Source organism: Ciconia boyciana, chromosome 9 (assembly GCF_034638445.1).
Source record: "Ciconia boyciana chromosome 9, ASM3463844v1, whole genome shotgun sequence".
Classification (NCBI taxonomy): Eukaryota; Metazoa; Chordata; class Aves; order Ciconiiformes; family Ciconiidae; genus Ciconia; species Ciconia boyciana.
In genome coordinates, this window is record NC_132942.1 from 34,040,133 (window position 1) to 34,291,263 (window position 251,131).

The window sequence follows — 251,131 nt, forward strand, 5'->3', positions numbered from 1 at the left end:
TCCATGTGTTACATCCCAACTGGAACTATGTAGCTCCTCACAAACAAGGCCATGCCTAGCCCCTGCTAAAAGCCTGTCAGGCTGTAATAATAGAATTATTTTACCACTTTACCACTCACTTAGGCACCACCCTCCTTCATGTCAGAACTGATTTTTATATACATGACTGATCCAATACATCTCAAGAGTATGATCCATTTGGCCTTCTAAAGATCAGGCTACTCTAAAGAACAAAGGATTTGAGAGGTAGCATTTTCCTAACTAGTCTGTCATTTTTCCATGTGCTTCATGTTTCCCCATCACTACCTTACCAGATGAACAAGGCTACAGAACCATCAAAAGAAAATTTACTTTCAAAAGACATGGAACCAGATTCAGAACAAGTTACTGAATATTTGTCCTCATTTACAGATACTCAGATCCCGGCTTTCAATTAAATTGTTAAAAACCTATGAGACACGTACAAAAATGTCCATCTTTGTTCGCAATTCAATCCCATACACTTCATCCCAAAATTTCAGGAGATAAACCATCTAGAACATGTATTTAGCCCATCTTAATTTTCAGTACCATGAGATTTCCATGTGACAAACACTGCCAAAGCAAGTAACCCTAGTCATTTGAGTAAATTTCTGAACTCTGTATTTAGTTCAAATGAAGCAAGGTAATCACATCTTGGTGCCACCCATCATTATCTAGGACACTAAATACAATATTTGCAGGTGAAAATTTAAAAATTTGTTTTTATAACTTTTTTGGAGTGATTATGCATATTTAAATGCATACCTTGTCTGGCAGTCATCTTCAGGCTAGAGAGGTTTGGTGAATTTACTCTCAATGCAATCCAAATTGTGTCTCTCATCTTTGATACTGTTTTTGTTTGTGGTACTTCTAATATGTTGATCTCCTGCACTCATGCAATTTCTTACCCTCTGCTCGCCTTAGACACATAAGAGCAAAAACTCTCCTCTATGTCAGAGGCTCCTGAAGCTGCTGCTTTTTCCCTGGGGCTCAGCACTACAATGTTTCCCATTTACTTGTGGTGCTCAGCTGCGACCCTTACAGACTATAGCTATGGAGATGAAGTGAAAGTAAGCAAGGCAGCTGACATAACAAAAGCCATAAATTTGTCAGCATTGGGGTGCTCCTACACCAGAACCTGGCATTCTGGCAATGTCTGCCAAAGCCCTGGTAATGCAATTTCTTTTTTTTCTGTTAATTGTATGCTTATTTTGGTATCATTCACATTCTGACACATCAACTGACACAGTGTGACCCCTTGTAGTCTTCAAGTAACAAGCAGCAAAGGAAATTTGACTGCTGTAACACTGCAAGTAGATAAACCAGTCATCTAAAGCTTGTGTCATACAATGCTCCTTTAATGCAGTCAAGCCCAATTCAAGTGACTTCACATCCCTAAAACCCTCTAGAGGCTGATGACACCCCTCAGTAAGAACTCCTGGCTGACAACAGCAAAGCCAAACTCTACACTTACCTCTGTCAGATGTACACAGCATATATTTGCTTCTGCGGTCACTGAAGCTTTTCACTGTAACTCTGACAAACACAAAACAAAAGCTATTATCTGAAAAACATTACTGCTACTCTCATGTATTAAAAGCAGTGCTTAAGTATTATTTTTGATCCAAAGTATAAAGCACCAATGCAAGTATCTTGGGATACTACCATGCCATACTTCCTTTTAACAAAATTATTGCATTGCATTCATTTGGGGTTTTTAAGTTTAATTTATTATTTTTTTTTAGCATCATGTCAGTTAAAAATATCAGTGATATTTTTGTCAGAATAGTAGTAACTACAAGCTTTTAATAAAAAATGATGCAATTTTAAAAGTAAAATTTAACACTGTCATGCATAGTATAGTAATTTTATAGAACTAGCTTACTCAATTTCAATACTGTTTCAATAGACTATTCAGCTACAAAACAATCATTTGAATCTTCTGATGTGAATCTAAGAAGATGTTATCTTCAGACAGATATCTTTTTGCATATCTGCATATGCTTGGCCAAAGTTAGAATTAGACCTTAAAATTCCTTCTCATTACACAGCCTAACGGTTTTTGTGTTTTGAGATCTACAGCCAGCAAAAACAGACCTGCGGAAACAGGCATACCCACTTAAAGTTTTGTCAGTTTGACACTCTCAAACTAAACAGAATATCCTAAAGGACAGTGTTTGGTCTACATGTGGTCTCCTCTGTAAGAGGATAAAGCCCATCTTGTCATCCTGTAAAGTTTTGTGAGATATAACTGTGTTTTGTTGTCCTTGACAGATGTTGTGAACAAGGTGGGGGGGGAAAAGGGGGGAGCGGGGGGATGATAATCAAACACCCTAGCTTTTAATTCACTTATATGCTGAAATAGAAAGTAGAGGGGAAAGATGGAAAAAGTTGTAGGTGGGGAGATAGAGGGATGACATATTACCTAAAATACAGAGAACTAGCTCTAGAGAAATTTCAGATTAGATCATGGTCAGGTACACCCTAGGGAACATAGCCCAAACTGTGTAAGAAGTTACTATCCAGAACAATGAAGTTAGACTACATGTATACTTTTTATCTACTTAAGCCTTGCTATGCTGTCAGACTGTTCATTTCTAAGCAAAGATTAATCATAGCTTAGAGGTACTTGGTTCCACTGAGGCGGTACAGCTCTATACTCAGAACTGTATTTAAAGCACTAATACTAATGATATTAAAAAGTAAGTTTTGTCTTTAATCATAATTAGCAGAGGTTGTACCCTATGTCACTAGGTACTTCAAATCAGCTGCACAGCCAGGGAAAGAAACAAAAGTCCTGACTTGGAAAAGCCACTGAACAGTGTTCCCAAACAGAGTTTACAGGACAGCTCAGACTACAGTGAATATATGCTTTTGGACATCAGAAAATTAAATCTATATGCAAACATTGTGAAATGCATCACTAGAACAATTTCCGTCCATGCCTGTAAAAGCAGGCCACATGTTCCTCTTCCTTTCAAAGTTAGAAGAGTGTTGATTATTTTTCTCCAATATATTCATGTGAACAAGATATTTCATCTCACAGATTTTACCCCAGTTCAGTCTACGCACATTTTAAATAAATTAAGATGAAATAAATCCATTTTATTGTATTACTTTGTGCCACCTCTATGAAATAACGCTCATCTTTGTGTTTTGTAAGGGATGTTGACATGCCTGAAAATGGTGCATGAAGTATAATCTTTGAGGATTGCACTGCTAGAAAAATAAATCTAAGCCTATGTTTCAAGCTCAGAATGGCACCACTTTTGATTGAAATGCCTCTGAAACATCCATTCCAACACAGCTATGCTGTAAAATTCATACAATTGATCACTAGTGCAGCTGTAACAAAACTAGTGACTAGTAGCTTTGTTTTCTAAACATCTGTTCATCCCTTGCAAGCATAAAACATTCCTATGAAATAAATTACATACAATCCTTCAGTTTCAGAAAGGAGAACTGCAAACTCACAGTAGGAAAAATCAGGTTACAAAGAAGGGCTGGTCACACAGATCATGAACAAAACCAAAATTAAGTTTAATGTTTATTAATAGCAAAAAACTCTTCTTGTGGAGGAATTTTATTCATCACAGGTCTTACCCAAGTAAGTTTGAGGTATGGCATCCCTAATAAAATAGTGGTATTTCTTCTCTTGTTTCTTGCCTGCATTCCTAGATCCAGGCAAACTCCCAAGCTGGAGTCCTAACAAGACAATGAAAAAAGAGTGAGGCATCCTAAAACAATAAAACTGCTTCTTGTGATATCAAAACCAAATGTTTAATAAAAAAAAAAAAATGATCAGTTGAGAAAGAAAAGTCAACTTCAAAGTCTCATTATCTAAAACCGGTTAACCGATATCCTCTTTATTTATCTTTTTATGATCACAGCAACAGAGCTTTGCACAAATCCTCAAAATTTGTGGCAGAACAAGTAAGAAATATCTGTTCTGATGAAGAAATTAATTCATATTTTGGAATATGGATTTATAAGAGTTCTCAGCTTCAACCTTAGTGCCACACTGGTAACTCCAGAAATCATCAGAGCAAAGAGAGGTAATAATAACACTTAGTGAGAGGGACACGAGTATCTTTAACTGTCAACTTCCCAATAGCTGAACACGGAAACTCCCTTTGCATTTTCTGGCACTAGTTCCATTTCCACTTTGAGTTATTCTTATCTCTAACATGAAGAAATATAGCTTTATGAATCAAGAATCAGCAAGCTTTCCCTAAAGACAGCATTCTACAACTGCCATTCAGAAAGACATCAGGAGGAGCCATTTTTTCAGCTATGAGCAATGCCTTTTGTATTTTCTTTTATAATGAAAGTGCATACGTTCAAGTAGGGGGGTAAGTGGGCATGACCATCATATTAATCAAATACCAGCTACAGAAGAGTTATCTGCTACATCCACTTGATGAGCAGGCATATAGAAAACCTTGTACTAAAAGGGAAAAGTTACATTTAACACAACATCTGCTTCTAGTATGTCACTAGAACAAAACAGGAACGTGATTAGAGCACCCAAATCAAACTCTTTGTCATAATTTACAAGCTTAAAATAGGACAGTAAGAACTACAAGTTTCATAGAGTGTTCTCATTGAAGATGGATATATCAAAATTCTAACGAGAGCAGCAAGCAACAGGCCATTAAAAACCTACTTCATCTTTCTTTCCAGCAACACAACTTACTCATATGAGTTACAGTTTATAAAGCTGAATTTCCTATAGTATTTTCATTTTTAATTCACTTTTTATGTTAGAAATATAGTTAAGCTTGGTTTCTGATCAGTTCTGCATGAGGTCACACAACGTGGGTAGTTTTTAGAATGAAAAAACTTGTAAAAAATGCTCACAAAATACAAGGTTTGGGTGTGGGTGGTTTTTTTAATTCATTCAACTACTCAACAGCAAGGATTCTGATGAATGCATTAAAAATGCAAGAAAAATATTGCTGTCTGGCTAACAACATCGGTAAAATCAGTTATCCAAATCTCCCATCCCACTTCACTCCGGATCTACCATATTTTGGACTTTAGGAAGAAAGTGACTTTTTTTTGTACCAAATCTTATTAACTATTTGTGCAGAATGAGGGTATACCAGATCACAAGGGAAATGGCAGTCATCAAGAGCACGTTACTCTCAGTTACAGAGACTCTACCACTTCAAATGCAGTGGTCAATAGCATTTTTCTCTGCTTAATATACATAAAGCTCATTCAGGTATATTTAGCCAATGCTTCTACAGTTTTCAAGAAAGGACATGTGGTTGATTAAGTGAGAGGTACAGGCCATCAACGCCCGTATTACTCAGTGAACCCCACAGGCCATCTCACCCTTAAATGTCTAGGTTCTTTGTCAAGAACTTGTGTTTACTTAGCAGCTCGATGATTCTAAAGGATTCTGATGTTTTTACTAGACGATAATTCATGAAAAAGGTGGACACCTTCACCTCATCACAGAACAGCTCTCCTCTGTTTTTAGTGAATATGGTCCAAAATTTGATGAAACAGTATCCTTTGCCTAGGAGCATTTCCATGGAGTGAGTCCAAGAATTACATCCAGACAGAAAGAGAGATTTAGTTAAAAATAAAAGTCCACTTCTGTGTCTTTCATCTGCACATCCAGGTCTATAGAAATAGAACTGGCATGTAATACAACTAAACCATCTCTAGAATTCAATTAAGTGCCAGGACACTCAGTGCCATACAGAAAAAAGCTACTTTATGAATATGAAAATAGGAAAAAAAAAAAGATAAGAAATTATACATATGCAAACTGGTATCTCCAAAGTTACCACAATCAAAGTGCTTAAAGCTGTTTTTCCTCTAATAATTCCCCTCAAGCTAACACTCAACAGCTGGCAGTATTTTGAATCCTAAAGCCTCTCTTTCTCTTAAGGATACTGTACTTATCATGTACTTCCCTAAAGTTAGGAAAGATAACTGCCTATATGCCCTACACATTTTCAGTGACATACAAGATCAGGGACTGTAAGACATTCCAAGCATTGACTTCCACTCATTTCCTTACTGTAGTCACTGTGGCCAATGCCTGACAACATACATCTTCTAGTTTGGGGGTTGTTTTCTTTTTAAACTACATTTATTTATTGATTTTGACACCAACTATTCCAATTTACAGTTCAAGTTGGCATTACACTACATCCTGATCCAAGCCAGGAAAACATCAGAGTTTTACCATTAACTTCAACAGGGGCATAATTTCAACCTTTTGTCCTCTGGATTAACCATACAGAGAACTATCAGATACCTACAATAAGGAAGGAGGATTTTTTTCAGTAGCACCTGGCTAAGAATTTTGATAGTTACATATTGGTAATCAATGGCATGTAAACTTATAAGAGTCTAAACTTAAGTCTCATTGTGTGTCTCAAGGTAACAGTTTAAAAAGCCAGTAAAACTTCATAAGCCAGTTGGACACTTTTCAAAATTTTCACCGTGAACACTTTGCTTATTGTATATAATGTGTACTGGGAACAAAATGTATCATCTGCAGTGATTTTATTTACTTTGCATTTATATAGCAAATTTGAACTCTTTTATTACATTGCAACCTTGCAAAGTATATGATCATATTTCATTATCTAGCACATAGGCAAATGTGTCTTATGAACAATGCTCTATTATTATAATGAATTCTGAATATCTAGTATAAAATTGTCAACATTATAAAATAATGTAAAAGTAACTGCACAGTCAAATGTCTACTACAAAGGAATGGAGTTTAACACTCACATTTTCATTCTAAAGTTTGTCAATGAGAGCTTAATATGTTTCTATGAAAAAGTGTACTTCCATTATCTCATCAGACTTTATTACCCAGATAGTCAAAAAAAATGGAGGAGTAGCAATCCACTGATGTAGATATGTTCCAGTGAACTTTTATATTTGAACAATGGATCCCAATACTTATGATTTTGAAAGCTATGGAATGACTATGTTTTAGATATTTTACTTCTCAGAAGTAAACATTAAATATTTGTTTTCAGGTTTTTTTCAGATTTTAAAAGTTACACACAAAAGAACAGCAAAAATGTTATAGTTATATTGACCTAGCATTAAATGCCTGGAGTTTTGCAATGCATTTTTAAAACTTTGGTTGCAAGGCAGAAATGCAGATTATCTCAATCTGCTATTATAAAAATTACTCAAAAGTTTATGGAATACAGACATAAAAATAAAAAGTTACTGATGAAAAAGACTTTCCTACACAGGATTAAAAGGTAAGGTTGCAATTTAGTTTAGAGAAGGTTACTATCCCCTCCTTTGGAAGATCAAATCAAGCTCTTCAGACCTGACTTTCACAAAACTCTTAAACTTCCTAATCTAATTAGTCATGACTGTTGACTCTCCTCAATATTTCTTGTCATTTACTTCAGCAGGAACCAGACTAGATCTTTTCATTTTGTTTCCTCCCACCACCCAGAGTCATCACCATTTACAACACTAACAGCATTTTTCATAAACTTTCTGTTGATAGTATTCAAAGGCAGTAATCAATTATCATGGTCCTCATATTTATTTGTAGAAAATAAATAAATGAAGAAATAAATATGTGGAAAACAGATTGATATTACGTACTCCTAAAATCAAGAGTGCTCAGCCCCTATTAGTCTGAGTAACATTCCGTATGTAGGCCACAGTTTCACAGTTGAGAGTCATGTACAAAATAAGAAAAGGATAAGTATGATGTGAACAGAACTAATGGGAGAAAGATACAATTATTTAAGTGAGATGGAGAAAAATATTCACGAGAAATATCTGTACTGAATGAATTGTGAAATAATATTTCAAATCTACATTTTATCAAAAAAATTAAAGTATTTATTCTGGGATAATGAATTTCTTGAGAGAGACTATTTTATTAATAATGGATGTTCAGATGGAATCAGAAACAGTAGGTGGAAATAACACAGAATCATGTCTTGTCAAATGTGTGATTAATTTTGCACTACTAGTATTGATTTGACAGAACACCTTTTTTTTACCTGTTCATAGCCATTTAAGCGTAATGGACTTCTTTATTATCCAAATGTTATTCCTTTGTTTAAGATTTTCATTTGAAAGCACTTTGATGCATTTATAACTAGTTACCATTTCTCTGGATCTTTATATGTGCATTATGTTCTAAGTTTACTCCTCCTCTTTTCAAGTCTATTAGCGTCAATTAGGCTTGCAAAGACGTGCAAGTCTGACAGGCAAACTTTGATAAAATGCTTGAGCTGATCAACCAAACAAAGACAATGCTACAGCATTTGTTTCCATTAAATGATTGCATTTAATAAACATTTCCTTGAATTTTACTTTTTTTTTTTACCATTCTAGTGGATATAATTACTTTTATTAATATCATAAAACTACTATCCATTGTGATGTACACATCACTTAAGTATCATTAACAGTTTGCATACACTAGTGAGTTAAAGAAAAGGTTGGACTTAGGGATAAACTGTACCTTTTAGACCACAGATAATTAAGCAACATTTCAATACACAGCAGAATAGCATAAAGTTGTTACCGCATAAACACCCATATTAGGCAGTAGAAAATGGTTTGGTAGTATTTTGTGCTCAGACTATGCCCTTCAGTCATTTAAAAGAAATAGAATTTTCGCCTCTCAGCTCCCACTGTTCTTCCCAAATTAAAAGTAAAAAATTCTAAGACAGTTTCTCCTATTTTTACTAGGGCTACATAGCATCTTACTTCACAAATAAACCCATTAACTTCTTCAGTAAGAGCATGATGGACCATATCTGTTATTTAATTTGGTTCTACCTACTCACAGTTATCATCTCTCAGATGAACAATTTCCTTCCACCTTTCAGAAAAAAACAATCATAAAGTGAAGAACAAGTATTTGTAAAAGTGTCAGAATCTGATCCTGAATTTATGAAGCACTATGGGTAATTGGTAACTAGGTAAGTAGTAACTAGTAACTGCAGCTGCTATGCATGTGAAAATACAGCAAAGTAGATGGGAATTCCAGCTGTAAAATATTGCCTTTGAAAGATACACACACACACACTCCAAAATAACATTTATTTCTGAATAGGAAATCAAATAATCCTTTATGTGAAAATTGGTAAAATTATTTGTTTTGAGACAACAAAAGAAGTAACCAGCTTTAAAAACTTTGCAGGCTATTTTAAAATACCTCTTTTTTACAATTCACCCTTTTTCCTTCCACCTCTATAATGATGCAAAAAAGAAGCAAAATTCAGATGCACCTCTCTAAGCATCTGGCATTCCTATACCTCCAAATTGAAAACACCGAAACAGCATTACTTATAGCAACTTGTTTGCCTTGGTATACTCACTGGTCTTAAAAAAATAATATTTTGTATTGCAGTGTCATTTCCTGATATAACTGAACAAAACCACCCCCTTGTACGACTGCAATTATTTGAAGTAAGAGATAAGAAGTTTCAAATATTCAGTAAGCGGGTTTTAGCAGTGTGCCAATCACAGGGTGGCATTTCTTTGCAAATAAATGTATTTTACAGCATTTTAATTTTCTAAGCTGGAATATATCTTCTGGTCAATTGCCCATAAATAAAATTGAGAGGTATAAGCAGAAGGAAGAAGATAAGTGGCAAGTCTTAAATATCAAATGCAACAACAAAGCATGTTTCCAGTTCCACGAGGAAGATATTTTTGGCACCAATCAGGTCAGTGGACACACTGCAGTAAATTGTAGTTTTAGGTGCATAAGGTTACAGGATTATAAATGCCATATATAGCACATTCAGCTATTCTTTGTTGATATTAACAAAGAAGGATTCCTAAGACTTGTTTCAGGTGACAAACAATTGACCAAATTAGATTTGATCCCTACCACAACTTAGACTATAGGTATTCCTTTCAATTTCTCATTCAAATATTAGTCTCATTTAAGCTTTAAACAAAAATGTTAGTAGCAGCATGTTTACATTAATAGGCTACCATATTATTTTTCAATAACTGAAATTTGTCCTGAAATTCTAGAATTAAATGTAAAACAGTTAAATATAGAGTGAGATACACAGAGCAGAGTTTACCACTTTATTAAAATTGTGATTGTTCACATAAAGACTCAACCAGGTCACATATTAATAATTATCACTGACAATCTTTAACATCAGACTAAACCCACAAGTGAAGCAATATTACATCTCTCTCTCTCATTTATCTTTACTGCTTATGGCCCCTCTGTGGTCAGCATGCTGTGAGCTTCGTGGACATTTAATTATGAACACATCATAAATGTGGCTGACAAGGCAGAAGCTGGGTTCAGATGCTCCTGGGATGAAGGAAACATCGTTGAAACCACTTAGACTTGCAGTACTTTCATTCTGTTACAATAAACAGTGTTCTGAGTAACCATATACACACTGAATATAAAGCTCCCTCCCTTTCTCATTACAGATTTTTATTTCATCAAATGTTACAGTATGTCTTGGTGAAAATATGAGAATGCATTGTTCATGACCCTCTAAAAATAAATGAATTACTGTTTGCTAGTCAAATTATAACGGTATAATATCAGTGCAATAAGGGCCAAATGCTGAATTTTTCTACCAGTGTCATACAGATTCCTGGGAAAAGGAATAGAAATGCAACACCTGGATAATAACACTATGAAGCATTTTGGCTGTGCCAGGTAACAGGACAGATGTCTCAGAGAGCTCAGGCAAAAAAAAGGAAGCACCTAAAAGCACATATAATTTTTGCTATGAGTACCAATATATATTACTCCTCTCTATGAATTCTTGGGTGTCAGTAAGATAGAGACTAGTCTGGCCTAATGTTTTTTACAGCAAAGGCCACAATTGTGATACATTATCATAGATCTTAGTCAAAAACCAAAGACAAAACCACAAACCACACACACCCAGGAAGTTGCCAAGACCAGCAGCTCCCAGATACTATACATTTGAAATAAAATTCTGGCATCAGAATCATATGAATATTTTGTCTTAAAAACGCACATAGTAAGCAAGACCAAGGCATGCAGATTTGGTATAAACTAAACAGAGAGAAAATTCTGGATAAATCAGTTAAAAGTACTGTACTGCCACACTGGCTTAAAACAAGTTCAAGATCAGAATCAGAACAATGGTCTTTCAGAAAGTAAGTTAGTCACAATATGTTCTGACTCAAATTAGTTTCACATCCTCACAGAAGCTGTGTTCTACCACCCTCTTCACTCCAGCTTTGGTTTTGGATTTTGTCTTTCACAGCAATGAAAATCCCTGTAGCAAATAATAGAGAGGATCTCAATTGTACTGAGATTCTTGAAACATCATTGTTATAAAATGCTCTGAATCCTTATCATTTATAAGCTTTACTAACAAGAAAGCTATTTTAATAAAGCAGCCTATATTGTCCACAAAGCTGTCAAAAATGGCACAAAGATGTTACCTCTAAGGTGATTTTTTTTTTGTGGAATAATATTCATAATGCTAAGAATTAACATTTGAACAAAGAGTAAATCTTGCAAGCTACCCTGATGCTTAAACACCTAGGTAAGAATAAATGTGCATGCAAAGAACTAACCAGTGTCATGTTTCAAAGCAACTGTCCTCTGTAGTGCTGAGGTACATATTTCTATACCTCCCCAACAGACTAGAAATAGAAAAGACAAAGCATATAATAAAGCCAAGCACAATGAAAGAGCTCTGAAGAGAGAGCTGAAAAGTAGCTATCATGTTGGCAGATAAATTCTACACACAATTATTCATTCCTAGCCTCTTGACATGTAGATTAATGAGTTTGATAACCCAGGCTTCTAAGAAGTAGATTCAACTCTGTTTCACTAGCTTTCTTCTTCTCTTCTAACTACAAACAACACTTTGGTCTATTGAGGAAAAAAAACAAATCGATACATTTGCACTGGTCATCAACATTTTTGCAATTGAAGTCCTATGTCAAAAATATGATATCTGCTGTGGGACATGGCTCTTTACTGGCCCTGTCAAGAATTCACAGGGGCTCATGTGATCACTGGAGGGAGGAGTTTCTGCTTCAGCAGGCTGTGCTTCCATGCCAAGTTCAAAGTCATATAAGTCATATAGTAGCCAAGGGGAGAGGAAAAAAAAAACAAAAAAAAACACCACACAAACAAACAAAAAACCCACCATGCCACCACAACAGCTATTCTCATAGTTATAATGACCCTGTACTCACTGCAATGTGTTCTGTACATAAAATTTTCTATTTCTTCCCTGAGGCCAAATGACCTTTTGTCGACACTTTGGTTAATGTTCACTGATCAAAGTGGATTTTAAAGCAAGTGCTGTATCAGATTCCAGCCATGACAACTTTACAAGGGGTTGTGTCTGTCTTAAACCAGCACACATAGTGATGCACACTCGGGGGGGTGGGGGGGGAAGAGGGGAGGAGGGAAAAATATGGTTAATGATTCACAGATTTATTCTTTGTTGAGGCGAGTCTTACACAGTGGAAATGTTTTATTCTTGATTGGTGAGCAGCTTTGAGTCCTTTTTTTTCATCTCAAATGTTATGAGTTTGAATTCTCTCGAGTAATAACAGTCATATGCAGCTGCTTAGAATTTATCAGGAGGTTTAAGGGATAGGGACTGGGCGGGGGGGGGGGGGGTGCATTTGCTTGAGGTTACCCCCTTTTCCTGTTTAACCACAAGGTGAAAAGTAGTCTTTGGCTCTTAAGAAAAGAAAAAACAGAGAAATCCTGTGTTGCAAAATTACTAAGATATTACTTAGATAATCACAATTTCAGAACCCTGTCTAGTGTAATTATAACATTTTTCTTGTTATCTGCAACTGGAAAAGAAATCAAGATTACAGCGGGCACTCAATGCATGCTAACGGGCTCATCTTGAGGGAAGGAGAAAGTTACAACAATCCCAAAACTAGAGACAGGCTATACCAGACTAGTGACACCAAAATAGCAACGACATTCCATAGCACTCAAGTGTAGTTTACTCATTTGGGCAAGGAGTAATATCTTTCACAGCCTGCAACAGATTTTTCTACTGCAACCACCATAACAGTTACTAATTTATTTATTTTTTTCTATTTGCATGGCTCTCTAATGATCTGAGCAAGCAATCAATGCATTTGAGTAATTTTGTGCCCATTGCCATGCAACATTTTTTTACCTACACCTTAAAGTAGGTTGGATTATTGGATTTTATTTGTTATTATCTCTACCTTATTTTTTTTATTCAGGAAGAATTAAGTTGCAGTTGCAAAATTTTGGTTTAAGCAGAACTTTCTATTTTTTTTAATACTGTTTAAACCTGATTGCTTAAATTTAAATGTATTTGCCCTTGATTTTTTGTTTGGTTGGTTTGGTTGTGATTTTGGTGTGGGTTTTTAGGGGTTTTTGTGTTGTGGGGTTTTGTTTGGTTGTTTTTTTTTTAAATAAGTGCCTTACTGTAGGATGAGATACCTAGCACTCACAGAGGTGAAAGACATGCTCCAGTAATATCTTGCATTTTGTCTACAAGCTTTATGATCCTGTAGCATGAGGCACACCCCCTCACACATCCCAACTGTAAATCTACTGCATGAGAGGTTATTTAGAGATACAAATTACTGTTATGCACAATCCCCTTTGTAATCAAATATATCTTCAGTTTAGTGTTCACTTTAGAGAGGTCTCATTCCTTTGATGCTCCTAAAGCCAACCTACTGAAACAAGTTCTGGAAATAAAGTGTTATTCTTCAAAGTAAATCATAAGGAGAGAAGTTTTTTCTGAAAGATCTTAGAAATAGCTCATGCTGCTGCTTCCAAATATTAATTCTCAGAAATATTCACACTAAGTGAACCCTATACGTATCTAATATATGGAGCAATTGTCATGCAGACCTATCCTTCTCACTACAACTAAGGATCTGCATGCATCCAGAGTATCTAATCTCCAAGCATCTAATCTTCAAGGACAGATATTTCTGTAGATTGAGGGGAGGGGAACCAAAAGGACAAAATATGAGGCTATTTATTAAGCCTATTAAGCGATTGTTCACAGAAATCAGTTTTTTCTGGACCTCCCCAAAACCTGAATCTAAGTATTTTAGATTTAGCCCAATAATTTAAGTTCTGAATTTCGGAGGAGGACAGGGGTTTTACACAGAAGTTAGGTTTCATAAAGATCTGCCCGGTTCCCTTCATTTGCCACTCATATCAAACTATACATCTCTTTCGAGTCACATGATACATATTATTAATTCATATTCCACCATCATGTTGGCACCTTCTCCTCAGACGCTCCAAAGTACCTCCAGCAGACTGCTACCAATGTTGATATACAGCACACAGAGGTATAGCCACCAATCTATAAACCAGTTATTCAACAGCATAAGTATCTCAAACTACTACAGCTATAGGTATTCCAGACAAAGGCAGATATGCAAAACAGCAACTTTAGTATTACTAGAATGTCAACAGCACTGAAATTCCCAAAACCAACACAAACAGCCTGTGCAAAACGGTGACTCACACCCTGTTTATATCTATAGTCTTCAGACAGAACATCAACAAGTATACACAGTCTACAAGATAAATCTTGCTTTAGTAATCTGGAAGTCATTAGAAATCATTAAGTATTTCAGTGGAGATGACACAGAGAACAAGGGCATTAGTGAAGATATACACAAGATTGTTAACTGGGAATTAAATTGTATTGTGGAACAGCTTCATGGTTTTGTTGGGTCTAACAGCAACCAAGAGTGATTTCTGCTCAAATATGTCAGGCATCTTTTTTCCTGATGTTGTGAAAATAAGTGGAAGTGCTCAGTGCCAGTGAAAGGTACACAGAGAATTTTCATTTTATCAGAATGGTGTTGGGCATGACTGGTCCCATATTGATGGACATAAAAGATGCTCAATGGCTGCAGAAGCAAAGGAATCTTCTAAATTATCCAGACCTAAATGCAAGCTAGCTCAAGAATCACTAGTAATTTGTAAATCAGCGGTCAGTTTATTATATGCATATCTTTTAATCCAGTCAAAGAAAAGAGAGTATATTAGTCTCAATTTAAGAGCTTAGCTCTTTGTGAATAGAGACTTGTGCTTTTATTTCAGCAACATCGGGGACTCAAGACCTGGTAAATCCTCTTTGTGTAGTAGCTGTTACATTGATAGGCACTGGGAACTGAACAACAGACACTATTTTTGCAGCCAAATTGATATGCAGGTGCACATCTGAGCACATTTATCTCTAATTATCTGTTCTCGGGCACAAAACAAGTAGTTAGAGCAGAAAATATGCAGGTATTTATTTTATTTTATTCTTGCTCTGAAATTTGTTTAATGTGTGCAAAAATTAAGATCAAGTTGTCAGAGAAAGAACTGAGTCTAAAGCCCACTCAAGCCACCAGTGACTTTGCCCATGTGAATTTTAAAACTTACATTTTAGGAAAGACAGGAAAGGACCAAAAGTGCCTGCTTACAGGACTACCAGAAGCACTGAGATTGGCTGCCAAAGAGCATCAGCATAACTTCAAACTACTTCACCAGAGCTACTCAACTTTTTTGGCAGACATGCACATTTTCTACACCCCTTCTGGGGATAAAATGCAGTATCCTGGATATGCTCATGGGGTAACAGATGGTATATGCCAATTGTTTTAGTGGCAAATATTGCATAAACTTTGAGATACCTCAGTATTCTGAAGCTATAAGTTAGAACTCCTGGACAGAGAAATTTATATAATCAAGCCTTTGAGGGACGTAATGTAAGCTGTATGCAGTTTAGGATGTGCATCTCAGATGAGATAATTCTGCATTGTTATTACAGAGGATTTTTTTTCTAAGAAAGATTTGTTCTACAGCTTTCACTAAAAATTTCACCTTTTGTCACCTTACAGTACGCTGAGTACCAAGGACTGCCAGTATAAGGATCTTTCCACTATATTAATTTCAATGGTGTGCATGTTACGTCTAAATTACTTATTGCCATACAGCAGAGATCCTCGAGCTAGCTTTAACAAAGGGCACAGAGTATATTAGCTCCTGCAGAGCTCTGTGGTATCTCAGCTAGATTTCTTTTGGAATCTGAAAAGAAATCTCTATATTGCTCTGCCAAATGCAGTGTAGACACATACCAGTATAGCAGGTCAGTAGCAGAAGCAAAATCCTTATTCCATAACATATTCATACTCATCACTGTAACATACTACCTCTTATGAAGTCCTTTGGATGAAAGATATTATAGATGTATAAAACTTTTGCTTTCTTTCCTTATTTAAAAATAATAAATCTTACAAAGACACAAATAAGTGCTGCTTCTTACAGCAGCCTTATACAAAGCAAACAAGGCTCTTTGCAAGAGAACCCAACTACTGAGCAACAGATTGAATGCCTGAATACTTTTAGAACAAGACAGATTCATGCAATGCGTTTAGGTACAGCAACAGAGATCCGAGGAATCTGCTCATTTAACAAGCCACACAACAGACAAGGTTATTGTAAGGTAATGCAAAAGTGTAACAAATTCTAAATGAAAGATACGTCCAAACTTGAATGACCAGCCTTTACTACTGGAGTCTACCCAGTTTCAATGAAATGTTATAAGTACAGGTTTGAAAAACTGTATCAATAGAGAAGAAATAACATATTTTACTTAAAGTACCAAGCCTGATGATTCAGGAGTGCATGCTACCTCTCTCCCCCTTCCCAGCCCTCCACTCACACACACACCAGATTCACAGGATTAATATGAGACTGGCTTGAGGGTTTTAGCAGTAACTGCTGCAAAACAAGTTCTGATTGGTTGATTCAGAAATTGGGATTCTGGGCAGTGTTTTATAAAAGGATAATGTATCTTTAAGCCTAGGTGCCCTTCAGGGAAATGTATTGGATAAATGTCTTCTGAAAAGCCTGTAAATATTCCATCGCCTCACTGTCATTACTACCATGAAATGATAATGAAGCATGAAAGAAATATAATTCCATATTCAGATGACAGCATTAGCCTTCATAAGCAAACTGAAATATTTATTAGTAAAATGTTCGGTATCTACGTCTGTAATCTAAAAAAAGGACAAAAATGTTTTATAATAAAAAAGAGATTGAATGCGGAGGTAAAATCTGGTTGGCTGATTTTATTGCTTATTATTAAATCCAAGCAAAACAATTATTTTTTTCTTTTCATTAGTAAGGCACCCAAATTAAAACTATGCCCTCAGGCTGTGAGGTTTACAGTAGTGATTAAAAACAAGAAATTGTGATGCATGGGGTTTTTGACAATGGCATAATCAAATTCATTCATATTGTTCAATCTTTCACTGACAAATATTTTTACAGTGAAATATACCAAACAAAGAAGCACATACAAGTACTATCAATACAGAGAAATTAGGAAGACTTGTTATTATTGCAGTAGGGAACAGATACAATGTTTCTATAATCTTGAATACAAACATTATAGTGTAGTTAATTAGGGTAATTATTGCCTAAATTGTGCTTAATTGTTTTATACTGAAAAGGATTTCTGAAAGAAGCCTTTTGGATTTCTACAAGGCACAGAAGTGAAGACTGTGCAGCCTAAGTATTTAGATGTAATTTCATAAGTTTGATTGTATTTCCTATAAGTCAGAAAATACATCCTGAAGCAGGCTGGGACAGAGATAAACACAAGCCACATGCCTTGACCTCTGTTTCACCTTATTGAAAAAGAGGCGTAAAATAGTCATTTAGTACACTAGCATCAGAGAGCATTCACACACTCTAAGCACATTCTTTTAAAAAAAGGTCTTTGAAGTGAATGAAAAATTAGAAATTCAAGTGACCACGATCAATTCTGAAACACTGAACAAAATTAATTACAGTTTTGCATCAGAAGCAAGAATGTAGATTTCAGACAGTCTGTGTCATTTATCTCACGCTGTACAATATACAAGGCGATTAAAAAGCCAAATCTGTTCCCACCCCCCAAGTCTAAGGCCTATCAGAGGCTGTGAAGTACAAATGATTAACTCCAAATTATTCAAGGGATTGTACAGACGCTTCAACTTGAATGAAATTTGCGGCAAGTCACAGGAGCTACGGAGGGACAGATTTGCTGCTCTTTATCAAAATCTAGTCTGACTATCACTGACAGAATCCAGATAAATTGCATAGTAATCTGGCAGTGGCTGTGGAAAGCTTGCTCTGCAAAATCCAAATCTCTAATTTCTATCTGTTTTTAATTGCTTGACTTAAATTTGCATTTTTATACAATTGGCTTAAAGGATTTATTCAGTTCTTTAGGCTACTCTAATAAAATTGGGTCCCATTTTGCATGGTATCTCAGAAACCTACTTACATTAAATAAGCATGCTGTATTACAAAAATATTTACTGTAGCAGAAAAAGATTCCTTTTTATGTCATGTTCAGAATTAGCTAAAGAATACATGTGTCAGGAAGCTCATTTTAAACTCCCCTATGAAAACATACCTCAGAACAAACAGGATGGCATAACAAAGAAAAGTGGGGAAAAAAGCATTCATTCGACACAGGATAAGCTGGTTAAAAAGAAAAAAAAGTATGTGGACAAAGAGTAGGTACACATTTAAATACAATTAGAAGCCACCAATAATACAATGTGCTGTTAACCAAGCATCTTGAAAACAGCCATCCATGCAGCTCTCCAGAACCTGAAAGCTGGGCATTAAAGCAAGCACTTCCGTTCTAGTAATTATCATGCTCCCACACCATTAATGGAGGTGCTGGCATCAACTGACTATTATCCTTATTAACAAGTTAATGTCACCCTCCTAGATTATAGTTTACCTTACCCCAAGCATAAATATTACAGAATACCAACATCTGAGCAGCACTTAGCTGGCTAATATCCCTCAGCCACTGTTCAACTGAGTATCAGAAACCAAGTTCAAGTGTGATGTTTGTCTGAAAACTGGCATTCCAGCAGGATAACCAAGGCAGAACTACTAAGTTCTCTAAAATATTCACTCCTAATCACTTCTTCATCTGCATTTATCCATTCTGGAACTGACTAATGCAATAGATGAGGAGACCTATTTCAAACTCACATTTCACTTTCTACTCAAGCTTTGCCAAAACAGGTGCTTTATTCAAAAAGATATGGCCACCAAATGCTATACAAAGGCTATGAGCACGTTTGACTTAATTTGAATATCCATAATAAAAAAAATATACAAACTTCAGTGTAGTTTAACATAACTCAATAGAAACAAGACCTTACATTCTTACAGATTAAGTTCAAATAGCATGCAAAAAAAAATTTTAAAAAAATCAAACAACCTATTTTTACCTACCAGTTCCAACAAGGATGTACAGATTCCCTTTCTTTCCAAGTCAGTGTGAACAAAAGAGCACCAAACAGCTCCTGTACCACAACAATATACATGATCTGACCCCAACCATAAACAGGATTTGACCCTACATGCTATTCACATTGCTTAATATGAACATCAGCACTGCTGGAACTTACTTATGTTCCAGCCTGGAGGGTAGCTGCTCCATTACTTTTCCGGTGGACAACATGTCCAGTATCCATACTTACAAAGAAAATCCATGAAAGAAATCAAGTCAGTGAACTGCGAAGAAAAGTCAGCTATTAGAGAACACGTGCTCATATTAAATTCCTGAGGTAACTAGCTATCAAACATGTGGCAATTCTAACTCTGGCTATTGTGTAGATAAATCTATAAAGATATACGAGGAGAGACAGTTATCCAAACAGTACTCTTCCCCTTTTAAAATCAGTGATGTTCCTCTGGGATGTATAGGCAAAAGAAGGAGCTCCAGCAGCAATAAACCAAATCCCCTCCACCGAAGAACCATTCTGCATAGCTCACCGGAAATAGGGACAGAAAGCGGGAATGATGTCACTTCCAAGACTCAATGTTCGCAGCAGACCCCAAGTGAGAAATCAATCAGAGAAACCCATCTGTAATTGTTTTAATGAAATGCTCACAAGCAATATAAGGACAACCAATAGTTCTACTGCAAGATCCAGAGGAACTTTATTTTGTTGCTCTTGCTAATGTCCTCTGCAGAACTACATAGGGAGAGCAATGTAGTTTCTTCCTAGAAAACCAAACAAAATGCTGGAAGCCGCTGCTTAAATGGCAAATTTAGGAGGGGATGGCAAAACTCTGTGTCAAACTGACATGGAATCAAAAGTCAGTGTAACACAGAACATACAATCATTTCTTGTAGCTAGCAGAATAGAAAATAACTGTCCATAACATGTTCTAATCCAACTATGTCACACCTTTGTTTTATCAGAAACCTTCACACTCACTCTCATGAATTATTGTTACTAAGCTAACCTTTCCTGAATATATGAGATATTCTGTATGTGAGATATAAGAACAAATACATCTTAACATGTTATCGGAGAAAAACAAAGGTTGACAGACTTTCTGTAACTCCAAACTGCTTAAACTATATGTTTGCATCGAATACTCAAGGAGGAATTAATCCACTGGTCTGTATTTCCTCTAGCATCAGAAATTACACAATACATACAGCCATGCATGTTTGAATTTTTTAAAACACGTGTACAGTAATCAAAAATCAGAATGCAACTTACATACCGTTCAAGCTATCTCGTGCCTTCCAACAATTCTGCTATTACTTTTTTGGTACTTTTTCCCTCTATTACCATGTTTTTATAAGGTAATTTATATAAATCTTCTGTAAGATTACAGATAAAAATTCCATTTAACTGTTGAGTGCATCTTATACGAGTTCCACAATGATACATAATTTTCTAGCAACAAATTTCATATTCACCTTTGGATGTTAGTATGAAGGAAGACCTCCAAGGTTTTAGCAAAAGTCTTCATAAAAAATACATTTGTATTTTTCCTCCTTTCAGAGGTTTTGAATTTTATCTTTCTCTAAGAATTAATATCTGATTTCATTTCCAGATGAAGGTAGTTATTCTAAAGTATCCCTCCCTTTTCATATTTCTCATCTTTGATTCCTTTGAATGGCTATACTGTCAAATATTAGAAGTAAAGAGATCTGTTTGGTGAAGCAGAATTCCCTAAAGCTGATTCCTGCCAACGTGAGTCAGTGTCCACTGTACTCCATACATTTTTGTCAGCTAAACAATGCTGCTATAATCTGTGTCAGTTTTATAGGATTTAATTCAACTGAATGTCAAACTAGCATTCATATCTCACAGTGGGTTCATTTTAAAATAAACAAATAAATACTTCCCTTCAGTCATTATTTGGCTGCTTCTCTCCACTGAATACATTCCACAAATGGTGTGTAACAACAGTCTTCCAAGCAGAATGCTCTAAAGAATCGACTGATGTTGCATTACATCTTTATGTTCAGCAAAAATTGGTCTAGCAAGTATTATGCCACTGTAGGCCCAAACTTGCAAAAATACATGCCTTCAGCCCAGAGGGCTCCATCTCTACATCAGTTCCATGCTTTGCCCCCTCCTGACACATTAAAGCATGCAAAGCTACAAAGCAGGAAACAGGTATAAGCAGCTTATATTTGGATCACCTCTCACAGTAGCCCCACTGATTTCATTGGCATTATTCATATGGAAAATAAATCACTTGCATAATTAAAAAATATATACATTTTTTATTTGAAAAATTGGAATTATTTCGATGTACTAATTAGAAAACATTCATTAAAAGTCTGTAAGACCTTACATATTTTAAAAGTAAAGTAATTGTCTACTTACAGCTGTATAAATTTATTCACTGAACAAATATATTATAGCAAAATTAAAGTTTGATTGAGGCAGAACCTTCCAGTATTAGAAAATATAAACATTCTAGGGTGCTGATATGAAAACTTATTTTATGGCAAAAACCAGAAATGTATCAACATTTCTGTAGAGAGGGCTCACAAAGAGCTTTAGACAACACATAATCAAAAATATTTAAGCTTGTCTGCACTAACGCCTTCTATCATTGCAACGACTGTTAATCCAGTAGTAATTCAAGCAAAGGCAAAGTCATAAGGTTAACTGCAGCCTTTAATTCGCTCCTTTCAGGAACTTTTTCTGGTACGTTTTTGTTACTGCTGAAAACTAAGTGTCTAATCATAAAGCGTTCGGTGCTTTTACCAGCATTTTTCAGAAACTTTGTCCCAGATATGCCAAACCAGATATTCCAAATTTCTAACATAAGTTGACAGATAGTCAATTTGACCAAATTTGTTTGTTGCACTCAACAGCTTATTCAAATTCATCAGTACAGTAATACTTAGGAGTGTGAGCTACTTCAGACTGCAAAAAACCCCTCAGATATACCCATATTTAGGTTTCCACAAGTGTATCAAGAACAATATCTACAGCTACTGCTATAAAAATTGAACTATTACCATAATAAACCCCAAAAGACTAAATGCCACAAGTAATATCCACTAAAGGAATAGGAAGAGTAGAACAAGAGTCTGACAAAAACGGTGACGTCTTCAAGGCCTGAGATGACATGTGTGTACTTAACTCAGCAATCACGCTATCCCGAGGAATAAATGCTTTGTGTAACCCAATATTGCGTGGCAGTCCCTGAATACAGAGAGTATATATTTCTTCTCTAAATGTGATTTTTTTTTTCTCCGAGTGATTAGCTAAAGTTCAGGCAGGCTTGTTTCTCTTAGAAGCACAGTCTGATGACAGAGTTACTCTGCTGCAGTTATGTTTATTTACAAGAAACACAGAAGTCTTTATTCTTGATTCCAAGCTCCTTTCTAATTGCTGCACAGCTCAGAAATGCTTTTTAAGCATCTCTCAGAGTCAAAATCTATCCCATCCTTTGGCTTTTTTGTCCCTATAGTTCTATTGTTTCCTTGGATGTCAGCCACTCTCCCATAATCCTCCACACTTCACAAAGCAACAGTGACAGCATTACACCCAGAGTGTCCCTCTCAAATCCCTGAGTCCTCAGTGGAGGCATGTCCATCTGTTTGGGATGAAGGTTGCTGTTATTTCCGTTACATGGTTTAGAAAGAAATGTGCTGTTTCTTACAATATATTAAAGCATCTGCCTAGCACTGACCCCCAATAACATATTCTACAAATCAAGCAAACTATAAAACATGGCACCTTTAACATTCTTTCTATGCTAAACTTCTAGGGAAGTAACAGAAATCTGTCTGAAACCTTCAACAATACCTTCAGGGGTCCCAAAAACTTCACATAAACCTTAACCAGTATGCAGGGGTATACATAACACTGGAAGTTAAAGAAAGAGTCCAGAGCTGCTCCAATTACAAGAAACTGATCTTGTAATGTACTGTAATTAAATGTTTGAAGTAAGCAGGTTTTTTTAAAAGTGGTAGAGACAATAAAAAGAAAGTGCATCAAATACATGTCATGGTAAAGAATAGACAGCATCATTTAATATTTTAGCACCCTTTCTCATGAAACTACTATTTTATTATTTATAACTATAACATAGATGTTTTTTCAAGACACATGTTTCGTAACCCTGTACTTTGAGTTCTACTTTATAATAATCCAACCTGTAAATCACCAGTTTAATCCCAAGAAACTACGTATATACTTTGGAATAGGAAAACCCACATGGATATGATGCTGAGGTTACCTGAACAAATTTATCCTTGAGAATATACCAGACACAGTAGAGAAACACTACATAAATATATAAATGTAAACAAGTAAATAAAAGAAAAATAAACAAAAGGAAAAAAAAAGAATGAAGAGCAGAGTTTGTGGGAGGAAAGGCAGAGCATTAAAAAAACCATAATCCTGAAAATAGATAGTACAGAATTTGCCTCACAAAACGAATTCTTGCTTAGATTTCTTTTGAGTTTGATTTAGCAACTGGTTTTCCTCAGATAAAACATTTCAGGAAGAATTTTTAGACAAATTTTTTTCCTGGACATCCTCTCTGAATGCAGTCCATCTAAGCTCGTTTCTATGACTGAGATTTGAGAGTAGGTCACTGTTTAGCACAAAAGGTTCAATTAAGCTGCACCAAATAGACAGTGATTTAAAAGCACATCTTGGTCCTAAACATATAAGCAGTAGTAAGGGAGGAAAAGGGGTGGTGCCTTCCCATAGGATAAGAAGCCAGAGGTGCTGCAGCCTCATATAAGATGTCTCAATTGTATTATAAATTATTCTGGGCATGTTTCTCATTTGAAAATGATCCCTTCCCTGTCCCCAGATATACAAATCAAGAGACTGCTCTTTAGCCAATACATACTCTACAATACGTAAGGACCAAGCCATAACATAAAGGATAAATCAAACCCATTTTTTTCTTAACTATGTGAACTACTGTACTTATTGTGTACTACTGGCTTAGCCACCCACATAAGATATTCTGTATTCTGAACTGCCTTTCCAGTGACCTCCAAGAGGGGAGATTTCACAGCAGCAATCCAATTCAAAAGTGATGAAAGCCTGAATAAGCTAGTGAAGGCAACAAGCAGAAGTTATAGCTCTATCTCTGAGAAGACAAACACTGCTTGTCAATGCCATCTAAGTACTCAATATCACACATGGAACCCACAGAAGCCCTGGCTTGCAAACTGATTTGTGTCACTAAGTGCATGTCTACACAGCACAGTGCAGCTAGGAAGAGCTACAAAGCCAGAAGACCTTATATGGGTACAGAAATATCGTAGATGTCGTAGTATAAAACTCCACCTATACCAGTTAGACCAACTGAGATGTAAAATAAACCTCAGGAACACGGTTGGTGATGAACCTAACATTGCTTCTGATACGCAGGGTGTCTTATTCAATGGTAGCATGGGTATCTCTGTAGGGCACTGCACTGTGCTGTATCGATATAAAATAACAACCAGTTAATAAAGAAAGATAGAACCTTTGCCACAGTTTCTACTTACTTCAATTTTAGGTAGGCTAAGTTTCAGCTAACTGCTAACTTTATGCCTTCTCCTGCTCGTTTTTGTCCAAGTCATCTTAATATGACAATGCATTACAAAAAAGTTCCAAAGGAGATTTTAATTAATTTAAAAAGCAAATAACTCCTGCCCTTTCCTCCTCTCTTGCCCTTCCATCTCTTCCTCCACCTCCTTTCTCCCTCTTCCTCACTTTGCTTTACAGAAAAAGCTTTTCATCAACTTATAATGAGAAATGTGAAAATATACTAAGAGGTCTTGGGATTGTTCATATGAAACAACCTTTTTTAGATTGTAATGGGCTATTTAGAAGTGTTATGCTTTACTGATGCAAAAGTTATCACACAGTAAGTTTTAGTTGTTTATTATATCCTGTTGAAAAATAACGGCTCACTGAGCTGCTTAGCAATCAAATTTAGAGCCTGGCCTACCAGGTTCGGGTTTTTTGTTTGTTTGTTTTAGAAGAAACTAACCAAAAGTTCCAGGGAATCTGTCCTCATTGCACTAACTTAAAAAAGAATTTGAAACCCTTTATTCTATAACTGGAAACTTCCTATAAGTTAAAGATATATTATTTTAGAGCATATGAGGCAAAAAGAACATAAACCACAAATGTTGTCCTAATTGGCAAGAAGGACAAATCTTCCTAGGAATTTGAGATTAAAAGCATATGTCGTACAGAGTACCTGACACTTTCAGAAATTACTTATGCAGTGCACACCTCTGCGTTCCATTTTTGTGTATCTCTGTGGTATAATACCGAGTATAGGGAAATGCTTTATAAAAATGAAAATGCAATTGTCTGACCAATAAAAGGTATTCCTGTATGTAATCCCAGTAATAGATTTTTAAACCCTTACCACTGCTGCAACATTATGTATTCATAGTTATTATCTTGTCCACTTCCAAATCCTGAAAGGTTAGATTGTTTAAAGATTTGTTAGCTGTGAAATACTTAAAAAAGCAAAGTATTAAACTCAGAGCTAATTGAAAAATAGCATTTTATCAGATTCTCCTTTGATATTATCTTGTAATGATTGTACTTAAGGTACTCACAATACTTCAATAAATAGTGAAATTAAAAATATAACATCTTTAGGGCTTTTCAGAGAATGTGGCTGTTAACAATTCATACTGCTTTTTTTTTAACCATTATTTTCTTATATTTCCCACAATGCTTCACATCAGAAGCAAACAGAAACTGAATGATTACCCCAAAGTGTGCTAGATGAACTGGAAAAAGTCTATTCAAACAAAGCTCATTAGTTTTGATACCTCTAGGGCTATGACAAATTAAGCGGCTGGTGAATATGCTTGCAGACAAAAGGATGATGCAAAATCTAGGGCTTGTGCTAGGCATTGTGTCAATAAATTCTACTGAAAAAGGTAAAAATTACAATTGAAGCTAAAATGGAATCCCTTTAAGGAACATGTAGAAAATAGATCATCCCTTTTCTTAAATACATTTATGAACAATTGCGCTATAAATAATAAAGGGATTGCTTATTGGCTACTTTGAATGTACATTCTGATGGGTCAGTCCTGGCCTCTGAAAAATTTTACTCCAGAGCTAGTAAAAAGCATACAGAGAATTTAGGGAGACTCTCTGAATTGCTTTGCCATATTGAAAATTTAACTATACCACAACCACCATAAGTTTGTACCATTTATTACAACACCCACTCCTGAACTGAAAGCAGCCGTCATCAGGCTTATGATTGTACCTTTGGAACTCAGCAGCGAAAATGCACAAGTAACTATGAAGTTAATTGGTGGATTTGGCCCTGCTCCTACTGAACAGGTGTCTAAACCACATACACCGTTACAACCAGAAGCTCAGTTGATCAGCTCAGAAAAGACAGAAAGAACAAATTCATTCCTCGAACAAATCCATAAGGTGACCCTACTGTGTCTTCACTGAGCCATTCTAGTGATCTGACATTTGTCTGCTCTTTGTGGTGCTTATGCTGTACATGTTCTGAGGCGAAGTGAAGAATTTGAATGACAGCACTAAAACTAAGATCCTTCAAAGGCACTACGAGCTTAATCTTGCTGCCTGTCAGCTTCCATTGGTTTTAATGAGAATACAACTGGAACTTTTCTAAATTATAATTAATTCCTAGTATTTGCTCTTTAATCACCAAAACGCTTTCTGATGCAAACCTTGTTCTTCTCATGTACTTGTTTGTTACTTACAGTCATGATTACTGAGCTATTATATGGGTGGTGTGCCATGAAATTGTGCAACCACTTAAATACTTGATTTTGCTGATCGCATGACATACCTGGTCTTTTACAGCTGTACAGTATTTGACCTAGATATCAGTTTCACATGTTTAACATAGTCAGGCTCTGAACTATGATACAAGCCATATTTCTACGTGTTGCAGCCAGTGAGTCATTTCCTCAGAACAGTCTGTACCTTAAAATTGCTACAGAATAAGAGCTGGAAGCTGGATTCACCTCCTTTTATGCCACCAGGAATTCAAAGTCGGTTCACAGCCTAAATAATCCAGGTTGCCACTGAAAGCAGAATATTGCTTTTGAAATTCACCTTCCCTCCTGACAAAGCCTAATTTTGCAAGCTTTCAGAGAATATTACAGAACCCTCTTTCATATCTGATGGATAATCAAGAAGTATATTTGACCAAACAGGCCAATTTTCCTCTCCACAAACACAATGAGACCTGTTACCACTAGGGAAAGGAAATAATCCTTGTATACTTCTGTTGTGTATTTTACATACACCACAAATTTTGAAAATGTCTTTGAAATTTCTTTTAAAAATGCATTATCAAATTTTTTTAAATAAAAATTGACTGCAAATATTACTGATCAAAATTCTAACCAGAAATATTTCTTACGATATAGCAAAATATACAACTGTATTTTCTCTGAGCTCTTAGTTCTTGCAAGAATGTATCTGTATTTCCACATTTAAGGTCAATTTTGTTACTTAAAGTCAGTTTAAAAAGATGGGATATTTCCCTAGATAACATAGTTTCCAAAGGAAAGAATAAATCAGTTAACAAATATTATACACAATTTGTTCTGCCAGAAACTAAACAGGAACTTATAGTTGTAGCTCTTTGCAGGTATGAACAAATTTCAAGTACCAAGACAAACTATTATCTGGAGATGTAAATTGCAGGGAGGCGGGGGGGATCCGTGTCAGTTTCTCAATAAATGAGGAGCTGGCTCTGTATATCTTAATTATTGGTTTCAAAATTATACTTAAAAAAAAAGAGTTTTCTAGCTGGTACTACTGGCAATAGGAGAGGAGGAAATGACACGCAGGGGAGCCTGTTGATTTTGTGGCTTTCAGTAAAGAAGATACACATCACTTTAAATAACAAAGCCATATAGAAATGTGCTCTAACAGGATCAGGCTGGTAGGCAAGACAATGCTGGCCTTTGAGACAAAAGCTGGATGCAAGAGAATTGCCAACATATCTATAACTGACTCAGAAAGTCTTGGGAAGAAACAGGTGGTGTCATGATAAATTCATCAGCAGCCTCCAGAACCCAGACTTTTCATTCCTGCTTACAATTTGCTAAGAGGAACACCTTATGACCAGGATTCCATTTGCAAATAAACTCATGTTATTCTTTTCCAAGTGTCACTCTCATTTCCCTTATTTGTGTGCAAGGTAATGAAGTACCCGTCTTCTGGAGTCAGCAGAAGTCATTCATTTTATGGGCAACAAAAGGAATACTTGTTAGTAAAATACCAGGTTAAAGGAAACACAAAGCTCTCAATCACGGAACAAGCAGGTGCTCCTTGCCCAATTGTTCTTGATTTGCGCGGCTTTAGCTGGGATTACAACACATGACTGGCAACAGGATTTTAATCTAAATCCCTGATTTGGGGAAGAATCAAGCAAGGAGCGATTGCTGGGGCCAGCATTATACTGAAACAGTACTGTATTTTCCAGCTGTGCACCAGCCCAGAGTTCTCTCACAACACTACTATGCTGTAGCAAGTTGTCACCTTCTTTTGCTTGTACCACTGAGAGCTTTCCCTTGCAAGTTATGGAATACCTGTCTGTAGGTCTTTGCAAAATAGAGGTTTTTAATAGGCAGCTCACTGGATAAAAAGATCGACCACTCAATGTAACATATGAAGCAACGTAAGTTACTGGGGAAGAAAAAAACAAAGTATTCCACAATTCCTTTAGTCAGAATTATTTGTTAATTAACTATATCAGGAGCAAAATAATATATACATGTACCTATGGAGGGGGAGGAGGGGAAGAGAAACCATGCCTTTACCTTGATTTTTAGTTCTACCTTAGAATCAGAAACCAAGAACCTTGGATACAAAAATCAAATGGCTAAATACAAGCTGCTTGATTTTCATATATGCCAAACACAACTTAGGTTCCTCTTGAATTCTAAGCCAGAATTAAAGCCTCTGAAGAGTATTAAACTGAACAAAATCCTTATACTTGAAGCAAAAATAACTAAATTCTAGTCCCATAATGCTCAAAGCACACAAACCAGCATAACACGGGGGGGGGGGGGGGTGTGGAAGATATAAAAATTGCTGCTATTCTCTGAAAACCTATAATGTAAAAAACAACCTACAGAGGTCTGGTTTTATGATTTCCTGTTCTATAACACATACTCTCAGCATGAATACAAAAGAACATGTTTTGTTCCCTACTCATATTGCAAAGAATCTGGAATCTGAAAGTCAGGCTGGGTTCTTTTTCCTGTGCTTGTTGTCACCAATATTAGAGGTTTTCCAGTCCAACTTCAGTCTCCACCTTACCTATACAATGTCAAGATCTTCAAAATATGCCCTGACACGTCCACAATCTTAGAACTGTCAATGAATTTGCACAATCCTAATTCATTGGAACTGCTATCATCATCCTATATACATCGCTTGCCTGTGGTTTGGGGTTTTTTTGCAGGACAACTAAGTGGAGCAAAAGGAACCAATTTTTTTTAGTTTGAAACATATACCACTATCTTGAATAGAGGAAAAATTCTTCATTCACTCTTAAAAGTAAAAATATGGTTTACCATTTTCTCTACCCACATTTTTAGTTTGTATGCATTCAAGAAATAACTTTGATGGTTCTAGCACATACTTACGATGTCAAGAGCTGGCCTATTCAAATATCTGTTCAGTTAAGTATATTAAAGCAATTCTCACAGTCCAAAAAAACCACAACCAACCTTGAGATGCATTTGTTGCACACCTTGTCTTAGCTGAGTCCTAGACCCAGCAGATAAATTACACTTCCTCCTCCATAAACAATGTAAACAAACTCAGTTGTTAACCTTGACAACTTCCAGATCACAGAAGTCAGGAAGTTCAATGATTGTAGCTCTTAATTCTGCAGTGCATTACCCAGGAAAGTGCATTGCAATAGTTTCTCTCTATTCTTAAAGGATAAAAAGAGCTGACCTACCAAGATTTAAACCTGTAGTTTTGCTTTTAGTTCAAATATATGGAACAGAGCTCTGTCACAGAACTATTAAGAAAGATATCTCAGGACTTTGGAATTCTGAGAAATCATCTGTCTCTCTAAATTATTCTTTTGGTTATCCACATACTACTGAGTTGAGCTACCATTTTTGTATCTACTGTACAATTCCTTGCTTATCGTTTTTCATTCTTCCAAACTCAACTATCAGCCACTTCATTATCTTCATTATAATCACTGTCAAGAGTGGAAAGCATGAAAGGCTTCAACTAACATCTTCCTAAACAAAAACCTTTTGTGTTTTATAAGTCACTAGTGATCTCACATACCATATCTAGGCTCAAGCAGTGAAATATCAAGAGCATAATTCTTGCAAATTTTTGAGTATCATAAAGTCTTACTGTGCATATCATCCAGACTGTTATGATGTTACTTCTGTCTTTTGATATGGCAATCAACAAACATTTATATCCACATGTATAAAAGACATGAATAAAAGATGAAAGACAAATACAACTACACAGATATAAAAGAAGATCTGATACATATAAGCATTTAGGCTATAAAGTGTATTTTTTTCTATATCACTCTGCCTAGTTCATCCAATCAAAGACAAAATCCAGTTGAAGGAGTGACTTCATCAATTTTCCCAAGACATATTTATCATCAGAACTAAATTAAAGTAGGTCTCTTTTTTAATCTCAAGGTGATTTATGGCAATTATTTCATGTTCCTAATCAAAAAGCACTTGCAAACTTTTGGGGAGACAAGACCTTTTCACTGGAAAGGTAACAATGCTGTCACAAGCAAAGTTACACAAGGACATTAGAATCAGAACAAGGTTCTCCTGCGCCTGCAGCCCCACCCTTCCCTTTCAGTTCATCTTTGTAAAGTACTAACCTATGAATCAACAAAGATGCAGAGCAAGACATCCATGCATGCAGACATAGCTATGCAAACCTTCACAAAATTAAGGATGAAGAGAAGAATGGGTGTTGGAGAGCGAGAGACTACAATGGAACAAGAACTCTTTCAGGAAGTACATAAATTGACTTCATAGAATGCCAAGCTGACTTTCTAGCAGCATTATGTACCCCTTCATTTCCAATCTGTCCTGTTGACATTTAACTAGGAGTTGCTCAATAGTCCATGTTATTCACTTTAAAAATGTACACTGAAAGTAACAGACCACAGCCAGCTGTAAAGGCATCTCAGTGTTTCCTGAAGTAGGAAAAGAAGCTAACAGGACCACATAATCCAAACATTCTTACCAAAGGAAGTTAAATATATAAATTAAGTACATTTTTTAAGCTATTCACGTAACTGTGAAATAAAGACCACTCTTTGCAGGAGGATGTTGTATGTAAAAACTCCGCAAAATGTATTTTAAGGGATGTTATTTTTAATGAAGAATAAATTTTACATGCCACATCCTAACAGCAGTTAGTTCCCCTGGTGGGTAGACCTAGAATGTCATGGGGCCAAATGCAAAAAATACCACTTTGTGATTTAGAAAAATCACACAGGTGAGGTTTATTCCTACAGCTACCAAGGCTCTTCCTGAATAAACCAGTAAAATTTATGAAACTCAGCGTGGGGGGGAAATCACATTTCAGTACAGAAGAAAGCCACGCTGGTTGGAAAAAATACCCAACCAAACAAGAAATAGAACTATGACATATCCATTTGTTACACTCTCATGCCAGACAAATCTGTCTTGAGACAGTTCTTGCACAATCGAAGTTGCTGAAGAAAGATAAAATGGCATGAAAACTCCTCCTACAGGCATCGCAACTGAAGTTCACCTTCACATTGATGACATTTTTTGTTTTCTTTTTTCAAAACCATATAAAGATAATGTCATCTATTCTGATACTGCCAGTTCAAAACAGGACTTGCTTGAGAATTGCAGAGTAGAGACCTGCCAGATAACACTGATACTGTGAGATTTTCTCACAGAAATTCTTCGCATGAATAAAGATTATTTTTTTTAAATGGAGACTCGGTATAAATACCAGAAGCGTTCCAAGAGGAAAAGAAGACAGAATAAACTCTTATATTTCTTTCATAAAAGGAACTATTTTGTCAAGACCTTCATTTTCACTCTTTGCCTATCATGAAAAATGAGCAGAAACCATTAAAAGTCCAGCAGATGTTGGCCTCCGATAGCCATAAAGGTTAGGTGAAAGCTGTGACTCCCAGCTTGAAATAATATTTAAAATTACTCTATTTTTGACTATTCACATTCAAAATGTTGATCCTAATTGAACAGTAATATTTGCTAGGTATATACTTTTAGACACTGTGTGTCACATTATTGAAATGTAAAATTAATACCTCCAAAAATTCTATGATATCCTCCATTTCCCTCTTCTCCTCCCCCCGCTGCCCCCAGCACCTTGTTCTGGTTAGCCATGATTCACACATCTTTAGGAAGCCTAGAGGAAGCCACGTATTGGCAGCTTTAGGCAGCCACATATTGGTGGGGAGGGAAGGAACACAGTTCAGAGAAGCTTCTGGCCATCTCACGTGCCCTTCAGAAGTAACGAAGCAAAGAAGACCAAAAGACTGAAAATAAAATAGCAGGTATAATAAAAAGAAGAGAAAGAGATACCCGAGTCCAAATATAGTTGGTCAGACCTTTCCAGTCTGACAATTAGAATAATAAAATAAAAGGATTTTTTTCCAGCTCCTTAAGCAAGGATGTTTTTGTATGTTGATATCTGCCTAATACAATGGGATCCTGGTCTACAAGCAGAGTCCTCAGGCAGTGGTATAGTAAAAATAATTATGTGAACAGGCCCTTAAATACCACAGATGATAGAAATATACAATATACTTTGGCATTATTGGGAAAAAACTGACATTATAGCCAACAGCTTTTAAACACAATTGGTATTCCCAAAATCAACAAGTCAGTGACATTTATCATCGCATGTTTCATTCAGTGACTCAGGCATTTTTTCACTGGAAATAGGATAGGAATTAGGATAATTGATGTTACTATTTCCAGTCCTTTGTACTACAGTTTCATTAAAGAAATCTGGTTTTCAGCAACTTTTTCAAACTTTCTCTATCACTACAATGATTATGACCATTGATAATCCACTGAGGCAACAAGTTGGAAGAAATTCTAAAACTTCGTCTTGGTTCCTAAGAGGCCTTTGTCCACCCCAAAGCCATCTTATAATTTGCAATATGTGTCTTTTTTGCTTCAGCTGACTGCTTATACTTGTAACTACATAAAACTCTACCTCTGTTTAGTATTACACTGCTATGGTAACCTTAAGAAAGGACATTACAAAAGAGTATGACATCTGTAGTAACAAAATCTTACTCCTCATGTTTATGGCATGTCTACATGTAAAGATTTCTTTAAGACCCTTTCCAAAAGGAAAAAAGGGAAACTGATGTAACCATATGATTACATTATTAACTGCTATTGAAGCCTTCTGTATGGTACATCCCAAAGATGTTAATCTATTAAAAAAATTTAAAGATTGACAAATTCCTATTTTAAGTCCAACTGTTGATGCATGCGTAAGTGATTTCTGTTCTGCCTTTTTACTTACATTTGCCTGTTGGTCTACACTGTAATCATTACTACTATGCAGCTTCTGGCCCAAATCATATATATTTGACTAGAATAGCACAAAGTTTATATCACTGGTACATTTGGAAGCATACCTTAATAAAAATATTAAATGCATACATTTAAAAAAAATAGGTTGAGTGGAATTACTGCCACAAAACTTGGATTTTATCAAATTAATAGCATGATCTTCAAAGCAGGGAATAAATGGACAACAGGTTTTATGTGAATGTGATTTCCAAGGATAGGACTCCTAACATTACAAATTCTAGTCTAAAGGGGAAATAAGGAAAATTCATGTGCCATTATAGAAATCTAAAGCTCTTTTCTAACCTCATTCATACTCTACGTAACTCACAATTTAAATTACACATGCACACAGTGTCAAAATCCATCTTTCATTTAAATTGTCCATACCTGAAGTTTCTGTCTTCTGGAATATAAGGCCTCTCAGTAATTCCATTGGGTATTATCAAGGTTTTGACAGTTGCAGAGACCAACATGGGAACATTAGTTCAAGTTTTGTTTGGTTAGGGTTTTTTTAATATCTATGCTGCCAGGAATTACAGCCAGAAAAGATACATCAGGCCATCTTGTTCCCATTCTGTTAATATTGTTCCCATTGTGTTAATATAAAATTATTCTTAACAAATTTTTTCCTTCCATTGAGTCCAAGCTACATTTAAATGCTTCATGATGGAACTTCTGCCACAAGTTACACAAGTTGAACATTTTTCTCTCTGAGCTCTTTCTTAACATCTCGGCAGTGCTATGTACACTAGTTAGCAGCCTCAAGCAGCTTTAAGCTGAGAAACAAAACCTAGGCAGCAAATTGTGTCAGAGTCAGTGACAATGACAGTACAACAAGGTTTTTCTGCATCATATATCATGCACAAAGAGTTTTCAACATCTGTCTACTACTGCTACAAGTTCACCTCCTTTTTCCTCAGGAATACAGTTGGAAATGCTGCATTTGAAACTAGAGAAGCCTTTACTCTATTAAAAAAATCCAGAAGTATTAACATGGCATATTGTGCACTGTTTGCACATTCAGAATACAAGGGAGGAGTCCTTGCCTTGCTGCTGTACTTGAAATCTCTTGGTATGCCCAGGACCCAACTGTGTTGATCCTGTTTGCTTTTGGAAAGAGAGAGAGAGAGAGAGAGAAAGAAGAAGAAGAAGAATAGTAGCAGTAATAACAATAAAGATTCAAACAATCAAATGAGGGATGCTACATTTAATGAAATTTCACTTCATCTAAATTAAAATAAAGCTCCTGGATTAACTCATTCCACAAAAGAAGTTATCTATTTCAGGTCAGCATACACTTATTTACACAATCTATTAATGTATACTTTTAAACCTGAAACCATTTTGGGTGCAAATATTATAGAAAATACAATTCTTCGGTTCAATGATTTTGATGTTTATTTTCTTGCTTAAATAACCATGACTCACATTCCACTCAATTTTTTTCTTCCTATATATATATATTGTACATACAGAAGAATAAATGTGGTACAGTAATCCAAAATTGTACCTAATGGTAAATGTAGCAAAGTTTAGGTATGTTTGGTTTAGTTCTCCCAGAATTCCCACAAAAAATAGTTCAGAAATATATGTTCCAAGATCGATGCAAAATAATTTAATCAAATTTATATTCATGAGTTATAAAATTTATTAAATGAAATATTTTTATTTATTTATGCAGAAAGATAAAAAATTGTCTGGTTGTTTGGGTTTTGGTTTGTTGGGTTTTTTTTAATCTTTTTGTGTTATCCCCTTACCAACCAACAGCTAGGTACTGGAACAGTTTACTGGTGTAAAAGGAGTCTTTACTAGTATAAGTGATTTCTCTTTGGCAACTAGAAGTTATATTAGAAGAAGGTATACTTGTATACTTCTGTATAGGTATCCACTCTAGAAAACTTACTCTCTCTTTGACTATTTAAGCTATGCTTTCTAATATAGACTGCCGATATTCACTCAGACTACTTACATGGGTGCAAAATAGAAAAGTATACTTTTTGACCCAAAAGCATCAGAAAATTCAAACTTTACCAACAAAGTTTTGCCTATAAGTCTCTAGCACCTAACTATAATCTTTTAACAGACATATAATACAGATGTATTACTTCCACAATAATTCAAATTACTTCTAATAATTTATTATTTTCAACTAGATAAAGGTTGTAATATATTTTAAATATACGGTAGATTTTCCTCTCTGATATTTCCATTCATTTTTTTTCCAACAGTTCTAGTTCTTCTAAATTTTGTAACACTGTAATCTGTGCCAAATAAGAATGAACTGATCCTGATCTCTGATCTAAATCAGTATATGCCATTGTCTGTTAATAACAAAATTCAGTTCTTACATGTAAAATGCATAAAAGGAGCTCTATTCAGCATCAGCTGCAGTCATTTTAGCTGCAAGATTCATAACTACTTCATAAGTGTCACCGTAAGAAAAAGAATGTAAAAATTTAAGAGCTAGAGCTCTGGTTCAAAGTGTTCAAGCAGATGATTAAGTACACAAATAATCCCACACTATTCATTAACTTTAAGTATGCAAGTTTTCCCAAAAGTATATTTAAGTAGTTTACTGAATCATGGCCTATAAGTTTATTTGCAAGAGGTAGTTCAAGAAAGTTTGGGAAATTTTACTAGAATTACTACAGCATGCATTTTTAGATCCACATGCCTAAAATTAGTCTCTAAATCCATAATTAGGCATCAAAATAGAGCTGTAAAATCTTCAACTATTTAGGATATGTTCAGACTGTACATGACAACCTCAGAGGAACTTAAGCTTTAGTTAAGCTTGCATTTAAATTACTGAAGTGTCAAGTTGGGGCCCTTGCTGTCTGCCCTCCACGTTTTTAAACCCATTATGCCAAGAAAGCTCAAGACAGCACACCATAGCAATTCAGTATGAATGGGCTAGTGTAAGGTTACATGATCTCACAGTGCACTCCATTCGTAGGTTACCAGCTTCTGAATTTCATGTTACCACACTGTTGCCACATGCATTTGTGCCTGGACAGCATAATTTTTTTCTAACCTCACCAATACTCATCTCTTCACAAGCTGTCAACTGAAAAAAGCACAAAGCACTCAAGCAATAAAAAACCCCACAAATTCTCTGAAGAGCTTAATATTAACTGTTAACAGCAGCTAAAATTTAGCAGTAATGCAACTACCTATGGCTACTCAAAAGACAGAAAGAATTTAAACTTCACTGATTGCAGTGACAGGTTGGTAGTAGCAAAAAGGGAGTTTTCAGTAATCATTAAAAAGACATGTAATGTAATGCTAAAATTCCCCTCCCTCCTTTAGCAAATGCAATGAAATCTGCTCCCTCCTCCCCCACTACTGGCCATGTAAATATCACCCTTTTGAATTCAGTCAGTACTCCATTAACAGAGCAATTAGTTGAAGCTGCCAGAGCAGCAGGTGTGGCGAACAACCAGGTACTTTGTAATCCTATACGGATGGCATTAATCATTAGCAGTAACCACAGTGGTTTGCCATATAGCTCTGACTTCCTCTGATCTAGAGACTAGACCTAGTAATAATAATTCACATATGAAGGACAGAATTCATCTAATTTAAATTTTAGTTATTGTAGCATGAGATATCCAAGTCTCAGTTAATCAGACCTGCAGACTAGTTAATGGAGAACAATGGGTGCCAGGGAAAGAATCACCTGTTTAGACATCTGCTTTACGCGTTCCTAGGGCATGCCTCCTATCTTCTTATTTCTTCTGTAACTGTCACCTGTAGGTAAAGACCCAGTGCAAAAGGCAATAATCAAAGCATCTATATTCTACTTGGGTTTTGAGTTATAAACCAAGTTACATTTTAATGTTAAAATATTAGACTTTAATTTATACTATTTTATTAATGCTCATCCAAATAGGTTCTGAACTCAACTCCAGCATGATAAATTCTCATTACTCCATGTTTACACCATTATCTGGCCCACTATGCCTACAGAATGGGGTAGATCATAGCCATTCCAGATAGCACTCAGGTGTTAATTACCTTATTTTTATATAGTTCAGGTGGAATATCTGCTTAGTTTGCATTATATGCTGTGTATTTTACCCAAAGACATATTGTATACAGTCATTAAGTGAAATGCCACAAATGCTAATATCTAGACTACAATATATATGGAGAAGAAAACATGCTAAACTAAAGGAAAAAATATTCCAGGCTGTGAAGTGTAACAAAAAAGGCCCATGATGACAGTTTCATCTGAAAATAGCAGACTGAGACATATTAAAATTGGTTTATTGTCTCCCTAATGAGGCAATGTATGTAAAGCCCAAAATACTCTATAATCAAAGTTACCAGGTAGTGTAAGCTTTGAAAAATGAGAAGCAAATCTATAGCTGATAATTAACAACTTCCTTCATTGTTGACTACACAGGAAAGAGAAGGGTGTTTTTACTACTGTTCTACTCCGCTTTATTGTACAATGCTACCACTATCAAGCAGTCTGAGCCCAATCTCAGAACACAATAACTGCTTTATTTTTTCCCAAAAACTCTTGTGAGTTGCAGTCAGGAAGGACTACTTTTTGTATACTAAAATGCTAATGTAATTTATTTAGTTAGATAGAATTAGAATAATCTGTATAATTATAACAAATCATAAGTTTTCAAAGCTTAGCCGTAGTGTCACAAGACATGAAGGTTTTTTCCTATCCAAGTCTGTTTTCCCAGGCTAAGTATAACTCATCCCTGGGCAAACACAAACCCTTAAATACCGCTTATCACACTTTAAATAGCAAAAAAACCAAGTATTTGTAACCTACCAAAATAACCTATTCAATAACGAGAGAGTAAATGTAAGGTAAACATGTTAACTACCTTATTCTAATCCTCCCAAATTCCAAGCAGAGGTTGATAGCTATCTTTTTCTGACCACATAAGAAAGCAACACAGGAAAAAGAGAGTAAAGATGGCTTGTTCAATAAAGTCTACTGCCTGTAGAAGCTACAATAATCAGGAAGCAGCATTATTAATAAGATTACCTAGTTGACAAAAACAATTTGCAGGGATACTTTATCTGAAACCCTCTGCTTCCCACTGAATGACAATACAACACAACCACTCAGACTCATCTTCTACCAGAATGCTATGTCCAAAGCATCCTGCCATTCAGGTCAACTACACAGGTCTGATTTTTTTCAATGTTCTCTTTGAATGTTTTCACAGCCTCAAAATAATACATGAACCCACAAATTGAACCAAAACATGAGGAACAGGATATGAGCCTCTGATTAAATTAACTATGGGGAAATTTTTTTCACCTAAAATCCAAATATTTTTTTCATAAATCCAGAACTATTTCTTGCTGTATATTCCTAACTGGATGTGTTCCATGCTGTGAGGGTTTCTACACTTTGCCTTAAAATGCCTCACATTTAAACTAGGTTTTCAAAAGTGGCTACGTGCAAATCAAAATACTACTTACTCATTTGCCCTGGGCAAATGAGTATTTTTAATAAATTTGTCAAATATCCTTTGTTTCTTAATCAATCTTCAGGGCATGTGGCAGACAAGCAGGTTTTGCGACTCCTGAAAGTAAAATTTCAGGACAATTTTGCAAGGTTGATATTAAAGAATGTGCATGATCATGTGCACTGAGTATTTCAAGGCTCCAATGAAAACTGTAAAACACTAATAGATAATACAGAAAACTTATATCTAAATCCACCAAATCCAAATTTGAAAATCATTGGGCATTGAATGATATCTACAGATGATATCCCATCTATCATTGATGAGAAATAATAAACTGAATTCCAATACAAAAGCATATCCCTGAGCCCTAGCTGTGTTCAATGAAGAAATAATGGCATACCTATGCTTCTGGCACTGAAACCTATACAGTTTTGAGCTTAGGAAAGCACAAATTATAAAAAGAAATGAGCCACACATTCAAAAAGAACCTACATGTGGCTCACAGTTAAAAAAAAAAAAAATATATATATATATATATTTGGTGCACTCATATGGGACCTTTTGATAAGATTTAACTGGAATCACAAGGTACACATTGCTTAAGAGACAAAAAAACTGGTTTGGATCTGGCCGTCATCTAATATTCAAACAAATATTGCCTCTCATACTGTAAAACTGCGTAAGAACAGTGGCTATTAATGCAGTGTTATGACCAAATGATGCCACATTTGAAAACTGTCATCATGGATTCTTAGATATTTTCATATCTTGGACCCCATCTAAATGGAAATATTACCTTGTGGATCACATCCCTTCTCATCTGCACTTTCATAAACCAAGCTCTGTCATATTCATAATCCTGACTCATATCCATCACCATTTAGGAGCAAGTGTGTATCTTTCCAGGGCTTCATAATTCCATCTGTCCTGCCTGAGATTTCCTGAAGTACAGATAAATTCCACTGAATAACACTTTTCCTCAGAAAAAAAAAAAAAAAGTCCCTGGATGCAATACGTGGAATGTATACATTTAGAGCAGCATACAGAAAAGCAATATTAAAAAGTACATCTTGTGTACCAAAAATATGCATGTAATTTAGAAACAAAAAAAAAAAAAACAAGGAGGAGGAAAACCACCGTTAGACTACAAACTGTCTGCAGACAATCAAAAATCCATGGTGAAAGTTTAGGATTCAGATACAGACTCAGTTGAGTAGAATATTGTGCATCAACTTATTCCTCCAAGGGCTACATCCAAAGTACAAGGGGCCATCTGTACAAGAAAACATGTATGGGATACATTAAAAAAAAAACCCCACACCCCCTACACCCCCCTCCAGTTGGTCACTACCTTTCTTTTCCACACAATGTAGAAAGTACTGGGTAGTAACACAGTGTCCCTAGCCTGACACACAGGCAGCTGACACACAAAGAACTCAGCAGGATGAGCAGAACCTTTTCTTTACTGTTTACCATGCACTCCTACTGCCTGCACTACAAGTAAATCTAGCGTTTAATTCTTGGTGTGGACAAATAGTTTTACAGCACAGTCCATTACTGGTTATTCTGTGATGTTTGCAGAGCTACTCTTATGACCTTCAGTTCAAATCATCCTTAGTTAATTTTTGTCCTCTGTAAATGAACTTAGCTTTGCACTCCCATCCTATTTGACAGAAGAAGATAAATACATCTGTTACATTGTTCAGGGTTTTTTTAAGTCTTTTCTAAAATTTTTTTCCATCAACATACAATTTTCCAGTTACCACATGAACAATGCATCTGATTGATTGTACAGTTTGTGGAAATACTGAAGAGGGCTCTTTCCCAAACAGTTTTAAATAAAGTACGAGGTTTTTTGGGTTTTTTTAAATCCATTTCTGATTTTAAAAACCAAACACTTCTCAGTCATGTTTTTTGCCTGGATTTTCTAAACAGTACAATGAGAAAGCCTGATCGAGAAACATTCTCTGATGAGGACTTATAAAAGTTTTTCCAAATTCATACCCTGTTGTCACGGACTCACATCTCTCAAAGTACATAGTACTTCATAGGCAGTAGGGAAAAGAAACGCTGAGAAATAATGAAGTATAAAACAAAAACAAAACCCAACCCCCCATTTTTATATTAGAAATCAATCTTAGGGACTATTGCAAAAAACTTTAAATATCTGAAATACAGTAACACCAGCTCCCAGGTAAATGCCCTAATTCAATTTTGCCTACTCTGTTTTGATGTCACAAAAAATTCAAACTTCATATAAACTGCATGTGTCATTTATTCAGCTTTGTAATATTTTTAAATAGCCAATTTCTTTCTGCTGTTGTGTTTTTTGTGGTAATCCAGTCCAAGTTAACATTCCAGGTAGCACTGTCTCCAAAGCTATATAAACCTTTACTAGCACAAAGAAATTGCAAAGCAGGAAAAAGTTTAAATTATTGCAGAAATGAACCTAGAATATAAATGGTGCTATAAAACCCTACTTGTTTCAGCACTTTTTTTTTTTTTTTCAATGCACTGTCACTATCATGTGGCAATCACAAGAAATCTATTCTTCAAAAACGAGCTCTTAGCCACTGTTCAAGAACCAAAAATGCTTTTTTTCCAGATGGCCTAATGATAACGGCTTTTCACAGATCAGCTGCAGAAGTTGGTTGTTTTGTTCTCACTTCAGTGGAGTAAAATTCCAGACACGCCACAGTCAAGTTAATCTCAAAGAAAACAGATATAATGAATACAGAATCAGGGGACTTGTCTAAACTGTGACTTTTGTAAAAAATACTATATTCAGTTCTGCAACTACTAAACCTCATCCTGTGAGGTGTTATATAGCTACAACTTCCACCCAAGTCAGGACCTCTTAAGACTAGGGCCAAGTCTAGACACACACACACACACAAAATCATTGATGGAAGCATCCTTTTTGTTAACTGATTATAAGGTCAGTGTCTTTCCCCAAGTCTGAGTGCTGCCCTGTGAAGGTGGACACTAGGAGGAGGAGCATCATGGGCCTAATTATAGCTCAGTAACTCTGATACCAGTCCCTGACAGTCCCAGCTTGAGCTTGAGCTGTGAGGGTATTTGCCTACAAAACACCAGTCACAGACAGTAGCTATGGGAGTTTACGCCAACGTAGGACTGTGCTCTTAAGCCATTTTGCCCTACCTTGGCAGAGATTCTGAATGCCTACATTTTTAAACCCGAGTGCATTCTGGTAACCATTTCTCAGGAAAGGATAGTAGAACCAAAAAGGGCACTGGAGACAAGAAACAAGGATAATCAGAAGTATAAGTCATATACTTATATACTTATGATGTATACATATACATCAAAAGTATAGGTCATAAATTGCCAGCTTCCAGAAACAGGGAGCGCAAATTTGGGAAAATATAACCCTACTTTTGCTCTGCTACTTCCACTCTTTCCCTCTAAATCCTTCATTGGCAATGTCACAAAAAGGACAGTGCTCTAGAAGGCTTTTGGTCTGCTGCGGAATAGTTGTTCTTATGATTGTAAATTTGAAGACAGGAGGGAGCACTAGAGTACCGATTCCCACTTCAGGAAATTTTAGCTAGCCACACACATCCCAAATCAGATCATTTAAATTCCCTGAGCAGTGAAATCACATTAGAGAATTTAGATCAAATATTTCTAGATTTCCGTAGATGTACAGATAATATAATATACAGGATCTTTACTACTTCGAAATTAGCAAACTAAGGTCAGTGTTTTAGAACTGAAGCATCATACTAAGAACGTAAGCCTTTACAATAACCTCAGAGTATGTTACATATTTTGATAGGCATTTTTAGACTCACATCTGTGTCTACAACAAATGAGGAATTAAAAAAAAACTCAGAGAGCCTTTTGACTTCAAAATCAGTTCATCATATTAGCACTTTGATGAAAAATCTCATTGAATGACTGTATAATAATAAATTACATCTAGAGAAAAACTGATTCAGTTTTTTAAACAGGAGTAACACCTACAGCAATAAGGAGAACTCCTCACTACATCAGTGTTTTAATGCATTTAAATCACAAAACTAAAAATCCATTTTGTAAGCAAAAAGTAAAAGACATTTTTCTCATGTTTCAGAAAACTTAACAAAAAAACCCCACCTCATTTTCAGTTCAAAGTTTTCACTGCTTTTAACAAAATAATATTTTTACTTGATTCCATTCCATTGAATCACTATAGTTATCATAAAGAAACTTAACTATATTTTTACCCAACTTAAAATACACTTGTAGCTCAGTATTTCAAATCTGACATAGTAAAGTTATTTAAACCCAGTACAGAATGCTTAAAAGTAATAATAGTGAGAATAATTGCTTAGAATACCTAAAAAAAAAAAATAAATTAAAAATACACAGGTTGCCATTCTTATTAATTACTTGTCTTCATACTGTGATACTTTTTGAACGGTCTTTAAAAAAAAAAAATCTATTAGAACTACCCAATTAGTGAAATAAAAATTTCATTTAATCTTTTTAGAAATACTGCCTGTACAGTGTTTAATGAGAATCAATCCCATTCACACAAAATTAAAACCAAACAAACAAACAACAACAAAACTTGTAATGTGGGTTTTTTTCCCTATCCAACCTTCTTATGTACATGGTTGTTTGCTTAAGTATGAAATCCCGATGAAATTGCATCACTTGTTTCTTATAATTACATCATTAAGTACACTCTAAATGCCTGGTACTAAGCATGGTCACATAGGAAGAAGCAGAAGGAGAAATACATTTCAGCTGAAAGATTCTTTCCCCCAAAACCAGTTTCTTTACAAAAAATCCAGTATATCAATAGGTTCTAAATGTACTTGTAATACATCAATATTTTCTAAAACAGAATGCTAAGACAACATATTATACCAGAGCCTAATCACTGGCAGATTGAAGCAGTAAAAATTTCCTAGCAAAATGAAGAAAGCATAAAAGATGCTGAAAAATATCATACTTCTGCAAAAGCAAAAATCAGTGTAGAAGTACTTTGACCAAAGAAGTCTCTCCAGAATAAGAGAGTGTTGAAACATCTTCTCAGTCAACCTGTGCAATCTACGTGATTGCTGCAGTAGCTCTTTTCCAAAGACAAAGCAGAAGCCTCATTTTTAAATTCAGTTTCTTCCTTGCAGTGCATTACAAGTTGTCTGGTTTTGCTCTCTCTCTCCCCTCAGAGATGTTATTTTAACTTCTCATCATAAAAAGATAGGATTCCAATGTTTATACTATGAGCTACATTTATCTTTAAGAGCAAGATGTTGAGTTTCGTTCTAATGATGAAAAAAGCCTTTAAAAAGGAAAACTCATCACAACTCATTAGGTACTATAAAGGCCACAATTTAAGGATTCTGTAATTCCAGTGATGATCATTTTAAAGCAGATTTATAGCAGAAAATAGTTAGATCCTTTGACTTCAGTTATAATTTTCCATTTTGTAATTTAACACTCCTTTAGTTTATATTTGCACATTAAAAATATAGCATCTAAAAGTCCATCATTAAATACTTTTAATAAGTGCAATAAATAAATTTTACAGTGTACATAAATCTAAGAACAAAACACAGCTTAAATTGTTAATCTTACACTTTTTCTCATTAATTGCAATACATAAACATATGTTTTATACAAAGATATTTGCTACAAAATAAGTATAATAAATACAGTTTACCACATGTATTAATCTTAATAGTTACAAGCTGTTAATCTTACATATTAGGTAATAATTTGCAATAAATAATTGTTTATTATCTTGATGTTTGCTTGTCTTGGGTTTTAGCAATATGCAATAAAGAAATGCAATTTTGAATAATTTGATTGTAAGACTGCTGGGAAAATACTGTAAGTTATAATTAGCTGAGGGAGGATTTTGTTCACTAGATGAACTATAGAGATATAGTTCAATAACAAAAACATGCATTATTGCTACCATAAATAATTTTAAAAGTTAACTTCAGTTTCAAGCAATAAGAGATTTTTAAAACTTAAATGCAAATAAAATTAGTAAAATATTTCACATTCTTTAGTTCTTTTATCATTCTGTGTTCACTGAAAACAGCAACAAAAACCAAAGAAGTATTTCAGCATCTTATAATTCTTTGCACATGAATACAACCCACACATACATGTATACCTGTCTCCCACCATCAATATTAGCCTGTTCAAAAGTCTGTCATATATTTATTTCAGTATCAAACCATCTTCTGTCCAGTTCTAGTATAATGCGTGTTTTATCATATTTACTAATCTTAATAGAAATTTTTTTTCATATACATAAAGGGTAATAATTTGTCATAAGTATTTGTTCATTATCTTAGTATTTTCTCACCTTGGACTTTGGCAACATGCAATAAAGAAATGCAATTTTGAATAATTCGATTGTAAGAATGCTGGGAAAATGCGGTAAATTCTAATTAGCCGAGAGAGGATTCCATTTACCTCAGAAGGAGGCTGCTGCTTGCCTTCAGTAACTTTAAAAGTTTGCTTTTAAGCAAGTAAATGTTATCTCTTAAATTAAGCAAATAGATACAGTAAAAGCATTTCAAAGGTATCGCTTCTACAGAAACAGAAGGACGGCTACAAATAATAAATTAAATGTAGGTCCTGGGTTGGGCATTAAAAACAAGGTGCTTGGGTTGGGCATTAAAAACAAGATTAGGCTCAGATAACACCTATCTATGTAACATTCAACTGGGCAGCATATAGTATGCATTTTTATACAACAGTATCATTTTGTACGTGTTTCATTTTTCTTTTTTTTCTTTTTTTTTTTTTACTTATATGTCCTAACACTGATAAATACAGACATGTGATCTGCCTATAAGAAATATACCAAAAAACAAGGTAAAGCTTTTTGTAAACTCTGCTGTCCACTGGCAAAGTCAGGACTGCAACACCCTTTAATCACCATCACACCAAAGCAGAATACATTTGTACTTTCTGTGCTCTAGATACAGTATTCAAACAGTAGGTATTCCTGTCACACACACAGAGCAATGTCTTCTTTCTGAAGTGAAAAACTTGTTATGAAATCAGAATTTGCAAAATGCAATCTTAAAATAATTCTGGAATTTCATTCAACTCTGCTTTCAATGCAGTTTCACTCTATTACCCTGTTTGATTTCCCTGTAATCTGGCTCTGCTTCCAATCTGTAAACCATGCAAGTTAAATAAAGGGAAACTATATTACAAATGCAAGCAGTACAGTAGAAAAATAAAATCCATCAGTAGAGCACAGTATTTCATAATTTATTGCCGAAGTTGTTATACACATACCTATAGTATCTCTGAAGATTATCTACTGATAAACGTTGCTATATATAGCAGTATTTGTAAAGCAATGCCACTTACTGTTAAGAAAAGAATAGTCATGCATTTATTAATTTTACAATGATATGTAAATTCCAAACACTATACTGTAATACTTATTGTCCCACCTATTCACCTTGTACTAGTATGTAAACAAATTACTTACTTTTTGTTTAAACCTCATCTAAAAATTATCACTAAACCACCAGAATTTGCTGACGTATAGGAGTTAATGAAAGATAAACTTCTCATTTAGTGATCAGAATCTTGTGTATGTATATATGTATTTACTTTAATCTGTGAAGTGAAAGAAATAGTTTCCCTTTCTAGAAATTTTAACTGAATGAAATGATAGAGCATTCAACATTGTAATGCAGTTTAATAAAACTGCTATTGTTAACATACTATAAAACAGTGGTGAAAGGAGAATTTATTTGTAGGTAGATTTACACAAGTGTACTGGTATGTACAAATTTCAAACTAACACAAATCTGAAAAATGATGCTTGAAATTAGAAAATATTACAGGCTTAACCATTACAGAAGTTGAAACACATGATGAAAACAACTAAGTCACAGTGGAAAAAAAAAAAAAAAAAATCCTTCAAATTAAAACCCAGCTCCCACTTGCCTTACTTACATGAATAATCCCATCGATTTTAATGGGACTATTTGAATAAGTAAAGCATGGAACAGAACAGGATGAATATAGTGTCAACCCTATGATGGGAATTAATTCAGAAACCCTTTGCACAATATCCAGAAACAATTTCCATCCAGAACTCAGAAACTGGAATAAGACTAGCTCAGGTACTTAACTGAATTTGTACCCAGCATGTAACAGGAGAAATCAGAAATCGGAATCTTCCGTTCACTAAGGATAAAAGGAAAATATTCTTAAAACAAAAGTGTTTTTTTTACATCAGATGAAAGGCATTTGTTAAACAAAGAGCTAAAGAAGTCCGCTATTCAAATGAAACACTGTACTACAAAAACACAGCGAGACAAGCATTATTAGAGGCTTCACAGCAGATGGAAAAGCTACTTTGTTGTAGCCTAAAGATGTAAAATGCAATACCAGTCCCTAAGTGGCACTGGTACAACTGTGGAAATCATACAGCCAGATGAAGCACATAAATTTCTCATATGAACAATTGTTTTCATTTTCCTCCCATGCCACTAGATATTATAAGTGGAAAGTAAAACACAAGTAAATATGTTCATTCCACTCTTGTGATCAGTGATAAATGAAAGGCTATTGAGCCTGACAAAGGTCAGCCGTGGCCTCATTGCCGTTTGCCGAGGCGCCGGTGTGCCGCAGGTGCGTGTGCCTACACTCCCACCAACAGGCCGCCAGCGGGATCGCGCTGCGTGCTTCCACCGGCAGCGGGGCCAGCCCGCCTCGGGGCGCGCAGGCAGCGCTTTTCCTGCCGCCCTCCGCACAAAGAGCGCGGTACGGGCAGCGAGCAAAGATGGAAGACGGCCCCCTTCTACGGACAAACGGCAGCAACGGAGCTGGAGAAAACGACGACTTCTAAGGATCGCCGCCAGCTAAAAAATGCCCCCGAAGACGTGGCAAGAGCATTCAGTGTTATTCGTAGAACCGAGGCAAGGTTTCACAATACTTAAAAAAGACATACTTCGAGAAAATTCAAAATATTACCGACAGAAAGCAAAAATAAAAATAGATTAGTATACATGTAATTATCCTAAAAGTTCTCTTTCCTTCACCTAGGTGTTGACGCTGCTACATATTTTCCTGAAGTTCTTAGTGTCTCAGCAATAGCTGCCAGCTACAAGTCCACAGCCAAACGCTATTCTCTACAAACCTAAACACACACCAGGACTCAAAAGGTAAAATTCTTAAAACTAATAAATTTATTGACTAATTCTAGATCATCCTTGTCCAATATTACCTTGTAAACAGAAAATCCTCGGTGAGTTATGTTAGCCAAATTTTAGACATATTCTGAAATTTTTATTCATATAACTAATTCCTAATCACTCAATAGTACTGTTAACTGTATCAGCAAAGGGAAGTGGCATTAAAAAAAAACTTGTAAGAGGCAGAATTGGGACAATGTCATCTTTTGGACAATTACTTTCATGTTGTGAATCTAATACTATTCTTTTACAGTAACATTTTACATTACATTTTACAGTTAAAAAGTTATCCCTTACTATTACAATTGTAAAAAAGGGGGGGGGGGATGCTGCAATAAATTGAAAACTGCATCGGTTGGAAAACAAAATGTAAGCAGGAATTTAAGAAATCTGAACACATCTCTTAGAATTGCTTAGAATTTTTAACATTATCCATCCATCCATTTACTTGTATGATAAAATACCTTAAAATCCTCATTCATGATACAGGTAGAACTTTATTTAAAAAAAAACAAACAGACAAACAACAAAAAATCCACAAAAATACCACCAACCCACACACAACAAACAGAAGGAGAGGGATAGAGATATTCCAGAAGCAACTAAGACCTCAAAAAACATAAAAGCCAAACAAAACTTTTGGAAGTGACTGAGAATAGGATACGTTTAAATCATAAATATGCTTTAATATTTTTCAATCACTTATCATGTAATATGTAACATGGCTGCTCCTCTTGATTTACATCTCCTCTACATCTATCTTAAACTAGGACCCGCTCCTCTACATCTGCCTTAAACTAGGATCTCTGTTACGTGGGCAAGAGTTTACATAATCTTTATTTTCTACCAAATAGCACAGGAAAAAGAACAGGGCAACTAATGAAAGGAAGTACTGTTATCTACACATTCTCTGTTTCCAGGAAGAAGGAGCAACACTGAAGACATTAAGTCAAATTTTACTCAATATAAACCCTGGGACAGCAATGGAAGACAACGAGAAGAGTGAGTAGAGGCGATTCTGCAGCACAGCTGTATTTCACGGGGATGGCACAACTGCAAAGCTCCACCTCCAGAGGACTAGCACTTCGAGCAGACCACTCGAGTACAGGACCTCTGCCACAGAAATCCCAGCAAAAAAAGTAATCAGACCTAGCAGAAGCATAACTATGTCCAAACAAAATGCACACCCAGAAAGGTACAAATGACAGTGAGGTACCTCCAACTAATTTAACAGGACACCGATGTCTAATTCTCATTTATGTTCTTAGTAACAGCCCATTTGCAGTTTCTTGTGAACGACAGACCAATGCATACATTTGTAGTTCACATGAATTACACAGATTTCTCAGGTTTGAATAATTGTTCCCGAGTCAACAACAGCAACTTCCCTGTGTCGCTGAGATAACACATTGAAGGTAATGCTAGATGTTTACCGGAATATAAACAGCAGTCAGAACACGGCTAGATACTACCATTACCGTGGTACTGTACATTTTCATCTGTTTGGGTAGCTCATTGCCTCATATCTAGGCACCTTTCAAAATTTGTTAGAGACGTAAAAAAACAGATCATATGTATTTCAAAGTTCTCAAAGCTGCTTCAGTGCCACTCTCTTTTAAACTGCATGCTCACTGAATACATTGGGTATTTCTGGAAAGGTAGTCAACAAAAGATGCAAGCAATCTTACACATGCAAAATTAAAATAGGAACAACTAGAAGAGAAAGGAATACACAAATCCTTGAAAAGTGAAAAAGAGCTCTTCAATTAAGGGTGATATTCCATGAAAAATGAATGACAACACTTTAAAGATGATGTACCACAAAAACCTCACTTCCTATTAAAGCAGAGTGAGTGAGTGCCTGTGTCCAAATTACTACTACTCCTGGGTTTGATGAATTTAAACAAAGAAAATGTCTGCAGAAAAGCTGTCAGAACTCTTCCTTGATCACTTCATCAAGAAAGGACAAAGCAGAGAGAGAATCACAGTACAACAGCTCCAAGAGGTCTGTTCTTTAATACAGAGGATCCACTGGAGGCCAAGACTGAACTTTGGCCTTTCTACCATCTTGCTTCCAGATGTGCTGACTTTAGATTAGCTCCATGGCAGACTGAAGATGAGCTAGAGAAGACAATTACTAGCAATCCTTGAAGGACTGTGTAGAAATGGGACTCTTCTGACCCTCCTCACAGCTCAAAGCAGACAACAATGTACATTTCCAGCAGCCTTGCCCTCGCTGTAAGGCCTCCCCTCTCCCCAGCCACTCCCACCAGTCAGGGTGAATAGTTTTCACAATTTTTAGATAGGAAATGCAACCCACCACTGTACCCCCACAAATATAGCCTGTTCAGGTGCTAAGTAAGCTACAGTACAGAGACTAGATGAGATTTATTATGAGACTGGTTCATTTTTGTTCTGTTTACATACTAGCTAACAGCAAAAAATTAACAGGGCTTACATATAACAATGGTTACAGTAGAGACCAGTTCTATATGTAAAAATCCAGAGTTCAATTTTGGAAAAATAATTATTTTAGCTGAGAAGTAACTCATATGAGGTCTCATGTTGCATATTACATTGAATGAAATAGGTCCTTGGTCCCCATTTTCTTTTTGGAATGAACTTCTTTACCTCCACTTTCTTCTCCTCCTCATGACCTGCCTCCTTTCCAGCCACCACCTTCCCTTTCCTCCCTCCTATTCACCACATTGCTTCTTGCCACTGCCTGATGCTGTCTCCTTGTCTTCTATCCTTTGTTCTTCTGACCCCTGCTGCTACCTCCCTCCTCCCCCATCTGCCCAATTTGGCAGTGTCAGCACAGGGCCCAGCCTAATAAGCCTGAAAGCGCTTATTAATTTAGGCTTCATGCCATGCCTCAACGCTACTGGTGTATCCCTGGTAGCTGAGAACCAAAACATACAGTGAAACTCAAAACTCTAACATGAAACTCAAACATTTCAGAATTAAAAACTGAAGTCACAATGTCTAAGATACTTATTCTGTAGGCAGGCAAAATTTGAGTATTAATCTGTCTGTATTTCTCCAAGATATCTGAAGTTACAATAGTTCCTATTCCCCCAAATAGAAATTGCAATGCTTTATTATCATACCCATGTTTAAGACGTTTCATCTTCACCTTGTGTGCGTTTCGTGTAGCTTAGTTCACCAACTTACTAGCTATTTAAGGTATACCTACAAAAGCTTTCTATATGTGTGAAATGCATCACAATTTCACTGCACAGCAAAGCTTTCAGGGAAACCTTATGATGCACAAAAAGGATTTTTGGAAAGAAAGAGAAAATAAATTTATTTGGTTTTTTAAATGCTAAAACGGACACCTAAGAAAATATTTTCTAGACCATATGATAAAAGTGGAAACCATGAGTAACTCGACACCAGATATTAAGCAGCATATTAAATATCAGTTTGTACTGGCAAACCTGATACTGTTTATATATTTTATATACCTTATTTTTCCAACATAATTTGCTCTTCATTAACACTTCTTTATTAATTCTTAATATCATTTTGATAACATAATCACCAGTACTGCCTCTGCCAAAAAGAAATACTAAATACAGTGCTAATATGATACAATGGAAAATTGCTAAACAATAAGATGGATCTGTAAGAAAATTTGATATGGATTTCCTGTAGTTTCCCTGCACTATTTTCAACCCTTCTCACAAGGGATACAGCAAAATGGCAATGAAAAGTGAATTTCCTGCTGTTACAGCTACTTTGGATGCTCATGCTTCTGTTCCTGTGGAGCCAGCTTGGATCAATTTCAAGAAAATAGCCTTTATCTACACTTTTGCACAGAAAACACATTTCTGTTTTGAGGAGATGCAGTATTTGTCTGTGGTCAGTATTTTAAGCTGCAGCATAACAGCATATAATTGCATATAATATGCAGTAACTTGCATATAATTAAAGCGTAGCATACTATCAGAGAAAGATTTACAAAGCAGTTGAAGAAAATTATTTTTGCATTTTCTAAATAAGGTAGAGAAGTATCTAGTTCAGAATTCTTAATATCATTTACGCACTGTACATATACTATTACATGCACCTAGTACAGTTTTATCTGTTGAAGCAGAAACAGAAAATTAACATCGTCCCAATATTGGGTCTGAAGATGCTTGTGTTGTCATTTGTAGATCGTCCATGGCTTCTGAGCTGATCAGGACTGAGAGACTCTCTGTAGCAGTTAATCCTACTCCAGTTACCAGGTGTGACAATACTCATTCATTAGCATTATATTGAAGTTTATGGCCCGCTCTTGTCACCAGGAAGACAATGAAAAAATTGGTTTATTTGTTTTAGGATACAGACACTCAAGTAAATTAATGCACGAAGCAGCAGCATACAAATTTACTTACTATTCTTTCATTGAGGAGTTAATAACAACTGATGGTCTGTAATCTCACAGGAAAAGAGTGTAAAGACACATGTATACATTCATGCCATAGTTAATCTCATCATAGCTTGTATTTAAATATCCTTTAAAAAAAACCAAAAAAGCACACAGACTTCAAGGGTGCAAGACCAGACACTTGGTCAGTTTGAAAGAACACCAAGCAGGGTACCAATGAAATTTGATCAGTTAGCCAGCTTTCATTCTGTTCAGAGATAGTCAACACATGCATTACCTAGCTTTTACTACTTCAAATTTGTTGGATAAACATGGAAAAGCATTTTTATAAACTGTACACTATAAATAGATACATGTATTCTATAATTAAACAAATCATAGCATCTGCAAGAAGAAACACTCCAAAAGAATCATCAAATCAAAATTTGAGCTCAGACTTTCCTACATGACTCCAGGAGACTTAAGAGTTGATCAATAGCCTAGCTAGGTCCTTGTTTCCACACAAATATAAATGTAAGGTGGGTACAATATGATGATGCACCAGAATGAACAGACTAATTCCTAAATTATAATCCAGCATTTCTTATCTGTTGTATATGAATACGCTCTACCAAAAGCATTGCTCCCATTTTGAATGCCATCTCTCTGGAGCAGCAAAAATAACTACATTGATGTAAGCATCATTCTCGATTCTAGAGTACATAGCAATAGCTGTAACACAGAAACACAGCAAAACAAGCAAACTGCTTCAGCTCACTTCATACAATTTCACACCAATTTCCACATATTGAAAAGGAAAAATAGTAGAAATTAATTACTTTGATTATTCTTAAAACTTAGATGTGTCTCTTAATACAGAGTTCAAGTACAGTGTATAGTAGGTATAGTTTCCTCTCTGCACACTCCATAAATCTGCTTCTTCAATATACAATTCAAAAAAGCCCCAAATTGCTACTGCTATCATGATAAACATTGGAAAGTTCTGCTTGACCTTTTATTAACATTTTTCTATACCAATACGGTTCTTTTGCTACAAGGACCCTAAGGAATTATGAAAAATACTTTTTTCTGTAGTTTAGCTCATGTGCACTTAATAGACTTACAAATATAATACCATTATAAAAAAGAAAAACTGCCAACACTGCTAAAAAAATTGTCATAACACTAAATTATTATATAAATATAAAAGGAGTATGTCTGTAAAATATTCACTCAATGAACATCCCAAGGTGATGATTTTGCTATGTTGTTTTTATTCCTGGGAGATCCATAACACATTTGGATATGCCACATGTCACCACATGAATCAGGCAGTTAATGCATGTGCTTTTTAGAAGCAGAGATGTCTTCCCAATAGAATGTGCTATAAAAAAATGTTGAGATTCTGCTGCTTTGTCTGATAGGCATAATTTAATGTCTTGCTTATAATGCTGCATCTTAAGGAAAAATGTGCACTGTCCTATGTAGTTATTTACAATATATTACTAAATCTATGCAAATACATTTCCCTGAGCTTGGTATTATATAACAAAGGTCAACAATGTTTGAAATATTTTGAAACACATTCCCAATATATTTTGTATATAGCACTAATGTCCAATGTACATACATATATCTTAATATATTTTCAGATATTTCTATTCATTTTATCTTGCTGTAGATTATTACAATAAATATGCGGGGGGGGTTGCTTTAAGACTATAGAAATTGGCCTATCAAGCTATGGCTTTTCATTAAGAATGCTAATTATACATTTGTTAACAATGTATCATTTAAATTACCACATAATATGCCAGCACTATTAAACAAAATAAATGTTAAAAGTCAATATTCAATATCATTCAATAATAAACAGATACTCATTTGAGAAAAGAGAAAAAAGTTTTAAAGTTCTTCTTCCTGTGTGATTTATTTAATAATTTCTACCATTTACATTTGTTTCCACTAACAGAGAATCCACTAAACAGAAAACCCTGAAATACTATTTATCTGTCCCATTTTGGGATAAATATTTCTCTGTCTTTTGTGAAAACTCTAGACATCTGATCCTATTTACATATCCCCTTGTCATTTCTACCTTTATGTCCACATTATTGTTAATGACAATTTTCTTCCTACAAATGAAATTGTATCAGTGATTAGCAGGTTGTAAAAACTTGTGCAGCTCAGAAAGCAGGAGTAGTAGCCTTAAAGGGAGTATAATTTTTTTCCATTTTTTCTTTGGATTTGTTCTGGGGTTTTTGGTGTTGTTTGTTTGTTTGGGGGGTTTTTTAATGCATGTTAGGGACAGTATGCATTTTCTCTGCAGAAACATGGATGCTTTTTTCAAATTCAGGACTTACAAGTTAAAATATAAAATGTTCCTATGTACATACAATACCACTGAAATGCTGAACAATTTGTATGTTGCCTTGTCAAGTAACTGGCATCTTTCCAAATTTTATACACCTATGATTTCAAAATAAAAGTTCTGAAAATTAAACATAGTCAAGTTGTATATATTAATGAAATCTTTTTACATCTTTCCTAAGTGAAAGCTGTATCATGTCATTTTAGCAGAGCACTGAATGACTTTTAATATTCATTAGTGGTGTTACAGATCCGCATGTCTGGAAAAGATCCATAGATTTTCAAGGCCGAAAGGAATCACATGTTCTGCCTAGTCTGACTGACTTTTGCTACAACACTTCACCAAGCAATTCCCAGATCAAATCCAACCGGCTGAATTGCTATAAGCAATGAATAAAAGCAGGTTAAAACTAGCCTATATTACTGCAGAATGGGAACAACAAACTTTTTCCTCATGTTTCCATTGCTAACAGATTTCTGACGGTCATTTCTCTGGGAGAGGCAACGTGACATCCTACAAAGCACATTGTTGAGTGCAAAGTGTACCCTGGGTCAGTATTTACTATTGAGTTTAGCATGCCCTATCTGCCTTGCATACTTACTCCTAACTTGCAGACCATCTCTGTTGTACCATTAAATATTAGATATAGCACTTTGCTCAATAAGTACCAAGCAAGATTTAGCTGACTATGGCTACACTAAACTAGGGGACTCAGAAGCATTTTCAAGCTGTTTGTGTAGTTGTATACCACGGCCATATCCCAATTCCACCCCTGAAACATAGGCCAGATAGGGGCCAGGATACTGGGAATGTCATGGCATGCCCTTGCATGTCTGTTTAGACTATACACTTATGCTTCCTAGTGTATCTGCAGCCAGCAGACAATACCATTCATTGCTACTGCCAGTCTAACTGCTGGCACTGAAGCAGTAAGGATTCTCCATCACTTACCGACCGTTCAGGTTGCACACACAGACTCTAAAGCTCAAGTCACAGGGTCAGATCAACAGGTAATTTAACTTTTTACCTTGTCTCCAGCAGCGGATGTAAGCAGAAGGTATGAAGAAAACACGGCCAGGATAAGATACTTCCCCCTAATGTCCTCCCTGTCTTCAGCTATTCTCAGGTCAGAATTACCTGTATTTTTCATCTACATTTCTACCTGAAGCCCTCTACTGCCACTCCGTATCTTTTCAAAGCATTGCTCATCATCTTATAAAGGATTTTAGACATGTAATGTCATTACTCTGTTGATGTTTTCATTCTCTCTGTGCATTGTTTTTATTATTAAAGTCAGTGTTTTAATTTCTAACATGTTTTGGTCATCTCTGACAGGTTTTTACTTTATTAGTTCACATCAGTTCTTACCCATTTCATTTATTTTAATATTAACTGCTTCAGTATTACCCATTCTTGGTTTTCAACTAGTGATAAATTCATTTCAAAAAATTAATTATATAGTTGAATTGTAATTCTAATTCCACCAAACTGTAAGAAATGTCATTCTGGAACTCCATTCAGGGCCATATTTTCCATAGAACAGTCATCTATTTTTGCACATGTGGTACAGTTTGCATCTGCAAATCAAATAGTATAGTATGCATGTAATTACTTAATCAAAACTACATACAAAACCACTGTGCCTGGCAATATAATGGAACTTAACCCTGTTTTCAGCATACATATTTCTCACATTGTCTGCAAGTCTTCCTACTTTCCTATTAACATGCTCATGAGTACTTTCTATTTCTCTTTCCTTGCTTAACACTGTCTACATCGCCTGTGGATCTGCTACATTTTCATTCATCTGAATTAGAAAATAACACAATCATTTGGAATTGATAGTATACACACGAAGCTGTATTTAGATCTAGGATAGTCCTGGTCAATCAAACATTGTGATTAGCTCCCACTGCATTTTTAAATATGCCAAAATTGTACACAACACTGATAAAGAAAGTTGATGTTTAATACCATGGTCCTATTAAGCAGTATCAATCAAGCATACTAACAAAAGAAAGCTCTCAAAACCTAACACATACTCTACTTAAAAAAAGCAAGACTACAGAGGCAACAAGATAAGAATAATGCCTATGACTGTCAGAAATATATTATGAAATTGTTTCTGGGAAAATACTTTGCCCGTGATGGTTGCCTAGAAGAGTAAGATCTTTACTCAAGATTGGAGTTAGTTTCTTAGCATTATCCTTCTCTCGTGTACATCAACATCAATGCAAAATTTCACAAGGCTCACTGTCTCCACTTAACAAAGGCCAATATTTCTTTTGATGTCAGGGAGACCTGCTAACAACACTCTGTATCTCTTCACATTGTTCACCCAATTCTAATAAATATTGGCAGTTCTTCTATTATGCTTCACACTTCTCCCCCCATGAATACACACACAAGACATGGGAGGAAAACTGGCAATGTTTGATGCATTAAGATCACCTTTCAGAAAACATCTGTACCCCAAAAGAGCTATACCCCCAATAAAGCTGCTTCACCTTGAGTTTCTCTTTGATGCATGCTGTTTCAGAAGAGGTACAAAGGCAGCCATATCTTTGAGGTTTGCGATAACTACTTCCTTTCTCCTTCGATACCAAATCTACCCTACCTATTTTGACGTTTTCACACTGCTTTCTATCTTAAAGGAAAGAGAAGGAGGTATAAAATTTGCAAAGATTCCAGAAGTCTTTCAAATAAAGATATTCAACAAACCTAAATATTAGATATTTTTGTAGAGGACTTTAACCAACATCATCACAAGCAATAGATTGCCTTAAGATAGGAAAGTATCATTTTCAGATTCCTTAAGAATAAATCTGCCAAATATAAACTTTATGTTGCAAAAAATTAGCAGTCATGTACATTTGTTGGTGAAGGTATGGTGACCACAATCTATTGGTATATTCAGATAGGGAGTCACTTTGATATTATACTTCAATAGTAAACTAATTTAGCCAACTAATCTTGTTTATTTTCTAAATATTGTTAGTTTCTATCAGTCAGATGATTTTTCCAGACACTTACATAACAAACATTAAAAAGATACATTTAGCAGCTACAATTGTTAACATAACAAAGGCTACAGAATCCAGAGGTTATTGCATTCTCCCAAAAGTACTTAAATAATAGCCTAAAATCTGAAGAATTACTTTAATACTTCAATAAAAATAACCCAATTCAAAACATTTTCAAGGAAACAGAGCTCCTTGCTCTAGGCTACCGAATAATGGCTGAAAGAAAGTATATAGCTTGTCACTTCTGATTAGAGAACTGTGCCTCTGTGCTTTGAATGAGAGGCATGTCTGGTAATAGGAAGTGCAGATATTAAATTTAATAAAATAACGTGGAATACGATATATATGAAACTTGACCAAGTATAGCACAAAATGTAACATACATTACCCTGCTCAGTCAACTACTGTGGCCTAGCATCTAATGACAGACTTAATTTCTATTTTCCAAGGAGAGTACTACAAAAATATAATTTTCAGATTATACAAATATTTTATCAGACTATACAAAAAATGTAACCAAAATTGCCTTACATATCTACATGAATACATAACAATAGCAGAAAATTGCTAGACTACAAAATGCTCAGCCTTAAGAGTCCACAGAAAGACATTAGGTCTTGTAAATAATTAGTTACAAAGACCCTGATGCTAATACATCATGCATCATATGACCCACAGCATATTTCTTTCTTTCCAGGTGTAAGGATTCATTCATTTTGGGGGTTTATTTGTTGGGTTTTTTGTTTGGTTTTTTTTTTAGCACAATCAGGATACAGCATTTACATATTGTTTATGAAGAAGGAAGTGCCTTCCTATCTCTGTTTATATCTTAATTCTGGCATTCCAACGCAAATCATAACAGCTTTGTCTTTCAATACATTAACCCTCAGCATGTATTTTCACAATTAAATAACAAGCTCCATATAGTACTTTCCATTCCCTTTCTAACACAGAACTATGCTACCTGTGATATGACACATAAGGGATTTTAAAACAATTCCAAGAGCTAATCCCAGTAAACCCAGAATTAAAGTTCTTGTTTTCATATTTCACTTTCAAAATATTTAGAACTTTGACAGATATGACATTATGTTTTCATTAAAACAGCTGATTTCAAAATGCTGCACTGTGCAAAAACACCATAAACAGTTTATGATGAACTGCCACACTCTTAATTAAAACAATAAATCCAGTGCACAATATTTGTGCAGCCTCTGGTTTGACCTTTGCCTCTTGCTATCCACTACCAAAGCTGCTGCCTCATTCTGTGCACCAGATGTAGAAGGTTTTAAACCATGATCTGAAAGGCAGTAAAGATAAAATAAGAGAAAATGTGCCATTACTCTTTGCAGTTATGATTAATTCAGTTCATATTTTACAATCTGGTTATGGAGTAAAACTGCAGACTTTACATCAAGTATTTGCCATTCAATATACCAAATGTATAAAAATGCCTGATACTTTAGAAAATGGCACAAAGCTAATTCACAACCACCACATGAAGGACAGAAATAGGAATAATAAAAAAAGGACAGTAATTAGCTATCCATCTAAAATAATGAAGCTATCTCAGTCACTTGATGGTCAGTCTTGGCAACAAATGCATCTGTTACAATAAAACAAACTAATGCTTTCCCTTATCTATCTACCACTTGATTTTAGATTAAAACATCCTTTAAAACTATCAGGTCTGCTCCACAAACAGAAACCAAAGGTTATTAATTACTATGGCATGCTGTAATGATCGCAGATTTGTTGTGTTTTCCTGGAAACAAAGTCGAATGCAGAAGCAACTCAAAGACCTAAGTACAGGAAATGAGCTAGGATCCTGGAGTACAAGCTGGTGTAGGCAGAAATCTAACAGAAAATAAGATGAATTGAAAAGTCCTCATTCTGCAAATGCTTATACACTTATCAATTCATTACTTTAATCCACTAGCTTCGTATACAGTAAAGCCTGCAGGAGTAAACATCATGGTCTGCTTGGTAGATTCATATGTGACTATTTGTTGCATATTTAATATTTTCCCTTTCTGTCAAAAGGAATCAGTTTACCAAATGAAGCTAATATAGTTCATGATCACTTCTATGGGAAATGGGCATAAAAAAGATTTTTGCTTAGGATGAAAGAGGGAAAACATTGTATGGTTCTAAACAAACAAATTCAGGATTCAAATGCAAGTCCACTCATGCCCTAAGAAGTTAGGGCTTCCTTTCCTATAACAATTCCCCACACAGAGCCCTAGAGAACAAGAACCTTATTTTCCTAGTTCTTTGATTTGCCCACAGTCAGGAGCAAAAAGCTCTCCTCAAGGTTAACTTAGAGAGACACATCATTCTGCAGTTGACAAGGTGTTTGAGGAGGTAGGGGGTGATTAGGAGTTTGGTTTTGTTTTGAAATTTTTTTTTTACTCCCCAATTTCAGTTACAAATTAAGAAAGAAAAAAAAAATATAGCAACACACACACACACAACTTTCCCCAGGTTTGGTTCCTGACACAGTATTCATTCTGCATTCAAAATCAAGGTGCATTGTCATACAAAGCAATGTATCACTTTTCTACATCATTCACAGACAACACAGAAGTTCAAATTCAATGAATGAGTTCTGTGGGGACAGAAAAGGGAAAAGCACACATGTATCTAGTTTCCTGCCCCCTGAGAAAGTGGAAAGTATGTTCAAAAACACAAGACATACAAAAAAAGATCCACTGCATTAAGAACTCTATTATCTTTGTTAATATTGGTAACTATTCCTTGATTTTCTTTGTAAAAAGAAACACAAAGGAATTAGACTATAATCAGTGAAAATTAAGTCAGCAGGGTAAAAAACCAACCAAACAAACCCAACACCTAAACAATTTCAACTCCTCAAAAACAGCTTCCAAACATTTCTTCAGAAGAAAAATAGGAAACATGCAGTTATTGGAGACTTCAATATTTGTGTCTTTCTGTGACTCCACCCACCTACACTTGGGGAGAAGACTATAAAAAGGTTCACAGCAAATGAGATCTTTTAAACTAAAAATGGATTAAACTTATGAAGAGGTATTTTACTTTTAGAGCTTCACTTGTTTTATTTGCATTATCACAGGACCCACAGAAGTGAGTCTAAAAAACTTGTGGAAAATGAATGACATGAATTATGAAAAGAGCCAAGAATCTCTGAATTTTAAACCTAACTCAGGCACATTATTCTTCTAGCAGCTCTTCCAGACTCTGGAATTTTCCTGCTTTCCATATTTCTAAAAAGATGGTGGGGGAAGCTACCATGGTTGTATAACCTTTGAAGTTATTAGCTAATTTCTGCAAAGCATGAAATATTCTTACAGACTAAGTATGCAACAGGAAAAATTTTACAGATGTCCCTTTGTGATATACACAATGCCATACTTCTCAAAAATAGTAACCAAGGAGGGAAGTATTTGCACACTTTTACATTTACCTGAATTCTACTGCATAAATATGAAGTCTGTTTTAAGTGCTGCAAATTCCTCTTCATTTTCTTGGGTTGCTTCATATGAATATACGCCATGTTTTAATCAGGCTTTGCTAGCTAAAAATTTGAGATTCTTGCTAGCTCATTACTTTACAAATACACATGCTCTGAACACTGCAGGAGTCAGATTTGGTGAGAAGAAGCTTGACTGCTAAAATGTGTCCATCATGACATGCCTCAATTTAAGCATAATAGAAGATGACCAAATCTGTTCAGAAAACATCACTTTTTTTACATTGCCAATAATAAAAGTTTTGGTATTTCCTTGAATGCTCAGCTCTTATACAACAAATGATTATAGATGGCCAAAAGAAAAAACAAAAGACCAAAAATCCTTTCCTATACTTTTTGATTGTAAATGAAATCTAAAAAATATAGTGTAGCCTAACAAACCCTGAACTCACAAAGAAAACAAGTAATAAATATTTTCTGCATTATAAAATCTCCATTTTTATGCCAGTCTCCTAATTACAGTAGGCCCGATTCCTGACATGAAAATGTTTGGAGTTTGCCTACTTACCGCTTTTCTATAGCTTTCACAGAAACTTAAAAAAGATAACCAAAAGTCTAACTCATCACCAAATAACCACTGTTGTATCAAATAATCCTTCCTAAATCTCTCACACAAAATACATGATTTTTACACCAGATATACATATTCATAAACTCTACGCACATACCTCTTCTGTCAGAAAGGACTGGATGTTTTCCAAACACAGGTAGGAAAACAGGAACACTGAGGATTCACTGGAATTCTTACAAGGGGAGAAACACTCTCGTAAACTATTTCACCCAGGTGGTTTGTGACTGCAGCACCAGTTGCACTCACTTAGTCTGAGGTTCTGTAGCAAGTGTTAGGATTGGGTGGGGAAGGGACAAGTGTTGGGGGAAGGAAGAATTGATGTAAATGAAGATTGAGACTTTTGTCTTTAAAAAAAACCCAAAACACCAAAAATATCACAGAGTCTTTTTACTCCTCCGAGTAAGAAAGATTCCATGAGTCTGGCTTGGAGCTGGGTTACTGTTATTTCACCTGCAACCTTTCAACTGTCCCTTATAACACAGCAGGATCCCATCAACCAGCTTGGTTCCACACGTGGAACCCACCTCAGAGTACCTGCAATGATTTAGCCAATAAGGAACCTGGAGCCAGAATACTATGCAGTTGGTGGGACAACTTCCAAATAACTAACAAATCCTTAATGCTTTCACAATACTGAAATTATTCCTACCAGTGTATCAACCATAACATTTCATGAACAAACATTAAAATTGCAGGAGAGCACTTTCAAGATGTAATCACATTCTAACGTAGCTTTTTCCAAAGCAGAAATGTTGACCCTGACTGCAGCAAACTTACCTGACAAGTTAAAACTTTCTAATGAACACGTGTAAACATGTGCAAGTGATGACTTTTTTTTTTAATGTGGACAACAAAATGCAAAACTGAAACAAATGTGCCCTCCTGCTGTAGATCTATTGCAAAGAAAGTGAACATTAAAACTTCAAAAAAACAGGTGTAAGTATTTGAACATTAGCCAATAACATATTTCCTGTAATCTAGTTCTCAGAAACACCTAAAACATTTTAGTTGAAACACAAAAATTTCAGGAACTTGCAAGTTTTAGCCGATAAAAATGGGTGACATTTAACAAAGTTTCAAGACAGTGAAAACCATTTTTTTTTTAATTGGAAAGGTTGGGCAAACTTAAATTAAGGGTGATGCATAGGCTGCTATAACAATATTTGCATGCCTACAGCAGAAGAGCTCATCCTTTTAGAAGAAAACATTGTCCTACACAGTACATCACATAGGGCATAAAATTTAAATAAGCTTTAAATAGGAATTTTGCCTAAAGATCCATTCCACTCCAGCCTCTGGTAGACGCTTTTCTAAAGAATATTTTTTTATTCTGTGCAACGATCCATTTGCCTTCCTCTTCCTTCCTGGAGGAAGGAGTTGGTCAATTTTGATAAGATTCCTGGTGTAGGCACCCTCACATGAAATGGCTTTGCATAGCCAATTAAAGTGGTGGAGCTCTATTTCAGAAAGAATACTGAATACATAACAGAAATTAATACTGGCACATCTATATACAGCATACAGATTAACATAGGAAAGTAAAAAATAAGGCAGCAAAACCCTCCCCACCCCTCCTTTCAACCATGAAACATCTGCATAGTTATCTCCTGCTGGATCACATTAACAGTGCATACACGTGCAAAGAAAAGTTATGCCCAGAAGGATAAAAGAACCAAGACCAGCCATCAGCAGCTTGGCTGTATGACAAATCCAGAAGCCACCATGATTACTCCAAACTTAAAGCCACAACCACCTGAAGAACTGAATGAAGTCAGACAAAAGGTATAAAGTAACATCAGTCATTACAGGGAATTTCCATTAGGTCAACTGACAGTCAACCAGCTGGAAATGATAATTATAGATTCAGCATGATGCAGAACTACAAGACCATATTCTTATAACACTTTTAATGATCCTTTAAAAGGAAGCAGGAAATGCATGGAAAGAAAAATACAAATTCACCTTCCCAGTCAAAATACTCATCTTACTTTTCTCCTTAGTATTATCTTTCCCATAGCACATTACTCCAACACTTCAATTAAGAGAAATTAAATTTCATTTTAAAGAGAAAACTACCAAAAAAAAAAAACCCAAACTGTAAAGAATTCACATCCAGCAAAGCAACCAGTGAACTGCCCAAAATTTTTAAACTAAACTTTGGATTTTCAGAGCTGCCCATCTTTTCAGGATTTCAACTCACTTCAGTGGAACCTGCAGATGCATAGAACCTTAAAACAGAGCAGCTCTCTTCTCCATGTTATACTGCAATTAGAGATGTAGTTTGGACTCCATAGTACCCAACTTTGCCTCTAAATCAAGAGGCCTTAAAAGCAATCGCTCATAGATTACTAAATTTAAAATAGTCATAATACCAACTGGCTGAATAAAACAATTCACAAATATTATTTCAGTCCATACATTCAGAAAGATGACATCTGTTTGTCTTCAGCAGAGAGACATTCTGGGTTTGAAAAGTGCATACAATATACTATTAATGTTGCCAGAAACAAATCTATGGTAACAACAGGTCTATGTTTTCAAAGTTCTCCTGGAACTAAAAAGATTAGGCATTTTTCTTTAAAATAAAAATTAATTTCTGCAAAAAAAAGTATTAGCAAGCATATAAAACTTGTGGACAGATATTAAATGTGCCCAATAGCATAAAATTTCTGAATTATGTATTTCCAAAGTTATTCTATGAGCTGAACTTTCATACTTTCTTCTTTATCCTAACTTGAATAGCAAAGATTTAAAGAACTGGAGAAGAGTAGATTAAGAAAAATAAAATATATGCTTGAGTCACAATATTATTTAACCTTCTGTCAGAGACCCTGCAAGAAAACTGGGCATATGAAGATCAGCATGTGAAAGATAGCATCCATTAAGGTTTATGCTGCAATGGCTTTAGGTTTCATGAATAACAAAAAATGAGCTCAGTCAGGAAAAGTGGTTGAATAAAATTGAGAAGAAATACAGTATCCACACAAGGCCTAAGAAGTCCACCTTCCTATGAACTCAGTTAATGCTGTTTTCCTATTACAAAAGTAAGAAATGTCTATTTGTTTAATTTTAAAGCAGATAAGCGAGGAAAAATTAGTAAAAAGGCAGCTTGAGGAAAATCTACATTTTCCAGACTATAATAGTCAGGTAATGAGTCTTTTCTTACTGGGAAATGTATTTGAGGCATGGAATGGAGGAAATAGGAATTAACTAGTATCTTCAATGAATTCTAGCTCAGTAAACGCACAAATATCTGTAGAGGTGAGAAATTTGTATTGCAACAAAGGACTAGGAAGGAAGAAAACTGAAATCTTAGTTATATAACCAAGTATAACCAATATAACCAAGTATTTCTTTTACATTCAATAGATGAACCCCAACATCTAATCTAAACAGCATAAATGTCCCCCTAAGAGCTGGCAAGTGTTTCCAGTGATAACAAGTTTACCTACTTTAACAACAGTAATCCAAAACAGTAAGTCTCATATGTAGACAAAGAGTAGTATAGCCCTCTCTGTCTCCCTGCTCAATTGTCAGCTTTAGGAATACTCGTGGATCAACTAAGATACGTGCTGGGTACATCTGCATATCCATGAAAAGTCTCCAGTGGTCCCAAACATTAAATCTGCACTTGAACTCATAGAAGTTGGTAGGTGATTAGTTGGTAGATGTAGGTGACTGATTTCAAAACCCAGCTCTGAAGAGACTATGTGAACGAGAACTAACCTTGAATTACCTACGATAACAATCACAAGTCTTTGTAAAAGAAAAAGATATGCCTTTCTGATAACATTATCCACTGATCATCTATCACATTTACATAACTGTAAATAATCTTCCATTTTAAGACTAAGGAAAAGGACTCCTGTTTACGAAGATGACTAAACAAATTTATAAATGAATTTATTATTTTTCCAGTGTTTTCATAACTTTTGTTTGAATATATACATTATACACTGAAACTACAGTGGTTATAAATAAGAAGACAAGAATCTTGCAGTAAGGTTGTGACTAAAATTCTCCCTGAATGAGCAATCAGTATCTTTATGATGCCGACCCAGGAAATCCCAAATATCATGCTTGCAGAAGACCATTAATAAATATATTATCTTTGTAGGTAAAAGGAAACATTTTCTGTACCTCATGTGAAAGGGATTGATCCTGCTCAGTATTTATACAAGAAACAAGTCAGTCATTGTAGAGAATCACAAGGAAGTAAATAAATTTCACTCTCAATCCTGTTATTTTCTTCTTTAACAGCTCAATTTTTTCTATCATCTGATTTGAAATTTTTTTGCATCAATGTGGAAAGTGGAAATGCATAGCTGTCACCCCAAAGAACTATACAGAGACTGTTTAAAACAAAGACAATTGGCTGAAGCAAGGAAACCTGAGACACTCAATCATTTCGATTGTGAGCCTTAATTTGTACTGCAGCACACATAAGCAGTGCCGAATGTGAACAATTCAGTACAAGTCAGACTCAACTTCTGAAAACTGGGAATTCTTGGTTTGAATTCTGTGAGCAATATTCAAGAAAAAAATCCAAATTTCATGAGGAATTCTTCTTGAGTTATACCTGAAAAAATCTCTCTTTTTTTAGAATTAACAAAGGCTTTAAGACATCACTCCTAGACTAAATATACTGAAAAATCAGTGCTGCTACACATGGAAAAACAGTGTTTAAAATAATCCCACAAAATGAGCTGTATTTCATCTTTATAAGTGTGTCTTACTAAGTTCCACCACTGGGACAGTGGAAAAAAGAATACGGATACATCTCCATCTAATTTTTTATGTCTTTCTCAGTGCCATTATAGGACTAACATATTCTCCCTCTCAACTTTTTTATTTTTTTTAATTGTGGTAGCACTACTGGGAGCAGGTGCCTTGAAGTGGGGGCACATACCGAGCCTGACCTCCCTATGAACAGCTCTGAATTCCCTGATCTTGTTATGAATATTTTTTCTTCAAATGCAAAGCTGCAAAATGCATGAAAACTAAAGTAATTCAATTAAGTATCTATTCTGAGCTGGAAAAGACCATTTTGTTAGAACCAGTGGAGCACTAGTTTAACCCTGGTGCTCAGAATTCCCAAGCAAGTCAGCACATTAAGCCAGCTCTTCAACTTAAGAACAATTACTGTCATTTATCAGCCTGAATAGCAATAATGCACAAATCGACAGCTTTCAAGAGGCAAAGAGCGAGCTAGGTGTAATGATATGCAAAGCCACAGCACTCTACATTTTGAACTGTCTTCAGCCCATCAATACATCTCCAAGTACCTACAATTTATCAATACAAATGTGGTACCCGATGAAGGCAGGACCAAAAAGATAAATATGAACAGGGTGGAATAAAAGGTTCAAGAATGTTTGAATTTTATAATGATGAAGTACAGATCACATTCCTACAGCATTTTACATGCAGTGACCCGATCACATCACATTTTATTCAGCAAGAGGAAACTAGGATAAGAGATAATCTTTCTTTCAGGTAGTTGTAAGCAGCTGCCTTGCTTTTTTTTGTTTCTCCTTTCTTTTCTATTCTTCTTTTATTTCCCCTGCCATTTCTATTTCAATCATGCATCTATGCAGTAGTTACACAGATATGGTTACTTTTATTGAAATATATAATTAACATATCATTATTTTTATCTCAGCAAAGCAGAATATATACAGAAGGCATCATTTGAGTGTCACTACCTTATAAACCCGTTTTAGTAGCAACTGAAGGATTAAAGGAACGCTTGAAATTATCTAATAGCATATATACCAAATGGCATTCTGCTGATGAAAGGCTCAAGAATACAGAACTGATTTCCTCTGTATCTGATCTAATTGTGTGGGTTTTTTTTCTTTTGGGTTTTCTGGCTTTTTAAATATAAACAGCTTCTTTGTGAATGGAACCTTTCAGCAACTAGAGCTATTGCAATGGTCAGGCATTCAGATTCCTTTTTTCATAGGACCTATGCAGGCAGGTATGGGCATTTGGATTATCAGTTAACATATACAGAGAATAAAGACACTTCTATGTTTTACCATGAGAAAAAAAAAAATCAGGATTATAATTATTTCACCTGCAAGTCTGGCAGTTCTACCTGAAACTGCTAGTTTTATAATACCTTTTAATTTTCTATTCCTTACTTTCCAATTATTACTATTAGTATTAGTGTTTTCCAATACTATTAGTATTTTCCAATTATTACTATTACTATTATTACATCTATTCCAATTATTAGATGTAGTCTATCTCGATTCAAGATTTCAAGGTGTTCACTTGAGTTGAACATCTACTTTGAAATGTATTTTGCACAGGGGATCTCACTATGCAAGCTATTTTTCCTGAACTACTTCCATCTTCAAAAACTTAACTATGTTACAGAAAGTACTAACATATCCAGATGCATAAAATGAGGTATGAGCAGAATTGAAAGAGGGCTTTGCCAAAGAGAAAACACAGTCTTGTAGTTAAAGAACAGAGCTCAAGAGCTCTGGGGTTTATTCCTAGCTTTGCTAAAAACTTCTCATATAATCCTGAACACACCACTAAAACCTGTGTTTCCTCAGTTCCCCCAGAGACAGCTCTTTTTCTAAACACAAGAATAGCTTCTTCAGGGGACAGATGACAGTTATTGATCAATGGAAAATAGAACATCATGATCCATGAACATCTGTGTGGTATTCCTCAGCAGAGGTCCAGAACAATATTGTCTTCAGACTTCAGGAGACAGAATTTGCACAGAGACACAATTCATCATATGATATAGCTCAAAGTTGAGAGGATTTAACAGGAGCTTTCACATTATTTAAAATACAATTTAAAAAAGAAATACAATTTCCTCCTGTTTTACTGTCTTTCTAGAATTCATTCATCTTCCTCTAACTATTGGGGAGTGGTGGGGGGATGTATATTCCAACACTCTGAGCTTATTTTTCACATACCTTTTTATTCCCACTGACAACTTCTTTCATCAACTTTTACCATCTTACTAAGTGGGCTTATTACATGTGTCTCTTTCAGACATGCTAGGTTGCCAGCTGCTGAAAATGGTGCAGAGATCAAGAGGATATCAACCCATTGAAAATGCCTTAAAGGCCACCAAGATGTCTCAAATGGCAGAATATGTCAAAGTTTGGGATGAACTGAGCCCAAGGTGTCCTTTCCCTGTAGGCCTTTCTTATACTGCTGATTACGCTTGTTTACCAGTTAAGTAGACTTACCAGTTAGTAATAGGAATATTCAGTCAGAAGTAACTTACTGTCAATGAACAGGTTACTAAAGAAATAATATGTAGGGTCATCTCATCTCAAGGGAAAAACAGAAGAGAAACCCACCACTGATTAAGACAGCACAGTTTTGAGAACTTAAGAACTGCTGGTTTGTAACAAATGACTTATGCATTTGGTCTAGTACTCTGATTTCAGTTCAGTTAGCAATGTAGATGGAAGAATCCACCATAATGAAAACATAATAGTATAATTTTCCAGGAAGGTGAATGGGAAAATGTCTAAACAGAACACAATGGATGTTTATTTTGATTTATATCTCTCTCTCTTACTTGTTACTGTGTTGGCAACACTCATGATTTTATCACAAGTCTCCTGTTACCTGGTATTCCTTCTCATCTAACCACTCCTGCAGTTGTATTATTATATAAAAAAAATCTCGTTTTCTTTTTTAAAATTATGTTTCTAACATTCAGTAATGATGAGAAAACACTGCAAGCTCAAACCCAAAAGTTTCAGAATACTAAAAGAAACAAAAAGAACTTGAAGTAAATTGTTTTAAAAAACTGTTTTAAACCAATGTCACTTTTTTATCCGAAATGCAGTGGTCATTGGTCTTGAATGTTCCTATAAGTGATGGCTCTAAAGCTACAGTGATAGTAGAGAACTTTCATTTCTGTAACTTCTCCTTCTAACATGTTTGTGTCGACCTTGTTACTGTTATCAAGCTCTATTGCTCCTGTCTAATAGCAGCATCAGAAATGCAAATGTACTATAAAAATCCAAGGCATAAAACATTACATTGATAAAAAATAAATAAATTATTCAGAAGAAGAGGAGAGAACTCTCAAATAAATGTGTAACCTGAACAATCTAAACGACATGTTATTGTGTCAAATCCCTTTGTTCATTTCTTATGTCTAAACTGACTGAGAGTTTGATCTTGCTTCCTCTGAACTCAAAACAAAACTTCCATCTTTTTCTTTGAAAAAGCACAGAAAGATGTTCTGGAGTGTGATAGTATCTTCTGTTCAAAAAAACTTCAGATGTATCTGTTCCTTGGCTGAAGTAATAAGCAGGCAGCAGGGCCTTCTAGCACAAAGCTCTTCACTGGAAATGTGGGTATTCTTTTAAAATGAAGTATTCCTAAATATGGATATTTAATATAAAATTTCATACTGACATGTGGATTTAAACTGGCAGGAAAGATGTTACAGGCATTTTATCCTTGTTTCTATTAACTGTATAACAAGCATGAAATATATACAGAGGATGACATGGAAGAAAAAGCAAACAATAAAATGGGAGTCAAACACTCTCAAACTGAAGAAAACTTCTTGACTCTTGTTATTCTTCTCTTTGAAGTATCCATGCAGTAATTTAGAAGAGCACGCAGACTCACAAACTGAAAAGAATAGAGGGCAAATCAGGGCTATTTCAGGGATTCAGATCAAATGTTGATATATTTAAACACGCTATAACCCAAAAAGGAGGGTTTTCTTCAATGTCATCTTATCACACTGCAAGGGAGGAAAACAGACAGTTCAATCACAAAATCATAATGCTTAAGCAGCATGAAATCATAAAGCTAGCAACAAAACAGGTGAAGCATGCTACATTTATGATTCATATGCTTCCTTTCACCCTAGCACAGTATTGGTTTACTGATAGCCCTAAATGGCCAGTCCCTGCTGGTCTCTCCAGCACAAGAGGAGTGAGCAGTATTATCCTTTTGGGTGTACTTACTGTACTGCACTCCATCATATAAAAATAATGCACATGAATAGTTAAACTGTTTATCCAACTGTACACATAGGTTACAAGCTACCATAAATAGGGTTGTGGTTTAGACATGTACATAAAGCTCAGTGCATACAAATAATCTTTACTGTCACATCCTAGATCCATTGAAATTGGTATACTGCTACAATATAATTTGGTAATTTTACTTTGCTACAGACATCCCAATTCTCTTAAAAATTGATGTGAACTAAAATAATAAATTATTTGCAAAATCATATCTATAAAATAAAGTCTAAATATGGGCTTTCTTTGATAATTTAGTTTTCTCATAATTTTTTTCAAATCTTACGTGATTTTGAGATCACCAGTGTTGATATTCTCAAGCACTTGGGGGCAGGCACATCTCAAAAGAGGTGACTCCTTAAGATTTACTTGAGTATAAACCCAGAGTAAAAACAATTCAGAGAAAACTCACAACTTTATCTTGTGCCTCCATGTGGTGAAATATGCACTTCCAGCTAAGATACTAAACTGAAATTAGAACAGCACAAAATAAATTGGGACGTTTCCTCTCTGCACTAAAGCTGGACTCAACACAGAGATGAGGAGGGAATGGAAAGGGCAGCTTTGCTTACCCCAGATAGACAAGCCTTCAGTCTCTGCAGCAACTCATTTGGGTAAGGAATTAACTTGCAGAATTGAGCCCATCTTTTATTATCACAGATCTTTCTGATACAAGTCAATTCCTAACAAAAGGATAATATTTTCTGGAGTGACTAAATAATCTAAGAGAAGTGAACTAGGCTCCTAAATGCCTTTTTACAAATTTAACCATATGTCTCGTATACTGACATGTGTTTATTACCAGGTAAATACACCTGCTATACTGCCATCTGTTGTCAATCAATAATCCATAGTATCAATAAAATTTCTAAATTGCTTTCAAGATAACATCATTGTTCTCAAAAAGTTATTTCAACCAACTTTTTCTGTATAACATGAATGTAATCAAGATTTCTTTTTCAAGATGTACTTACAATATACTTTATCCTAGCATATGAAACTTGTTGCAGTCAAAAAAAAAAAGTAAAATTAATAAGGGAGGAACTAATGGAATATTTATTTGCTACTGGTATTTGCATTTCAATTTCTGAATGCTAATTCTGAGAACACCTTTTAGTATTTTCTACCTTTGTCCTCAAGTCAGTCTCAATCAAAAATTCTTAAGTTTCTCTTTTCAGCCAGAAGATGGAGTCACTGTTTCCTTAGAAAGATCTTTATCACCCATACTACTCTCCTGTCTAGTTCCTATAACTATGTCAGCTTTCAACCAGGTAAATGTTAATAACTGCATTAAAAGTTGTAAATTATTCAGAATTTTGAGACATTGATCCTGCACAGTACAATACTGTTGACTCAGCTGAAAGTCTATTTTATCAGCTTACGGCAAATCTTTCTAGAGTATAGCCAGGGGGGGAAGGGGGGAATTTATGAATTACTTCTATTATTCTAGTTAGTATCTTTCCAGTCACAATCTTCACCTGAAGGTTTTGACTGAATTTTCTGCCCTGGCCCAGTGAAATTTCCACAGGAATAGAGGCAGTCTTCACATATAGTTTACTGATCACTCTTCTTGGGAAGAAGCAATTGCAGCATAGTTCATCAGAGAACTGGCAATTTTGGAATAGGAGCTTGCTTACTAACGTTATATCTATTGCAAATTAATATCAAAGAGTACATCGCATAAGAAGCAGTGTTAAAAAGTGCAGATAACTAGCCATAGAGAATTTATGGTTACATGTTCTTCACATACAGGTGTACCAAGGAAATGAACATACTCCTACCAAACAACTTGAAAATAAGACTAGAAGATCAACATGAGAGCTTACATCAACAGCTCTGATTATAAATAAGCCACCAATTAACAACATAATACTAGTACTTCCTGAAATGACTGATCAGCAGTAAAAATCTGGTTCATGAACTACAGATATCACAAAAAGACAAACTGAAGAGAATTTTACTATATATACATAAGAGGGATTTTTATAGATCTTTTAAATTTATTGAGTCGCTCAGGGAATATATGAATCACCAGTATATTAAAAAGTCTATACAAAACTAAACATTCTAGATCTTAGAATCTTTTTTCTCTCAGTCAACCCTCCATAGATATTTTCTATTTTTCTACGTATACATTTTTTCCTAAATATGTACTTTATAGGTAACAAAGTATTTTCTGAATAGAAATAGAAAAACTCTTGTCATTTTCCACCTGAAAAGTTCCACTGAGATTTTTATATTAAAGAGCCTTAAAATCATGCAGTTCATTCCTTAGAAACAATAATATCAAAATATTTTAATAAGTTAATGTATTTAATATATGTGTATAAAGAGCAGGCATGACACACCTGCTCGTTAATAAACACTAATTTTTGGGGTCCAATGACTAAAATATATACTTTAAATGAATTATTTCCTTCAAAACTGACATTGCACTTCACTTCCTTTAGGTATTGCAAACAAATATATAAACTACAGAACATGAAGTTTATTAGAATCAAGGCATTCATATGATTCTTTGACACAGAAATATGTAGCCTTTAAACAATCATTAACACTGTATGAGAAAATATATTTTTTTTAAAAAATGGAGAGTGTAAAGATACCAGTGTGACACCAATATTGACATTTCTCGTATTTAATAGCATTTTCCTGTAATAAGATTACAAGTAGCTGACACTACTGGAGTTCTGCACATACTCACCACAGTGACCAAAAACTGCTGTTTTAAAAGGCTTAACATGAAAAGCAATTTATCAACCATACCACTAAGTTTGACTTTCATAACACTGTAAGCAGATTACAGGTATTCTAAAATTAATCACAATTTTAATTCATAATCACAAGCAAGTTCGTCAGCAGTCATACATTATCTGACTACACCTGTAGCTGATATAACAGTATTTCCTGGCAATCTACTGTTGAATTTATGCCTTGTCTGGCATCCACAAAATAGAGAAACCTAAAAAATCAGGGTTACCCTTGCCTTCTGGATTAGCTGCAAAGGTGGAATCCATTTTTTTGCTTTAAAGCATAAAAAGCAAACCCCCACCCAGAATTCAAACAAATGTGTCAGTGAGCACTCGGGAATGTATCACCACAGATGTTCAACCTGTCAATGAGAAAAATGTTTTGTAATTACTCTGTGAAGTTAGTCTGATCACTTGTAAGTTCCAAAAAGTAAATGTAAGGGGAAAATTATTACTTTTCATTCCCTCACGGTTTTAATTCAGACATGTTTGCAGAACATTTATGCATAATAAGACACAAATTTCTATAACTGAATATATTCAGTTCTCTCCATTTTTTCTTAAAAGTACAATACAATAAACTATTACATACATAACAAAATGTATTTTCTCAGTTATCAGATATTTGTTTATAAAGCTTTCACAGTTACCTAGCAGGTTCAAGTTTAATTCACAAAAGATTAATAATTTAGCTTCTGAAAGTTTGTGTTACTTCCCATAAAAGACATTCACCCACATCTACAGTTCACAAGGTTTAATCTTGTATTGCAGCATTGCCAAGGGTCACAATGGTAACTCCAGCCAAGTTAGGAAAACAGCACTGCTATTAATTATTATTTTTTACAGTATATTAGTAGTAGTAAATTAATTGGGCAATAAAAGGTACTGCTATGATTTATCAGAGTATTAAAACCTCATTCACTGGATTTTTTTCCTACTGAACTACTGCATTCAGTATTATAAAGCAAGCTTTTTACCTTTTTATTTTAATTAGGTGAACTGGTTTTAGAGAAAGTAAAATTGAATTCTTGTGAATGTTAGTGAGAAGAGAGTAGAAGTTATGTTATCATTAGAAAAACAGAAATTGCAGGTAAATATTTTAAGAAGATTTTCTTCATCTTACATTTATGCAACTGCAGAAAATCCACCAAAAAGATTGTTCAGGAAGTCCAACATCTGGGAAGCTTAAAGAAAACCTGGAAAAAGACAAGAAATACAAAGTCCAGCTTTAACAAAAGGAAAACAACTGGTAACCAGATAGCTTTTTCTCATCACTATTTTTTATAATTTATGAAAAAGTATTAACTGACAATGACATTGCATTGAGTGTCAAAAATCAAGCCTATTTCTGCTTCCTCACCACTCTTTTAGAGAATTTTTCAGACATAAGCCATCTCTATTAAAATGGAAAAATGTAACCAACATCTGGCAAACCTTTAGATAGTAACGTGCTCATTATTATTGTACAAAAAATTAATGATCTATTTTGTATTTCTTATCATTAATACTGTTTGTGGAACTACTGCCTTTGTGCTAAAACTGCTAAAGCAGCCAATGTGGTACAGAGATGTAAAGACCTGAATTACTGAGCTCAGCACTTTTGCCTGCATGTATGATGCTCACAAATACATTATGCGTAAGAAAAATAATGTATTATTGCATAACCTTCTTAATTGCATCTCTCCCTGCAGGACTCCATCGAAACATGGCATATTGTATCTTTATAAAAAATATTTTGTAGAAGGTATTTAGAAAAGCAGAGAGCTAGTAAACAGATAGCCATTGCGCATATAGTTACAATGCATTATGTATTTAATAACCTAAATTTTTCAGTAGACAGTGCAGATTTTTAGTAAACCTAAATGGACATTAACTCCACATGCTTATATGTAGCACAATCTGTACCTGCTCTTATAAAGAAGATAAGCTATTAGCCCTAATTACAGATTAGCCCCAATTACTGTTTCCATGCTTTCAAATACTTTCTAAATATTCCTTCAGTTAAAGACATATTTAGAGCTCATTGCTTTCCAGATTTGAAGTTATTTAAATGTTGGAGAAGAGGGAGGTTTTCTGAACTAGGCTTGCAGGGGAAGTGGGTGAGTTTGTTCTCTGAAAGTGCATTATCAGTGTGCTTCCTGGGGGAGAGGAACAAAAGAACATGGTATGTGAAGGGCATCTTCCTGAATGGCTTCCCAAGACTGCTATGGGGACATCGTCTCTCATTCTGGTAATTCGCCAAAGGTCTATGCTATTTAGAACATGCATGTGTAGAAAGAGGAAAAAAAAATATTAAAAAAAAAAAAAATCTGACTTCTGCAGATAAAGCAGATCCTTGGAATTTGTGTACAAAACCACAGAGAGACAAACTTTTCTATCCCCTAGTATATGTAGGTTTCCTTTAATTTCCCTGACAGCAATTGGGTACAAGCTCTTGTTCAATGCTTACAGGAGGATTACTTCACAGTTTTCCTGTCATCACTTTCTTCATCACCCTTGAAACAGGCAGGGACAATCCAAACAGCACATCCGCAGTGGTCAAAATGGTGTACTGTGAATCTATGACTGCTGTGAAGCAGTTCCTTCAAATGTCATACTATCAAACACCTTTTAAGTTGGTTTCCCTTTGAAAACTCTAGCTTGGGCAGAAGGGAAGGCAAAGGAGGTGGTGAAGAAGACTAGAACAGACATGCTGATGGTTAGATTTGTATTGATCTTCCTAATGTTTCTACTGACATTCAGTGGAAGCCTCTCCACCGTACTGTCTGCTCACCCATCTACTGTCCTTAATACAAGATATTATTACAGTATATCGGATGGAGAGAGCTTGTAAAAGCATCTGATTTTATCTCAGTCAATGCAGAAAAAAGCCCTCATTCTCACAGTGCTGATCTAGAAGAAAGTATGTCAGTCTTGTTAGGAATTTTATGGAATCATAAAAGAAAGTCACTGCATCTTCCTAGACAAAAAACCAAGCTCATTCATACCAGTGCCAGTCTTACATGAATAAAGAAATGAAGAGATGATTACTCCAAACCTAATTAGTACACTGTGTGGAGTGTCCGTGTCCAGGTTTTCTTGTGGGTGGCTGCAGGGGGGTCTCTGTGAGGAGAGGCCGGGGCTGCCCCATGCTGCCCAGGGCCGGTTCCACCCAGTTCCAGCCGGTTCTGCAGCCGCCCCCAGCGCAGGGCACAGCAGAGCCCTCACCGACGCTGGGGGCACCTCTGCGGAAACGTTTTTGAGAAAGGGCAAAACGCTGCCTGGCAGCAAGGGGAAAGTGTGAGGAAAAGCGTAAGGAACAGCCCTGCGAGCACCGAGCTGGGAGGAGATGTGGGATGGAGGAGGTGCTCCAGGGGCCAGAGCACGGATTCCCCTGCAGCCTGTGGAGAAACCACGGGGCAGCACCCAAAGTGCAGCCCATGCTGGAGAAGGCAGATATTTCCTGAAGGAACTGCTGCCCATGGAGAGACCCACACTGAAGCAGGGGAAAAGTGTGAGGAGCAAGGAGGAGCAGAGATGAACTGTTATCAACTGACCACAACCTGCCATTCCCAAACCCCTGCCCTGGTTGGGGCTGGGGTGGGTAGAGGAGTCGGGAAGGAAGGAGTGAAGTTGAGCCTGAGGGGACGGTAGGAAGATGTTTTAATTTTGTCTTTGTTTCTCACCTTCCAAACATATATTATTCGGCAATAAATTAAATTAATTTTCCCCAAGTCAAGTCTGATTTTCCTGTGCCAGTAATTGGTAAGTGATCTCCCAGTCTTTATCTTGACCCACGAGCTTTTTCATCTTAATTCTCCCTGTCCTATGGAGGAGGGAGCTAAAAGAGCAGCTGGGTGTGCGGCTGGCTGCAGTCCAAGGTCAACCCACCACATCCCCAGGCTGATGAACACTACTGACTGGCAGTTGAGGGGGGAACATGACAAAAAAGAGGGGAAAGTTAAAGGTGGTAAATACAAAAAGAAGGGAATACTAGATTTATTTGAAATCTTATCCCTACCTGGATTATTATTGACTTTAAGTTCTACAGTCAGTCTCTGATATATTTGGATATTTTAATCACACATCCATACTGCCAATATTTATTTCAGTGACACATTTGGGCCTCTGTACTCGTTTAGTTCTATTCTCAGCACACAACTGGAACCCTAAATATAGTCCTAGTCTGTCTGTGGGTATCATGCTGTGTAGCTACAACAGGCATGCTTTACTGTAGTAACCCTTTCTTCTACCCTTGAATCGTGTAAGCACTTGGAAGGATCTATATCTACAAATGCTCAATTTCTTTTATTTTGTCAAATCCTGTGTATATCTATATCTATTTGTAGGGAAAGATGTGAATGAAACTGTATGGATATTTGGGAAGGCTACATAAAGAAACATGCTTTCTAATAAACATTATATTCATCTGACAAGGATTATATATAAAACAAACAAAAAAGAAATACTAAAATATTTTTTTAAAAAACACGGTATTTTGAGGAGATATATGCTGAGTACACATTATGACACCTCCAGTATGCTATACTTTTACACATATCTTTTCCCTGAGATGCATTTAGTATCCCTGAAATTTATTATCAATTAGCCTCCATTTGCACTAAATTTTTTCTAGTATCACACAGTTAATTTCTGGTTACAGGCTCTGCTGATGCTGCCTTTAATGCCAGGCCCACCATCTTCCCCAGCATATTGAAAAGTGACCTTTTTTTTTTCCAGACAGCTTTCCCCCTTCCACCTCCATGTCTCCTTTCCTTAAGTGACCATAAAATTCAACCAAGAATGTTCAGTAAACTTCTTGTCCATCAGTAATGACACTTCTGACTGGTGACTGGAGTACCAGTCTCGTTCTTACACACTCAATTTGTGTAGCAGTTGTGATATTGATCTAACAGTCCACAAAAACACAGCTTTCAATGGTTACAATTGAGCAAAACACATCCATTCTGAAATTATTAATACTATCACAGGGAGATTAATTTCCTTTTGATGTTCTTCTATCAGGAACTCTACTGTGATTCATTGATGTCACAGAACAAATTAGTGCAGTACATAGCCAAGCAGTATGATATTAAAATCGGACATTATTCTGCTGCTGATATCAAACAATAAAGTAGCAGATGGCTTTTTTTTAGAAATGGCTTTCATGTCAGAGTAAAAGGCTGCACAAACCAGAATTATTTCTTTTTCTGGAAGTTGTTGTTGTTTGGTTGCATATCTGGATAAAAATCTTCAATGCATGAAAAGACTATATTATACAATAAAAGGTCAAACATTCAATGGTATACAGAAGATGAGAGATTTCATAACCTTGTATGTTTTGGCTCTTTAGCTTCAAAGTGGCAACAAAACATAACACTTGGTGAAAAAACAAACACTGACCAACTTGCGTGTACTTTTGGACAAAATATTTGCCAAACATTCAATTTTAGTAACATTGTCTTTTTAAATACAAAATTTACTTATTACACATGCTACACTTGCTCTGAAAGGAATTATCCCTTCATAACTAATTAAAAGCAATGATATTTACACTGCCATCAAAACTGGGTTTGTAAGATCAAGCATTAGTGTTCCAATGTTCTTCATTTCTACACTAAGCCTGAACTTGCTTCTCCAGTGAATTAAAGACAAATGTTACGATGTTGTCATTTGTTTCAACAGGAGGTCAATGTGATGCTGTGTCTTCCTTCATACATGCCTTCCTATGATACTACCAATGTCATAAGGACACAGTCTACCTCTCTCCATTCAGCATAGCTACTCTCTTCAGAAATTAAGTCACGGTATTTGAATACCGAGGCTTAGGGCCAAGTTTCCTTGTTGAGGAACAGACCAACCAATAGCTGATGCATTTCCTCCTACCGACTGCTGGTAAGCATATATACTGTAAGGAGGACTATAAGACCATTTAACAAAACAATGTTGTCTATGACTACTTTTAAATGAATTAATTAAACAAAACACAAAGTACAAAGTTTTGTTTCATGTTGTGTTTAACACTGAAAGACAGGTAACTAAATGCAGGTTTTATGCAGCTATTCTTGCCCACCAGCAGATGGCTGGAACATCAGCTACAGCAGAATCTTTGAATTTCAGTTGCACAGATGAGGACAGTGTATGTAACACATTTTCTATACATCAAGTGGTCAATTCTATAGCTATAGCTTCATATAATACAGTTTCCAGGGGCTTAGGAAAATGAGCAAAATAGGGCCACTTACTTTGATCTGAGCCCATGGGAATGGGAAGGAAAGAGCAGGCAAACATATTTACATATTTAGTAAAAACAGAAGAGTCAAAATATGGAAACTAAAGAAATCCATAGAATCTCTAGAAAGGAATAATGCTTAATTGCGTCCTAAAAAAACAACTCAAGGGAAACATGAGATGCTGCTAAGTGGATTAGCTGCAATACAAATCCTATTGAACAGAACAGGCCTTCTAACAACCCACAATTTGCATTTCTCCATGGAGGATTGGTGATTAGTTTTGCATTAATTGCAGCAACCTGTTAATACTATCCCAGCCAGATCCACTGGCAACCAGAATCACTTTTTTCATTATCAATTCTTATTAGTTGTTGTATGTATTTAGTGCTAACATATCAGTCAGATTGAGTTTTCCTATTATTCTCATTAATACAGGATCTTTTGAAAGCTTGGACTACTTATGACAGAGGTTTGAGGGGGATGGAGAGGATTAGCCATAGTTTGTATTATCTGTCTTTGAGAAAGTATCTGTACTTGGTTTTTTTTCAGTCTTTTAAACTCTGTGCTATGATGTGACCTTTTAATATTCCCACTTATTCAAAAGGTAGACACTTAAATTCACTTAGAAGAGTGAAAACATTACAAGTTAGTTAAGAACACAAAACCCAGATATTTTTAGAAAGTGCTGTATATCCAAGGGTTTTCTCTTTTGTGCAAAATGTTTAATAAATTCATATCACTTTTTGTATATTCATCTCAAATTTTAGCAAAATCCTCTGAAGAAATAAGTATCCAGACATGCACAAACACAGGATAAATTTTCAAGTTATTTTTCTGAATTGCAGTGTCCCTTTCTCTTCCACCCCACAAAACACCCCAAAAATGGTATTCACCATCATTTTTAACGTTAATGATGTTTAGCATATATCATGTTTAATTTAGTGAAAGCTTTTAAGAAGGCTAAACTAACAATGAGATCTCCAGTTTTCAGAGTTAAAAGATCAGTTTCTTTTTTACAAATTAAATGAATGACCAGTAAAATTGGAGGCACAGAAAATGCATTCTGTGTTCACTGTGGTAGTGAAATATTTGGCTTTGCCAGCAACAGACCAAGCACTGTATTTTATGTAGAAGACAATGTGGTTTGCTTAGCTTGGAAATAAAATCAGTGAAAAAGAGTGGAAGCTTTCAAAAGACAGAGAAGTACAACTTAGTGCTGTTTTCCCATAAAGCTGCAGAATGCAGGTCCTTTTCAGCTGTTAAAAGATTGAAGAATGACTTGGAGTCGAACAATAATGTCAGAAGAATGGGGAAGTGCACACTAGACAGCCATAAGAACTTCATTTGACTTGTACTGGCAATTGATTTAAATGGAATTGCAACTACCCACCAAGGTCAAGAGTGCTTTCCTGACATTAGGGACCTCTGTGTCAACTGTAAATGTACAATGGTCATCTATTTTTTACAAACATGTTCAAATCATTATAAATCATGTTTTAGAATGATTGTTTTAATGTTCTAGGTAATGTGATTTTACCGAACAGTAGTACTGCTAACTGAACAGTTCGCAATATAATCTTTGCTATACAAATTATTCCACGAAATAATAAAATACCCTTTATCAGACACTACACAGCTTAACCGAAAGAGACAGATCACATCAGGTACCTTCCATTTCAGTATAGCAATGGTACTTTTAAGACAGCAATGTTTTGATTTCAGGACAACAAGGTCTTACAACAAGGTCTCGCTTAACATTAGGGCACAAACATTAGGCAAATGTTAAACTAGCACTTGAATACATGCTAAAATACTGGTTCCAGGTCAAAATCTCTGGAATGTTCTGCAACGTCTATAATAGATTCTTCTCCCACTGAAGCTGAGGACAACCTGTTTATTTGCATTTTGTATACTTACAAAGAGCCCCCACTGTGACAATTGTAACTTTTTTATTTCTCCAACAAAATGTGTGTTTATGGTGCTCTAAAGACAAATGAAAAGCACATCTCTGCTTTTGAGATAGGTTCCTGACCAACAGAGATGAGGGGTACCCTCTAAACCTCATTTCTATATATGTCTAAGAAATTACATTAGTTTCCATGTTAACTATGTTCAGCTCATATATATTGTTGCCTTACTTTTCTTTCTGAGGTAAATATATTTTGATGATAGAGAACCGTAAGGTTAAAATCAGAAAGAAGGAAGAAAGAGGATCACAGTGAATTACATTCCTCACAGGAATACTGTTGTTACCTCAGTTATTCTGCTGCTTTGTCACTCACTGCATTCACACCTTTTGAAATTTTGTAAAAATCATAAAAATTGGCTTAAGAAACAGTGAAGCATGACAAAGAGAAAACTACAGTACAGATCAGAAGTAAAAGACCAGATCTGTGTCTTAGTGAAGTACTAGTATTTGTATTGGCTTTAGTAACCACTGGCACGGCCCGAACAGCATTCATGCCTTGTAATCTCCATTTGGCTTGTGGTTTGTGATTCTGTATCTGCTTTTTAAATCTAATAACACATCATTCTGAAGCTATAATTCAACTTATATTTTTGTTTATATACTTCTGTACTTGTTTATATTTAATATTCGTATTTCATGAGGAGTTGAAAAAGTTGTCAAGGTACAACTGGTCAACAAACAAGTGAAACATGGGTAAAGAATATACAGGTAAACAGGTCTAAATATCATATCTTAGTATAAACATAAAACCCTAAAGATTAAATAAACCCAAAACTTAAATAATTAATATAACCTTATTTTTCATTAATTTACCACTGAATTATTTTAACTATGACATAAGCTATCTTTAATCAGTTATTGGGACTCCTTTAGCAGCAGTTACATAAAGGGTTTCCTTCAAATCAGGTTTTAACTGATGTATAAACACACGACTAACTATTTTTCTGCATTTGTTAGGGTAACTACTTTTGAATGTTGTTTCTTCGACATCATTAAGTTGTATAATAGATATCTCTTTCGACTTCTAGTCTAAACTTGTGTTAGTCTTGCAGAACAGCTGTACCTGAGTGGCAATGCAATCCACACGGCAAGATTGTTGTGGGGTATTACTACACACCCACTGGCTTCCCAGCCAGAAGTTGTTTTAGAAGTTTGTGAAAACACATGCTTTTAACCTTTTCTTCTAGTGCCTCCTGTTTTGACTAATTAGCTAATAATAATTTAGTAACCTAATAGTAATTGACAACATACAAATGCATAATAACCATGTCCTGAAAACTGACATGAGCAATATTATATCACCCAATGTACTGGCTTTCATACAACTATTTCATTACCTGCAAGCTTCTTGGTAATGAATATGCTATTAAAAGGGTTTTTTTAATTTTCATGTTTCTCATGTTGTAATTCTCCAATAAATTTCTCTGACTTCCAACATAAATAAGTTTCATTATTCCTCGTTATTAAAAGAAACAAACACATTCTCCTTCACTGAAAGGGTGTCATATAATTAGATGACCTTCCTACATAAAATCATGAATGAAAAAGGACCTGCCAACTTGCAGGAAAATATTTAATCAGACATTAGGACATTAAATATAGTTAGTCAAGACACAAGACATTATCATACTAACAAATGCTTTCAGAAACAGTCTTTTACAATACAAGAGATCAAAACAGACTTTAGTTTTACTACACCATTAGGCAAGTCCCAGCTTTCCAACAATTTATGGCCGATTTCTTCATTTGGTTGCTTTAAACATGCTTTTAAAACATACTTGATAACTAGTAAAAATTGTATACAATGCAAATGACATTTCAGATAAGTTTTATTGACTTAATGCTCTGGTAATAAAATTATAACAATCAGTATTATTTTGATTTATTGCAAATTTTACTTTCACCTTTAACGGACTTGGTGTATGGCAGAATTGAATGTAATGCTGCTGCCACCTCAAGGTCACTACAGAAAAGTGTGATGGTTCATTTCGGTCTACTTGTATCTAATAAACAGTAGCAAGATTCAATAACTAAGAATGAATGGACTCCTTTGTTTTCATGCAGTTGTTTGCTGCTCACTGCATGCAGATTCCACATGTGTATTTGCAATGAAAATATACTTTTATGTCTTTGTGTACATGGAAGTGCATACGCATGCACCTGCAGACCTGCATGCACACACAGTGCTAAGGGTTAGAGAAAAAAAATCTTTGGATGTCAAGGAATGTTCATAAAGTAAGCCAAACAATGAGGTCCTAATTTTACACAAACAAGAATTTGACTTAGTAAAATTGAAAAGGGAATTAAAAATTTGGTCCAGTACCTTTCCAGAGTTTTTGTTTGTTTGGTTGCTGCTTTTTTAAACTTTCAGATGAAAATCACAGTAGGATGGAGAACTCCAGTTTGTCACATTTATGTTAGTATTTTAATATATATTTTGAGGGAACCAAGTGCACAATAAGTTCTGTAGCGCAGATAGGAAAGTTGTGTAAATTTTCTTATTTAAGGTTTTGGAGGCCAAATAAATATTTTAATGAAGAAAACTGGAACGATGTATTTATTGGGTACTACAAAACATCTGCAGTGTTGTGTGTTTGTATGGATGCTCAGAAATTATATAAGTTTGTCCTCCTAAAAGTTCCACAGGAGCAAACAGAAGCCTCACACCATCATACACATGACAAATATGTGGTCAGCTATATAAATTTTGCAAAATTTATCAAGGTTAGGTTAACGTGACTGCTACACTGAACTTATCTGAAAAATGTCACACTCTAAAATTACAATCTACTGCTTAAAACCTTTCTCAAGCACCTATATGCTTGATTTAAAAAAACCTACCTAATCCCATTTGGCAAAAAACAGATTGCACTTCAAGTAAAAAAGTCTGCAGGAGGAGATCAATCTATGGAGCATAAAGAAAGTTGCCAGGACTAGCCAGATCATTCACTGAACGACAGAGGACTGGTCCACAATTCCCTTTAATGATATGAGAAGTACTCAGAAGCACTTGTTATTTTTTGATTTAAGTTATCCAGTTTCCATGCTGAGCAGGAAACCTCAATACCTTTATTCTGGCCTATACTGGTAATTGATACTGACATTAAGTAATGGATATACCAGAATTTCACACCTGATGGATTTACAAATTTTTGGTGGTATTTTATCCTTTGGAAGCTAGCATATAGTACATACTCTAGAAGTTCTTTCTTGCACCAGAAATTAGGGTATTTTAGTCTATGATGACTGATTTAACAAGGAGGAAAAAGTAATGCCTTTTAACTACAACTGTAAAAAAAAAAAAAAATAGCAATTAAATCAATTACAGGAATATTAGCTATATTAGAACTCCATGGAGTCCAATTCTTTTTAGGGGATCTCCTTTTACACATGAAATATTAATTTATGTAATGTAGGATCTGATTCCAGTCTTACTGCAGCTTATCATTCACAAATGAATTCTCTTGAATGTGTAAAACACACACTGAGGACAGTCACTGGGGCATATATGAATGGCAAATGTAACAACTGGAGTCAGTATGTGCCTGCTATAATGCAACATTTCACATACAGCTAATTTCTCTTAAAAATGCAAAGGACACTTCTGTATTTTCACTGACTGTAACAAGAAAAAAAGAGTGGTAGTTTGCTGTCATTGCTGTAGGAGCCTTTTGTGCTTATGACTCCCCTTGCTACAACTGCCAGTAATATATCACATTCTGCACTCCTTTAACTGGATTACATACCTAAGAAAGCACTGTTTGGAGTAAGAGCTGGCAAAAATATCAGTATCTATGCAAAGTAACAAAAAGGGAAAATAATAATGGACATTAAAATATAGTACATCAAGTGGCAAGTCTCTATGAACTGCCTTGATATTTTCTGTATAGCTAAATAATTTTTGTCCCTATTACAGAATCACAGAATCGTATAGGTTGGAAAAGACCTTTAAGATCATCAAGTCCAACCGTAAACCTAACACTACCAAGACCACCACTATACCATGTCCCTAAGCACCTCATCCAAACGTCTTTTAAATACCTCCAGGGATGGCGACTCAACCACTTCCCTGGGCAGCCTGTTCCAATGCTTGATAACCCTTTCAGTGAAGTAAAATTTCCTAATATCCAGTCTAAACCTCCCCTGGCGCAACTTGAGGCCATTTCCTCTCGTCCTATCACTCGTTACCTGGGAGAAGAGACCGACCCCCACCTCTCTACAACCTCCTTTCAGGTAGTTGTAGAGAGTGATAAGGTCTCCCCTCAGCCTCCTTTTCTCCAGGCTAAACAACCCCAGTTCCCTCTAAGTGGAGTTTCCCCATGGCCAATTCAGCAGTAAAAAAGACAATGGCAAAAGTCTTTTGAAGACAATGGCAAAACACCTCTTAAGAATTACACTACTAATTTTTCATTTCCCCCAAAGAAGAAAAAGATGGCAGTAAGGTCCAGTTGTCACCTACCAGTGGGCAATATCATTCCCACAACTGTAGAGAACTTTAAACTGGTAAAGGGACAGGCTAACTGGAAAGCTAAATTCTGTTGACTCTCAGAGGCTTTCACTGCCCTAGCTCACTGTAGAATCGAGACCAAAGAATCAACAAATTGTAGCTCATGCCCTAACAATTTCTCCTGCAGTGCCCTGACTTCAGAGGATCCAATGCTCTTGATTCCATATTTTGCCTCAAAATACGAATTAAGTAGAATATGGCATGGTTTAGCTATTTTTTAAATGTACTTTTTCAAAGGCAGAACACTGGCCTTCAAAGCATTTCTTCAAGTCATAATGCATCCTACTACCTTCAGTCACCATGGCAAACCCACTCCTTTTAATACAGAATCATAAAATGACAGTGTTATATAGGCAAAAATCTAGATTAAAAGAATTGTTACTTATTTTTTAAGAATTTCATAAATCTTTCTCTCCTGTTTCTTCCTTCCTCCAGTCCTATTCACACTAAACTACAGCTCAGATTTATCCTCTTCTGCTTTACACTCACTGCAGACCTTCCAATGAGAGACAAATACGTCCGTTGTGATACTTTGACCAAGTCTGTAAAAATCATCTACTAACATACTAATAGTAGTTAGGGATGTGATTTTTGGTGACATTTGTGTGTAAGATTTAATACAGAATGCAGTTATAATTATGTTTTGACAATACCATTGACAGAAATAAGCTTTCACTTACTTCACAGATGAAACAAGCAGATATAGCAGTTGTGAAAAGAGTTGCTGTGCCAGTATAACTTCTATATGAAAAAGTTCCTATTTGTATAGTTGTATCAGAAAAACACCTTTATTTATTGTAGAGAACATTTCAGTACCTTGATTTGAGCCAAGGTGAAGCTTTCCATAATGTCTCACTATTATTCAACTCACCTGGTTGTAGTTTCCTTCTCTTATATACCAGAAAAGCTATGAAGATGTCCTGGTTTCAGCTGGAATAGATTTAATTTTCTTCCTAGTAGCTGGTATAGTGATGTGCTTTGGATTTAAGATGAGAATAATGTTGATAACACACTGATGTTTTAGTTGTTGCTGAGCAGTGCTTACACTAAGTCAAGGACTTTTCAACTTCTCATCCTGCCCTGCCAGCAAGTAGGCTGGAGGTGCACAAGAAGCTGGGAGGGGGCACAGCCAGGACAGCTGACCCACACTGGCCAAAGGGATATTCCATACCATATGACATCGTGCTGAACAAAAAAACTGGGGGGAGTTGGCCGGGCAGGCACGGCCACTGCTCGGGAACTGGCTGGGCATCGGTCAGCAAGTGGTGAGCAATTGCATTGTGCATTACTTGTTTTGTATATTCTTTTATCATTATTTTCCCTTCCTTTTCTGTCCTATTAAATTGTCTTTATCTCAACCCATGAGTTCTGCCTTTTTTCTGATTCTCTTCCCCATCCCACTGGCAGGGAGTGAGTGAACAGCTGTGTGGTGTCCAGCTGCCTGCTGGGTTAAACCATGACAGAAGGAAGTTAGCTTACCCTAGCTTCTACTGTTAGGATATCACCAGCCATCTCATGTCAAGTGATTTTTCACATTCTCTTAAATTGAGTGCCTCCTAACAACTGACTGGCAGGTTCTATGAAAATGTAGCTATAAGTTTTACATTTTAGAGCATCTAACATGTAGGGTTTAATTTTGCTTTTTTCACTTCTGTTTGGTCCTCTCTTTTCTCCAGCTATATAAATTCTATGACTCAAAATTCTCTCCTCAAGTCAGTAACACTCTCCCAAAACCACAAACATGACTTCAAAATTTTAAGGAAATACCTAAGGAAAAAGATGAGCCTTTCCCTATTTCTTACACTCAAGAGTTCTTATTCAGGTCTCTCCTCCTCAATACCAATGAAAAGTCAGTATGTTAAAGATAGTACAATATATTCCACAGAATGGCATGAGGGGAATTTTGCAAAAAATTATATTCTCTTATTCCTGAGAAAAAGTTGTAAATATAACTGAAGAAGCCAATGAGAAAGAAATATAGAATTTTTTTTCTGTAAAAAGCAATTCCAAATAAGTGACTTATGGTCAAATAACTAAGATTCAAGGGAAAGAAAGTAAGTTTGCAAATAATAGGACAGATGCTGTTAAATCATCTCTAAATTGCAATTACGTATTTTACGTATACACTTACTTGCACACATAAAATTGGATTTACTATAGCTTAGAGGTGGCCCTGAATCATAGGGTTTAAATCTGGAGTCAAGCCTGTATCTACACACCCATAAAGCTGGGGGAAGCAGGTGACTGAATATAGGGATTTTTGGTCTCATTTCCTGTACAAAATAAAGTAGATGTAATTTTAGGAGACAAGAATAAGTCATGTAAGAAAGCAGAGTCAAAGAGATTTCCCTTTAATTCACAGAAAAGTCTATGTAAAGTAAAGAGTGAAAAAAACCCTCATCATTTGATAACATGTCATGAAAAAATACAAGGTCTAAAGGAATGAGAGAGATTCGGTGATTTGCAGTGTTAACTACTAAAATAATTAAAAGACAGATCAAGGAAAAACAAAACACAAAAAATAAGAAGTTAAAAATGTCATGGCTATTCTCTGAATATACGACATATATCAGATTTACAGCTAAAAAAGCTAATACTAATAATTTATATTTAGTAAACATATTAGTAACCGTCTTCTCAAAAAGTAGGAGATACGTATCTAAATTAAATTAATATAAATCAGCCCCTAGATGTCATTGTTGCAGCTGAAATATCACTTAATACAAAACTTTCCTAATTCTGTAGTAGAAAAGGCTGTGTAATGCAAAACAAACTGTCTAAGTAATATAAATTCTGCTCAGTTTTAATGCCTCAGTGCCAAAGCACAAAGACCTCTGAGTCTATAACAAAAAAGATAACTAATTCTAACTATACAAAAGGGTTCCATACGACATTCAGGTTCTGACAGCAGGTAAGCACAATCACCTCAAAAGACACTGCAATCTACACCTCATAGCTGAAAATATCATATACCCCTTTCACAGGGGAAGATTCTTTGTAACTCCTATCAATGTTTGCCTCAGTACTAAAAACATTGACATTTCATATTGTTAACACATCTCTAATTCTATCTGGAACAGCTGTATATATTCTCTCTCTACATACAAAAATTTAATTATTTTTTTTAACTCTTACAAAGTTTTTGTTTTCTACAATATCTTGTAGCAACAGGTTCCAGAGATTAATTACACATATATATATATGTATAAAAAAAAAATTCTAAAACTTGCCTTACCTGTTTTGAAAATGCAACCATTCAACTTCACTGAATATCTAATGAGTCTTAACGGTAGGAGAAGCATATTTAAAGTGTAATTTATTTTCTTTATACTATTTATTATCCTTATATATCTATCATGTTCTGTTGTGTTGTCTCTCTAAATGAAGCAATGCAGTGTTCATTCTTCCCCATATAATTTTTCAGTACTTCTAATAATTCTTAATCCGTCTGCAATATTTTCTCTCAGAATATAATAGTCCTATTTCATAAATGCATAACACAGTATCATTTCTTCCTATACCATGTTCTTACCACTCTTCTCTTACATTCTGTATTTTCATACCTTATACATCAGGTTTGCAAACTTCTATATTTAGAGGATCAAAATGTCCCCTGTGTGAGACTCCATTTCACAGTAAGGACTCCCAAGATGCCAGCCTGATAAATCACTGTAGCCAATATATATGCACCTATGTAAATATATGCCAATTCTTCCACCATTTTCTAACTGAGAAGCTCCCAAAACTTGATTTTTCATGTCATAAGCAATTGTATTTTATGGACTCTGCACTTTTTTTCCAGAAACAGAACAGCTATGAACAGATAAACCTAGTATGCAGATACAGACAATATGAAACAGGTTCTGTCATCCAAAAAGAATGAGAAGAATAAGTCCAGGCTCATGTGTTGCAGTTAGTCTATAAAGGTGACAGAAAAATTCCTAGTTGCCAACAGTGTTGCAATGCTCCTGCAAATGTCACTTTTTTATGATGGATCTACCACATAATAGATAAAGGCCACTTCCAGGCTGCCAAGACCTAAAACTTAAGCGAAATATAAAAGAAAAAAACCTACTTCTTCATGTGCCACTCAAAGTGCTCACACAGTACTCTTGGTCACTGTTCACCCAGGAAGAGGTGTGCAAGCCTAGGCCTCCATTCCAACCAGTACTCCATGCAAGGTTCTATTCTGTTGTACATAGAGCTATGAAGTAGTTTATTTAATCTCCACTCAGGAGATTCAGGGACCCTATTTATAGAATACATTATAATAATGTGAAAATTATAAAGCTTTTGGAATGGTTTTGGAACAGCCAGGCACGAAAGTGTAGAAAACTCATGGGCTAAATTGAATTTTTTATTGACAACTATATAACTCATTGCTGTACAGGTCATTAATGAAAATAAGCCTAATCATTAATCTTGATGACTGAAACGAGTTTGAGACTGAGGCCACAAAGAATAAACAGACACCTTATAGGCAAGTTACTATAAGTAGATTTCTCTTATTTAAAAGTGTACGCAAAAAAGTGTGTATACTTTGCATGTATTTACTTCAAGATAGCATCTTTACTGATGTAGCTGTAAATTTACTTGGTGTTTCTAGACTATGTGTTACTCTTTTAAATTAAGCTTATAATGTTTACTATAAAACTCATGCCACTGACATTCTGTACATATTTACAGTAATTACGAAGCAATTTTGTATAAACTTTTACAAAAACATCAACATTCTGAACACATTATGCTCAATATAAGTGCGTCATCTCTACCACTCAGGGATAGTTGCCTTATCCAAATTTCATTTGGTTTCACGTCTCCTTCAACTTGAAAGCAATGAAAATGAAAAGTATGAAAAGAACTTTGTAAATTAAGAAGCCTTTCAAATTAATGTAAAAGTGTAAAATCTAAATCTGTTTTTGTTGTACAATCATACTTACACAGAGAATTAAATCTTTAACTTAGTCCAGCTTTAATTACAGCAAAGAATAACAGAGTGTATGGAGACCATTACTCATTATCAACCCAGTATTTTTAATCCAGATGTATCAGATCCTAACATATTTTGATTGGAAAAAGGAGGGTGAGAGTTCTGTGTCTACAAGAGTGATTCAATTCAGATAACTGGTTAATTAAACTATGACAAATACAGAAGTGGAAACTAAGCTTTTAAAGGAACAGGGTCCATGAAAAATAATCACATTTCTATGAAAAGGCTCCATTTAGTATGGCAGACAAAGCTGAAACAAGCTGCTATTATTATTACTACTACTACATTTGACATTGTGAATACTATGCAGCTTCAATTTTTTTATATATTTTTTTTAAATGAAATGTATTTTAGTAGGTGTTAAGAAGACAAGTTGTATCCTTGCATTTTCCCCACAGCAATTTCTTTTAAAAAAAAGTCATACCAAAATTATCTTACCAAGCCACAGACTGTAGGATAAGGTTTGAAGTGTCTTAAAACTTCACACAATTAAACACAGCTTCATAATTCAAGGAATCAAAGTAACAAAGTAGAATTATAGGTGAAATAATGCCTATTGAAAGGATGGGTAAATCCATCTCTTGAATACCTAATTTGCCAATATTTCAAACTAATCTCCTATCCCTATGAAACAATATACAATCGTTAACAAAACTCCCAGCTGAGGGAGGAAGTGAACCTGCAAAAAGTTGCTACAATGTTACCAGGTCCCCCCCCAAATCCAACTGTAGACCGATTCACATCGATACACTTCAAGCCCCTTTCGGGAAAGGAACATTAGAAGGAACTTGCCATCACCTAGCCACGAGCCACTTCTGAAACTCATCATTCCCCTGACTTCTCAGTTTATATGAAATATCTCATAAATTCACCGCATGTAACATTTCTGGTATGCAGCTTCTAAGGTTGCCCCCGACATGCAGCATACGCTTTGAACTCCATATTCCTGCTAACTTAGATTACTAAACCTTTTTGTCAGTTCTCTGCAGTTTACACATGGAAACATTTGCATTGATTTGCCATTTGAGACTCAAAATGTGAGGGTTGTTGTGTTGGGTTTTTTTTTTAACTACAGGCGTTGATAATTTCAAAACTGCTGCAAGAAGATACCTTTGGGGACACTATCCCATTTCTTGAAGCGCATCGTGCTGCCTGGCTTGGCACTGGATACTGGAATATTGACGAACTGGCTGACAAAGGCAAGAAGCCAGGAGACCACCTAAGCACAGGAGCTGCAAGGTAAACACCAATTATTTTGGGACTCTGAATAAAACCACCAGCTCAGCCGCACTGGGCCGTCATGAGTGGCTGTGCATTGCTGTTGGGTCTCCGCGCTGAGTGGAAATTTAAGTTGAGATGATACGCATATCGATGGAGCCACCTACACCAATATTGCCCTTGCAAGAGGCCGCCGGCGGCGGCGGCCTGTGGAGAGGGCCAGAGGAGCACAACCGCACCGCGACACGGCTCCATCTCGCCTTAGGGAGGGAGCCAGCGTGGAGGCGAGGGGCCGGTGGCGGCGAGGCTGACCAGCACGGTGAAAGCCCCACCGGCCTGGGTGCCTGGCGCGACGAGCCCTGAGGCACCGAGCAGGGACGAGGCGGGGCGCGGCCATGGCAGGGCCCGCGCTCGTCTCCGTGGCAACGGCGAGGAGGCGGCGGCGCGGCGGCAGCGTCCACCCGCCGGTCACCTGATCCGAGCCCGCCGGTCACGTGATACGGTCTCCATCGTCGCCATCTTGAAGCGGTGGCCGGGGGTGAGGAAAATTTTTTTTTTCTTCATTAAAACCCAGGTAAAAAGCAGGGCGGGCCCTCGGCGCCGCTGGGGCGAGCGGGCAGCGGCGGCGGCGGCCCCCGGCCGGCAGGTAGGGCGCAAGGCGCGGCGGCGGGCGGGCAGGCCGGCCCCGGGGCGGCGCGCCGCAGCCCATGTGCGGAGCCGCGGGCGGCTGCGGCTCTCGGCGGAACCTTCCCCGGGGCGGGCCCACGCCGTGGCCGCCTTCCTCCCCTCGCCTCACCGCATCGCCTCCCTGGCGGGCCAGCTCCCTGCGCCTCCGCCGCCGGAGCGGCGGGCGCTGCTCCTCGGCCACCCTGGGGCGCCGGGCCCGCTGCTCGAGGGCCGCGCCGGCGGCACCTGCGCGACACAAAGCGGGGGCCGCCCAGGGAGGGGCGGCAGGTGCGGGCGCGGCCGGCGGAGAGCAGGGACGGGCAGGGGGGTCCCGCAGGAGGGTGTCGCGGATCCGCGGCCAGGCGTCCCCGAGCCGCAGTCCCGGGCGGGGGCTCCGCTGTCCGGGGGCGACAGCCGGCAGCACGGGGCTGCCGCTGGTGAAGTTTCCCTGCCCTCGGGAGCCGCGGCGTGATCAGACCGGCCTCTCCGAGTTCGATTGTTGTGCAAAGCGGCGGCTGGCTTTTCCTAGGCCTGGAGGCATTTCACCCTGTCTCTGCCGTGCTGCTCGAGTGGGTGTTTGACACAGGTGGAACGGGCAGCTCAAGCGCAGAGGCGCTTTCCTCTGCTCTGGACCTTCCCCTTCGGGCCCCTTTGTCATCCCCAGACCCCGTATTTTAATTACCGTGTGGGCTGTGTGAAGGGTATGTGCCGGCAGAGCCATTTGCCAGACTGAAGTTTTATGACGTGGGAGACCGAATCGGAGACCGAATCATCTTTGCTCTTAGTGAAAGTGATGTAGTTATTAAAATCCAGATATTTGTGTACAATTCTTATCACCCTTCTGAAAAACAAAGTCTGCAGCGGTAAGCATTAAACTTACTCTAAACAAGGAATGGCACAATGTATATATACCATAGTTACACATCTGATAACTTATATCAGCTACAAACTTCCAAAATCAATACATCTGAAGGTACCCTCTGTTTTCATTTTTGACAAAGCAATAGTATGTGGCAGCATTTTTCTTTTATGGCCTGTCTAGGATCTTTCCTCTTAGTTTCTGTGCTGCTTTCAGATGAAAAAGGTAGGGGAAATATTTGCCTTTTAGCATTACTTACAAAGTTTTAAAAGTACCCAGTATAATTTAAAGTAGCACTGTGTGCTTATAATTTTCCTTAACTCATTCTCAAATTGAAAATATTTAAAGTAGACATTATTCCTTTGAGCACTTCATGTAATATTAAATCTGCTTTCGAGGGAAAAGCACATTTGTTTACTTTTCATAATGGTTTTTAAACATACTACAGCCAGTATGAAACAAACAGCGAAGTATATTTGTATAACTAAATAGGATAGTTTTAAAATAATAACCTTAAACTTCTTTTAAGTTAAAGTATAATTGGAGATATTATATGAAAGGGATAACATTTTTCCTAGTCACATAGACAAGAGTTAGTCATTCAATATACTATGCCAAACAGATAATAAAAATTGAAGCAGAAAATGGACATCGAGACATCTACTGGTTTATATTTAAAAAGTTAAATACTTGCATGTTTCAGTTTAATAGTAACTCTGTGGATACATACATTGATTCCTGTTAATAAGATGATACTGAACTTGAATTAAATAAGCAGGCTATTTGGTATACTCTTACATAAAATGATACTTGTTTGTTTTAAGTATATTTATTTTTTAATTTCTGTCTCCTCCAATTGATCTACTATTGCAGTGCAGTATTGATCATTTTTAATCTGCTTACATAGATCCAGCTAAAGGCATAAGGCCTTAAGTTGCTTAGTTTTCTAGTTATCATGGATCCAGCTGCCCTAGGGCTTTATTTATATTTTATTAATTTTTCAATTTTAATGTAGATTTTAGCCATTACCAGGTAAATATTCTTCAAACTAACACTGGAAAATAATAACATTGAAGAGAGTAGTCTTGTCATTCTTAATGATTCAGAATTGACAAATACTGCTGCATTTTCAACTTGAAATATTTTACATGAGCATATGAAGTGTGAATGATATTAACATTGCTTATATTGATAGTTCTGATGATAACCTGAATTGTAAGTTGAATGGCAAATAAAGGTAACTTGAGTAGTTCCGCCCAGAATTTTTGTGTAGTGGGAAAGGGGCACCACAGAACCCACTCATACGTCTGTTCATTATATTGCTGTATACTAAATCCATAAGTAGAAAAGAGTGGATTTCATGGCTCTTTAGGACCAGTTCTGGAAGTTATGGTTTGGCCTGTGTATGTTTCTTGCAAAAAAAAAAAAAAAAAATCCACGTGAAAGAACTTGGGATACATTTTCAAGGATGCCTGATAAAAGAAATGTCTGGCATCTCTTTATGTTCTAAATTTTATATATAGTATGTAAAAATATATATTGTGTATAAAATATATGTATGTATATATAGTAGAACTTGAATAGGTTATTTTTAGACATTTTTTCAGAAGTAAACTCCACTGTAAGACTTCGTCTAGCTCCTCTACCCCTCACCCCACAGCTTCGCCCACATCACAAAGTATGTTTTCATGTAAATTTATACATATTGGCTTCTAATTTAACCTCCAACAGTACCACATTATTGCCTGTGGTTTATGGTTAGAAATGTTTAAAGGAAGTGTAAGTGGAAATAGTTATTGCCTTTAGCTTTCCCTCAAAACAGAAAAAAATTACCCTTCATAACTTTCGTACCAATTGATTTTGCCTACAATTAAGGAATTGTAGAAAAAGCTACAATTAGTAGCTTTTCTAGAAAATTACATTTATAATAAGAAGTATGATTTGACATTTGAATGGTCTTTAATATAGTCATAGTGAAATGACTAATGCAAGTAAATACCAGCATTACTTTCTTTTCCTAACATTTCAAGGAAAAAATTGCTTATTTTTGTAAATTATGTTGTTGCAAATTGTTGTTTGCTTTAGCAGACATCAGTATATCAGAGTAGCTATGTTCAGAATACATTTTCGTATCATATCATGGCTTTTAAACATAAATATGCCAGTTACTATTGATTGGTATATTTAAGTGTCTAGCATTCAAATGTGTGGTCCTTGTAAAGAAAAAGACAATAGCTCTAACAATGTTAATCCACCTATACTTGAAAAATATTTATCTTGCCCTTGTACAACTTGCAGGCAGCCGGTTATAGGCTTTCTTGGAATTATTCTGTCCAGCTGTATTGAATAGCATTTATGCTATCCACTAAATGTCCTCAAAATCTTTGGCTATTTATATAGCCATTCTGAAAGTTTTTATTAAGTTAGTGGCATTAGGCTTCTGTATTTAGTAGAAGGAGAAATCTAAATAGTACTGGGTTGTATTTTTATTATTGTGCATGTATAAATTTTAATTTTTTATAAAACCCTTTCTCCTAGGTATTATGGAAGAAGGAAGCAGTGTTGCAGTATTGATGCCAAATATTGGGGAACAGGAAGCTGTACTGATTTCTGAAACAGTCATTGGCCCAACACTGCAGAACAGTGAAGATCAGAGAAAATGTAAAACTGACCCACTAATCCATGTTATCCAGAAACTAAGCAAAATAGTTGACAGTGAGAAGTCACAAAGATGCCTTTTAATAGGGAAAAAACGTTCCCATCCTAATGCTTCTGCACAGTCCTTTGATGCAGATGATCTTTGTGAAATCCCGGCTAAAGCAATTGAGCTATCTGTTATTGCTACTAAAAAGACTGAAGAGTTACAAGCAGGTTATTTTGTGACTGAATGTCTTCCACAAAGCAAAAAAAAGGTGACGTGCTACCAGTGTAGTCTATGTAAGTTTCTATCACCTTCTCTCTTAACACTACAAGAACATATAAAACAACACGGGCAGAAAAATGAAGTGATATTAATGTGCTCAGAATGTCATTTTGCTTCCAAAAGCCAAGAAGAACTTGAATCCCACTTCCAAACTTACCATGAGAACGATGGTAAAAATAGCATCCAGGCAAAAGTGCAGCAATGTGTAAATGTTGCAAGTTCATTTTTGCAAAGGCCAGTGGAAGGAAGTGTCAAATCAGGGACTGATCAGACAGGAAATCTGGAATGTAAAGATATAACTCAGTCTACTCATATGCCCGAAATGGGTAGGAGAAAATGGTATACTTATGAGCAGTATGGCATGTACCGGTGTTTAATTTGTCGGTACACCTGTGGTCAGCAAAGAATGTTGAAAACACATGCTTGGAAACATGCGGGTGAGGTTGATTGCTCCTATCCTATCTTTGAGGAAGAAAATGAAACTACCAGCTTGTCAGAGACAGTTGTAACTCACACACCTCATAGCGTGGATACAGTTGTTCTTTCTTTGGAAAACAATGAACTTGATATCCATAGTGAACCTTCTCTTCAACTTCAGATTTGCAATTCTGAGCAACTGTCATGTAAATCGCCAGTAGGAACAAATGTAAAAGAGGAAGAGATGTTAAATCAGTCTGTAGTGCGTTCTCCTACTACAGAGGTTTTAGAGGAGACTGTATCAGATACAGAACAGGATAATATGATAACTGATAGCCTACTTTCATCAGCACAGAAAATCATCAATTGTAGTCCAAATAAAAAGGGTCATGTTAATGTAATAGTAGAACGTTTGCCAGGTGCTGAAGAAAGTGTCTTGCAAAAGCCTTTCTTGATGAACACTGACATTGAAACAGAAAAAAAATTAATCTCTGAGGAGTCCCATGTTACGTGTGAAGAACCTGATGAAGTTTATCGTTCAGATGAAATTCAAGAAGTAATAATAGGATGGAATAATACTGAGAAGAAAGATGATGAATTAAGCTCTAATAAAAATGTAACAACTGATGAAAATGTGCCTCCTGCACGAAGAAGGACAAATTCAGAGTCTTTACGACTACACTCATTAGCTGCAGAAGCTCTTGTTACAATGCCTATCAGAGCTGCAGAACTAACAAGGGCTAGCTTCAGGACTCTGACTGGAGAAGATGCCGTGGATGCAGGTGCAGGGCAGGGAGAAGCTAATGGCCCATGCATGGCTCATTCTAAAGTGGTATCCTCACTTAAGGATCCTTCAGAGGAGTTTAGTGGCTTAAACCAAAGTGAATGTGCAATAGTTGAGATACAGAAAGAAAGGCCAGAGTTATCAGAAGCACCAATTAAAATGGGCATCAGTATGTCACTACTCACTGTCATTGAAAAACTGAAGGAGAGGACAGATCAGAATGCTTCTGATGATGACATTTTGAAAGAATTACAAGACAATGCACAATGCCAAAATGCAAATGATGCAAATATTCCTGGAAGTAACCTAGTAGAATATATACCTAATGTAGATCGACCCTACCGCTGTCGCCTCTGCCATTATAGCAGTGGTAATAAGGGCTACATAAAACAACACTTGAGAGTCCATCGTCAGAGGCAGCCGTACCAGTGTCCTATCTGTGAACACATTGCTGACAACAGTAAGGATTTAGAGAGCCACATGATCAACCACTGCAAAACAAGAATGTATCAGTGCAAGCAATGTGAGGAATCCTTTCATTATAAGGTAAAGTTCTTTCCTGTGCCTGTCTATAATAGCTAAATAACCTATTTTGCTACTTTTTTAATAACTGGTGATCCCTCTTTCTAACTTAATTCAGTCTGATGTGCTGGCTTCATTGTCATTACAATTGGGGATTATCGCCAGCAGCACTTTCCGAATATACAATTCAGCTATAATTATTCTGCCTTACCCACTGAAATAAACTCGCTTCCTTACATAAGTTATTTTCCTGAGAACCATCTTATGGACGTGTTAATACCATCTTGTTTTTCTGCCCACATGTCGCAATTACAGGAAGAAATGGAAGCATCAGGGAACTTAGTAGCTGAAACTTTAAAAGAATGCTCAAACATGCCCGCTAGTTGTGAGTGTGTGCAACAGTAATCATGCCATTTGGGGGTAACATGAGACACTTTGAAGGAGAAATTCTTTTTTTTTCCTCTGTTGTTGTGTTGGGCTGGATGTCCTGTAGAAGTTAGATCTGAAAGATTACACACCAGAGCAGAATAATGTATTTCTGCCATTTATATAATTATTTCAAGCATTAGTGCTGGTGAGTGTGTTCCTATGTACTCAGTTCAGTACTCAGGATTATAGAATAGATAGCATCAGTATCTAGCTGTACAACTGAAATTCTTGTAGGCAACAGTACTGCAAATTTTCCCATATTTACTGTTGTTTAGTCCTCACTTGAAAAAATGTGCAGGTAGGGTAGCAAAAGGCTCTCTTCCCCTCTCCTCCCCAAGCAAGTAGAAACAGGAATAACATATTCTTAAGTCACTAGGCAGTAGGAAAACTGGAGGAAGAACTGCTTGCCACTTGTCTATGGGAATGGGGGAAGAAGGAAATTTATATTCTAAATAAACACAAATCATATAATCCTCTCAGTCACTCTTATCAATCCTTTACGTTCTTAATTAAATGTTACTTACTTTGTTTTGTTTCTAATAAAATTACCTGAGGGATAATCTGTATATATGTTAACATACATTTTATAACAGTTGTCATTAAAACTTGAGTAACAATGTCACAAGTGATTGCAATATTTGAAGTGACCAGTGTATGTTTGTAGTGTATATGTAAATGTGGGAAATTTTTTTTTCAGAGCCAACTGCGAAATCATGAAAGAGAACAACACAGTCTTCCAGATATCTTTTCAACAGCTACATCTAACAAACTAATAGTTTCCAATGAAGGAGATGAAAGAGAAGGTACTGTTTATATTTACACCTGAAATTACAAAAAGTCACTCATAACATTACTTCTGGTTGCTATATTTGTATAAAAGTGATTTTAAGATCTTGTTCATGGTGAAATGTTTTCATGCCTGTTCATAACCTTAAACGTATGTTCTTTTCAGTGTGCAAAACTTACCGTAGTCAGTTTTGAGATATCTTACTGACATTTATTGGTAGGTAAGACATTTTTAGCCCCTGTAATTGGACCTTGAATTTCTTCTTATTAAAAACAACTGTTATGGAGGATTACTCTGAATTTTTAAGAAAAAAATCTTTTTTTCCTTCCTTCAGCAGCTACAGTATTTTCTGAACCACCTATAGTAAACAAAAGAAAGCCTTTTTTTAAGCTGTAAAAAAGAAAGCCTTTTTATATGCTGTAAGCATATACGTACAATACCATCCATTCTGTGTTTAGAAATTTCTGTTTAATTATGGTAATGTCCACAATGAGTCATTTGTGTTAGCCCTAGAGAGGCAAACGTAAGACATTCTAAAAATGCAACCTGTATCTGTAATAGTTGCCAGGGTAACAGTAGGTATGCATTTTCAAAATGTTTGTTTAACTGTGTATCTGCTTATAATTTAATAGTTTTTTTTTAAAACAACAACAAAAACCCCAAACCCTTGATGTCTTAAGGTAGTGAAATAGAGGAAGAAATAGCCAAATTTTGAAGTTTAGGAGAAAATGTGGTCTTAAAATCCTTGAATGCATCCTCTTCTTTGGTGAGTTAAAGTTACTGAAAACATTTACAGCATTTTTATTCTGAAGGCAATACTGTAATTATTAGTGTTTTGCAATTTTAGAGCACTGGGAAAAAATACTAGTAATTATATCACCTCTGAACAACCGTGGGCTGAAGTATTTCCATTTTGTGCAGATAGGTCTTTTGTGTCCTAACTATGGTTTCTTGTTTGTTTAGATAGCAAAATGTGCACTACAATAGTACTTAGATTGCAGTTGAAATTTCTGTGTCCTACTCTCACCTCTACAGCTGATCAGTGAGTGCAAAAGTAATAATTGAAATTAATGCAGCTACTTGTGAAAAAAGGTACTAACCAGCATGAGCCAGGGTGGACAGCTTGGACCATTAATGATTTGTCCAAAGCAACATGGTACATGTCAGAATAAAATGAGATCCTTAACTCTTGGGTTCTGTTCTCTTAGCTGATGCTGTCTCTTTTTTTGGCTTTCAGTATACAAGTTAGAAACTTAAAAGTTAATTACCTTATCAGCCTCAGGTAGAATGACCCTTCCCAACTCCTTTTTGCTCTCATCAATGCAGAAGGCATTTAAATTCAGGAAGTTGATCTGTCATGCTTATTACATCCCTAAGATCTAACCCTGAGAGAGCCATTTGAAGTCAGGGGGAGACAGGAAGAAGGCTAGGGAGGGTCTGCTGGTAGGGGGAACATTCCCCATTAAGTAGTGGATTTTTTTTCTTCAGAAGAAATAGCTTAAATATTTTAATGGAAGTGATAGGAAATAAAACATTGTTAGTTTAGCTGGTTACAAATATCTATGAGCACAGCTTGGACTATTACTTCTGACACCATTTTCTTTGTTTTAAACCAATATTTTTAAAGATGTCATGATACAGGAATAACTACCTTGCAAGGCCTGAAACATGTCAGATTTTGGGGAATACTGTACCTTTTGAACTAAAGTCCTGTTAAGGTGACTGAAAATCAAGATACCTATCAGCTTTTGAAAACAGTATGTTTTAATAAGGCAGTTTTAGAGCTTATATCCTGATCTTGTAACTTAATTTCCATGAAAGAGGAGTCCCTGTTCAGGAAAACTGCCTGCTTTCAATTTAATTACTTTAGAGATTTTTTTTATATATATATTTTTTACTCATTATTATCTTATAAAAGTGCTACAGCCATGCGCTTTAATTAATTGTTTACCCCACATGAAATTTACTAATTTGTCTTGAATGAAAACAGTTCGCCTTTTAAACTTTTATTAACTCGTACTGTGGAATGCTTAAATTATTTCAGAACCAATTTATAATCAAATTGCAACACCACTGCAGTACAGCAATCTCTTGTCAAACAGATGTCATCCCTATAAAGAGACACAAAACAAAGAAGTTTATGGCAAAGCATCTGTTTATGTGAAAGATGCCTGAGCTGGAACAGTTTCATTTCTTGTTTATGAAATAGTTAGTCCTAAAAGCCTCTTTATTCATCATGGTTGTACAATAAATTAAAAGGGAGCATTATGACACTGGATATGATCGGATTGTAAATGTCTAATAATGAAGGAATAGGGTAATAAGCAGCATTACAGGAGCACCTGTTACTGCTGCTAGAACAAAGATCTGTCATTTCCACGTTCACTTTTAGGAGACCTGATATCCTCCATCCAGAAAGCAAAAAAGGCCCCAAACCACAAGAAATAAGCCAGTGGAGGGGGTGGGGGACACAACTGCTATTTGCAACAGCAAGAGATTATGTGATGTATTATAATTTATGTACATTTTGTTGAAGGAATAAATATAAAGTAGTGATTGGTATAAATAATTGCTCCTAAGTGTGTGCTACTGGGTGGTTAGCCACTTATAACTATGCAATAGATAATATGTTTGCATAATACTTTAAAAATCTCATTAGATACTGTTTGTTTTAAGCAGCCTGCCCAATAAAATACCAAATTCGTAGCAGAAAATACATTTGGAAGCAGTTTATTCTAAAGCTGCAGAATTTAAGATGGAAAACCCATTCAAGTAGAGCATGCAATAGCTTAACCTTCACACAACCCTGCTCTCCCATAGATCTGCAGCCCAGTAAGTGTCTTTGTATTCATTTGAGGTCTTCTACATAAATGTGCATTCATAAAAGAATAATTGTAGAAATATAAATTCCAAAGTCTCCAAGTATATAATTAAGACTGTTTTGATAATTTACATTAAAGAAAAAAAAAAAAACCTAATAAATTTTACTATATGAGCATATTATACGAAAAATCCTGATATATTTTGCTTTAAGGTTGACTTGCAAAGAGTGCATGTTATATATTACTTCTGTATTATTTTTATAAGAAAGCTAGAAGAGTGAGCACTCTGTCATGTTTTAAAGTAAAAAATATAAAATATTTTTTCTGTTATCTTGGTACACACAGAATTATGCAAATTTTATTTCAGACTGTCTTTATATTCAGATTGCTATTTTATATGACATACTGTATATTCTTCAGAATAACCCTCTGGAGTTATCAGTCCTGCCTAATTACTTTGCACCTTGAACCAAAAGTGCTGGATTTTAGAGTGAAAGTTTAATTAGTGGTAATTTTCCCTTACTGTTTAAGTTAGCTGTGTGACTGTATCCCTGAGAGTAATATATCTAAAACTTTTTTTGACACAATTTGGTGTCCACCTGTGGAAAAAAAAAATCAAAGTGAAAAGTTGAACTTCCATTTTGGATTACTCATTCTACTGGTTTATTCTGCAGTGTCTCCTTAAAGAGTTTTACCATAAAGATTCTTAATTGTTGCTTTGATAATGCAAAGATTCAGTCTGGGCTCTTGGCATCCAGCATCACCAAGAGGAAACTCCAGAACAAAATTATCTTTACAAAATCTGTTCAGCATTTTGGACTCAGGAGACCGAACTTTTGTTTTCACGACAGTTCCTCCTGAGATCAATCTGCTTGTCTCATTCCTCCCTTCTTTAGCTAAAAAGAATTGGAATTCAGGAGGTGTTAAAGGAGGGCATTTTGGTCAGTTTTTATTACTCCAAACTGGAAAGAAGTTCATGGTATTTGGACCTAAGCAGAGATGTGTCTAAAAAGTCTACTTTCCACCTTTTTGGACAGTCACTTATTTCAAATTTCAAGTTTGTCTGTCTTTTCAAACTGCAAGTCGGAAAAGTGGCAGACAGACCCCCCCTTTCAGTGTGATGTGGACCTTCAGTGCTCTTGACCTTGACAAGCCTCTAACAGAATTCTTCAGGATTCAGAATAGAGGGACCCCATTTGGGAAATCAGAACTTACATTTTTCAGGGAAGGGAGATATTTTTGGTTTGGGGAGGAGCTGGGAGGCCTGGGAAGTAGATCACCTGCTGATATTATCAGTTCTTAAGGCAATGTCTACTAAAAAACTTCAAGCTCATACATGTTTTTCTGTTCTACCTAGGATCTTCTGGTGTATCCTACTAGTAGTAAACCCCTTCACAACACAAACTAATGATTTGTCTGTGCTGGAGATGTGCTTCATATGAGCATGAAGAGTTTCTGAAGTCTGTTCTTGCAAGATTTGAGCTTTTCTTTGTCTCCAACACATTATTTACTAAATTGTATATTGATTTTGGTTTGGGGGTGTAGTTTAGTAATGATCTTTAGTCACCAGAGAAATTCTCTAAGGATCTCTATCAGAGTTTCTTTAAAGCCCATGTACGTAACTGAGAGTAATGGCTTGACCGTTCAGCCAGCTAATAAGAATTTGGTGTAAAGATAAAATGAACTTGAGCACCTTACTGCACTTGGGGGGGGGTGTGTGGAAAAAGTAGAATTACTTAGGCTAGTGAACAGGTTAGATGCAGAAAGGAAACCCTTTGATTTTAGTTTCATGTTTCTTTTGGCAGTAGTGCTGATTTAAACAGCTCCAACCTTGGTGTTCTTTCATGTTTCTGCTGTTCCCTCATTTGGGGAGTGCATGAAGGCTGCATGATAGGCTGGAATGGGAAAATGACCTGCATAAAAAATACCATCCCTCTTCCCAAATGTTAATATTTTAACCCAAATCAGTTCCATTATTCAGTGAGGGAGCAGGAATAGGGCTGTTTAAGTCTACACACTTACATCTCAAAAATATTCAAACTGCGCTTGTGGGCACACATTTTCCTGTGTTAAATTAGTCATTAGCCTTTGTCTCTGCAACCATTAATTTTTCAAGAGTCTTTCGTTCTGGAAAGAAAAAATGATTTTTGTTACAATCGCTTTTTAGTAATTTGGAGAAGTTCCAAATTATTTCTTAACACATCTGGTCAGTATCTGTTTTTTTTATGATCTCAGATCCTTCTGAAAGTGTGAGTGTATGTGGATGATAAAGAGGATTTAGATGCTTCGGGAGGCCTTTTGCTTTTCTTTTCTATGTTTGCCAGTTTGAAACTTGTCCTTTCTCAGTGCCCATCTTTTCTTTTGATTTGATCCACTCTGCAAAGCAGTGAAACCGCTAGGTTCAGCAGTTCCCACATTTTATCACCTTTTGCTGTAACACAGGATTTTAACCCAACTGCAGGAAGAAGGGAAGTGTCCGCATAGAGAGAAAGAATGTGTTTTCCTAAAATTTTAATAATTCCAGCAAATGGTAGGGCGAATGCAGAACAGCATGGTAAATAAACTATACCTTTATTATCTCTGTGTCCATTGCCAGTTTGCTCCAGATACTTTAAAAGTATTAAATATTTATAGATATTTAGAAGTATTACTTTAAAATGTTAATTCATGTTTCATAACTCTATTGTGCTGAAATTGTAATCTGAGAACTCCTTACAATGCTGAATGCAACTCTCTAAAATAATGGATTTTGTTTCATATAGGAAATAAGTCTTCGGTTCAGAAATTGTATAGATGTGATGTATGTGACTACACAAGCACAACTTACGTTGGTGTACGAAATCACAGACGAATTCATAACTCTGATAAGCCATATAGGTAAGTGTCTCAATTATTGCTGGCTAATGCCAGGTGCCTGACTTACTTGTTTTAACTAAAAAGGTTACTTAATTGCTTATGCAATTTTGAAGATATTGTTAAAGAATTTCAATTACATAATTTTACTGCAAATTTGAAGGAAGGAGCCGCACTTGCTGGTTGACTCAAACTATGTAATTAAGATTTGCTAGCTTTTCCAGGATGCATCTTTTGCTATAGCAGACTACTGCTTGTTTTCAGTTTGAAGTGTTCAGATGTGGAAAGGGAAGTAATTGCATTGTAATACTGAACTTTGGCCAATAGTAATAATATATTTCTCAAACTTCTTGCACACTTAAGTTCACTTTGGATTTGCTTTATTGCAAAGTGTTCTCCATTGTCATATTGCTACTTTGCACATTGGCTTCTACAGAGTGTGGCAAAATTCTGCCCTTTGTCTTGTTGCCAGTACCCTCATCTTTTCACAGGTTTCAAACAATATTAACACACTCACTTAGGATCAGATTTTATAACTTTTCTACAAGGATGTTACATGGATTTATATAGAAACTTTGATATCTAAAATCACGTTTAATACTATAGCTCAGGTCCGCAGCAGAAAAAATAAATAATGCATTTTTCTGTTGGTTGCTGCATAAATTCCTGCAAATTCAATCTATGCTCATTCAGTGTGGATCTCTGTCCCTCTCTAGTGGCTAGAAAATAGATCTGAGTTAATAGAATTTTTGAGCTAATATACTTCTATCTTTTTAATACGAATTCTGGAAACTCAACACCTTGAAATGCTGAGCTCAGCCAGGGACTTTCTCTTTTGGATAAACAAACCCAGAAGATGTGTTGTATTTTGATTTGTGCATTATAATGATATCCCATAACACTAGCAAAAATTTGCAAGATGTTTGCTCAGAGAGCAAATGTGGAATACAAATGGATTTATTTTTTTTTTTCTCCTCAGGATCTTCCCTATTGCCGTTATTTGTTACTTAGGGGGGTTGGAACAGCAGATACTGTAGAGTGTCTTGTATATGGTAGTTTTCTGAATTGGTGTTAATCAGCCTGTTTGAGTCAGGAACCCTTGAAAATTTTCCATTGGTAATATAGACTGCTGCATACTAAATTTAAGCCTACTGATCTGGCTTGCATTTCTTATTATTTTTTCATAAACCCCTTAGACAAATCTGCAGACCCGGTAGGATACTTAAGCCACAGCCTAAAAACCATAAAGATCCAGTATTTATGGTATTTCTCCTTCTGAAACATGTATTCCTCAAGCCTTTCATAGTATCAGATAGCAACCTACTATATTGCTGCCATTTTTATAGCTGTAAACATATTTTATTATTTGTTTGACAAAAATTACTGGAAATTAAACTGTATAGCCTCCAATGATGCGTTTTTGTAGATTTGATACCTTCTGGATTTTAATACTGCACAATTAAGTCCTTTCAAAAATAAAGTGAATAATCTCAAGTTGAGTGTCCTGCTGTCTCAAACTGTTTCACACTATAGACCAGACTTAGTAAATATTGGACATTTTACCATTTCTCAAAAACAGCAACTAAAGTCCTAATAAATACGCAGAGTTTTAGCTGAGCGTGATGGCTTCTGTTTCAATGTTATATACAGGAAGCTTGTGTGGTAGTATATTGATATTTATGAATAGCATAGTATTTTGTGTAATACTTTGGGATCTAAATCCAGGGATCTAAATCTAGATCCAGACTGGTTTATGTATTGTTTTTATACAAAGATATTGTGACAGAAGTAAAAAAATAAAAATTTACATAGCATGATGTGACACACTTGTCTTAGGGCACTTGAATCTAAATGTGTTGATCTTCTCTCTGACTTCTATTTCAGATATAATGCTCTGAAACTTAGACGTTTTATTACTAAATAGATAGTTTGGCTTTTAAAATGTCATGAGAAACATGGCTGTTGCATAAAGTAGAACACGTATTCTTGAGGAACAAGACTCACTTCTAAATACACTATGTCCCCTATAGTTCTTATGGTCATATTCTGCCTTTGCATAGCATAGCCAAGCAACTTGCATCAGGGCTGCATCCAGTCAAGTGCATCCACATCTCCCTTATACTTCATATTGCTTACCAACTTCAGTAGAGGTGCACAAGATAGAAGTCAGGAAGGAACATTGTCCATATGCCTAGTGATTCTTGCTCCAAGGCGGAGGCTTTTTTGGGCTGCAAAAGATTCTCACGGTCCAAAAACTGAAAGTTAATGTCATCACTTGGACTTCTGTAAATATTGTTAGTCTTTAACTGTAGTCTTTCCAGATACCTTTGCTTTCTCGTGGATTTTTATTTCTGGAATAGCGTTAGCAGTTAATTGTCAGATTAGTTTACTTGTTGTTGTCTCTCTAGATGTCGAGTATGTGACTTCGCCACCACAAATATGAATAGCTTGAAATGCCATATGAGGCGCCACCCCCAGGAGCATCAGGCAGTGCAGCTAATGGAACAGTACAAGTATGTAACAGTTCTAATTTGGCAAAAAGCTGTGATAGTAGTGGTTTTGTTATGTTAAGATACAAAGCAGAGTTCAGATCCTATTCTTTTCCCTCCTAGATTCATTCTTTGTTTCAGTGACTTTTTTTTTGTTTTTGAGCGAGAGAGAGAGAAAGAGATTTGATGTGGCATTCCCAGGTGATGTTTATGCTAGCTAAAACAAACATGTGTGTGACCTCCCTCTGGTACAGTATTCAGCTTTTTCTTTCCAGAATGGGGTGGTTACATATAAACTGCCTATTGCAAGTACTTTCTGGACCGTGTTAATTACCAAAGCATGCCTGGAATTGTTTGGGAGAACGCATGTGCCAAAACCATGCCAGGGGCACTTCTACCATTTAACATTATAGATTGTCGTGGTTTAACCCAGGCTGGCAACCAAGCACCACAAGCTGCTTGCTCGCCCCGCCCCCGGTGGGATGGAGGAGAGGATCTGAAGAGCAAAAGAAAGCTTGTGGTCTGAGATAAGAACAGTTTAATAACTGAAATAAAATAATAATAATAATAAAATGTAATGAAAAGGCAAACAGCAAGAGAGAGAGAGGGACAAATCCCAGAAAAAACACGTGACGCGACCACTTGCCACCCACTGACCAATGCCCAGCCCGTCCCTGAGCAGCGATCGCTGCTCCCCGGCCAACTCCCCCAGTTCATATACTGAGCATGACGCCATATGGTCTGGAATAGCCCTTTGGGCAGTTGGGGTCAGCTGTCCTGGCTGTGCCCCCTCCCAGCTTCTTCTGCACCTGGCAGAGCATGGGAAGCTGAAAAGTCCTTGACTAGTGGAAGCACTACTTAGCAACAACTAACACATCAGTGTGTTATCAACCCTATTCTCATCCTAAATCCAAACCACAGCACTATACCAGCTACTAGGAAGAAAATTAACTCTATCCCAGTCAAAACCAGAACAGATTGTTAAATTCCAGTACCCAGGAATGTTCTCTGGCTTTGTTTAATATCCTAGTCTAGGCACAACCTTTGCATATACATGTTAGTTAGAATCCAGACTGGCATCACACTGCCCTAGTTAAGAATTGGTATGAATAGTCATTATGTTTAAGTGATGAGTGTCCTTTATAGTCTGTCCATAGATATGTGTGTTTTCGAGAGAGAGAGAGATGAGAAAGTTGGCACAAATATGTGCAGTTGTTTACTACTAATTTGCAACAAAAAAATAAAAGCTGGGAAAGGAAAGAAAATCAGGAATATTCTGAACATTCCTTAGTGGAAGATCTTAAAGGCAATAGGAAGAATCCAAATAAAGCACATTCCCATAAGGGTTTCTTCTCAAGAAAATCCGCTTCTATAACTTCAAAGTTCTTCCACTGCATTTTTCCCCAAAACGTTGCTAGTAGCATTAAGTTCTATTTGCTCTGCAGTCATACTTCATACAGTGTTGCTGAGTACTCTTACTATTACCAAAGATTACTGAAAACCTCCACACTTTGGTCCCTGCGTCCCCAAGGAAATAGTCTATGAAAAGCTGGAAGATAATTGTTTCCTCAGTAGATCAATTTAGGATACACTTGAACAGTAAAGTTTAATAATTCAACATAGGTCAACCAGTAGGGCAAATCATACTATAGAATTGAAAGGGTTCTACTGCTAAACTCAATGGTAAAATAATTTTGTTTCTCTGGGAATGTCTTGCATATACTGTAACTGTACATTAAGTATATGATCATAAAGTGTAGTGCATCAGGCTAAAAGCTGTTGAGTTTCTGTTTCTTTGATGCTAAAGTAGTCAACAGCATTTGGCTTATGATATTGTTCTTAGCAAAGTAAATCTGGTTAGTAAATCACCTGAGTAAATTAATGTACTTCAAAAAATGAGACTGTAATTAAAAGGGGACAAAAACAAACACTGAACTGTTGCTTCATTCACTGTGTTACCAACCCACTGACCAAGCTGTGGTAGTGGCACAGAAAAATCATATATATAATAAGACTAGTGGAAGGCGTGTGCATATAGAATGGAATTAAGATTATTTGTTGATCTTTGTGTTTTGCAAAAATATTATTTTGGCCTAATTTTATCTTTAAATTAACTATAAGGTCTGCCTTTTATCTTATTCTTAATGATGCCATTATTTTGTAACAGCCTTATTAGAAATATTAAGATTCTCAACCTGAGAGTGAACTTGCCTATATTTGAAAGCATCCATTTTCTTTATAAGGCTTCTGATTAGAAGGAAAAGAGAAAAATAGGATAGTGCATTCCAAATCAAGTAATAGAGAAAAGTGAGCTAGAAGGACATGCCTGTTGTTCCCCAGCAGGACAGAATTATCTTGCTACATAAGCAAGGTAATGTGCCATGCCTTCACCTAACTTGTGAGATTTTTGCTCTTCTCCACAATCTTCTGCTGAGCAGAAATAGTTTCCTGTATATGATTATTTGCAAGGCATTTAAGGATTATATCCTGCTGTCACTAAGAGAAGTGGTAAAACCTTATTGAATTGTAGTGTGTAACATGATTTTAGGTAGGCCTTCTCATGTTTCCAGGTTGTATTTCTGAAAAGGTCTTAAAAATTTACAAAAACTTCCTAGTTTAGTAGTCATTTTAACAGACTCATCACAGTGTAACATATCAGGATCACATTGCTTGAGCAGAAAACATCTTACTCTCATTGAGGAATGAGGTAGACTGAGGTGCATTCCTAGCTATAATTTATTAGAACAAGGTCACCTTTGATTGATCCTGGTCTTTTCCATGTGGTTTGAGAAACGGAAGACTTCCAAAGTAGCAGGTAGCTAAGCAAAGTAGCTTCCTCGTCCAAAAGACAAGGAGCTATGTTGTCTTTACCATGAGTACTCTTCTGCTCTGGAGTGATGTCATGCAGTATCACTCATCTCCTTTATGCTGAGATGACTAATTTATCATTTTAGAAAACACTTGTAAAAAAACCTCCTCTGTTGTACGTTTATGTATTTAAAAAGTCCTATGGGATTTGATCAGTTTTGGGCTTTGTTCTTTACTGTATAAGACAGTGTTTTATAGGGAAATAGAAAATTTAGTCTTGTGGTACCCGAGCTGATGGAAAGCTCTATGGACAAAATTGTTACTTGTCTGAATCTCGATCTGTGAATATATTCAAAATCTGACTGGACGCTGTCTTCAGCAACCTGCTGTAGCTGATCCTGCTTGAGCATGTGGATTGGACTAGGTGATCTCAAGAGGTCCCTTCCAACTTCAACAATTCTGTGACCCTTAAATAAAGTACTATATGCTACACCAGGAAAGGCTTTATTAGTTCAGTTTAAATTATCAGTGCTAATTACACAGCTTCTGCTTGGTTCAGAGCAATGGCAAAGAGAGCTCACTACCTGCCTGCCAGATACCACACCGATGTACTCCATGTTTCTGCAGTCATCAGAACTATTGCATTTTTGCAGTATTTAAAGAGTTTTAACAGGCCAAACAGATAAGATTTTAATTCAGTTGTTTAAGAAGTCAGAAAAAGCAAACTTAAAAATTCTCAGACCCTAAAAATAGTCTTACGTTTCAAAATGAAACTTTGCAAACTAACTTGACCTTGTTATGAAACTGAAAAGGGGGACCGAGAAGAGGATTGACATGTATCTCTCTGTTTACTCATACTTTTGGAAGAACTAATCCATTACTAAACTAATAAAATTTAACTTCTAAATGTTTCTCTTTTTCCTTCTCCACCTTTTTTTCCTAGATGTTCTCTCTGTGGATATGTATGTAGCCATCCTCCGTCCCTGAAGTCCCACATGTGGAAACATGCAAGTGACCAAAATTATAACTATGAACAAGTGAACAAGGCTATTAATGATGCAATTTCGCAAAGCAGCAGGTATGTCTCATTTACTTTCAAGCCCTATCATCTAGAATTTTCAAAGGACCCAACTCTGATCCAAAATAAAGTTCCTATCAAAAAGCAATAACTGTATGTTTTGATATTTGTTTCGGTTTTTATTATTATTTCAGGTTTCAAGGACAGCTTCCTGACAAAACCTTATTAGAAGGCACAGATGAAAGTACAGTACCTATACTAGGAAGTTCAGACAACTTGGTGTCTTTTACAGAGTCTATTAACCAGACTACAAATGAAATTTCAGGTTCTGATGAAAATGAAAAACCTAACTTGATGAATACCTCATGCAGTTTAGAAAAGAACTCCACTCTACCCCATCTTGGCACAGAATACTGTGTTCTTCTCTTCTGCTGCTGCATTTGTGGTTTTGAGTCTACCAACAAAGAAAATCTGCTGGATCATATGAAAGAACATGAGGGTGAAATCATAAACATCATTCTAAATAAGGACCACAGCACAACTCAGAGCACAAACTAGGTGAAGCAGTAAGTTAGAGAGAGGGTCTCCTAGAGTGAATATTTTCTTTCTTTGCTAATTTTTGCCTGAGAAACTTGCTAAAGAGAAGAATTGCAAGCAAAACTTGATTTCCCATCCTGAGTCCTTGTTTCAGTAGGAGTACAATATTTTAACCAGGGACCGATGAATCATTTAAGAGAGAAATACAAGGAGTGGGGAATAGAATGATCCATTTTAACCTGTTATTTCTCTATATGGTGCCAAGAATGTAGAATTGTTGGGGTTTTTTTCTTTTACTGTCAGGTACTAGTCAGTAATAATGCATTAGTACAGTACATTAAAACCCAAAGGTATGAAAGCTTTGTATCAATTGAAAAGCTTTTTTCTTCCTCTCTCTTTGTTGTTCTCCGAGTATTTCAGCAAAGAACTCTTTTACCCTCTTTTTTGAAACTGGCAACAGACCAGATACAAATTTTACAATGTGATCTCATAAGCCCCACTGCCTGGATTCTGGAAAGTAGGGAGGTGGTTGAGGGCATGTGTGTGCTTGCATGCACGCATAGGCATTTCATTTTTCCCAATCTATTTTTAAGGCCTTACAAACTCCAAGTCGTCCTTCAACAAAGACTGCTATCCTTTCTATCAGTTTTAGAGCAGCAGGAGCTGAGGAGCCTAGAAGCATTTTGCTAATAACTATTTGTCTGATTGGATCTTATCTAAAAAACTGCTATCTTTTGAATTGATAGTGTGTAAAAGATCCTTTATAGTGATGACCTGCTGTTTCTTTATGGTTTTCTTGACACGTTCAGCAGAACTATTAAAAAAAAAAAAAAGCTTGTCTTATGTCACTTTTAATTTGTGGTGATTACTTTGCAGTATGTATGAGCAATGTTTTTTAATGAGAACAAGATATTAACAATAAATGCCACAAAGAGATATAGATTAAACCTATGTAGATTCCTAAAGATGTAGGTGAGCACAAAGTGGGATTTTGAGAAACGCCTACATGCATTGGAGTTCTTTGAAATCCCACTGGCTGTCTAAATTTCCCATTTGTCTGGCAGAGCTGTAACTGTAGAAATAATTTAGTGAAAGATAGAATAATCTTCCTGTAGAAAATCATATTTTAAAAAGGTGAACAATATTTTAAGCAAAAACTGTATCCAGTCACTTGTAGAATAAATTTTACTAGTGCATATAATATGGATTCATAAAGGGAATTAGGGATTACTTTGTTTTCTAAGAAACACATAGAAATCTCTCCCTTTTAAAGCCTCTAGCTTCTAAAATTACAGTGCTGCTTTTTGCTTCTTTTTTTTTTTTTTTACCATTACAGCAGTTTGCAGTAGATGTTCATCTATGTATCAGTTTGGAATATTATTATACTGGCTAATTACCTGGCAACTTTGTTGAAGTTATTTATATAGTTGGCTACTTAAATTGTTTGAAATATATGCTTCAATCAAGTGAAGTAGTAGCACTTCCAAAGAAGCCCTTTGGCAGCCAGATTTAAACTTTCTAGTTTGGGCATGTATTTTTGCTTTTAATGAATGGCAGATGCACAGAAGCATGCCTAGTTCCTGACATGGGGATGCAGTTACCTGATTTTTAGTAGCTCATTACTTACAAAATGACTTACTCTTAGAAAAATAGTATTTTATGGTTACTTCCTATTTATACATTTCTGCTAGCAGAAATAAGCTACAACTGTAAATCTAAGACGGTGGCATATGTAGTGTACAGTCTATTGCACTATCGCTGACTAGAAGTGCAAACAGGAAAAGAAAATAACAAGTCTTGTTACAAATTTATGAAGCAGCACAAAATCTAAAGGCCGGGGTAAAGGCACTAAGATTCCAAGTACATGTCATGATTTTTGTTTTCAAGTGATTTCCTCAATTTGATTTGTTCTTTTGGGTTAAATATGTATTATTTTGTTTATAAATGAGATAGCAGAAAGTACATTTTACTTTAAAAATTGGTCAGGATATAATGTCAAAGCATTTTTGTGTCAGATATTTGAGATGTTTTAAATATGTATGTGAAGTAAGTATACATTATTTTCAGTTAAAAGTTATTTTTCATATTCCTACGGATAGATATTGCATTTGAAAAACATGATTTATTTACATGACCTCAAATTCAATTAGAGAAAGTAAACTTTAATGGGATATTCATACTGTCTTATCGACACCAATATTTTACCTTCAATATAGAATTCATGTGAAAATAGTACATTATCTGGAATATATCTCAACTTTCTGCTTCAGAGAACCCATTTGTTGAAAAAATTAAAGGTACACAGAGATCCGTAGTAATGCTAAACTACCAGTCAGTATTCACAGAAACAATATTTTGCTACATTGTTATTGTTGTGTAAAGGAATAATTATTTTAAAGTTGCTCAGCTAGTGAAAGAAAAAGGTGAAAAACTTGCATTCATATGCTAAGAAGGAGATGGCAGTGAACCAAGGCTTAAAAAGCAAGTAACCTTGAATCAAGATTAACAATTTTGGCGTAAGTGCAAGCCACACTTGCTGCATTAAGTGTAATGCACCAGGACTTACTGTAATGGGATTACTAAGCAGGATGCATCTATTCACAGTTGTTCTTTGCCATCTTGTTGCTTTTTTCTTTTTGACCATGTGTTCCTATAAAATAGTAGAAAGTTAGTTGCCTCAAAAAACCATTATCAAACCTAACAAATGCCAACAAATAATTCTTTCCCATATGCACAGATTTATTTTTTTTACTGTCTCCATGCTGCTTGCCATTAGTTACCCTCTCACAATTCCCATGGACTTTATCAGAAGTTCTGCATGTGAAGTAATTATAGACTTAGTTTTTCTGAAAGCAACTTACTCCTCAGGTTATCTGCTTTAGAAAGTGTATGGTTGGCTTGGTTGCATGTTATGTAAGGGTTTTTAAGCACATTTCAAAGTCACCAACACTGCGGTCTTCCCCTTTCTTTAAGTTTTTAAAATATTTTTGGATCTTCTGTCACAGCACTATCAGATGATCAGCTATTCACTCGCTGTTTGTTTAAATTAGATTTTATTCTGTGATATGAACTGTAACTTGCAGCTTTGTTTTAAATGCCTATACTTCTACTAAAGAGAAAACTTCCTTCATACTAGACTATACTGATAAATAGGTGCATATTTCATCTTTCCAATTTACGCTTGGCCTGGAAAAATAGAGTGGGATTCAGTCAGAGTTACTGTATTTTCCTCTTTCAGAAGCACTTATTTAATCATTTTTAAAAAATGTACAGTTGGTGCTCAAAGTAACATTTGTTAAGATATATTTAATAGAAATTTACATTTGCATTTGATATTCATGGACATGGGTACATGTATTTTTTTAAGAAAAGGTATTGTAACACTATGGCACTGCTTTTATAGCCAAAGTATAAAAAATTTAGAAAACTGACATGTAAAGACTGCAGTTAATTCTGATGCTGTATCTTATTAAATAGGATGACTTTCATTTTATAAAATTATCCAGCACATTAAGCTGCATGCCTTAAGCTCTCTCTAGGATTGTGTTCCTGATAGACAACTGTTTGGAACTATGAAGCAAAGTCTGTAGTACTACTTTAACTACCTTCTGAAATACTGTACAATGTTAGAATAATTTATTTTGCTTTACAGGAGTTTGTCACGTATTGACTTTAATATTGTATTTTGGTAATAAACTTTTTTTGTTAAACACTTTAGTCACTTTTATTTGACCTCTATGAAGTATGAATATGGAAAATTCAAACACTGAACCAGTGTTTAGAGAGATGGGAATCTGTTTAAATCAGAAAGTATTTGAAACACTTTACTGCCATTTCTCACTCTTGTGTCAAGTTATTACAGTTTTAATACTGGTAATACAAGTTTTAGAAAAGTAACTGTAGTAATGAAATACGAAACTATTAAGTCAAAATACTTGTAAGCCTGCATGCAGTTACGATGGGACAATGCTGAAGGACAGAACTGCACTTTCAGAATTCATAATGAAGCTAGTGTGAATTTTTTCCCCAATTTAAATGGAGTGAAAGCCTTATGCAGCTTTTTTCAGGTAAGTGATTGACTCTTGCTTATCCATCACATAAGCTAAAACATACCTTGCAACCTAATTTTAAATATACAGCATCTTTCTTGGTGTTGCTGGAGCTTTTCTTCCCATCTTTTTCAGAAAACAAAACAAACCAAGTCTAACTCAGTTGCTGTTGCTGGCCAAGGAGAGAAAAGAGAATACCGCCAGAGTACCCATTGCTAGTATTCTCAGGGTTTACATTTACATAAACAGGCTATCTTATTTCATTTTGTTGTTACTATTATGGCCCTGGGCCAAATATGCTGAAGTAAAAAAAAGCTGGAACGACAAATGGGTTTAGATGCAATGGTACAGAATGCTGTGTCGTGCAGCTTTTTCACATTTTTTCTAATGCAAAACCTGTGAAAAAGTCTCTGTAGTAGGATGTGGCATCCAGGTATCCTCCTATTCACTAGGCTAAAATACCTTGCTCGCTTCAGCTTAATAAAGCAGAAAAGCCTCATCGGAAGTTACTTCCCCCATAAATAACCTGGTTGTGTGTGATCCAACTGGTACCACTTTCTGGACACCTTCTCTGCTGGGAAGCACGTCTTATCAGACACCTTCCCTCCTCACTAATGCTGGCCAACCCGGAGCAGGGCTGCTGCTGGTGCTGCCAGCAGAAAGGGGGCCATGCTTGCTCCTGAATGTTGCAGCTTTTGCAGAAATGGGACTGGACACACAGCTTGTTGGGATAGAGCTGCACTCACCTAACGCTTGAGGATTGTAACATGCCTGGGAATTAGGAGAAAATGGGTTAGAGCCCTGCCACGCATCAGTGGAATTTGAATCACTCTGCCCTGTATCTTTGGCAAGAATTACAGTCAGAATTATTGCAGAAAAGTAAATGTACCATGCTACTGTTCTTTTTTTGCAGTCCCTTCTAGGCATATTTGGAAAAGAGCTGTCACACTGAGCCACTCAGAAAGTGAAATGCCATTAATACTGACTTGACTTAATATTAGCTAGGTAAAAAAAAAACTCAGAATTGGTAAAACTAAGCTGCTTTTGCCCAAAAGCATAACTTCAGGCACCTGACAAACTTTAGAAGTTGAAAAAAAGAGATAACCTGGAAATCTGACATGCTTGCAGTGCATCACATAGCTGCTGAACAGCAACTGAAAAGATTGCAGGTTTAGACTCAAAATTTACTTAAGCAGAACTTGAGTCCTCCTGTGTCTCTAGTTCACAGTAGCTCTTTCTACAGTATTGAATGTGAAAATCCAAGACAAATCACAAATGTGAATAGTATAAAGAAATTGAATTTAAAGTTTCATTCAACCATTTCCTGTACACTATGGTTTGTAGATGTTTGACTAGTGTTTGTTGGGATTATGGATAACTTGGTACTAACATTAAGACTTTGCTACCATACAATCTAGTTGGAACACAATGAGCAACAAGGATATTGATAAATAATATCCTTTTGCTGCTTTGGCAAGTATAAAGCCAGTGTTACAGTATTATAATCGTAATACAGTAATAATAATACAGTATTACTGATTGCTTGCTACAGTTTGATGTATTTAAATTTTTATAATACAATTTTCAGAGATTAATATCAGTCTAGAAGTTCTTTAGTTTTTCTGTATACTCGCAACTTAAAACATTAAATCTCATTATCAACAGACATGTTGCCTAACTAATGCATTGTTTCAGTGAGAATATGCTGAATAACTCTCAGGTGTAGCTCCCTCATGACATGGGATTTTTTTCTTTTTACACTTACATTGCTCTAGTCCCTGGCAAAAAGAGGGAGTAAAGAATGCTGTAGTGTGATACTTTCCAGCTTTTACTGTATTTCAGCTGTTGTCCCTAGAATATTAGGCAAAACAGCATCAGATTCATCTGTTCTGAATACTTCCAGACAGAGGATCAGGGCAGAGGGTTTTTCTCCCACTCCATTTTTTTCTAGTTCTGTACCCAAACACTTAGTGCAACAGGAAATACGACTTCTTAATATATTATATAGAATTGGGAAAAAATGCATCTTTTTCTTTTCCCTACTGTCTAATCTGCTATTTGAAACTTGAACAATAGGTGTTACTATTTCAAAGTGATGGCTATAGCTGATTAGTTATTCTAAAATGACTTAAAGGTAACATTTACTCTTAGATACATTAACCACTATGTAAGGCTGTCTAATGCTTTTCTATTACACAAACTGTTTTCAGTTCGAGTAACGCTATTTCACAGCGTGGATTGTGTTAGTAGTTCGCGAACATCAGTGGAATTTGTACTGCTGGTAATCTGCAATCATTTCCACAAAACAGAAAACTTCTTCAACTGACCGTACTAACTTGTTTATCACATAAAATATATATTACATACATGCAGTGTCATAAAACACAGTAGAATTAAGATGACTGTTAACTCCCCCTCTTCTCTGTACTACTGCCTGTTGGCAACCATGCTACACAGCCTGTCATTTAGTTAAAGATAACATCTACCCAAGTTTTGATTCTACAGAGAACAGGTTTTTGGTGGTCCCAAATTTATTTAACATGCATAATTACTGGATTCCTAAAGCTCTTAAATGATGATGTTTTCTAAACCGTTTCTGCAACTTTTTATTCTGTGTAGATTTTACTTTGCATTGGCCTCTCTACAGGTAGTGGATAAACAGAATTTCCATTGTAGGAAACATCTTCCACGCCATTCCTTTTCTCAGAAATTTAAGTACCTTATCTGACCTGCTTTACACAAAAATGTACACACACTCAATATTTTTTTTCTTTATTTACACTGTAAAATCACTTGTATGATCTGTATACAATATGTTCATTTTAACAAACACATGTATGATGTGGCAGTGATGCTATTAGTGATAAAAATAAGGTAAATCTAATGTGCATTGTAAAGCTTGTAATTCTTCAGTTTCTGTATTCTTACTTTAAGCATTCCCCACAAATGTACCGCCTGCCTTATTGCTCAAAAAAATAAGTATGGCTAGTCTGTTTGTTGTAAATTGACTTATAGTAGAAATTTTAACTATTTGGAGAGCTTAATCAGAGGAAGTAAGAGAAAATAATTCTGTTTGTTCTAAAAAATACTTCTAAAACATACTAAGTGTGAAGACAGATACTGAAAAATTTCCTGATTTCTAATGTCCTAAGTCAATGGCTTCAAAACTCTGAATTACCTGGGTGATTACTAGTCACACAGTTTTCTTGGCATCTCTGAGCATGTTTTCTATGAATTTCATACCTCTCTTTGCTCAAAATACTGACTTTGCCAATGAACCACAGTTGTGGAATCAAAAAAAAAAAAAAAGTATTGCTGGACTGTAAAATGGTGATGGAACATCAACTGAATGTTGTCCTGAAGAAGTGAACTCTATCCTGCCTGTTCCACAGAATTTGTATGGATTATTGCGAAATCTGCTTTCTGTGATAGGATCTGGGAGTTGGCATGTTGGTAAAGGCTCTAAGGGGAATTTTTTTCTATGATAACTATCTTTAAGGACACTGCAAATAAAATTTACAAAAAGAGTTACTGCAAGGGTAGGTTGTACCTGTTAAGTGGAAAAAAGTCTGGTGTTGGCGTTATCTTTCTGCTACAGAGATAAAGGTCTTTTCCCCCCTTACATGTTTACGCTGCAGTTGATCCAGAAATACAATGGAGCTTATAATGAACTGAATGCAAAATACACCCCTACTGTTTAGCGTTCTAATTTAAATTAAAAAAATCACTTCACATAGATCTGGAACTACATCTATTGGGAAAAAAAAAAAAACACAAACAGTACCACTAAAAACAAATTCTACGTCACTATTTGAGAAAAGAATCTCCCGCGCCTGCAGCCAGCCCAGCGGCCAGCGCGCCCCAGAGCAGGCCCCACTCCCCGCGGGCGGCGGGCGGCCCGCCCCTGCGCACGCCGCCTCCGCGCAGGAGCAGCAGATCCCGCCCTACGGCCCCGAGCCGCCCAGCACCGCCCCCAGCCTCGCTGACTGGATTTTCACAGCCGGGCGCGGGGGCAGCCCGGGCAGGCACCGGCCGCAAGCCCGCCTTTTGACATTTTAACTACTTAAAGCCCTTTCGGCGTGGGGAGGGACGGGGACCGGGGCGATTTTGCCTGTCTCTGCTTTCGCTGACAACCTTGCCCCGCCGTACTTTTTTTCGCAGAGCCCGAAAGCGGCACAGGAACCCGAACGCGCCCGCCGAGCGCTGCGGAGGGAAGTGCCGCCCCGAGCCCCGCCGCAGGGGGCGGACAGGCCGCCCCACCCGCAGCCCGGCCCCGGCCCTCAGCCCGCCCACTCCCCAAAGCCCGCGGCTCCTCCCCGCGCGGGCCTCCCCCGTCCGGCGGCGGCTGCCTGCCCACCGGCGCGTCCCAGCCCACCGCCGAGCCCGGCGCTCCGGCTGCTGCAGCCCCTCCGCTCCGCCTGACGGGCGAACAAAAGGCGCCGCGCCGCCCCCACCCCCGCCCCTTCCCCTCCTCGCGGCGGGGCCCGGGCGGTTCCGCGCAGGCAGCGCCGGTAGGAGAAGCTGCCGCCCCGCTGCAGCGACCCGCGGCCCTCGGAGCGCCGGCAGGTATCGGCCCCGCCAGGGGGGATGTGGAGGGGAAGGGGAGGAGACGGGCGGATGGCGGAGCCGCCGCCAAGCAGGTCGCGCCGGGCCGGGCCGCGCAGGCCGCAGCGATCCGCCCCGCCGGCGGCGGAAAGGCGGCGCTGTGTGGAGCTGCCCGTGCCCCGCGGGGCCCGCCCCGGCCGCCGGGAGAGCCGCAGCCCGAGGCCCGGCCCTCCTGCTTCCCCTTCCCGCCCTTGCCCAGCCCCCGGGGCCGCTCTCTTCTCACCGTCGGCGGCTCAGGCGCGCTCGCTCTCAGCCGCCCTCCTGCCTGTCTGCTGCGCTGCCCCGTCGCCACCAACGGCCTTGCCCCGGGCTCCCCTTCGTGCCCCCCGGACCCGGCCTGCAGCCGCAGGGCCTGCCCCCGCTCCGCTGCCCCAGGCCTCGCTTCGCCTCACCTGGCCTCGGGCAGCTGTGGGGACGGAGGCGGGACGTTCCCTTCCCGGCGCCCTGTCGAGGCTTTCCCGCGTGTGCCGGGCGAAACCCTTCCCTTCGGCATAAGGCGTTGAGGAAAGCTGGCTGAGACTGGCAGTGCAGAGAAGGAGCATGGTTGTGATGACCATCTTGCCTGTATTAATTAATTGTCAGGTTTTCTACAAACTAGCTATTTAAAAACAATTTAGATACATGCTCACATAGCTCCCTCCATGTGTTTTCCCGGGCATGAGGGAAAAAGATGAAGCTAATCCACTGCAAAAGCTTTAAAACAACAAGGTTGTGTGGTTGAGGCATATTTCTTAGAGCATTACCATTACCAGTCAGTTACACCAGTGGTAACACAAATATCGGTGTTTGTGCTCTGGTAGCAGATTTTTGCATTCAGGATGGGACATCATTGATTTTCCAGTGCAGAATGGCAGGTTGAAGCCGTTTTATGTATGGACCATGCTCAGAGCAGAGAGCACCTGGGAATTAACAGGGGAAGGACTAGCTGCTCTTCTTTTTGTCTTTTTTGTAATGTTCTCAAATGTTATGGTGCTTTAATAGTATAAAACATCAAGGATTTTTTTAATGCTGTGTGTCTCTTTTTTTTTTTTTTTTAATAGCGCATGTGCTCTGGCATAATTTTTGCATCATAAGATAGCCCCCTTTTTGGGATTTCCTGAAAGCCAAGATTTAAACAACTGGCTTTCTATTTTAGGTGTCCAACTAAAATACCCTAAAAGGACTAATTTTTCTTTGAAGGGCTTACACTTTTTCAAAGAAGTGGAGCCTGGTGTGCATTTTGAGTCAAGGGTCAAGGGTGAGGGCAGTCAAAATAATAATTTTGAAAACATGGTCAAGAGTATCTAAAATTGTGAACTTAAGTCCTTACAAATTTAATATAATGTTTTCTATACTTTAATTTGCACTCTGAGTTGTACAAATTTAAAAAAATATTGCATTTTTGTAAGATACACTTCAACTACAGTGTAGTTCTGTAAGTCAAAGTTTCTGATGGCAGTAAAATATGGTTTGGTTTTCAGATATTTCATACAGTATTAAGTGAATGTTTGGGTAGGAAGATGCATTGCTTGTATGTGTCCATTTAGGAGTCAGACTGAAGAATAATGAATTAAAGTGACTGACATCATGACAACCATAAGACAGAGAAGGGTTGAAAAAGGCACAGAAGTGGCTGAAGATCAGCCTTCAGAGGAGAAGAATGTAAAGCCTGATGGGAAAATTCTATCTGGTGGGTAATGAAAAGGATTATAACATTATGGCTTTTTAGTAGTGTTTAGCTTTTGGTATCTATCCTAAGCACAGGTTAGAACTAGGTATGTACCAAATACATTTTCATATTTGAATATCTATCATTAAAATTAATTGGATGAAACAGAGGTCATGCAGATTACTGCATGTCAACCTCACCTCTATTTTAAAATCCTAATTTAAATTGGTGAGAACAATTTTTTTTCAATTTACTATCAGTGACACACTATCAGATTTCATATGCCTATGTAGGTTCTTAAATGAATCCCAGTTCAAATAATTGGTAACATAAAAGAATTTGAAGCCCTTTGAGTTGTACTTAAATATAAGCAGATTGCACATGAAATCTGAATTTAACTGCAAACCCTTGCTTTTTGACTATAGGACAGACTAGCTAGGTAAGTTTAAAAGAGAGACATTAAGTGTCTTAATTCAAGGATCTGTTTAAGTAATGAAATACTGACAAAGTTTTTATTTAGAATTATAACTTTCGAGTTGGCAAAGTTTGGTTTTGGTTTTTTTAATTAAGCTATTTGAAGAGATGTTTCAATCTAATTTCTAAATGTTTCTATATATGCAATGTGGGTAAATGAAAGGAAAGTTATATTGTTGTTTCCACACAAGTATGCTTAGGCTAAATATAAAATGGGGAAGTGGTCATAGTTCTCATCCAGCCCAGCCCTCACTTCCGTTGAATTGCATATTTGGTACCCATTATGTAGATGTCCCACACAGTATGAAATAGACATTTCAAAGATATAATTCCAGATCACTAAGATCCATATTAAGCCTTACATCAACATTAAAAAAACCCCAACCCTAAAAAAACCCCAGGAAAATAAGTGTACAATAAATTGATCGAGCTACCTAGAAACGCAACCTTTCTTTCCCATCATTCCATCTATAATCTTATTGATGTCAGCAGGAGGTCATCTGCAATTCAAAGCATGACACCATTATCAAAGGCTGCTTTGGCTGCTGTTCAGTCTCTTTGTGGGTATTTAGTGAGACTTCTGAACCTTCAGTGTTGTTTTTTTACAAAAAACAAGCAAACCCCTCAAAAACAGGCAGCTGTTTTAAGACGTCTGAAGATTTTAATTTCTTACTTTGTGATCTAACAGTCATCCTGTATTGCCTTAATTAAAAAAATGCCCTGAAGTGTATTCCAATTTAGATTTACAAATCAGATATGGTATTTATCTAGATTTGTGTAGGATCATAGTGTTCTTAAACTATAACTACATTTTACCAATTAAGGCACACCTTATTTCACTTTGCATGTAAATAAAATACTCTGAGTTTGCTATATGAGAAAACAAAACCCACATCTCCATAAAGACCTCTTAAAACTGAGTGTCCTGTTACCTACAGAATGTAAACTGTACTAGCACAGGCAATGTGTAAATGAGTTTCCAAAATTCCTTTAAGTTGAATTGTGTGTTTCACAATTAGAGTGAACTATTTTTCTTCCAAGACCATACAGGTGGAAAGCTGTGGAACATACTCTGGATAACTGTTGGTGGAATTGTTGCCATCTCTCTTGGACTTCTTACTTCTGTTTATGTTGCTACACTGCATGAAAATGACCTGTGGTTTTCCAATATTAAGGTAACAGTCATTTTCATAGTTTCATCAGTGCTTTCATAGAGCATTAATATGAGTGTTAGTTGAAATTTCATTTATTTATATATTGGTCTTGTAACTTGCTCAAAAACATAGAATATTTCATTTTTTAAAAATTTAATTTAATTTAAAAAAAGCTGTGCTTCCCTTCCCACCACTTTTTAAATACTTGATCATTTCTATAAATACCTTTCCCCAGTTTTTCTCCAAAAACGTTGCTACACAGCTCCTGCCTCAGTGTAGCTATGGTTCTTCCAACCATTTATCATTATCTAGAATAGAATTTCAACAATCCACTCTATGTTGCTCTATAATAATCTTTCTTTTATCCAAAGCAATCAAAAAACAAAAAAAAAACCAGGTAAAATTAGAAATATGCAAAATCCTGGCACACAGTTCTTTAGTTGTATTTATACAGTGATAATTGTAATACAGTTTAGGCACAGTCTCTTACTATTCAATACTAATTTCATATAGTGTTATCCTAAATGTGCAAACCTCAAAACGTATTTCAGACATTCACCAATGTAAAACCAACCATTCCCAAGATCCAGGACTGACTAGTTTTTTCCTAGAATCATTGCATGGGAAAATAATGCAGCTGTACACATATCTAAATTTAACCAGAGAAAAGAAACAGGTGAGTCATTTTCCTTTTAGATGCCTAAAATTCACTCTGTTAGGTCTATGTATTATGTTATTCGAAGAGTATGTATATTTAATTGGAATACTTGCATTGCAGTGTGTCTTTCCTATACCTCGCACTTTTTCTGTCCCAGAAACATTTATATTTCCATAATAAAAATAGTTCACACTTACTGAAACAATTGCTGTTGTATTATACATATAATACTGTTTTGTACCCACTCTCATCTTTCTTTGAATATATAGGTAGCTTGTATATATATTGAAGGTACACCTTAGGTTTGCCTTTTCTTTCCAAAAGCAAGTATTGATTAATTTCACTGGTATTGTATATTTTGAAGTACAAACAGGTATGGACTTGTGGCAATAACGGTACAGCATTTTTATTCTGTTGAACTGATACAGAGGGACACAAAATTCACTGAGAGAAGCAAGTCTGTAGTTGAAATTAAGTTGCGCCCCAATGGATGAAATGCTCATTTTATTTGATAATTATTGTTTTGATTTTAAGTACACTAGAATACCATTAGCTATCAAAACTGAAATAAAACCCTCTAGATATTTTTAGTCTGGATTCTGTTGTCTCTGTAGTTCTCATTTAATCCTATGGAGTTGATATAACTAGTAACATTGGAACATGAGCAATTTCAGCCAATTTGATGGAAAGATTCTAGAAAGCGTTAAATTAATCTACCAGCAGGTTAAAGGAGAAAGAGATGCAGATATTATCTTATCTCACATTATATCTTCTTCAGTAAGATGTGAACTCCAGCAGATAATGCATGTGGCTACAGTGCTAATTTTAAACTGATAACAACAGGGAAAGCGTTAATGAGATTTCACATATTATTAGAGATAAAATACCCAGTTGTAACACAGCCAAAAGTGATCAGGCTTCATACATACTCCTGCTTTTTGGAGATACGTGTTCAGTGAGTGTATACTGTTTGTGTTTTGCATGTACACACTCTCAACTTAATATTGTTTCTAAGGATATCTTGCCAAATAGAAGGCTATAGCTCTAACTTGATTGATCAGACAAATGCAGATTATTTTGTAAACACTTAGGTCCCAAGCAAGATTCAAAGGTACTTTTAAAGATTTGTTCCCAAATTGTTTCTTACAGCTTGAGACCAAACAGGTAGTAACCCCTGCAGTTTATTTGCAAATGCAAAGAAGGTTGGGGATGAGTCAAGTCTGATCAAATTTTCTGCAATTGTCTGCCAAGTCAGACTCTGACTGTGCTTTCACTTTGATTAACACAAAGCTTTCTAAGGTTTTACTGTTAACTTAAGTATCGTCTAGACTTGTTTTCTTGCCAGTATCCATATCGGAGCATTTTGCAGCCATAAGTGAGACTAGCAAGATAAGAAATCCAAACTGTATATTTTGATACACTTTCTCTTAACTAAGCAGAGAAAGAATACATTCAAATATATGTGCATGAGAGAAAGTTTAAACAAAATACTGTTTTGTGAGTAGTACGGGAAGAGAAGACTGCATATGAAGAGCCTGTGAAATTTCCTGTGAAGCTGAGACAGGAAGGCTTACCGTAACATCTGTAAAACAGTATATAGATATCTCTGTGTCGGTATGTATGAGTGGACATTGTAGTATCTCTAGATGTATGTACATGTTTTCCAGCATTTCTAAATTGGCTAATCTTATAATTACAGCACATACCAGGTACTAATAAAAGACAAGAATAAAATACGCTATGGAACAATCTGAGATCCTCAAAAGTTATGTTGAAAATAAATGGAAAATTTGCTTTTTTCTCTAACATTTTATAAGTTTGGCCAAAGCATATATTTTTGCATATATTAACTGAATTTTCTAAAAATTTTGAAAGAGTAAGTTTTATTTTAATGCGTACCCCAGCCCTAATTCTCAGAAGGGAGGACTGTAGTCTAATTCTTGTCACACAATTATTGCATGCCTTGCTTAATGAAGTGCAGAGGTTATTTTGTTTTATTTTTATTAAACATTACATTTAGAAGAAATGGAAGCAATACTAATACACATTCAGTGCTTCATTAACCCTCATGTCTGTGCAACATAGTAGTGCATCACCACTGCTCTGAAACATGGAAAAGAAAATAAGTTCTAAATCAGTTATATTTCCACACATTTTAAATTAGTAACTTCAGTTACTCTGGATTGGCTGTAAACAGTGCAAATTTGTGGATTTTATGTTACTGAACTCTATATAAAAATTATGTAACAACATATTTTCCCTCTGAACTTTTTTCCTTTCTTTCAATACACTACATTTAGTCAGATGATAAGAATTCATACACAAAAGGGTATGCATGGCTACTAAATTAATATAGTGAGACGTAATGGGAGACTTGCTTTGTAATTTTTTTCTGCTACGTGGAGGTACTCATCTCTTTGTACATCAGTAGAAGGAGGTCTGCACTGTGTATCTGACACTTTTGCACTAAACTAAACAGAGGTTTTCAAATATACCATTTAGGTACAAAAGGTGGAATTTTTGTTCTGAAGACCCCATTGATGTGTCAATGTCATGATTGCTTAGGTACAAAATTGTGCAGTTTGCCAATTGTATTCAACCCTAACAATTGGAAGTAAAAAGAGTTCATTATGCGAAGTCATGATTCTTAACTTCTAAGTAATTGAAGTCACAACTTGCACGTACGCTTGTAGTGATTGTCTTTCTGTAATTTCAATTGCAATTCATAGAAAGCCAGTTCAGTTTTGGGTGTCTTCCAGCAATGGTTCACCCAACTAGAAAAACTGTTCTGTGGTTGTTATACCATTTTGTTCTATTTTGAATATGGCTTTCAACAGTGCATTGATTTCAGCTGCTGTAGTATGTGTGAATCTTGTTCTTATTTGCTAATAAATATTCCTGCTCTTATAAATTTGCCATGGTCATTGGAGAAAGATGTAATATTGTTTTCTTATCAGAAAAACTGAAAATGCAGATCTGGAGGAGCGGTTTATGCTATGAAAGAGGTACATGATCGGTACTCTTTTTTTATCCCAAGGCCTCCTGAAAGAACTACAAAAAAAAAAAAAGATAATGCAGAGTACCATGTTACATAGTCAGAAGCTGTGTTTGTGTACACTTCCAGCAGGGATCACGGAAGGTTATAATCCCTTATCTTGACCAAACAATTTTGAAGAAAAAAGTTTTAATATCTTCTCGTGCATTAAAACAACAAAGATTCCCATTTATGATGGTGAAGGCCAAAACAGATTTCTTAGCCAAAAATCCTTTCTCAGTTTTCTGAAAACTTTCTGGCATGACACATATAACGTGGCTAGTCTATTTTCAGTAATTTTCAGTAGCAGTTTAGTGACTGCTCCTCAAGTATAGTATCTTCTAGGAACAAGATCTACTATGAAAATAACAAAATGAAGGGGGTGGGGGAGAGAATTGCATCACCTCTCCTGTCCCCTGTTGTATTGCTTGTTCAAATGCAAACTGTGGAGAAACCTTAAACAGGAATGAACCAAGGCCACATAGCAAATTAATACTGTAACACAAACGGGTAAACTTCAGAGCTTTCATTTATTCTTCATTCCTTCTGAGTAAGCATTTAGACTACTATTATTGAATTTTCCTTTAATAAAATTGCTGCTTGCAAGAAGTCAGGAATAAAAATACCAACTTTTAAATCTCTCAGACATGCAGGATAAGAATCCTGGGATTCCTCCTCTGAAGTGCTTATATTTTCCCTTTTTACATTTTGAATCTAAAATAAAGCTGAAAAAAAGTGGGGAAACAGGTAGCCAGCTAATTAGAACTCTACAAAATTAATGCATAAGCCATAAAGAGGAGGAGGACAGTCCAGTACTTTGGTGGTACTTTCCCAAAGAAGTACCTGTTGAGTGGCTATGGGTACTTTTACTCTGGATCAAAAGTCTGATCTGAGTAGGAACCATGCCATTCTAACAGCTAGGCATGAAGTTAACCAGCCAAGAGACCATGTAGAAGGATTAAATACATTTGCTGAAGGCATGATTTGCAACCAGGTACACTGATAGCAGCTGGCTGTATTGAGTTTCCATGTTGAGAAGATTTTCGAATCTTTCTGATCTTAAATTGAACAGCTAAAAAATATTTTCAATTACACAAATTGTGCTTTAGCTTTGTCAAAAAAGAAAACTAATTGGAGCTTTGCTTATGCTCTTTACTTATAGAAAAACTCAACTCAGACTTTGCCTACTTGCTCAGTATTCTGAATGACTTGGATAAGAAGTGTGAGGAAACGTAAGCTCTAGAATTTTGCACTGCCCTTGAGAGGAAAAGTCCTTTATATTTTGTTTTGAATGCTTAATATTATTAGGATACAATTGCATAAATTGAAATTGTATGCAATTCTATAGGTATATTGGAGGATAGTGTTCTTTTTTTTTTTTTTTCCCTTGGCACAGTGGTAACTTCTTTGTTAAACACTCACAAATTGAATATACAGGAAGATAAACATGTGCTCTTATAATGCTTACCCAGAAGTCTGTATGTTTTTATTGACATGGAATACTAGGAAAAGTATAAATTGCTGTAGAACTGGAAAACTATTGTGAGTGAATAAAACAGATGTTATCTTAGCATGAAACAGATGTAAAACTCACTAGTGTTTGTCTCATAAAGTATAGCATTTGGTTGAATACAGCTGGTGCCAGGATTACAAATTAATCATGTTTGAATGCATTTTTGCTAATTAGATCCCCCTCTGTGACTACTCTCTCCCCCTTAATAAATTCCAAATGTTAACATTCCTTCTTTTTTTTTTTTTATGACCACTTAGAATCAGCCACTTTTTGGTATTAGAAAACTTTTCAGCAGTGATGAATTTGAAACTAGAGCTCGTTCAAAATTCAGCATTCTCATCTTGCTAAGTGTGTGGCTTTTAGTATTTAGTGCCAATGTCAGTTTCTTCTGCTGGTGTTATAATGATTTGTGTGTCGTAGAGCAGCTGGGGAGTTTAATTGTGAACTTACATTGAATCAGATGCGTTTTTATCTGTTGATTTTTCTCAGACCAGAACTAATATTGGTTTAGTTTGTCAACAGTTGACTTCAATAAAACACATGTTTTGAGTTAAGATTCTATACTGGGTAGTAGAGGAGGGAGGAACATGACTTTTTTATCTAGCTTTATGTTAGCTCTGAAATAGTATTGATTCTGTTCCAGCAAAAGAGATGGGACTGTATGAGAAAGATGAAAGTCTTGGGATTCTATGCAAGGTTGCATTAACCGGAATGGAATTCGTAAAAATCTCAGAAAACAGTAACATTCTGTTATTTCAGTTACGTTCTTTTGTAAAGAAAGCTGGATTAATAAGATTATCTTCAGAAATTTCTTGATGCCTTGCTTACACCACATACAGGAATCTCACTGGATTTTCAAATCTGGATATAAACATTTTCTAACTTACTGCTTATAAGAGATATTTGCTGGGATGTTTTTATATAAACTACTAAAAAGATCACTAATAATAAAACAATTTTGTGTAAGTTGCCTATTATTTCTCTTCAGATTGGTTGTTCATGCAGTCTTATTTTGTTTAAATGTGGTCACCCAAAGCTCTGAATTTGTTAAATTTCATTAGGTCTTCACAACTAAGAGTTAACAAAAGGAGGTGAATTCCAAAGCAAAGATCCTGTACTGAGAGCAGTTTTCTCTCGGAGAGCTTTCATATCTCGCTAGACTCCACCTGCTGCAATATCAGCCAAGAAAGAGGCATAGTTTGAAGTGTACCTAGTTTAAATAATTTGAACATTTTAAAATTAAAAATAATAACTTTACCTACAACTAAAAATAAGTAAAGAATTGCTTTTCCTTTAACCTATAATTTGAGAGTGATGAACAGCTGGCTTCCTGCAAGAAACAGCATTTAACAAGTGGGAAGCAGCATCATACCCTGCCAGCTGAAATCTCAGAGTGGCGTTATGGTGCAGTACCAAGTATAGCACACTGCATTAATTGAGCCTTAAGGTGGCAAAGCCATGGAAAACTATGGGATGTCTACATATGGAAGAAAAGGTTAAATGCATGGAGCAAGCATATGCAGTTTTAAAGTCCAGCTGTTGGCCGCTGCACCTATATCAACATTGAATATTACAAAAAATAGTAAAAGATCCAAAATGTTTCTGAATGGCATATCAGAATTACAAAAGGCATATACATTCCGCTGTTAACAGAGGCATTGACACCTCAGCCATTTGCCTCGCACCCTAATTTGTCTGTGCATTTTACCATTATTTGAACTAAGTTGCATAGAATGCACGAACCCAAAGACTCAAGCCACTGTATAGGTCAATTTTGCTGGTGCAGCAAGAATTTGAGTTGAAGGCAGCTTCATATGACTGTGAAAAGCAAATGGAAAGTGAATTTACTATTGAAATTTCACTTGCAGGAAGTTGAAAGAGAAATTTCATTCAGAACAGAATGTGGACTTTATTATTCCTACTACAAACAGATGATTCAGGCTGCTTCCATCCAGCAAGGTATTGTAAACTGTAAAGTAAGTTTTACTTCATGTTGTCAGCTGACTAATATTTTTTCAAATATAGTTGAGAACAAGGAATACCATAACTGTGAAAGATAGTGTAACAATTGTACTACAGACAGACTTATTCTGTTCATACACCAGGGAGCCACTAAGTTATGGACATAGTAAATTTCACAATGATACATTGATTTCTGTGCCACACCTTCACATTCTAATGAAGGCAATCACTTTGAGGGACAACTTTCATATCTGTTGAGGTTTCAGCCTTGCTGGTTTATTCAGTATATTACTGTCATTTTTATTCTTCTCTTGTTTAATTTGAATTATGTGCTATTTGAGGGAAGGAGCAATTTTTTTGCTGTATGCCTGGACAGTAAGTGACACAATGAGCAGCTTCCTTGGAAGTTATATATGATGAAGGGGGTCTTTGTGACAGTCTCGTATTTTCTAGATACTTAACTGTTGCTCCCTAGCAATTTTGCTTATACTACACATTTGTCAATATTAACATCACCTGTGTTCAAAGTAGTGACAAGAATGATTCTCAAGATCCAGTATGTACTACAGATTCTATGCTAGGAATGTAAGTGTAAAAATAAATGTTTTATACATCACTAAATATATAGTATTTGAATTAGCACTCTGAGTCACATTCAAAGCAGGGAAACTGAAGACCTCAGAAGGTCATGTTGATACAGAGGTAATGTGATCTGAATCCTTGACTCAAAATTTGCAGCTTTTGATGAGACATCCTAAAATACCTTTGAAAAAGTTATTCACTGTTCAAATGAAGATGGAGGGGGAAAATGACAATCTCCTATTTCAATTTCTCTTTATCGTTAAGGTTTACATGGTTTAGTATATGACAATAAAACTGAATCTGTGAGGACAATTAACATACTTGAAAGAATGAATGTTTACCAGGAGGTGTTTCTCAGCATTCTGTATAGGATTCTTCCAATTCAGGTAGGCATTTATTTATGGCTTTAGATTGTAAGTGCATTATGAAGATTGCGCAGTGAATCATAGCTCCCCTTTTTAGCTATTTTCTAATTAGAAATATTCCTGATACCTTTTTAATTTGTAAAAACAAAATCTAATTCATATTAAGTATAGTCCCCCCCATGAGAGTTTTATGTCAACATCAGTATTCTTGTGTTTTACAGCAATACGTAGAGCCTGTTTATTTTTATATCTACACTTTGTTTGGACTTCAGGCAGTTTATGTCATTGCTCTGTATGTAACAAGCTGGCTTCTTAGTGGAACGTGGCTTTCAGGGTTGTTGGCAGCTTGCTGGTATATTACAAACAGGTAAGTGAGACTAAACATTAGATCTTTCTAAAACTACCTCATTTCAAAGGTAAGGCATTAAACCTTCAAATGCATGATTAGTTGGACAAAAAATGAAACTATAAGGCCTCTCTCCAGATTAGTCAGAAAATGGAAAGAAAATATTTAAATAACACAAAATAATTAGAAAATAATCAGAAATGAGCTGACATTGCAGACTAGGATTTTAAAGTTTCAAGAAGTTTGAGTAGAAAATTTTGGCTTAAATTGGTCTCTGAAAGTGGACTACATCTTTCAGATGTGTCTGGATCTCCAGATGATGTACCCTGTCTTCTCCAGCCTGGGATTCCTTAGGTGTTAAAGACACTTGCATATATGCCCTTCAGGTCTCTCCTCACTGCCCCACACCCAACCTCCAGGGATTCCTTCAACTTAAGATCATCTGAAGCTCAGCTTCTCTGTTCCCTTATTCCTGTAGACATCTCCTGCACTAAGACGCAGAGGAAAAAAGATGGTAATTGAGCTGTTCTAGTGCTTTATCACTTGAAGAATTCTCAATTTCGAGAGAAAAACTGAAGAACTGGCTTTAGGCCAGCAGTAAGCTGCTGGCATGAAGCTAAGACTGGTGACATAGGCTGTTACCTGTAAATTAATAAAAAAAATAAAAGTACAATGTCAGTTCTATCAAAACTTTGATATGTTAATCAGCAGCTGTGAAAAAAGTTTATCTGCAGGCATGTCCATTGCAGAATAATTATAGGTATATAGTGGTAAAACGTTTCTTTCTTCAAAGATGAAAGTAATTAAAAAATATATGCAGTGTGCAGTAGTTCACATGTTTATTTTATGAGGTCATCTTTTCCATTTACAGAATATTTGGAGCAGATTTGTTTTGTCCTTCTTTCTCATAATTAATGAACAATGGAAGCTTCTTATCCTTTATGCAAATAGAATAAGTACATGGAATTGATTTGAATAAAGACTTTCTGTCCAGATGAAGTACATCCAAAGCTACCGAGTAACTCCATTTTAGACATTTTTTTCATCCAGCTAAGCATGTCTCAGATGTGTTGCTTACTTTCCTTTTTAGCAAACATTTTCTCTACACAAGAAAAAAGGGAATTATTTTTTGTTTTTAACTTTTAATTCAGGTTTTGTAAATGACTGCCCTTTGGGGAACTTTTACTAACTTCCATCGCATACTTTTTATGTTAGAGCATTCAAAAAATAACTAGAAGTTCCTAACCGGTTTAGCGGTATTCAAATCCAATGCACTGGGATGACAGTGAAGAAATTGATACCTATTTATTCTTATATGTGCTTTTTGCAAACCAAAAAAATGAAGTAAAATTACCTGTGGTGTGAAAACTCCACATGCTGGATTTTGGGAGTGCTTTTGTTTTGGGGTTGGTTTGTTCATTTTTAAATTACCCAAGCTGTACTTCATAAGTAAGATTTAATCCATAGTATAAGTTCTTTAACAGTAAGTGAAGCTGAAATACAACATTTGAGGTGCAGAAACAATGGATGACTTGCAGAACCTTCATAATGTTTTTTCAGAGCCAGGCATGTTGAAGGAACTAGAGTGTAGCGCCTCCATTTTTATCAATAAGTAGTTAAAATAACACAAAGATGCCTGTCGTTGCAACCTCTCTGTCACCCAGTTGGTGTTTTATTTGTTTTAAATTTATGAAACTCCATTTGTTTTGTACAGAATAGATACTACAAGAGTAGAATTCACCATTCCTTTAAGAGAGAACTGGGCACTACCATTCTTTGCTGTTCAGATAGCAGCCATCACATACCTACTCAGAACTCATTTACAGCCTGTTCAAGAAGTGAGTATTTCTAACAAGTATGACACAGTAAAAGTAGTATCAGAAAACTGTCTGTAAAACTTAGGACAAAATACTTAATAAGCATTTATAGCAGTGGATATATATACACACAAAAATAACTTCTAACACTGAAAACATTAATCAAATGAGCCTTCTGTTAATTTAGATGTAGTTGAAATACAAAGCAATACATACGCCTAGCACTGAAAAAAAATAAAGGTAAGCTCTAGAGAGTACAAGACAACGGTACTGTGTATTTAAGAAGACATGAGAGTAACACAAAGTGGATGGGAGAAAAGCTTGTAAACCACAGGGATTAAAGATTTTCTTTTGATTTAATTTGTTTTACAAATTTAAGAGGTTGTCCTGATTTGCAAGAATAAAAGCAAACTGGTGATACAGTTTATTTGACAAACAGTTCTTAAGTTATTACTCCTCAGTTTGATCAAGTAACTGCTATTTATAGCATAGTAAAACATGTATTGCGTGTTAATCCATGGGCTGAAACTCTTTGAGATCTTGCCATTTTCTTGCAAGTAGTATTACAATGGTAAAATACAAGCATAAATACAAGAACCTGTAACTCTAAAAAATGTTCATTATCCTCCAAGCAGTTATTGCAGTTAGAAAACTCATATTAATGTTTTAAAAATGGATTTAAAATAAAACCAAATTAAGGTGGGTTTTGGTTTGGGGGGCGGGGGGAGGGTTGTTTGTATGCTTTGTTTTTAATGAAGGAAACTATAAAGTTAAATAAAACTTCATTCCCTCCTTCCAGAGATTGACACTTACGGCTGTATTTATAGCAACTTTTCTCTTTAGCCTGACTTGGCAATTTAATCAGTTTATGATGCTGATACAAGCATTGGCCTTATTCATACTGGACTGCTTTGACATGATTCCCACAGCAAAGGTAAGATTATGTTTGGAAATAACCAATTTTTTTTCTTTTCTATCATAAAGCTAACAGTTTTAGAGGTATTTTCCTAACTAGTGGCCTGGATACCCAAAGTAATACGGATTATACACTGTGCTGCTTTGTGCTTTTAAGTAATGACAGTGTATATACGGCAAGTGTAAAAATGAATAATCAAAACAACACCATTTCTGATCTTTTTGTCAGCTGATTTTATTACACTTTATGTAATTCACTTCTGTAATTTAATTTTTGTCTAGTTTTGTTTAGACACAGCTATGTTTTGACACTATTAAGGGATTGCTTTTAAACACCATCATAACAGTCGATCTAATACCACAGCTTAAGCATGTCCTCTGGAAGTGGCCAGGAGAAAAAAAACTAGCACAAGAAATCTTTGCCTAAGCTGAATTCATAACAATGTATGAATTTTTCCTCAAGTATTGTGCATCCTTGTTTGAAAGTTAGGTGTAGGCACTGTACCACAAAGAGAAGGAAGAAGATACACCAGATTGCTCAGGAGAAGCAGTTATCTTTCGTACATTGAAATTCACCACAAGATAACAACATTGTCGCTGCTATGTTGCTGAACTGAATGAGCCAAAAAGTAAAACAAGTGTTGTTAAGAAGATAAGGGATCATTTACAGTCAATCTTAGGAAATAGAAATGGACTGTAGAAGATGAAAACATTGTCTTTGAATTTAATGTCGCTGTGAAATTCTACTGAGATTATTTTAGCCCTTGTAAAAGCTTACACTAGTTGAAAAAGGTTCTAACGTTACTTTAAGGAAGGTTACAGTAGGATGAAGAGTAATTCATGTTAATTTAATTTTAAATTTGAAGCAGACTTGAATATTAGTGATTGTATTAATTTAACTGAAAATTAGTATGGTGGCTGCATATCAAAATAAATGTGGTTTATTTAAGAGTTTAGAAACTCTTCATTATATCTGCGAATGTAAGCTGAAGTTAGCAATTAATGTGACTAAGCAGCTACCTTAAAAGTTGACAAATCACCAGCTTCATCCTGAATTCTACTAAAATGGACTTACCGCACCACTCTTATTCCATATTAATTTTCCAAGAAGTGATACTTAAAACTGTTGGAGTTTTGTTGGGCCATTTGATACTGACTTACACCACTGTTGTATTACAAGGCTGAACTCAGGATCTTTGTGTCAGGTAAAATTCATGTTTCGGTACCACTGTATCAGAAAATCAGCTGGTTTTTAGTGATTGTATTCAGTTGAACATTTGTGATAGTTTAGCATAGCTCAAAAAGGACTACACTAAACTATTATTAAAAAGTTAGAGAAATCAGCTGATGTTTGCTGAACTGCACTGAGCCTCTTTAGTCATAAACTCTTTAGTCATAAAGACATTAGAGAGGCTACAGAAACAATTCTTTGACTAAAGAAAATACAAACCGTCTTCCAAATATTAAGTAATTAATGTTTTCCTCAGTCTGCAATTAACTTATCTGCTTTATTATAGCATCAGGCTTTCCTAGGTATAAAATAGGTATAAAATATTAACCTAACTAGTCCAGGACGTAAATATAGAAAGGATATAGTAATGGCTATAAGTGTAATGATTTAGTGTAAGATGATACATTTTTTGTAAAAAACGTTGAAATAAATTATAAAACATAGTCAAAGAAAAGCAGCTATGACTGTAAAGTTTTCTAGACATAAAAATCTCATTATTGTTACAGGTTACATGGCTCTATATCATTCAGATTTCTGGATTACTGCTAGTCTGTGTCCTACAGTTCTTTAATTCTATGATTCTTGGATCATTACTTATAAGTTTTAATGCTTCTGTCTTGATAGCAAGAACAGTCCAGGTAGGTACCAAAATATTTTTGTAGTACTAAATAAAGAGTGTGAGAGAGAGAGATATATAGGGAAATGAGTAATTTATATGCATTATAATCTTAAATTACTAATACTCATTAGAGGAATTACTATCGCGTAAAGCAACAAAAACATTGCATGATCAAATAATGAATTCAATTACACTAACTACAGTATAACCAAGCACATCAGACACCATAATTCTGTGATTGCTATTAACATTTACAATTGTGCAAGCTGCAGTTTGGATCCTGCAAAAAAATTGCATAAATGGACTTTACACCTGTTCCAGCAGGACTTGTCTTGGATTTATGGATCTGCCTCCAACAAAATATTCTGTGAGAACTAGGCCCATATCAAATTCAGTTTACTGAAATCTGTTGTTTCTTTCAAAGATTAGGATTTTTTTCCTGTATTCGCAGTTCTCTTGTTTCTGATACTGGCATTGACGACAGCCTCTAACCAGAATCTATGAACTTACAGGGCCATTCCTGCCGTCTCTCACTCGTGACCTTTTAAAATCAGGACTGTGATTTTTATAGGTAGACAATGCCTGTACCTATTCCAAGTTGCCTGTGAGCAGCCAAAGAACCATTCTCAGATCTGGAGCTTTGAACTGGAAAATTGCTCAAAGTCCTATCAACTGACAGTTAGAGCCAGAAGACACCTTTGCCATATGTAGGTGGAAGGTCTAATGAATAGATAGTTCAAAAGGCACACAGTACTACTGAAATTAGGGGAATCTTGGAACACAACCACAGTTGCACTGGCTGCCAGCAGTTGTATAAATATAATGGAGCCACCTCTGAAGGACGGCTGTTTGACTAGTTACAAAACTGTGCCAGATCAATATGCTGGGGAGTTTTTATGATATTGTCCCTTCAGTTTTGTGGAAGAAATAGATCTTAATTCTGGATACTTGGTTATGTATACATTTTTGCTTACATGAACCTAATACAAATTTGATCCTGATCAGGCCTAGCAGATAAGCTATTTCAAATAGTCTGTGTTTCTTTTATTCCGGTACATACAAATGTACTGAAATACTAATATTTTGTTCCAAATACATACAAAAAAGTACTGAAATACTAATATTTTCTTCTTTCTAGAAAAACCTAAAAAAGGGCGGCTTGCTTAATAGGCTTGGGAAACTTATCCTTCATGTACTATTAGTCTTGGGCTTGACTCTCCTAATAAATAAATTCATCAAGGTAAGCAAATAATTTTTAATACAGAAACTTACAAAATGTATTATGTTAAAAGCTATTTGTTAACCATGTACAGCAATATCATTAAATAGAAATTGCAATGAGATTTCACTGCATTTCAGAGACTGCGGTTTAGAAATGAAAGATCATTTTCCTAATCTTTTTGGTATATAGATTTTAAAACATATTCTTAAAACTTCATAAATTAACACCAAATCATCAAATATGTATTTGTAACTTGAAGCTCACGTGTAATTTTATAACAAGTGTAGATTTATACTGCATTCTGATACAGCTGAGTGTTTGCAAAGTTTTTCATTGAATTTACTTTTCAATGAATGCAGTTAAAAATGAATGCTTGTTATAAAAATGTTGTAGGCTATTCCATACTTTTAGTTGCTTCTTGTGCACAGAGATGTTGTCCCGGTTTTGGCTGGGATAGAGTTAATTTTCTTCCTAGTAGCTGGTATAATGCTGTGTTTTGGATTTAGTATGAGAATAATTTCTCATATAGTTTGAGTCTCAAATAAAGTCTCAACACCAAACACACTGATGTTTTAGTTGTTGCTAAGTAGCGCTTCCACTAGTCAAGGACTTTTCAGCTTCCCATGGTCTGCCAGGTGCACACGAAGCTGGGAGGGGGCACAGCCAGGACAGCTGACCCCAACTGGCCAAAGGGCTATTCCAGACCATATGGCGTCATGCTCAGTATATAAACTGGGGGGAGTTGGCTGGGGAGCAGCGATCACTGCTCAGGAATGGGCTGGGCATCGGTCAGCAGGTGGTGAGCAATTGCATTGTGCATCACTTGTTTTGTATATTCTTCTATTATTATTATTATTATTATTATTATTATTATTATTATTATTATTATTATTATTTCCTTTGCTTTCCTATTAAACTGTCTTTATCTCAGCCCATGGGTTTTACTTTTTTTTTTCCTGATTCTCTCCCCCATCACACTGAAGGGGTGGAACGTGAGCAAGCAGCTGTGTGGTGCTTAGTTGCCGACTGGGGTTAAACTACGACAGATGTCTGCAGACATTAGTGACAGTAACACTTTCTGCTTTTGAGTTTTAGTCTCTTCAAGAGATCTATATCAACAGATTAAAATTTAGTACACGTAGAAATTAAAAGTATCACAGTAAGATATGATAAGTCATTGAAATAAAAAATACAGCTAAAGCCAACTTGTTCTGGATAATCTTCATCTGTAAATAAGCAACTAACCCTAATAGATATTCTAAAAAGTAAATAACTTGCCCTTTGGACCACAGGACCATAATTACAAACTGAATGTTTATTTGATTGCAAAGCACCCTATCTCAGTAAGCCTGTGTTGCTTCACAGTTTCATTTAAATGATGAAAAAACTGTTTACTGTGTGAAGCTTAATTTTTTGATACTTAAAATATAATTTCCTTTCTTTTTCTACCTTTGTAGAAAATTCTTAATCTTGAGTCAGATGAACATATATTCAAATTCCTGAAAGCAAAATTTGGATTTGGGGCAACAAGGTATGATTTAGCTGCAATTTTGCTTTTTTGTATGACTTCATTAAGTGAAGCCTGCAGGTTGTTCTCATTTAAAATCTTGATGATAAATAATGGATTTTTACCTCATGTTTATGTCATATATTTTCCTTCATAATAATCTGCACAACTATGGCTTTATAATTTCTTGGGAAAAAAGGAAACTTTGGTCCTTTTTGACATCAAGTTATGAAATACATGATGACTAGGATTATTCTTTTTTCTTTAGAGATTTTGATGCTAACCTGTATCTTTGCGAAGAAGCTTTTGGTTTACTACCATTAAATACTTTTTCAAGACTCTCGGATACATTACTTTTTTGTGTCTACGTATTTGTTCTCTTCCTTATGACAGTAGCAGCTGTAATTGTTGCCTTTCGGAACCTCAGGTAAAATATGTTTTTAAAATAATTCATATTTTTATCAATTTTCTCTTCAACAGGCTAAGGAACTGACAGTTGAATACAGCAGCATACAGTATTGCTTTCCACAGGTACTAAGGAAACAGTAGGACATATAATAGAGAGATGAGGCAAAATAAGTAACTTCCTATTAAAGCTAAAAACGTAAAGTATGTAATGAGACTAAACAAAGAAACATTCTTCCCTAGATTCCTTCAGGCTCTTTTGTTTGCTGTTGAAGTTTTGCAGTATCTGTAGGGTTGGTTGGATTTTTTGGTGAGCAGGGGAAGCAAGGGAACGATGTCTATAGAAAACAATGTTAGTTTCTTTAGTTCATCCCATTTTCCCTGTGGAAAGCACACCCAATCAAAGATTTCCGCGGTGGTATCCTCACACTGCCCAGAAATGAGCAAGGATAGTCTGTGCTGAACTTCCTGTGATCTGTGTGAAGAAGCAGGAGTGGTAGACTGCAACTGTGCATCACTGCTGCCAGTTCCCATAGCTAATCGGTAGGATTTGGAGGTATTTAAAGACACTAGAAGAAAATTAGTACTGAACTGCTTTTTTAAAAAAAAAAAAGTAAATGGTTCATTATAGACTTTCCAGTTTTACATTTACAACCTGGGCAAAAGTTAGAAGGGATGATATAAAACTTGATTAAGCAAAAATTCAAGGAATGTCATGTAACTAATGCCACTCATTGTAGATTTTATGGAAACTAGGATAAAAGGGAGGGGGAGGAGAGGGAGAGGATCTAAGACATTCTGAAACTATGTTATGATAATTGTGAAGTCATAGTCATCTGTAAGGCATTTTGGTACTATTCAGCTAGCCTCTTAAAAAACTTACTGCATCAATCATTTTTAAAAACAAACAAAAGACTCTGCAGCTCTTATTTTCTGTAATCTTAAAGGTAATCCCAAACATTACCCAAATTTTTGACACTGCCCAGTTATCTCAATTATCCCACACCCGAAAAAACAGGGAAAACCCACACACATTTAAGCAGCTTCTTTTTTTTGACCAGCCCTCCACATACATTCACAAGACTAGCCACATCAAGCAATAACCAGTCCTTTCAGCACTTCTTTTCTGTAAATTTACTTCCAATCTATGGCTTTAGTAGCATCCAGATATACCAGCACAACCCCACATAACACAGTTAAGTTCTTCGCTCTTGTCAAAAGCTCTGTGAACCCTGTGGGAGTAGCTGCTTCAAGCAATAAACCAAGCATGCCTTTCTGTAAATAATTTTATCTCATTCTAAACCAGCTTGTTTAAACCCATTGCATTTCCAGAAAACTAGACATGAAAATAAATGCCAAACATGAAAATCATAGATACAATAGAATATTGTGGACTGATAGCAGCAGTATTGCTCTTTAGCATCAGAAGGATTAAATGCTTTTTAAAATACAGACAACTATATGAAATATGTTACAGAACTTAATGTAACTCTTTTTATTTCTTCTGTTTAATTAGTGGTTCAAACCAAGTCCAGTTCATGGAAAAAATGGAAGAATGCACAATAACACTGAAGCCTGATGCTGCTTACAACTTAATTCACACAGTTCTTTTTGGATGTCTGGCATTAAGCACAATGAGGTATATTTTTTTAAAGTTCTACTAAAGGCTTTTTTAGATAATTGAGTATATTTTTATAAGAGTGTAAAATATGCTGACCACACACTGACAGGATCATGAACCTTCATTTTTTCCCTGGTGCGTTTCTGCTTGTAGACTGAGGCATTGTTGTAGTAGTCACTTTAGCATTAGTATCGAGGCTTGTTGAAGCCTTAGGCCGCAAGCTGTGAACTTTCACCCAGATCCACTGACTGTGCACTGAACTTTTACTTGGCTACATGAAGGAAGGCCCCCAAAACCAGTGCAAACCAGAAAGATAAGGAAGCTTCAACCTTAGCAGAAGCTGCAACCTTAGAGATAAGAGAAGAATTGGCCCGCCTAGAGACAATGAAAGGGCCCAATGAAGGATGGGAAGACCCCAGACCCTAATACTACTATTGGTCCGAACTGCCTCCTGAGGGGAGGGGAATTTAAATTGTAAGGGTATAATTGCCCAGGGATTTCTTTGTTCTGGGTCCCTCTCTGGAGGCACCCAGCTTGAGCTGTTTTCCCCACTGTACCAATCAGTAAATTTGTCTGGTGTATGTCCTATTGGAGACTCTGTTTCGGGAAACCTAGGGTTGAGCCAGAGGGGAGAGGAAGCGCCCGAGAGTGAGTGTGTGTGTGAGTGAGGAGTCAAAAAGGGGCACCCGTCAGCTCAGTGGAGCTGCCTGCTGCGAAGGGACTCTGGTCCTAGCAGTTAAAGTCTCAGGTCGTGTGTGTGCGACTCCCTGAATGGTGTGTGAATGCTCAGGCAGTGGCTTCTCCTTTAACAGGCATTTCCCAAAATTCTGCCAAAAAGAATGTTTGGAAGTTTGGGAGCAGAGATGTTCTCAAGTGCAAAGTCAGTCTTTTACTCAGTTATTTCAGAGTCCTGAAAATGCAAGAAATTGCAAGAAAATGCAAGAAAATGTATTCAGAATTTCTCTAACATAACTGCTTTCATCAACACGGCTTAGCAGAGCTCCAGATGATCAGCAAAAACTTGTCTGTATTCTTCCAGAATGAAGTACCTGTGGACATCCCACATGTGTGTATTTGCATCTTTTGGCCTGTGCAGTACGGAAGTATGGAAACTTATCCTGAAGTGTATTCATCTCTACACATCACAGAGGGTTAGCACTATACTTAGAGCGTTTCATGAAATTTGTTTTTGCTCCATATCTAAACCAAATCAAGACTCAGAATTATAAGACATCTGAAATGAATATTGTTTGTAGTCCTCTTAAACTGGATATCTCTGAAGTACATTTGTATAAATTTAGTAAGTAAAATGTATTTTCTAGTGGTTTAGATATTAAACAATTCCATTTGAATACACTAGATGGCAATATAGATGTGGGTATGACAAATAACCGCAATTTTACTAAAAAATCTTAGTCACCATATTAAGAAATCGTCAGTGGTCTGAGAAGACCTTTACAGACTATTATTCTGAATGATACAGTGTTTTCCACTTTGTAGAAGATAGATTTAAGTATATGGATATAAATCCATCATTTGTGATGGGTCTGTAATAAGGGTTTTACTTGAAAACAAAATCAGAATATGGTCGTAAAATTCAAACTCTGTAAATTCTACACCATGATAAATATGTCAGATATGAATACATTAAAAATTAAGTCTATCCAAATATATGTATCATCAGAATAACCAATATTTTTTTTTGCAATTTCTCCTAGACACATGTGATCAAGTATTCTATACCAATAATTACATTACTATATATTTCATATAAGGTAAGAAATTTTTTTTTGTAATGTTTTGGCATTTTTTAGTTGCATGAAATTTTCCTTTTCTCATAAAGGGATGTTTTATAAATAATTACATACAAGATTGGTAGCTGAATTTTAAAAATTGGGATAGACTACCTGAAGTGGAAGTACCTCTGTGAATATGAAATTGTAGGTAAAGGATCAGTTGGCCTCATTTGATCCAAAGTAGTTGTTCATAGATACAAATATTTGTCTGATTGTATGTGTAAGCTACCAAGTGTTATTTAAATGCATAATTTTATGGAAATGTAAGTTGTCTGTTTTGGTTTTAACTAAGTTGCAGATAAGATGCATATTGTTAAATTGTGTAATGTTTCATTGTAGGAGCAGAAATAATCATAATGTTCTATGTTGCTCTGCTTCCTCTCATATGTTTTAAAGTACAGAATTGTTAAACTAGTCAAGTACTTATGTCATCTTCAGTCTGTCCCAGAAACAAATTATTGTTATGGTCAAACATTTAAATGTAAACACATAAAACATATTTAAAATAATAACATGTACAAGATTATTAGTCTGTCAGTCTGTCCTAGCAGGGAGATTTAGAACATTAATTTAATGGGCATACCATTCTTTTAATCTGTATTTACAAAGACAAAAAATTCAGATTCCACTTTGATGGAAAAGTTATTTCTGCAATACTTAGTGTGAGGTGAGAGTATTTCTGTTAAATAATTACCTTCAGAGAAACTCAAGGGGAATTTCATTATTGAAGTTAAAAAGGCAGTAGTAAAGTGTAACAGTTAAGAAAGCTGCTAATAGGGTTCACTCTGGAAGTCTGTTCCCCCCTTTAAAACAGTGAAATGAAAAGTCAAGAAAGACTGTAACAGTTTGTTTAGTAAAGTTACACTGATGTATTCCACTTAAATTTTCTTATTATTCTGCTAGAGGACTTTTTAGGATTTTTTTTTTCCATTGGTATGGTGGTTAGGGAAGTCATTTACCATTTTCATCATCTCTGAAAGTGATAGAAATAATGCCATTTCTTTTGATGTGGCTGATGCCAAGAGCATGACATTCTAATAGATAGTCTAATGTGACAGATGACCTAGGAATAATTTTCCTCCCACTCTTTCATGAGCAGATGTGAAGTTCCTAAATCCTGTCAGATTCAATTCTGAAGTCAACAGAAGTCACTGATTTTCATAGGCTTTAGATCAGCCATTAGTTGTGCTCAGTCTGCCTGAAAAGCATCATTTTTGTGTTTCTTCTAAATATAGAAAATAATTTTTATTGACATTAAAAATAATAATTTTTCAAAGTGCTCAGTGGGAATAAAGAAATATATCACCTCTCAGTATTTTTTTGTCTTAAGTCAGTTCTTGCAGTTCAGCTGCCAGAGGAGTGGATCTTTGTGTGTGTGTCTTTTTTGCAAAGCTGTAAGAGTTAGTGAGCCTGCAGGTAAGAAGCCTGCCTGACAGACAGATAAAACTTGTCACCAGATTCCCTGGCAATGGTCAGAATAAAAATTCTTAAGAAAGAGAGATCCAGAAAGTATCCATTGCTTCTGTAAGAATGTGTTTATATATTCTCTCTCTAAAACCTTTAGAAGCAAACCAACAATGCAAGTAGATTTTTATAACAGAGACTTACTTATCTTTCTCCTTTCCAGGTAAGAATTTATCTGTTCATGCACTGTGACTGCTCAGATTGCATGAGCAGCTTGCATATTCACCACAAAGTTAACTGGTTGTCATGGCTAGTTTTCCTGAACTAGTAGTAGGGCAATTTTGTATTTCATTACCTGTTATGGTTACGTCTGTCAGAAGAACTATTCTTTAGTGCCATTCCTCAAAATAGGAGTTTTATGGGATTATTAACCTAATCCTGAATAAGCTAATGAAAGCCTCTTTTGAGGCATGTGGTAACTACAGTCCCAAATACATCACTTGAACAATAATTTATTGAGATACGGGTGCAGCTACAATGCTAGCTATCTTTCAGATTTCAGGTACATATGTTTTGAGACCTATAAGACATCTATGTTTCTATTTACACAAGTTTTCTTAATTAGTATAGCGCAAACATCTTTTAGATAAAGTGAAAGTGCTGAAGCATTTCCATGCATACTTTAGCTGTGCTGCAGATAACACAACACGTATGTAATGCAGTACTAAATATTACTTATGTTTCACTTCATACTCTTTATAGGTAGGTTTCAGCTGTATCTGTGGCCATTGCATTAAACTTCTCAACAGAGTAATACCATCAATTTGTGTCTGTATGTCAGTCATTCCTAAAGAAATTGTTGGCACTTAAAATTAGTTCCTGAGCTTCAGCAAGTCTATAGTTTCTGGTTTGGCCAAATAATCTTGATTTTTCTTTGCTAGTATATTCATATAATTTCTCAAACTGCATTTTTATTTTCATCATGGCCAAGTCCTTTTGCTCCAAACATATACATTTATTGCAGCACATAGCGCAATATATACCAATGATCTGAGCAGTCTTTGGCTGTACTGAAGAGCTCCCTGTATGCACTGTATGTCTTTATCTTTTAAACCTAAAGTTTGCAAGCTTGACAGTCTGTAGAAGAAATGACAAACAAAAATGTCATGTTTATTTCTATTCGTAATATCTAATCCTGTTTCTCTAAAGGAGATTCTTAATTTTCTTTCTTAGGCCAACAGTAACTGTAAATAATGTAGTAGTATTTACTTTTCACTTACACTCAGAGGACAAAGAATTAATGCTTACACTTTTTGAATTCAAAATAAGTATCCTTGTATTTGAGAAGCACTGAACTCCCATAATCATCAGTGGACTGTTCAGCACCTTCAAGTTTGTGGCTAGCACAATTGTCTAACTCTGGACTTTCTAGTTAGAATGAAAAAGATAGGTTATTTGTGGGGAAAAGCTGTAAGCTTTTAAAAATCTCTGGGTTCTTATCACAGCCATTGAGTTAAAAATTGTCAAGTGTATACCCTCAGTATATATATTTGGGGATAGTAACTATTTATAAATCGAAGTACACTGAAAACCCAAAGCACACCAGACATTCAATAAGAAACTTAAGCATTGTTACACTGGATGAAATCCATGATCATGAGCCAGAGGGGTAACAAATGTGAACGAGAAAGCTGAAATCTTTCTACAATATTGGGAGTTGGGATAATGTTTTCACTCACAAAAGATGTAATTTTACTGCTGAAAGTTAAAATTGTCTCGCATCCACCAAGGAGCTAGGGTGGGGGAACAAACAACAACTTTAGTACCTAAATCTCCTAATAATTCAATTTATTTCTGTAGTCATGTCATCAAGTTCAGAGTTTATTATTTCATTTATTTTTGTAGATTCTAGGTCTTAGTGATATTTTTCGATGAGTAATTACATGCCTTACGAAAAACATTCCCCATTACCAGTTTAGATCATGCCACCTTTCTATTTTCTTGGCTGTCTTTTTGGTTTTAATGCAAGTCAGCAATAACATGTCATATTACCTTTTCCTATGCAAGTGTTTTCTTAAGCCTTTTGGAAATTTCAAGTCCTTAAGATTTTTCCAGTCCAGAACGATATCTCTGTGTTGCTAATTTAAGCCACTTGACAACAGGCTTCTTTTCCTGAAGACTTTGACCCCAGAGACCAGCATGTTACAAGCTGGAAACCTCTTTTACATACCACTCGTTATTCTGAACAGTTTGTTACATCCCCCATTACTTATCTCAAGAATCTGATATACTCCATTTGTTCTTTTTATCCATTCGTTGTGTCATGGTATACTTTTTCTCAATCTGACATAACTGATTTACAAGACAGAGTTGTTATATCGGTGTTATTGGTCCATATTTTCGTGTGCTTTACTTTTATTTACTTTGTCATTGTTATTCTGTTATATTTGGAACTGCTGAAGTTCCTCAGTTTTCTCTTGGCTTGACTAATTAAATGTAGTGTTACCTGAAAATTTTGCTACCTCACAAGTCTCTTTTTAAATTCACTAATAGCAAGCCCCACTATTGAAATTTTCCTCCAGTGAAAACTGCTTGTACTCACTCAAAAGTTGCAGTAGTATGACACTGTGACTTGAAAAACCTATATAGATTAGTTAATGCCACATAATAATCCCAGCATTCAGTAGATAGCACAGTGTCCTTAGATTCTCAGTGGTTTGCAGGGCAGGTTTGCAGCATGATCTAGAAGCAAAGCAGAGTCCATTTCCTTCTGTCTCCAGCCTGAAGGACTCCAAGCTCTCAAAATGTTTAGCTGTCCAGGGTAGTTTAGCAACAAAGAGAGGAAATTTTGATTCATTTTGAGACTCTACAGTCTCATTTCACAACTGCTTAATTTATCTACTAATCTCTCGAGAGGTCTTCTGAAGAGCAGAAATATGTTTATTATAATACTACTGTGTTTCCCAAAACTCTAAGCTTGTGATACTGCCATAGCTATTTTTAGATTTTTCTCAATCTACCAGTCAGTATTACTTTAACAAATGTATCAAGTAAACGGTTAAACTAGTAAGTATCTTAATTGGCCCAATTATATCTCCTGCTCCACAGTCCTCCTACATGATTACAGTTTTAATGAAATAATGCATATTTTTGCTAAGTAGCTCAGCAGCATCACATTCAAATTCCTTCTGAACTCTTGGATGAATATTATCTAAATTGGATGATTTATGGCTTTTTAGATTATCAAGCGGGTTTTCTTGCACTTTTTCCTGTGACATTTCACTTTGCAAGCCAGCAATCCTTATTATCTAAAGAAAGCAGGTTTGGAGTAGGTTTCACCACAACACCCTCTGTAGTAAAGAATGATGCAAAGCAATCAGTTAGTCGTTAGCATTGTCATTATCTTTCTTAATTGTTCCCTTTTGCCTTTGAATATTCACTAGCTTAAACAACAAGAAACCCTTAAATAAATCTTTGTTTTGTTAGCTTTTGGGGGGGGAGGGTTAAGCTTTTCAGAATCTATTTCAATCCTTATTTCTCTCCTCCAAATTTGATTTATGTATTCTTTGTCTTCAGTAAATTTTGAAATGTTTTTCCCTGATAGTCTATCGGATGTTGCTGTTCAGTCACACTTTTCTTTTTTCCTTCAGTGGTTCCCTTTTAATTCAAACTTCTGAAATGCTATTAATTGCATCCACAGCATGTCTAATGATTTTAACTTCTGATACAGATTTCCTACCTTTTTTTCAATTAGTTGTAAATTCCCTTTCCAAACTTAATGATAATTCCTGGGGCCTTTCCTTCCCCTGTAATCATAGGCATTATTTAATAGCTTGGCTGTTAAGTATCAAACTGTTACATGATGCCTCTTTATCTTGTTCCTTTTCTTAAAGCTTGGTCTGTCAAGAAATAACTTAAAACATTAACATTCATCTTATAGTCCAGAGAACTGAAATGATTTGCTTGTAAAGTAGATACAATCTTTACAATCACAGTCACATTTGGTGGCAATCGATTTCCCATCGATTTTAAAATACAAACTGATCTTAACAAATAGAGTTCTGGAAACCTCCAGTGAGACGTGCATCTGAGAAAAGCTGTTCTTCTCAGGCTCACCACAATGGGTTATTCTGTTCCTTCTGGTCACCTAGCAGGAGCTGCAGATCTCAAACTCTGAAACTGTGTATTCATACTGCAATGACAGCCACCTGTCCTTCATAAGAAGGGTAGATATGCTTATGTCTTGCAACTTATCCATGAGCTGGACAAGATCAGTTACTAGCTAAAAGGAAATAATGTTTCAACATCCAGAACTTGTTTTGTTAATTCTGTCTTCAGTTCGTTTTATTTTGTTTTCATTATAGTTCTGGCCAGGAATAATGGATGAACTGTCAGAGCTGAGAGAATTCTATGACCCAGACACTGTGGAGCTGATGAACTGGATTAAGTAAGAGGATTTTTTCTCTATTTAAGTTAAATGCTATTTGTGTAGATCTAATGTTCTTAGTTATAGTGTTCTCCTTATTTGTCACAGCTCATCAGTAAACTCTGGTGACCCATGGAGATAGTTAAGGATGAATGGGCTATCAAGAGGTTAGCATATTAATGGCTGTGGAGAACAGCTATATGCAAAGTCCCCCAGACTGCTCTGCTCTGGTTCAGTATCATGCTGCTGGAATATGCGTCAGGGAACCAGTTGAGTCCATTTGCTCCCATAAGCACACGTAGTTTTCCTAGACGAAAGAGGTCAGTTTGGAGGTGTCAGGCTTCGTCCATCATATTATAGCTATCTCTTTACATTAATAGCTCTTCGCAGTGAAATAATTTTATTTTTATTTTTCCCCCAACCCGGTGTCCTTCTCTTTTCAACTTTATAATTTTAAAAAGCTTGGATGTACAGTTGTAGGGCTGGAAAATCTGTACTCTACAGTCTGTTTCTTGAACTTTAGAATAATCTAAATTGTTTATACTTATTAGATTAATCCCAATATGTGTTCTAACCTGTAAACAAAATATTTGTAATTGAACTTGAACTTGCCACGGGTAAGCATAGGTGCAAGTGTGAGTTAATCATTTCAACCCCACCTCATCACTTCTGCTTTCTCACAGAGCATAGGAAGGTATTTTATAGGTGGAAACAGTTTGGAATACTGCATGTAGAAGATCCTGAGAAAAAGGCCCAGGTAGGATGTTCTCTGGAGGACTGTGAATGTAAGGGATATGATCTCTATTAACACACAGTAACCACAGAAAACTTTCAGGTTAAGTTCTGAACAGAGATATTCCTGGGACTTGTATTTATTTGGAACTCTGACAAAGATTTAAAAAAAAAAAATCAGTTTGATATCTGGGGGAAAACATTCTGAAAGTAAATCTGAATTTACTATGTTTAGCATTGAACTATTTGAAGTATTTCCTTGGAGCCCCATCTTGTGTTTTCATACGCAATGAACTTCAGTGAAACCAGTCGCCCAGCCTATTCTACCCATAGCAACATATTTACACTCCATAATGTTGTATTTCTCTAATCCATAAACTAGAAGGAGTAATTTAGAAGTAAAATATATTACAAGCCTTCACTGACTTATTTTGAAAGCGGGCCATGTTTTTTTCCATCATTTAGAATCTTTACACCCATATTGACACGTTTTTGTGACTAATGTTTACCAGCCAGTTCCATTTAGCACTACTGTTTTATTAAAAGATGGTAAATGTCTGATAGTTCAGGTCTCCTGTGTACAATATCTGGAGTTATATATAGATTTATACATAAAATATGCATGTGGAATTATTCCCAGCCATGAACTGGATTTGACTGGGTCCGATGAGAATAATTTTTCATATGTTCTCAGTGCTGAGAATGCTAAACTGGTGTTTGTCCTCTTTTCATTTTAAGTCATGACAGACAATTACAGAGGGAAATTTTCTACTTAGAATTTATTGTGTTTAGAAATATTATTTATGTAAAGAAGAGTTAATTATGCTTTAAATACAAGTCAACAAAATTTATGGTAAGTTTCTCAAAGTGGGACAGATTTTCTTAAGTTTTGATGTGCAAGAAAAATATTTTACTATACTAATACTTGACAGTTCTGCTGTAGCTAATGATCTGTCAAGGTTGGTGTCAGGAACTAATCACTCATTATTAAAACTCAGTATGAGAAGCTCTAATTTGTCATGTATAGCAGTGAATTAGGAATAACTCATCTGTCTTGCAATCTCTCCACAACAAGAAAACCCTTCTATCTGCTTAGATCTAAATGCATATTAACTTGTCCAAATATACAATCTGAATAATAGCCAACTATTAGTCTGTCCACTGTGAAGTGTCTGCAGATGTATTTTTTACTCTTCCCCTTACTAAAATTACCATAGCATTTTCAGGAAGATATACTGGTTTATATCTTTACAATAAAGTTACTGCATAGTATTGGACTGCATCTATTGCAGAGTGCAATTTTTTACATAATGATCTTGCATATCCCAGTCTCTTGCTTTTTCCTACCCAACACCTCATTTTCTTAGCTTTTTTTTTAAAAAAAGTCAAGAAGGTCCTGCCAATGACCCAGGGATAGTTCACAGCTGTGTTCCCAGATGGAAGGTATATTAAAATTCTTAGTTTTAGTCTTTCTCCCTAAGACAACAGGAACAACATGCTCATTTGTGAGATGGGGAAGAATATCAATAGAATGAGCAAATCAATAGCGTGAACTTCCCTACTCTGTTTACTTCTGGTAAGTGTTTAAGAAGCAATGTCTTCTGCCTTTAAAGGGGAAACTTGTCTAGAATTGTGGAATATTTCATAAGCAGTTACCAAAAAATGATAGAAAAGCTTCTTAGAAATCTCAGACAACAGCCAAAACAGTGGAAAAGTTAACTGAGACTGAAATTTGGCAGAGCATAGTTGTATGTCAACTGTATTTCACAGAATCACAGAATCATATAGGTTGGAAAAGACCTTTAAGATCATCGAGTCCAACCATAAACCTAACACTACCAAGACCACCACTACACCATATCCCTAAGCACCTCATCCAAATGTCTTTTAAATACCTCCAGGGATGGTGACTCAACCACTTCCCTGGGCAGCCTGTTCCAATGCTTGATAACCCTTTCAGTTAAGTAAAATTTCCTAATATCCAGTCTAAACCTCCCCTGGCGCAACTTGAGGCCATTTCCTCTCGTCCTGTGGCTTGTTACCTGGGAGGAGAGACCAACCCCCACCTCTCCACAACCTCCTTTCAGGTAGTTGTAGAGAGTGATAAGGTCTCCCCTCAGCCTCCTTTTCTCCAGGCTAAACAACCCCAGTTCCCTCAGCCGCTCCTCATAAGACTTCTGCTCTAGACCCTTCACCAGCTTCGTTGCCCTTCTCTGGACACGCTCCAGCACCTCAATGTCCCTCTTGTAGTGAGGGGCCCAAAACTGAGCACAGTATTCAAGGTGCAGCCTCACCAGTGTTGAGTACAGGGGCACGATCACTTTCCTACTCCTGCTGGCCACGCTATTTTTGATACAAGCCAGGATGCCATTGGCTTTCTTGGCCACCTGAGCACACTGCTGGCTCATATTCAGCCAGCTGTCAACCAACACCCCCAGGTCCTTTTCCACCGGGCAGCTTTCCAGCCACTCTTCCCCAAGCCTGTAGCATTGCATGGGGTTGTTGTGGCCCAAGTGCAGGACCTTGCACTTGGCCTTGTTGAACCCCATACAATTGACCTCAGCCCATCGATCCAGCCTGTCCAGGTCCCTCTGCAGAGCCTTCCTCCCCTCAAGCAGATCAACACTCCTGCACAACTTGGTGTCATCTGCAAAGTTACTGAGGGTGCACTTGATCCCTTTGTCCAGATCATTGATAAAGGTATTAAACAGGACTGGCCCCAACACAGAGCCCTGGGGAACACCGCTTGTGACCGGCCGCCAACTGGAGTAAACTCCATTCACCACCACTAGCCATCTAGCCAGTTCTTAACCCAGCGAAGAGTACACCCGTCCAAGCCATGAGCAGCCAGTTGCTCCAGGAGAATGCTGTGGGAAACCGTGTGAAAGGCTTTACTGAAGTCTAGATAGACAACAGCCACAGCCTTTCCCTCATCTGCTAGGCAGGCCACCTTGTCGTAGAAGGAGATCAGGTTGGTCAAGCAGGACCTGCCTTTCCTGAACCCATGCTGGCTGGGCTTGATCCCTTGGTTATCCTCTACATGCCATGTGATGGCACTCAGGATGATCTGCTCCATCAGCTTCCCCGGTACCGAGGTCAGGCTGACAGGCCTGTAGTTCCCTGGGTCCTCCTTCCGGCCCTTCTTGAAGGTTCTGAAGGAACCTGATTTGAATCAGGTTTGGGGCACAAGCAGGCAAATTTTTATATTAGTGGAAACCCCACAAATTTTCAGAAAAGCTCCTGAGGTTACAAAAATGGAATACCTATGTTTCAATGGTGGTTCTTTCATTTAGTAATTTATATTAATGGCTCTATATTTTAATTTCAAGCCAGCTATAAATTTTAACTCTTCACTCTTACGTGCCTGATTTTCAAGGGTAATCACACTGAAATCAACACATATTTAAACTTTAAAGGCAATATCACACTTTTTTTCTTTTTTAATAATTGTTCTTAAATTCTTGGGCTTATCCTTTGTCATTGACTGATTTGTCAGTAAAATTCAGGCATGAACTTGATAGCCCCTGAGAACTAGGTGTATACCAACTGTGTAGGTGCACTCCTTTATGTGAACAAAGCATGCATAAAATTGAGGCTGAGACTAACAAAAATGCATCTTACTGCTCTTTCTTTGTGGCTGTTGTTTTCCATTTTTGCAATTTTCAGTCTTTCCAAACCAGAGGGAAAAAAAAAGAACCATGACAGTTTGACTGAATATGCTTTACTGCCTATCATTCGCAGCTAAACCCTTAATATCTTAATATAGTGTTCTGCAAATAAAAAGACTTTCTTTTAAAGAAAAAAGAAATCTAACATGGCATATTTGAGAACCCCTTTTCAGAATCTCCTTTTCTCAAACCCCTTTGCTTTGTAGATTCGTCTTGCACACAGGCGCTAGTAAAGGAATAATCTGAGATTTGTCAGATTTTATGGCTTTGAAAGCCAACTACAGAGTCCAACTCTGGAGGACTTTCAATAGAAATAGCCATTTTATTTCTAATAATGTAACCTATAATTGCAACATTGGCCATTTCTGTAGGGCTTCCTTAGAATTACTACCACTTTTAGAGTCTGTGCAAGTTAGGCGTAGACCTGTAGTTCCTGTAAAACCCTTTTATTTTTAACGAGTTGTTCTTTAGTGTTTACATAATTCTCTAGATTCTTAAGTGTAGGTAAAGAAAAGCTTCATACGATATGTTATAGTGCTTAGTTTACCCATTAGTTCAGCTGTAATTAACTTGTTGAAAGCTTAGAGCTTCAAAAATAAATGAGATTATTTGTTCAAAATGCCATCAGGTCTGCTTGGAATGACATTTAAATTATATAATGTAAATCAGTTTGACCTGTAAGTCCTTGTCATTATTTAGTGACATTTCGTACAGAATAAATTGTTTGCAGGTTGGGCAGTGTGGTATGGAGCTTGGCAGAAAGCTATAAAAACAAATTATCCTTTCATTTTATACATCATTTGTTCAGACATTTGTAAAAATTGCTTCGTTTTTCTATAATAGAGAAGTGTCATTCAGTGGTTTGAAGCACATTAGCTGCCTTGGATACAGACCACAGCAGTTAATGTCTGACTCAGGCAGGAGTATTGGAGAAAGATGCTTGCATGAAATGTAGAAATCATCCTGTACCTGAAAAATATTATTTAATTGTCACATCTCCCTCTAGTGGCAGTTTCAGAAGATAAACTCTCAGTAACAGCCACCAGCTGAAGTTCTTTAAGATGTAGTTAAGGAAGGCAGACATTGCATGAAGCTCAGCATTACCTCCCAGCTTCCAAGTGTCTGTCCACAGCAGTGAATTCCAGTGCCAGGTTTGTGTTCTTGGCATTGCCAGTAAAGCATGGGAAAAGAGTGCCTCCAATAGCTCTGGTAGTAGCACATGTTGGTCTGGGAACCATCTGAGCTGGCCCCAGTAAAATATGGACAGTGATATGTCTCAAGGCATATAATTTTCTAGGACTTCAAACATGTAAATCTGAGTCTCAGGGAAACATGTGCCTTCACCTGGAATACCTGATTTTGAACTCCATCCAGGACCAAGGCACGTAAGCCAGTTTTTTGACAAGCAAGCGAGGGTCACTGGATTGCTTTTAAGGTATAGGAAGAGGAGGTGCTGGCAAAACTCTTAATACCTGATAAATAAAGAATGCACTCAGCTATATTTTACCTCTTGTGGGCAAGAGTGAATGCTTTTAGAAAGGGGAGGAATTGAATCCTGCATCTTCTACACTTTTGAGAAGCATTTTTAGCAGTAAGCTATGGAAAAAGGGCACTATCACCATTTCCTCTAGCTTTCTTTTGTAAGAAAAGAGGCTGCAGGCTGTTTCTTGGGAATTTGTTGTTGTTGTTGTTTTCTTGTGGTTTTGCCTTTGGTACTTGTTGTGGGGGTTTTTTAAGAAAGTTTGATTCTGCAAGTTTGCATTATATTGCGCTCTTTAGGAATCAGAGGTGCAGGATTGCCTTGATAAGGCCAAGTCGGGAGGCAAGTACTGCAGAGCATTATAAAATTTGAACTAATCTTGAACAAACACAGAAGAACTAATCTTGAACTTTTCACACTAGAAGTTTCCTGGCCCAGGCATAAACACAGAAACATGTTGAAGGTGCTTTGAGAATCATCATTTTCATTGAGGTGTCTAAGCTCTACCAAGTCCCTCTGTGAATCTAGTCCACGTTCTTTTCAGCTTAGTCTAAAGAATTGTGCTTTCCTGCAGATTCGGGGATGAGTCCTAGCCGACAGCCTGTCAGGGCCATTACATTTGCATAATATTAAATTCTAAGACAAATTCATTTATTTTAATGAAACATTTACTACATGACACTTGTGGCTTTGAATATTTTAAGTAAAAAAGAAATTTTTAAAAGAGATTAAATATTTTCAGGCTTTAAAATGAAACTGGTTCTATAAACTGCTGAAAAACTAGTCTATCAGTAAAGTTAAACTGGCCTATTAAAAATTCTATCTCTGTCCTTCCTAGATGAGATTAATGTACCAGTGCAAGAATTTTTAGGAAGGGTTTGTAATTATTAATTCATTTGCTAAGCATAATCTCTTGGAAGGCAATAGTAAAATTTAATACTTGTCTCTTAACATTTTCAAGCTGCTCATGGAGCTTAAAGAAGACTGAATTCATAGCTGCAGTTTCAAAAGGCTCCCAAAAGTGCACCCCAAAGTGTCACAGTTATTTGACTACTATAGGTGCCATGTGTGCATGTATGTGGATGTTAGGCAACTATTCACATTCCTTTCTAATTTCATTTTACATTATGCAATGTATGCTTCTTTCTGTTGTTTAGTCTTCATAGAACTTTTCATGGTTATATGCCTACTAAGAGCTAGAAAACACTTAAGCATACTATGACCATTTTTAATTAGCCTAATTACAGTAGTCTCTGTTGCCTGGCATTTTTACTTTATCTTTTTGCTATGCCCTTCTGTTGTTTCTTTACATATATTTTAGATTGTAAATTTGTTGGGGGGAAGGTGAGCAAAAAATCATTTTTTCATTATGGGTATTTAAACAATCCTGAGATACCAAGACTGTTATTTAGATAGCAATTCTAGACATTGGCTTCAAATTTCGGATGAGATCACAGTACCAATAATTGACAGCATTTCTATCTGGCATCTTCTGCATCCCCCCCTGGCTTTTTGCGACTGGGGTAGCTTTTTTCATAATTTCTCTCCCACAGTTGTTATAACAGGAGGATTAATGTCTCACATAACAAAGTTTTCATTCCAAATGAATGGTGAATGCCAGGACAGTGGCAAAAAGTTTTAGCATTCAGATTAAATAATCCATTTTATATAGAATGCCTTATATATCAGACACAAATCTAAGTCACAATAAGTTTCTTGAAATATTAAAAGAATTAGGATATAGAAATTTATAAATATTCTTCAGAGGCTATATGAACCCAAGAAATATATGAAGTACGGAAGTAGTTTGAAATTTTCAGGATCATGTTTTCCCTAAATTTCCTCATAGTGCATAGTAAATTTTTTATTTGCAGTTAGAGAGTATTATCATGATTCATCCGCTTCATATTTGAAGAAAACACAGTTGCTTGACCAGTTTGCTCCCTGAATAGAGGAGAGGCAGAAAAATATTTTTTCAGTCTTTTTTTCCTTCTGATCTGTAACAAGGAATGCACAGATGCCCCTACAGAGACTTCTCAGACTTATCAACATTTGTTTAGGTCAAACACTCCAAACACAGCAGTGTTTGCTGGGAGCATGCAGCTATTAGCAGGAGTCAAACTGTGCACTGGACGGACCTTAACTAATCATCCCCATTATGAGGATAAGAATCTGAGAGAGAGAACAAAACAGGTAAGAGTATTCTGATTGTTTAAGCTAATTCTTACCCATAGCAGTGGCTCCATTCCAGAAAACACATGCAATCTCTAATGGCACATTGCAAATGACCTCACGTGCTTTACTCATTGAACTAACTTATTTTCTGATACAGTTCCAGAATTTAACCTCTTCTGTGAAACTTGTAGTACTTTGGGCATCTGCTAACTCAATTCTGGCAGCTGGTGTATGAATAACTGTACCTAGGTACTCAAGCTAGTTCTGAGTGAACTGGTTTGGGTGCTGTTGGCATTAATAGATTCTGCTGCCCAGCTGGGCCATTAAACCCACATGGAGCATTTCCTGATTTGCCTGATACTCCCTTCAGTTCCCAGACTAGCACATAACATTTTATATAGAAACCACCTTGAGAAACTCCACACAAAGCTGGGGAGATTGTTTTAAACTATCCTTTCCTATAATTTAGACATTCTGAAAGTTTTACAGGCATCTACCAAGGCCTTTCTGCAGACAGCAGCACCATCCAGTGTTTTTGTAGTCAGCAGGAGTACTACTGTGCATCATAGTAGCCATAACACAGAAACTCTTAAGTGGCTACCGAATAAAGCTTTTTTTTTTTTTAAAATATTTAATTCAAATCACATGGATTATCAATTTCAGTTCTTTCTCAGGTTCAAGATAAAGGAATCATGAAAGAGCAAACAAAGAAATAGTGGTAATGTAATGTGTCTTACAGCTTCGTTTTCTTCTATAGATTTATCAGATCTATGCCAAGAGATCTCCTGAAGATGTTTACAGAATACTGCGATCCTTTGGCACAGACTATGTGATCCTAGAAGACAGCATTTGTTACGAAAGAAGACACAGTAGAGGCTGTCGGTTACGTGACTTACTTGATATAGCTAATGGCCATGTAAGTATTATATACAGGATTTATAAAGAAAATACATTTTGCTTAACTTCTTTCTGAAATGCAGTTATGACTTGAAGTAGCTTGGGTTATTTCCACTTCATCATGAGTGTGGGAAGTAAAATTTCTTGGAGCTTTGAGACATTCTCAAAATCACCAAATTGAACACTGCTTGCTTTTAGTGATATTTGATAATAAACAGAGGAGGAACTAAGCCTGGGCAAAGTAAGTAATCACTTCCTGATGAGCTTCAGGTTAGCAGTACACAAATAGTGTTCCCTTTCAGAGTGTAAATCACTTCATAGCTTCAGTTCCCTCAGGACCAGTGGACAGTTATATTACTCCATTGTGTCAGGGGAGTTTTCAAGCATTTCTGGGGTTAACATGGAACCACAGCAGACTGCATAACGCAAAGCAGATACGTACCTCTGACAAATCAGCTTTATCCATAATAGAGACAATGATACTAAAATCTTACTGTTTTAACCTGCCGCTTCTTTCATACAGTCACTGTTAACAAATCTGGCCAGCGTGATCCTCTGAATGTATTGTTGAGGTTGTTTTTAGTTTCTTGTTATTGCCTGTAACTGTGAATTGGCTAAAGATATTTCACAAATCTGTTCAATTTCATTACAGATCATGGATGGTTTGGGAGAGAATGAACCCGATTTGAAACCTTCGTTGTATCCTCGCTTCTGTGAGGAAATTAAAAAAAACCTGCCTTCTTATACCATACACTTCACTAGAGTGTTCCAAAACAAAACATTCCATGTTTACAAACTTGCTAAACATAAATAACATTTCCAACCATGGCTTCAAGTTTAGTATTTTAATGCTAGGATCCACATTAGAAAATGCAGAAGTTTACAAACATGTTATATTTGTAAGACATTTTACATTGATGGTTTCTTGTTTAATTACCATGATTCGTATTTTTTTAGACAGTTTAGTTTTGATAACATTCTTGATGTTGCCAAAATTTTCATAGATTCATAAATAAGTGCTAGCAGGGACCATTTTGATTATAAAGTCTGACCTTCTGAATACCTGAATAGGGTATAATTGCTTTCCAGTTTTAACTGATTGAAAGACACACAAAATGAGCAGCCTGCGTGAGCACTGCAGAAGAGCTAGCCTATGAACTTCTCCTCAGTAGTTTGGATTTTTACTATAAAATGATAGAAATTCAATGGAAGCAGGCCATGCTCCTCCTATACTGAGTGTGCATTATCTTTGTGAATCCTTAAAATAGTCACAAAGATTAGGTTTTGTCTTACAGTCTGACCCTCTGACAGATCCTTGTGCTCTTTCAGTGCCTCTTTTGAATTCTTTGGGAATGTATGTGGATATGAGTTTCCAAGCTTGTGAGTGTGAGTGCAGAAGCAGTGAGTGCAGAATCAGCAAACAAGTTTGAAGAGTAAAACTTTTATCATTGTCCAGCATTTTTAGTGATACAGAAACATACTGTTTTATAATGTTAAGCATTTAATGATGGAGTGTTTTGTATTTCTAATGAGAATAAAGGTTGAAGCATGCTTGATACATGTTGCATGTTTGTATCCTCGTAAAATGCTCAGAACAAACAAAAAACCAAATTTCTCAGCTTGGATTCTTAAATACACTGTTTTCTGTATTTGCTTTCTGAACTACAGGGATCCTTTTTCTCCCCATGTGAATGCCAGGAGTAGGATACCAAAACTGAACACTGCCACCCTTACAAAAGAAAAATTCACCTCTAAAATCAGCAGGAAACTTAGGTATTTAAAATATGTTCAGGTACTAGAGCTTTGCTTTACATTATTTCAGACACAAAGCTATATATTTTAGCACAAAATCATTGTTTCCTTGCTCTTTATCCTAAAAAATAGACTACAGTTATTTTAAATTGCCTTGGAAGATTAAGTGAAGACAGGCCTCAATCCTGAGAATTTTGTGATTTGTTTGTACACTTTGTCTTTTTACCGGCTAGAACTTTGTGAATTGTATTGACTTTCTAAATGCTATGTAGGTAACACATGACTTTTGCTGTGTTTTAGCGCTGCTTTGGTTTTATATTGAAATTAGAGATTAAGTCTGATTGAAAGTCTAATGGTACTCTCCAACTTTAATTAGACATCCACTAGGATCATTTGTTTCTTATGAAAAACAGAATTGTAATAATCAAGTGCCTCTAGGCCAATGTTGAATTAACATTTGAACACATATAAGAGTGTTTGTGGCCTGTGCAAATAACTCAGTTATAATAATTACCACTGCAATTAATTTCTAATGATGGGAAACTTAAAGTGCTACTGATAGCAAACTCCACATTTAATTTAATCAAGATGTGTAATGAGATTAGCTTTCACAACTGAGCTGTGTTCCAATTCCAAATGATTTAAATGTTTTCCCTTTTTAGTTGTACTAAGGTAAATTACTGAAGAGATGATGTCACATGCTCAAACAATTTTATATTCAGTAAATACTCATTAAACAATGTTCAACATCTTTCTGCACTTTCATGCTAACACAAAAGGAAAGTGTGCTTTAATCAGACTGTATTTAAATCAAACATTGACAGTAGCTAGGTTGTTAAACTGAGCAACTGAAACTCCTGAGTAATTTCTAGCCTGTATCCCTTAATGAGGTTGGAGACTGCTGCAGTTTAACATAATACAATAATAAAACATTTTAATCAGTATTAAAACTTTAATTAGGCCCGTAATGATGCATGCCTGTTCTTGCTGAAAGCATGGGTCAGTGAATTCCTCAGTGAGTGCCTTACAGTAATTGAAAACAAGCACACGTAAGGTAAAGTATGTCTAGGCTGTATTGTCTTATTTTAAAATGTGGTTGTATCTTTCTTTAAAGGTGCAGTAACTTTCCTCTGATTGAAATGAGAGATTCCAAGATCCAGTGGTACCCTATCATTTTCAGAATTTAATTGTAGGTGACAGCTGAGACTAAGAAGCCCTGACTGTAAGAGTAGTTATTTTTAAATAGACTTTTTTCAAAAACACAGTCTCTGATGTGGCCAAAGGAGAAGTTTAACCTTTTCATAGAAACTACCAAGTGCAAATTTTTTGTTTGGTTTTTGGTTTTTTTTCAAACAAAATGGACCCCAAGCTACCATAGGTCTTGGGAAAGCATAAAAACCAAGGGCTGTCATGATCCAGAACCACCACAGTAACATGTTCCTTCTTGCAACACAAACATCCGCCAAAGTAGCAGACCAGAAAGTTGAAGTATTAGATACAAAGTATTTTGGAGATTGCTTAGCTCTTGTAGTTCACAGTCTTTAAAGCCCAGGTAGCTTGTGACACTTTTAAACAATTCCAACAGTTCCTGTATCAGAAAGATTCAGTACTAAAGAGAAGGACGTGTTTCAGTGACTGTAATACAGCCTTCAGAAGACCAATCTCCTTAAAATAGTAGAATAGAAAATGCCAAGGAACAAAACCACTTACCAGCTCAGAGGAAAGCAATACACACATCAACAAGCACTTGGAGAGAGGGAGCAGCTGCTTCTCTGTCCCTGTTTTAAAGCCTTGCCCACCAGAGCAAAGCATGCCGGGGAAGGCTGGAGCAGCAGTGTGCAGTCAGTGCTGTCTGAGGTACGGGGCTGTGGGACTGGTGGTAACCAGGGCTGCGTCTCCTGTTCCTAGAGGTTGGGTGTGAGTCTGAGACTTCTAGGAGGTTGGTGGTGTTTTAGTTGTCTGATAATTATTTTCTCTACTTTCTGTGTCTTGCTGTGATCTACATTCACTACATTAAAAATGTGCAATTTTTTTTTTAATAACTTTACCTGTTCCTGAACTACATCATCCTGATGCACCTTATTTCCAAATGGTTGCTGTGGCATCACTGTTTCATTGTATTAAGTATGATCCACCCCCAGGAACAACCCTCATGGCAATGCATTTACCGACGTCTTACCACTAACTAGCCATGGGAATGGCACCACCACCATGACCTCTTGTGTACATTACCCGTTGTCTGCAAGGACTTTTAAGCTGCGCATTATCAGTGGAATTGTGGTGTGAATGACTTTTGTGATCACAGAGACAAAATGTTATCAAGTAGCCAGAATGTTTTTAGGGGAGAAAAGCCTTTGAGATCCATAAGTATATTTTCATTTCTTGTTTCACTGTTCTGCCGGTGAGGTCTAACATAGTTATTTTATAATATGTTGTTGTAAAGAGATGTAATGACTATTGTATACTAAATAAATTGTGTAATTTGAAAATCACTTTTTTGGTTGTTTTTATGTTGGGATGGATTGAGAAAGGTGCAGTTAGGGAATCAGCTTTGTTTCAGTCCGTATGGAGGAAAGCGAAGTATTTTTCAGCAGGAAGTTTTGACTTTTCTCAAGCTTGTTACATTGCATATGTCCCTGACTTTTTGAAGCATCTTTGTGTTTCAGCAGCTTCCTGGACTTCCTGTCTCTGTTACAAGTTAAAGGTGTATCAGCCGTGATTTTTGCCAGCCATCCCCCAATACACTGTAACTTTAGCAAGGTCAGTAGACTGAGGCAGTTACTCTGTTTAAGTAAATATAATTTGCTTTGAGCAATAGAGATCTGCTTATTTCCACATTGTAGCTCAAGCTTTAGTATTCTTACTTGATGAAAAGAAACATGCATTCTTTGGGAGAGAACAATTACATGTATCAAGTGCTTTGTTTGAATTAGGATGTCCTGATACAGGTAAGCTTTTAAAAGTCTAGGCATTCTTGTGGCAGGGAGAGGCGGGATGTGCAGAGCTATATGTATAACTGTCCAGCATGGCTTCTCATTTGTGGTGCCTGAGTGCAGTCACAGCTTCGCATGTGTAGTACTACTCTTAAAGTGAGTGTTTTGGCAGTTTTGTCACCAATGTTCATTAGGTACAGACAGGACTTAGCTATAAGCTTCATTTAATTAATGGAATGTTATTATAACATGGTATGCTTGTATAGAGGGGATTCTGAGTTCCAGAAAACTGGGTTTCTCAAAACCTCCTCATTCATCAACCGTTGCCAATAGCATGGTGCAAGCTATTTAAATCCCCAGGAAATGGCCATGGTTTTTATCATTTCTATTATTAAGAAAATGCTCAACTTTCCTCTACTCTCCTAATCCTGCTCCTTCTACAGCCACGGTTTTCCTTCTAAACCTGCTGGTACTAGCCAGTAGGTCAGGCCTAAGGACAATCAGCTTTCACATGGCTTGGCTACATGTTATGTACTTGGAATGTTATTTTAAAAGGGGGGAAAAAACCCACAAAGATTAATGTAGTTGACAGGCAGACAGATTAAATACTAATATCCACATGATTATTTAAATTTCAGACCTTTACAAATATTTTATACTAAATAAAATGTTCTTACTACATGTTTAAAGTCTGTAAGGAACGTGGAAGAAGATTAATAAAAGTACCAGATTACTGAAAATCCCACTACCTAGGGACCCAATGATTTTTTTTATTCAATTTTTTTTCTTCCCCCCCCCTCACCCATTGCAAAGCTTTCTGTTGCCAAGCCAGCTGTCCCTGTTCTTGAGCGATGTCGGTGCTATGCTGTGATAAGCATTTTTGTAGAGGTACTGAAATACTTGTATGTGTCTGTTTAAATGTGGACCAAGTGAAGATATGATATGATTTCAGAAATTGCACAGTAATTAAAAGAGCAGCATGCAAATTAAAACAGATAAATTGAGTGAACTAATTAGTAATGCCTAGAAAGAGGAAAAGTAGGTTTTAACAGCTGCAAATGAGTAATTCCTATTACTGAGATTGTATCTACATAAGTTTCTATAGCAGTTTTAAAATGTTTTCTGACCTTTTGTTTTATATTGTATATTCTGTAAAACGTATGTCTAACTGCAATTACACAAGCAGCTCTGAGGTTGTGGTTGTTACTATTATTTATGGTTGTTTACAAATTAGTGCCATAGCTGTAATAAGGATCACAGTGTGTATCCTACATGTCAGCTGCTTCTCAGCGCCTAAAATCCCAGACTAGGGAATAAGCCTATGGGTACCACAACTTGAGTAATTCTGTTGAATGTAAAGTTAAGGATTTCCTCCTTCGTAGACTAATTGTCTGTCTGTTGCAAAAACCATGACCATGCTACATGAAAAAGGCGCTTGGATATCTGAGAAAAGTACTGGTCTGTGGCCCCAGCCAGCCACAGCACTCGGGAAAACACAGAAATGGTAACATGTCTGTTGAGTGTGGAACTAGAGCTTGAGTCCACGCATCAATTAGAAGCAACTGCTGCTTCCCTCAGCTTTTCAGACAGAACAGCATGCATGACTCATGTCTGTGGAAGTATCTGATCAAAGCTGAGAGAGAGAAATAATTCAAGAGCGTCCAAGCTTTAGTCAACCTTAAATATATGCAAGGAAGAGACATCATATACAGAAGGCTGATTTATTATTTATACAGTGCCTTAGATACACATGACACTTCACAGGCAAATACGGTCCTTGCCCCAAGGAGCTTACAAGCTAAATTAAATTAAAAAACAGCCAAAATTACAGCATATCCATAGTTACGGAAAGAACACAAGGTATGCAGACAAAATTACTGCTGTTTGGGGAAGGAATAGATTTTTGTGCATAATACATATGTATGTACTTCATTTTCCATATCCTGTTTGTGACTGCTATGAACGTGAAATACAGAAGCTGACATACTTGACTTGTGAACACTGCAAGATATTTTAGCCTGTGTTTCCTCACAGGTAAATGTATCAGTAAAATTACAAACTCATAGCCTAGGTACCGTCTGTCTGTGAATCAAAACTATTGGGCATGGGTAGAAATGGCATTTCACTTTTCCAGATGAAAATGCCACATTTCCTGCAGTCTGTAACCATTAGTTGATTGTGTGCTCAAGATTTTCCAAAGTGTGTCACAGGTGCATGCAAGAACAAGATACTGTGTCAACATTTCTCATTTGGGAAATGTGCAAATTAATCTAGCCTGCAGACTGCATTGACCTATTTGTTTATGGTTTTTTTACTATACATGTAAAAATAAAAGCCAGACCTCCCAAAACAAGCTACTGATGCAACTGTAAGCAAAGCAGTTTTAATGTCTTTTACAATACATTGTTTTATGCTTTGTTTTAATGAGACATTAAATTATCTTAGAATCTGTATGATATATTCATATCATCGGCTGATACATATATAGTTTACATATTACAATATATTAAAAAAACAGCACAAAACAAGATTGTGTTCTTGCTGCACTTTTTACTCCATTTGTATATACCAGTGGTCTCAATTAAAAAAAAAAATTAATTTTATGGAGCCTTCTTGCTTCCAAATATTGTCAAGTTAAAAAAAAAAATCCAGAATACTAGCTGGACATTAAATGGTCTGAAAAAGAGACTGATAATTTAGAGCATAATATTCCACCCCCTGCAACTACTGTTAGTTTTTCCCTGTGTTTCTCTGTCCCCAGTTGATCATGATTTTCTACTGCAATGTATCTGAGGGAGGCCTGTATTATTATGTGCTGTCATGCATGGTTTTTGGAAAAATTACCATCTTTGAATTATTAGACTTTTAGCAGGGTTCTGTTTATCACAGAATTTCAGTTTTAGAAGTCCCAGTGGTAGGTGAAGTTCTTTTTTGGATCCCGGAAAGACCTTCAGTCTTCTGACGTCCTAAAGACACTAGGTATTCTGACAACAGCCAAGGGATGTTGGGTTTTTTCTTCACCAAAAATGCATCTGTATTCCCCGTCAGCTCTTGCCAAGGCATTGCTTGGCTACAATGGTAGCTGGTCAGCGCTTCTACTAAAAGAGTCAATCTCCAGCCTCTCAAACCTCATTCTTGCAATGCTTCTATGAAAGGAGGTTTAGCAAAACATGAGGGGCCGGTTTGGAGATGCTAATTACATGGTTCCGGCTGGTCCTTAGTTTAGGCTCAATTTAGTGGCCCATTAGGAATGAAAGATTATGGTGAACTGTGGTGTTTGCTACTGAAACTCCTAACTAGTGACCTTTGAGGCTAGTATCTTAGAAAACCTGGCCTTTTAATTATGGAAAGTATTTAGTTGCAAGCAGCTGATTTGACGTGTTGTGCCTAAATTCAGTTTCTGCATTTATATGACAGCATAAAGGGATTTCATTAAGTTATAACCAAAGTTAAAGACCACCATCCACACTGCTTCATTCCTTTGCCTGGATCCATGGACCCTCATCTGCACTATGTTCAGGGAGCAGGTGCTGTAACTGAGCCTCAGTCAGGGAAATGAGATGGCTATAATACAACATGGACTTTATTTCCACAAGAAAAAGACAATGTGCTTTTTTCCTTCAAATAACTGCTAAAGCTCCTACTGAAAACAGTACACACAGCATGCTTTCGTCATGCTTTGAGCGCCATCTTAGCTTATGTACATAGGATCTCTCAGAGTCCTTTATTACCTTAGTGACAAAAAAATCTCTATTTCTTAAACACTCTATGTGAATGACTAAGTACTCCAAGTTCTCCCTTACTCTTTCCAGTAGGTTTATATCCCCAAACATAAATGTCTAGAATGTCCCAAGATTAGCTCCTACTGCTAAATTTTTCAGTTAGATGCAAACTGTGGCTCAGTAGTGGGAATTTGACCACCTCTGAGAACAGGAAGAAAAAAGGGTGGGGGAGGGGGCTGAAGAGCATGAAAAACTGTCCTTCACCCTTGCTTCCACAACTTTGAAAATAGTAGACTTGGTAATCTACAGGTCTTCTGCATCTGTGTGTGAGTACAGTTCACTCAGTTTCTCAAACTTCGGTCCCCACTCTTTAATGTCATTGTACGCTATACCCTCATCCAGTCCAGAGGAGCTCAGGGTACTCAGACTGCTAGCAACCGAGCCTTCTCCTTCGGTGCAGAACACCTGCAGTGAGTCTTGGGGCACAGCCCGGGGATGACGGTCAGCATCTCGGATGACATCTGACCAGTACTGACCAAAGTCCCCCCTAGTAAAAGAGGCTTCTGTAGTTGCTGATGGTTTGGTCTGCTCCTGCATGCTTGGGGATGCATCACTAAAGAAACTGTTCAGTTTTGTTGGGTTTTCTTTCTTCTTGTGGAGGGAATAGGCTGGGCTGGTTTGAATAGACACCTGCAGTTCTGCCATGTTATATGCATCCTGGAGTGAGAAACCGTTCACGTTAAATTAATATTCTCTGTAGGTCCCAAAATTCCACGTTCTAGTGGAAATAAAACAGGAACAATCCCGAGGCAGTCCGTTTGGTGCGAACACGTGAGGGATTGGCTTGTTCAACCAACTCTGCCACCTACAACGCGCCTAAGAAAGCCAAAACCCACCAAGGAGATGAGAATGCATGAGGAACACCTGTGCAGCCTGCACTGCTACAGTTAGGTTCAAAATCAAGTCTAATTTCATATTTGAAGCTAAATAAAGAAGACAGAAATGCCCCAATTTTTGTTCTGAAATTCAGATCTGAATATTTTTTCATCATTTAACACTGATACCGAGTCTGGCAACAAAGGTGAGAAAGGATAGTCACTAATAGCATGTTAAAAGCAATCTTTCTGCATTAGTAGTTCAAACATCTACTGTGATTTCTGTTAAAATTTTATCAATCTGTGGAATAATTGCTAGTTACATTATATGGAAGTGGCATGACTGTAAAGCCAAGTAACTACCTATTACCAAAAAAAAAAGTTTCCCTTCTAGCGAAGCAGCAGTTCATGCTGTCTGATAATTGTGCCGCAGTTCCTGAAGTGCAACTTCTGGCACTAAAGCTACCAGTACCGTACATGTTAATTGCATCAACTGATGAGAACCTTTATGCCAGCGGAAGGAAAGAAAAGAAGTATTGTCTTACAGCATCCTTCACCTTCCTACAATCCAAAGGTTGTGTCTCTGGACTTATTTACAGACAAAAGAAGAATGCTGACAGGCTGTATGAGACGGAATTCATTAGAGCAAACAGGTAATTATTTGTATGGCTCATGCTATTCATGTGAATAGTAGCCATCAATGACAGAGCTGTCAAATCCACACGGTCCAAAAGATTACATTTATTCTCTCACATGCTGAATTGCACATAACCATGTTATAAGAGATTATCCTAGGTAATCTTGGTGAGCCGTTGCTGAATTTCAATCAGGAACTGCTTCAAAAAAAAAAAAACAAACCCACCTGCAATCAAGAAGCCAGTAAGTGGCAAGACTAGGGTTTGGGACAGGACTGTAACATAGAATGGCTGCTTATTTCCATTCATCCAGAGACTAAATACTGTTAGTGATGAACAATGCGAGGCCTACAGCGCAGATGCCTATCTTCCACATGTGCTAAGTGTAAGCTACAGTATGATCCCACTATGAGCATTTTGTAATAGCGTGGCTAGCAGTATAATCAATAAAACATGGCAACTTGTAGTTGTACGAAACTTACATGGGAGTTTGTCCTAATACAGATGTAAAGATCATCCCTTCAGTTAACCGGGTGGTATTAAAATCATACTTTGCTGCTATTAGTTGTTCATTAAAATGACACATTTCTTCTGATTATATACCATTCTTAGCTGGCAGTCTACTAACCCAAGTCAATCCTTGCCTCTAGCTTCAAAGCTGGCTTTTAACAACATTTGGTGTTGAGTTGTGTAAGTATATACTTATCAGTGCACTGATCTACTACAATTTTTATGAACTCCTAATTTCTCTGAGGGACAGTTTTATTTATTTCAGGTGCAGAAACTCCTTAGTAAGGCAGCCTCTTGTCCCCATAGTCCTACCCCCCACTAACATGACAAAGACAAAACTCTCTTATCCAAGTGCCCTCGTGATCCTTTTGTTAAGGTAACATTAGAATACAATTAAGGTATTGTAATTCTGGGTGGTTTGGTTTTTTTAAATCTAGACAAACAATAAAAAGAATACTGGAAAGTTTTAGCTGCAATCCCACTAACTGTAAAATCTGAATAATTTAGGAACAGTATACAGAACCCGTAGAGGCTTCACTCCAAGCAGCATTTCTTCAAGACAGAGTAATAGCCTCAGATGAAGATCATCAAGTCACTCATTTGCTTCCACGACTTAAAATAAGGACTGTATTTTAAGAAGTCTCCAAAAGTAATTAAACATGTCACACGGTAACTGTGGATTTCCTCAGTCTATAGACCTTCTGGGTGTAAAATTGCAAAGTACTGCAGAGGAAGTTAATCTTATTAAGGAAAACAGGATTTTTGCATATAGCTGTCTATGTTGATCACATGGAAAATGTCCCTTTATTTATTATGTTCACACTAATTCATCAAGAAATTAAGGATACTCTACAAGTAAGAATATTTTCTCAGGTGACCTTGTAAAACACTATATTTTCATAACTAAAAATTCTTGAAGATCTTTGGAATTTTGGGACAGGTCACTTTTTTTTTTTTTAATCACTGGCTTTTTTTCATCCATCACACTAGTGCCCTGACTATCATTACCTCTGCAGAGTCACACCACCTTCTGAATCCACAAAATGAACCATTTCAAAGGTGGCAATGAAGCTCCCTACCTTTTTTAAGCATCTGTGGGTCAGCAAATAATCTACTTAAATTACTCATCTATAGTATCTGCAGTTTTCTTTCAAAGTTCTGGCTTAAACTGACATGTAGAAATCCTTAAAACAGTGAGCAGAAATGTTAATATTATCTGTTTTGGGTATAATCTGGTCTACTGTAAGTATAAACACAGCTTGTGTTCACTAGTGTATTTCTCTCCAAAACAGGAAAATGCAGAAAGGTTCTTCCACAACCACCATGTGCTTTAGGGCTTAAGAGGAACAAATGTAGTACCTCGGTTTCTTAACAAGTCAAGTCTGAACAACTGCTGTTATGAACAGTCTCCAGAAAGAGACTGTCCATAACAAACAGTTCACGTCAGGCTCTTTCAAGCCCTCAGCACTCCAGCAGTAATTACCGCTGAGAACCTCAGCAGCTCCTGAGCCATGAAACCAAAATCATCAGCTGTTACGTTCGTTACTGCCAAACTCACTCTACAAGCATTTTTAAATATGCACATAGGATCACTTGCTTTAAGACAAATTAAAAATTGATAGGCACTTATCTCCTCTTAAGAAACATGCACCCTTGTGTACATAACCTCGCAAATAATTCATCTACCAATTGCAGTAATGAATCAGCAGAACAAAGGCTAAGGTCCTCAGTTATAAAGGAATAGCATAAAATATCTTTTCATTAGCATGGTGAGCCACCGGTCCCCTCTTAATTGTAATGTAACACAATGATCCTTACTTGGTCTCGTTCCCCACCCCCTTCTTCATTGTAGTTGAGGATATTTTCTCTGATGTCCTCCAAATCCTCATGATGCGCAGATACGTGGTAAACTCCTCCGCTCAGACCTTTGTGACTCTTCCAGCGAGCCCACAAGAATACAGCACTGAACAGAGCTGTGTAAACACACAGGAGCAAAACAGAACATCATTCAGAAACAAATAAAACATTTATATGCAGAAGTGCTGCAGGATGTCTTAGGCAGCAGCCGTTCTGTATGAGTACTGCAGCACTGGTTTGCAGTCAGAGCCAGCAAGGCTGTAGTTTTGTGTTCCTCGGCAAATGTTTGATTTCACTCTTCAATGTAGTTACAAGTGAACGTCAAAGACAGAAGAAAAGGCCTTTAAAGAGCATTTTAAAATACCCCTTAAAGTGCAACTCTGAAGCTGTTAAAAGCGTAACTAACTGAAGAACTGAGTGACCCAAGTGCTGTTCAGAGACCTATCTATTTAATGGATTCAATTAAACTTTGTAAGAGAAAATGTATACAAGGGGTAGCACTTAAGTAACAGTGTGTTGATGGTAACAGATACAATGACACAGAAATGAAGCACAAGACCACAAGGGACAGAAAAGAAAATGACTTACACATTTTTACCAGAAAAAAGATCAGGCATATTTTGCCTTAGCATCCATGAATTTAAACATTTTTCTTAAATGCTTAGGTGCATTTTACACACTGACAGTTGTAAAGCTTCAACATCAGATACTGAACATTATGTAAATAGAAACGTGTACCTCTATAAAACTATGAAAATTGATAAAAGCTCATAGTAAGACCTCAAACTATTGGATACCATAAACTAACACCGTAGTGAATTAGAGACTAGGATCTCTTACCGAATATCTACAGGGCAGAGTGCAGTTCTGTGGAGCTGCATCTAGATGACCTTGGGACTGAAACTGGTGTCCGCGGAGGTCTATGCCTTGCGCTGTGCTGTGTGGCTATACCCTTCAAGCTGAATCAATGTGTTCCAGATGTATGTTTACCTTTCCTCCCCCCATCCCCCAAATTTACAGCAATGTGCCACACAGATTTCCACACATGGTAACTTCTTGGCAAAGTCATTTTTTTTAGCTGAGCTGATTTTGAGATACTCTTTTAAAAAAAGAAGTCTTTTAAACGTTCTACATCTCTCCGTTCTTTTACTCTGACTGCTAATAAAAAGCCAATACTTAACATGAATATAGCCCATGTTCCAAGAGCGTAACAAGAGTGTAAATCAGAGCCCCCCCAAAGATAGTATCTCTTCCATACAGATACCAACAGTGTAAGCTCCTGCCTGATTTTCTGTCATTAAACAGTGCTGTCATTAAAAGCATTCTATGAAGTTTATTGTTTCTTTGATGCATAGTGTTAGTGTTAGAGCAGTTGCAAGCTCCAAAGTATCACTGTGTCTTTAACTGAACAAAATGAGCTGAAGTCTCCTCCTGGCAGGGAAGGGTGGGGAAGGTTTGTGTGATATCAAACCAATGTGAAGCTGACCTGGTATTGATTTACTTGCAAAATGGTTCCATATCTGAATTTAAAAGATGTAATCAGATGTCAGAAAAGCAGCGTTTCTAATTTATTGGAAACTTATAAATTTATAATCAAAATTGCATTAATTAATTGCTTTTAAGTGCATTATTGCTTTCTGGAAGCTGTGTAAGAGAAAGGGCATCTGAAATCTTGAGAACAAGGAATTTTATTAGAAATTCTCCTAACAAAAGTTACAGTTGTGTGATACTACCATTGTTAACCACATCTATGAATATTCTCACAGCAATGCACACCACTTGGTTAAAAACAACTGTTTCTAACTCATCATTTAGACCTGAAAGATTAGCAGGATTATTAGGTAAAAGATCCTGTTGTTTTTTCAGTCAAGTTCAGTCAAGCACAGGTAGCAACACAAAGTTAGCTCACAATAAAACTGCTCTGACACAGCAAAACCCCCTCCTTTAACCTAATGATCTCTTATCAACTTCCACTAACTGGGATTCCAAAAGCTGTGAAACCAGTTAGCTTCCCACAGTATTTGCTGTTCATATTTGCATGGCAAACATAGTATCTAGCAGAGCTGGGGAGAGTGATGGTATTTCAGGTAGCTACAGATGGATGCAAAACAGTCCATAATACATTTTCATACTCTTACTACAACTTCTGAATGAAACTTAACACTGCAAGCCATGAGGAAAATCCTATGTCCTTACTCAGACAAACTTTCATGAAATGTGAATAAACAAGAAGGACTCAAAGATGTGATCCTTCCTCACTAGTGAGATCCTTCTTTGTCTTTCCTCTTCTTTTTAAGACCCAATGCCTAAGCCTGAAAATGGCTGAGGAAGCCAAAAGCAGCCTTGAGGAGTTGTGACACAACTGGTAAGACGCAAGAGACTGCTCCTGTCTGACCAAGTGTGTTCCTATCGGACAGTGTATTTCTCCTAGACTGAAAAATCTGTTTCATGCTCAGCAGTGTTTTAAACAATGCTTATCTGGTAGCAGTCTCCACTCTTGTGGTTCAATTGAATTTGCTTCCAATTACGCATCTGAACAGTTCCTTAGCAATGAAGTGAAAATGTGCAGAAAATATAACTGCGAAGACTTTCCATCGCTCACAAATGTTGATTCACTTAGCAATATATGCACAGGAGGATGAAAAATAAGTTACTGATGGAGCTGAGACCATGGCAAAGAAATGAAGGCAGAGTCACGTCTCCATTAGGAAACAGTTTTTCAGCAGGAGGATGAGATGATGACTATTCAGGACAAGATGGATAAATGAGTTCACCAAAGGTAATACAAGATGTAGTTGCCATAACTACCTAACAGCGCCAAAAAGCAAATGCAGATGGCAAACATGGAACTAAAGCTCAGGCCTGTATCCTTGTGAAAGATCGCCAGTGTGATTTCACAGTTACGTCCAGTATAGCCATCAGGGCAGTGACATTGGAACTTGGTTGGTGACTGCGAGATGCAGGTACCATAGTTACAGGGCCTTTTAGCACATGCAGTGTAGACACACTGTCTACCAGTGGCATTCTCCATGATCATGTGTCCCGGAGGGCAACTGAAAAGACGAAGGCAAAATGAAACCATTAAACTTTGAGAAAAGTAAGCACGAAAGACAGCATTTAAGACTTTAAAACGATCTTTGATGACACTCTATATACAGTTTCTGAAGTAGCTACTAAAAGTAAGTTATTTAGAATAATTACAGGATTGTAGTCTTTTCTAAAGCAGTCATACAACAATGAGCTCCACAACTTTAAACCCTTACATCTGGGGCTTCCAGAACTCAGGTAGTTCCACTGGCTTCTACAAGATTACCCATGTGAAAAATAGCCGGATTAGGGTCTGCAGCTCTGTCCAGGCAGGACAAGCTATGCTACGTTCTTTGTGTTTCCATCTCAGTGAATTTCCAGAAAAAAATACATCCCTAGAAAACTCTGTTTGTGTGGACAGTGGCAGTCAGTAATGCCTGAAGTGTATGTTTTCACAGCACAACTAACTTGAATTAGTGTTGTCCTAACCTCAGCCCCAGCCACACATAAGAACTCTGAGCTTAATGATGCAGTGCTTCTAATGCAACTTGAGTGGCCTGTAAGGGAACAGAGTTCACAGCTTAAGACAGTGTAGGAAGTCAGACACTAACAAAAGAAAGCACATCTACATTGCACAGGATGAGCTTCACAAGACAGCTAGCCATGCTAGCATTCTGCTCCACTCAAGCTAACATACCCTCTCCTCCTGGTTTTCAGGGTTTACAAACATTCTGGATTTGCTGCTATTCTTGAAACATTTTCAATTAAGACAGGCAGCCGAAATCGTTACAGAATCAATGGAGATATGCTGATTTACATCAGCTAAGGGTAGTACCTAAAAGGACAGAGGTCTCTGAGTAACCTGATGCCTATGCAGGCATCTAGCTTAGTGTTTCACTGTGGTTCAACTGATTTGATGAGATTGCCAGTAGCAGCCTTCAAGTTGCATGCTTCTTCAGCATCCACCCTTTCCCACCTGAATCTGGAGGGTTTTGTGCTTCTGTTTCCACCAATTACCTGCATTCATGCATCATCCACAAATCAATACAAATGAATTCCTGGTTACAAGGGTTATTCCTACAAGCCTCTGAAGAACAGCCTTCTTTGACGCCTTGGGCACTTAATACTGACACCAGCTCCTTCACGTGAGTATCCAGAGGGATCCTGTGGTTATTAAATCTGACATCCTTCATACATCCTGAGGCAAGACACAAAGAGACTGTTTTAAAAGCCATTCAGCAAGAATGACTTGAAGCAGCTATAAGATTTGGCAGTTTATGTTTAACAAAGGACCTAGGCTACCAAAGTTTAAATCTAGGACTGAATTTACCTAAACTTTCATAGCATTGCTCTCCATTTTTTGACTGAATTTGTTGAAGTTTTGATCCAGATTCCCAGTGTTTTCCACAAGAACCAAGTGCTGCTGCAGGCCCCCATCTGCTTGTGTTCAAGACAGTGGAACATGTACCCCTTCACTATGTTTTCAATAGAAAAGTCCAAATATTGTGGAAAACCTGTTATATGTGGAAAATCTGTTATATTCTTCAATGTGTACCAGTATAAATTGTGATTGGTTGATTTTTAATGGTAGTTTACAACTTAACTTTATAGAAGAGCAAACCACAAATAATGGTGAAACAGCCTTGGGTCACTGATAGAAATTTTGTACTGAAGAAGTGTGGCATTAATTTTGTACACGAGATGCCTCAGCATGAAAGCATATACCTTGAAGAATTAAGTACATTTTATAACTTCAAAGCCCTTAGAGTTTCAGCAACATTGACTGTCCTAATTAAAATGATCTTCATGTAACCATTTAACTTCTTTAATCTATTTACTTAAAAACAAATACTCTTACTTCCATAAATAAAAACTCAAAATATGGTCCTTAGTTCTCAGCATAATCTTTAGTTATTGGAATACTTGTAGTGAAACAATAGAAAACAGTCTTTTTCTAAATAATTTGTGATATACTTACGTTGTAAGTTGTTATCCTATTTAATGCATATACATTTTATATGTTTTCTCCTTGCACTTTTTTGTTACTCACTGAAATACTTTTATCTGGTGAAAACATTACCACCTTGTTTCAAATGGATTTACTAGAATCTGGTTAAAGAGGTGAAAGGCATGGGAGAGAGAGGTGATAGACAGATACCAGGCGCATTTAACCAAGTAACGGTGTGTGTCTTCCTTGTCAATACAAAAGATGTGCTGCGCAACTGCGCATTACTTATACTGTGATTTTAGGTGAAGGGTGAGCTGCCAACTGAGGACAGAGTAAAAAGCTGTTATGGATATCTTAACCTTACCTTTCTCTATATTTCTCCTTTGTGGAACTATTAAATTTCCAGGCTGAAAACTGATTTGTTTTCTTAACAGACATCACGACTTCATCCACTCAGTTGCTAAAAATTTGAACTGTGAGCTCTAACTCGATAAACGATTTCTAATTTTAATTAATGCTTCAACTGAGTGACTGTAAAATCCAATAATACAAAGGTAGTGCATAAAAGTAATAAACCAGAGTTTGTTGTGTGCTATGCAATGCCTGTATAAAATGGAAATACTCCTTTCAGCAGGGACAGTTGTATTTGGTAGGGAAGGACAGCTGCCAAATGGACTGGATAGAACCATGCAATGAACCCGTTCAGTGTATCTAATGCAATGAGCCACCCACAGTCCACCTGGGAGAAGCCTGTGGATCTCCAGCTGTGGATCTACATACAGTTGTGTGAAGAGGTTACCATCTTTGTTCCAAGCCCAGTAGCTAACAGTATTTGCACATAATTCCCTGCTGTACCTTTTTCCTAGTCAGAACAGTGTATTTGTCCCTTTTGCAAAGTGTCATCCAAGAAATCTGTTTACTTTGGGCTCTACAAAAATAAGAAAGCTTCTCGCAATATGCCTGTGTAGTACCAATAAACCTTCATTTTTACAGGTCTATATTCTGAACAGTGAGATCAAGAATTCCTCACCTTGAAAACTCTTGTTTTGATTGAATGGGTAGGTGTTTCCAAGGACCAAGCTGCTGGGGTCAATCACAATCTCTTTGTATACTCCTGCTGCTTTCAGAATTTCTCTCTTCCCACCTCCTTCATAAAGGCGAAGAGTAAATTCATTTTCATTTCTTTCCAGTGTGATATGATGCCATTCACCATTATCAATGTGGTAGGAGGGAAGGCTTACAGAATAGTCTCCATCACCCAGATTATATGAGACCACTAAGAATCCCTGAACAACCTTGTGGATAATTAACAAAGTAGTAAGAAAGAAAAGAAAAGTCATCACCTGACATTTTGTATTGACCTGTAACTGTCACGTTACTTGAACTACGACTTGTATGTAATCATCAATCTCAAAGCATTTGTTTAAATTTAGGGTATGTTTACACTGCACATACAGTGTAATACAAAGATACTTCAGGTGCTACTGAACTAGACAACCTAAATACTGGTAGCGGTGTCCTCACACTAGTATGTAACTCACCCGGAGTAATTTTACCCTGCTTCTTTCTTGGACAAATTTATGGGGTTCTTCAAATGGTTGAGAATCTGGTGTGTCACTTCTACACTGACAGCTCAAACCAACTCAGCTGAAGAGCTGAGTGACTCATTCAGTGGTAAGTACAAAATGAACAGGTTGTCATTTTGAGAGTGTCATCATTAGAACTAAGGTGCTACAAGCACCTTTCTTGGCAGGGTCTGAACTATGCAGAATCGGCTACTCGTGACCACAGCTGAACAGGACACCAGGGCAGACACACTATTCATCCTATTCTGTATAGCAAACTATACTTCACTGTAGCTGGCCACTAATTCATTTGAAATCCAAGGGGATACTATGGTTGTGCAGTCAATATCTTAAGTGAAGGATCAGATATGTAAGTGTCCATAAAACAAATCCCAAATTTTCTGTGCTTAGCATAAGGTTTTGGGTTCTATTTCCAACTCCTAAGCTAATGTTCCTCTGGGCTAACTATTCACTGGCATTGATTTAACTTTATGCTATTACTGTCTGGGATGCCTTGCTCACCTGTAGGGTGATGTGTTCATCCTTATTTCGAGACAACATGCTTGTGATGACACTGTCAGGCTGCCGTGTCCTAATCATGGCTTCAAACAGCGTCCTACGGGCAGGCACACTGACGGGAAGCTGATAGCGAATGTAGCTTCCTGGCCCGAATGTATATTCTTTGGCAACTAAAAAGACAGGATAAAGACCTTTAAACTATTTTGTAGGGAGAGGGAAATATTATTGTTTTCATTATTTTCATAGTAAGAGTTGAAAGTAAAAGAAAAAAATACAGTACTATACTGGTACTGGCATACTAACTTTTAAGTGGTACTGGCATACTCACTTTTAACATACTCACTGGCACACTAACTTTTAGGTTATTAGATATTTCTGAAAGTGTCAACAGATGCAAATTCAGAAAATTGTGATGAGAACAAATAATTTTGTTCACAATGCTTTTGTCATGCATTCTCCATTATACAGTTATTGCACAAACACCCTCAGGACTAAAGAAATTATCTGATACTGAGAAAGTAATTTCTCAAAGGGAATTAGAAAAGAAATTGTTAAAAATCACAGGCAACTACACTGAAACATGGCTTTACACAACGTAAACATCAGAAACCACCTCAGCAATCACTACCTGCAAACGTTTTAAGTTTTCTGTATTGTAAAATTTACCAGCCCATCAGTAATGTAACGGAAAAACAAACTTCACCTTTATCACATCGATAGCCATAGTAACCCGGCAAACAATGACAAGCAAATGAGCCCCAGTCTCCGAGACACCTCCCATGAGTACCACAGGAAGAAGACCCCATGGTCTCACAGCTCCCATCCGTCAGTGTGCAGCCAGGGAAGCTATTCAGGGACTCTGCAGGAGACTGAAGGTCATGTACCTTCCAGAGAAAATTGTATGACAACGAAATATTAGTTAAGAAACACTTATATTTCATTCTTAAACAGAAATAGCTATACCACACAACAGTCTGTTTTTCATCTGCATTGCTTAAGATGCTAAGTTTGCTTTTTGACATTCAGATTTCAACTTATTTTATCAAGACCATATTTTGCCTTTGAATAAACTCAACTTACTATGAAAGCAAAAACCCTCTAATATTTCCTAACAAAGCAGACAGCTGGCATAAATATACCATTATACAATTGCCATTCAGAAGTTCCCTGAATGCGCAAATATGCTTGGAAGACAGCTGCATGAAGTAAAGGATAAACAAAGGCACAGTTTCTGGCTCACAAATACATCTGTTTGTAATTGAGAAATAACTTTTGAAGGTAGTTATTCTGACAGAAAAATCCAGAATTTTCTTGCATTTTACACTGACACATATAGGCATTGAATAGATTAATGGAAGCAAAAGTTTCAGGTATAATACAAATCTCCCCAAAATATAATAAAGAATTTTATTTCTTTGCTACAGGAAAATGTTACACTTCTCTTACCTGAGTATCCAAGATGAAATTGCGCAAACAACCAGAAAAGTGTTTGTGTAGCAATTGTGGGTAGGAATATGGTAATGATTCTTTTACACCACCCAGCTGTAGAACATGGTTCACATTCAAATACCTTTAAAAATTATACAAATAATAAAAATAGATGTGAATTTACCTTCAAACATAGGCATTATATAAAAGACAGATAAATAAAAATCTACACTGCAATTCCAAATAATAGAGGCTTTATAAAATAACAAAATAATGCCCTTATTTTATCTACTTCTTTCTCTGAAGTATGGTCAGTCAGTGAGAAGAAGCCAGCCCTTTAAAATAAAGGGTAATTTATTTTTTAAACATGACAATGAAGTCTATTGGGAGTTTAATTGTGGGACACTATTACAATTCAGGTATGTTCGGGTTCAAGTCAGGAACAGCTGTGATATTCTAGACACCATAATCTTCTTCAAGTGCTTCTGTGTGTGCACATTCACCCTATACTGTAGGAATGCTATGACAAGAACTATTTCGTGTATGGTAAAGGCCAGAAACCTAAAAGTTGAGTCAATGTAGTCTAAAAGGTACAGTACACATGTCCAGGCTCTGCAATGTCTCCCAATCATCTCTCTGAGCCAAAGAATTCCACATATTTTAGTCCTCACAGTTTCTTTTTCCCCAAGTTATCAACTCAATTTTTTGTTTTCCTTTGTTCTTATATTTTTCCTTTTTTTGTGTGCTCCTTTCATGAACAGGAGGGCTCCATGTATCCGCTGACAAGGCTTAATCCCAATGGTAATCAGCACGCTTGCTCAGACAATCTATTCCACGGCTCAAGTATCTTTATTAGTACAAAGGTTTCCCTAAAATATAACCTGAATATTTCTCACTGTAACTTAAGGGCCTGTACCAAAGAGATTGTCTCAGTCCTCTTTGCAGTATTCTTTTATACACACTGAGACTTATCATCTGTCTCCTCAGTTTTCCCTTCTTTCAGTTAAGTACCTCAATTCCTTCATTCTTGATAGGTCTTATTCTCAAGGCAAGCTGATTACAGCCATTGCTCTTCTCTGGACTATACCCAGTTGGTACACATCTATCCTGCACTGCGGTGCACAAACTGGACCCAGGACTCCAGCTGAGGCCCAACAGCGCTAACCAGAGTGGAAGAATTATCTTCCATATCTTAGAGATTTACACATGTTGAGGTACTACTCTGTAGTGCTTGCCTTTTTCATGTTATTGTGGCATTGCTGACTCAGTTTCCGACTACCACCCATATCTTTTACTGATACTTAGCAGTTGTTCCCTTCTCTGTATTTGTGAGGCTGGTTATTTCTGCCTACATGCAGTACTTGGCCCTTTGTTGTAGTGGAAAAATACAGTATATTTCCAGGTCCCATTTTCAGTTTGCTGGGATAATTAATTCCAAGACTTGCCCTCCAACATACCAGTCATTTCTCCCAGCTTGGTGTCATCAGCCAGGGCAATAAGCATCAGTCCAAAGGACTGAAGTATACTGAATCAAAACCCTTGGAGAATGCAGCTGAACACGTCCTTCTGCTTTGAATGTAATAATCACTTTTTGAATAAGATTTTCCAACTTTTTCAGTTTTAACTGAGGATAAGGGCTGACCCAACAGTACAAGCAACTTACACCACCAGAGTCATTATCGCACTTTGGCTGTATTACTTTGCTGGAAAACAAATACAGGTGGATTGCATGTCTCAATACGAGATGCTGCAGCCCACAGTCAGGCACACCAGCACCAGCCTACTTTAATCAGCAGTTCACACAAGCACACCAGGCTGTGAAGTGAACAGCTGAGGTATGGATACACATGCACTTCCTCTGACTCTGCTATAAAGGCAGTAACCTTGAATCAACTGGAGACCCTGATGTGTTAGTCTGCCTTAATACTTTTGCCAAAGGTTTTCAGTAGGAGTCCTCAGGCTTATACCAATCAGATAGCAAGATTGGTTGAGGATCCAGAGTTATTGCCATTAAAGTCAACTGGCCTGATTTTGTGAGGTTTTCAAGAACAGTGACTTGATAAATAAAGTGAGAGAAATCTTGTGGGTAAGGGATGGTACACAGTACCCACAAAAGCTCCAGTATTAGCCACATAGTGTTCTGGGGTTGTCATTTAGTGTTGCAACACTACTTGGAGTAAGACTGGTTCCTTAAAATTTGTTTCGTGCTTTAAGGTCCAGACTTGGCCCAGAAGGTCTTAGAGAAAAGCAAATGCTTTTATGCTCCTTGTCATTAATAACTTTGCTTCAGTTTGATAGATAAAATGTTCAAAGGCCTCAGAATAAACTGTCTTTCAGTGAATCTCCAGAAATGTACCTTGCTCTTCGTGGAACAGACCCAAAGACTTCACAATTTGTACGATCTTCAGTGGACAGCCATTTGCCTACTCCTTCTATCTCTGAAACAACAGCTGCACTGCAACGATCCAAAGTGAATCGAACATCCTACAGCAAAACATAGGATTATTGAATTAAGAATTTCTGTAAAATTCAATAAACAAGTTATATCAAATTTTCATCTTTACCTTCTTGCATACCATCAAGCAAAAAGGGCTGGGTTTTTTTCCTGCTCTGTTTTCCATCTTGCAATAAACAGTAAAGCCAAAATGGAACCATTTAACAAAGGCGGCACTGAACTCTGCATTTAATTTATGCTTCTGAGTAGTTTAACTACTTTCACAAAAACTGTAACTGCATTTGCAAATAAATAATTATCTGCTTTTTGTGCATAGGTAATTGATTTCAGTGTCCAAATGTGTACACGGAATGTGCAAATTACAACTAAGCCTTTACGCACATTCCACATGTGTTGCAGAGCTGAAAAAACAGGAAAAAGATTCCTCTGATCCCAGAATATGGATTACAACATAGGTAAATTTGGAATTCACAATGCTGTCTTCCCAAAATTCATACTATTCATCAAACCTACAAGGACAGTTAGAATAACACATGTAATTACCCAGCCTGTTTTCTCTACCCTCCAGTTTCTGCACAAGCAAATGCTATTGGAAATACAAATATCCTGATGTGGGGAAAAAAAAATCCAATAACTGACCTGACCATTGGTTCTGACTTCTAGTTGATGCCATTTTTTGTCTGCTACATTCAGGTGACTTGGAAACTGCAGCACCACTAAACCTGAGCCATGGCTCATCTTCAGCACAGGAATACCACCCGAGAGTTCTAATACAACATGAAAAAGAAATTAAATTCAGCTACAAGAATCGTTCCATTTTAGATATTTTAGCAATTAGTGAATGTACTGATTTAATGGTTATTGCTAGTCACATAAAGTGGGGTTCACTACAGAAATAACTAGAATTATATTCTATTACTTCTATTATGCAGAAATACTCATTGAATATAGCATTTATTTTTATACTTCAGATTGTGCCACTTCTTTGTCAAAGCACTGGAACTAATTCCTGATAAGCAATCTGCAATTTTATAATGCTCTAAAACAATTAATACATGCAGGTTTTACTCCCTCCCATCTTCTACTCAGATTTACAAGTAACTGCAAAAGAAAGCAAAAAAGAGGTTAATGATTAACAATATCCAACAACCTTACCTTTCAATTATTTAGGAAAATATAAAATACCAACCATACTGTGCATCTTGTATATTAATTCACAAAAAATAAACAGTAGTAACCTTTTAAATATGTGTCAACATAAAGTAATGAGTTCTACTTGTGTATAAATTTTCCTGCAGTGGCACACTGGGGCTGGATTCATCCATCAAATCACTGCCTGTTTAAAAAAAAGTGCAAAAATGCCCCAAGACTGAAAGCAGTTTAAGTGGATTTCTTTTCTCACCAAACTAGATAAGAATGACATGCAACTAAGACTGCATTAATCATGTAATACCTATCTTCAAAGTACCTAAATTCCTTCATAGCACTACAGTTTTCCTAGGGGGATTATTTTTTTATATATATCAATCTGTCTGGTTTGCTTTCCCCTTGATTTCTACAACTCTGTGATGGACCTAAAGCCATAGGTGTAGGCTACAAAAATAGACATCAAAGAAGAAAGACCTATTAGGAAATGTTTCAAAATATTTTCAAACCAGAAAATAAATTCTCTTAAGATGGAAAGACAGAATCCATATTTAACTACTACACTGTTCACAGGCAACCCATTCCCAAAAGACATTTAATTTTTTCACACACTTTTGCAGAAGTACCTATTGCAATGAAGTTTTCTGTACTCCCAGGTTCTGGATTTGATAAAGGACCACTGTATAGTAAAAGTCCATCTGGAACCACAGTAATAAACTCTAGAGAGAGTGAGCTTTCAAAACAAGGCCTGATGGGACGAAACCATGCATAACCATTTCCATGGAAACTGTGCTTAGTCTGCTGGCAGTCTGGTCCATGAAACGAAGCAGGACAAAGACATCTGAAAGAGCATAAACACAAAAAACAGCCAAAATTCCCCAATGTTCAACTTCTTTTTGGTTTTACATGCAACAAATGTAGCACTTAAATCACAGTAAAAAACAGCAGTGAAACAATAAAGATTTTAGCAAAGTCTCAGGGGTGCTTGGCAATTAAAACACTTCAAGAGTACAAAGCATATTTATCCACTATACTATCTCCGTCAAAAAAAAAAGTATTTTTGAGCTCATGTTTTTGAGAACAATGAATTATTTCACTAAATAAACAACTTAGAACACCAAACATGAATTGGTCAATTTATTACAGAGAAAACTCAGGGAGGTTAATTCCTAGCTAGAATAAACCAGTATAATTTCACTTAAGGAATACTGGTGCATGCCAGGCGATGCTTGCTATAATACAGCAAGTTTCCTATCTGATGTTTTCCAAACTCCTTATTACCCACCATTTAAACTACATTTCACTCCCCCTACATCCCTGCTTCTACCACTGATATTCACCTTTATTATTACTCTTCTGGAAAAGAAAAATTTAAAAAAAAACAGAGCACACTTCCTGTTCCTTCATACTGAATTTGGTGCTCTTAAAAAATGACACGTTAATTATGCTACTGTTTTTTCCCCAGGCTTTTCTTTCCTACTCACACACTATTTCCACCACTTTCAGGACTACAGCACCGTTACTGGGCCGTTAGTAAAGACTCTGTTGTCATTAGATCTACACTCCAGTGCACTCAGGGGGGTTTTGTTTCTCTTTCAGCCAGAAGTACCTTTATGATTTTTTTAGACCTGTATCTTGTAAGCTCCACTCGACACTTTAAAAATAGAAGAAAAAAAAGTAAGGGAATCTGCAATACAAGTTTCCTCACCTGTAACCATTCAAAGTGTCAATACACATCCCACCATTGAGACAAGGGCTTCGGGGGTAGGAGGAACAAGACTGATGAACTCGGTCCCTAGCTGAACAGGTGCAGACTGCATTGATCTTGGTTGTTATTGAGACAAACGACACGCTTCCAGTATCCATCACTGTTGGGACGTCACTCACGGCGAGGTAGTTCGTACAACCGTTGCCCTCACTACAATTTGCACTTCTACATTCATCCACATCGATCTGGGAAATGTTCAATTGTAAAGCCGACTGGATCTAAGAGAAAATAAAGTTTAACACATCACCAGTCTCTTCCTAATGAACGCTTTTACTTACTCCTTAATTTCTGAAAAATCTAAGCCATCGTAGACTTAATGGAATGCTTTAGTTTCTTGAGTATTAATTAGTAACTTTCCTGACTACACAGGCAAGCAAAATGATTTGACAAATACAGGAAAATTTTTTAAAAATTTACAGCAGCATTTCCTAAAACCATAAATCATTGACATGATTGACTGTGAACATGTTAAATCTGTACCGGCCTACTAACATTATTTCCAAGGACCAAAGCTCCGACAGCAGTGACACTCCACCCTACAAGCTGTGTCTGCGTCACACTTCTCTGCACCCTGATAGCAACAGGCATGTTTTAGCTCAAGCCACGATAAAAATTCTTCCTCGTGAGTTATACCCAGATACTATTTCTTACATTCTCTTGCACATAAGGATACAGACACAGGAAAATGCAGGGCTGAGCTGCATTCAATAATAATGTCCACAGACAGTGGCCTGACAAGACTGCTTTGTAGCAATTAGGATTCAGCCTACTGATTCATGCCCCATAAACTTACATTTAACGTCAAACTGTCTGAAACAAAATGCAGTCAACTCAGTGTACTGGATACTATATTCTATCCTACATTAACCTTTGCTCATTCATTGTTTTTATCATTAACTGGGGTTGTACCTGAAATCCCAAATACCCAAATAAAGAGAAGAGCCTCACTGTATATATAGGTCTTGTAACACAGTAATAGTGTCTCCGCAGTTTGCAACTCCTAATCCGAACAGACCAAAGAAGAACTAGCAGAAAGCACAAAGAGGGGAAGCAAGCTGTTCACAAGGAGCCTGAGGACAGTAACAGGGCTGCCATTATTTCAGACCTTTCGTACTGCAGCCAGTAGCCTACGCACTGGACTAAGTTATCACTAAGTTTGTTCCCTGGCACAACAGATTTCTTCCTTCTACTTGTTCAGGGATTTTGCACAGGTGCCTATAAAGCTTCAGAATTTGATTTGTATTTGGTGATTTGAATACATTAAAATGATGTGTATTTAGTGCCCAAACCTAAATACAAGAGACCTCACTACTCTCACAGTGGTATACACTGAGGTATACAAATGTAAAAACATGCGATCAGGCTTAGACTCTCTTTATTTATACATTTAATAGGTATTTTTTCAAATGATAAAATGTATGACATATATTTTAAAAATAAGCTTTGAAAATACCAAAACAAATACATAAATACTAAAGTGCTTCTTTTTTTTTTTAACTCATGCAGTCATCTCAATTCACCACTGTAAGAACTTTGACCTTTATAATCAATTGCCAGTATATCCTCAAATATCATAACATGTATTGAAAAACATGTCCCCAAAGGCATAAAATATACTTTATAATGACATGACGCATCCTGTCAATGCAGTTTCGTGTCTGCTGCCCACATCTATCACCATTAGTGGAGAGCCTATAATGCGCATTTAGACAGCTATGCAATACTGTTATAGAAAAACATAGCGTATATAAACAGCCTTGGCTCCTTTACAGTATTAGGATGGATTATTTTTCTGCTAAATAAAAACAGTTGTTGTAAAGCTATATCCCAAGGAAGTAATGCATACATATTATTTATTTAGCAACTGAATGAATAATTCCAGTGCTAATTACTTATTTTCTATATTTATAGTTAAACACATGGACAAAAACTACTGGAGAAATTCTCCAGCTATGATTGGTTTTCTGTAAACTATTGGCGATTACTCACTAGAGCGATTCATTAAATATTGAAAGATGATATATAATTAATACAAACATTTTTTTATTAAAATATGTGAAGCAATCCCCTTGTTACCACTTTGATGAATTCACCTGCCATATATTATGGCACAGAATATTTGAAATCTATGCAATTTTCTATATTATTGTTGCAGTAATTCAATAAATATGCAAAAGAAGCAGTCGTTATGCTTCATGAATACTATCTGTCTCTGGTATTTCCTACTTGGTCACTCTGAAGAGTCTCATAATCCACACAACTGTTTAAGATACAGTATGATGTAGGCAGGTGGTAAATTAAGATACTCCTGTTTGGTTCCCAGAATCAGGCAGACCCTACACACATATTCACACAAATGGCAAGTGCTGTTCTCTCTTCAGGAAAAATCCTCCATAAGATGTTCCACATATTAAACTCAAATATGCCCCCATAGCCACAAATGACATGTCAGGAAGTGCTGCTGTGTTCAGGGCAAGTTACAAGCCAAGCAGCGGCATCTTGCCTTTGTGCAAGGCAGCAGCTTTAGTGTCTATTCAGCAGCATCTGCAGGACTTCAACAAAGCCAAAATCTGGAGGACTTCAGAAAATAAAAGTGGGGCCAGGACAGACTGTGTCTGGGTAACTGAGTTAGAGGGCATGCAGGATCTGGTAAGAGAGTAGGACAGTTAGGGAACATCTGGAAGTGGAAGAAAACATCTTACATTCAAAAACTATTTTCCCCTTATAACAGTAAAAAAAGTTGGGGGAGGGTGTCACTTTGTATTTAAAGTTGTCCTTTGGTGAGCTAAATACAATCACAAAATGGGTTGTCTCCATCTCACTTATCTGTTGTAACTGTTCTTCTAATCTGCATATTCCTTCCAGCAGGATTTTTTCTATGGATTGTCATCTCTTTGTACAGTAGCATTTCCATCTGGGTGGCATCAAGCCTCTACTGTAAGTGTCTAACCACAAGCTGATGATTTGGGTATTTCCATCAGCATTTGGAATGTCCAAAAAGCCGTAATTTTCAACACATTCTCTGTACTACAGTACCACTTTGGCTTCTAGGGATTCTTCTGATTTCGTATTCAAAAGTCTGATAGATCACACAATGAAACACTGACTGGAGAAAACACAGTTAACCGTACCATGATGGGAATGGAGAGACATCTTTCTGTAGCTAAAAAGTGGTTATATTTATTGAACCAGAAGTTAGTACAACCATATAATAATTGTATGTACGGACTAAGGAGAAGGGAGAAAGCTTGAATTAAGCACTTGCTTGACAAGTGTTTTTGTCCTGAGTGAAGCAAAAAAACCTTATCTTTAAATCTAGCATATTCTTTCACTAAGGTTTGGGATACATACCTTGCAAACTCAGTATTTGGGTGAATTATATTAGATGCATGATAACCCTAGAGAATATACCTCGTTTTTAAATGCTGCCATCTCAGCATGCAGTTTCTCAGGTCTGTAATATGCCGAGCCACCACGGACTGCAAATCTTACATCTGTCTGTTTTCCATCAATGTTCATCACACTGAAGACAATGATATCACTAAGCTTAGCAGGTAACATTCTTGCTAGTAATTCCTTGAACTTGTCATGTCTCGTTTTGCCATGTTCATCTCTCCTTATGAACTCCTCTGCTGTGACATCTGAGTTTGGGATTCAAAAACAGATAAACATGAAATACTGGGAGACCACAGCTTAATTTATCAATTTGTTTCTTATTTAACAAATGGAAACATACTGGAAAGTGCCCTACAGTGATAAGTAAATCAAGTATTGATATAACAATACCTACATCACATAATCATTCAGTTATAGAAGCAGCTTATCTAAACTCCCACCAGCAAATAAAACTAACCTGATAGACGCACAGTGGCCGAGTTTTGTATGGCTTCATTTTCCAGCTCTTTGACATGGATTTGTACTGTAGATATAACATCAGGACAAACTCCATCAGAAACTCTAACTTTTAAGTTGTATATTCCTTGAGTGTTATCCACCATCATCAAAGAACCAGTCCTCTGATTTAATCTGAAAGACCTAGACATAAACCTTCAATTAGGAAACCTTAATAAATCAAAATTGAGAACTAACTTTATTCATTAACATAATTCAGAAGGCCTTAAATATTTCTATGAAGATTATAGGATCAAAACTTATGGGATTTAGCAACCAACCTCAGAAAAGCACCAGAAACACCTTAATTCAGAAATGAAAATCTGCAGAGCTTATAAAAAGACATTTCTGCCACTCCCAGATCCCCAGACTTTCCCAATCCTGAATAAAAGCAGTGTGTAGTTGAACCATGGGGTTCAACATAGTCATCATGGGCAGGTCTATGAGATAAGTAATAGAAAGTGACAAAACCACACAAAGTCGCTCCAGATGCTCATTTATCCATCTGGAACAGGATAAAGTCTGTATGAAATCTCTGATATCATCTTCATTTGCCACCTCAAAGGGACAGTAATCAGTAATTGTGGAAATATTCCATGACCACCATTATGGAACAGTAACCTCCTAATATGGAAACAGGCCCAGGGGCTGCTGATGGACAGAAAGTCAGTCTTTAATTTTAGGCTACATAAAGCTTTTAAACTCTTATTCACAGCGGAGACAAAAATTCACATTCCTTTTCACGTCCATCTTCTGTATTTCAAACAGCATACAATTATGCTATATGCCATCTCACTTTATGATATGAACAAATAATGTATAAGTAGGAATTAAGGATCCAATTCAACATTTCAATTAACAGAAAAAACTCCACTAATATAAGAGTCATGGTTTTCACACACAATTGTAAATTTAGCCATCAATGGAGATCACCAGATTCCCTTCCACTTTTGATGAAATTATTCCATTCTGCCCTTTTAAATTTGGGATTTGTATTCCATCAACACTAACATTTGAGGGCAAGTATTAAAAGCTCTGCATATTTTTAAATTAGATCCTACAGAATGCACATTTTTAAATAAATTAATGATGACATCTGACTAAAAATCAACATCATGGTGTGATCCTGCATTCTCTTGGAAAAAATATTTCATGCAGTAATTTCTTAATACATAGTTACCCAAGTAAAAAAGAAAAAGAGCATTCAGAAGGTAGATTCCTTAATACACTCAATAACCCTGGCTTTATGCACATCCTGAACACAGAGAAATACATGGTGAGTAAAATAATTACAGAAGCATAAATATTACTCATTTTGACACAAATACAATCCTCACTTGAGCAGTTTTCCTTCAGAGAGAAATGTTTTATTGTCCCAGTCATCTTGATCTGGTGCAAACACTTCCCCAAGCACTGTTGTTGACCATTTTCCTGTTGAGATAAATTATAATAAATCTGCATTTAATTTTTGCTTTTCAGTGCACTTTATATTCTGCCACGTTCACTACTGCATTTATTATTTTCCGATTCCTGCTCAATTTGGTGATGGTTATGATCCAAGATTCTTAAAATAATGCATAGCTTGTCATATGATTTCTGCCAGTTCTGGAAAGGTGAGTACACTATGGATGTCACATGAAAGAAGAAAAGCTGAAAACACCACAAAACAACAACAGAATGATGCATAAATACAACTCTATATAAAATTCTCAAACAAACAAAAAAAATCACCACATCAGGAGTTAATCCCCAAATGTTTCATTGCTACTCTACTATTTCAAACAGCACACCAGTGGAATCCAGCAAAAGAGGAGAGCATCTTGTGGGGTGCAGCTGGGAGAGAAGGACGTGACTGAGAAAAGGAAATGGGCAAGAAGCCACCAAGCTGTGCAGTTCTTGGCCTTTTTTTCAGGCCCCTGCGGGCTGTCACAGAAGTGAAACATTCAAGCAGCTGTTCTAAAATAGCAAAAGGAGCAACTCCAGGGAAGGAGACCTTTGAATTCCACAGCCAAGATCCAGCAACATGGGAAATTTTTAAAGTTCAAATCTGGAGCCAATCCATGCTAGGAACTTCATTCTCTCATTTCTACGGTAGGATCTGGTCACATCTTTTTCTAATTTAGGCGTACTGAATTCAGCAAAAATAACTCATTGCAAAAATAACTTCTGTAGATTAATCTTCTCTAATATTTATCAGAAATTCTACCATTGCAATGATAACTGAGATATAGCCAAGTCTATCTGGAATGGAGTATTTGGGGAAAGGCATAATAAACCATGCTTAATAAGGGCCACCAGGATTAGTTTAAGGTCAAGTTTTGCAGGTAATTTCAGGAAAAAACACATTAATAGAAATTCAAGACAAATTTTAGAAAATATTATTAAACTGTTCATCCTCTGCTAAACCACTCTGATGAGAAAACATAAAGCATTCACTTAATGGATGCATTTGCTCTGCTCTCTCCCATTATAACATTAAACTTCATAGTACTGTGGCTGCAATCACAGAGCAGCTCTCCTGCTAGTATTTCTTGAACTAGGTACTGTGCCTCACTCAAGAACACATCCAGAACAGCACCTTTTTTTTTCAGTTCAAAGATTCAGTTCAGTTCTAGGAAGCAGTCACTTATTGCACCCCAAAAATTATTATCTTCCTAAAAAAAACACTGACCCGGCTTTCTCTTGGATCCTTTCTTGCCAGCAGAAAACCTCCCTCCTCAAGATTTCTATCCTGCTCAGCCACACAGTGGCTGCCACAGTGGAGGTGGGACTGGTCTACAATTCTGGGTAGGACTCATTTGTGACCATCTGTTTCTCTAAGTTGCTTTAGTTCTGCCATTCTCATCCCCAGATCTCTCAGCGTCAGATACTTTCCAAATCATGCGTGCACACACAAAAAACTTTTTGTCTGTGTAAGTGAAAACTACTCAATGGAAAATATATTTTATTGGTTTATAAAAACACTGCTTTTTCTGCAAGTGCAATAGATACTTGTTTGCAGCTAACAGTTTTTTGGTAGATGATCTTTTACACACTAGGGTCTGAGCTTTGCAAATATACTTTACTCATTCCACTTTATTTAGCAGTTTACAGAATTGGAGTTTCAGTTTCAAAATATGTAAACCATTTAAAAAAATTAAGAACTGCAAGACAGAAACTATGTGTAAAACTGTGCTATATTCATGAATCTGATATAATATCCAGATAGCACTTACCTTTGTAACTGTACACATAGACTTCCTTATGTCCAGATTCATGGCAGTTGTCATTTTCATCACCAATTGTTACAGTCAGGGTATTTGTAGAGCTCATAGCTGGAATCCCACTATCTGTTATAACTATTGGCAGATGAAACACCTTCTGCTTTTCTCTGTCAAAGGACCTCAAAGCAGTTACAGTTGCTGTGTTATTTCTGTTGTCAGTAAGAGAAAAATCCAAAGAATTCTGATAATCTGGTGGCAATGAAAATGTAAAGGGTGGCCCATTTTCTTCACTGTCTGGATCAAATGCATGAAGCAGTTTTGATGTGTGGTTCACATACACTATTTCAGGCCTCAATATGTTTTCCCTAACTACAGGCATGTATGGTGCCTCAAACCTTGGTGCATTGTCATTAACATCAAGCAAGTTAATCAAAACTGTAACGCTTCCAGTGCAGGCAGGTGTCCCTTGATCCGAAGCTTGTACGACTAAACTGTATTGTTGTATGACTTCACGATCTAGTGTATTTGCCACAATCACGTGACCATATTGGTCAACCGCAAACTGTCTCATAGGATCCGAATCTGACTTTATAGAATATATAATGTTTCCATTCAAACCAGAATCCTTGTCTGTAGCTCTCACTGTGGTTACTGTAGTACCTACAGGCACATTTTCAAAGAAAGGGCTTGTCTGAATAAACTGAGAAAGGAAAACTGGCCTGTGGTCATTGGAGTCTTCAACTTCAATCAGGCACGCTGCAATACTAGAAAAATCAAGATCTTCCACTGTAAGAGTAAGATTAAACTGCCTTTCACGTGCATTCTCAAAATCCAATTCTTTTTTCAGTCGAATAGTGGCACATTGCCATTCTTTGTCATTCTCAATATAAAACTTCTGATCTGGGTCTCCCCCAATGATACTGAATATTAAGTCAGCATTTTCCCCAGCATCTGCATCTGTAGCACACACTTGCAGAACTTCTGAGTCGATGGCACTGTTTTCAGGAATTGTTGCCTGCCACATCTTTTTTGTGAATTTAGGTACGTGATCATTGACGTCTGCAATCCAGATAGTGGCAGTGCCAGTTCCTGTTAGCCCTCCCCCATCTCTTGCTTCAACAGTAAGAAAATAATTTTCACTCCTTTCTCTGTCTAGCATTCCTCCTGCTACATGGATTGTGCCAGTATTGGGATTGATAGTAAACATGTCAGTACCGAACTCATTTTTTACATTCTCTGTTATCCTGTAAGTCAGGACAGCATTAAGACCTACATTTGGATCATCACGATCAACTGCACCCATTTCCATCACTAACGTGTCTGCAGGAGAATTTTCAAAGACACTCCCATTGCAATCATCAGGCATGCATGTGAACATGGGTGCATTGTCATTTATATCCCACACATTAATAATTACATCAGCAAATCCCGTAAGTCCTTCTCCACCTTCATCAGTAGCCAATACAACAAATCTCCACAGTGCTCTCTCTTCCCGATCCAGCATCTTGTGTGAGTAAATGCTGCCCGTTTTCTCATCTATTGTGAAAATATCAGCTGCACCATGCCCATGCAATGAGTATCTCAAATCTCCTTCATCCACATTACTGTCAGGATCATTTGCCATAACCTACAAAAGTTTTGAAAACAAAGACATAGAAATTATAAAATATGCAATGATTGCATTATATCCTATACGCTGCTAGTCTAAATGAGTCCAAGCAAAAGTATATGACATGCTACTATTATGTGCATGCCAGATGAATGGCAAATGAGAGGTGGCTGAAGGACAATTCCGAGTAGGTAAATATGCTTTGCACTACAATAACAATGTAGATATTCTAATACTAAAATAATATTTTATTTTTTCATAGCTGTAGAGGTAATTTAACTATGCTATTCTGATAGCTACTTTAAAATGTTAATGATTTGCTTTCTAGGATCACAAATGATCCATCCTGCTTATCCTACTTACTGTCTTTAGTAGTAGTAATTATTTTTCCATAAAAGTCCACTTCTCTTCTTCCACTGACAAAAAACCTCAGTAAAACTAAATTTCATTAATATCTCTGTGCTGGATTATTATTAACATAATTGTACCAGAGTAATCTGTGCTCTTTCATTGAAATATTATAATCTCTGAAACTGCATACACTACCTGAAGTACAAAGACTGGTAACCCATCCAGTTCCTCAATTATACTTCCGTAGTATTCATTGATAGAGAAAACTGGAGTCTCATCATTTTTATTCATGACATTGATGATCATAACTGCATAATCTTCCCATTTCCCGTCAGAGGCCAATAAGTGAATCTCATAAATTTTTGTTTCTTCATAATCCAGTGGCTGGGCAATAAAAATGGCTCCTGTTTCTGGTTCTACATCAAGCACCCCTCCTGTGTCTCCAGCTGTGATCTGATACCGTAATTTAGCATTTGTTCCTGTCAATTACCAACAGTGTCAGAAAACACACATTTCTTGAAGTAGATTAAAACACAGGATGTTAACATGAAGTACAAATCATACGCTAACTGATTTTTGGTATTATAGTTTTGTGGTCTTTTAAAACATGCAGCTATGTCAGATTACTTATCAGCATTTTCAATTCTGATATGTCCAATTGTAATCTGTGTCTAATTACAAAACGTGTCTTTGCAATGAAGTATTAATTCTGCTTTTACTTATGATCCCTTGAATTCACTGAAGGATCAATATGACTGGCCAAGGCTATGGGACCAAAAAGACAAATTCTTATTTGCTAACACCCAGCATGTAAGAATGAGTTATCATAAAATACTTCATACCGTAGTATGAACCATTCTGCACTCATATCCATTTATTCATAGACTTTACCAACAAACAGGATAACCATGTATCAAGCCAGAGGAGACAGTCCTAACAGAACTTCTCAAAATTTCAGAGGCAGCACCAATTTGCCAAGGGTTTTAGATCAAGTAAAGACTTTTAGCTTTTCTGCAAGCTCTACCTTCACATTACCATTCTTCTCTTCCCTTCTTTCATAGCTACATCTTTAATCATTTACTGCATTAAGAGGACAGAAACAAAGTGCCATATCACATCACACAAAGTGCCATCACATCAGGTCCCCTGATCCAACACTATAGAGTAGATTTACAGGCAGCCTAAGTAACAAACTAAAAGTTCCTTCAGTAGGTAAATCCTTCTTCAGTACAACTTAGCCACATTTGCCTCAACCTCCTTGAGTGGGTGAGGAATCAAATACAGCCAGGATGTACTTGCACTTCACAGACATACTGACAGAACAGTCCTTTGGGACTTGTGTGACAAAAAACGTATGGTTTCACCATACAGCAAAGTCAAATTAGTAGTGCACCATGGCCAAAAGATGGAAGTCTGTATTGTTCCCTCTCTCATTTATGAGCACTGGTTACGTACTTATTTTTACATGGCTTATGGCTGAATTCCTGACTGATTTGTAGATAAAGCAATATAGCTAAGACTCATCATATGCATTTAGGAAGTCTAGATTCAAATATGAGAATGTGTACCAAAAAAAAAAAAAAAAAAAGAACAGTACAACTATACTGAACTATACTGTCCATAGAGAAAGCAAATGAATCTCACAAAAATCAAGTCTGATTCATTCTAGTTAACCAGGACATTTTTACTGGTGCCCATTCATAAGAAAAGGATATGATCTATAATAAATTTGTATTTGCTGGCACAGAAATTATTCCCCATCATGACACATTAATGCATTGCCTCCCAAAATAAGAGTTATTTGACTTATGCTTCACAGCTCCATTATGAACTAATGTTCATGCCCGATCAGTTCACACTTAAAGAATTTTTAAAATCTAGAGACAAAAAGACATTCTGCCTTCTAACACCACTAAATATGTCTTGGTGTGCTGAAATTAACTCATTAATATTTTAGACACAGCTATGGGGAATTCCCATACTTTACCTTCATCTTCATCATTAGCACTGACTGTAATGATAGTTGAGCCCACATCCTGGTCTTCATCCACATTTACTTCATAAACACTTTGAGTGAAGACAGGCTTGTTATCATTCACATCGCTGATAAAAACGCGCACGTAGGCCGTGTCTAGAGAGACAAGAAACAAGAGATTAAAATACTCAGCTGTGCCACTTCTGTCAGCTACAATTCCTTAAACTGTCTAGCTGCACATTAAATGAAGACGAATATGCAGACAATACAGAAACAAACCCTTAGGGTTGTGGACAATATATATACCAACATTACTCAAAAGCACTTGGATATCAAATGAATGTCACATTTAATTTGTTTAAACAGATAATATGTGAATAATTTATGCCTAATATGGCAATTGTACAGGTTTTAGGCATAACTTTTTGTGCTGAAGCCACAAAAGCCAAATTTTAAGTCTTTATTTAAGCACAGACATCAACTGAGAATAGGATTTTCTATCTTGAACTTTCCTACTTCATAATTACTTTTGAATGCATACATTACCATATGCAGTGCTTTGAGAAACACCTCCACTACCCAAAGATCTGCATCCTACGGATAATGGGTGCATCTTTGCTAGCTAGGAAATATTATCTAAACTCAAACTATGAAGCCCTAGTTTTCTTCTAATTTCAGAACAAAAAACTTGCCTGATCATCATACAAAATATCTTTTCCAGCTCTGACACAACTGTTGCACAGACACAGTAAAAAAAAAACCCTCAAAACCAAAACAACGGACACTCTTTCACAAGTACGCTTGAAAAAAAGGAAAATAACAGTTAATCTTGCATTTCAGAGCTTCTGTTTTCAGAGACCAATCCGGGCAAAATCATGCTTGTCACAGACATCTGTCTCTTACCAGAGTTTGGTTTCCCATGTTTTCCAGGTCGAGCTGATTCAGAGCCATCTACTGACTTGACTTCTAGAAGATAAGACCCCTTCTTCTCTCTATCAAATACTGAGGCAGTGTATATTGAGCCTGTCTGTGAGTCCAAGTGAAAATATGTGTAGTCTCTGCCACTGTCATGTAACAGGGAGTAAGTTATCTAAAGGATTAAAAAGAAGTTGTTAGTCTATACTTTCCTTTTGTTGGATAGGTCACAACTAAATAAGTACTTGAAGAGAGGAAGAGTCTTGTGTTTGAGAACTTGATCAGGGCCAAGAAAGCTGGGTAAAACTGCCAGCTTGAGCAATCTAGTTTGAAGTCAATTAACTTCCTGCATGTTGACTGCCGATCTGTAAAAGGAAATAAATTTGTCTTGTCTAATCAGTTCCCAAGTTCTCTAGTTCACGTTTGCACAGTGCTTGTGCAACAGCACTCAGACTCAGCTAAAGATCCCAGGTACTAATAAAATAGCCACAGGTAAGTGGAATTTGAACTTGCTCAGTATCATGGCTCATGTTCTAGTCTCTATTATATATATATGTTTTCGTGCACTTGACTTCAGCTTGCACTCTTGTTCTAAGGATATACCTACTTTCGATTTTTAAAATCAGTAACGAATACTTCCACTTTTGGTGTTAACTTGACATATTTTGTAAGGATTCTGTTTTCAGTACCTCCAATGATTTACAACTCACAAGCTTTTAACGCATTTTTTTTTTCCATTAATTCATCCAATCACATTTTAGGTCTATGTAGACCTTTCCAAACCAGAACATTCTATAGCAAGTTTTTCACCTGAACTACAGGTTGTATAAATATTTCTTCTTTGTTTTCTGTCTCACACCTACTAGTTTTAGTTGCATTTTTCACATGGCAAGACAGAGAAGCATGTAATTAATGAATTTATTTAATCTCATGTTTCCCTATTAGTCATCCCTTTTCTAGGTTGAAGACTTGTAGTCTATTTAGCCATTGTTCATACAGAAGTTATTCCATACCTTTCATCACGGAAGATGTAGGTCCCCACTTGCTTACCTCACCATTCTGACCAAGGTCAAGGTCAGTGGCAGACACCTGAATGACAAATGTCCCAACACCAGCTCCCTCTGTTACCGAGGCTTCATAAATAGATGAAGTGAAGAATGGGACGTTGTCATTGACATCTAAAACATCAAAAAGAGCGCATAAAGAGAAAACTATAAAAATTGAAAGAAAAAAATAAGTACTATGATTATAGTATAACATCACTGAACAGCTTACACACCTGTTACATTAATATAGACCGTAGTGAATGCTGCCAGAGGAACTGCGGCAACATTCTGTGCTCGAACCCTCAGTAGAAAGGTCTTTGTTGTTTCATAATCTAGTGGCTCAGCTACCAGGATTGAAGCAGAACCATCGTGTCTGTTTGGAGTCAGGTAGAAACGAACTGGCATGTTGGTCTCTGGAACAAGTCCCTCTTCTAGGTTATAAGTCACACGGGGATCACCGAGGGGAGAAGTTGCTTTGATTGTCTGCACAGTTCAAAAAGTTTGCATAAACAACACTTTTGTAAGTACAGCAAGATTCTAAAAGCTTTTGTGTATTGACTCTCCCAGATCTTCATCTCTCAACTGAAAACACTAGGACAAGTATTTCCTGATACCAAAACTTAACCCTGCCTGATACATCTCCAGGCCACAAACAGCTGCAGCCAAAGGTTACCAGTCATTACATGTTTGGTTACTCATTCTTTTATCCTAAAAATATACATTTTGGAGTTACTTCATAAAGCTATTCCAATTACTCATTCTGAGCAATCAAACTGAACAACTCTAAGCCCAAGCCCAGGTGATTACTGTAAGCCCAATAATCACCTCAGGTAACACAGAACCATTCAAAAAATTGGAACACCTATAGTGTTGGCCAAATGGGAAGGAAATTAAACAGTGGTTGCACACATATAAATTAGAGCAAAAATGCTGGTTATCATTAGCATTTCTGAAAGAAAACTGATAGCAGATCATTGGTCCCTACGATACACAAAACTGTTACAAAAGCTCACTATATTTAAGCAAATAAGCAATGTTCAGTTACTCTAGAGCCTTACAGCTACAGACAGACAAACAAATCTGTCCCAGTCTTACCAAAACTGATGCATCTCGTGTAGTATTCTCTGGAATAACAACTTCATAGCTGTCTCTTTCCCACTGTGGAGGCTGGTTTTTTGCACTGGTAATAGTTACCGCAAGTTCAACTTTACTGCTCCTATTACCTCCATCTGTAGCAATAATCTCTCGAATTATAGATGACCTCTGAACAGTAAAAAGGTTTCGTTACAGAGGGTTTTGATCAGGGCTCTGATTAGCTTCCCCCCCCGCCCCCCCAAAATAAACGAATACATAAAATTAAAGGCACACTTAAAAAAACCTGAACAGAAGAAAAACATCCACAACTGCAGAATACTGAGCTCAGAACATGAAGTAGGTGAAAGGCTGCTGAAAATTCTGCTATTTGCTTTACTTAAGATTGTTGGGAAATGTTTGCCTCAATAAACCTTAGCAAATTTCACACAAAGTTTAAAATAAAACCAAAAAAACCCACTTTGTGGAGCCCCTGAATTCTTAAGCTTACCTATCAACAGTTTTTGTTACTAGGTCTGTAGGGTTCTTAGATTCAATAAAGAAAATATATTAAAAGGATACACCTTCACCAAAGTTTTGTGTGTCAGTTACTTAGAAGTTACATTTCAGTATGTTGTGGTTTAACCCCAGCCAGCAACTAACCACCACACAGCCGCTCGCTCACTCCCTGCCCCGCAGTGGGATGGGGGAGAGAATTGGAAGAGTAAAAGTGAGAAAACTCGTGGGCTGAGATAAGAACAGTTTAATAATTGAAATAAAATGAAATAATAATAATAATAATAATAGTAATAATAATAGTAATAATATTGTAATGAAAAGGAAAACAACAAAAAGAGAGAGAAATAAAACCCAAATGATGCAAATGAAAAACAATTGCTCACCACCCACTGACTGAGGCCCAGCCTGTCCCCGAGCAGCAGCCCCCCGGCCAGCTTTCCCCCTAGTTTATATACTGAGCATGATGTCGTATGGTATGGAATAGCCCTTTGGCCAGTTTGGGCCACCTGTCCTGGCTGTGCTCCTCTCAGCTTCTTGTGCCCTCCCAGCCTCCTTGCTGGTAGGGCAGTATGAGAAGCTGAAAAGTCCTTGACTTAGTGCAAACACTGCTTAGCAACAATTAAAACATCAGTGTGCTATCAACATTATTCTCATCCTAAATCCAAAACACAGCACTATACCAGCTACTAGGAAGAAAATTAACTCTATCCCAGACAAAATCAGTATACAATATTAAAAATATCTACTAGGTATTTAAAGATTGACATGTACAACAATATTTTCATTTCAACACAAATTACTTTACAACTCTGAAAATATCAAATTGCTTATGCAGGTATCTAGAAATGGCTGAAACTCATAAATTTTAGATAACTACATGCAACAATTTTGTTCATTATGCCTTCACCTTCCTGAGGGATATCTATGCTTAGTCCACCATGACTAACATGTATCAAGTTGGGAATCTGTATCAGAAGCAAAATTTCACACTCTTTCACATTCAGGTTTGTGTCTTAACTCATTGCCTGTTAACATAGTGAAGCCCTACACCTGGGTTCTTGCTCCTCTGCTTATGGTCTCAGCCCTCCAGTCCTTGGTATTAGTATGCCAAAGCTAATGAAATGGGAAGAACAAGTTCTCAGAGGCAGTGCTGTCAGCTTTCCAGCTGAAAGCAGGGCTTGCTTATATGCAATTCACGGCCAGTGAACTCATCAGCTAAAAGCCTTAGACTCATGTTTAATTTAAACATGATGTATTGATCCTTTAATATGAAAGGGTAACATGGAGGTAAGGACAAACTCATGACCTCAGTCCCTCCTATGATATATTGAGATAGCCAGCTTTAAAAAGGAAAGCGAGCACCATACCTGAGATATGGGTTGGTTCACAAACACCCAGCCTGTAGTAGGATTAATTTGTAAATAATTTGGTTCTTCATTTGCTATTGAATATGTAATGGCAGCATTTGAGCCGTAGTCATCATCACAGGCTGCAACACGAAGAAAGCTGGTCCCAACACTTGTGTCCTCTCTTAGGAAATCTAATGTAAGGAACAGATATTTCAAACTGATCATTAATTCACTAAAGTACCATGAATATCTTATTAAGAAGTGAAGAAATACTAAAGTAATAATGTATGGAAGCTATAACTTTATCTTCCTTGGAACAATGGCCATAAAAATCAAAATTAGTATTTTAAAGAGCTGCTATCACTCCAGAGCTATGGATTACATTTGCACTTCATATTATCACATTCATAACCTGGAATTCTTATTTCTCATAAGATACTACTTTTTTTTTGTTTTGTATTTTTACTAAGGGACTAATTGCTCTGTATGAAATATACATAAATGGAATTTTAATTTATTGCATAAAACCATAAGAAAAGGACCACATTGTCAGAAACTACTTTCTAGGATTTGCGTAGTATAACTAACTGAGAATTAACAGTCTTCATTTTTTAATTAATATTCTACATGCCTCTGGGTGTTTATCATAAAGAGGAAGGATTTTTTGAAGAACCAAGAAGGAAAGGTAAAACAACAAACAATGAAGAATGATGAAATTCAAATGGGAAAAGTATGTAATCAAAAGTTATGACAAAAATCTATTAATAAGAAAACAAAGGATACAGTTAGTGCTCTGTGCTGCACACTCACATGCTTATTAAAACTTTCACATCTCTGTGTAGTACCACAGACACCTGGTATACTCAGGTAAGGAAAGATACTGACATGGCCATTGTTTCAAGGAATTTTCCCATAATGACACTCAGGAAAGCCTACAAGTCAAGACTGTACTTGTCACATTGCACATTACACAGAATAACAATTCTGCAACTAATTAGGGTAAGTGCATCTCCAGCTGCAATCACCTAGTTGGTCACAAGATCTACTGCCAGGAAAGACAAAACCCAAAAATCTTAGACATCAGGTAAGCTCACACTCAGGGCACCGAAACCCTATCCAATGACTCTCAATTACATTCATAGTGGGTGTTTTCAAATCTGGGATCATTGTCATTTTGGTCCAGGATGATAATATTTATCTGACATATTCCAATGAGTGGTTCCGCTGCCTGATCTGTTGCTGTCACAGTGATAGGATATTCCCTCTGTTTTTCTCGATCAAAGACCTGAACAGTTGTCAGAACTCCTGAAAACAAATAAATACCAGAGTTAAAATACTATGCATTTGACAATATTCTATATTTAGATGTTTATTTGTCTGTCCATACATTGAGATACAATGCAATAGGTTAAATACACCTATAATGTGAACTTCAGGTTCAAGGATCCAATCACAAGATTTAACAAATTTCAACAGCTTAAATTGTACTCCTCAGGCAGATAAAAACTTCATATACACTTACATCTACACACACTGGACTTAAATGGAGAAAACATCCACCCAAGAGTACTGAAGGAACTGGCAGAAGTGCTCACCAAGCCCCTTTCCATCCTTTACCAGCAGTCCTGGCTAACTGGGGAGGTCCCAGTTGACTGGAAATTAGCAAATGTGACACCCACCTTCAAGAAGGGCTGGAAGGAGGACCCGGGGAACTACAGGCCTGTCAGCCTGACCTTGGTACCGGGGAAGCTGATGGAGCAGATCATCCTGAGTGCCATCACACGGCATGTAGAGAATAACCAAGGGATCAAGCCCAGCCAGCATGGGTTCAGGAAAGGCAGGTCCTGCTTGACCAACCTGATCTCCTTCTACGACAAGGTGACCAACTTAGTGGATGAGGGAAAGGCTGTGGCTGTTGTCTATCTAGACTTCAGTAAAGCCTTTCACACGGTTTCCCACAGCATTCTCCTGGAGCAACTGGCTGCTCATGGCTTGGACGGGTGTACTCTTTGCTGGGTAAAGAACTGGCTGGATGGCCGGGCCCAAAGAGTGGTGGTGAATGGAGTTTACTCCAGTTGGCGGCCGGTCACAAGCGGTGTTCCCCAGGGCTCTGTGTTGGGGCCAGTCCTGTTTAATACCTTTATCAATGATCTGGACAAAGGGATCGAGTGCACCCTCAGTAACTTTGCAGACGACACCAAGTTGTGCAGGAGTGTTGATCTGCTTGAGGGTAGGAAGGCTCTACAGAGGGACCTGGACAGGCTGGATCGATGGGCCGAGGCCAATTGTATGAGGTTCAACAAGGCTAAGTGCAAGGTCCTGCACTTGGGCCACAACAACCCCATGCAATGCTACAGGCTTGGGGAAGAGTGGCTGGAAAGCTGCCCGGTGGAAAAGGACCTGGGGGTGTTGGTTGACAGCTGGCTGAATATGAGCCAGCAGTGTGCCCAGGTTTAGACTGGGTATTAGGAAATTTTACTTCATGAAAGGGTTGTCAAGCATTGGAACAGGCTGCCCAGGGAAGTGGTTGAGTCGCCATCCCTGGAGGTATTTAAAAGACATTTGGATGAGGTGCTTAGGGACATGGTATAGTGGTGGTCTTGGTAGTGTTAGGTTTATGGTTGGACTCTATGATCTTAAAGGTCTTTTCCAACCTATACAATTCTGTGATTCTGTGAAAACAGAGATAAGTACTAAACTAACTTTAAGAGAATGAGTTTATAAAAAATATTTCTTTTGAAGAGCAGTAAGTACAGGGTAAAAGCATGTTTCATGTCTTTTATCCTCCAAAAGTTCAGCCTGAATTTAGTTCGGCCTTCCAAGACTTAGTCTCTTTGCTGTTTGTAACACTACTGTCATTTGGATAAATAATTTATATGCCATTAGCAATGTGCAAGATAATGTGCACTTAAAATACGGTGTTTTTTAAAAATCTAGTTACAAAAGTTAAGAAGTTAATTCACACAGAAGAACTTCCACATTTCAGGGAAAACATCAGTTCTAGTTCAGTATTGGACATGTATGAAACTAAAGGGAGAATATCTGTTCATGCAGTTATTACAATTTATATTTTGTCTGCTATCAAGAAACTCAATGAAAAAGCACAAAGTCTGATTTTATTTAAGCTTTTTTTCCATTAGTGTAACGAAGTGGTTTCTATATGCCAGTATCAGTTCTGATATTCACTCTACCTGTGTCAGGGTGAATACTAAATGCTGGTAGGACACCACCTCTGTGCATCAAGCCATATTTCACTAGACCATTGGCTCCTTCATCAGCATCAGTGGCTTCAACCTGCAGCACAACTGTCCCTGAAGGCTGGTTTTCCAATACAGAAGCATGTTCCCGATAATACTGACACTGAGAGGGGAGAAAAAAAAAAAAAGAGAAAAATCAAGGACTTACCATGCCATTTGATTTTAAGATATACTAGTGGGGAAAAAAAAGACGAAAAAGATTTAGCTACACTTCCATTCACATGCACTGATGTTAATGTTTTATCCATACCGTGATCAATCTACAGACTTCTCTTGCTATTTTGTGGTTATACGAACAACACACAACATGAGGCCACTGAGCATCTCCAACTAGTGAAAATATTTTGAGAAAAAGTTACAGTTGTATATACTTCCAAATGTAAATATTTTTCTATATTAGCAAAAGTCTTATAAAAAAAGACGGCATATACTTGCCCAAACCACAGAATTGCTTTGGTCAAAAAGGGATTTCTACACAAAGTAACTTTGTCAAGGACAGATTACTAAGAATTTCCAAGACTGACATTAATAGTCACTGACTTTCCAAAATATCCAACACTGTCCATCAACATTTTTGCCATCGGCATCAGACTTGAAATTTTAGACAACAGATCTTTAATATGAATTAACTTTCTGAAAACACAGTCAAGCATTTATTTTTTACAGTACTTTACAAATTAAGCTAAACCACTTTCATTCTTCTCTCTTTCATCAATTCCAGACATACAATCATCAAAAGAAGCCTATGTAATTTCATGGAGTATTTTGGAATATTTTGGAACAAGTCCACTGCATAGATAGCTATACCTATCGATTCCTCATCACCTCTGTCACACTGAACCTCCAAAAGTTATTCACTCAACCTTATCTTCTAAAATGCCAGAGATGAGATGTGGTTCAGGGAAGAGACAGTGCTCTCAGGAGCTGTTCTGCCACAAGAGAACAAACCGTGTAAGTCTTAGGAGAGGGATGGAAAAGATGGAGAAGACAGCAGCATCAGAACTCGGAGACAAAAGCAGACCACTGCTTGAATAGCTCATCTGCTGCATCACTTGCAGTCACAACACAGTCTTAAACATTTACCACACAGTCCAATACAAATAACCGAGCCTCATATATTTACCTTCTGAAAGACAGGTTTGTTATTGTTGACATCATCAATTTTCACAACAACCTGGGCAGTACTTGTAAGAGAATGGGGCCCTCCAGAGGTGTTATCATCAGTAGCTGTGACATTAAGTACGTATTCTGTCCCCTGCAGCTTAGGAAACGGACTTGAACGAAGTCTAACTAGCCCTGTAAAAACAACAATAGGTTGTGGGGTTTTATTTTTTTACTACATTAACCAGTTACTGTTATCCTTCTCACTAGTAAGCACGACAAGAAACCTTTCTGGTTTACCCTTCACCAATAAACCACAAGGCTGCTAAAGTTTAAGTTAACTATGGTATTTTTACTGCAGTCTGATATTAAAACAAAATTAAGACAGCACAACAGGTTTGTTTGTCTGCAGGTATGTCTACAGAGCTAAATGAGACAACAGCTGCAACTCAGCTGACCTGCACATATTAGCTTTACTCTATCTGCTGCACAAAAAACCAAACCAAAACAAAAAATCCAGAGAAACATTGTGGCAGACTTCTGTTTAACCTGCACCAGCCTCACCAGCGAGCCTGGCTATGTTCCTGTATCATTATTGCAATGAAGCATGTGTCACCATGTCTACAGCTGTAGCTACCCACGCTACCTCAATTGAAACTAGTAAAAGTTTACCTTCCTGCAGCACAATCATGGCAGCATTTAGCTATACAGACATATCCTCAGAAACCTGTATTTTGCTACTCTCCCAAGTCACACAAATGATACACCCTGCTGGGTGGGCATAAAGGCACTGTCAGAGAAAGATGTATGAAAGATTTGCTACAAAAGCAAGAGAGACTACAGCTATCTGAGACCACGCAGTAAGAAGCTGTCATTCTTTTGTTCCATCATCCATCAATCACCTCTATTATTCATCAGGCATAACAGCAATTGTCATTACAACAGAGTATTGTCACAGCATCAACGTCACTCAATTTGCTTGCAAATGTATTGCTTTAGCTGCAGCACTTATCTTTGACACATTTCCATTTTACCTTGGCATTTCTGTGACAAGGGGGTACAGACTATTCCCCTGACATTTCTGAAAAGAAACTGCTGCAAACCACTGTATATACCTTTATTGGTTTATTAAGCAACAAAAGCCCAAAAGTGTTTTGAAAAAAATTGCTAAAGTTTCTAAAATTAACCTTCAAAGACTATAAAAATTAATTGGTAAAAAAGTATAAAAGTACGCACACATGATTATCTATATTAAAACTATGGAGCTAATCCTAAGTGATGCTATCAATCAAATGTTAAGATTCTTTGAGCACTTACAGTAAAGATTTTCAGAAGTACCAGATATACTACCCCTGTGGCAATTAGACACTTTTAAAACCATCATTCCTCTTTAGGTGCCAACGTATCTTTAGAAATTTAACTCTTGGAACCTACAACTCTATTTCTAAGTCAGAAAGGATAAAAGGAGCTCTCCATAAATTCAGGATCACGCTTCAACACCTGCAAGTTACCTGCAGACCATATTTTTGGGAACATTTCAGAATCTAACATTAATAATGCAAAAACATGATTTGCATTGAAATTAAAATTTCATGCTAAGTGAACTCTGTGAAATAAAGAGAAGGAATAACTTAGGGCTGCTTACTCCTTCCTATATATTCAATGCTTGTGCTTTGAAAAATATAAGTTCAGTTTTTGATTGCAGTTCAAAACAGGTTAAATATAAAGTAGTTTAACTGAAGTTAATTAAGTTATTTCAATCTGTCAATGGGATTTCAATTTGGTTGCCTGTTTCTGTCCCAAAACATCCTATTTTGTTTTTTCAAGCAATGAACAGCAAATAAATCCTATTAATTTAAAGGGATATGCCACCCTACTCAAATGACATGTGTTTGTGCATTTTAAAAAAAAATATTTTTTTTAAATGAGGACACCAATGTTGTGTGATTTTTTCCTTTGAGGTTTTAAGAATATGCAACCGCTGAAAAGAATTTAAAAATATGTAAAAACTGGTATTTCAGAACAAATGACTTAAACTGCAAAGTATTCTCCACACATTTTTTTTTCTCATGCATGTAGTATTCTTGGCTAAATAACATTGCTCATGTGAATGATTTTGTCCTTAAATGAAAAATATTCTTACTGAATTCATATTCTATATACTTTTGCCTTCATTAAAATAAAACAGTGGCCATCTCATTCCGCCTACAAATGCATCATTTTGTGTCAGTACAACACAAGTAAACTTGGTTAAGAAGTGTTTGCCCACACATGCATAACCAGGACATAGACATAGCAGGGGGAAAAAAAGCCTCATCTAAAAACCCAAAAGACCACTTTAAACCAGTTAAAACTGAGTTATTAAAAAGTTGCACAAAGAAAACTTCTCCAGTCAGAACTGTCATCCTACTGTTTTATTCTCCTCACATGGCTATTTGATTATTAATAGTAACTTTGGCTGATGGCAGCAGGCAGATGTCAAGCTCTGAGCGCACCAGCAGGCCTTGCAAACTCTTCCTCCCGCTCCCCAGGTTTGGCTGCCCATGTTCAAGGCCAGCTCTGACACCATGCAGCCGGCTAACCTTGGATCAGGCAGTTAGCTGTCAGAAGCCTTTCTGTGGCCTCTGCCCCGTGTCTTGGGAGCTGTACTTAAGCCCAGGTCTTTTGTGAGCTCCCCCGAGCGTGTGCTGTACCTGGCCATGTACATTGTTGACCCCGACACTGCCTTGCTGACTTGGCTTCCCAGCTTGACCTGAGACCTGCCTCATCACTGCAAATCTGTCTGGTGACAGTGGGCTGTTGGATGAACCGTGTTTATATCACGGGACCTGCTCTGCTCTTCTTGCTCCGGATGGTGCCCTGTGGCTGTGAGGTCCTGGCCCCTGCCTGCCTTGCTGTCACCCTTGACTCCTATTTCACCTTACGCTGCAGAGTAGCCCCTTCTTGCTACAACTTTGAAACCAGTCTCCTAGACTAAATGTTATTCAAATCCTTGTTTGACATTTTGGAACATCACCGTTATCAACAATAACATTCTCTATTAAGTTACTGTCTATTAAGTTACCTGTTATCTATAATAATGCTCTCTGTTAAGTTACTGACTGAAAGCAAACAATGAAGAAGTAAGGTCAATTATACCAAGCTTTTAGGAAAATGATACGATTTTTTTGACATTATAAGAGAATCTAGAATAATTGCATCTTTTTCCTGCACTTTTTTTAATTAGGTTAGTATTAGCTTCAAAAACAGCATATGCTATTCAGTTTTTATAATTGGTACCTAATGAAGACCAAATTCAAGCTGCATCACATCAGAATCAACATTATGACTGCAGCAGCAAAGAGCTAATACAGTATTACCTTTCTTAGGGTCAATAACAAAGTTTTCTTTTTGATTCCCAGACAGAATATCATATGTCACACCATCTCCATCAGGATCAACAGCATTAATTGTAGCAACCAGTATGTTTGGGCCTGCATCTTCAGAAACAAAACTCCTGTAGCTGTTAAAAGAAATTATGACAGCACATCTATGAATTTAGACAGGAAATAATACACACAGAACTACAATGCCTTCACAATGCCTACTGACTATGTGTACAAAGGGTACTGCAAAGATTTGTAATTTATTAATACAATTACACTGATAAGATGTAACCAGTGAACCAGTAAAATGATAGTATTGATGATCTATCCAACCATTCAGGTCTTTCTGTTGTTACCTCCCATAGACTTCCATTGCAAACTTTTAGCATTATTGAAGCTCTGAAGCTTAGCTTCGCAACAAGACTTGGGCTAAACGCAGAATTCACCTTTTTTTTAATTTAAAAAAATGAGTTGCATGATTCACAGAATCAAAGCAAACATTTGCTAAGTTAAAGTATTGCTTGTTATAGCACACTTTCTGACAGAAGCTCTCAAAATGCTTTCAGTGTAGCCTTTGCACCAGCACAACTAAGATGAGAATCAGAGCTGGAGGATATGCACATAATGTCAGTTTTACAAAAATCTCTTCTCAAGTCCAGACACATCACTGACATTGTAAGCTCTTAAGAGGCATTATCAGCCTAAACTTAACGCTCTCCGGAGTAGAAAAGCCCCCTGCTTTAGCAAAGTCCCAGATATTTATTATTTTATCTGACTGGATGGAGCATAGGCCAGACTAAGCATGCTACAGACCTGTCCATAGTAGATATCCCAAAGCTCAGCCATAAGAATGAACTACAGCTGGCTGTATCCAACAATATAGATAAAATACATATGTACCACTGGGTTCAGAGTGCTTATGGACTCACTCTCCATATGCTGAGAATAGGAAAAAATTCAAAGAAAAAGAAAACGGATGCACAGAAAACCTCTTCCTTAGCTTTTCTTGTCTAGATATGAGTGTTTTCATCAAAACCTTCACAGAAACAGCTTTTTTCTTCCCCCAGGTTAATATGCAATGAAGTAAGAGAAGTAAATTATTCTGATTTAGCCCAGTCACAACCCTCAGGATACTGTCTTAACTTTGCATCTGGAAAGCAAATGAACAGTAATTCTGATAATTTTGAACATGAAATATAGGGACAGAAGAGTTCAAGTAATCGGAAGAGGTCTCTTAAAAAGGAGAAAGTAAAAACTGACAAAATGAAACAGAGTGGTAGCCTTAAGCATTTCGTAACTGAGATAAAGAATAACAGTGATGAAAGAAAGCTTGTGGCAAGGAATTGTAAGTTTATGCTGGACTGTAAATCTGTTTAAACAATAGGCTAGAAGGACAACATCATCATCTTGATTTGTATTAGCCTGCCACAGAGCATAACATTAATTGCAAGCTAGTCTCTCAACAGGGCCTAATTTACAGGTGTTCATGATGAATCTATTTCACAGAAAACTTCAACTAAGTTCTGTCTGAAATTCATCTTTGGGTTCAAGATTTTTTTCATAATGGGAAAGATAAAGCAAAACCAAAGCCTGGTTAACCTGCTTAAACAAAAACTTGAGATAATTTGAATTTCAAGAGCTGAATTCAATTCCAATGCCAATCTACACATATATACAACAGCAGTTTCCCTGCTATTGCATAAGGAACAGAAAAGCTTCTTGTGAATGTTTGGTAATTTAAAATAATGTTCATTTTAATCATATTCTTCAGAAAACGTGAAATATAAGAGCTGGCAGGGGTTTTTTTTTTAAGCTATGTTTTCTGCTTCCAATTTGTTAGAGATGTTTACAGCATCTTTAATACTATCACTCATTTCTGATTTAAAAATTAGGAACAGATACAAGACAAACAGATACAGATAAATATTCAATGACCCTGAATATTAAAATAAATAAATAAATGAAAAATACGCATCATCTGAAGAGTGAGAAACTTAATCTGTTTAGTGTTTGAAAATGCATAGAGATCCAATATGAATTTACAAAAGAGCAGCTTTTCCAAGCCACTTCTCCTAAGCAATGTTTAGGAAAGAAAGGAAGGCACAAGATTTTGAAGCCAGAGGTTACCTTTACATAAAATAAGGACTGTCAGAATGCTTTGATGTTTTGTTCAGCTAAACCACAAGCTTAGCATCACTGGAATCTCTGCCTGGGTTTTGTTCTGAGCAACTTCTGTTTTCAAGAGTAGAGGGCTGATGGAGAAGCTGACTGGGAATTCCATTACTAAGCCTCTAATGTGAATGCAACTTTATAGTACTTTTGACACTGCTTCAGAAGCTTCTGAGTGCCAACTATGGAAGAAAAACACTTACTGATGCTTTAGAAGAAAAAAAAAAAGTACAGTTTGTAGGGCATGGGACTAAGTGAAATTAAGTGAACTCCACTTACTGACATTTATCTTGTGGTTTTTAATAATTCAGTGGTCATTTAGGATTCTGTCATCTAAGCATTTTTCTTTAACAATTATAAACCAGGGATGCGGACTGTTGACTCTGTCTAAGCTTAAATCACCTAATTAAAAGGCAAGATTCCACCATGTACTCTGGATGAGGGCTGAGGACAACACTGAGTTGCCTGCTTTTTCTGCTTGATTTCCTTTGGTGGTGGAGGGGTCCTCCTGAAATATATAGTCTGAAATTACTACACTACCTTTTTCAGTACATATTGGTAAAAACGTAAGTGCAAGATCTGTCAAAAGAGGCTGTCTATATACTATCTCTATCTAGCTAGACCCACAAGTCCTACTATACATTGAAAGTATGCCTAAAACTTAAAATTAAGAACTAAAATTAAAGCTGCCTTTTTTTTTTTTTTTTACTGGTTGTAAGAGAGTCTCAGAGTCAAAAGATCATCCCACATTTGTCAGCCCAACTCTCAAATTTTGATTGAGCCGAAGCCAGTTACCATCCTGTAATGATCAGCTTTTCGACCAAAATATAAAAAGCAAAGTAAAAGACAAAGATAACAGAGTTTTAAGAATATGTATTTACATTCTTTGAGAAAACTCAGGTGCTTCATCATTCACATTTGAAACATGGATCCTAACAGTTGCTGTCCCAGTCTTTGGATCTTCCCCTTTATCTACAGCCATAATTATGAACTCATAAAGATGGTTAGGTCGCTCATAGTCCAACCGTGTTGTTGGAAAAATAGTACCATGAGAAGTAATACTGAAGTCTTGACTCAAAGTGTAATATAGTAATTCGGCATTCTCTTTTGAATCGCAGTCAGTGGCTGTCACTATTAAAAGAGAAGAGAAAGACATTGTGTAGATCAAAGTTTGTGAATTTGAATGTTAAGTACTTTAACAAGAGAATTTGTGTGTAGTGTAGTATAAAACTGTAACAGCATTTGCCTTGGCATGTGGTCCTTGAAATAATTTATAAATTGTGCTATTCCCTGTGCTTTTTATTGAACTAACCCTTACTTGAAAATAAGTTGTTTAAAAAAAAAAAAGTTAAGTCCCTGGTTGAATTCAGCCACTAGATCTTGCCTTTGTCTGCTGGATTTAAAGAGCCCTGTACTGCCAAGAACATATTCCCACACAGAGACATATATTCTCATGTCCACCTGATCTATAGTGCTGACTTAAGATCACTCGGACAGACTTTGTGCGATTAAAGATGAAATATTTACATACATTATTCAACTGATGCAAGTTATGGGTTTGTCAGATCCTACTCATAACCTACACAAACCTATGCTAAAAGTGCAGTTACCAGAATAGTAACTGACAGACTACCATTAGTACAGGATAAATCACTAAGTAGAACAGTAGGAGGTTATAAAATCCTGTTTAGTAGGGAACAGCAATTTTCCTGTAGTTCAATTTCCTTTTTCCCCTCAAGATTTATAGAAAGTTTATGTAACGGTTAAAGACTAATATAAGGCCCTTCTACAACTGCTTAGCTGACATAAATTTGTTTTATTGCCAGGACCTGCTCATTTCTTTATAAACAATTTCAATAAAAGATTTTTGCAGTTTACAAAATCAAAATTTAAGTAATTTACAGAGCATCATCATTTAAAGCTTAAGTTATTGGTTACATTAGGAAGAAGCAAAGTCTTTTTCTCAAGCATCAAAACCAAACCTCATATAAAACAGTTAAACCGTGCAAGAGGCTTTTAAAGCAAAAGAGCAGTATTCTCTACAGCAAGCCCACATAGGACTCTTAAAGACGGGCAGAGAAGGTGAGCTGATGTGTCCGTAATTTCTGATCCAACATCCATCACTCTCTTCCTTCAAAAAAAGAAATGTTGCAAGATTGCTACTATAAGCCTGCTGCTGTAATACCAATCACAACTGAATTCCTGTTACTTCAAAATCCTACCAAGATTTGTTTCCTCTGTCTCCCGTCCCCCAAAATTGTTTGGGTTGTGGCAGTAGTAAATAATTATGACCCAATTCTACAAGGTGCCATTTGCCTTCAGAGACTTGCAACTACCCATGCTGGGGTAGGTAATCTTGCCTTCTGAACTGCATTCTAATTAGCGGGAGGAAAAAAAAAAAACCTCATACTGAATGTAACAAATCATTTTAAAAGTACTAACCTTGTAGAAGTGCAGTTGTCATAGTAACTGTTTCAGGAACATCAACTTTGCTGTAAATCGACTGATGAAATTCAGGGGCACAATCATTCACATCTGTGATTACAACCAAAACCTTAATGGAGAAGAGGGGAATGTTAAACAGCAAAGTAAATCAAGGCAACAACTTCGTTGCTCTAGAAATATCGGATGGAAGAATTTCCCCAAAACATCCTTGAGGTCTTCAGAAGCACATAGGATAAGCCATTTTTCTTAGATTGCTCTTTTCCTGCTGAGAACTGTTGAAATATTAGATTCCAGAATATTAGGAATTGCCAAGTCCTAGTCCCCTGCAGCAACATTTTCCACTCACCCTTCCTCTCCATTGATTATTCCCTACTACTAATTTAAAGGAAGATGGATTGTCTGCTTTCCAAGCATCCTTTTTCCATTATCGTACCTTCCAACACTTCTGTGATTTGTAACACTAAAAATTCTACTGCCAAGCATATTACATTTTAGCAGTGTAAGTCTCCAAGACCAAGTTCTGAATTCAATTACAGCAGCATAAATCAGACATAAATGGACTGATTATGGTAAAACAAGTAAGAAATACAATTCTGCTTCTAACATCTTTAAAAATGTTTTCTTATTTCTATGTCATATATGAGTCCACAGTTGCATTCTTTACAATCCAAACAGTAAGGAGAGTGTTAAATTAGCCTTTATGGCGGTTCATACTGCTGCACTTCAGACTGTCTGAAGTTGGTTGAGGTATTCTGCATTACAGTGCAACAGGTAGACGTATACTCCATCTACCCTTACATAGGTTCGTATAAACGGGGAGTCGCTCTCTCTTAACTATTGAGGTTGTATCAGTGTAAAGCAGGTACACGTTAAACTACATTTACGCTAAATGTATTTGTAAAATTATCTCATAATCCTCTTTCAAGTCATATTCTACCACTCTTCATCTTGCAGTACATAAAAGGGTCAATAGAAATTATCAGTCTCTGGTGTGCTACAGCTACTGTTCATTACATTGACATACTGTTTCACTGTCTCTCTGTGTCCTCACACTTATTCCTAATAATTCTGCCTCCTGTTCACTCTATAGAGTACATCTTATTTCCTGCAGCAGGAACAAACTGTTATATTGCATGCATTTCCTAGCTCAGTGAATCCTTGAATTCAAACAACTGTAATAACTATACTGAGAAGTATTTTTGCTGTCAAACTGCTTTCTAAAACACCACGAACCATCAACTTTTAATACCTGTGAGTTTTTATTACGTTCACTCTTTACATGTGCACTTCGTGTTCTCGATACGAAACAAATAATTTTCTGTTCTGCCTTTCTTTTAAATTGGAATAATCTCAAATATACATCATACTTTATGAAGGTTTAGAGTAAGACAAAACCTCATGTCTGGCTTGGCCGCATCTGTTTCCGTATCTTCCCAGATAAGGCCTAGGACCTATGATGGGATGGCATATTGATCCCTCAGAAATAGCCTTTTCAGCATCTGCAAGACTGAACTCTAAGAGTACATAAACCAGCCCTCAACATCTACCCATACACAGAAAGACTAACATCTACCCATAGACAGAAAGACTTTTAAAATGGACAGTAGAATAGACAGCATGAGCTGGGGAAATGAGAGCCCCTAGTGAATCTGTACAGAAATCTGGAAAGGCTGAAGGAAAATGGAAATACATACAGACTGCTAGAAGTGAACACCTACCTCAGCTGCACTACCGAACTGTTCCTCATTTTCCTCTGCTCTGACCAAAAGAAGATACTGGTGTTGGTCACTCTCATAATCCACGCTCCGAGTTAAACTGATATCTCCTGTTGCCCAATCAATACTGAACAGACCACTAGGATTAGTTAGTAAACTGTAGCTCAGGGATTTCTTTTGATATGATACAGCAGTGACTGTAAGAAAGCTGCATTTAAAAAAAAAACAACAACCAAACAGGACTCTTAAGCACGTAATACAACATACTGAAAAATATGACAAAAATTATGCATATCAGAAATGATGGTGCAGTCCTGTAGGTCTGATCAGAGCAATACTCACTTGAAGTCAGTGACAGCCGTACCTAAACACCAAATTTAAACATTTTGTTATACAGTAGTTCTATCTTCTTGAGGTTAAACAGATAAAGATAGGATTCTTGGAAGCAGAACACAGTAAGGATTAAAAACACAGAAACAGAGGATTTCATTTTTGCTGCAACTGAATTTGCCTACTCTAACTTTCTTCTATGGTAGTGATGGTTTTCAGGCAGCAAACTAAAAGATAAAGCCAGATGCAAAAGATTTTAATAACAGCATGGTAAGTTTGCTGCTGCAGTCATACCACCTTAAAGCTTCAACAGATAACTGCAAAAGGATAAAAGCTAGTCACTAACAGCGCGCATATTACAGGTCATACAGGACATATGCTTTTAGCTCTTGTCTGGCACTATCTTCTTTCCACTGAAGTCCAATGTGTCTAAAGTCTTCAAGTGGGAAAAACACTTGCAGTATGAAGCAAAAGAAGAAATTAAAAAATAAGTATTTTTAAAGGGTTTAAAACAGAATACTAATTCCTCAAGTGTTTGCTGCTTTATCATGCAAGTTTCTTAGGAAAAAGAATTCCATCTCCCAGGAGAACCCACCAACATGTATGATCCAGTGACAACTACAATCAAAAAGACAAAACTCAGTTTGTCCCAACACCTTTTTCCCCATTGTATTGCCATGCTGCTGTCTTCTCGCTTCCCTCAGGTGCACTACTGAAACAATGGAAAGGGTTGCTGTAGATCATTATCTCACTTCAGTCTTTTTCTGTATTTTCCTCTGATGTGGTCTCACAGTCAGTTTCAGCTAGTGCGCGACCAAGTTACTGCCAACAGGAATTATTTTGCCCTCTTCCTAACTCCCTACCCTGGTTGCATGTTTGCACCACCTCTCCTCTCCTGTCAGTACTAAAAATCACAAGGCCATGCTGTCAGCATGTTTAACAACCCAACTGAAAAGTTTTTTTCTTTTTTTTGGCTTTGTCTTTCATCGGATCAGCCTGCTCATGCAGCTAGCCTATTAGCACTAGTGGCAGACCAAAGGAAGAGAAAGATTTGGTAATGCTCCTCTGCTCAGCAGCAGTCTTAGATCAGCCTACAATTGTGAAATCCTAAACCCAGAAATCCATGCATGATAGCTACTCTGTTTTCCTGTGTATTTGTGTAATTGGTCCAATTTAAATATTGGAACTTTACGATTCTACACGGATTTTTTTCATGACTATTTATGGTCAACACACAACAGGAAACCACTTTCACTAGGCGCACTGTGTATACTCAAACCTCTTCTGACATAATAATAACTGCATTAAATACTTCATTCCTTTTGTATATTACCAAGTAATTTGACAAGCTGACTAATCTACTATTGTCTTAGGTGTGCAAACCTATTTTTAAATAGTGATAAAAAATAGTTATAAAGAATTTCATTATTTTTAATCCTAAACATTATTGAACCCAAGATGGCAGGTACCTGTTAGGTACTGCAGCATTTTGCAGTTCTTGCATTTATTTATGTCTGTGCTATTTAAGTTTACTGCAGTTTTAAAGAAAAACCTTGTTATCTACTATTAACAGTTGCTAACTTTTTTTTTATCTTAACACACCTTGGTCATTTAGACACTGTAAAACTGAATGTTGTAGACTGAACAGTAAAATACAACACTACAGATAACATATTAACAGTTGAATGGCCACACAAGGAAGACGTTTACTGGAAAAAAGTATTCTCGATTCAGCTGGAAGAGGAAGTGTTTGCCCTAGAAACAAAACAGTCTGGGACAGACAGAACTGAGTATTCAGGTGGACCTATGTTACTAAAATTTTCTGTGATATTTAGATCCACATGATTAGACAAAGGATGGAAAAATAAAATGACAAGTTTTGTAGCATCTTCATTTTTGCTCAGTTTGTCACTGTGACTGATGAAGACAGCAAAGACAGTCTTTTGTTTTTTCTGTTTTTCACTCGATGGAGAAGGCACTTCTCCAAATTTGACACATAAAATTAATATATTCTTTCACACCAGGATATCTTTCTTCATGATTTAACAGTTCTAATTTGTATTCTGCATTTTATTTGAAAATTAAGACACAATCAACATCTGCTAATACTTCCCATATCATTTAAACAAGCAAGAAACCGTAATTATTCAATACCGCTTTTCTGTATAAAAGGGTAACTAAAAATACACCAATCAAACTGTATCTTGATGACTTCTATTAAGATATCTGCATTGCCACTCACAGTATCTATTTATGATTCACAAACCATACTGAGGCTTTGGGGAGATCAAACAGAAGTTAAACTAGGAACACAATCTCACTGCATTATTTTTAACTGTTACTTACGATTTTCCTTGCGGCATACTTTCAGGAACATAAACAAAGTATGATATGTTGGTGAACTGTGGTGGTCGGAATCCAGCAATTACAGAAACAGAAGCTGGAGACCCTCTGCTTCCAAGTTTATCTGTTGCTAGTACAGTCAGTAAATACTCCTTGTCCCTCACCAATGGCAAACCTGTCGTTTTAACCCAGCCAGTTTCCTTCTCAACTTCAAATCTGTCTTCACCACCTAAAAAGAACAGATCCACAAATTGTTGTCAGCAAGAACATTTTTACTTGATTAAAATTAGGAGGAGAATACGGTATCAATTCCTGAGTTGGTTTTGGCTTAGAATCAGCATGCACAGAAAAATTCAAAAGTTTGTTTAGAACTTAGAAATCAGTAATTGCATTTGCGATTACATTTTTAAGTTGCATTTTACTTCTCTGGGCAATTATCACTCTTCTTTATCCTCCAATACTTTTGCTGTTGTTTGACCCTAAATACCCCTTACCAGAAAATACCCTGCTAGAGTCCTGGCCAAGAGGAACAAATTCACCTTTGGAGCGGTACTGCTACTCCCCTTCTACTTAGACAGTTTTGAACTATTACTGAAGCTTCTTTTAAGAGCCCCACAAAGAAAATTATTAATGAGTCTGTACTAGCTTTGCAAAGGCTAGTACAGAGGCACAACCCAGACCCTTAAAAATTTGTTAGAAATGAACCACAAGCACAACTCCAGCAAGGGAGATGGAACATTAACCCTCTCCACCCAACAAACTGTGCTCCACATACTGCCCTATCTCAGAAACCAGCAGCCTAGCAGAGAGGTGCTGACTACTGCTGCCATTGCCACAGCCCCGAGGAGTACTGACTGCTCCAGCCCCTGTCATCCCCTGGGGGACAATCTGGGCAGGAACCCAACTTTGCAGGGAGAACACACTTCAAATCTGGCAAATCTGTCCATACCCTCAATAAAAGTTGATTTTTCTCACACACAGAGCTGAAGGTTTACAAACCTTTTGCAGAAGGAAGGGAAGACCTCTCACTAATGAAACTGAGGATAAAAGACAAAAAAGTCACAATAGTGAAGCCTAATATACAGGGAATTAGAGGGTTAAAATTTACCTTCCAAGAGAAAATATTCTACAGCTCCATGGATCCCTTCATCTGCATCCACAGCAAGCAGCTTGTACACTTCAGTACCTCCTGCAGCTTCAGGGGAAACCACAGCCAGGAACGGGAAGGGCTCCATGGCCCATTCCGGTACGTTGTCGTTCACGTCTGTCACAGTAAGTGACAAGTGCACCAAGTACCAATCCTTTCCTAATGGTCACAGAAAAATGAAGAAATACTTAGACAGCTACTTAATGGCACTCAGAGTAACAGAAACGTATCAATTCCTGAGTGTGTACTGTCTACAATATTGTTGGCATATAATCCAGGAAAAACTTGGGTTTTAAGGCTCTTCTGCAATCAGCAGCATCCAGACGCAATGGGGAGAAAAAATAACCAGCACAAGTACTGCTGAACTGCAAGATCGGGGCCACCCATATTACATTCTATGAATATTTCTTTTTAGGAAAGATGACACATTCTTAAATTTTCAAAATTTAAATACATGTTTTCTGAAAAGTTTTTTTGCTGAAGAAAAAAAAGTATCAAGAAATATTTTGTTTATGCAATGATTACAGCAACTCTGAATTTTGAAAATTAAATACTTGTTGCAAAAAAATTCTAACCAATCTACCCTAACTAGTGATTTTCCTGGTTAGAAAGTTCACTGAAATCCTAATATGGTTTTCACTTCTATTACAGATTCAATGCTGTTAAAAAACAAACACAAAACCCCAAAACCAAACTACCACAGAATGGATCTATTCAATTCTCCAAAAATTGACAACAGAAGATCCTTAAAAATTGAGGAAAAAGTATTTGTTATACCTCTGCCGTTATTAAATCAACCAGTGAAGACAGCAGAGCTCCTAAACAAGTAATAAATATCAGGCAGGTATTGCTGAAAAGGTGGCAGAAAGGAAAATGTGAGACTGAAGAAACTGCTCTGACATATCCAGGAATGGAGTTAAGAATTCCTGTTAAAGGAGGAAAGAGTGGGAAAATATCCTGGGTGAAGAAAGTTTCTGAACACAGAATCACAGAATCATATAGGTTGGAAAAGACCTTTAAGATCATAGAGTCCAACCGTAAACCTAACACTACCAAGACCACCACTATACCACGTCCCTAAGCACCTCATCCAAACGTCTTTTAAATACCTCCAGGGATGGTGACTCAACCACTTCCCTGGGCAGCCTGTTCCAATGCTTGATAACCCTTTCAGTGAAGTAAAATTTCCTAATATCCAGTCTAAACCTCCCCTGGCGCAACTTGAGGCCATTTCCTCTCGTCCTATCACTCGTTACCTGGGAGAAGAGACCGACCCCCACCTCTCTACAACCTCCTTTCAGGTAGTTGTAGAGAGTGATAAGGTCTCCCCTCAGCCTCCTTTTCTCCAGGCTAAACAACCCCAGTTCCCTCAGCCGCTCCTCATAAGACTTCTGCTCTAGACCCTTCACCAGCTTTGTTGCCCTTCTCTGGACACGCTCCAGCACCTCAATGTCTCTCTTGTAGTGGGGGGCCCAAAACTGAGCACAGTATTCGAGGTGCGGCCTCACCAGTGCCAAGTACAGGGGCACGATCACTTCCCTAGTCCTGCTGGCCACACTATTTTTGATACAAGCCAGGATGCCATTGGCTTTCTTGGCCACCTGGGCACACTGCTGGCTCATATTTAGGCGGCTGTCAACCAACACCCCCAGGTCGTTTTCTGCCAGGCAGCTTTCCAGCCACTCTTCCCCAAGCCTGTAGCATTGCATGGGGTTGTTGTGGCCCAAGTGCAGGACCTTGCACTTGGCCTTGTCGAAACCCATACAATTGACCTCAGCCCATCGATCCAGCCTGTCCAGGTCCCTCTGCAGAGCTTTCCTCCCCTCAAGCAGATCAACACTCCTGCACAACTTGGTGTCGTTGTCGTCTGCAAAGTTACTGAGGGTGCACTCGATCCCTTTGTCCAGATCATTGATAAAGGTATTAAACAGGACTGGCCCCAACACAGAGCCCTGGGGAACACCGCTTGTGACCGGCCGCCAACTGGAGTAAACTCCATTCACCACCACTCTTTGGGCCCGGCCATCCAGCCAGTTCTTTACCCAGCAAAGAGTACACCCGTCCAAGCCATGAGCAGCCAGTTGCTCCAGGAGAATGCTGTGGGAAACCGTGTGAAAGGCTTTACTGAAGTCTAGATAGACAACAGCCACAGCCTTTCCCTCATCCACTAAGTTGGTCACCTTGTCGTAGAAGGAGATCAGGTTGGTCAAGCAGGACCTGCCTTTCCTGAACCCATGCTGGCTGGGCTTGATCCCTTGGTTATTCTTTACATGCCGTGTGATAGCACTCGGGATGATCTGCTCCATCAGCTTCCCCAGTACCGAGGTCAGGCTGACAGGCCTGTAGTTCCCCGGGTCCTCCTTCTGGCCCTTCTTGAAGACGGGCGTCACATTAGCTAATCTCCAGTCAACTGGGGCCTCCCCAGTTAGCCAGGACTGCTGGTAAAGGATGGAAAGGGGCTTGGTGAGCACTTCTGCCAGTTCCTTCAGTACTCTTGGGTGGATCTCATCAGGCCCCATAGACTTGTGAGTGTCTAAGTGGTGCAGCAGGTCACTAACCATTTCCCCCTGGATTATGGGGCTCCATTCTGGTCCCCATCCCTATCTTCCAACTCCAGGGGCTGGGTACCCAGAGAACAATTGGCCCTGCTATTAAAGACTGAGGCAAAGAAGGCATCAAGTACCTCAGCCTTTTCCTCATCCTTGGTCACTGTGTTCCCTCCCCCGTCTACTAGGGGCTGGAGATTCTCCTTAGCTCTCCTTTTGCTGCTAATGTATTTGAAGAAGTATTTTTTGTTGTCTTTTACAGCAGCAGCCAGATTGAGCTCTAGCTCAGCTTTGGCCCTTCTCATTTTCTCCCTGCACAGCCTTGCTACACCTTTGTGGTCCTCCTGAGTTGCCTGCCCCTTCTTCCAGAGGTCATAAACTCTCCTCTTTTTCCCCAAGTTCGAGCCAGAGCTCTCTAGCCGGTCTTCTTCCCCGCCGGCTCATCTTTCGGCACCTGGGGACAGCCTGCTCTTGTGCCTTTAGGACTTCCTCCTTAAAGAATGTCCAGCCTTCCTGGACTCTTTGCCCTTTAGGGCTGCCTCCCAGGGGATTCTGTCGACCAGTCTCCTAAACAGGCCAAAGTCTGCCCTCCGGAAGTCTAAGGTGGCAGTTCTGCTGACCCCCCTCGCCGCTTCTCCACGTATCAAGAACTCTATCATTTCGTGATCACTCTGACCAAGACGGCCTCCAACCATCACATGGCTCACAAGTCCTTCTCTGTTCGTGAACAAGAGGTCCAGCAGGGCACCTTCCCTAGTTGGCTCACTCACCAGCTGTGTGAGGAAGTTATCTGCCACATGCTCCAGGAACCTCCTAGACTGTTTCCTTTCTGCTGTATTGTATTTCCAGCAGACATCCGGTAGGTTGAAGTCCCCCACAAGAACAAGGGCTAGCGATCGTGAGGCTTCTCCCAGCTGCTTATAGAATAGTTCGTCAGTCTCCTCATCCTGGTTGGGTGGTCTGTAGCAGACTCCCACCACAATATCTGCCTTGTTGGCCTTCCCCCTGATTCTTACCCATAGACACTCCACCCTATCATCACCACCATTAAGCTCTAAACTATCCAGACACTCCCTAACGTATAGGGCTACCCCACCACCTCTCCTGCCTCGCCTATCCCTCCTGAAGAGTTTATAGCCATCCATCGCCACACTCCAGTTGTGCGAGTCATCCCACCACGTTTCCGTGATGGCAACCATATCATAGTTTTCCTGATGTACAATAGTTTCCAGCTCCTCCTGCTTGTTGCCCATGCTGCGTGCATTGGTGTAGAGGCACTTCAGCTGGGCTGTCGTCCATGTTTCCTTTACAGAACACCCCTTGTGTGCTTTGAGGCATTTCACTGGCATTTCCCTCTTGGCTCCTATTGCCTCAGTATCCCCTAGCTCAACTCTGTTCGACTTCGGCTGTGCCCCAGCGTACCCCGCACATCTCAGAGACGCAGGCCGAGTGCCCTCGCTGGCACCCGCTCCCTCCAACTGTGGCACGTAACACAAGACCAAAGGATAGGATTAAAATCTTCACATTCCAAAGAAAGCAAAGTGATACAGAAGACAGAAAGCCATTTTCTCCTTAATAAATTTATATATACTTCAAACTGAAAAAAATGCTTCCTTCAATCGCACACAGCTAGCTCACATTTTGAAGTAACTTAGCTGGGGTAACACAAGACTGTGAAAAAGTGGGTATTTTCTTTGTAACTGATAATATTTATTAGTAACATCAGGGAGCACAGTATAAATATAACTTGGGCCTTTTGGACACCTTGGCTCCAAGTGGACTGCCACTGAACTTGCAAAAATTTTTGCTACAGAAGCCAACTTGAGTGTTCCTGCAGTCCATATTTAATGCCTCTGGCTCCAGAAAAGTGGTGTATGCACACCCTGACTCTGAAAGCAGTACAACTGCATTGACATGGCACTATGGCCCAGCTAACAAGCCTGGGGAAGTGAAAGGGAATGTGGTCCAGGTAAAAACAGCTGTCTGCATTCACAACACGATTTATCCACAAGTTTAATAATGGATGTAAAGTCAGAATTTTTAAAGTTGATGGTGTTAATACTTGATTTCAGTGTGTATTTATTATTTATACATACATGAAAACATATCTACACACGCACGCATTTATTTTCAAAATAGCTTTACAGGAACTGAAACAACATACAAAGAGGAACATCTAAAATTATCATTTTTAATTTAAATCTAATTAATAATACAAAGGACTTAGTATTTAAGACTCTAAATATAAAGTGTTGCCAAAATGTCTAATCTTGTAAACAGCGTTATCTTGCTAACGAGGAATATTCTCCCAGGAAGGTGTGCCACTTAGGCTGAACAGCTGTACTCTCTCTCCCTCTCCACTTCCTTAATTGCAGCATTATATCCCTCTCCAAAACCCATCCATGTTCCAACTAAAATATGTTACTTTTGTCTGATGTATGCATTTACTGATGTTATCTCTTCACTCCCACAGCAGTACTAATATACCTTTCACATCAATCTCTTGCAAGCTTCAGCTTTTCATAATGAGGAACCTGTCTGATGGCAAGTGGCATATTTAGTACACCGTATCATAATCTGCAATCTATAAACAACCAGTAAGTAGATTGTCGTAAAGAAAACTCCTTGGTGCTGTGATTAACAAAGTCAAATGTAAGTTTCTTAGTTTAGATTCCTGAGACTTAATCCATCATGACCTTTGAGTACTTTCTGTTCTTATCCAGAAAATTCTCTTAATAGAAAAATCAGCATTCACCCAAGATAATCACAGTTCTTCTTCGTTACACTTCATAAAACTATATTAATGCATCTGAATTTTAGAAGTGTAACTGTGTACATCCCTTTTTTTTCTTTCTCTAAAGACCAACAGAAACTGTATTGACAGTAACTTGTTAAATCCAAATTAATTTCTTTGTAGTTATATCCTGTACTCAGAATCTAATGTTCCAGGGAATATAATACTAGCTTAAGATAGTACATATGAAAAACCAGTGGCTACAGCAAAACCAAACTTCTAATTTATCAAACTGTAAATCACAGAAGTGATCAGTTTCCTGAAAAAGAACCTTAAACATGCCTTGCACCATCTTAGAACACGGATACATACAACACGCATTTTTACATTTTCATGGAAAAATTCTCAGTTACAATGTACATCCAAGTCTTACAAAGTCTTCTCGATGCTAACTGAGACGAATTGTGTGTGTTATGTATTGCACTTCTGCAGTCAGAAGTGTTGGGAGGCCTGGTGTAAGGATGCTCAATTTGGCTTCTCTAGCTGAATGTTCTTTATAACGCTGCATGTGAAGCCAAAGTTTCCAAAGATAAACTTGAATTGCTTCATTACAAAAAAAGACTGGCACTGAGGTGAGACTACCATAGCCCACACTGCTATTGCACTGTCCCTGTAGTCACCCAGGTATAATTCAGACTGTGAAAGCAGCTGCATGCTTTCTCCTCTGCTTGCAGATGCTGTCAAACTGCACAGCACAAAAGAAGCCAGAGGGAGCATCAAAAAATATCAAAAAATCATGATGTAAAAAGTAGCAGCATGGATATTATTTCCCACTACCATACTAAATAGAACCAGATGCGTTTCAGAGAGATGTGTATCGTGTCAGAATGTGCGTTCCAAAAGTCCCAGGGCAGCCAGTCGGAAACACCTGAAGAAACTGCAGAGGAGGGAACTTGTTAGATGCTGATCTGAGTCTGAGGTTGAAATACACCACAGCGACCCACAACAGGGCGAGTTCTAAATGAGAAGTGCCAAATGAGATCAGTGTCTCCTTGAACGCTCCAAAGATTTTAATTAAAAAGTTGTCCAAAAAGAGTAAGTGCAAAAGGGAGAAGTTAGTGTCAAAATTGCCTGCCTCTTCTCAAAAGAACAGGTCTTGTGGAAGCTGTCACAAGTTTGTAAATACCCACTATTAGCTTAGCTTGCCTGGGCATACTGCAGGCTTAAAATAGCAAGCACTAAATTAGAAGCCAAGTTAAGAACCTTTCAAAATCTGCCTTTATAATAGCAAGATCTATTGAGGATTTGAGTGTCACTTTGGTAACCTTGCCAGGAGTAGAAAGGTTACTACAAAGATTTTAGTACCAAGGATAAACAAAGATTTTCATCTCTCTGGAGTCTGGAAATCAATATCCTGATCAACCCGTGAACTCATTCTGTTTCAAGTTCTGCTAACATTCTTAACATGCATGTATTCTTCTATCCAAAAATAAGTCAGAATTGAAGAACAACTGATTTTTATTGAACAGGAAGTAATAAACCTAGATACAAATTCCACTCTTGCCACTTACTGACTGTCAGTTCACTGAACATTAATATGCTGGTACTTAGTACATAATTGTAACTGAGAAATACCTCTTTAAGGAAACTGAAAACCTGCACCAGGACTGAGATTAATCCTAACGTGCCCTAGCAAACTTTATTAATCAAAAACTAAAAGGACTTGGACATGTTCCTCCAGGTACTTGTGTTTTAAGAGTTAAGAGACCTTAATGTCATTTGACATCTTGGCAAGATCAAAGCTTTCAGCAATATGTTGGTTACCTCTGAAACATCTGAATACTCTTAAGAATTTTGTTAGGATAGTCAGCAGGAACTGCAATGCACATAATTGAAGAGACAGGCATACATGTCTCTCTTGACCAGTATACGTAACCACTGCATATGACCTTACAGATCTTATTGGTATGTTATCTTCTTCCATCAACCATAGGCAATCTGATTCACAAGCAAAAATACTAAATAAATCATCACGATTTCGCTTTCAGATAAAGGCAGTCTGGAGGAAAATGACTGTAAGAAAGTTTTCCCTTGACTGCGTACCATATATCAAAGCAAAAACTATAACAGAAACACTGAACAGGACTGTACTTCTCTGCACAGAGACCTACAAATGTGACCTGACAACTTGTAGAAACAACATCAGGGTGTCCAATGAAGCATGATCAGACAAGGACTTGCTAGAGGATGACAAGTGTGATGAAAAGACTGACATGGACAATAATGTGTAATATATGTAAGTCTAGCAGGACAACACATTAAGAATTTCAAAGTATATGTTCATGAACGTGATTTTTTAAAGCATAACTCCACATTCCAATGAGCACAGCAAATATTTAAAAGTTTTTCATTTGATTTAATTATCATTGCATATGCATTGCAAAATGCAGTCTCTTCTATTTTGTAACCGACATAGCTGCTTTTCTACAGAATAGTTGTTTTCCTACAGAATGAAGCTTAAACCGGACCTTTAACTAATTTTTAATAAGGTATATAAAATACATTTTCTCCCCTATTTATGAAAATGATTTGTGCTTCAAGACAGTGGAAAGAAGGGAATTCTAGAAACATAGATGTCTCAATGCCTCCTTCCATCAAAACACCCCCACATACATATCTTGCAGATATATTAATTATACATGTGCATAAGTATATTAACAGTAGTAGTACATTATTATGTATCTGCATTCATATATTATGGTTAATAATAGTTTATTAGTAGTACATAAGTAGTACATGTGCAGTAATATAGCTACATTATGGGAGAAATAATATGCTACAATTCCACTCAAAATCTTAGCAGAAACAGCTTAAAACTGTTAAGCCTCTGTGGATTTGGGTTAAGTCCTACAAACACACAGACAGGTTCTACTTAAATTATCTATTCCAAATACCAGGCCTCGACAACAAGTGGAGATACCTGCAACTATATTCAGCAGTGTAAGTCAATCCTCTGCTGAGATCCTAAGTCAGGAATCTGATGCAGGCTTAATTATTGCTACAAGAATTTTCAAACTGCTTTGTAACATGCTACCAATAAGAATTTCCTCAACATTAAGCACTAGATACTTGACTTTCAAGCCAGGCACACTGTAGATATCTTACACAATGTCATCCACTCAAAAAAATCCTACTAAAAGAATAGTTCTGTTAATTGCATTGTTGGCCCACCTGCAGATTTTGCATTTGACAGATTTTCTTCCCTAGCTTCAGTCAACAGAAAAATGTAAATTGCTTTCTCACAAGTACTGAGCAACAAGAGAGAAAACTCAAGATAGCTCTTGCTGCACATAAACATGACAGTAACATAACACTGGAACATCTTACATTAAAAATTAGTATTTTTAAAAGTCATATAGAAAATAATACTTCATATTCAAAAGGGTAAAATCATCTTTTTATTTGATCAGAAAGTATTTTTTCCTATTTTTTATTTTTTCCTATTTTTCTTCACTACAGAAACTAATGAAAACAGATTCTATGAGCAGATTCCTTTTCCCACATATTTGCAAGCACCACTTATTTGCCCTTTGCAATATCAAAACTAAGCCCTCTCTACAGCTCTCTCTTCAATTTATATAAAAAACTTACAACTAAAATTATAAAATCTAGTCTGGAGGTTTTTTCTACTTTAGCTGCTTAATTCCCTATTAGAGTCAATTCATGTATCATCAAAAATCCTTCTTAGGGCAGCTCATCCAGAAGTCTGCTTTTTCTCTCATATTCCCTCCAGTTGGAATTACTTCCTTTTAACTTAATATTACTGACAAAAGCTGCAGCACTGAAATTCATTCCCTATCACCAAAATCAATCTTCATAATCCACTGCTGAAACCCCATCACAGGTATCTATCTATAATTACTTATTTTTCATGCCTATCTGTGGTTGAAAACTGATAAACAGAAGGGTCTATTATACTGTCTTACTCCGAATTCAAACTACATTAGGTAACATAATACACTAGCTGGCCCAAGTTTCTGTGCACAGGAAATATATGATATGCCATGACTCACAATTTTAATCCTTTGGGGAAAAAAAAAACCAAAACCATAAGCAAAAAAATGTAACTGACTTGGTAGGAAGTTTAACCATAGCAAAAATGCTCTTTCAAAGCATCAATAAGTAACTACAAAAAAATATTAGAGAAAGAGTCTCTAAAATACCTTTCTTTAGGTTTGCCTGTAGGCAAGTTTCTAGATCCATACAGCTAATGAAAACAGTTCTCTACCAACATACTCTGAGTAAGAATTACATCAACATAATCCAACTGTCGGTTTCTACAGCAGAAGCATTTCAAAGAATGTCACAATTTATCTACATAATGTCCCTAGGTGTTACGACTTTCATCATTTTATGTTAGACTAATTTTTGCGCTACACTTGTTTAACCTTTCAATAGATGTAAAAAACATAGGCCACCTCAGCTATCTGAGGAAACTGATGCAGTAAAATCAGAATTACTGTACACCCAATAACATTCCTTCAAGTCCACAAGGTCCAAGCCGTAATACAGATAGGATTTGTGCAATATCTAAAATCTTCCTAGTTTAAGACAAAATTCACTTTTTTGAAAGGAAGTCACTTCTCCAAGAAAAAGCATGAAAATCTGTTCTTCAAATGCCTTTCAGAAAACAGCAGTGCAGATCAAGGACAGTGTCTGCTGTCAGCCTTCTCGCTAGATTCCTTTTTCCAAATCTCCACGATCAAAAGGCAGACAGTGCCTCATTAAGCACAGTTGTTAAGATTGAGAAGCTTTAATAAAGGCAGAGTTAAATATATAGGAGAAAACATAACATTTTAAATTAACTATTCAAAGTTAGAAATTTGATCCTTTGGCGAGATACCAACCACATTCTTATAATAAAATAAACTGTTCTTATTAAAAAAAAAACAAAACAAACACAACAGGAAAGAACCTTAATACTCATATACTATGAAGACTGGATTACATACTTTGTCCAAAAAGCTTGGGAAAATTTCTAATAAATAAGAGTGTCACAATCTTGTAAAATAATTAGTAATTTTTCACATCAAATTTATATAGAGGGACTTAGTATTTAGAAGGAACAGAAAACCCTCTCAAAATCATGAACCTCTAGGTGAGTCCAAGTTAAAGACTTGTCAAAATTGAAGAACATACTGAAAATTACAAGAAGCAACCAATTATCTTGATCGGATAATGATTCCTTTCTTCTTTAGTTTCTTCTCTAGTTCTTCATGGCTCTACTACATCCAGGTTTATCTGAAAAAGCTCTTTTGTGCTGTTCACCATTAATTTTCTAGAAAAGGGTTTCAATGTAAAGTAACATGAACTAGCTCCTCCAACCTCATATCGAAGTCAGGTTATAAAGACTCACTGGATTGCACACAGATACTGCAAACTAATAAATCCTGTCATTTCATACAGCAACTGAAAAAAAATATTCCCCCACCTACCTATATTGTTACACCAAGGGTGGCAGGAAGGAGGAGAGGGCTTTAATACTTAATCATTCAGTTAATAACTTTTGAATGTTACATTGGTTAAACCAAGCCTTGAAAATCATGCATGCTGAAATACTTTGATTGCGATTTCAAATACTGTAGGCTCGAGTTGCCTCTAAACCCATCTCTTTCCACCATGTCAAATTATCAAAGATGCTGTCAATCTGTGAAATCCAACGTATTCTCAGACTTCTGGTTTCATTAGGATTATATGACTGTCTTTTCTCTCAAAAATCCAAAGGATACTTCTATAATACGAGACTTGAAAATAAAATCCTTGTATTCACTAAAAATGTAGGCTTCTCTGCTTCAGTGTAATTGATAAAACTAATAATGCCAGTCATTCTGATTTTTAAAATCTGACAATATAGAATATGTACTTGACTGAACATGTCTCTACAATTGTGGACAAATATTATACATTCCTTGAATGCACTGGGGGGAAGAGGTATTATATTATTATGATTAAACAATAATGGGTGAGAAGCTAGGTTGCTCCTGGCATTTTTAGGTCATTTCAATTTATTTTTAAAAGGAGATTATGAATGTGTTAAAAGTCTTGCAAGCCTTTAGGTCAATATCGCTATTACATTCTGGTCTACATCTATCAGTAAATTAAGTATTCAAGTTAGTATTTTTCTTTTTGTTTTTTAAGTTGCTCCAGCTTCTAAGACTTTTACCTTAAACAGACAAATGTTTTTTGAAAACTCAGGGTTCTGTTATTTGTTTGGGTTACTGCAAGTAAAATATTTTGGGTTTGGTTGAGAGATTTGACAAGACTTTGCAAATATTATAGTAAACTTTTTTAATACCTCACTCTTATAGTATGTCTTCATGTAAAATATCTACTGACTTAAAGTTTGGGGAGATACACTTCCAGAAAAAAATCTTAATGTCCTGTGCCTCTAGCTGCAATCAGGAGAAATCTCTGTTCCCATTTTCATACCATAACATGAGATAAAAGCTACTGGTTATGGTACTCAGTCCTACTGTATACCCTTCAAAAAATACGACAATTATGCACGAACATTTCTCTACTGTCATTTCTGAAAATTCATTAAGTATACGATGGGCTACTTTTAAGGACAGTAGTTTGTTCATTCATAAAACATAAACCTTCTAAAGAGATAACTTTGATGGGCTCACTCAAGCTGTGGACAGCCCACATTCTCTCCTAATATGCCTTATCTTTTTTGCAGATCGAATAATGACAGTCTGTCATGTCTCTGTTCCTGACCCTCATCTGACTTTTAAAATAAAGTTAAAACAAACCAGAAAACAAAAGTACAAAAGTAAAGAAAGCATCACAGGAGCTAAATGATCATGGCAGAGTGGATCGTAATATAAATTACCAATTAAAAGAGAGTAAAGTGATAACCATGTTACCAGAGACTTCCCAGTGTGGTATCCATCTGCTGAGAGTGGCAGACAGAAAAACCAAGCATGCCCAAATGTGAAATAAATGACTAGAAATTAATAATCACAACAGACATCCTTAAATAACAAATCATGTGTCTTAATAAATGATTATTGATTGTCAAAAAGCATTATCATAAGGAGATAACTTAGCTAAAGAGGTAGCAGCTACCGTACCACTGTAAGATAGGAAGTTCTCTTGAAATTTTCCTTAGAATTTCTTGGGGAAAATCTGGTTTGTTTCTCTGTAGCCCACCATGTGCAACAAAAAAAAAAAAAGCCACCACAATCAGTAGCCTCACCAACACAGCCTGCTGTATTTCTTTATATCATTATGCACAGAAAGTCTTTTGAACTAACATTAGCTGGACTGCAAACCCAAACCCATGAAAGACAGGAAATCATTATTAATTTTAATTTTCCAGAAAAATAAAATAAAAAAGAGAAACATGACCATGGCACATCGTGTATCAACATTTATATGCATCATCAGTAAACTGAAGCCTACTCGTACCACACAGAACTCTTGCCATTAGGGCTAGGAAAATGCAATGAACTGGTATCTGCTAAGTGCACTGTTATTACGGGAAGAAAGGACACTAGGCTGTGAGATTCACAAACATTTTTTTGCAGCAGGGAAGAAAGACTGACGAATCTCAGTTTCCATTTCAAACTGTGCTGAGGAGTAAGCTGCCATATAGACAAAGCCTTCCTTATCTATTTCAACCCTCTTCTGCACTATCACCTCCAACTGTCCTTAACCAAAGCTGGCACTTCCTTAACACTGACTTTTATATGCAATTCCCATTTAAAGAAGTAAAAATTGTTTATACGCATAAGATTAATCATCTAAGACACTCAAATTTCCTATTTAAGAAATTATTACTTCTTTTATCAGAAAAAGGGAAAACAAAAGTGGAGTTTATGTCTGAAACACTGTATATTATTAAATACTGTATATTATTAAGCGAATCAAAAGGAAACTGTCTTCAAAATACTGAATTTGTCCCCTATTTACACCAAAACACTTCGAAGTCAAAGGAAAATTTACTGTGGGCTTAGTCTCAGTCTCTCTTTCATTCTAAAACCTAAACTCAAATATACCAAGAAAATTTAAAGATATTCTATCTACAAATTTGGACACTACACTTCTGAGACTAACTAAAAAAAAGAGAGGTTAGGAAAAACTGAAATAAAAGTATTTTATGACCAAGTAAAGTGTAACATAATTGCCATGTCAGTCAGAGAATCAATGCCCAACTGGAGATGTTATAAACCAGCTTTGTGGAAGATCCTATCCATATGTTCTATAATTTACTACTTCCATCAGATTAACATATTTGTGCTGAAATTTAGTTAGATCTTAAAAAAAAAAAAAAAAAAGAGCTTATTTCTTCTGCAGAAACTGAATGTTTGAGATTATAAACAGCCAGAAGATCTAAACAGCTCTGGTGTTCAAGTCCCAGTAGTCTCACAAAGATATATTTAAGTAGAAAGCATACAGTATCAAAACATTCAGACTGAATAAACATCAACGTGGTGCTCCAAAGCTTCCCCAGACATTCCTTTCTACCACAAGTAAGTAACATTCCAAGCCTGTAAACAACTATAGTTGTCCCAAATGCACACAGAATGTACATTTTCTTTTGACTTAATAGCATGAAACCCATTGCAGTTTAACGAAACACATCTGCTGGATAATAGATGACAATTTCAACTTAAACGCAGCTTGATGTGTAACCGTTAACATGGCTGTAATTCATAAAAGAGGTAATAAGAACTGTAAAAGACAAAACATCACCCAGAAGCTACTTAATTCTTAGGGATGATCCACATAGAATCAATACAGCTAGTAAGGGACTAAGGCCTCAGACAAAATTAAAATAGATGATCCTTGGCTTCCAAGCATGAAAACCTTCAAGGTTTAAAATATGCATATCGATAAATTTGATATCTCCACTGTATATGTCAAACTTAAACAGGACAAATATACTTAAAATATAAGTGACTGCTGTTAACTATTTGGAAGGCATGTCAAACATCACCCCTAGTAAATCCTCTGATAAGAAAAAATGAACGACAGGGGATTACAAAGCTAATGCCCATGGATGAAGTAAGGTCAAAGGAGCTTGAGACGACAGAGGATTAGAGAGACAGAACCTTTCATGCACTTCCCCCAAGCATTAATGGAATAATAACGGATCCTTCTAAAATTAAATGCTAGCTCTATGTTAAAATATTAATGTGTATGACAGTCTAAGAAATGTTACCTTCTGTTCACTGGGTAAAAACTTAAAATAGTATTACACTTTTGTGAAGACTAAATAAATTGTGTCCCAATAAATTAAATGGGATAAAATCTGAAATGCTACAGAAAACGTGGGCATAACCATCACTCCTTTCAGGCAAGGTTAACTAAAGAATATAGCTCAGGGCTGGGTGATCAGTGGGGTCACTAAAGGAATTTGCTCATCAAGGACCATGTGCCAAAAAACATGCTCATGAAGTTAAGCCCTGAAATTTTGGAATTTTATTTAGCATCTTGTTGCTCAAACTAATATACGAGTTTTTCCTGGAGTTTCTCTTTGGTTTGGGGTTGTGGGACTTGTTTGTTTGTTTTTCTTTTGGCCAACATATTTATAAAATTACAAAAAATGTAGATATTTTTGGGCCATATTTCAATTTCAAATGAGTGGTTTCAGCTCTCTTAAGATTAAATTTTCTGTCCAATGTCCAGGCAGAGCAATTTAAGCTCTCAAGGTAGTCAGGGTACAGAGAATATTTTATACAAATGCACACATGCTGCTGCTGAAGTTGCATAATTTAACTGCAAAGGAGCAGCAAGGACAGGCTGCTCTGCAGGATAAGGTCAAATGGGAGTCAAGGGTGACAGCAAGGCAGGCAGGGACCTCACTGTCACTGAGCAAGAAGAGCAGAGCAGGTCCCGTGACATAAACCTGGTTCATCCAACAGTCCAGTGGTCACCAGACAAATATGCAGTGATCAGGTGTGTCTTGGGTCAAGCGGGAAGCCAAGTCAGCAAGGCAGTGTCAAGGTCAGCAAAACGCACAGCCAGGTACAGGGGCAGAGGCCACAGAAAGGCTTCTGACAGCTAACTGCCTGATCCAAGGTTAGCCGGCCGCATGGTGTCAGAGCTGGCCTTGAACACGGGCAGCCAAACCCGGGGAGCGGGGAGCTGCAGGACCCGTTACTGCACTTCAAGACCTGACAACCCTGTTGGACAGGTCAGCCCTAACCTGAAAGGTAACAACCTACCAATTTATAAAAACTATCAGGCTTGATTGATCTGTGATCTCTTCTCTATTTCTTAAAACTGACTTCTGCCTGTTTTTAAATCTTCCTTCTAAGAATTCACACGGGGAACATACCTGAACTTGAACTACAAAACAAGACAGCATCTCCTCTCTTGTCCAGAGCCTGGAATTATTACTCCTCCACAAGTACAGCAGAACCCACTCCATAAAAAAAGGCACTTAGCACTATAGGTCCAGTTTTTCCTGTTACTGCTTTCCAGTGACTACTGCTTCCAGAAAACATATAAACTATTTTAAAACTAAGTCTACAAACTATCAAATGGCCACAAAAAGATACACAGTGAATAGACAGAACTAGTAACGTACTACTTCCTCTACAAATTGTAGTTAATTTTACTGTAGCACTAAAATACACAAAATAATTATTTATTATTTCAAAGAATACCAAACAAATTATGGAAATTTTTTTTGCCATCTACATTTAAAAAAAAAAAAATCATGAAATTTATAACCAAAATACGTCCAGTCAAAAAGTAACTATAGCACATAGCTGCACTGGTAATGACAGTAGTGATAATAGTGATTTGTCCACATCACTACAATAAATCTTAGACCTCAACTGCAGCTTTGCCAAAAAACCCAACCCTGCATACCGAAGAGTTGTTCATACTGCAAATGCCCCTCAAAGCTACCCCTGACGCAGGAAAATGTATACCAGCCCCAAGCCTATAGTCACACCATAGGGTTCTACTAAGAAATACTCCATGTAGCGAGGAGTGAATCTGTTACATTGGTAGTTACTTCTCATCCCAAGAGGAGTGACCTAGGTTAGCTCATACCTTCAACATGCTGCAACTCAGAGTGAGAAAACATTTCTTCTGTGAACATGTGGAAGATTATCTGGATATTGAGATGCTAAAGGTCTGGTTGCATCTGGAACAGTATTTACTTCAATGGACCACCAGCCCTGGACACAATGCTGATTGATTATCCAGGACAGAATTGAGAGGAGGCAAACAGAAGAGTATTTAAAATTCTATTTTAGCTGAAGAGAAAAAATAAAGAAACACGCAGCCGATTACATATCCTGGGTGCTCCTCTGAATAAAAATTAATTCAGGAACAGGACACCTCCTACACAGTCCCATTTATGAACTAAAGGGTAAGAAGGCCATCACATAAACTAGGAAGAAACACTGGTGAATGTTGCCTTATTACCTTATACCAGTCTTATTGCTACTATTTTGAGAATGCTCCATCAGCCAAAAAAAAAAAAAAAATTAAAAAAAAAAAAAAATCAGTTTTTCTTCCTAGAGATGTATTAGGACCACTTGTGCCACAAGGCTTTTAAGCATTCTTTACTACTTTAGGTAACGAAGTGCATGTTACAAATGAATCATAATAAACTACATTGAAAAGATGAAGGACAAAGAGGGTAGACTTTATATGCTAAAGCATCTAAAAATCTTGTCTTATCCTTGACATCGTTGCCTGGGTTGAAGAAGAGATGAATGCCAGAATTAATTATTGGTTAATTTTCAATTCTCAGCTACCAGGCAGCAAGAATTAGGGGAGCAGAAAATGAAAAATATATTAAAGGAATTAATACAACTTTGTACCACTTGAACATAAATCAACATCTGATACCATAAGCTAATACTAGGAAACCGTAGCTGCTGGGATATTTATGGTTATGTACAATCTAAAGCCAGCCAGCACAAACCTTAAAAGCAAAGCAAACAAACTGCAGAAAGAACCTGAACTTACACTTTTATTCACAACAAAATCCAGTGTAACCATCTCCACTCTTTAATTCATCCTGAGAGCTCACTTCTGTAAATACTGTTTTTTTTCCTGGAGCTTTTGCAATCTTCTATATCTTCCTTATTTCAGACTAATTAAAACCTCTAGTTCTGCTAGCCATCTTTCTCCCTCTCCTATCCCATCCTTTTGGTTATCTTTTCTCACATTACTGAAGTTTGGATTGTGAGTAAGGAAAGAGACATAACTTTCTAAATCTGTTTCAAATACCTATGTATTTTAACTCCTATAAAATGAGAATGTAAGCATTCTGCAACTTAAAAAGAGTTTTAAAGGTGTCAAGTCATTATTAACCTTTACCTGACGAAAAAACTAGTACTAATAAAGGTGTATTTTTTAATTTAGGCTCCTTTAAACAAAGAAACTTAAAATCAGTAGTATCTAAAGTACATCATTTGTACTGTCCACACTTAATTGCCATCTACTTAGTCTCTGAGAGTCAGAATCTAGTCCTACATATTTCTTAGAGATTATTATCTTACTACTTCATACTATTAGCAGTACTATCTCAGGCTAGTGGAAAACACTCCAGACTATTTAGTAAAACTACAAGATAGTGAAAAAAATCCCTGAATTTAAGTTACAGTTGGTTTGTTGTTTTTTTTAACTGCATTAGCAAGCATTGCTTTGGAAACAAAATCTCTGGCATGACAGAGTGACAAGCTTTGTTCAGGCAATCCCAGACTTCTATATTCAGACTAGATAAGAGCAAAACCAAAGGTGAGACTAGCAGTAACTGGGGACAAGGTTAGCTACCGCTTTTCTAACAACATCTTCTTGATCCTGACAGAGGGAGCTGCGACACCAACAAAGGGCTGAAACTTGAGCTACATGACAGAGCGGGTGAACATCCCAGAAGCGCACACAGATTGAGCCGATAGATTTTGTCACTGCCTCTGAATAGTGACAACCCCTTTGGCACATAGCCTTGCTCAAGATTGAGTAGCAAAGATAGGACACAGAAAGCGTTTGTGTTTTGGAAATTGGTCTATCAACCTCTTGGTTAGCAGCCAAAGTTCAAGCTGGAATACAGTGCAAAGCCAGGGCAAGTGACTGACACCAATATGCTACAGCGATAGGCATGACAAAAACCAAGTGAGAACAAGAGAAGGATCTGAGAGTTGTTCCTCAGGAACCGAGTGAAATGAGTTGGTGATCCAGCTGGCTTCACAGGGGGAAGTATCCGTGTCACTGAAACTGTCAGCACTAATTAGAATCCCTGCAGGCATCCTCAGGGATTTAACAGACACCAAGGAATAAACTGCCTCTCACTCCTATGGGCTGCCCCTCAGTCAGAAAACAGAAGAGATGAGGGAAAGGAACAGCACGGGAAGCTTTTCATCTCTCCCGCCTGCGCTGCTCTGTGGCTAACAGAAGTTACTCTGAGCAGTTGCACTGCTGAGAAGATCATCGTTTTCACAAGCACTAGAAGTCATGTAATACAAAACCCTTCCTAAACCTTTCCAAGATGAAATCAAGCAACCAACTCTTTTCTGCTGATACAATTTTCTCCAGAATACTCACATTCTAGACAATCTTCAGAACACTGTTACAATCACAAGTAACGGGGAAATAACAAGAGACATGGTGAACGCACACAGATATCCACCACCCAGTGAATCAAAGATATGCTTAAACTAAGCTGTATTTTCATAGGTGAAAAATACTAACCAAGAGGACTATTCAGAATTTAAAAAGAATTTGAAAAAGTAATAGATGTAATCAGCCAGAGATAAATGAAACAAGCTATTCTATTTAACTTCAGTAAGACCCCGTGAATACTGATGATGATTTAAATCACAAATGTGCCATTTTAATGGTGCACATTGGACTCCTCAGATTTTTTAAAAAAGAGCAGCCTCATGAACACAAAGGCACCAATCTTGCAAAAACTCACATCATGCTTGTGAGTCAAATATGCTTAACTTTAATAATGACTCAAAACTCAAGGACTTCAGCTGCATGCTTCAAGTTAAGCATTTACAGGATCAGACCTATGGGAAGCATTTTAAGAGAAAACACTCGCGTGCAAGAAGCGCAGTATACCTAACGCGCTTCGTCTCAACGCGCGTATAACGTAAGTAACGCTCTTTGGTGACGCTATGCGTTTTCCATGCTGCTCATTAATGACTAAGAATTTGAACAGGTGAAGTTGTTAAATTCTGATAACCACCTTACTGCTCCAAGCATTTTTACATAGCTGCACAGTCCATGTTCACTAAAGTACGTAATGCTTCTTGTCACCTACAGTGTTTTAATATTAATAATTTACAGATTTAAAAGATCAAAACTACATTCCACAACATGACGGCACGACGCCTGATGCTAAACCATGGCTACGTGCCCGTTGTCACCTGGGGACTTTTTACGCCCGGAAAGCCAAACCACCCTCCACCGTCCGGGTGGGACGAGACCGCTACTCTGGGTAAGACGCAACCGTTTTTGCGGCCGCAACCGCCGGGGCGAGCGCAGCAGCCCGCGTCCGCGGGCAGCCCCTGTCCTCACGCCCGCGGGAAGCCCCTGTCCTCACGCCCGCACCTACCTCGGCGCTCCTGGACGCGGACGACGAGCTCCCAGGCGGCCGCCGCCTCCCTGTCCAGGGCCGCGGCCAGCGTCACCTCGCCGCTCTCCCGCTCCACGCGCACCGGCGACGCCTCGACGGGCGGCGACAGCAGCTCGAACCAGGCGGAGGCGAAGGGCGCCGGGGCCAGCGTGGCCAGGCGGCCGCCCGGGCGGGCGTCCTCGGGCAGGGAGAGCGCCAGGGGCGCGGCGGGCGGCAGCAGCGCCCGGCGGCGGCGGCGGCGGCGGCGGCGGCGGGCGGCGGCGCGGGGCGGCGGCAGGCGCTTGGCCTGCGGCAGCACCTCCAGCTCCAGGGGCTCGCTGAGCAGCGCCGGCCGCCCGCGGTCCCGCGCGTAGAGGCGCAGCGGGATGGGCGCGCGCAGGTGGAGCAGGGAGCGCACCAGCACCACGCGCCCGCTGCGCGGCACCACGAAGAAGTGCGCGCTGCGCGGGAGGGCGAAGTAGCGCAGCTCCGCGTTGGCGCCCGCGTCCGCGTCCTCGGCGCGCGCCTGCCACACCTGGGACTTGAGCGCCAGCGTCTCCTCCACGCGGAGCTGCGTGACGCCGGGGCGCGGCCCCCCCACGAAGCGCGGCGCGTTGTCGTTGTCGTCCAGCACGCGGACGGTGAGGGCGGCCAGCTCGGCGGCCGCGGCGCCGCGGGGCGGGCAGCGCTTGCAGCACAAGCCCAGGCGGAAGGAGTAGAGCGCCCGCGCCTCGCGGTCCAGCGGGCGGCTGGTGCGCAGCCAGACGCGGGCGGTGCGGGCGTGCAGCGACACGCGGAAGTGCGAGTGGCCCTCGCCCAGCAGCTGCAGGCGCCAGCGGCGCCCCTGCACCTTGGCGCACCAGGGCTCGGGCCCCAGCCGCGTCAGGGGGATGCTCAGCCCGCGCACACGCGTGCCCGCCGGGCGGTTCTCCGCGACGTGGCCGCCGAACGAGGGTCTCCTCCGCGGGGCGGCGCGGGCGGCGGCCAGGGCCCAGCAGAGCAGCAGGCAGCCGGCGACGCGCCCGGCTCCGCGGGGGCCCATGACGGCTGCGAGCGGCGGCGGCTGCCCGGCGGGCTGCGCGGTGCCGCCCGCCGCTCTCCGCAGCGGCGCGGCGAGCGGGCGGGCGGGGAGGGGCCGGGGCCGCGCCCGCGGGGACCGCCGCCCCCCGCGCCCGCGGGGCAGGGCCGGGGCCGGGGCCGGGGCCGGGGCCGGGAGGCAGCGCCGCCGCGCCGGGCGCGGCGCTGGGGTCGGGCAGTTGCCGCCTCCAGCCTGCCTTCTGCAGGCAGCGGTGCGCGCGTCCCAGGCTCGTACGGAATAAACCGCCCCTACTGGGTTAACTACCCGTTAGCCCAAGTTATCCTCTTAGGTAATAACCTCACTGCTTGCTCTACCTCCTCAAGCCCCCCGCCTTCCCGGGAGCCAAGTTCTTCGTCCGCCTACCCCGGTCATCAGTGCACAGGTGATGTCCTGCGGTCTGTCCCATGTGTCCAACAGGCTCTGCCGAAAATATTTTCTTGTTGGTTTCTAGATCTCTACATACCATAAAATACCAGTTTTGCCCTCCACTTGTACTTGAGCAATGTCACTGGCCTAAAGTTACATCTTTAGTCACAATTAATCAGCTCCCTAATACCTCCAGATTGGTAAAGGTAAACCAAAATTTTTAGAAGAAATGTAGCTTAACTAGAGAATGTTTCTGGTAATGAACAGAAAGAAATAGAATCCAACATTTATTTAACTGTGTTACAGTTTTGGCATAAGCGAGTAAAACAAAAAAACCAATAAAACTAAATTTCACCATTAAAGTTAACTGACTACATAAATCAGGTATGTTGCAGAAAAAGTTACTATATTAAGCAGTTCCTCTTCAAAACAGAATTGTGCTTTCAAGAATAGTCAAACACAATACGAAACAGGCGTTAGCTATACTTATGTAGTACATAAATCACTTGTTTAATCTTAAGAATTGTTCTGAGGTTAAGGAAAAGCAAAAAAATAAAAGACACTCTGTATTAGTCACATTACTCAAATTTTATGAGACTGAATATGATTCCTTTTCTTATAAAACAGTCCATTTTCCTTATACTTCCCACCCAAGACTGTGGAAAATTTTATACACACAACATTGTACCTTCCTGATGTCATTTTAGAGAAACTGGTTGCCTTTATGGGGAAATGGGAGTCCAGGATCAAGTAGGAAGACTACAGGAGACTCAGAATGAAAAATCCAAGCGCTCTACTATTACCACAAGAATGACCTTCATTTCATTCTACAAGCAATTAAGGAGATACAAATCATCAGCTTCATACATTATTATCTCCATTTATGCCTCATAGTGTGTCCTCTCTCAACCAAGCAGCAGGCTATTGTCAGCTGTAGAGTAGCTGTACTCACCTTCCCTTCCTCCCCTTTCACACCAACAGTCAGTAGCAATTTCAGACTGACAAATTTCTTCGGGGCCCAGGGCAGGATTACTCTTCTATTCACCCACAGAATGGAATAGGTACAAGAACTTCCAAAAATAAACCATCTAACCCTAACATGCATTGAAGCACAGAAAAGGGGAAAAAAGGCTGGGGAAATGCCATCTGCGGTAGAACAGTGCTACTGATAAAGCTCTGGTGGCCCATCAGAAAGGCGAAACCGTTTACCTGAAACAAAATAAATTAATCTAGAGTACTAAATAGGAACTGTTTCTCCTGTGCCTCAAATGTGTCTGAGATTTCAAGCATTTTCAATTCTACTTTGGCATAAAACCTGTAGTGTAAGAAGTTGCTATATCTGAATTCCAATGCAGGCATGGATGTCTTGATTAGGACGAAATAATAAATAGGTCAACCTTTCATCCATTTCTCTAACAGAATTAAATCTTCATTATAATTAGCAATAATAATAATTACTATACCTTCTTTAAAAAAATTGAAAATATTACATTTGTATTAATGTAGAAAGTTGAGATAATGCAAATTCTTAGGAGAAGTTTTCCTCACAGAGTTCAAATGGCCTTGAAATCTCTGTATAAAAGCAGACGTCCGATATGGGACGTTATCTCCAGTGCTTTTGTATTGGCTTTTTTTTTTTTTTGGTCTTAAAAAAAGAAAATTTTTGAGGTCTATGGATTGTGTACAGAGCAAAGGGCAATACAGATTGGGATGGGAAGAACCCATAACTTGGTCACAAAGATTTATATGGCTCCAAAATAAAAGAACCTTTTCCAACAGTTTCCTAACTAGTAGGATACTATGAAGAATCCACAACTACTATGTGATCAAACCATTTTGTGGGATCATTTTAGTGAGTTCTGTTTCCTACATCCACTAGGATTTTTCTCTGTAAAAACCTGTGAAAATATACCAGGAACAGAACTACATTTTGAAAGTTCTTTCATTTCTACATCAAAAATTCGACAGACATTTTAACTAATTTAGACACAAATGCAGTTCTAACTGATTTTAAAGATGAGCCTCATCCATGGTTTCAAATGCAGAATTCAACCTACATTATTTCAATTAGCATGTGGACAGAAAACTCAGAGATTGCCCAAGAGGTTTTTTAGGAAAATAGAGACTTCATACTGTTGTTTGTTAAAAAATAAAAGGTTGTTGATTTTTATAGCTCACTGCCCTATGGTAATCGTAGACAAATGCTTGAGACTCTAATCCTATTACTAACTCTGCAAATTAGTGGGAATCTAAATGCGTGCCCTGGATACTTGTACAGTCAGAATCTTTCTGATACAGCCCACCTCCAGAAGTCCTGACCATACAGGCACTGACTTCACAATACAAGTTCTTCAGCTCTTCTACTTCACAAGCTTATTGAAATAGCAGATCTAGAGAGTATAATGAACTTTACACATCGTTTGCTTCCTTTTTCTGACTGTTCAACAGCGAGCTCTGAGGTTACATCAGGGTTCTCTGAATGTTCCAGACCATTCTCCAATTTATAGCAACACCCTCTATTTCTGCTAGCTCTAATTTTGGATTTGACAGTTAAGAAGCACCAGTTCTAACACTAAAGCAAGAATTCTTTTCTTGCTCCTGCCTTGAATTACCTGTGTGCATCTCTTAACACAGGAATTAGAAGTTTCCCTCTTTTTTTCTCTGTAAAAGCCAGGACTTACAACTCTACGGGTACACCTACATACCTCAGAACAAGTCTCCTGACTAGGCTCACAGGCTGTACAGATTGCTAGCCTGCAAGCCTGGAGTGCAAGGTAAGCATGGTTTCCAGAGACCTCACATGACCAAAGACATCTAGTGCTCACACACAGCATCAAGCAAAACCGACCTGCTGGTTACTGAGGTTCACCTCTGTGATCAGGTGACGGCAAGGCCAAGACAAAATCATAATCGCTGTCCAAAATGATTAATTCATGTTTGAAAATTACTGAATTATAGTCTTTGTAACGTACTGATTTAGAATATTAACGTAAATTTTTAAAGAAACATCATGCCAAGTATTTGATGCAGAATTTGTATTTTATTTAGAGTTCCTTTAAAATATGAACAGGAAACATTCTGAGGAAAATCTTGCCTTAACCTTATGGAACTGCACTGTAAATACTGAGGCAGGAGAGAAGAATGATGCTAATCATTCTTCCTGTTTTACATATACCTTGTAGCTGAAGGGCAGGATGGTTTAGGGAAAAGTGGCACAATTTACTTTGCTTTTAATCAAAAGGCAAATATGCCTGAAGCAGTGACTGCTCTTGACTGCCGCATACTCAACAGCTGGCTTTCAAGGGGGAGAAAGGGGCTGGAAGTCCCCTAGGATCTTTTACTATAAATAACTGTAAATATGTATCAATAACAGAAATAATATACCCCTCTGGAGCAAGCTGATATATATGTCATCTGGTACACCTGACAGACATTACTCTCAAGCACTAGTTTAAACTTTCAGGAAGAGTTCTGCCCTGCTGCGTATCTAGACAAAGGAAGCTCTTTCTACACTATTCACATCCCAGTCATGATTCTGCAAGTGTCTGGGCACACAGCTCTGCAGGATCTAGCCCAAAGTGACAAGATAGTCCCTGTGCTATTTTAGATGGTTTGTACATTGTCACTTTTTATAACAACATTTGTAGCTCCATTTGCTCAAATGCAAGTGTAAGTGATAATCCTTTCCTGTATAATTTTGCAAACTAAACCTAAATTATTCAGAAGTACAGCTGCTGTTGTCTAATCCTTGCTAGCTGTTTATGCAGCTTTCTCACTATACTTCACAATTTTTTCTTGGAATCTAGCAATCGAATGAGTGCAAGAAACACCTTCTGTCATGCTAAGAGCAGAATCCTTCCTCCAAAACTGAAAAACTGATTACATTTTCAATATCTTCCAGTATTTTATAACAACTACTTTCCAGTTTATTTCAACCAGCTGGAAGACCCTTTCTGCTGTTAAGCATAGTGTGCTATATACAAGTCCAAGAAGGTTAGAATAAATGTTTTAATTACAATAATCTACATAAATGGACATTCTTCTTATGCAGTCAGTAACACCTCCTTATAATCACATTAACTTATAATCAAATTAAATGAGCTCCACATACATATAAAAAAGTGAAATCTGAAGTGTGTTGAAATCAGACAATACAGTAACAATAAATTCTCACTGAATAACACTCTAATGGTATATTCTGTTTTCCCTGGCTGGTGCCTTACTACTTACTAAATTAATTATTAATTACTAAATAATTTTATAAGTATTTGAATAATAATAATTATTAAATAATTATTAAAACATTAATAATATTCTCAGTAAACAGCTTGAAAATCTTTACAGAAAACCTTTTCTTAAAAATCCTCAGTTTTCACAGGATGAAGTTTTTCTGTTAATCAGAATTTTGATTTATGTGACTGACACAGAAAGAGTCATTTCACTTTTTTTTAAATAATTACTTTTGTAAATTACTTCATACTACTCTCTAAACATCCATTTTTCTCAAAACTATGCTTCATCCCTATAACTGCCTTAATAAAATGTCTATGTGAGAAGCAGATTACTGGTTTTGCATTCAATACATAAAAGACAATGAATGCATATGTCTGACTAAATCTTAGTAAACCTTGCTTAGAGTATTTTTCAATTCTTTGTATACATGCAGTAAACAGAAAGAATCAATTAATTCTTCCTTGTATTTCCTATTTATAAGCATAATTCTCCAAAACTTCAATATCTTTTGTTTTGGTCATTGTATTTCTCTGTGTTTCAGAATCCCAAACTCTTTTCCCTCATCAGAACTAATCAGAAGAACACAATGTACATTGTCAGAATGCGCAGATTTGGCAAAGAAAACATAGGTGATTCAATTCTGCCCAGGTTCCAGCAGAAGCCAGGCAGGTTTCTGATGAGCTTCTCAGCATCCTGCCTATAGGGCTGTTGAGAAACCTGGTCTTCCAGATTCTGCAGTTCTGGGAAGCACATCATATGGACTGCAGCCCTACGGCTTCGGATGTGAAGGCCTCCAAGGTCTGGAGCAGACAACTGCTACAAAATCAGGGAGCACACATCTGCCAAGGTCAGTAGCTCTGAAAGCCACAGATGGACTGACCTAGATCCAAGGTAACACTTTTTCATGGAGATTTTCTAGATTTGAGAGGGGTTTGCTCCTAAGTGGTACAAACCAAATTTTTAAACATCACACATCAGCACATTTAACAAAAAAGTACTTACAACAGGTTTATATAGAGTATCCTTTGAAGATAATGTTTGTTTAAATAACTATGAACAGTGTGACAGTACCGAACACTGGTGTCTGTGCTCATTTGAGGTGTCTTATACTGTACATCAGGATTAGCATCTGTGTCAGTCAAATTGACAACTATTGTAAGAAATATTCAGTTTTAGTGAGTAATAAAGAATAATATACTACCTACAAAGGCAGAAACTACCTTTAAAGTTTTAAAGTAATTAGCTCACCTTTACCTTTGGAAATTAAAGAAGCTCTTCAGCGATACAAACCTAAACTAGTATTTTAATTTGGCTGACTTCCACTTCAAGCTCTTACATGTTAAAAATATACAAGCATATTATCGCTGGCAATTTAGAAACCAAAGCTTATGGCTGCAATCAGGGCATATGGAAAACCTATACAAGGGAATACAGAGAAAATTTTCTTGCTTCTACAGCCCAAGGAATCAGTAAGGAATGATGCCTCCATGAAAGATTCCATCATCTTCCTTCATGTTATACTAAGGCGTGGTCAGACAAGCTGAAGGCAGTCAGTTTACTTCTTATTTAATTCTACTGTAAATAATTCTAGGTAAAAGACTACCCAGGCAGTGTATTGCCTGCTTTCCTTATAATGCAGTTTTAATATTTGATTTTGTCCTGCTTCCACAACCCTTTCTTAGAACAGCTGCTGACTCACATATGTGTGGAATACCTAAAACGCTGCAGGGTCAGCTCAGATTTTCTCACTGTACTTTGACCTAAGCAACAGTAAATGACAAAAGTAAAAAAGGAGCAAGCACTACTTTTTATCCCAGTCTCACCTTTCCTTTCCCAGCTCTAGTCTTTTGATCACCTTCCTCTGTAGCATTCTGTGCAATCTGGCCTCCATTTACTCTTCTGTCTCTCTTTTTGTCTCAATTTATGAAACAGCAGCCTAAAAGGGTAACGGACAGTGAGTTTAAGTGGGTTAACTTAAATGTTTTTAACATGCATCTTCTATTCCACGGTGTCCTGGTTTCGGCTGGGATAGAGTTCATTTTCTTCCTAGTAGCTGGTATAGTGCTGTGTTTGGGATTTAGTATGAGAATAATGTTGATAACGGGCTCTTAATTAAATAAATAATTAGAACCAATATTGTTCTATACCATTTAAAGTAGATTATCTTCCACATGCTAGAGCAAAATTTAATAGTTGGAATGCCATAAATACTTCTGTTAATGATGAAAAAAAGAAAAAAAGCAAACCTAGTGCACTTCTTGGACCTGTGTCATTTCCAAAAACAAGTAAAAAAATAGCAATAGTTTATCTTTGTTACTAAAGAAAGCAGACACTCAATGCACAGGAGAGAACTGCTAGGTTAATGCATTTGATTTTTACATGGTAGTATCTTTTAAGAGAGCCACACTTGAAATTTATCAAATTCGAAGGATATGGAAGAGTTTGTTTGGGGTTGTTTTGGGGTTTTTTTAAAGCAAAAATTAACTTTGGTGGACAACAAGGGTATACAAGAGTTTTAAAACTGCTAAATTAACACTTTTAGAAAAGTGAGAGTATCTAATTTTATTACATAAAACAATACTACTGGCAACTACAATAGCTTTACTTTAACTTAAAGAGCTATTTCTAAATTGTCTACTCCCTGTTATTCATAGTTCAGTGATTTACTTGGGAGCTGTGGAACATGTGTTTCAAAACAAGCAATGTTCAGCTGCAAATACAGCTGAAGAAGCACAATCCTCGCCTTCTCTTACCAGAAGTGCTTAACCTGCTCAGCTAGGCTCAATACAATGGTTCTAGATTGTTAATACAGTTGTTCCGTTCAAATTAATTCCTAGTTTGAATCTGAAATATGGTAAGAAAGTCCTCAAGAAGGGACAGTAAGACAATATAGTCAACATTTGTCATTAATCAAACCAACAAATAAGTGACTAAGTGCTTCATCTTGTAGAAATTTAACAATACAGTAAATACGATTATAGAAGAATATGATGATATATTACAATTCCAAAAGAAAAAACAGGAAGTTATTTTAATCCATAGTCTACCCCTCACTTAATATATGTGCTAATAATGCAGAGTTCATGTTTTATTGGCTTTGCTGTGCTCCAGCTCATTACACACAGCTGCTGCATATGGGCACAAATACATTACCCAGAAAGAGAACAAACAATCCAAGGTATAAGATTTTAGCCAAAAAAACAAAGGCATTCATGCTCTAATTCTTCATAAAGCAAAAGCAAAAACATTTATTGCAGATGTTTAAAAAAATAAAGGCATCAAAGCATATAAAGCAATAAAAATCACATTAATGGCTTCAGCCAGGTTAAAGTAACTGTTGGCACTTCTGTAGCAAAGCAAATCCCTGAGTGATGACAATCCTAAAGTAGGAACTATATGGACATATATATATATATATATATATATATATAAATTTCACTGGATCTTCCCGTGGGCTGGAAGTCACACATGAACTCAAGTACTTTGCAGGTGTTGGACTTAAGCCCTGATTCAGTTCCTACTGAAATTCGTAAGATACTATCACCGACTTCACAGCTTCAGTATCAGACTTTAAATATATATATAGCATAAGAAAACATTTGAGTGTGCTCCTCAGATTTGACGGCACTACATGGATTATATTCCTGCAAAACATTTGCTGTTTATTCTTTGAAATAAAATGTAACAAAAAAGTCTATATACAAAAATGTAATGAATAATATTTTTCCTTTTTTCACTCCTGTCTTTTACAACCTGAGATCTCCTCACATCTGACCCACATGTCAACATCATTCCATTTCCAAATCTATTCTACTGTATTTTTATATTATTGTGTACAAATCTTTGTAAACCTATGACCCAGACTGGACACAATGTTTCTCAAGACTGTATTTATTTATTTAGAGCCCACTACTGAGGCACCCATCCAGACTGTTGCATTGCAAATAATCCTTATTAGCCTTAGTGTGTTTGTTTATAGAATAATGGAAATTAAAGAGGAAATTTCTATGGTTTCAGTAAGCTTTGGAATAGGCACAATGTGATCATATAATAACTAATTAGATGGTTAAAATTCATTGTTAATAATTTAAGATTACATATTTAATTTTCACTGTTAATGTAAGTTTTTCTTAATTTCTCTTACATCAAACACTGGATTCAGTTTTCTTTTTTTTTTTAAATATTGCTTTTTAAAAAGTGTCTTACTTCAGTTTCTGTAAGGTGGAAAAATCTTGCAATGCTTATTTTGAAGGCACTGCAATGTTTGCTAATTTTCTTTTAAATTACAATAGCAATGTTTATGCTGTTAATTTTTACTAAAATTTTAATTTAGGCCAGAGATGACTAAGCAAGGATTTCATCAAGCAAGGAATTCCAGTATATCTTCCAATCAGAAGTACTAAACATAGAGTTTGCAGAGTGTTGTCATAGCTGTAGGTATTTTATTTTATTTTATTTACAATTGCTTGAGGAAGGAGATGTTTTGTTCATGAGCTTATTCATGCATTGCCATTCTTCTGTTAGTACTATAATAGGGTGTCATTTTAAGGATGATTATGAGGTTAATGTAAGCATTACTAAAAGAGACACGCTATTTATAGTGATTAAAACCTTGTGGAAAAAATTCAGAAACATTTCTTGAGCCCTCTAGTGTTTGAAATTAAGTCTTGAAGGGCTTGGGAAGGAACCTGCTTATCAAAATTAATATCCTTGAGATTTTTATATATCTTAAACAGTACTGATAACTTTTCCTGTCACTACTGAATTACTAATGTACAAATAGTGCATTATTACTCGCAACCCAACTGATATTGAGCACCTTTCACAGCTGACAAATGCATTCTTAACGAATACAGAGTATTCCCCTCCAAAATATTATTTTTCTCCAGTCATTACAAAAATGTTATTATTTTAGTGCCAGAGTGAACTATTTTTCATCCATTTAAAAAAATAAATTCTGCTAGAAGACTTTAGGCATTAATTTTTAGATTAATTTCACTAAATTACATAGTTGTAATAAAAAAATAATGAATCACAGTAACAAACAGAGTAACAAAATGTTTCCTTTTGTTAAAAAGTGAAAAACTGTCGTCTTTCCTAAAACATTAGCCTGACTATTACATGCATGATCAGAACCTGAATTTTCAAATGGAGTAGCTCATGGAGTGGATCACACAGACATTTCATAAACATAAAACCTTAACCAATGGAATGTAACAGAAATGGACATACATCAAGTATGAACATTTCTAGTTTTCCAGTCTCAAAAATCCCCATGTTACTACTTTCATGAAGGGTCTCGGTTCATACATCAACTATCCTCTTCTTCATGCTTAGTCTTTCCGTTTTCTGCCTTGTATCTTGTCTGTAATCTTTACCTCCTTATTCACCCCAACAGCCTTTACACCAACGGTATATATAATAACTGCTAGTACCAAACATTGTGAGCATTCAGCAAAAACTACTTGACTTGCTAACAACAATACAAGACAGAAAAAATCTAGCTGTTAAACCCTGAGTATTATTTAGGTATACTACACCAGTCTAAGCTTATGAGATAACATCCAATCTCATGTTATTTAGCAAGGTTTGATGTGACTGATAACAGGAAGAATTAATACTATTAGTGTATCAGATTAGGTAAGATGCAGTATTTCTAGAACAATGTACATCATGTTAATAAACAGCTTGAGATGGTTGGGTATCTTAAAAGATGCTGTAAAAATACTAGAATTGATGCCATATCAATTGTGTTTAAATCAAACTTGCCTTTCAATGACATGAATTTTAACTCCTATTGAATTTGCTGATACTCTGATCTGTGAAACTTGACCTGATGCCTCAGGTAGAACAAAATCATAGCCACAAAATGCTATATAAAACTTAACTACCAGAACAGAATCCTATTCTTTGTCTTTTAAGCCCTCATTGGCCAAGCAACAAAGTCTAAGTTTTCAAACATCATTCAACTTAGGGGCATTCAATAGCCCAGTTTGCACTGGAAAATTATGTTTGTGGAAGTACCTCAAAACAGGATATAACAAAATAAGGCTCTTATTTTGCAAAAAAAACCCCAATTTTTTTTTAATTATACAGTATACATTTATATTAAAAAATATATTTATACTGTATAGAGAGATTAGCAACATATAACATTTTCTATTCCACACACAGTATGTTTCTTATGTAATGTAGTTAACATAATTACATAGTACTTATATTACCTATGATATATAAAATATACTAGGTTGCACTCTAAGAGATGCACAGTTATCAGAAAAGTCTTTTCTGATAACAGAAAAAAATAGAAAAAAGTCTTTTTAAAGCATTTCTTTTCTGTTTACCATTCTTC

The 251,131-nt window shown here is 37.0% G+C and overlaps 3 protein-coding genes across 12 annotated transcripts; 2 read left to right on the forward strand and 1 right to left on the reverse strand.

The window, feature by feature from the left end:
- Positions 1-93,550: 93,550 nt before the first annotated feature.
- Positions 93,551-116,669, forward strand: ZNF507 (zinc finger protein 507). Of its 5 annotated transcripts, none has more exons than XM_072872632.1 (7): positions 93,551-93,604; positions 97,130-99,261; positions 100,364-100,469; positions 106,038-106,152; positions 108,537-108,641; positions 112,369-112,503; positions 112,638-116,669. In XM_072872632.1, exons 2-7 carry the CDS (start codon positions 97,135-97,137, stop codon positions 112,999-113,001), a joined length of 2,952 nt encoding a protein of 983 aa, XP_072728733.1. In that variant the 5' UTR covers positions 93,551-93,604; positions 97,130-97,134; the 3' UTR covers positions 113,002-116,669. The 5 variants fall into 5 exon arrangements, with proteins under 5 accessions (XP_072728733.1, XP_072728738.1, XP_072728734.1 ...); XM_072872633.1 differs by having other exon boundaries at positions 93,583-93,640; XM_072872634.1 differs by lacking the exon at positions 93,551-93,604 and adding an exon at positions 93,625-93,712.
- Positions 116,670-121,245: 4,576 nt separating this feature from the next.
- On the forward strand, positions 121,246-163,507 carry DPY19L3 (dpy-19 like C-mannosyltransferase 3). Of its 6 annotated transcripts, XR_012044107.1 has the most exons (20): positions 121,248-121,595; positions 123,161-123,303; positions 124,798-124,931; positions 131,984-132,074; positions 132,924-133,045; positions 133,246-133,391; positions 135,085-135,208; positions 135,987-136,121; positions 137,840-137,971; positions 139,091-139,192; positions 140,632-140,705; positions 140,950-141,108; positions 142,603-142,725; positions 143,747-143,858; positions 144,426-144,482; positions 150,272-150,354; positions 158,274-158,406; positions 159,146-159,304; positions 159,938-161,058; positions 162,152-163,507. XR_012044107.1 is itself a non-coding variant. In XM_072872322.1 (19 exons), the coding sequence occupies exons 2-19, from the start codon at positions 123,201-123,203 to the stop codon at positions 160,097-160,099; spliced, it is 2,151 nt and encodes a 716-aa protein (XP_072728423.1). In that variant the 5' UTR covers positions 121,248-121,595; positions 123,161-123,200; the 3' UTR covers positions 160,100-163,507. The 6 variants fall into 6 exon arrangements, 5 of the variants coding, with proteins under 5 accessions (XP_072728424.1, XP_072728423.1, XP_072728425.1 ...); XM_072872322.1 differs by having other exon boundaries at positions 159,938-163,507; XM_072872323.1 differs by lacking the exon at positions 132,924-133,045 and having other exon boundaries at positions 121,246-121,595; positions 131,984-132,091; positions 159,938-163,507.
- Positions 163,508-165,731: 2,224 nt separating this feature from the next.
- Positions 165,732-240,144, reverse strand: LOC140656769 (neural-cadherin-like). The gene is made up of 33 exons (XM_072872859.1): positions 239,103-240,144; positions 219,188-219,385; positions 218,083-218,308; positions 215,410-215,614; positions 213,689-213,800; positions 212,128-212,377; positions 209,072-209,214; positions 205,735-205,907; positions 204,546-204,714; positions 202,489-202,659; positions 201,373-201,545; positions 199,511-199,678; positions 198,649-198,898; positions 198,420-198,547; positions 197,358-197,544; positions 196,467-196,610; positions 194,675-194,958; positions 192,532-194,146; positions 190,654-190,747; positions 189,279-189,460; positions 188,837-189,066; positions 185,366-185,643; positions 184,284-184,498; positions 183,151-183,278; positions 182,413-182,540; positions 180,075-180,198; positions 179,332-179,512; positions 178,632-178,798; positions 177,575-177,839; positions 175,614-175,794; positions 174,378-174,622; positions 171,531-171,685; positions 165,732-168,409 (listed from the first exon to the last, which is right to left on the reverse strand). The coding sequence occupies exons 1-33, from the start codon at positions 240,142-240,144 to the stop codon at positions 167,996-167,998; spliced, it is 8,625 nt and encodes a 2,874-aa protein (XP_072728960.1). The 3' UTR covers positions 165,732-167,995.
- Between the last annotated feature and the right edge of the window lie 10,987 nt (positions 240,145-251,131).

Excerpts from the sequence above, each read along its gene's own strand:
- ZNF507 (XM_072872632.1), top strand. The coding sequence starts at position 97,135 with ATGGAAGAAGGAAGCAGTGTTGCAGTATTGATGCCAAATATTGGGGAA. Across the intron at positions 106,153-108,536 it reads AACTCTGATAAGCCATATAG|ATGTCGAGTATGTGACTTCG; the intron begins GTAAGTGTCTCA and ends TTGTCTCTCTAG. Across the intron at positions 112,504-112,637 it reads GCAATTTCGCAAAGCAGCAG|GTTTCAAGGACAGCTTCCTG; the intron begins GTATGTCTCATT and ends TTATTATTTCAG.
- DPY19L3 (XM_072872322.1), top strand. The coding sequence starts at position 123,201 with ATGACAACCATAAGACAGAGAAGGGTTGAAAAAGGCACAGAAGTGGCT. Across the intron at positions 123,304-124,797 it reads TGATGGGAAAATTCTATCTG|ACCATACAGGTGGAAAGCTG; the intron begins GTGGGTAATGAA and ends TTTTCTTCCAAG. Across the intron at positions 141,109-142,602 it reads GTTGCCTTTCGGAACCTCAG|TGGTTCAAACCAAGTCCAGT; the intron begins GTAAAATATGTT and ends CTGTTTAATTAG.
- LOC140656769 (XM_072872859.1), bottom strand. The coding sequence starts at position 240,144 with ATGGGCCCCCGCGGAGCCGGGCGCGTCGCCGGCTGCCTGCTGCTCTGC. Across the intron at positions 213,801-215,409 it reads AGTTCGGTAGTGCAGCTGAG|GTTTTGGTTGTAATCACAGA; the intron begins GTAGGTGTTCAC and ends TTCTCCATTAAG. Across the intron at positions 194,959-196,466 it reads TGCTAATGATGAAGATGAAG|GAACAAATGCTAAATTACGG; the intron begins GTAAAGTATGGG and ends GGTAATTGACAG.